At 35.9% G+C, this 212,376-nt stretch overlaps 3 protein-coding genes across 5 annotated transcripts in view; 1 reads left to right on the top strand and 2 right to left on the bottom strand.

Annotated features, from left to right (window-relative positions):
* Positions 1–2,492: 2,492 nt before the first annotated feature.
* Positions 2,493–53,174, top strand: LOC136038022 (prolyl 3-hydroxylase OGFOD1-like; the record flags this gene model as incomplete). 2 transcript variants are annotated; one of them, XM_065720962.1, is given in 6 exon segments in its annotated part: positions 2,493–2,612; positions 23,220–23,311; positions 25,632–25,760; positions 40,463–40,892; positions 45,042–45,244; positions 52,943–53,174. In XM_065720962.1, coding segments are annotated over 6 exon segments (1,181 nt in total), but the record flags the coding sequence as incomplete, so codon positions are not given.
* A 7,422-nt stretch (positions 53,175–60,596) lies between these two features.
* Positions 60,597–159,002, bottom strand: LOC136038020 (uncharacterized). Of its 2 annotated transcripts, XM_065720958.1 has the most exons (15): positions 158,865–159,002; positions 147,546–147,740; positions 118,147–119,173; positions 106,217–106,297; positions 101,491–101,760; positions 99,707–99,828; positions 97,619–97,842; positions 85,832–85,997; positions 82,086–82,364; positions 79,884–80,088; positions 75,914–76,062; positions 72,593–72,866; positions 66,540–66,810; positions 63,229–63,475; positions 60,597–61,834 (listed from the first exon to the last, which is right to left on the bottom strand). In XM_065720958.1, exons 1-15 carry the CDS (start codon positions 159,000–159,002, stop codon positions 61,691–61,693), a joined length of 3,792 nt encoding a protein of 1,263 aa, XP_065577030.1. In that variant the 3' UTR covers positions 60,597–61,690. The 2 variants fall into 2 exon arrangements, with proteins under 2 accessions (XP_065577030.1, XP_065577031.1); XM_065720959.1 differs by lacking the exons at positions 147,546–147,740; positions 158,865–159,002 and adding an exon at positions 126,601–126,617.
* Positions 159,003–182,041: 23,039 nt separating this feature from the next.
* Positions 182,042–212,376, bottom strand: part of LOC136038021 (kinesin-like protein KIF3B) — a gene marked incomplete in the record, with an annotated part of 95,886 nt that continues 65,551 nt past the window's right edge. The window contains 2 exon segments of the mRNA XM_065720960.1: positions 182,042–184,380; positions 201,436–201,641. Of these exon segments, the coding sequence (XP_065577032.1) occupies positions 184,269–184,380; positions 201,436–201,641 (318 nt within the window).

The raw sequence follows: 212,376 nt of genomic DNA, 5'->3' as shown, positions 1-212,376 counted from the left end.
ATTTCCTTTGTTACTTTAGAAACAAGTTTGGGCTATATACATGCACATTAGGGGGGTGGGGGTAGGGTTAAAGTGTAGCGGGTCTGCATGCAAAATATGTAAGGTAAAATTATTCTGCATATTATGAATTAAGAATTGTTTTCTGACTTCAAACTGACCCCCTTCCCCCTTGTGAGCAAACATATAGCCCAAATTATATATTTTCTATCTATTTTATCACTTGTCTTTTTCTTTTCTCACGCTAAGCTGAAAGAAACTAACGAAGATACCGGTTTGTTCTCGGGTTTTCACAGCGTAAACTTGAGTGAGTGGCGTATAAATATACAAGTACCAAATTTGCTTCCTCTACGGAAAATAATAAAGAAAAACTCAAATAAAATTATCAAATTTGAAGTCTTTTTTCCAAAGGGGGGGGTATTTTCCGTGAGGATATTTTCCCACCAGGAGAGGGGGAGTATTTTCCAGGAGTAAACACCTAGAACCGTCTAATATTCACATTTAGCATGATGTCAGACGTCGTGTAGTATAATGTCTTTTGTACGTTATCTAGCATGACGTCATTAGACATGATAAGAAAACGATATTAAATAAAATGTGGTTTTGTGAAAAATGCCACTTTGATTTTGTGCCATCAAAGCAAATTTATAAAAAACGGATGGATTTGAGCAGCAGCTTTTAAATGAGTCATTCAACATGTTTTGACGAACATCCGGTAGTCTGTTAGCCCAGGTGAAAAAAAGAGCAAAATAGGAGACCATCTTTATTATCTATAGAAAAAAGAGATTCTCTCGTTTTTCACGATTAGGAGAGAAGAAAAGTTCGGTGTAAGAGTTTGACCATGGTACTCCCCATGATGTACTTACGGTCCACCGTTGTTCTCAAAGAGTTTCAAGCTCTTTTTCCCAATTATTGCATATTTATTTTCGTAATTGACTTATACTATTAAGTTAGACCCATTTGATAGCTATCAATCTTGAATTACCATTAAGTGAAAATTGTTTCTCTTTGGGCATATTTGTTTGAAACACACTTTTAAGCTTTCTAAAAACAAATAAGTTGCTTTCGGATTTTGCTGTTAGGGTGCAGTTATTTCTGACAATGTAATATATTACACTGTCTGGAATTACTCATTTCTGATGGTACTTGATAGGGGGCTCGCCCCCTCGTCAATGCCTCGCTCTTTACGCTAAAATTCAAATTTTGTTCCAATTCTTTATCACGAAAGCCGTCTAATGAGAATAAATAGCTCTTATGAAATTACTAAAAATACTTCATTGTAACGAGTGAGGTATTGACAAGGGGGTGAACCCCCCTCATATACATAAAAATTTCTGTTCATTTTAAGCTTTAATGTTTCTGTTTACTTTCAGTTGAAAAAACTTGTTTTTTATTATTTAATTTATGATTATTTTTTAAATAATGCTTGGAAATCTTTTCACCCCCTTCATGGAAAATTTCTCGATGCGAAGGTCCTCCCGCGTAACCATCTCCTCCTGCCCCACACGAGACCCCCCTGAAAACGTCTGTATACTTCACAATAGCCAATACTATATGTAAACAATGTTTGAAGTTCATAACTTGCAGCCATTGTCCGGGGACTGGTGGGTTAAGTCGTCCTCAAAGACATAGTTATTAAATTTTTCTACTATTCTGAACAAAATGACAATCTCAAAATTTTGATCCGGTGACTTTGGGAAAAATGAGCGTGGGAGGGGGCCTAGTCGCCTTTCAATTTTTTGCTCGCTTGGAAAGGGCTCTAGAACTTTTTATTTCCGTTTGAATGAGCCCTCTTGCCACATTCTAGGACCATTGGGTCGATACGATCACTCCTGGAAAAAAAAATAAATGAACACGCATCCCTGATCTTTCTTCTGGCAAAAACTACTAAATTCCACATTCTTGCAGACAGGAGCTTGAAACCTATACAGTAGGATTCCCTGATGCGCTAAATCTGATGTTGTAGTTTTCATTAAGATTCTAATACTTTTAGGGGGTGTTTCCCCTCTTTTTTTTTAAATAAGGCAAATTTTCTCAGGCTCTTAACTTTTGATGAGTTGGACCAAATTGATAAAACTTATATATTTAAAGTTGGCATAAAAATCCGATTCTTTTGATGTATCTATTGGTATCAAGATTCGGTTTTTTAGAGTTCGGTTTCTATTGAGCCGGGTCGCTCATTACCTACAGTTTGTTACCATGAACTGTTTAACAAGAAAGAGTGAAAGAGAGAGAGAGAAAGTATATACATATTTATAATAAATACTTAGTTTTGACCGGAAAAGACGTGAAAAGAAAATAAAATGTGTAAAGAATTTACATCAAAGAAATGTTTACCTCAATAGCAAGTTTCTGTCCTTGAACTATCTCCAGAAGATGACTATTATTCTGCTTACGGAGAGGTACATACTTCAATGTGTTTTCGAACAAATCCATAGTACATCAAATATTTTATTAGTATACCTGTCCATCACTGAATTCACAACAATTTCTAGATGTCCTGCTCTGTCACGATGATGAGTTGGAAGGAAGGAGAATAGCATTCATCTTTTATCTTGTTGATGAAAACTGGACCGCTGATGATGGAGGAACATTGGATCTATACAGTTCTGATGGTAAGATTTTATTTAAGGCCTTGAAGGGAAAATAATAAACTAAGAAATAGAAGAGGACGCTGGTTTTGCTAACAAAGTTTGAAGGTCTCTTGTAACTTTCTTGTTTAACATAATCTTGCAGGTACATCAGAGGTACAGCATATGCCACTATTAACCCAGGACGGGATTTTTAAAATAAAATAAAAATAAATGTAAAAATCTTGTTTTAGTAATTATGGCGATTTTATATTTTCATTTAGTAATACTCTTTAGCTGTTTGCTGGATCACTGTTTTTGAGGTGCAGTAGAATATGAAATTGTAGCCAGCAAAGTGAAAAGGAGGAGAATCAAAAGGAATTCGAAATTTCAGCTATCTGATGCATACTTCTCTGTGTAACTTTTTAAACTTATGATTTTCAGTTTTCTTTTCATTCCTACTTAATTGAATTTTCAATTTATAACAGTGAGAAAGCTACTGAAGGTCTGTTGTTAATATAACCACTGTAAGTTGTTAAAGTTGTTATATACCAACAATTCGTTGCAGATACCAAATCTGCAACGAAATCCCATTTAGCCATCTTGCCTTTGTGCTTTGCAAAAACTCTGGTATCTTGGATATGCATTGCTAAGCGTTGGCAAAATTTTGGTAGACAGGGGGCCGTGAAAGGATTTTTAGGGGGGGGGGTAGGGTTGCCTGAAATTTGAAAACAATCCTTAGAGGATGTGTTCGGGGCGAAACTGCGTGAATTTATTCCCAACTGTGTGTCCGGGCATGGAATCAGAGTCAACGTGCTAGTACTAACTTAGTAAAGAGTGATGGGTATCCCAGGTTCACAGAAGCAATGGTCGTAGCCTCGTAGGAACTTGAGAGGTTCGTTTTCTAAGGATCTCAAGTAATTGTAGGGTCTCCTACCTCCTCTTCATATTTCCTTGATCCACCCCTGTTCCCCTCGTTGAACCAGGTGAAAACTATGAAATAGCCGTTTCACTCAGAATTATCAAAAGGCCCTAAAAATTAGTCTCTAGAGTTCTTCAAAACGCCATATGTCTAATTTCACTGCTGGGGCCCACCTACCCTAGAAAAAGCCTACTATATAGTTAATGGATAGAGAAATAGGCTAGGTAAGGGCGCCTAGACCCTATGTTATCTTTAAAAAATCCTAGAAATCCCACGACGCTTATCCTACATTTGTTCCATCATGCATGGTAGGAAAAATTTAGCTATTTTAGTTGGTAATCCTCATTAAACTAGCTTTAGGGATTTATCAAAACCATCAAACGCTTTACCCATTTTAGAAGTCCTATGCATATAATTTTGTTGCCCTTACTTTACTTTCAATTAAACTTTTGAACATGACATTTTGTCTACTGTCGAGTCTTATCTGCAACCGTTTTCATCCAGTAGAAATACGGTTTTGACCGGGTCTTTGAGTGAAGGAATTTTTTTCGTGTCGCCAAAATCCTCAGAAACAGTTCGTTTAATAACATATCTGAAATCGTCCTTGCAGAAATACTCCTTTTTTCAGGGGAAAATCTCGAGTTTAAACTTTCAGTTTATTATTATTTAAGTTATTATTTATTATCAGTTATTATTTAAAAAAAAGTATTAAAAGTAAAAATTAAAGCAAAAAACTAAACAAAAAGGTACATTTAAACCACAACTTCGCTTACGATAACTCTGACAGAATATCAACTTCGTTTTGGTTAAAAAGACATTGAACAAAACACAAAATTTGGCTTAATCACATTGGTTCCATAGCACAGGCTAGAAGCAATAGTGCAGAAAAGGTCACTCTTTTTGCAAGTGCCTTGAAGGCTATTGCAGTTACTTTTGCAGCTGGAGTAAATCAGTTTGAGAAGGCTTTCAGGAGCAGACGGTGTATCAGTCATAATCGGCATTAACCGTTTGACGAAAGTTCCCGGCCCCTGCCGTCAGGTACTAGAACTGTCGATGAGCACAATCACGTCACCATTTGAAAATAAACGGTCGATGCCATTCCCTATCAAGCAGGTTTCCTCTTCTTGGCTTCAGCAATTGGAGTCTTTGCTATTAAAACGTCTGCATCATCTTTGGCTTCTTGTACTTGACACCCAGCTTCCACTATTTTTCCAGCTATCAGCTTTATAATATTAGACAAATTGTCTGATTTGGAGAGAAGTATTCTTTCTTCTAAGCAAGCTTGACTGGAGAAGTAACACTTATGGTAAAGCACTGTTTTCCCTTTTGTTTGCAACATTAAAACGGCCAAATTTTATGTTTTATTCAATGTCTTTTTAACCAAAACGAAGTTGATATTCTGTCAGAGTAATCGTAAGCGAAGTTGTGGTTTAAGTGTACCTTTTTGCTGTTTTTGCTTTCATTTTTACTTTTCATACTTTTTTTTAAATAATAACTGAATTTGTCAAATCCAGGAACGAAGCAAACGAAACCAGGAACGAAGCTTCTGATATTCTCACTGGGGGACTGGGTAATTTTACTTACAATGATATTTTTTCCTGGAAGTTTCTGACCTCACTTAGGATGGAAATGGGGTACGGTACTAAATGATACGACTTTTCAATGCTGATGTCGTTTTCGATCTCTCCGGACTGGAAATAATAAGAAACGACCTTTCAATCCACCAAATACTAAAAAACTTAAGATTCTGATTTTTCCTCCCTTCTGACCTCACTTAGGGTGGAAATGGGGTAACAAGTGATGGAATTTTCAAATTACAACGCCGTTTTTGATCTCCACTGCCTTATAATGGAAAACGATTTTTCAATTTGGAAAATTTTCTGAAAGTTTAAACTCGAGATTTTCCCCTTAAAAAAGGAGTATTTCTGCAAGGACGATTTCAGATATGTTATTAAACGAACTGTTTCTGAGCATTTTGGCGACAAAAAAAAATTCCTTCACTCAAAGACCGGGTCAAAACCGTATTTCTACTGGATGAAAACTGTTACAGATAAGACTCGACAGTAGACAAAATGTCATGTTCAAAAGTTTAATTGAAAGTAAAGTAAAAGCAACAAAATTTTATTCCTTTTGTATAATAGCAGCGTTGGATACTTGCGTGCACTCGAGTGGCATGGATTGAAAAAATGTAATAAATAGCTTGTCACTTAGAATCTATTTCCCAAATTCAAAATATTATTAATGATTTGCTGGTCTAGATGGTTAAAGCTATGGTGATTGGAGAAATCTCCGGTCCTACATTCGATTCCTAAAGCTGACAAAAATCTTGAAGAAAAAATTGCTTAAAGTATCATGTAACATCCCACGTGTGCGCCGTCACGACATAAATGTCACCTCTGCGCCTCCATTACGTAATACTGACATGTGCGCCGCCATTATATAGCACCCATGTGTGTGCCATCCTCTGTTACAGTCAGGGATCCCCACTTGACTACAACAGGTCACGCAAGATTGCGTCATTCTCAATAAATCTAATAAATAGCACAAGATTACATTATTCCCAAGATAAGCAAACATTCTGGCGTCCCCAGTTACAACTGGGGGTTCCCCACTTGACTGGCGGCTCCTGACCTCTAACAAGTTAGGCAAGAATGCGTCATTCTGAATAAAATCTAACAAGTCACGCAATATTACGTCGGTCTTAGGTTCCCAAACACAAGTATCGCTGACCCTCAAAATCCGTTTGACCTATAAACATTTATATTTCGCAAAAGCCTACAACATCCTTTGTGCAAAAACCTATGTCATTGACGAGGTCGTTCGAATTTCCTGGCGCAAAGATGCTTACTTAACAGCTAATTAACTTCAACATGTAAAACATGCTAGACTGTATGCAATGAAACGTAAAAGCCACCTCTATTCCTAGTTAATCAGGTGTGCTATACCATTGCATAACAAACAAATGTACTATAGTATTGCATAAGACAAAGGTACGCGTAAGAACGTCTTGAGGAGTTAGTAGCTCTAATAGTTTGCCCTTATCTGTCGGGTTGGAACCAAATGGCCACCACTACTAATTTAGTTACGATTAGCTTTAAAACACCCCCTCCCCCCAAAAAAAAACCTTCAAAGAAAAGTAAGTTAAAATTTAAAACAATCAAATACAAAGTAATATGTAAAAAGACAATTTCAAAACAGACGGAGATTATTCTAAAAGGATAAAACTAACTAAAAAGGAGATGAAACATAACTAAGTAACGCTTAGAAATGGCAGGTGTTGCCTTGATGAATGAAACCTAAAACAAACAAAAATTAAAATGAACTGTAATCAAATAAAACTTAAAAAGAAACAAAGATTACCAAACACATGATAGTGGTTTTCAAGTCGTTTCAAAAAAGTGTTTGGTCCTTTTCAGTCCCCCTTTTAGGGACAAGTAATTTTTCTTCTTTATTTTTTTTTTATATGCAATGGCATTTCCTTGGCCTTGAGGCTTACAATAAGCTCCCCTAATCCACAAAACTATTTTTGAAAAGGCTATTGCCACTGGGTATTGTTTTTGTTGCATATATTTTTTAATAAATAAATCCACCTCGACATAAAAAATGTCTAGGTGGTGGTGGGGATAGGATATAAAATGCCCCATCACTTTCTGCATACAATAAGGGTTCCAGGTTTATTGAAAAAAAAAAAACATACATACGGTCCCAGGCATTAAACACGTCTTTTGTACATTATCTTCCCTTGGCCAAGGGAATTGCGGATTGAAATCCATTAGGGAAAAAGATGTTTCGGATCATTCCCAAACTGTATGTTATCCTATTTAGGTTAGTGCCCTTAGCCTATTTTTTTCAACATTAGGGTTCTCTAGGGCAAGAGACTTAGAGAGCAAGTCTTTAAGCTGTTTGTTCCAATAAATTTTTTGCTCATTCAATTTTTAGGAGTTCATGCCTCCACCCTGATTTGTTTTAAGATAGGTGTTTTCTTTGCCCATGCATATAAGTTTGAAGTCGTTAAAAAAAAAAAATTGGCTTAATTTTGGTCAAATATATTTTTTTTTTAATTGGTGTTGAGTCACGATAAGAAGTTATATTATCACGTTAGTATTATATGGGAAATATTTGTCGGTAGCCAGCTTCTTTAAAAGCCCGTTTTTTCTTCTTCTTAAATTTTGGTTACTGAAGGTCATGAATCTCTTTAATAGGCAACAGTTACTGATATAACCATGCTACTCTTGGCAAAAAACATTTTTTCTGAACGTAATGTTCAGGTTTTTCGGGACAACGATGGCACATAAGAGGGTTTGAATACGTATTTTTCGTTGATTGTGTTTTGCACGACAAATTGAGCGGCTCATCTTGCACAACACATTCTGAATCCAATGTCGGCATGGGAGTGCCACTTGACTTGCATTCTTCGAAATATGAAAGGAAGGGTGATAAGATCTTTTCTTCTAGAACTACGCTGTTTCTGTCAGAGCACTGAAAAGGCAGATCGTTCGTACCATTTCCTGCATAGACACTTCCCGTTTGATTGGAAATATCGAATGCTCTGTATCGCGAAGAACTTGTAGTGTAAGGTGGGAACGTATTTCCGACATTTGGAACGTCATTGTCTTTGTCAATAGCCTCGCATGCATCCAATATCATGTTGCTTCTACTAGGAGACTTGGGCAGATAATCCAATACAGCATTTTCTGTATCCATGTTCAAAATTTCACTGAGTGGATAAAATATTCCGAATTCCGGAAAATTTCTTGGAGATGTTAATAATGGATCTTCACCCTTAAGAGGGCCAATGTCTTTGTCAGTAGTCTTGCATACCTCCATCACTTGAGCTCTTTTCAGCCACTTTTCATCTTGGACAGCATGTTCTGGATCCAAGGTTGTCATAGGAGTGCGACTTGACTTACATTCTTGGAAATATGAAAGGGAAGGTGATAAGTTACTTTGTTTCAGAACCTTGCTACTTCTGTCAGAGCACTTAAACGGCACATCCCTTTTACCATTTCCAGCATAGACGCTTGCCATTTGATTGTAAGTATCGAATGCTTGGAATCGGGGAGAATGTGCAGTATAAGGCGGCAACATATTTCCCATATTTAGATCGTCATTGTCTTGGCCAATAGCATCGCATGCTTCCAACATTACGTTGTTTCTACCAGGAGACTTGAACTTGTTTTCTGTATCTATGTTTGATATTTCACTGGGAGCATAGACTGTTTCATACCCCGGAGAGTTTAGGATAGTCGTACGTAACAACAGATCGTCACCCTCAGAAGTGTTAGTATCTTTGTCCATAGTCTGAAATATCTTTTTCATTTGATATTTTTTTAGCCACTTTTCATCATGATTTCTTAAACTATCATCAGCATATATTGAGTAGGACATTTTAAATCTTGTCAGTTTTTTTTCTCTTTCTCTAACACCTGTCCTTATGTTACACCAAACTAGATGTCATTTCTAAAACATAATATAAATTTGATATTATTTATTATGTGTTACAAATAACCGGTGATTTTGCAAGCAATCAGCATGTAAAATTTAAATGAGATGCTTTTGCACCAAATAATAATTTGAAAATCGAAGAAATGATCATTGTTTCTTATTTTGCAAATATATCTTTCTAGGTATGACGTCAGTTGTCTAAACTTCAGCTGATATGACGTATTCAGTTCCGGCTCAATTTTCCCTTTGCCTTGTGGTTGTTTAACTTTGGAGGAAGGTTTTATTAGAAACAAAAATAATAGTAAACACTCGAGTTTCGTCATAACTGGTTTTGTCGCAACGAATATTCTACGAATGTGAAAATATGCTATAGCGGCAACCTCGTAAAGGACGAACCAGGGCCCAAAGCAGCCAAAAATTAAAACACGTTAAAAAAAATAGATGGTGAGAAAAAATTGCCGGTTTTGTTGATTCAGGAATGATAACTATTATCTCGATTAGCTCTAATACTAAAATGATATTTTGAAAACTAACCTATGGGAATTTCGAAAAATAATCCGAAAATCGTCGTAAACCGGTCGGATCGAAACAAAAAGTAAACCATTGGAATTCCCATTGCCAACAACCATATGCGAAAAACTTACAGCCCCACTGGTTTCAGCAACAAGGAAAATCCTTTTTTTTTGCATGGGTAGTACCAACGTGTCCTCTTTTTTCCCTCTTTTTTTGTCACTGTAAGTGGGGAGCTGGAACAAAATAGAGAGCTTTAAGGGCTCATTTGAAAGGAAGTTGCTATATCTAGTATCTTTTGAGGTTAATTAAACATAATATTTGAAATATAATGCAGCTTTCGACAAAAAATAATTATAAAATGTATGTAATGTTTGCAGCGTCAGATGTAACCTAGTAAAGAACAAATTCTAGCCCTTAGTAACCAAAAACTTGATAAGTTGCTTTGAAAAAAAAAGAAAAAAAAACGTCAAGTGAGTGCTACGTAATTGCTGTTAGAAGCTGATTCAGGACTAGTAACTACTATCTCGATCAGTCAGATGGTAAGGGTTTATTGCAAAAAAGAAATTAAAAAAATATTCGAAAAATAGCCTGAAACTCCTTGAAGATGTTGTTGGATCGAACTGCATCATTGAAATCATCTCAACCGAGAACACCGTATTGAAGATTTACAGTCCCCCATCTTGAGCAACCAGGATATGTTACTTTTTTGCATAGAAAGAAGTGGCAAAAACTCGTAGCAGATCTGATTTTTTTCTTTCCATGGCACTTGGTATTTACATAGTGATATATAGTGATCGCAATTTCTGTCGCAATCGAACTGCATCATTGAAGTCATCTTAGCCGAGAACACCGTATTGAAGATTTACAGTCCCCATTTTGAGCAACCAGGATATGTTACATTTTTGCATAGGAAGAAGTGGCAAAAACGCGTAGCAGATCTGAATTTGTCTCTGTTCATAGCACTTGGTATTTACCAAGTGATATATAGCGATCGCAATTTCTGTCGGTCTATCTGTCTATCGGTCTTTCGGTTCCGGTTTTGCTAGTTTGGGCACTTCCAGATAAGCTAGGGCGATGAAATTTGGCAGGCGTATCAGGGACCAGACCAGACTACATTAGGATAAGCTGTTTTCTCCATTTGACCACATGGGGGGAAGTGGAGAGACGGTTAATTCGGAAAAATTAAAAAAATGAGGTATTTTTACCTAATTTTTTTCACTTGAGGATCTTAGTGAAATTAGATATTTAGAAGGATACTGTGTCTCAGAGCTCTTATTTTAAATACCCACCGGATCCAGTGACATTGGGGGGAGTTGGAGGGGAAACCTGAAATCTTGGAAAACGCTGAGAGTGGAGGAATCGGGATGAAACTTGGTGGGAAAAATAAGCACAGGTCCTAAATACGTCATTGACATAACCGGAACGGAAACACTCTCTTTGGTGGATTTGGGGGGGGTGGGGTTAATTCGGAAAATTAGAAAAAATGAGGCATTTTTAACTTAAGAACGAGTGATCGGATCTTAATGAAATTTGATATATAGAAGAACCTCTGAACTCAGACCTCTTATTTTAAATACTGACTGGATCCAGTGTCACCGGGGTGAGTTGGGGGCAGAGCTGCCAAATTTTTTTTTAAGGAGTTTGTCATATTTTTTCCGAAAATGTGCTTTTTGTATCATCTCAGATTCCATAATCTTTCACAAAATGTGACATATTATTTGCTGCAAATGGTATCATATCTAATTGTCAAATCTTCATTTAGAATTTTGAATATGTAATCTTTCCCAAATCAGTTCAAAAAGGAGTAAACTTAACTTATCCTATTATCCTGGAATTGTAACGTTTTTATGACGTTATGAAAGAAATAGGAATATTCGATTAAATTAATATTACGCATTCTGGTGAAGATACTAACTAGCATTCTACTATTATACATTCTCCGCACTCTCTCTACCTCTTTATTCCTATGTCCTGAGCCATTGGCGGCTTGTCTCTCTATGTGTCTGTGCGTCTGAGTGGGTGTTTGCTTGTCTCTGTGTCAGGCTTTGTTTGTTTGTATGTGTTTTCTCTCTCCATATATGCATCTCTTTATCTCTCCGTGCCTGTATGTCTCAGCGACTGTTTGCTGGTCTGTCTCTCTCTCTGTCTGAGTGGGTGTTTTCTTGTCTCTGTGTCTGTCTTTTTGTGTTCGTGTGTCTGACTTTGTGTTTATATGTGTTTTCGACTTTCTCTCTCTCTGTGTCTATATGTCTAGCTCTCTCTCTCTCTCTCTCTCTCTCTCTCTCTCTCTCTCTCCCCTTTCTCTCTCTCTCTCTCTTTTCTCTGTTTCTCTGTGTACCTTTGTTTCTTAGTGGCTGTTAGCTTGTCTGTTTGTCTTTCTTTGCGTGTTTGTGCATGTAACTCTGTGTTTTTGTCGCTCTCAATCTCTGTGCGCCTTCGTGTCTGAGCGGATGTCTGCTTGTATCTGCGGTTGTCTTTGTTTGTTTATTTCTTTGTCTGATTTTGTGTGTTTGTGTGCGTTTTTGTTTCGCTCTCACCGTGCTTGTGTGTCTGATTGTTCGCTTGCCTGTGTTTGTGTTTGTCTTTGTGTTTTGTATGGCTGACTATGTGCTTATGTTATTTTTTTCTATGTCTCACCGTGCCTCTGTGTCTGACTGTATTTTTGACTGTCCCTGTGTCTGCGTTTGTGTGTTTGCTTTTGTGATTCTGTATGTTTGTGTATTGTTTTGTCTCTCTGTATTACCGTACTTGTGTGTCTGATTGTGTGTTTGCCTGTCTCTTTGTGTGTTTGTGTGCCTGACTCTGAGTTTATCTGTGTGTTTTTGTCTCTCTCACTCTCACAGTACTGGTGTGTCTGAATGTGTTTTTGCCTGTCACTCTGACTTACTATGGTTGTATTTGTGTGTGTGTTTTTATGCGACGTTGGCGTCAACTGCCACGAGTCGTCATAAGAAATGTTACTGGGAATTATTCTTTCAGTTTAAACGAACGATTCTAGTATAAACAGATAGTTTTGCCTGAAAGTGTCTTAAATGTAATAATGCACGCCAGGGGGTGCCATGTGTCAGCAATTGAGTGCCACAGGCTTGAAATTGTCCTGGACTAACACGTTCAAAAATTGATATTTTATGGCACAAAATGGCTGTAAACGCCCCTCTATGTTGATCTTTCAAGATAGGATGTCTTAAAATCTACTGTTTTTAAGCTTTAGACGATGAATAATCTATTTCTTTGATATTTTGATCCTGTGTGGGCAAGTATTGGCTTTTTTATGGCACAACGTGGCAGTAAACACCCATCTGGGGTGTTCTATCAAGATAAGGTGGATTAATACCTTCTGTTTTGAAGTTTTAGGCTATGAAAAATTGAATTCTCTGATATTTTCATCCTGTTTGGACAAAATTGATTTTTTTTGGCACAAAATGACAGTAAACATCCCTCTCTTTTCCGGGTAAGGGGGACCGAAATCTAAGTTTCAATTAGCTATAGTAAATAAATAACTTCCATAAAAAAAAGCTTGAAGTTCAAGTGGGAGGTGTTTTAGGAATTTTTCCGGGGGTAGGGGTACTGAAATCTAGCACCCAATAAGCCATGTTAAATAAATGTGTTCCATAAAACAGCTTAAAGTTATGGTGGGTTTTGTTGAAAAATTTGTACGGTAGAGGGGGACTAAAATCTAACACACAATAAGCTATTGTAAATAAATAACTTCCATACAATAGGTTAAAGATAAGGTTGAAGGTGTTAAATGAGTTTTACTGGTGGAGTGGCTGAATTCTGACGCCCAATGAGCTATCGTAAATAAATAACTTCCATAAAATAGTCTAAAGTTAAGGTGGGAGGTGCTACAGGAACGTTTTCGGGAGGATGGGGGACTTAATTCTAAAACTCAGTAAGCTATTGCAAATAAATAACTTTTATGAAACACCTTAAAGTTAAGGTAGGAGGTGCTGTAGGTACTATAGGCGTGATAATGCTTTTCAGAGGGTGCCGTGTATCAGCCATTGAGTGTCACAGGTTGGGAATTGCCAGAAGATAATACTAACAAAATATGAATTAAGTCACTTGTCTTGTGCTGCTTTGAATTTACCTCTAATAACTCACCCCCTCCGCTCAATGGATCTGGATTTATTGGCTAAAAGTAATGTTTTCGTGCATTTTTATATTTTGATGTTGTAGATATACCTATGGCGAATTTCTCAACATTTAGGTTGACAATCCTCGACAGAACGACTTTTCTTGCGGGTTTTATAACCTGTAATATAAGTACAATCTTGCATAGTCTTCGTACTGAAATAAGAATTTTAAGATATTAAAATAAACTAATTGCTAACTAATACGTGACCAAACAAAATGTTCCAAGATATTTAAATTATTACAGCGAGACTCATGTCACGCAGTAGAAACCAGTAACTTATTATTATGAGATTGAGAAGGAACAATTCATTTTACTCACATCTAAGCCAAGCTACCCATACTCGACAAGCTCCCAACACCAACTACCCTTTCCAAAACCCTTTTCGTGTCTTCTATACAAAAATGTTGTTTTCAATTGGTACTTGTTATTTAACATGAATCAATTCGTACAAACAAAAACATTTCCAAGGCTATAACAAGAAGAGATTTAATCCTAGGTAAACGACCCATACATCTTATAACAAGAATTCTTACAATATACAATAAAAATCAGTGTCCTGCAAAGCCATTTGAGAATCAAAAGAAAGTATTGCCTATGTGACGTTAAAAAAGTATTACATTGTAACAAGCAGGTGCGTCTAATAGATCAATAATCAATAACAATTTTGGATATTTGCGTACTCTCGAGTGGAATGGATTGGAAACAAGCAGCCAATAACTTGTCACATAGAATTTACTTCCCGAATCAAAATATTATGAATAGTCAGCTGGTTCAGATGGTTAAGGCTCTGGTCTGGTCCGTGCACTGCCATTACGAAATCACTCCCGTGGACGTTACCCTTGGGTAACGCACACGCGCTTGCCTTCCTCAGTTACAATCAGGGATTCCCCACTTGACTAACAAGTCACGTAAGATTACGCTATTCTCAACATAGGTAAATAATCCGGTGTTCTCAGTTACAACCGGGGGCTCCCCGCTTGACCGGCGGTCCCTGATGTCTAACAATTTACGCGAGAATGCTGCATTCTCAACAGGTCTGACAAGTCACGCAAGATTACGTCATTCTCAAAATAGATAAACATTCCCACAACAAGTTTTATTGACCCTCAAAACCCGTTTGACCATTAAACATTTAAATTTGCTAAAACCTACAGTTTCCTCTGCCCAAAAACCTTCACCATTGACAAGGTCGTTTGAATTTCCTGGCGCAACGATGCTTACCTATCATCTCATTAACTTCAATATGTAAGACTTGCTAGAATCTATGCAATGAAACGTAAAAGCCACCTATAGGCTTGGTTAATCGGTGTACTATTCCATTACATCACAAACATATGTACTATTGTATTGCGTAAGATCTGCGTAATAGTGTTTTGAGAGGTTAGTAGCCCCATTAGTATACCCCTTATTTTTCGGGTCGGATCCACAGGGCCCTCCAAAAAGTTTTACAAAATAGCCATCCAAATTCTTACAAATGATACAACCAGTAATCCCAAACACCCATTGAAAAGGTATAACTATTAAACTAGGACTAAAATAAGATTTTATTTCATGTGAAGTTTCAAGCTGTTAAAATTGCTTAATAATAGTCCAATCTTCAGCTGACGACATTTGTTTTTCTTGACGGGTGACAACGTCTATGTTTCAAATGACGCCTCTTTTACATTGTTATCTATTTAGTTTTTGCAAGGAAAAAGACTGGAGTTGGGTTTAAACCATTCTGAAGTACTCTTGTAGCTTCTTCTTTTAACTGCTCTGATAACTGCCAGCCAGCCAATGTCAATCAGGAAGTTTTGACAAGGTTCTATAAAGCGAGTAACAGCTTCCCCAGTGAGCGGATATTATTACAATTAAGTTGGTCAGTGAGTTTTGGTATGTTGTCGTTGGTGTTTAGTTGATGCCCAAGCAAATCAACTCTTCATATATGTGCAATCCTCTTTTAAATCCTGAACTTTGAGTGAAATCACATCAGTTTGAAAATTACACAATTGGAAATTTGGCACTGGCCACATCAACGCTTAAGATATCATGCGGTTATACTAAGACGATGTACAGTGTTCTTGCTTAAATCACTGATACTGGTCTAAAAAACATAAACTCAAACTTAAAAAATAACAAAATATAAGTTAATATAGTTCTGAAATGCTCACAAGCTAGACTTTTTTTTATTATCTTTTTGCTGCTTAAAGGCGAGCAACTATATCTCATCACAAAAATCCCATGGTCAGTAGGTCTCATCAAAAGATGATAAATTGTATGTCTAGTTTGGTAGTTATCTGTGTTTTGGCTGATGGCACGGGAATAGTGTTGGAACTTTCAGTCGGTTTCCAATTTTTCACCACTCCTCATAAACAGAATATGCTACGTTTATCATTTTTGTTTTCTCTGTTTTATGGCTGTCGTTTTACAAGCTCTTAGGCTAGTCGTATTAACGTTAAAGACTTAAAATAAGAGCATTTACGTTAGCTATACAATCTATCTATATAAAAATAATTTGTCTGTGTGTTATGTCTGTTACACTTTGTCTGTTACGCCAGATTATATCTTCTATATATATAAAAATAAGTTGTATGTATTTTTGTGTTGAGGGTTTAAATGTAAAAACTGGGAATTGCATAAATATTTCGAAATATTTTGACAATAGATTAATGTAATTTGAAAACCTTAAAAAAGATAGCCAAGCTTTAGCAAGCTTGGCACGTGGAGATTTCTCCAACTGTCAATGTTATAGAATGTTACCAAAATGCAAAACCAGGCTTGCGGTTCAAAGAGAAAGGGCCAGATTAGGAATGTGCAATTTACGTCAACGAAAGCGTGTCGAGGAACTACCAGAGCAACGCGAAACCAGACTTGCTGCTGAAAAAGAAAGTAAAAAAAGAAGGTGTGTCGAGGAATCACAAGAGCAAAGTGAAAACAGGCTTGCGGCTTCAAGAGATAATGCTAGATTAGGAATGTGCAATTTACGTCAACGAAGGTGTTTCGAGGAACTACCAGAGCAACGCGAAACCAGACTTGCTGCTAAAAGAGAAAGTGAAAAAAGAAGGCGTGCCGAGGAATCACAAGAACAGCAAGAAAACAGGCTTGCGGCTGATAGAGAAAATAAGAAAAGAAAGCGAGCCGAGGAATCACAAGAGCAACCTGAAAATTATCGCCTGGCATGCAGGTATATCCCAGCCGATGATTATAGTAGATGTGTTCAAATCGGGACTATGTCTAAAATTTGTCCCTATTGCAAGGCCTTGAAATTCAATGGTGAAACAATGGGAATGTGTTGCGCCTCAGGAAAAGTTAAACTTCCTCTATTGGCTGCACCACCAGAGCCATTGAAGACTTTGCTTACTGGAACTACGTCAGAATCTAAGCGTTTTTTATCGCAGATCAGAAAATATAACTCATGTTTCCAAATGACGTCGTTTGGTGCCCAAATCGAAAATCCAGATCAATTTATGCCTACTTTCAAAGTAAAAGGGCAAATTTATCATACAGCAGGCTCCCTTCTACCATTCTCAGGCGAGAATCATAAATTTTTACAATTGTACTTCATTAGTGATAGAAATTCTGAATTGAATACACGTTGCGAAATTTATCCCAACGTTGAAAGGACAATCGTTTCCCAATTGCAACATCTTTTCCACGAAAATAATAATCTAGTGCGTCTGTTCAAAACAGCAATCGATTTGATGTCTACTGATACGCATAAAATTGTTATATCCGCTGACAAAACGCCTCCTGGTCAACGTGTGCGTAGATACAATGCTCCAACTATCGACGAAGTGGCAATCGTTATGGTCGGTGATCAGTTTTTACCTCGAGATATTATTCTTCATAAGCGAAACGCTCAGTTGGTAAGAATTGCTGAAACTTATCGATGCTACGATGCCCTACATACAATATCCTATCATTTTTTGGGATGGAGCCGACGACTATCACTTTAATATTAAATTGATGAATCCAGCCACTAACAAAGAAATGAATAAGAAATGCAGTGCAATGCATTATTATTCCTATAAACTAATGATTCGGCAGGATGAAGACAATTATATTTTAAAATGCCGTCAATTGTTTCACCAATACGTCGTTGATATGTATGCAAAAATTGAATCAGACCAAGCTCCGCTCTGAACAATACATTCATTTGCGAGATGCAGTTGTAAATGACGGTAATACCACAAACGTTGGAAGATAAGCGATTTTACCTTCGTCATATGCTGGCAGTCCCCGTCATATGCATGAATATGATGGATGTACTCAGTGGAATGGCAAAAACGAGGTTTGCCACACGCACATATACTAATCTGGCTACATAATAAAATTACTTCGAACGAAATTGATGATGTGATTTCCGCTGAAATACCTGATGAAAATGTCGATAAGGGGTTATATGATATTGTTGTAAAAAATATGATACATGGACCTTGCGGTGCACTGAACGAAAATTCACCATGCATGGCCAAAGGAAGGTGCACGAAGCAATATCCTCGACTTTTAGTATCCAACACAATTACTGGCAATGATGGTTACCCACAATATAGAAGAAGATCTACTGAAGATGGCGGTAAAACAGCAAAAATAAAGAAGCGTAACGGTACCACCATCGAAGTAGATAACCAGTGGGTTGTTCCATATTATTATCAAAACATTTAATGCACACATAAACGTTGAATACTGTAACTCCGTAAAGGCAATCAAATACATATGTAAATACGGCAACAAAGGCAGTGACATGGCAGTTTTTGGCTTCCAGTCTGAAATCAAAGATATCGACGAAATCGTACAATATCAGGCTGGAAGATACATAAGCAGTAATGAAGCTGTTTGGCGAATAATTTCATTTCCGATACATGAACGTAGTCCAGCTGTTGTTCACTTAGCGGTACATTTACAGAATGGTCAACGTGTTTATTTTTCGAAATCCAACGTGCAACAAAGAGCCCTGAATCCACCTGATACAAAGTTAACTGCTTTCTTTTCGCTATGCAAAAATGATTTCATTTAATGAAAAGTATTTGAACGTCGAAAACAGGGTAAGTCAGTCGACGGCCAACCTACCATCTTCAAAGATACCACGATAGGAAGACTCTACACCGTTCACCCCAATCAACATGAATGCTTCTTTCTACGCTTGCTTTTGGTGAATGTACCCGGTCCGACGTCCTTTGAGTATTTGAGAACTGTAAACGGTACTATACATCAGTGGTTCCCAACCGGTGGTACGCGTACCCCAGGGGGTACGCGAAACCCTTGCAGGGGGTACGCAAAGGTCCCAAAATTAATTTAGTCTACATCTTTAAAACTTGTTTCTGACTCAGTTCCAACATTTCCCTCAAAATCAGATAATATAACCCATTGTACGTAATTTCAGACTCATTTTCAAAACTTTCGCTTTCAGTAACCCGCTAATTTTTCTCCATAGCCGTAAGGTCTCGATTTAAACTCAGCGAGTTCAGTATCTTGTCATCTGTTGAAACACGAAGTTCGTGAATTGTGGTTGCAAACAAAGATGGATAGATTCCTGATCAGGAATAACAAGAAGCCGAATGATGGTACCCAAAACTCTGAACCTGCACCTAAGAAGAAGAAATATGACGAATCATCGGTCAAAGTGCGTCGATATTTGTCAGAATACCTAGGGCTCGGATTTAGTGCGACAAAGTCTGATCCAGTGAATGCACAGTGCGTTCTTTGTGGTCAAGTCTTGGCCAACAGTTCCATGAAACCTGCGCATATGAACCGGCATCTCAGTACTGTGCACCCTTCTCATGTCGGTAAGCCCGTAGAGTTTTTCAAGCGTAAACAAGAAGCATTCGCTAGTAACTGTTTGGAAATTGCAAAAGTGGCATCAGTTTCTTCAAAGGCTCTCCGGGCTTCGTATGCTGTTTCATATTTAGTTGCGAAACAGAAAAAACCGCACACCATCGCCGAATGTCTGATATTACCAGCACTAGTGAAAGTCAGTGAAATAATGTTTGACACGAAAACTGCTACTGCCCTTCAGTCTATACCTGTGTCGAACAATACCATTTCAAGAAGGATAGAAGACATTGCAAGCGATATTGTCATGCAGGTTATTGAGCAAATAAAGTTGACGAAGATGTTTGCGTTACAGCTTGACGAAAGCACGGATGTGTCAGGTGAAGCCCAGGTGATCGTCTTTGTTCGATATCAAGATTGTTCTGACATAAGAGAAAATATTCTGTTTTGTCAAAACCTACAGTCAAGTACAACAGGAGAAGAACTATTCAAGGTGATTGACAAATTCTTCGCAGAAGGGGGCATCTTGTGGGACTGGTGTCTATCAGTTTGCAGTGATGGAGCTGCCGCCCTAACAGGGAAGAATAATGGGCTCATGGCCTGGATAAGGAAGAAAAATCCAAAGGTGAAGTGGTTGCACTGTATCATTCACAGGCAAGCTCTTGCATCGAAAAGGATGAACGCACATCTGCACGAGACCCTCAACGAGGCTGTAAAAGTGATCAACTTCATCAAAGCCCGACCACTGAACTCAAGAATGTTCAAGTTGCTGTGCCAAGAGATGGGTTCAGAATATCAACATTTACTTCTGAACACAGAAGTTCGCTGGTTGTCTCGTGGGAAGATTTTAAACAGACTTTTCGAGCTTTGACAAGAAGTTCATATGTTTCTTCTGGAGCAAAAATCTGCATTCAGTTCACTTTTTGAAAACCAGGACTGGGTCTGCAGGCTGGCGTATCTTGCGGATATTTTCGACAAACTGAATGACTTGAATCTGTCAATGCAAGGTTTCCGGACGGACGAACTCTCCCTGAATTCGAAGATGTGTGCTTTCATCAAGAAATTGGAGTTCTGGCTTAAAAAGGTTCAAAGAAACAGCGTTAGTGTCTTCCCGACCCTTGACAAGTTTACGGACGATAGTGAAATTGATAACCTCAACACAATCTGTGATTGTATTCGGGAGCATCTGACAAAGTTGCGAGATGAACTTGTGTCATATTTCCCATCGATTATGAACCAAGATATAACGCAGGATTGGATCCAAAATCTATTTGTTGAAGACGTGACCTCAAGCTCCGGTCTTAGTGACAAGCTTACAGAGAATCTGATCGAACTTGCCAGTGATCGAGCCTTAGAACTGAAATTCCAAAATGTAACTGTTTCCCAGTTTTGGCTGGAGGTGAAAGGAGAATACAAGGAACTAAGTGAAATCGCCATGTCTGCTTTGTTACCATTCGGATCCACTTACCTTTGTGAAGTGTCATTTTCGGCAATGTCATTGATCAAAACCAAACACAGAAACAGACTGAGTGTACAAAATGACCTTATAATTGCCGTTAGTAACATCGAGCCAAGATTTGATAATATTTTAGCAAAAAAGCAGCCTCAAGTTTCTCATTGATTTTGAACGTACATTTAAGCACCGTCATATTGGACAATAAATCTCGTGTTTTTGAAAATCTGATTTTAGTTAAGAAAAAAGTAAAACAACGATTCTCAAGAAAGGGGTACGCAAACTTTTTGGGCCTTGACTAGGGGTACGCGGACCGAAAAAGGTTGGAAACCACTGCTATACATGACACTTACCGTAGTGCATGCCAAGCTCTGAATTTATTGGAGAATGACCAACACTGGGATAACTGCATCAATGACGCGTGCGAAACGTCAACTCCAAATCAAATTCGTGCATTGTTTGGCATCATACTAACAACTTGCTCTCCATCAGCTCCTACAGAGTTATGGGAAAAATATAAATCAAAAATGTCCGAAGATATACTCCATCGGAAACGGTCAGAGACGTCAGATGTGACCTGATTTTACATCAGAAATTTATAACTACACTTAAAATTTATAACATAGTTATTATAGAAGATTTGTGCGTATGTATGGCAAATAAACCTCTTCAGGATTTGGGAATGCCTTCACCTAATCGTACCGCTGCTGTTTCGACATGTGTAGAATTGGATCGTGAACAAAGTTACAGTACGAGTGATCTATTGTCGTATGTACAAAATAACATTTCCAAGTTAACGTCGGAACAAAAAGACATTTATGATACGATAATGCATTGTGTCGATAACAACGTTGGAGAAATTTTCTTTTTGGATGCGCCAGGAGGTACTGGTAAAACGTTTGTGATAAAACTGATTCTGGCATCAATTCGATCAAAAAATGATATAGCGTTGGCAATTGCGTCGTCCGGAATAGCCGCAACGTTGCTGCCTGGTGGAAGAACTGCTCATTCCGCTTTGAAATTGCCTCTGAATTTGCATTCTACAGAAACTCCCATGTGCAATGTTTCCAAATCATCTGGGATGGGTAAAGTATTTCAGCAATGCAAACTTATTATTTGGGACGAGTGCACAATGGCACACAAAAAATCGCTCGAGGCTCTGGATCAATGTTTGAAAGATTTGCGAGGGAATTCGAAACCCTTTGGCAGCACAATAATATTGCTTGCGGGAAATTTCAGGCAAACATTACCTATAATACCTAGATCAACCCTTGCAGACGAAATGAATGCTTGCATGAAAAATTCTAATTTATGGGCACACGTAAAAACATTAAAATTAACTACAAATATGCGTGTCCGATTGCAAACGATGACTCTGGTCATACATTTTCAGATCAATTGCTGGCAATTGGAAACGGAAAGCTCCCAGTAGACTCAAATTCAGGACGTATACAACTATCTGCTGAATTCTGTAATTTAGTGACGTCCAAAAATGAATTGATTGAAAAAGTATTTCCGAATATTCTAAACAATTATAAAAATAATAAATGGCTTAGTGAAAGAGCGATTCTTGCACCCAAAAATATAGACGTCCACGAAATCAACAATATTGTTTTGACCAAGATTCGAGACCAGGCAGTCCTTTACAAGTCAGTCGACACAGTTTTGGAACCAAATGAGGCGGTTAATTATCCACCTGAATTTTTAAATTCCTTGGATCTTTCAGGGTTTCCAGCACACGTGCTACAACTAAAAATAGGCGTACCAATAATACTGTTAAGAAATATCAACCCAAAAAAATGTGGTATAGATCTTAATACTGATTGTTTTTCCCATGGACAATTGGACGTTGCATGTTCGAGGGTCGGTAAACCTGACAATCTATTTATATGCAGCGACAATTGGACAGCGAAGAATGTTGCATATTCGCAAGTTTTACGCAGTTAATTTGTATTGTATCTATCTATCTATCTATCTATCTATATAAAAACGAGTTGTGTGTATGCATGTTTGTTTGTTTGTAAAAAGAACGTTTGCATATGACGTCATTATTAGTATATAAGGCTTTGTATATGCACAGACAATGTGAAAGCCAAGAATGCTGTATATTCGCAAGTTTTACGTAGTTCAAAACACATATATAAATCTATCTATATTCATAGGTGGTACACAGGGACACAACTACAATGGCGCGTAACTAGTATGGCGCGTAACGACTTACGCGCGCGGGGGGCTTGGGGGGCGCTAAGCACCCCAACCAACTAGGTATTGGGGTGGCGTGAAGCACCACCCCAACAGCTAGTAGATTATAAATTGTCCAGATTGAGTAATCAATATTATTTTATGTTATAGAACACGGAGATCCAGTTAAAATTGCATTTTATGTTATAGAACACGGAGATCCAGTTAAAATTGCATTTTATGTTATAGAACACGGAGATCCAGTTAAAATTGCAAAGAGAATCATACCAAAGAAGAACACCTTAGTTCTGTTTGAAGTAACACCCATTTCATACCATCAAGTAAGTTTCTTTAGTAGCAAATGAAAAGCACGTCGAAAAAAAAAATTAGAGAATGTAGTAGCAACCGTTATCGGGCAGAATGATGAGCACAGGGTGTGAAGAAAGAGGTGCGATCTTTATAAATCTAAATATAAAGAAATTATATGGTCATTCATATACTCAAATGCACAAAGGAAGGGGGACAGAGGACGTCGCCTAAGATTAAAATTGTTTGGAGAAACCGCTCCGCTCTGAAAGTGGAACAAAATAACCTGGATTTTCTGTTTCTCAGGCATTTTACATATCAAAAGAACCTGTTTCTTTGAATGATTTTAAGTTTATGAACCTCACTACGCTTTCAAAATATCTACCAAAAACTAGAAATCGTTTATATAAGCAGGTTAGTTCAAATTTTGGAGTGGTCAAGAACCATTTTTTGCCTATTTTCTCCAGTGATGATTGTATATCGAATCAATTGCATTAGAATATTGTGAGAAGGCTAATGCGAAGGGAAATCTTAGGATCTAGTGCCAGTTTTAAGCAACCAAACGAGATTATGCCTCAGGAATGTGTCATGTTTTGCCATTCTCTGTAGGAAAGCTAACATGGAGAGAAATACTTTTAAACATTAATTCTGAGATTCCCAATCCGTTGAGAACTACCGAATAACTATTAACGTAATATTGCATTTTCAGAGGCTATACTGTTTTTGTACTGTTCGTTCTTATACATTTCTAACGTCTATATTAAATGAATGGTTATTATAAACCGTTGATATAGTTTCGAGCGATCGGGTTCTAGAAGCCTTGCAAAGTTGATCATCTTACTTTGGGGTAAGCGTTTTTTAAATCCATTGTAAAAAAGGATTTGATGCAATATGAACATTAGTATTTTAAAGCTTTAAATTTCTACGGCATCTGATTTTATTACTGCAAAATGCTAAGTTATAAATTACTACATTTTTTGGATACTATCGCTACTAGCTTCAAACCCTTTTACCAGTTTTACTTATGAATGTTTTACCATTAATTTTTATCTTTATTTTGCCATTGCTTACCGTAAAATAGTTCAAGCTTATATTTTTGATCTAATGATAATGAATAATCAAAGCGAAATGAAAACATTACAACGGGTATGAGACAGTGGAAAAGTGAAAAAAAAATGTATATAAACTAATAAAGTCCGAATGTTTCAGCTTCACATCAAATGTTTCAGCTAAACAGTTGAGACATACTAAAAATAACATGAAAAGATTAGAGAAAACTCTATAAAAAATGGGAAACGAAAACAAAACATGGTTAAAAATCTTGGTGAAAAAGTCTGAAACATTATTGTTTCTTCATTTATTTTTATTACAATGGAAAGGTGGACAAAGCGAGCTATGTAATTTGATGAAATACTGGATGGTGGAAGAAAAGAATATACCACAAAGGCCAGAGGTGCGTTCCAAAAGTTCGTTCCAATAATCATCTGTTATTACCTTCATCCTAAAATGGCTTCGAACTACAAGCTCAACCAATTTTATCTTCATCAAGAAATATTAACCATCTAATCCTTTCTGTACTTATATCACAAAGAATTGACAAAATTGTTTTATTATCCGAAGTTTGTGACTCAAATAATAAAAGGCGATTCATTTTTGTTATTGAGAATAATTTCATTCTAAAACGCAACCTAAAAAACGTTATTAAGTATTATAGAGGAAAAATATATGCCATGTTACGCCTATTGCATCGGTCGTATTAATTTTTGATCACGTTATTCTCCATAGGGTAAGATTAATTTAAGGTTTAATTTTTAAAAGGACAATCACAAGTAAAAAGTTCCGACCTTTGCATCTCGCGTAAAAAAAAGTTAAAAAATGTGAACGGCTCAAAAGCAACAGTTAAAATCATTAGGGAATTTAAAAATACAACGAATAACTGCGAAATTATGTAAAAATTATACAAATACAGAATAGAAAGTCAGTGAGAAATGTGCAAATATATTAAAATAAAAGAGGTAAAAAAGGCTTCTGGCTCTTCGAGCAGTTGCTTTGTTATTCGGGATGAAACAGGGCTTTTATAGTATAAGCTAATTTTCTGGTAAGACGGGTTTTTTTAAATATTTTTTCAGTTTTGTACTTCGAATTTCGCAGTTTTTAATAAACACTTTAAAAATTCTGGTAGACAATTTTATTTGATTTGACAAATTATCCTGGTATTTTGGGATTGAAATTGCTGGATAAGTTGTTTGAAAATTGTATGTTGTGTGGTTGTCAATAATTAAATCAACTGTCAACTGTTCAACTTAATCACCTCAACTGGGTTTAAAATGAGCTTCTGTGGTTCTCTCTTTTTAGGTAAGTGAAGTCCTATCAGAAAAGGTAAGACTGTCTGTTAGTGGATGGTTTCATGGATCGTCGCTTCCCAGGCCGCCATTACGTTTAGAAAAACCGTCTCAACCGGAGAAACCTGAAATTCTTGAACAGGTATTACCTTAAACAAACCTACACTAATGCTATTTTAGATCCATGAATTGAAACCATTGAAGAATGTGATGATTTTAGGTATTTTGCTGCGTTTTACTCAACTTGCTTTCTATATCTGTCTGTTGGTGGCCAAAATTTGAGATGCTTATTTTGACCCCTTCCTCTCATCCGATTTGGCTCAAAATTTGTAACAGCTTTACCTTACCTAACATTTTAATATTCTGATAGATTTGAATCTCAAAAACACTTAATTATTCTACAATTTAGTCACAATTTAATGACAGTAATCAACTGACGGTAAAAGTCTTTGGATAAACATTCTTGCCTTTAAGCTATTTTCAAGTGGGAGCAGAGATGACTTAGAAAACAAAGATTTCATCCGAAACAAATTCCTTATCTCGCCTCTGGATGTATCTGCGTTGTTTCATAGCATGAATTGAGGTTTAAGAAATGAAAAGTAATTTCAGATTCAGCATTCACAAGTAGAATATCCTACTAGAGATTAATGAAAATTAAAAAGGAAAAGATTCTTTGTCCTCTTTTTAAGTGTTGTGGTCTATAAACGCTAGAATTGAAGAAGAGTAACGGAGGGACAATCAGTGTTTAGGAGATTTGACCTTCTTGTGATTTTAGGGTCGTCTCAGCTCTGCCTAATAAAAGATTCGATGTCCTGCCCAGATTCACACAATGCTTTTCTTTTCATGTTTCCTGTAAATATTTCTTGTTTGAAAGGGTTTAATATTTCGTGGTTTTAACATAATATAGGCCTACATTGAAGAACTAAATAGGCACAATTTTCACAATTTAAGACCAAAAAGAGATAAATGAATACTTCATAATAATAATTCTTGATGTACATACTTAAAAATTTTCGGAATATTTTAAATATTGTGGACTCCTTTACTCAAACTTACACAATTTTCCTTAAAATTTAAACGTGGTGCGCATTTTACTTCATAAAATTTTACTTGTATGATAAATAGTTAGATATCAGTAGGTAGTTGACTGAAAATGCGCATTATGCTTAAACTTTTAGAAAAGTAACAAAACTAAGTAACAAAAGAGGCAAAAAAAAGATTTGGTCAAAAACAATGTTTGCCCAAAGATGTTTAAAATGCCGGAGAATGAATATTCTATGGTAGACCATCGGTTTTTATGCTCTTAAACCTTAAACAAGATTTTTGGAACGCTCTCCCTCTTTCTTGCCAAACCACACCATAGGGGTATGTTCTGCCATTTTGTTCCACGAAACATGAACGTTTGATGAAATAGGATCAAAATACCAGTGAATGTAAATTCTAAGATATCATATCTGTTTATCATGGTTTAAAACTCTCAATTGGGGGGGGGGAGATTGTGGTCCTTAATCTAAAAGCGAGAAAAATTACTTATCTGTATTGTTAGACTGCATTTCGTTATCTATATCTACTTTTTTTATGGCACTTGGTATTAACCAAGTGACATATAGCAATCGCAAATTCTGTCGGTCTGTCGGTCCCGGTTTTGCTACTTTAGGCTCTTCCAGGTAAGCTAGGACGATGAAATTTGGCAGGCGTATCAGGGACCGGACCAGATTAAATTAGAAATAGTTTTCCCGATTTGACCATCTTGGGGGGGGGGGAATGGGGGGCCCGTTAATTCGGAAAAAATAGAAAAATTGAAGTATTTTTAACTTACGAACGGTTGATCAGATCTCAATGAAATTTGATGTTTGGAAGGATATCGTGTCTCAGAGCTGTGATTTTAAATCCTGACCGGATCTGTTGACACTGGGGGGGGGGGGAGTTGGGAGGGGGAAACCAAAATCTTGGAAAACACTTAGAGTGGAGGGATTGGGATGAAACTTGGTCGGAAAAATAAGCAAAAGTTCTAGATACATGATGACACAACCGTAATGGATCCGCTCTCTTTGGGGTAGTTGGGGGGGGGGGGGGGTTAATTCTGAAAAATTAGAAAAAATGAGGTATTTTTAACTTACGAACGGGTGATAGGACCTCAATGAAATTTGATATTTAGAAGGATATCGTGTCTAAGAGCTCTTATTTTAAATCCCGACCAGATGTGGTGACATTGGGGGGAGTTTGGGGTGGGGGAACCTAAAATCGTGGAAAACGCTTAGAGTGGAAGGATCGGGATGAAACTTGGTGGGAAAAATAAGTATAAGTCCTAGATACATGATTGGCATAACCGGAACGGATCTGCTCTCTTTGGGGTAGTTGGGGGGGGGGGTAATCCTGAAAATTTTAAAAAAATGAGGTATTTTTAACTTACGAATGGGTTGTCGGATCTCAATGAAATTTGATATTTAGAAGGATATCGTGCTTCAAAGCTCTTAATTTAAGTCCCGACCGGATCTGGTGATATTCGGGGGAGTTTTGAGTGGGGGAGCCTAAAATGATAGAAAACGATTAGATTGGAGGGATCGGGATGAAACTTGGTGGGAAAAATAAGCAGAAGTCTTAGATACGTGATTTACATATTTTGAACGGATCCGCTCTATTGGGGGAGGGAGTTAATTATGAAAAATTAGAAAAATGACGTATTTTAACTTACGAAGGAGTGATCGTATCTTCATGAAACTTCATATTTAGAAGGACCTCGTGACTCAGATCTCTTATTTTAAATCTCAGCCGGATCCAGCGTAATTGGGGGGGGGCAGTTGAAGGGAACTGGAAATCTTAGAAAATACTTAAAGTGGTGAGATCAGGATGAAACTGGATGGGAAGAATAAAAACCTGTCTAAGACACGTGACTGACGTAATTGGACCGGATCTGCTCTCTTTGGTGGAGTTGGAGGTGTCAATTTTCAAAATTTTCAAATTTTGAAAATTGAGGTATTTGTAACTTACGAAAGGGTGACCAGATCTGAATGAAATTTGATATTTAGAATGATCGTGTGCTTTAAAGCTCTATTTTTAAATTCCAACCAGATCCTGTGACATTGGGGGGAGTTGGAGGGGGAAACCGGAATTGTTGGAAAACGTGAAAATTTGGGTATTTTTATTTTACGAATAGGTGATCGGATTTTAATGAAATTTGATATTTAGAAGGAATTCATGTCTCAGAGCTCTTATTTCAAATCCCGACCAGATCTTTTGACATTGGGGAGAGTTGGAGGGGTAAATCTTGGAAAACACTTGGAGTGGAGGAGTCGGGATGAAGCTTGGTGGATAGAATAAGCAAATGTCCTTGATACGTGATTGATGGAACCGTACTGGATTCGTTCTCTTTGGGGGAGTTGGGGAGAGGGTTCAGTGATTTGGCGAGTTTGGTGCTTCTGGACGTGCTAGGATGATGAAAATTGGTAGGCGTGTCAGGGAGCTGCACAAACTTGATAAAGTCGTTTTCCCAGATTCGACCATCTGGGGGGCTAACGGGAGAGGAAAAATTAGAAAAAATTAGGTATTTATAACATACGAGTGGGTGACCGGATCTTAATGAATTTTGATATTTAGAAGGACATCGTGACTCAGAGCTCTTATTTTAAATCCTGACCGGGATTAAGCCTCTTATTTTCCTTTTAAATCAATCTATTGATTCATAGAATTTTGTTAGAGCTCATGCCATATGATCTCTTGGCTCTTAGCTCTTCTTGCCTCGTCACAAGTGCCATATGAGCTCTTAGCTCTTGTTTTTGTCATTGCTTGCAGGCTACCACCGGATAGCAGACAGATTTTTCATGGCTCATTCAAAAGCTACTGGCTCTCTAATTTTCAAACAGTTCGTGATAACGAACTGTAGTAAGGAGCGATCCGGCTCAATAGTAACCAAAACTCTAAAAAATTTAATTTTGATATCAATAGCTACATCAAAAGAATCGCATTTTAATGCTGATTTTAAATATATAAGTTTCATCAAGTTTAGTCTTGCCCATCAAAAGTTACGAGCCTGAGAAAATGTGCCTTATTTATGAAAATAGGGGGAAACACCCCCTAAAAGTCGTAGGTTCTTAACGAAAATGACACCATCAGATTCAACGTATCAGAGAACCCTACTGTAGAAGTTTCAAGCTCCCATCTACAAAAATGCGGAATTTTGTATTTTTTGCTAGAAGACAAATCAAGGGTGCGTGTTTATTTGTTTGTTTGTTTTGTTTTGTTTTGTTTTTTCCCCCAGGGGTCATCGTATCGACCAAGTGGTCCTAGAATGTCGCAAGAGGGCTCATTCTAACGGAAATGAAAGGTTCTAGTGCCCTTTTTAAGTGACCAAAAAATTGGAGGGCATCTAGACCCCCTCCCACGCTCATTTTTTCCCAAAGTCAACGGATCAAAATTTTGAGATAGCCATATTGTTCAGCATAGTCAAAAACCATAATAACTATGTCTTTGGGGATGACTTACTCCCTCACAGTCCCTGGGGGAGGGGCTGCAAGTTACAAACTTCGACCAGTGTTTACATATAATAATGGTTATTGGGAAGTGTACAGACGTTTTCAGGGGGATTTTTTTGGTTTTAGGGGTAGGGTTGAGGGTAGGGGGCTATGTGGGAGGATCTTTCCTTGGAGAAATATTTCATGGGAGAAGAAAAATTCAATGAAAAGGGCGCAGGGCGCAGGACGAATCTGGTCACGTTAGAAAAAAACGTCAAATTCAGAGCTTAATATACAATGCTGGGTGTTCGGAGCCTCTCTATTATGGAGTATAATTTGAAAATAACACAACTATACGAGCGATAAAACATATATACCACAACCATAACTCAACTAACGAAAGAACTGCTAAGAGATAACACAACTATAAAGCGAAAACAGGTGAAAACTAACGGGAAAATAAACGAACTAAGAGGTGGAAGGGGCCCAGAGAAATAATATAATCATTTTCCAATTTTGAGCCTAACTTTCGCAAAGGAGTAATAATGTCAGAAGCCCCGAAATACCGAATTATTTTCTTTTTCCTATAAGACCGGGGTAAATGAAACAGAAACTTACAATAGCGGAAATATAATATACACAATTCAGCCAGATCTTGTCTTTTTTTCAGGATAGGTGAAATACCAGATAGGAAAAGTATTGAATGGTCGCAAAAACTAGTGTATAGCAATGCAAGCGCTTTTCGATAATAATGACCACGATTAGCTACTATTTTACCATAACTCGCTTTAAGTTTTCTTTAATATGCCGTACAATATTTATTTATTTATTTATTAATACCAAATACGGTAAGCTTTCAAGCTTGTCGGAAAATTTTGATCCTAAAAGCCAGTAGATTCCAATAAATATGAATGCTTGACCGCCGCAAATCAGAGACACAATGGATGAGAAGTTAGAACGCGGATTTCAAATGGGCATAGACTTTGCATTAAAGACTAGGTACTCACACTTATCAATATTCAATGACAGACAACAGTTTTGAAATGTTTTGAAATAGATGATACGGAATTCGAGAGGCTAGATCTAGAGCGGCTAGATCTAGAAGTATATCATCCGCATATGCAATACAAGAGATATTTACCAAATTACAAAAAAGAAAGGGCATAATTTTGTACAACACACTGCGGATACAAATACTGAAAAGATACGGTGAAAGAACACCACCTTGACGCACTTCCAAGCGGGTTCGAATATTCCCATAACAATCAGAGTGAACTTAACCGAATATGGGAATTACTATACCAAAACTGAAGAACCGAACGACAAAACGTTGACTCCTGAACTGAAAAGGGAAAATATAACTTGAGAATGAGAAATACTGTCAAAAGCTTTAGACAGGTTCAGGGCACAAAAATGGACCTAGCGATTTTACTGTGTATTAGCTTTCTACTTTTTTCAAATGTTACCGCTAAATATCTGTAAAATTAGCACACGCCAATTTCCTTTAAATTTCTTTCGAATTTGCACTGAATCTCTATTCCACTTCCAGTTGCATGCCGACTCTGTATCAAACAGTTCGTGGTAACGAACTGTAGTAAGGAGCGACCAATAGTAAAATAGTAAACAAAAATAGTAAATATGGCTCAATATTAAACAAAACTCTATTGTTTGTATATTTGTTTGTTTTTGTTTGTTACTCTATATATTTGTTTGTTTGTTTTTTGTTTGTTTTTTTTTTTTTTCCCAGGGGTCATCGTATCGACCAAGTGGTCCTAGAATGTCGATAGATGGCTCATTCTAACGGAATTGAAAGTCAACGAATCAAAATTTTGAGATAGCCATTTTGTTCCGCATAGTCGAAAACCATAATAACTATGTCTTTGGGGATGACTTGCTCCCCCACAGTCCCTGGGGGAGGGGCTGCAAGTTACAAACTTTGATCAGTGTTTGCATACAGTAATAGTTATTGGGAAGTATATAAACATTTTCAGGTTTTTTTTCTGTTTTGGCGGGGGGTGAGGGAAGGGGGCTATATGGGAGGATCTTTCCTTGGAGGAATATGTCATGGGGGAAGAGAAATTCAATGAAAAGGGCGCAGGATTTTCTAGCATTACTATAAAAAACAATAAAAAAAACATGAAATTTTTTTTTCATTTGAAAGTACAAAGTAGCACTAAAACTTAAAACGAACAGAGATTATTACGCATATGTGGTGTTTTTCTCCACCTAAATACCTCCCTCTTTATGCTAAAGTATTTTTAGTAATTTCAACTATTTATTCTATGGCCTTTCTGATTGAGGGGTAATTCTTAAAGAATTGGGACAAAAGTTAAGAGTTATCAAACAGTTCGTGGCAACGAACTGTAGTAAGGAGCGACCCTGCTCAATAGTAATCATAACTCTAAAAAATGGAATTTTGATACCAATAGCTACATCAAAAGAATTGCATTTTAATGCTGATTTTAAATATATAAGTTTCATCAATTTTAGTCTTAACCATCAAAAGTTACGAGCCTGAGAAAATTTGCGTTATTTTAAAGTCATAGAATCTGACGAAAATCACATAGCCATCAGATTCAGCGTATCAGAGAACCTTACTGTAGAAGTTTAAAGCTCCTATCTACAAAAATGTGGAATTTTGTATTTTTTGCCAGAAGGCAGATCACGGATGTGTGTTTATTTGTTTGTTTGTTTGTTTTTTTTTTGTTTTTTTTTTCAGGGGTGATCGTATCGACCGAGTTGTCCTAGAATTTTGCGAGAGGGCTCATTCTAACGGAAATGAAAGTTCTAGTGCCCTTTTTCAGTGACCAAAAAAATCGGAGGACACCTAGGCCCCCTCCCACGCTAATTATTTTCCCAAAGTCAACGGATCAAAATTCTGAGATCGCCATTTTATTCAGCGTAGTCGAAAAACCTTATAACTGTGTCTTTGGGTACGACTTAATCCCCCACAGTCCCCGTGGGAGGGGCTACAAGTTGCAAACTTTGACCAGTGCTTACATATAGTAATGGTTATTGGGAAGTGTGCAAGCGTTTTCAGTAGGATTTTTTGGTTGGGGGGAGGGGTTGAGAATAGGGGGATAGGCTGGGGGGGCTTTCCATCGAGGAATTTGTCATGGTGGAAGAAAATTTCCATGAAGGGAGCGCAGGATTTACTAGCATTATTAAAAAAAAAAAAATGAAAAAAGAAATATGAAAAAGTTTTTTTTCAGCTGGAAGTAAAGAGCAGCATTAAAACTTAAAACGAACAGAAATTATTACCCATATGATGGGCTCACCTAATACCCTGCTCTTTACGCTAAAGTATTTTTTGTAATTTCAACTATTTATTTTACGGCTTTGGTGATTCAGGGGGTCATTCTTAATGAATTGGGACAAAATTTAAGTTTTAGTATAAAGAGCGAGGTACTGACGAGGGGGCGAATCCCCTCATATATGTAATAAAAATATGAGAATACAAAACTTCTTTACGTAAGCTAATTTATAAGTTACGTATATCTTTTACTAAAAAAAATATTCGTAAAAAATTAAAAGTTCTAGTTGCCTTTATCTTAATTAACCAAAAAATCGAAGGGCAACTAGGCTTCCTCCCCCGCTCTTTTTTCTCAAAATCATTCGATCAAAATTATGAGAAAGCCATTTAGCAAAAAAAAATAATAAATATGCAAATTTCGTTTTAATTATTCGTCTGCGGAGAGCCAAAATCAAAACATGCATTGATTGAAAAACGTTCAGAAATTAAATTAAAAAAACAAGTATTTTTAACTGAAAGTAAGGATCGAAATTAAAACTTAAAACGAACAGAAATTACTTCGTATATGAAAGGGGCTGCTTCCTCACCAACGCCCCGCTCTTTACGCTAAAGTTTTTTACTATTTTAAAAAGAAGAGTTGAGAGAAAGAGTCAAACTTTAGCGTCAAGAGCGGGGCGTTGGTGAGGAAGCAGCCCCTTTCATATACGAAGTAATTTCTGTTCGTTTTAAGTTTTAATTTTGCTCCTTACTTTCAGTTAAAAAAACTTGTTTTTTTTATTTAATCTCTTATAAGCACGCCGTAGTGATTCCATCATTAAGTGCCATTTGACACCTTCTTGACTGGAGAGGCTGAGAAGCATGATACGAGTATAATTACAATATCCATGATCGAAAATCCTTAACCGCAGGTGTACAATCCCTCTTGTATACTCTCATTACATGCACCCTCATTGAACAAAAATTAAAGAAAAACATAAAGCAGACGGTGCGTGGTAACGAACTGTAAGTAAGGAGCGAATCGCCCCAATAGTAACCGAAACTCTAAAAAACAGAATTTTGATATCAATGGATATATCAAAAAGAATGGGATTTAAGGCTGACATGAAATATATAAGGTTTCTTAAGTTTAATATTACCTATAAAAGGCTACGAACCTGAGAAGATTCTCCTGATTTTTGAAAAAAGGGGGAAATGCCCCCCAAGAGTCATAGAATCTCAATGAAAATTAAACCACCAGATTCAGCGTACCAAAGAACTCTGTTGTAAAGGTTTCAAGCTTCTGTTTGCAAAAATGTGGAATTTTGCATTTTTTCCCAGGGGTAATCGTATCGTCCAGCGGACCTAAAACATCAGGAGAGGGCTCATTTAAACGGAAATTACAAGTTCTAGTGCCCTTTTTAAGTGAACAAATAAATGGAGGACAACAAGGCCCCCTCCCACGCCACTTTTTCCCTAAAATCGCCCGATTGAAATTTTTAGATTTTAATTTTATTTTACATAGTTGAAAGGTCCAAAAACAATGTCTTTGGAGATAACTTGGTCCCACAGCCCCTAGGGAAAGGTCTTTAAGTTATAAAATTTGCCCATTGTTCACGTATAATAGTTGTTATTGAGGACTATGCATACATTTTTGGGTGGGGAGGGGATGGCGAATTTTCTGCTGGGAGGATTTTGCACGAGGATAATTTTTCTTGGAGATTGAAGTTTCCAGGGGGTGAACTTTTCAGGGGAAGTTTTATTTTGGGGGAATTCGCTAGAATTCTTATACGAAATCTCTTTATACGCATGGAGATGTTAGGGGTAATTGTCCGGGGTTAATTTTCGCCATGATTTAATTTTCCAGAGGATGTTTCCGTTGGGACGGGAAGTTTTCTGCCAGATATCCTGCGTTATTTAAAAACGACCAGAAATTGAATAATAAAAAAACAAGTTTTTCAACTAAAACTAAGGAGCAACGTTAAAACTTAAAACGAACAGAAATTATTACGTATATATGGGGGGATTGCCCTCTCCTTAATAATTCTTTAAAAGCGGATCCTGAAACACAAGGGTCGTTTAACTGCAACAATAAGTAGCTTTTTAAAAGTGCTGAAAAGCTTTAGCGTGAAGAGCGAAGTATTTTGGAGGGGGCAACCCCCTCATATGCGTAATAATTTCTGCTCGTTTTCATTTTTAAGGTTTCTCCTTACTTTGAGTTGAAATAACCTATTTTTATATTCAATCTTTTTATAAGGTTAAGTGTGTGCATTTAAAAAGATTAAAACAGTCAAAAATTAATTTTAAGAAAAGTAAAATTCGATTTGCTTGGCAGAATGTGCCAGATATGATATAAAAGTTAGAGCACATGATTGACCACTCGTTACCTAGGAATGGATAGAATCAATTAACTCGGGTGTATACCCCTTCATCACATTACCATGCAAAGAATATGTTAGTATGAATGATTTGTGTCGTGCTATTAATAGAAGAATCTCTGCTCGTAAAAATGGTGCCTTTCAATTTAACTATTCAATTGAACAGTGCAAGATTTACATTAGTTCGCATTGATAATGAGAAGGTTATTCTCAACGTTAATCTGAGAGATGGTCTTGGTTTTAAACAAATTATTCAACCAATGGTAAAATTGGTGGACGCATCAGTGGCAGGGGTCGTGTTATTTTTGCAGATTATCCACCTGGCTTCTCAACAGACAATCGCATATTTCTTTATGTGTTCTTTGTTGAGACATCGAGAGTTGGTAATACTAATGCCCCGCCCCCCCATACGTGTTCTTGAACGAAAAACCACTCACGATCATTTTCAAAACTACAATATAAAGCACCTTTAATATATTACAGTAAATACTTCGTATTTGGAACTCTGTCAGTCAACATTGAGAAGGGAATTGGACGATAATCTAGCAAAATAACAAAAGGTTTGGCTGAGATTACATGTCATTTTCGACCCGTTCAGTGACATTGCTAATAGAAAAAAGAATTTGTTTGTCCTGATTTTGATTGCTATTTTGCTACTCTTAGACCGCGACAATTGGGTCATGGAATGGACTATTACAGGGTCGTTCGTCAATATCCGGTTACGGTCTCGGCAGTTGGTTTGCTAATTTGCTTTTCTCTGCATTACATCTTGCTAAAATATATTACACTGGTTGCTGTTGATTTTGCGTCCTCTACACTACACGATTGGGCCTCTGGGATGGATTTTAAAGAAAGTGTTTCACAAAATTTCAGGTCCAGCGCTCGATGCCTTGGCGAGCGATTGAAACCACGACAAAGCGGAAAAGGTTCAAAAAGGGCGAGAAATACCTCACCACTCATCAGTCTCAACTCAGGCCAGAAGCGAAAAACATCGCTCTTAATAAAGAAGAAGAAAAAGAAATGATGAGTAATAATTGTTAGATCGAAAAAGGATTTCTTTTCCTGGGAATGTCATATCTATCACATAAAGAATATCATCCATCAGTCAACTCATCTCCAAATCTTTGCAATGCAGAACATTTTAATGTGAGTGTAAAACATGGTTACTATGAACAATTTTATCCGCAACAGCCGCTCTCTGAAAATGTTCCATTTCAAATTTATTCCAGTAAAGACTATTTCATAGATTTGACTTCTGCTTTTTTAGTTCTGCATGTCATTGTCAAAAAATTAACAGTGAAAAACCAAGTGCAGCCGAGGGGCTACTCTGTAATGCACAATTTGTTGGTGAGCACAAGCAAAAATCTTTCAAACTATGCAAGTTATATACAATTCATGTTGATAACTAAGCTGTTGAAATGTTCTCTAAGCTGTTGAAACGATTTTGAGCTATTGGGAGCTACCGAGAGATCTCTCTGCTATCTCTTGCAATATGCTTAAAGACACGACAACTAGAGATTCACACTTGGCATGGAAAATAAATTATGAAATATATGATATACCTCAATGAATGCCTCCCAATGTTAAGATTGATATAAAGCTACAACTTGCTCCGTCCTATTTTATTTTGCGACAAGTACTTGGCACTGCACCTTAAGTTACAATTTATTTCACCTCGGCAATACTTCATATACGAAAACAAAAGGTTATGAGTTCTGTTGCTTTGGTAATAGAGAAATTAAAAGCTAGCGGAAATAGTATCAAACTGCTTGTTCCGCTACAATGACGAATCAACGGCATATTACTACTGGTTCACATATCTGTACCAATTCATCATCTATCAACGGTGAAGTTCTTTCAAAATTGGCTTTGGCCTTTGAAAAAAGTGCTATAGCCATAGGATCATGGACAAATTTTCCGCATAAATTTGAAATGTTTGCACTTTTATCTCTTGCATGTACAGTAAATAGAATTCCACTCTACATTGTATCCTTCGATAACTCCTACAGGACCCTATATGGATTGACAATATAATCCGTGAATCGTGATTCGCAACTGTTTGAAAATGATATAACCTATGAAATGTTTGTAAAAACTCGTAGTATCATTGTAATGGGTTTATCTGGTACTCAAGATATGATCATTTTCCGACCGGGCACACTACGTTTAGAGTGTACCTTTGCCGTACCGTTGTAATCAATTCTTTCAATCAACCTAAATAGATTTGAAACCCATTGGGAGATTACTCCTGATGGTAGTGTTTTATTAGACTTGGCGCCCTGAACACAAATCAAATAATCAATGTTTTCAATTTGGATTCCTACATGTCCAAATACAAATCCTTCTGCATATCCTCTAATTTCCTCGACCATATTCAATGTGTTAATAATACCCTTATCATTGTTAATAGTAGCCCATCAACTGCAAAGACGGGACATCGACGAGCATCTTTCAAACAGCGAAGAACATTGAATTTTTTGACCATCTTGGCCTGTCGTATGCATTCTAAACGTCTCACATCTAAAACTTTCTTGAACAAAGTGGAAAATCTATTAGTAAAAACTGGAATTGAGTACAAGATTCGCCAATCGAAAGCTGTGCCTTTCATGCACTATTATATTCTATTTTTTCGATGTCGCGGATATACTCGTAGCATTGATGTAGACAATCCTCAATTGAACGAATTTCTAGTTGAAAATACCCTTTCCTACCTGTATAATATAAATTTCAGTGCCCTGAGATTGAAATGCTTTAAAAATGTTTTGATTTGTCTGTTAATAAAACTTGTATGCACAATAAAACGTCTATGTCCATTAGATTTCTTCTTCCACATCTAGGTAACCATCGGCATATGATAAGTGGTGGTAGCTCATCAGGATTGAACTTGTAGTAATCTTGGCATGTAAAGTTAGGGTCACATTTTCTAAAATATAATACAACTTTTATTTTTACTATATCTCTTCGTTAAGCCAATAATATTATTTTTGATTCATATAATAAAATTCACATGTTTCAATTTGCTTTTTTGATGCAATGTCACACACAATATTCTCATTTGAAGAATCACTTTCTGTAACAGCCAAACAAAATTAGTAGGTTTTTAATCATATTAGCCAGTATCTTCACAGCGATGCCCTAAAAGCCAGACTCTCTTATTATTCCAACAACTGAGGCGTAAACAAGGTTCTTCCTCCCAAAACAATTTAAAATCCTGACGTTACCAGTCTCTTAAAAATAAACTTAAATGACGTTTATTGTTTTTTGCAATCATGCCAGGCTGAGTATTTTCCCATTGATCGCATTTACCATAGTGACAATTGGAACAGAGGAAACCTCTAGTGTGAGAGTCACAAACATCTTCAAGACAGGAATTACAGTCTTTAATTTGCACTGCGTATCCTGTGTGCAATTTGTAAGGATTGCATAATCTACACTTTTCATTTTAGTCATCAACAATAGTACAATTCTCACAGAATGACCAGCTGCCCAATGTATACCAACATAATGGACACGTGTAAAACATTTTTCAATGTTGACTGTCTCACTTCAAAAAAAAAACTGACCCACGATTGATAAAAATGAATGTCTTCTTGGAAGAGGAGTGATCGAATGACGTCACACTTACTTCTTGCCTTGCAAAATGGTCGTATTAAATTTATTTTTTAGCTAGTGCTGAAAAGTAAATCCACAATATCATTTTGTTTTGTTTGAATTCAATTAATTGGATAAATACAACTGGCCAACGACGTGGAAGTTTCATACAATAGTCCAAAGACGGAGAATTATATCTCATTATATCGTTAAGCATTCTTTGAGAAAATATTTTTTTGAAGAGATAACTTGAAAATCATCTTCTAGAATAAAACATTTTCTAAAGTCACTAGATTCCGTATGATTTTGTTTCTCAAATTCAGCCATTTTTAATCTTGACACTCTCACCACTACCGATTATAGACTAACAAAGAATGAAGATTCTTTACCGTTAGTAAGATATCAAACAAAAAATGTAAGAAACTCACTCTTTTTCTAGACTGATTCAGATCGTTGTCTCCAATATATTTCACAAATGCATTTAATCTGTCTTGTAATCTTTGTATATGCATTGCATTCACTTTTTCTACAAAGCATAACTGTTCTTCCGACTTGAATTTGCTCAATGTTATTACATATCTTGCAAACATCTCGTCCGATTCTAGGGTTGGCCAACAGCCCCTTGTAATTTTCACTGCTACGTTAGGTACCCTAGGTTTCATTTTAACATTGCTAGTGCCTTCAATATCATAGAGTAGCAGCACCCATTACTAAAAAATATACCAAGAATAATATCCTCGATGTTTTACACACTAAATTCTTTTTCAATTCTGAGGTGAGTTAGCTGTAAGATCTAACATGTAATGTGTCGTGATAAAATCAGTTTTTGCTGGGTTATAAAGGTCCGCCGGAACCAAGACAAGTTACGTAAGATTATATCATCTTCACTTGTAAATATTTGACCATGATCAGTTTTTTTAAACCCTGGGCTTCGTCGCTTGTGTAGTTGATTTTGAACTACAATAACTCCTGCTACGTAACAATCAGATGTACTATACCATTACAGGTTCATTATAGTATTACGTAAAACTCGGATGCGCCTAATAACGTCTTGAGGGACTAGTCCTTAAAACCAGTGAGGCATCACTACTGACATATTAAATGAATCATCTTATTTTCAAGACTTGCTACCTTTCACAACAACCTTTTTTGTGATTGGAAGGACTTGTATATCCCAAAAACGTTTTTATTCTAGGAAGACTACTTTGATTGGATAAATTCATCTTATATGAATCCGGAAGCGCAAGGAGATATTCAGGAACATTTTGAACAGAACTCAGAAATACAGCTTCAAGACTTCTTAAACGAAAATATTCAAAAAGCTCTCCGTGAAGCCCTATGTACTTCTGATGACATACAGTGGGAGGATATGGGCCCTCCGAATAAAAGGTCATATGGGGTATGTAAAAATACCAACAGTATTATGGAACGGACCAGGGACTTTTTTTCTTCTGAATTAATGCTTTTGTTGCTGTCAAATATGACGGGTCTGAGGTTGCATCCTTTGGCCCCAGAATCTGATGAAGATGATGAAGTGGCTGTGGGTCAAGAGTCAGAAGATGGGGCAAGTGGGAGTAAAAGAAAATCAAGACCAGATGAAAGTCAAAGTAAAAAAACTAAGCTTGGTGAGTATGTATTTCTTAATGGTCTTTTGAACTAATTTAGCAATCCAAGCACTTGCTCGATGTGACCTCTGCATGACAAATTCTTAAAAATTACTCATCAAATTTGGCGACAAACAAATAGGTACCAGATTCTTTCAAAGACACAAGTTTAGTTTTCTTAAACTCCATTTCCATGTAAAAAAAAAAAAAAAAAAAAAAAAAAAAAAAAAAAAAAAAAAAAAAAAAAAAAAACTGCATCAGTTTAATGTTTTTGTATTGCGGACCAAAATGGTCACAATTTTAATATTTCATCGAAAGTCCCTTCTAGATCCGCCGGAGCTGATAGGGCTGTTACTTTAAGATCAATGAGGTTTAAAGCCTGTATTACTGTATTCTCGAATATAGTTTAAGTGAAAACCTCAGTAAAAATGACAGCATCTGGGGCTGTATTTGAGATTTGGATGGAAGAAAAACGTAGATAATTTTTATTGGGAAGTTTTTAAACAAGGAATACTGCTGATGTGTGTACTAGGAATGGTTCTGAAGGGGTTTACCAAATCATTGAGATCTATGCACTTCATTCATTCAGCTAATTTGCTCTTTAAAGTAGTCAATTTTACCCAACCTTTATGGGGTGGAAGAATATTTGAACTAAACTTATCAGTATGATTATCAACACTAGGTTGTTGTACCTCACTCACACTTTGGAGAAAGTAATAATTGATGTGTTTTGACTTCTGGCACTTATTTGAACTCTTTGGGGAGCGTGATGTGGGCTTCTAAATTCGGATCATCAGCACGTCTGCCAGAAGGAAAGGCCGTATCTCAACTGAAATCCAGGTGGGAAGTAAGGACCTGACTTGTAGTTTTATTCTCAATCTTTCTATGGTTTGCACCTGATCTGATCTCTTTTTGGAAAGAAGATAGATATGATATATATATATATATATATATATATATATATATATATATATATATATATATATATATATATATATATATATATATATATATATATATATATATATATATATATATATATATATATATATATACTAGCTGTTGGTGTGGTGCTTCGCGCCCCCCAAAGCTCCCCGTGTGCGCAATTCGTTACGTGCCGTATTAGTTGCGCGCCATTGTAGTTGTGTAATAGATTGTCTGTTTTATCGACTGTTGAACATGCAACATATAATTGCCCATGGGAAAAACAATCCGTATTCAGATCTATACCGCATTTTTCTAATGATTTTCCTTGAGCTTTATTGATGGTTATTGCTAATCGAATATTCCCAGTGTCTCTGTCGTCATTTATATATCCCCCTGCCCCTCCCCTGGTGTCCCCGTTAGTTGTGTCCCTGTGTCCCGGTCGTCTGGGACATAGATATAAAGGATAGAGAAATAGACACAAAGGAAAAGGATAAAGATACCTTTTTGGGAGAAATTTTAATTCTTCCGCAGGCATCTTCTCATAGCCGACCCGAACTGATATCGCAAGAAAATATTCAAGATCCTTTCTGGACCCAAAATACAGCTTAAACACTTTGGAACGCTCAAAGTTACCGATTTCTATTGCCCTTGATGCAGTTGGAATAAAGGTTTCTACATCAGCGTGAGTCATGATAGGTGGAACCTGTTTCAGGACGGTAATCAACATTTTCTCCTTGAGCATAGCAGCAACCTCAGGTTTGCTTGCTTTGATTTTCTCAACAATTTTCTCAGCAGCTGATTTAGATTTGACATACAATTTTCTGTGTCGGGGCAAACGCTATCCACAAACTGCTTACGAGCATCTGGGTTATCGTGAGATTTTGACATTTTGAGAACAACAGCATAAGATGGCTAAGGATTGACAGCTACTGGATTAGCAAGGCCTGGGGCTCTACTCGTCGAGGGACACCATAGGCCCCGCGCTTTAGGTGTAGACGTAAAATTGTTTAATTCTTGGCATAAATCATAAAACGTTTTGGGTTAACCTAGTGCTTGCTTTACCAAGAATTCTTGACTTCATCTGATTAATATATTACGAACTTTGGTATGATCACTGAAATCTTATCACAACAGTCAAGAACTTTCAAAATGTCCGCATAAGTGTCAGTAACTTTCTACCTCTCGGTTTGCCGAGTAGCATACCTTGCCATAGACCAAATAATTGTTTTCACTTCTTTTACCATATCTTCTGCGAAAAAAATGGCAACCAGTTTTGATGATATCAATGTTGTTATTTCCTTTTGGTTTCACCCTTACGGCAAGATTCAGCAAAGCATTCTGTACTAGTCCATCTGGCAGCATCCTGGCACGAACCCCAATAGACAAGGTCAGCCCCCGGTCCACCTGATCACCGCAGTTTAAGGGAGACTCTCTCGGCAGGAACAACGGCACTTGCGACAGGGAACTGCCCTTCTTTTGCTTCTCAATTAGGGTTACGTTAAAAACGGCTTGACACACTTAAATTGAAACCGAACAGATCTATTTTTACAAAATATAAATAAATCAAGATATTATGTGTACACAGAGACACTATCAAGTCGTCTTCACTTTTTCATTGATTCCTCTGAGCACCGAAATTAACAAGCTGTTGTCCCAACATGCAAAGAGGCCCGATCCGGGTACCAAAAAACTAGCTTTAGCTTTATCACACTAGAAGTTAAATTTTCTAACCTAATAAGTGTTACCTTGCATAGAAAAAAGAAACGATAAAAACATTTCACGTGTTTTTATCGAGCAAAACAAACAAAACAGAAAGGGATAATAAATACTTCGACAATCAAGTTAACTGAGTGTACTTCAATTGAATCTCTGTTGTTTCTTAGGTCTGCAACCGTGTAAAATTCTGTTCATATGGATAGCATTGAACTCATTCTTCAAAAAGACAAAATTAAGTGTTAATATTTTGGGCATATTTGGCTTATAAATTTAAGCCTATTATCAAGACCGTATCCAGACGTGTGGGTGTCTGTTTTGAGCCCCCCTCCCCCTCTGGAATAGTTCTGCAGCTTGTAAATTGGTCTTAAAATTTAGGTAAAAAAAATTCCGCGAGAGACAGTGGCGATCTTTGTCTCCATATGGTCTTTGTCCCCTCCCACAGGTTTTTGAAAAATACATTACCCTCCTCCCCCTAGCTTCCTTGAATTGATGCCACTGACGAGAGGTAAACCCCTTCTTCTTCATCCTTTTGATAACCGTTTCCCCCGAAATACTTTTGGGAACCCCTTCCCCCTCCTCGTGAAAAAATATCTTAGACACAGCCCTGCCTTTGATACACTTATCTTTTATTTAAAAAACATAACCACACCAGAATCGTCTTCAAAACTAGAAAAAAGAATATTTTGATACCAATTCTCAATAGTCATTCTAGTTCCGCCAGGATAAAATTATTCGCTACTGGTCTTCTGCGTAATTTGACAACCTCATTATATAATCTTGATTGGCTCTAAGATCCTTAATTTGAGTGTTAAAATGCTAGAAGTCTGTCACTGGGTAATCAGTTTTACAATGTTTTATAGAAAAGGATTTTATTACGATTGCTATGATTTATTACGATTACGATTACGATTATCATTATGTCATTAAAATATTAAATTAAAAATGAAAAACAATTAAATAAAAAAAAATTGGGAAAATTTTATACCCCCAAGACCTTACCCTAGAGGCTATGGGGGGGGGGGGTCATGTTATCTCCAAGATGTAATTATCAGGAATTTCAACAATGCTGGACAAAATAACAATCTCGGAATTTTGATTGGACAATTTTGAGGAAAAAAGGGCGTGGGAGGGGCATAGTTGCCCTCCAATTTTTTTCGTCACTTTAAAAGGAGACTAGAACTTTTAATTTCTGCTAGAATAAGCCCTCTCCCGATGTTCTAGGCCTACTGGGTCGATACAATCACCCCTGGGGAAAACAAGCAAAAAAATAAACAAACAAATAAACACGCTTCCGTGATCTTTCTTCTGGCAAAAAGTACAAAATTCCACATCTTTGCAAATAGGGGCAAAAAAATGATTTTTTTTTTTTAGAATTCTGGTTACTATTGAGCCGGGTCACTCCTTACTTACAGTTCGTTACTACGAACTGTTTGATTTAAACTCCTTTATTATAGCCGTGTTTACGCGTGTGTTTACTTTTCCATTTTCCTTATTTCTTTAAAGATTAATGCGTGCTATTCTTTCCAGAATGCAAAAAAGAAGAAGAACTGCCAACCGAACCAATTGTTGAGTGGAGACGATTTCAACATGGTAATTACACATTACTCCATGACTCCGAAACTTCAAAATTGGGACATTCTCTAATGTTGATGTATTATATTGCTGATAATCAATGGGAACAAGAATGGGGAGGTTTTACCTCTTTTATTGCCAAAGCAGAAAATGAAGAGGTAAGTCCTTATGCCAGTGGCAACACTGATCTAAATTAATTACATAAATAACTATGATATATATATATATCTTCTATATATATAAAAATAAGTTGTCTGTCTGTGTGTCTGTCTGTGGATCAGGTGACGTCATGTTTCTGTGTTGACTGACGTCATGAAATTAGTTGTCGTCATTTTTGCTTTGACGGTGACGTCATTCAAGATATTTAAGACATATGTTCACGTAGAAATCTATTAATGTTTAAGTTTACAATGACTGATGAACTTACCATGGCAAAAGCCGATGAAGATGCTCAAAGAGTCTATGCCAAAAAACTTGCTGCTGATAGAGAAAGTCAGAAAAGAAAGCGTGCCGAGGAACTACCAGAGCAACGCGAAAGCAGACTTGCTGCTAAAAGAGAAAGTGAAAAAAGAAGGCGTGCCGAGGAATCAAAAGAACAGCAAGGAAACAGGCTTGAGGCTGATAGAGAAAGAAAGAACAGAAAGCGTGCCGAGGAATCAAAAGAACAGCAAGGAAACAGGCTTGAGGCTGATAGAGAAAGAAAGAACAGAAAGCGTGCCGAGGAACTACCAGAGCAACGCGGAAGCAGACTTGCTGCTAAAAGAGAAAGTGAAAAAAGAAGGCGTGCCGAGGAATTACAAGAACAGCAAGAAATCAGGCTTGCTGCTGATAGAGAAAGTAAGAAAAGAAAGCGTGCCGAGGAATCACAAGAACAGCAAGAAATCAGGCTTGCTGCTGATAGAGAAAGTAAGAAAAGAAAGCGTGCCGAGGAATCAGAGCAACCTGAAAGTTATCGCCTGGCATTCAGGTACAACCCAGTCGATGATTATAGCTTGAGTAGATGTGTTCAAATCGGGACTATGTCTAAAATTTGTCCCTATTGCAAGGCCTTGAAATTCAATGGTGAAGCAATGGGAATGTGTTGCGCCTCAGGAAAAGTTAAACTTCCTCTATTGGCAGCACCAGCAGAGCCATTGAAGACTTTCTCTACTGGAACTACGTCAGAATCTAAGCGTTTTTTGTCAAAAATCAGAAAATACAACTCATGTTTCCAAATGACGTCGTTTGGAGCCCAAATCGAAAATCCAGATCAATTTATGTCTACTTTCAAAGTAAAAGGGCAAATTTATCATAGAGCAGGGTCCCTTCTACCATTCTCAGGCGAGAATCATAAATTTTTACAATTGTACTTCATCAGTGATAGAAATTCTGAATTGAATGCACGTTGCGAAATTTCTCCCAACGTTGAAAGGACAATCGTTTCCCAATTGCAACATCTTTTCCACGAAAATAATAATTTAGTGCGTCTGTTAAAAACAGCCATCGATTTGATGCCTACTGATACGCATAAAATTGTTATTTCCGCTGACAAAACGCCTCCTGGCCAACATGTGCGTAGATACAATGCTCCAACTATCGACGAAGTGGCAATCGTTATGGTCGGTGATCATTTTTTACCTCGAGATATTATTCTTCATAAGCGAAACGCTCAGTTGTTAAGAATTGCTGAAACTCATCGATGCTACGATGCCCTACAATATCCTATCATTTTTTGGGATGGAGCCGACGGCTATCACTTTAATATTAAATTGATGAATCCAGCCACTAACAAAGAAATGAATAATAAATGCAGTGCAATGCATTATTATTCCTATAGACTAATGATTCGGCAGGATGAAGAAAATTATATTTTAAAATGCCGTGAATTGTTTCACCAATTCGTCGTTGATATGTATGCTAAAATTGAATCAGAACGTTTGCTATATATCCGCCCGAATCAGACCAAGCTCCGCTCTGAACAATACATTCATTTGCGAGATGCAGTTATAAATGACGGTAATACCACAAACGTTGGAAGATTAACAATTTTACCTTCGTCATATGCTGGCAGTCCCCGTCATATGCATGAATATGCTCAAGATGCTATTGCGTATGTTCGTCTCTATGGTCGTCCAGATTTATTTATTACATTTACATGTAATCAATCTTGGGACGAGATACTGCAGCTTTTACTTCAAGGACAATCGGCGGTTCATAGGCATGACATTACGGCCCGTGTCTTCCGGCAAAAGTTGAAATCACTGATAAACTACATTGTAAAACTTGAAGTGTTTGGGTCAGTGCGATGCTGGATGTACTCAGTGGAATGGCAAAAACGAGGTTTGCCACACGCACATATACTAATCTGGCTACATAAAAAAATTACTTCGAACGAAATTGATGATGTGATTTCCGCTGAAATACCTGATAAAAATGTTGATAAGGGGTTACATGATATTATTGTAAAAAATATGATACATGGACCTTGCGGTGAACTGAACGAAAATTCACCATGCATGGCCAAGGGAAGGTGCACAAAGCAATATCCTCGACTTTTAGTATCAAACACAATTACTGGCAATGATGGTTACCCACAATATAGAAGAAGATCTACTGAAGATGGCGGTAAAACAGCAATAATAAAGAAGCGTAACGGTACCACCATCGAAGTAGATAAACAGTGGGTTGTTCCAAATTCCCCATTATTATCAAAAACATTTAATGCACACATAAACGTTGAATACTGTAACTCCGTAAAGGCAATCAAATACATATGTAAATACGTCAACAAAGGCAGTGGCATGGCAGTTTTTGGCTTGCAGCCCGAAATCAAAGATTTCGATGAAATCGTACAATATCAGGCTGGAAGATACATAAGCAGTAATGAAGCATGTTGGGTTTCCTGAAAAATTCTAATTTATGGGCACGCGTAAAAACATTAAAATTAACTACAAATATGCGTGTCCGATTGCAAAACGATGACTCTGGTCAAACATTTTCAGATCAATTGCTGGCAATGGGAAACGGAAAGCTCCCAGTAGACTCAATTTCAGGACGTATACAACTACCTACTGATTTCTGTAATTTAGTGACGTCCAAAAATGAATTGATTGAAAAAGTATTTCCGAATATTCTAAAAAATTATAAAAATAATAAATGGCTAAGTGAAAGAGCGATTCTCGCACCCAAAAATATAGACGTCCACGAAATCAACAATAATGTTTTGACCAAGATTCGAGACCAGGCAGTCCTTTACAAGTCAGTCGACACAGTTTTGGAACCAAATGAAGCGGTTAATTATCCATCTGAATTTTTAAATTCCATAGATCTTTCAGGGTTTCCACCACACGTGCTACAACTAAAAATAGGCGTACCAATAATACTTTTAAGAAATATAAACCCACCAAAGCTTTGCAATGGCACTCGACTTGCCGTAAAAAAAACAATGGAAAACCTAATAGAGGCCACAATCTTGACAGGGCCTTTTGAGGGTGAGGCTGTTCTTATTCCTCGCATTCCCATGATTCCAACGGATCTGCCTTTTCAATTTAAAAGATTGCAATTCCCAATTCGATTAGCATTTGCAATCACCATTAACAAAGCTCAAGGTCAATCATTAGAAAAATGTGGTATATATCTTAATACTGATTGTTTTTCCCATGGACAATTGTACGTTGCATGTTCCAGGGTCGGTAAACCTGACAATCTATTTATGTGCAGCGACAATTGGACAGCGAAGAATGTTGTATATTCGCAAGTTTTACGCAGTTAATTTGTATTTTGGAACCAAATGAAGCGGTTAATTATCCATCTGAATTTTTAAATTCCATAGATCCTTCAGGGTTTCCACCACACGTGCTACAACTAAAAATAGGCGTACCAATAATACTTTTAAGAAATATCAACCCATCAAAGCTTTGCAATGGCACGCGACTTGCCGTAAAAAAAAACAATGGAAAACCTAATAGAGGCCACAATCTTGACAGGGCCTTATGAGGGTGAGGCTGTTCTTATTCCTCGCATTCCCATGATTCCAACGGATCTGCTTTTTCAATTTAAAAGATTGCAATTCCCAATTCGATTAGCATTTGCAACCACCATCAACAAAGCTCAAGGGCAATCACTAGAAAAATGCGGTATAGATCTTAATACAGATTGCTTTACCAATGTACAATTGTATGTTGCATCTTTGAGGGTCGGTAAACCTGACAATCTATTTATACGCACAGACAATGGGACAGCGAAGACTGTTGTATATTCACAAGTTTTACGTAGTTAATTTGTATTGTATCTATCTATATAAAAACGAGTTGTGTGTATGCATGTTTGTTTGTTTGTAAAAAGAGCGTTTGCATATGACGTCATTATTAGTACATACGGCTTTGTATATGGACAGACAATGGGAAAGCCAAGAATGTTGTATATTCGCAATTTTTACGTAGTTTGAAACACATATATAAATCTATCTATATTCACAGGTGGGACACAGGGACACAACTACAATGGCGCGTAACTAATATGGCGCGTAACGACTTACGCGCGCGGGGGGGCTTGGGGTGGCGCGAAGCGCCACCCCAACAGCTAGTATATATATATATATATATATATATATATATATATATATATATATATATATATATATATATATATATATATATATATATATATGTGTGTGTGTGTATATATATATATATATATATATATATATATATATATATATATATATATATATATATATATATATATATATATATATATATATATATATATATATATATATATATATATATATATATATATATATATATATATATATATATATATATAAAAATAATTTGTCTGTCTGTGTGTCTGTCTGTCAGGTGACGTCATGTTTCTGTGTCGACTGACGTCATGAATTTAGTTTCGTCATTTTTGCTATGACGGTGACGTCATTAACGGTATTTAAGACATTTGTTCACGGAAAAATGTTTAATTGTAAAATGACTGAAGAACCTACAATGGCAACAGCCGAGGAAGCTGCTCAAAGAGTTTATGCCAAAAAACTTGCTGCTGATAGAGAAAGTAAGAAAAGAAAGCGTTCCGAGGAATCACAAGAACAGCAAGAAAACAGGCTTGCAGCTGATAGAGAAAGTAAGAAAAGAAAGCGTGCCGGGGAATCACAAGAACAGCAAGAAAACAGGCTTGCGGCTAAAGAACGCAAAACCGCGCAGTTAGATGAAAATCCACCTGGACAGCGAGAGTCAAAACATATCAAAACTGAAAATGATAGCGATGATGATTGGGTTTGGGATTTTGACTTGGATAAGGTCATCAATGCCTACCAGATTTAAGTTAAAAAAACAAAGGTTCGTCGATATGTACTTCATAGTGACGCTGAAAAATAAAGAAGAAAAAGAAAACTGAAAAAAGAAAACAGGTAAAAAACTAAAAAAAAACTAAAAAGAAAAAACACTCAAAGAGAAATTACAGACCGGGACACAAATGACGACCGAGACATAGGGAATATAAGTGACGACCGGGAACCTCAAAGAGAAATTACAGACTTGGACACCCGGACACAAATCACTTCCGGGACACAGGGAATATAAATGACGACCGGGACACAGGGATTGTTCGAATTGAAATGACAGACCGGGACACAAATGACGACCGGGACACCGGGACACAAATGACGACCGGGACACCGGGACACAGGGAATATAAATGACGACCGGGACACAGGGAATATAAATGACGACCGGGACACAGGGACACATCATTAGAATAATGGGGTATAGATCTGAATACGGATTGTTTTTCCCATGGACAATTATATGTTGCATGTTCAAGAGTCAGTAAACCTGACAATCTATTTATATGCACAGACAATGGGACAGCGAAGAATGTTGTATATTCGCATGTTTTACGTAGTTAAAAACATATATTTATATCTATCTCTATTCACAGGTGGGACACAGGGACACAACTACAATGGCGCGTAACTAATATGGCGCGTAACGACTTACGCGCGCGGGGGGGCTTGGGGGGGCGCGAAGCGTTCCACCAACTAGGTGTTTGGGTGGCGCGAAGCGCCACCCCAACAGCTAGTATATATATATATATTCCCTTCTTTAAAAATTTCGTGATCATATTCCAATGTTTGAGCCATTTGCTCTAAGGAGCTCTGTTTTTTCTTCACGCTTCGTTGTATAAATGGAACCAAGCTCATATTACAAACTCGTGAATGTTAGAAAAAAAAAACTACTGTGTTATTTATTATCCTAAACATATCTGAGTTTTGGTTTTTCTTCATTCTCGTAAATGTTCTCATCGTCAGTTTTGTCTCTTTAACATTACCAATCAACAAATGTGTTATTATGTAAAGTGTAATTTTTTTTTGTTAATTTTAATTTAGTTAAAAAAGAATAACATTCCGTGGCTTCAAAATCTCGAAATTCAAAATTTGGACACTAATTTTGACAATATTAGTAGCAAGAATTCAATCACATTTGATAGATACAATTTTTATTTCTGGCAGATTTACTATTCAACCAAATTGAAACTGAATGTTTTGCCGGCAAAAAACATACTAACAAATTGTAAATAGTTCCATATGAAAAAAATGTTATGTGTTGCGGTTCATGTAACATCCCCGTTGCCAAATGCTACTGTACTCTGCTCATTACAGAGGACCTGTCAATTTTTCCTGGTTCGTAACACGTCCTTTTGATCCATGTATTTTTTATTTTTTTCCTTCAAAATCTCACGTCATTTACCCACTTTTTTTAAAAATCCGAATCAGTTTGGAGCAAAGATTGCATACACCAGTTATTTGTCTATCGCCCTGCGTTTTGTGCAACAATCTTCTAGTTAAACACACCTGTTCATTGTCCAGTTATACCTTTTTTACCCTACAGGAACATATTTGCTTAAAGGTCGTCTAGAAATATAATGAGACCGGAATTATAACTTTCTCATTTTGTTATAGCTGTGGATTATTCGGGAATTCGGTCTGGGAAGGGAACCAGGTGTAAATTTAGAAACTTACTTGCCCCTGAATCAATTTGTTCCAAGAACCACTTTTTATTATCATGGTTGTAAGCTTGTCTATTCTTGTACTAGTGCAAATGAAAGCTACATTAGCCAAAGAGAATAGCTCTAAAAATAAGTCTTGAGCTGAAAAATATTTATTTAAAAGGCTAAGCCTGGATTTGATGAAAGATGGCATAAACAATTTGAATGTTCTTACGCTCTGATATTTCTCCATTTAATTTGCTTCTCAAAATCGCCTAAACATTGCCATTGCCTGTCTGAACAATACGGCTGATAGACATGTCTGCGAGCCCCTTCTTTCAATTCTCCTTTCTAATCTTGGTTGTATGATTCCAGTGGTGTTGAGCGCTCTGCAGGGGCCGTAGTAACAGGGAGAATGGAGAATTTAAAGAAAAGTCAATGTACAGTTTGAGCAAAACTGTGGTCTTACGCATTGAGGGTTTTAAAAACCTGATTAGGGAGATGCACTTACCCTGCCAGTCACCATTGGCTCAGATCAAACGGTTCAAATTTCGAAATTTTCGAATTTCAGCACCTGAAAATTTTTCCCTAAAACTCTAATTTTAATTAAAATGGTCGATGATTATTAAGAAAAGTCGTTGGTTGATGAAACTATTTAAAATGTAATATTAATTAATGGAAAGTTTTGCCAAGGAGAGCGTCAATGTTTTATAAACATTTACAGTGAAAGTATTTTGCGAAAAAGAAATTATCCAGGCTATATTCAATCTTACTAGAAAGATTTTTTATGTTTTTACATAATTGTCATCTTTTCAAAAATTTGCTTTAAAACTAGAAAATGTAGAATAGACCGTAAGTGACCTGTGCGTTTTTAATTTTAGCTTCTGACTGTGGTGCCGAAACATAATTGTCTAGCGTTGATCTACTGTTGTCCTGCAACCCTGTCTTTCGTGAAGCACATCAACAACAAAAGTAGTAACAGAAAATTTTTTGTCCTTAATGGATACTACTCGGAAGTGAACAAAGATTTGAAAACTTATGGAGTCCATGACACTGAGAATGAAGATTCAGATGTTTCCAATGAATAAAAAAAAAACGTGTCTGGATTCAAAAGTGTTTTTCGAATCTTTAAGTACTCATAGCCGAATTCTTTATGTAGGAAATCCTGAAAAAAAATCTCAACGTGGGGCTCATCCACCACTGGTTCGCCATGGAAATATTTTGCTGAGTTTGGGCAGGACGTGCCCCCTTCAGCTGACTATAATTTAGAGCCTTAATTTTAAAAAAATATCCTTGTGAGTGACGTTACGTTCAAATGTATTTAAAGAGCAAAAACGATGCATGATAGCATTGCAATGACGGTATACATTGTACAAAAGGTGTTGCATTCAGACAATGTTTTGCATTAGTATAAAATATGCCTTGAGAAAGGCCCAAAAAGATACTAAGTTGGTGGCCTTTTAGTGGTGCCAATTCACGAAGGATATATAGAGGGGGCAGGGTAGTTTTTTTTCCATTTTCGAATGAAGATACGAAAAATAGAACGAGGTTGAGCAAATTTATTTAAAAAAGGGGGTAGCGGCGACTTTGCTGCTTGGATGAATCGTCGACTAAACTATCCAAATCCAGTTTTTCCTCTTTTTCAACGGCTATGATTATAAGATTATTGATTCTCGTTTCCCATTGTCGATCACAGGCAAATCCTTCATACCGCCTAATGCCGAGAAGAATCATTCATTATCGGCAGTAGTCCCACGTAAAGTAGCAACTAGCTTTGCCAGTTTTAGCACTGCAGACTAGCCAATTGGGAGGTCAGATAGAATTTTGATAGTCCGGAGTAGGTTTATTTTTAAATTGTCACATTTTAAAAGATACAACTTGGCAAGAGAACGGTGGGATTCTTGGGCTTAATCATCAACATCGAGAATCACTTGAGAAAGACACATTACCCTTTCAACTTTCGAACATTCGAGAAAATCAAACCTTGAAGGGTAGAAGGCAGATAAAGCGGCGAGAACAGGTGTATTTCGCGTGAAGCATCGGTCCATCTCGCTCGTGAAGCGTTTTATTACCTCAAAGTAATGGAATTTACCGGAGTCTGATACGAATGGCTGACTGATGTTACGTTAACCAGTAGGTGATTTGACCATTTAACCGTTAACCAGTTGGTTCGTTAACCAGTTGGTGTAATCATTATCATATTCCGGATTTTGGAGTGTCTCGTTGTGCCAAAAATCAGTGCAAGTGCCTTATAAATCAGCCAACTTTCTGCTTGAAGTTCATGTACAAATGGTTCATGCCAAGTGTTGCTGCATGATATAAATATGTAAAATCTTTGCACCACACAGAAGAAAAATTCCGAAAGTTCGCTGATGTTTTTAAGGCAATCAGTCAAAACCAAGCTTAATCTGTTGGCGTGACAGTGTAAAAAAAAAAAAAAAAAAAAAAAAAAAAATGCGTGAGGCACCTTCTCCCTAAGCTTTGCTTGAACTCCTTTGGATTCTCCAATGGATATCGTGCAACACACTACATTAAATTTACAAAAACTTTTCTATAGTTTTACAAATCAAAGTGGATAAGTTTTTGGTGTCTAATATTTGCATGTGATAGCAGCCGATTAGTCACTCTACTACTTTTCGATTTGATATGCACCTGAGTAGGATCGCTAATTGTTTTTTTCTAGAAACATATTTTGTCTCGTCGCTGATTTTACTTCTGAAATAATGTTTTGGCGCAAGGTATTTCCTATCGGTACAACTGCGGTATATTACTACTGATGACTGTAATAGTGACCATGTCGGCGCTGTAGCTTGGCTTTCAACATGCCTTTAGATATTTCCTTCATTAGTACAACAAAATTACCCCAGTTTCCGGATGTTTCTGATTCGTCATGACCCTTCAAAGGGAGTCAAAGGGAGTTTCTTGGCCGGCGGCCAAGAAAGCAACTAACACGGAAAATGTTTTCACATGGTCTCTATTTTCTTGAAACTCTTGAGATCTGAACCGACTTAAGCTGCACATCTCTGAAGCGCTACATCTGAATGCTACACATGAAGCGCTACACATCTCGAAGTATCAGTACTAATTACCTTAAATCCTGACCATGCTGTAAAACAATTTCTGTGTCTTTTAATACCATCATGTTGCTGTAATAGACCAGAACTGCGTTTCGTCTTACAAAATCCTGTTTGGATGAAAGCCCTTTTCCCAGCAGTTTACCCAGCGCTTAGAGTCCCTCTAGACAAATGGTAGCAAGAAAAACAAAACACAGAATCCAAGATTTATGAGTATTCCATCCATTCTTAAGTATTAAGGCAATGTGCACTGAATACTCTTCCGATAGAAATGAATGCCGGATATCTCTCAAGAATAGGTTGAGCTGGTTGGTCAGGACAAGCCGAAGATATACCTGAGATTCTTGACTGTTACTGGAACTTGCAATGGGTTCGGGGAAGCAGACCACTCTTTCGTGGTAACCTGGGTAATTTATTGTTCCGCTTGTTTCTGAAAGATTGTCACAGGTAGGGAAATCATATCCAGCAACCCGACACTAACTGACATTATTTCCAGTTTCTTGCGCTGAAGTCTCTTCATTTTTCTTCCGGATTGTTGCCGCAAAAAAGTCCAAAGTTTCTTGTTGTTTTTTACTTGTTGTTTGATTACGGATTCACAATAATAAGAAGATAAGCTGACGCCTAGTTTTTGACTGAACCCCAGTCAGAGATCATGATTGCGGATAAGACAGCTGAAAAGAGTTGTTTTACACACTTCAAAACAAGGTTTTGAAGTGTACTATCGGTATATTTAGGATTCTCCAGGACGAGGACGGAAGTAAAGTTTCAAAACAAAGTTATTAAAAAGTAACCGTAAAAATTAATAGTGCTATTCAATTGCTCTGAAAAGACAAAAGCAAGGGACTGAACAATACAAGTGACCAGTTAGATAGTTTCTCCAGTCCAAAATAGCACATAGCTAAAATGCAAAATAGCCATCAAATAGAAGTAACAAGGTCTTATTCCAAATCTAGGGGGATTCGCCTCCCCCCCCCCTAATTGACAATACTCTGACCTTTTAAGCTTCCTTTAGGAGAATACACGAAAATATTGAATAACAAAATCTAAAAGTCACGAGCGGGGAGGGGGAATGAATGCCTAGGTGGGACATGGCCCAAAATTGGTTGGAAACCACTGATCTAGCACCTAATGGTATTGTCAGTGGATTGTCATTGAGATTCCCTTGAAACGTTGAAGAAAACGTTCATTATGTTGTAAAACAACTGAAGAATCAGATGTATTTAATTAACCAAACTTTTTTAAGTCACGAACATTCCTAAGATGCTCTGACGCCCAGCCAACTCAAAGGATGTGCAGTCTCTCATCTTCAGGGACTTCCAATTCATTTTAAGAATGATTGTGGAAGAACTGCATTTTGGAGAGTCAGTTCTTCAAAAATATTTTGAAAGAATGCTTCAGGACACTTTTCTTTTTGAGGCTCTGCTGAAACTACTCGCACCTAGAGAAACCTATCGCAGAAAAGTATTGACTGCTTTGATAGAAAACTGCAAGGTAAATAACGAGCCGTTCCATTGGGCGAATGCAATTGAAGAGTAAGAGTATTACATCAAGACATAAATTTAAAAGTAGACAATGAAAAATGTTTTTCGAAAGCTGTTGATAGATGTCCATATCAACGGTCTTTTGGTCTTCTGGAACTCAGAGCAAGATTTTTTCTTCACTACGGATAGCGCTTTAATCTTTTATTCTTGGAGAAATGGCCGTTACGGATGAAATTTGGGATTTTTTTTCATACCAAAAGAATAATACTGGTAATAATAGTTTTTACTTGTGCTATTCTACCATAAATAGTCTTAATTAGTCGACACCAGACAAGTCTGTACACCATTTACCGTTAGATCGTATTGCTACTACTGCTAATAGTAATTCTGCAGCATCAATCCACTCTATTAATATTTCGATTCTTAACCCCCTCCTATGAAGTTCCAATTTTCTTTAGATCCTTCGTACAACCTCCTCCCACCTCATTTGGGGACAACCTGCTTTTATTTTCCCCATATGAATGGCTGAAAATACAAGAGCCTGTATCCAGGTCAACGGAAAACTTTCCCCGCTATTCGATATTGATTTTGGTGTGAGGCAAAGGTGTTTACTCACTCCCAAAATATTCAATTTTGTCATTGGCTGAGTAAAGAAAAAAGCAATGCTAAAATTTGAAGGAATCAGTAATATCTCCATAGGTACTTCCGTGACACAGTACCCCCTCGCCCTGCTTCGAATCCCATTCCCGACACTTTTTTAAACTTCTTTAAGACGCCGGTGCATATTACGTAATAGTGAATGTTTTCTTTGAGCTGCAAGTGTATGCTACGTAATTGGGAGGACTTTCTAAACGATGTATATGTTAATTACTTAATAGAGAGTGTTAAAAACCTTTAGGGACCCACCAAATCAGGGTTCCTTTGACTTTTACGTCATAGTTTCTTTGATTGTTTAAAAAACATACGAGACCCCGTCTCATCAGGATTTCGTTGGGTGTTGCGTAACAGGAAGTAAGGAAGAATTTCTAACAAATACTGTAGACAAAGCTCCAAATTGCCATTTTATTCAGCTCTTAGGTTCATTTTCAAGATTCCAAGTACGTCCAGATACTGAAGCCAAAGACGGGCACTTCTGGAATCATATAATCGCTCTTTAACACTATGAACTATTTCATGATTGAGCTTTGTTGCTTCTGGCACCGGCACTTCTTCAGTGGTATCTCCTTTAAGAAGCAACACGTATGCCTGTTTTGCCTTTTCAAGGGGTTTTGGTAACATGTCATTGCCATCAAATACTTTACTAATTAGTTCTTGAAAAAGAACCTAAGAACTGAACAAAGTGGCAGTTTTGAGCTTTGTCTGCAGTCAGAAAATTCTTCCTTACTTCGCTGCTTCCGGCTATAATCTTTACGCGAAGTCTGCTTGGCTGCTCCATCAGTTGACTTTTCAGTTGAAGAAAGACCATCCAGAGTATTACAGAGCGTTATAGGAATACCTGTTAATCTGGAGAACTGACAACTACTGGGTGGAGTTCACCTGATTTGGTGATTAAACAAACGTTAATGAGAAGCATGAAAAGAAATGGTGGTCTGACGAGAGGTAAAGGCATGACTGAATTGTAGCAGACAATTTGGACATCTGCTACGCTTACTTTGGTTCTCGCTAACGAACGCATGCAGAACCTGACTGGTCTTAAAGAGTTGGCTATTGAAAACCACGTAGAAGCGATATCTTCGAGGAGAGCTAAAGATTTGTTGGGCACAGAAAAAACAGTTCGATGCATTGAGCCCTTAGAACCCTTCAGGGATGATTCACAGAAGTTGATCGGGATTACTGATATCCTCTCGTGATTACTGATCTGTGGGAGAAACGATTCTGAAGGACATGAAAGCGAAGTAAATTAACAAACAAGTTTCCATAAAAATAGCTAAGGCTGAGAAGTCATCTGTGGTGATAGATAGCGAGAGAGAAATGATCGAACCAGCTCAAATCTTTCAACGTCAAACCTCAGTGGTCAGCGCCAGTGGTTCTGACTTGAGCAAGGTTCTGTCATTCGAACTCTGTACTTTTCCACCATCACTCTTTAGTTCATTCGAGGTGATGAGGACAGCTGACAAAGCCTCTGACAAACGCACTGAGGAAAATTTAGTGGTTCGGCGGTCCAGTGACATTGCCAACCTCCCTGGAAGGTGGCTGGCTAGTACATAAAATACATAAGACTTCTGCATTCACATACTCTAAGATAGCAAAATCTTACATAGATTGTGCCAAAAGACATTTCGGTCAGGCAATGGTAGTTTTTAGATGTTACCCTGCTACACCAACGACAAAAATTGCACACAGCTGAAGAGAACTATAGGTTTGTCACATTTAATAATTGAATTCTTTCCTAATATGATCGTCAAAAGCAAAGATAAATTTTAGAGAAGTCCGAAAAATAGACAACGCTTCATCGACTTACTTACTGAGAGGCTGGCGAACTCAGGATGTAAAGTTCTACGGGCTCAAGATGAGGCCGATGTCTTAGTTGTACAAACTGCAGTCAGTTGTGCTGAAACTTTGCCGATCAATTTTGTTTAGAATGATATCGACATATTAATAGTTGGGACAATGTAGTGTTAGTTTTTTTCCATTACTCCACAGGTCCATTATCTGTATTCATTTGTGAGTTACAAATAAATAAATAAGTCAGTCCTTCTGCTGTATTATGCCAACCTTGATGTATGTGATATCTTTATGAAGACAGAAACGCATGAAAATAACCGACGAGTGTATGACATAAAAAAGGATCAAGTACAAACTAGGAACCGAAGTAGCAGAAAATCTACTCATTTGCCACGCAATGTCTGACTGCGATACAACATCTGGACTTCAAGGGGAAACCAGCAGTGGTTTTCTTGTCACTTAAAGATGTCATTTTTAAGAATGCTTGCAAGATCTTCTTGACACCAGGATCCAACCACCAGGAGATTCACCGAAGATGGAGAGAAAGTGTCGCTCCGCATATACAAAGCAGTTCCTATGCTTTCGTTCAGGCAGAGTGGCTTTTGCAAGCTTTGGCTGCCGCAAAGTACCACTTTTACGGGTGCTATTTGCAAATAATGAAGTGGCAGGACGCGTCCAATTCGCTAAAGTCTGACGAGTGTGCTTGGTGCCTCTGCACCAGACGAGTGTGCTACCAGCACCAGAAAGTCTGCTGAAGATGGTGCGGTGCCAGCCCACCAGTGGGTGCGAGTCTCTCAGGTGCAGCTGCCGTCTGAACGGTTTACCCTGTAGCTTTGGCTGCTGGGAGATAAAGGGGCGTAGTGTGTAAACACTGTAACAAGACGGGATGAGGACGATAACAAAGACGAATGAAGAAGAATCAGCTTTAAAGTTATGCTTTAAAATCAGATCTTTTTGTGATTAACTTACCTGAGTTCTAAGCGTTCCTCTTTATAACTAATTGATCTGATGTTTTGACCTCGATTGAAGAAATGGTTTTCAGGAAGTTATACTTATAAGCCCCTCATATTACAGGCCAAAATTAGGTAAATAGTAAAAAAAAGGTGCTTTATTGACCTCATATTTGGCAATACACTACTTTATTTCATATGAAATGATCCTTTAGCTGCAGGAATCCGTCAAATAATGATATGCTTGCTATAATAACCCCTCCCCCCATTTTATGAAGATGAAAATTGAATCCCGATACGGAGAACAGGATTTCTGACGTCGTATTTGGATCCGTCATTCTTGATAGGAAACGACTATTGAAACTCTGAAACATTTAATAAACACAAAAATCGACCCCCCCCCTCATTTTCCCTACTCAAGGCAAATTTGGGACACTTGTGGAAGAAGGATTTTGGTGGATTTATTTTCCGTGTAATTCAGCTGATTTTTCTGAACATTTTGGCGTAGGAAAAAGAAAAATTCTGTTGCAATTTCCCTGAGTTCAAACCGCATTTTTACTAAAAAAAAAAATTCCTAGGGTAAAATACTGAAAAAACAATTTTATTCAATAATAAACTGATTATAAATATACTCATTTATTCAGCCAACCAATTATGTGTGCAATGCAAATAACGAGTTTATAGTAACGATATAACATATTATATATATAACGTTATACAATGTCGAGATAACATAGAAATCTGCACAAAATCTATTCCGTAATATTTTTCGGTTTTGGAATTCACACAACGTACTTTGGGCAGAGGAGGCCATTGATGGTTTCAAGTAGATGCAATGAGTTTCTGTTCAAGCAGATTATCTTACTATATTATTGTGATGGAGTCAACCCAACTGGATAGAGGTTCAGGTCTCAAAGGTGTAATGCCTTCACACCCCAGGTGGTTAAGCTTGCAATCACGCCACTTGCCCCTAAGGCAGGACTCGGGTCTTGGCAACACCATGATTTGAACCCGTGCCCCAATGACACAGGATTATGAGTCCGGTGTTCCATTTACACTGCTAGGGTAGCTCTACGAAAAAGCTGGATTTATCAGAAAACCATTGAAGACTGATTACACGGAGACCTAATTTTTAAATTGGGTCAAGTACATTTTCGACTTTTTCCGTCTTTTCAATGCACAAAAGAACTCAATTGTCAGGGGTTTTCGCATGTTTGTGTTGGTTAAGGTAAATACATTTTTATAAAAGGATGTTTTAAATGAACTTAAATAAGTAAATTTTGGCTGCAATAAAAAACGCGATATCTTTCTAATTTTGCAAGAGATCAGGAAAACAAAAGCAGGCTTCCGTCATTATGTGGGTATTATTACAACACACTTATTAACTGCTCTTCATTTTTTTTAACGACAGAAGATATCCATATTTTAAGTGTACATTTAGATTTCAAAGAATTATGCAAAACTCACTCGACAAAAATGGACTTTCTCAGAAAATCTCACTAATTGGACTCCACTCTTGATCACAATTATTAATGTTTTTTAACGCACTTCGTCATAATCTGTCTTATATCTACTCACAGACATTTCCTCAAAGTTAATTTTTCACGTATTTTCGCCATCTATTCACATTTATCTATTCATAATGATAAGTTTTCAGATTAGTTGGAAGACGTGTTTGTTTAAGTTTTCCACTTTCTAATAACATTTGGTCCTATGCTTTTCCAATCCTCTAAATTGATTCGTTGCTGATCAAATGCAGGTGAGCTGGCAAACTCGGAGGCGCCTAGATAAGCTGCGTGATATCTGTAGGGTGAGGCATGAACCTGAAATCAATAAGATATGTTATATTGTCTTAAATTTTTGCTATGCTAGTAATCTATTTTGAATATTTCGATAAGTGTATTATATCATTTCGCTTTTACGATTGACAATACATCGCAATATTCCATGTGCAGGTTCCTTTTCCAGAACCTCTTTCTATTTTCATTACAGTGAGGTTAAAAACCTCTTAAGATTTTTTAAGGCCGTGATTAAGTGAACTCGAAAACATCGAGCTTCAAAATTGAAGTTAGAGTAAGTAGGCTTCTGTCTCTCAATTCTCTAGAGACAGTCGATTGTCAAAAACGTTCAAATAGTACTTATTCATTGGCGGAAATAACAGATTAATTATACCAGCTTGTCAACCTGGTCTCTAGAGCGATCTGAAACGATTGTTTCTGGCAAAAAACTTGTAATAATTTGAGGTAGCTGAAAATATTCTGTGGGACTGTTCGAAAACAGAAAAATATATCGAAAAATGGTTGCAATCATCTTACAGGTTATTGTCTTCTGCTCCTGATAGTACCGATTTTGTTCCAAAAGCAATATCCTTCATAGAATGCACTTGTGAAAAAGAGCTAGACATTTTCTAAGATTTCTAAGCAATTAGAGGAAATAGAGCAAAATCCTAGCAAACATTTTGTAGCATCTTCAAGAAACTACGGCCTGATATTAAAAGCGGTATCTTCCGCCAATAAATACTTTTTACATATAATTTTTCAATTTTAACATGGGATTTTCGAGTTCCATCAGTTCACTTAATCACGGCCTTAACATCACTCTCGAGGATGTCCTGTTTTTTGTATAAGCTGTACTACCTCATTCGATCATTCGTTGTTTTTCGTTTGGCACCGAGCTTGGTTCCTGTTCTGTTGTTCTGTCCAGAACAGGGTATATAAATAGTAGGACTTCGATAAGCAAAACATCTTGTCGTAACAGTAATAATAATAGCGAAAATTAACTTGATTAACCAAAAAAAACAACAACAAAACATAAGCAACAAAGAAATGCTGGGTAGGAGGGGTGTGGTAGGCAATCCAACATGGGGAAACAAAAACAAAAGGCAGAAAAAAAACTTTTTTATATTTTAAAACTCCATCATCAATGGTGAATAAACAAATATTAATAAACAATTTTTACCATTTGCTTCTTGAATTCACCTGAGATTTTTGGGACGGATCAAGTTTGGTCATTCGGCTTGTATTTGTTTGCAATGAATGGTATGTGGTACCTTATTGAAAAATACCCGAACTTGACCTTTTGACCAGTTTACTGATTTAAGTGAGAACTTGAAACATGACTAAGAAAACTTGGTCAAATTTCTTTTACTAATTTGTTTATTTGACACTCCTCATACATTTAAAGATATATCTCGAAATGAAAAACGAAAATTTGTCACCTTGGGGGTTATTCCAGAAGGTGTTAATCTATTGACTTCTTCTTCCAGTCGTTCAGCAAAGCCAGGTAACATGGTAACACCTCCAGCAAGGAAGATACTTCTTGACATTTCCTTTCGAATATCCACACCACATTCTTGAATAGCTCTTGAGACCAATTTTTGCACACCTGGGTGGTCTAGACCCCACGCTTCAGGGTGAAATAGACCTTCTGGAACTTGAAATCTTCCAGAGTCTAGTATTAGTTCCCTTGAATTTAAGTATATGTCAATAATTCCGTTCAGTATATCAGGAGGGGCTAGTTTTTAAGTATCATAAAATTGCACCTAATTGGAATATTTGGAAAGAAGATAGAGATGCTTGGGAACATTTTAAATGACTTATCTTCCCGGGAGGAGGGGGGGTCAAAAAAGTTGGACAGACTATTTTGTAATACCATATGACCATTATTGCTGAAAACCATATATATCACAAATGAAGAATTGAGGATTAAAAAAAAAAAAAAAAATAGTAAAATGAAAAGATATAATTCTGAGAATAAGTTGTCACAAGATCTGTTCAATGTAGCATTAAAAGATTAGAAATTAAGATATTAAGGACGACTATAGCCTATGTCTTTTTCTAAATGGCGATGTTCCCGACGATTCCAGGAAATTATCAATTGTCCCTATCAAACATTTCGAAGTAAGGAGCGCCTTAGTAAGGATAATGGTAAACAAAACACTAAAAAGAGAGTTTGATAACAACCAAAACATCAAAACAATTAGCTTTTTATGCTCAATCCAAATGTTCGTTTAAAAGTTCCCTTAAGAAGCTATGAGCCTAAGAAAATTTGTTTGATTTCTAAAAAGGGGAGAAACATCCCCGAAAAGGCAATTGTACCCAGTTTTGAAAAAAGGGGAAGGTAAACCAAAAGTAGCAAGTAACTTTATGAAAATTACGCCACCAAAATTTGAAATATCACAGAACTATATCGTGCAGGTTTCAAGCCGATATCTACAAAAATATATTTTTTCTAATAAGGTTGATCACGGACATATATTTACTTGCTTGTTCGTTTATGCTTTTCTTGCCATTAGGTGATCCAATCAAAACGATTTTCTAGTGTATGGGAAGAAGGCTCATTAGAAAGAAATTTGAAAGTTCCACTGACCTTTTTAACCACCAGAAAAGGCTGTGCCGAAACAATATTGTATTCTCTGCCATTATGTTATGTGAAACGATAAGTTTATCCCAAAGGGTGCCAAAAAGCCATCAAATGAAAATTCGGAGCTATCCAATTGATTTAAGTTTATTTAAACTATATATCGAGCTTTTTCCAATTCAAGAGACATTAATGCATCGCGCTAGCCCATTCTTTCCGAATGATTCACGTGCTCCCTCAAAATGAACTCTTGATAAATATTTCTTTGAAAGCATCATTTAAATAAGTTTATTCATTTCAGGCTTGATAAAATTATGCACAGCTTCCTATAATCGCGCATTATCCATTTTCCAGGTGACCAGTAGATCTTTGTGTAGGTGGAAGGAGTGTACCTAAAGCCTCGACAAATATGCCTTCATACCCTGGGAGCGTTCAAATGAATATGGAAAGAGTTTTGAAGAGGGGGGAGATAGAAATATTTTTATATCTTTTGATTCCCAGAAATATTTTTTATCTGTGCCTCAAATATTGGTTCTTATGGGGGATAGGGCCCGCAGATATCGCCAGGTTTACACTGTAGAAGTTTCAAGCTCCTATCTACAAAAATGTGGAACTTCGTATTTTTTGCCAGAAGACCGATCACGGGTGCGTGTTTATTTGTTTTGTTTGTTTGTTTGTTTTTCAGGGGTGATCATATCGACCCAGTATTCGTAGAAGGTCGTGAGAGGGCTCATTCTATAAGAAATTAAAGTTCTAGTGCCAGGATATGCTTTCATACCCTGGAAGCGTTCAAATGAATTTGGAGTTTTGAATGGGGGGGGGGTAGAAATATTTTTTTATACGTCTTGATTCCCGGAAATATTTTGTATCTGTGCCTCTAAAATTGGTTGTTATGGGGGATAGGGCCCACAGATACCGCCAGATTTACGGTGTAGAAGTTTCAAGCTCCTATCTACAAAAATGTGGAACTTCGTTTTTTTTTTTTTTTTGCGAGAAGAACCGATCACGGGTGCGTGTTTATTTTTTTGTTTGTTTGTTTTCTTTTTTCCAGGGTTGATCTTATCGACCCAGTGGTTCTAGAAGGTCGCGAAACGGGTCATTCTATCGAAAATTAAGGTTCTAGTGTCCTTTTTAGTGACCAAAAAATTGAAGGGCACCCAGGCCCCCTCCCTCCCTCATTTTTTTTCCAAAAGTCAACGAATCAAAATTTAAGATAGCCATTTTGCTCAGAATAGTCGAAAAAGAAAATAATAACCATGTCTCTGGGGACGAATTACTCCCCCACAGTCCCCGGGGGAGGGGCTGCAAGTTACAAGAATTGACCAGTGTTTACATACAGTAATGGTTATTGGGAAGTATACAGACGTTTTCAGGGGGTTTTTTGGTTGGGGCCAGGGTTGAGGGGAGGGAGCTACGCGAAGGATCTTTCCTTCCGTGAGAAATTCCATGAAGGGGACGCAGGATTTTCTAGCATTATTTAAACAGAAAACAATGGAAAAATAAATATGAAAAAGTTTTTTCAACTGAAAGTAAGGAGCAGCATTAAAACTTAAAACGAACAGAAATAATTACGCACATGAGCGGTTCATCTCTTTATAAATGCCTCGCTCTTTACGCTAAAGTGCTTTTAGTAATTTCAACTATTAATCTACGGCCTTTGTGATTCTGGGGTCATTCTTAAAGAATTGGGACAAAACTTAAGCTTTAGTGTAAAGAGCGAGGTATTAAAAAGGGGGCAAACCCCCTCATATACATAACAAGAATATACGAATATAGAAGTTCGTTACGTAAGTTAATTCGTAAGATACGTATATTTTTTACTAATAAGACATTCGTAAAAAATTAAAAGTTCTAGTTGCCTTTTTAAGCAACCCAAAAATTGGAGGGCAACTAGACCTACTCCCCCACTCCTTTTTTCTCAAAATCGTCCGATCAAAACTAAGAGAAAGCTCTTTGGCTAAAAAAAAAAAATTAATATGCAAATTTTGTTTGAACTATTCATGTGCAGTGAGCCAAAATCAAAACATGCCTTAATTCAAAAACGTGCAGAAATTAAATAGAAAAAAGTTTTTTACAATAAAGGCCTTATGTACTACAACATAATATTTTTCTCTTTATTTTTAGTTTATAAACTGATCTGAAAATTAAATTTGACTTTTTTATACTTACCGCCATGGAATACTTTCAGCGTCAAACTGTTCAAGACTTAAAGATGCGCTTACAGCCAAGGGATCCTTATGAGAAAGCTGTAGATCGGTATGATAAGCTTCAGGTGATGGTCCTGAAACATAGCATAGACGTTCTAGGGCCAATCGAACAAAATATGTCTCAACTTCTGAAACGAGCGAATAGTTCTTCTGGAGCAGGAATTGACGAAGATGCTCTATAATTTCACAGCCACCATAAGGAACTCGAGAAGTTCCAGAGTTCAGCATGTAACCTGACAAGAAATTAGAATATTAGATCAAGGGCAATTAAGAAAAATATGGTCATTTAGAGAGGTCTGTTCTACGGACTTAAAAAATCGACATCCTAAATTCTAAGCTAAAGAGAAATTATTAATATTAACCCAAAAATTTAGCTCAGTTTTTTTTGCCTATGTGTACGGGTTTACTCAGAATTGTTTTTCTCTAAAACAGTATTAATAAATATTCATTTACTTTTAATTTTACTAAATCTACTTCAAACAAATAACACTTAAAAATTGTTGTTCTGAAGAAGTATTCTTCATGGATGTTTTGGTACTGTACCCCAAACGTTTATTGGTCTTAAAATGCAAACACTAAAATAAATAAATAAAAAAGTCCTTGAGATGCCTGGACTAGTATTAAAGAGCCACTAGTATTAAGGCCTTTTAAGTTGGGATCCACTACTAATCGTAACTTGAACTTGTAAAGTATTAAATAAAAAAAAAACAAGTTTTTTTTCGACTGAAAGTAAGGAACAATATTAAAACTGAATTAACAAAAATTATTACTTACATGAGGGGTTTGCCTCCTCCTCAACACCTCGCTCTTCACGCTATAGCTTTTCGGCATTTTTAGAAAAGTTACTTATTGTTTTAATTAAACGACCTTTGTGTTTCAGAAGTTGTTTTTTAAGGAATCGGGACAAAATTTAAACTTTGGTATAAAGAGCGAGGTGTTAAAGGAGGAGGAAACCCCCTCATGTACATAATAATTTCTGCTCGTTTTAAGTCTTAATATTGTTGCTTGCTTTCAGTTGAAAAAACCTGTTTTTTTTCTTTCTGATCATTTTTTAAATAACGCCTGGAAATCTGGCTCCAACTCTACGGAAAAATCCCGCTCCCCACGGAAATATTCTCTGGACATTTCAGTCCTGGAGATAATTTACCCTGGACAATTGGCCGTAACACCGCCATGCGTAAAATTGAGTCAGTAGAGAGAAAGCAAGACACATAAAGAAATTTTGTATACAAATTCTGGTAAATTCCCACAGCATACAATTTCCCCTGATTAGCTCACCCCCTGGAAATTTCTCTCTCCATTTAAAATTCGCCCTGTGCAAAATCCTTCCAGCAGAAAATTTTTCCTCTCCTCCCCAACCGAAAAATGTGTGCATACTTCTAAATAACAAATACTATACGTAAACAATGGGCAAATTTTATAACTTAAAGACCATTCTTTGCAGGGTCACGTTATCTCCAAAGACATAGTTATTAGGCCTTTTCATCTATGCTGAACAATAGTAATCTCAGAATTTCGATGGGACGATGTTGGAGAAAAAAGTGGCGTGGGAAGGAGCCTAGTGGCCCTTCAATTAGTTTTGTCAGTTAAAAAGGGCACTAGAACTTTTAATTTTCGTTACAATGAGCCCTCTCCCGATATTCTTGGTCGATACGATCACTCCTGGGGAAAACAAACAAACAACAAAATATGCATTCTTGATCTTTCTTCTGGCAAAAAGTACAAAATTTCAGATTTTTTCTAATAGGATCTTGGAACCTCTACAGTAGGGTTCTCTGATCGACTGAATCTGATGGTTTGAATTTCATTGGTATTCTATGAATTTTAAGGGGTTGTTTCCCCCTTTTTTTCCAAAAATCAGGCAAATTTTCTCAGGCTCGTAACCTTTGATGGTGTAGACTAAACTTAATAGAACTTACATATTTAAAAGCAGTATAAAATCCAATTCTTCTGATATATCTATTGGTATCAAAATTCTAGTTTTTAGATTTTCAATTACTGTTGAGCCGGGTCGCTCCTTACTTGCAGTTCGTTACCACGAACTGTTTATATACCCCACGAAAATATACCCCAGAAATCATGAAGCGTAAATAATCCTTAAAAAATCTGGAGATGACGTATAAAAATAGGGAAAATTCCAAAAATGACACCTAGAAAGACTTCAGCAACTTTTACAATCTTGTCGCAGCGTTAGGGGGACCTTGACAGATAGGTACATGACGGACACTCTGTCCCATCCCATTCTGTCCAAAATCGTTACTCTTGTCATATCTCTGGTTATCATCAAAGATATGAATCCTCCAACAGATAAAATAAAATAAAAACCTTTTTCAGCTGAAAGAAAGGAGCAATATTAAAACTAAAACGAACAGAAATTATAACGCATATGAGAGACAGTCCCCTCCTTAATACTTGAATCTTTACGCTAAAGTTTGACTTTTTGTCCCAATTATTTAAGAATAACTATTGAAATAATAAGCTTTTTCAAAAGTTCTAAAAAAAACTTTTGCCTAAAGGGCGAGGTATTGATTAAGTGGTGATCCCCCATATGTGTAATATTTTCTGTTCCTTTTAAGTTTTAATATCCCTCCTTAATTTCAATTGAAAAAACTTGTTCTTTTTATTTAATTTCTGACCGTTTTTTAAATAATTCCAGGAAATCCGCCCCCTCCCTTTATGGGAAATTCCCTTCCCCCACAAAAAATCCTCAATGGAAAGGTCCTCTGACGTAATCCTCCCCCCCCCGAAAAATATCGGCATATTTCCGAATAAACATTAACCATGGATAATAATAACCACGGCTAAGAAAGAGGGTAAGATTTTCTCATAGTAGAAAATCTATATTTTTGATCTAAAACAAAAACAGTTTATTCAAAACAGTATGAAATGTTCTGAAAGTGAAAGAGAATACCACACATTAATGTAAACAGTAATTTCACCAATTGATCTTGAAGACAGAGGGTCAGATCTATCTCTTCATTCTTGTTTTAGGGACCCTCGATAAAAACAAGTTTTAATTTTTGAAAACAATTGTTTGCAAGACAGGTTTTACAACACTATCAGTACCATTAATCCGTCGTTTGAAAGTCTTTATCCGCAGTTTAGGAATGATTTAGAGAATATGCACGGTCATAATCAGATCTATACTCATAATATTTATTTTTCTGGTCTACGGGGAAGGGTTGGGTCACCAATATCAAAAGTTCTTATAGCCATGGAACAAGTCAAAATTGCGTGCTTTTATGTAGCTTTTTAGATATTTGTGGCAAAGTACGCTACAACTATCCTGCCTGGGAAATCATGGGTATTGTCATCCATTTACGGATTAATTGCAATCTGCTTTACACCAATGATAAATAAATTCGTCCATCACGATGAGAAACAGTTTGTCCGAGACAAGACCAAGGAGCAAGAAGATGCCGCCGGCAAAGGTGACACTGGGGTACTATATAAAATATCTCCATGAACCCAGTTCTAAGGAAGATACCTCAGTCGGCCCCTTAGTTGTTCACAATGAATCCCCTTTACCAGATGAATCAGTCCAGCTCGGGAGATGGAAAAATCACTTCTCCGCCCTTCGTAACTCCGATGTTGTTCCAAATCCTGACCCAGGTCTCATAAAAGCTGCATCGCTTGCGCCAACGATTCTATTTGGCAGCAATGATGAAGGGTCATTTTCCCTCGACGAAATCAATAGATCTTTAAAGAAATTGAAAAATCAACGTACGCCTCGTTGCTGTGTAATAGCTGCGGATCTTCTAAAGTCCAGAGATCGTGTATTGCTGATGTGGCTCCAAACAATTTTCAACATAGTGTGGCACACGGAGATCATTCTGAAGGATTGCCGGGCTGGAATAATTATGCCATTATGGAAACGGACAGAATCAAACCAATAGTCAAACTGCAGAGGTATAAAGTTACTCTGTGTTCCTGCTAAATTATTTGCAGTGACTCTCCGCGACAGGTGCTCTAGAATACTTCGAAGAAACCAAAGAATAGCAAAAGCAAGTTTCATGCCCGGCTGTTCCAAAAGCGAACAGATATTCACTTGTCGGAAGGTGATAGGAAAAAACGAGAATTTCGAAATAAGACGTACATAGGCTTCGTGGACTTCAAGGCCGAATCTGACTTTGCAGATAGGAAGTCGCCGTGACCAAGACTAAGAACAATAGATCTTCCCAAGAAGTACTGATCTCTCTTTGAGAGACTGTATGAATAAACGTTAGGGTATGTACAAGTCAACGGGAAACGTAGCCAGCCTTTCTGCATTTGTACAGAAGTTCGGTAGGGATGTGTCACGGCACCTGAACTATTTAATTGCGACCACTACCCGATTGCGCTTTGGATTGAAGTTCAGTGACAGACTTTGAGCAATGTTGACTTCGCTGAGGATTTGGCACTCATGACAAACACCCTCGAAGAATTTCGAGAAGCACTATCAGTTGTGAGAGAAGAAGCTAGAAAGGTTTGACTCAACATTAGGTGGAGCAAAAAATTCACAATTATCACAACAACCCTTTCTTACAGTCTAAGTGTGCCAGAATCAAGTGGCAGTCGTGAAGGATTTCACGTACCTCAGCTCCCTTCTGTCAAGTGATGGATCAGTCGAGAGTGAGTCCAACGCAAGAATTGCTATGGCAACTCTCAGCCTAGGGAGACTCAGCAACATTTCTCAAAACCCTCTCGCAGCCGTGTTAGAAAGATGCGGATATTTAATGCATATGTCGGCCCAGTCCTACTATACGGCACAAAAAAATTGGCCAGTAACCGCTATTACTTTGAGGAAGCTGGACGTTATCCAAAGCAAACAACCCCAAATGATAGAGGGAATTCGCTGGCACGACTTTATCATCAACGCCAAACTCCTTTCCCATGCAATACAGATTCCATATTCCCTGCAAGTTGCGCAACGTACACTGAGATGGTACAACTACCTCTTCTGAATGTCAAAAGAAACACCTAGTCACGTCATATATGATTTCAACCATGGGGCTGCTGAGTGGAAACGACCGCGCGGTCACCCAAGAGCAAGATGGTCCGATGGTCTGCATCATTTCCTAAGCAAGGCAAGAATGAGAACTGAAGATGAACCCGCGGTGTCTCAAGAGCGGGTTTACTGGAGAAGGATTTTTTTTTTGCCGTAGGCCAACTTTCTAACGTCACCACTTAGAAAGGAGCAAAGGATAAGCTCCAATTTCGTTAGCAAAGAGAGAACTTTTAAAGTTATTAGGCACATCTGATACCATTTCTCTACCGCAATCTCAAGTCCGAAAAACCGAATGATAAACTCAGCTGAAATCACGAACAGAAATGAGTAGAAACAATAAATGGCAGCACTTTCGAACCCGTGGGAACATGCCACATTTTTGCTTCTGTAAATGTTTCTATTTATCACTGGAAAAAGATATATTGGCTGTTGGGCCGGGTAACTGCCGCATATATTTAACACTTACAGATTTTAGTCCATCTTCAATTTGAAAGTGGTGCCTGCCTGCTTGCCTGCTAGAATGGAGCTTTCCACTCGAAAGCAGAAACATGGTTTGATGAAACGAAAGCTTGGCTGCACAACTTCCTTTGTGCAAGCAAAAACCATCCTTTTTGGCCCCAGGCAAAATTTCTGCGGAGCTCTCCAAAATGTGATGTCATATTCATCAATCCAGCCTGAGGTCCACACTTTCCGTAAAAAACGCACAGGTTAGACCTTTACCAGTTTCCAGGAATAAGCTGAGATCGGTGGCATAGAAAAAAAAACGGGACTAAACCAAAGTGTTTCTCTCGCAACACAATAACTTGAAATTAATAACACTGAAAATAGAGGCTGTATATCTGCAAACGAAAGTTTACACGGGGAGTCACGAATGGAAAATAATCCCCAAATGAGAGAACAAGAAACCTCAAAAGCACGTTCCTTCAACAATTTAGAATTAACAATAAAAAAAACTTTGTCTGCTACTATCACTTCTAGGAAATGCTGCAAGATCTGCTTAATTTAAAATCATTATTAAGAAAACTAACCATCCATAATTGGCACTATTTCTATTCGTTCTCCAATATCCACAACAATTCCAGAATTCGCTCTGTATGCAGATAGGGCTAAAACAGACTGATTTGAAAGGTTAACTCCTCGGACTCCGAATTCCTCAAACATTATTTTGAGCATCTCTGCCTGCGAACTTGGTGGTATGCTCCTGGGTAAACTCAGTTGGACGTAGTATCGAGACGGATCGACATTTAATTTTTGGAAGATAAGTGACAGGAAGCCAGATAGAGGGGCCATGTCTAGCGAATACTAAAATGAAACAAATATATTGGTTAGAAAGAGGCTTTTTTTCCAATAAAAGGCGACACTTATCAATAGAGAGCGACAACAAACAAGTTCGAAAAAATATAATTTTTGAAAAAAAATTGCACATCAAGACAACCAATTTTTTGCGTTGAATAAAAAAAAGAGAATAGAGTATGACCATTTTATCATAAGCTGTTTGCATAAAAGATAAAACTGTTAGGAAAAGGATGAAAATATCACTCAAAATGGAGATATCTCAATTAAAATTTTAAAATTAAAATTTTGTTACCAAATCCCAAGTTTCTGAAAATTTAAGAGCGGAAGTTTAACTCCCTAAATTTCAAGTTCTAGTGTCCTTTTTTGCGAAACAAAGGAAATGGCAACGTTGCACCCAACGTGCAAAACGTTTATTTTATACCGTAAAATTGCAAGTTTGGCCCAAAAAGGGTGTAACTATCATCAAGCAAAAATTCTACAACAGCCAATTTGTTTAGAACTATAAAAAAAGATAGCGATAGCTCCCAGTTTCTGAAGACATGCTGTCGTACGGTTACACATTCCTTCGTAAAGAGTTATGCAGTCCACAAAACACGAAGGTTTATTCCAGACAATTATTTGTAAGCTTTATTTCACTAAGTTGATTCATTTGAGGCTTCAATAATTTATGTTAGGTGTTGAATAGGTATACAACGTATATTGGAGTGGAGGAAGGGTTTCAGTCGATCCCTTCAGAGGTATGGGGCCTGAAATTTTAAAAAGTATATTTTTGTCACAAGTTCTCAGACTTTCCGTGACTTTTTCAGATAAAACAAAGAGGGAATGGTATACGCTAATATCTTCAGCTTGGAGAACTTTATTTGGAAAAAGTGTTCACGGAGGACAAAGAGCAGTCGCAGCTCCCCTCTTAATGTGGAAAATACTTGGAGTATAAAAAGTGGTAGGTCACATTAATTTTCTTACTAGCACAGAGGGTGATGGGTGGGATTTATCCCTAAGATGAGATTCTGTTTAAAGATCCAAATTTTTTTCGTATTTCAGATTATTTTGTCACTTCCGGTCATTCTGAAAACCCTATATTTGAAATTAACTTACTAAAAAAAAATGTTACAAAAAAGAGATTTTCTAAAGAAAAGCAAAGAGCCATTTTAAAACCTAAGACGAGCAAAATCAATGCTGTTTAATAATTCAAACCTTAAACGAGCAGAAATTACTTTCAATAAATAAATGAAACCCAAAACAACCCAAAGCCATCCTGTAGACACCCTTAAAAAGTATCTTAGCCCCCATTTAATTAAAAGCATCCTTTTGGGTTTTATGTTATGTTTTTTTTTTAACCGGTTCGTTTGCTTAAATAAGTGTATGTAAAGGTAATTTATTAATTTAAAAAATATTTGTTTTGTAAAAAAAGGAGAAAAAAGGAAAATCCAACCAGATTCAAATTTTTTGTGTTAATTGAGCTTCCACTGATCCTGAAACTTTATCGGGGTTTCAATACCATCATAAGATCTGTCACACAACAAAGAATTAAAAACATAAACCATTAGTCAGACTATCATACTCATACAGCCATTTTATATACGTCCAGACACAATATATTGAATGTCTGAAAGGAAAGCTTGTGGAATACCGGCATCTCCCTTTTTCAAGATTTAAGATTTATTGATCCACTAAAAAAAGAAAATCCAACATCAAATACCCTCCCCCCCACAAGGTTTTATGGCCGGGAATGCAAAGGGAAAGAAAAATAAGCAAAAGACAAAAAAAAGGAGAAAAATAAAACAAATTATTTTAAAGGTGCAAAACGATTGACACATTCTAGGCAATTCATCTAAAATATTTCAGGCAGAATGACAATCGTCAGGAGATTGAAGCCTAGTTGATGGACTGAATAGAATCCAAATATCATCATAATTACGAAGGTCCATTTAGTTTTACTAATATTATGCCTAAAGGAGAGATTATTAACAAAAAGAATACCCAGGAACCGAACATAAAAACTACCCGGCCTACTGAGAGAGCCCTTTGAAACATGAAATTTCCGAAAGTTGAGGACAAGACTGAGCAATTTGCTAGGAAATGCAGAAAATCCGCTTGGCAACACTTAATGTCAGATAATTAGTATCGAACCACATAATTCCCTCCTCAAACTAAACAGTCAACTTATATACATATTTCAGGCTCCGTTATTACAAGTAGTACCAAGGGTGCTCAAGTCAGCAAAGGCAACTAGAATGTCGTCACCAGTTATAAAAGTTGAAAACATCAACAGCCAGGTCGACTTGATTTTTTTTTCTCAGTGCTCAACGAGACGATGGTAAAATTTTTAGGTATAATCTTAAGTGGTATAATCTAAGTAGTAACCAGGTAGATGATCAATGGCTCTATATCTCCAAGACAATTACAGAATATACTTGAGAGGGCTATCTTTTAGGAGGCGTCATTAATATAAAAGTAGTGCCCTATTTTTAACTGAGAATATGTCTTAATTGCGGGGAGTATTTTCATCCAAAGAAAAAAGCAAACATAAGAAATGCCTCTGTATCAAATGAGTGGTAAACCTTGGGATGACTAGACGCGGAAAACGATGGTTAAATTTTAATAACTAGACAACCAGATCTTCAATTAAGTAATACCTCTACCCAGAATCCTAATTTGGGGTCAATTGATTTTGAGAGGGATAGGAATTAGTTATAGAAATTCGATGTGTTAGCCATTAAACACCTAAAAAGCTCATGTTTCTATTTAATTTCCCTCAAGGTAATTACTATATAATATGACTCAGAGGTCAGACTGAAGGTGAGAGGTTGTAATACATAGGAGGTGAATACACAATATGATGAATACCAAGTCAGCAGTGTTTAATATATGAAGTTATCTTTTGGATTAACTAGAATGTAGCAAATGAAAATATCCAAATTAAAGGAAAATTTTCCATTTACCTCAAGCTTGTTTTGGTATATTTCAGGTATGTTTGGTGTTTAACCATAAAATAATCTCTTTCGTCGTAATTCATACCAATAGTTATTTAATCAAATAGAAAATTGGATTACCTTATCCACTCCAGAAGAGGTTCGGAAAGGATATTTCAAAAAAGAGCTCATTCGTACATTTGGTTTCAGTGCTTCATAGCCATAAGCTACTATTTCGTTGAATTTATTTTTAGCCACTATTGACGGAATGAAGAGTTGTGGCAACGTCGCTGAAATAAAGATCGAAGGATATTAAATGGAAAAACAAAAATTAATTAAAAATACTTTCATAAAAATGCAATAATTATCATGATAGTTTCATACTTAATAAATTGTCGCTGTTATTGTTATTTTTTTATAATACTTTTCGTCATGTCGCATTAGCTATTTATTAAAACGGTTCCTTTTTTTTTACAAGAATCGGTGTAAATTAGAAAAGCTCATAGAAATGACAATTATTCTTGAAAAAAAAATCTGTTTGTTAAAAATAACTGCCGTGATCAGCAAAACATGTTAGTAACACTAAGGATTATATTTTGTCGGTAGAATAATTGGTCTATAAGGTAACAAAATATGTTCAACTCATATTATTGGAGATATATTTTAAGCAAGTACCAATTTCTCTCTCAGGCAAGATGAAGGTCTGTATGGGATTTCCAGGATTTCATTGGTCAAGTTTAATTTATCGAAATCATCTTCCTGCTCTATCGAGTTTTCACGTATTACTTGAGTTTTTGGGAACTGGGTCCCGTACTACCTAAGTGATAGCTTGGGACAAATAATTTATTCCAAGGAATTATCGTTAAAGCTTGTGCTTTTGTCTTGTCTCGTGGATTTTGTATACTTTTCCTTTTCTTATTTCGCTGAGGACGGCTGAGCAAAGGTTCCAGCAAGAATAATTACATTTTTCTCCTTTTTTTACTGTCATGAAGTACCTTGTATACTTCATTACTTGCATTTGATGATCCCTTGGAGAGAAATTTACTTCTTTACTGTATGATTGATGGCTGAAACCATTCTTACAATGGGCTGTCTCAAACAAAAGAACTCTTTCAGTACATTCAAAATTCTGTTAGTATATGTTTAACGATGATTGAAGACTGCAGTATTAGTCTATTTAAAGATTGCAATATTTTATTTCAATCGTATGCAGCGCTACAACGAAGTAGCTAAAAATGACCCCTTCCTCTAGGTTTACAGCATTAATAGCAGTAGATGTGCATTTTTTATATCCCCCTTAATAAAAATTAAAGCCGTCCTGACCGAGTGGGTTGGTGCGCTGGATTCGGGATCCTTTGTCTGAGAAGACACGGGTTCGAATCCCGGTGTACCCAATTCTTCAGTTTGGGACGAGGGTCAGTGGCCTGACTCTGTAAGCTTAGCCAGAGTCGACGCAGCTCTAAATGGGTACCTGGAGAAATCTAGGGAAGGTAAACAGGAAGGGTGTGCGAAAGCACAGGATGGCTGGCCCCCAGCCCCCCATTGCACTTCCTAGCTGAAGGGCCAAGAAACGGAGATCAGTACCGCCGGTAAGGACTGTAAAGTCTAATGCCGTATCCTTTACCTTTACCTTTTTTACTTAATAAAAATTGTGAGCTATATTTCCGAAATATATGGATTCCAGTGTAATTTTACTACCAAGTTTCACTGCTGCAAGCATTCGAAGTGCTCCTTTGCATACTAGCAAAGAGCCTCATAAGGCAGCATTTTTTCTTCTTCTTTTTGCTTCACTATTTTCTTAATGTAACCTTAAGCAATCACAGTGATACAAATTGTGCAAAAATTTGACTGAGACGCTGAAAAAACCATCCGTTAGGAAAAAATTAACGACTTTCTACCCAATCACATAGGCTACTTCTGGATTTACCTATTATACTTTAGCTGATGAAATCAACCAATTTGATATAAACATTTCAACGTTTTCGTTACAATCTCTGTGCGGCATGATTTCTTTTACAACCTGTTTGTAGCCGTCTCCATCTTTTTTTGGTCGAATACAAATGGGTCGGAATGTCTATGTACCCCTCTTGTCTTATATTAAATATTAAAAAAAACAAGTTTTTTCCACTGAAATTAAAGAGCAACATCAAAACTTGAAACAGACAAATATCACTACATATGGGAGGGCATTGACCCCTCCTCATTACACCGCTCTTTACGCTAAAGTTTTTTTTACGAATTTCAAAAAAAGCTTATTATTATGATTAAACGACCCTACAATTAGAACAAAAAGCCAAGCTTTAGCGTAAAGAGCAAGATATTGAGGAGGAACAACCTCGTCGTAGCTAATGTCAACTCTGGCATAAGATACAAACCAGCTAGGTGACTAACCAACTTAAATCTGATTTTTGCAGCGGATCTTAGTTGGTTTCTACTAAAGTATATCCTCACCTAAAAACCATTAAGTTCGGTTAAGTGAAAATAAGTCAGAATATTAAGCACTCACGAAATTAGAACTGGTTTAAATGATATACATTGTACAATGGCAGTCCCATGCGGTGATCAAACACCCCCTTAGCTTTTGTGTAGTTTACTTTTGTGCGTACAACAAATACTAATGCTACTAGTAACCCATTTCAGCATCAGGTTACCTAGAAACGGCAGAGCTCCGCAACTTTGATCTATTAAGATTATCATTCTTTATTACCTCGCATGAAGTTTTGGCTTCCCTTAAATCTTTTCTTGTGCAATGACTTGTTCCCATCCCATTCGAGGATGAACTAATTTCCGCTGGCTCTATAGGTATGGACACAAAGGTCAATTTATGGGAATCTGACCTCCTTCACCTGTAACATCCATGGCTTCTGATACTTTAATATTAGTTGGTAAATTGATCTTTCTATTCTTCCAAACTTTTTTCAACTACGGAAAAAAAAATCGAAGTGGCTACTCTACTTTTTCTGACTTCAGTTTTGCAACCACCGTCTTTAATAATAATATTACAGATACTGTTCACATTCCATGCAAACAAAATTTTACATTTTAAGCTAAAGAGGGGCTCTTAGCCCACACCTGCAAATGGTGAAAGAGATCGAGTTATCCCGAGAAGGTGGTCATGGATGTGCGTGTGTGCTTGACTATGTTTTTCTTTGTTATACTATATTTTTTTTACTTTTGTGACTGCATAGAATCAGAGCCAAATGTCGAAAAAGGGTTCGTATATATATATATATATATATATATATATATATATATATATATATATATATATATATATATATATATATATATATATATATGTAAATTATTATACCCTTTTTGAAACAACAAAAGAGATTTTACCGCAAAACAATTTTTTTTTCTGCCTTTCAGTGCCGCGAAGCAAAGATTTTGGCCCAAACTGGATCAAAATAAGAGGGGAAAGGGAAGTTCTGATCGTTGAAGTTTTAGACCAGATCTTTTAACTTTCTATTAGAGACAAATAGGAAATGGGACATCTACCCCCTTAGCTTCGCTTTTATAACGGAATATGATCTCACCTAATGCGGATGCTAAGTAGATGAAGCACCTATAATTGTCAAAATATTAATTTTCCAAGTCATTTTTTTTCTAATAAAAAGTCAGGATTTATGCTAAAGAGAGGGGCTTTCGGTAGAAAATGCTTGAGGAGGAAAAGGTCTTCCTTATATTTAGTAAGATCTGACTTGTGTAAAGCAAGTATACCTAAGAAATAGTTTTTATTCTCTAAGGGTTTCTTTAAAAATTTTAGTTTAACAGAAATAGGAGGAGGAAGATGGTGAAGTGAATACAATGATGTTGATCCTTAGGCTTAGGAACCGTTTATATATACAACGCAGGAATTTTTTTTTGCGTTTTCTTAACAGGGATATACTGGAGGGCGCAACACTTTCTGAAGCTATCACTCTTTACTGTAGGTCCACTAAAATTTGTTCAATTTATAAAGCATTTTACCACACATTCTTAAAGTCACATAAAACGCCATATAAATTTTAATACTGAGATAAGACCAAAAAACGCATATTTTTGTGAAAAAGTGTATTTTAGTTTTTTTAAGACTGTATATGTCCATGTAAGTAAAGCTAGTACATACTTTGATTAGCAAGTATTCCTGCTCGAATAGAGCATGATCCAACATCTAATATCAGTGTGTCCCGATACAATGTGGGGGTCATAGGTGTTGGCGAAGGATGAACCCACGCAGAATTAAAATTTTCTTGAATCTGTGTCTGAAGGGCATTCATCCATTTTTCCGTCTCTTCTTCAGAACGACAACGAGTGGCAATATAATGTCCTTTCTACAAAAATGATAATGACAATTACAATTTTAAAATATTAATAAGTAGCTTCTTTCGCAGAATGACTGAGGTAGGTTTGGAGAACCTAGAAAAAAATTGTGAGACATTACATTCCAACGGTTTCTTTTATCATACACGATATAAATCTATAATATAAATGAATTAATAAACAGTGTAATTTATAACAAATTTACAAGCAAGAGATATATCTGCAAGAACAGGACGTGTTTTATAACAGAACTACTGATAGCAGTAACAATACCTTGGTGTACTGAACCACCTAAGGCGAACACACCTGCACACACTTCCTTTGTACCCAAATTTGTTCATAGCTCCACAAACTGAACACTCCCATTAAGTTCCAATCTCCATAAAATCCTCTCGTATGACCCATTCCCACCCTATGCGGGGATTATCTGTTTTTCGTTTGGTTCCAGACGGATGACAGGAAATCATCAACTCTTCAAAACCTATCACATTCACACTTAAAACCAAGGCGTATTCATCCTAAATTTCCGTTCATTTCAGCCACAGAGAGAGGGATCCAACTACATTTTCCATAAAGCCTAGTTGTCTGATATAAGGTAATTAGAACGAGAACCTAAAATTATCCTTTTTTCTGGATAATCTTCTGGACAACTCTTCTGGAAAACACATAGTATATCTTCCTCAACATTTGTAAGCCCCCAAACTTCAAAGGATACTGTCAATACCATGACTTCCCAAAGTTTTATATTAGCTAGAGGAATTATCTTCCTACGATTCCAAACTTTTTGCAACTGTAAAAAGCACCATGGCTGAACTACTTTTTACATCTTCACTGCTTCTGCCATCTTTAATAATATTACACCCGGATAAGCAAAGCTATCCATTTGATCGAAAATCGAGTTACCTAATATTATCTCTTCATACGTGTATATTCCAGATCTTGACTTAGTCTTACTGAGATTAGCTTTCAAACCTATCCTTGTTCCCTGGATTCCTAAAACCTCTAAAGATTTATTCCCATCCATAAAATTTTATCTAGGATGCTCAAATCACCAGCAAAATCCTGGTCTAGGTGATTTTATGTTTCCATTTGATCCCATGTCTTCCCATAGACTTGTCGTGTTTTGAAAGACAAGGGTACAAAGAGATTCCATCCCATTTGTGTTCAATTTGGTGAAAAAAATGGAGACGACTGCAAACAAATTCCAACAGAAATCATGGAACTCTACAGGTTTAGTTCTCTAGTTGACGACTAAATTGAACTTGTTGATTTTCTTCCTATTTTCTTCAATTTTCGTAGCATAAAATCGAGATCTCTTTCATAGGACAATTGGTGGATATAAATGCTGATTCTTGGGTCTTTTGGCTTTTTTATTCTGATGATGGACTGGCTTTCCACTGCCTATCAGCCCAAGTTATCATATTCATTCCCAGCATTTGCTAGAATTAGTCAGTTTAAGTTTAAGGTTTACTAATATTCGCCTGTTTCTTCGTACTAAGTCAAAAACTAGCTAATTATCCCACGGCAAAGTATTTCTCTCGAGCAAGTTCTCTCGGTATTTTTTTTTTCCTGGTTAATTTTCTCATGGGCACCAGTGTTTTGGAGATAATATTTTTGAGGCGATTCATTGGGATTTGAGTTTTCTTAGCAAGGATATATTTATCGTGTTTTTGATTTTATAAGACATTGGGCTTTTCCGTTTTTAATTAAATTTACTTCTTATTTTTATATTATTGGGAAATTTCTTTGTCTTACGAAGATATTGCGGGCTAAGTATTTTCAGAGTAAAAAAGTTCTCAAGCCTCTTGAATTAGAGGACTTAAACATGGCAAATAGAAATCTTTTTGCAAACATTTTTCTGGAACATACAAAAATGAATAAACTCGACAATCATTTGAATTTGTGCATCAATTTTATGTAAGCGCTTTTAAATCACTGCTCCTAGTAGATATCAGAATTTTGTGTCTTTATTTCAAATAATTAAATTTAACAGAATGATAAAACTTACACCATCATCAATTCCAATCATATTTCCCTCTCCGAGCTGTATTTCACCGCCCATGAGTTGTATTTTCAAACTAGGTTTTTCATTTTGGTTTGACTGATAATAATATAAATATCCATTCTCTAAACGAAAATATCTTTTCTTCCAGGCGTTCCAAAAAGTTGCTTTCTTTCTACCTGAGGGTAGCTTCTCTAAATATCCCTCAATATTTACATAAGCTGTGGTCGTTTTTGCTGGTGGTGGTGGTGTAGGCAGAGTATACAGCAGATTCACCAGAGAAGTCTGAAAAAGAAAAAGACACTTCTAATATACTTAAATTTACACACAATATAGAAGGTATGAAAACTTCAGCTTTTTATGTAGAGTGGGTGTATATTTAGCGGTTGGAGGGACAAGAACAAAACATGAAAAAAAGGGAATTAAATGGAATTTGCAAAATATTACGGAAAATCACAATAAATTTTGGAAAAGCACAGGCTCCATTCTGCGTAATAACCTGATTAAAAGTCTTCAGATTGTAATTGGTCTCCCAAAACCTCTTGACAGTCCCCCAAGAATGATTAGAGCAGAGAAATGAATATATTGCAAGAACAAAGATGCAAAAACCGTGTATTTGCATCTTCTTTTACCAAAAGCTATCATTCTGATTTTCATTTTTTCACCAAGTCTCAGGTACAAATTTGTCCTTATTATTTCTTATTCTTGAATAGATTTGAAAATAACTTCTCTAACCTTAGAATGAAAAAACTGCATTCAATTTGACAAAGGTCAAAGTAGATGACCAGTTTTTATTTAGTTCCTAGAAATATCTAAAGGGGGACAATTTTGAAGGAAAAGATCCGTCACTCAGAATTGTAAATCACTAAAACTCTTGACAACACAGCAAGGTAGATATCGCTTCATTCGTAGATCACTGGATTCAATTGACTTGTTAGAAATAATAGTATTGGGTCATCTAACGACACCATAAAGAGCTACGTTCTTCATCGGTAATTGTTTTGCTTTCATTTCCTAACTTCCATTGCTAAACTTTTGTTTTAAAAAAAAATACAAATTTCATCGCTGATATATTTGATTTTTGTTTTAATTATTCATTCGAAGTATTTAGTTGTAATTAACTCATTAAAATATCATCTAAACATTCTTTAAAACAAACAGATCTAGCAAATGTTCTAAACATTTCAATTGCCATTATAATCACGACGACTTGAAGAAGATGATACTATAAACAAAATCATGATGACCTTCAAACAGAAAGCTATATATTATATCGAAGGTAAAATTATTTTATTTGAAAATACACCCATATATATTCAGTCTCATCAAATATTTCATTTTACACCGGTATAGCCGCCAACCCACCAATTAAAAGTGATCTTGAAAAACTCAATAAACATTGTATCTTAAGACTACGTAATGGAAAAGGACTAGTAAAGTACATGTTCCATGACAGTTTTCAAAACTTTTCTTTGTATTATACATAAAATAAAAATAAACAAATTATTATAATTGCAACTAACAGAAAACTTATTTTATTTTTAGTTTTTTTTTTCTTGAAAATCTGAATTTTTGCAGTCAAAATTTGAAAAGACAATTTTAGTTTTAAAAATAGTTAAGCACTGTACCAAAGTAAACATGGTTATGCAAAAGTATATTTCCTACAAATACAATAACTTTAAAAAGTATACAGGCATATACAAAGCATGCATTTGTTCAGTTTATAGAAATATTTAATTTTCGACACACGTAAAACCTGCTTTTATACTTTAAATTCCGTATCTAATTATTTGATTTTGGAGCTTTGCTTAATACTTTTTTTCTGTTTGTTTTTACATTTTTATGATGAATGCGTTTGAATGAATACGTTCTTATGGTGGATAACTTCAGTGATTGTCCTGAAAATTTCCATCACAATTTGTTGTTTTTATATTATAAAAAAAAAAATTGCATGACAGGATGTCATTAAAGTTTGAAATATTGTCCATGGTTAAAGACCGACATATTCTGATTCAAACACATTCCTTATATGTGTCACTTCGGTTTATAACGTTGCGTGGTTTCATGTTGTTAACCATGTAGAAAAGGAATTAATTCATGACGTAAATCGCATGGTTACATTCAATCATTTCAACCAAACCTTATCAAACCTCCCCTGAGATACTGGCTATCGCTTTTAGTACAACTATTTGCCATACTTCATAGCTACTTTAGCTCATTTAATAATGATTTTCATATTTCTTTAATTTTTATGCTATGATTTATTTGGAAATTTTCCGCTTTTTTCCAATTCGAAAATCATAAGAATGAATTTACTAGCATATCAAACTAGCTCAAAAGGCCCGTTTCAGGAGAAACTTTTACCCAAAAAGGAATTTATTTTCAGTATCTTATTTCTTACTGACAGAAAAGAAAACGCCTAACGTCAGGGTCAAAACTATCACCCTAAGATAGAAAGTCTGATGCTCTGGGCTTTATTTTTGATTTAGCACCCTTACTTAGTTAAAACGAACAGGTCTTCTATAATGAATTCTCTGAAAATTTTATCATAGTCGATTATATGGGTGGATTAAAGCATGAAAAGCCAAGTTGTCAACAAATAGAAAAAGCGGCACTAAAGTATTAAAACGCAATTGAATAAGGATATTAGGAGGAGAGTAACCGCCATGATTGCAGCTGTAGCTGCAACCCGGATGAAAGTTTTTTGAAAGCCTTTTAAAAATTTTTTTGTTGTCTGGACGGTACTTACGGGCTTTCATACTTCTAAGTTTTGTTACGCTAGTTTTTCAGGATTCCACAAATTTAGGGAAACATTGCAGGTCTGTTTATTTGAACCAATATTGAAAATATATGTTGAATCAATTTGCGAAGCAAAAACTTACGTTCGCTTCAAGTTTCATTCTCGCTCTGTACTCCAATCAGAAAAACCTCGTTTTCTTTAATTACTTTTTCTTGGTTATACTCTCACCTAGAATATTGCAGAGCTCTGACTATTTGGATTCAAGACCTGATTGACCCCTTCATCGTATGAAGCAGAAAAAGGAGGCTAGGCAAACATCAGTCCTTTGTTAACTGTGTCCTGTAATATAGCGCAGAATAAAATGAACCTCAACTGCATCTGATATGTATAGACATATTGCTCTTCAGTCAATATGAATAACGTTGCTCTGTGTTTTGGCATTCAGTAATGAATCCGACTTTAATTCTATTGGTTAGATGAAATCTAGTGACCCGGGTTATTTTGTAAGATTGCGGCTATTTTTTTGCTGGATTTTTTTACGCTCCTGGTTATCTTCACCTTCTCTCCCAAAAAAACATATTTATAAGCTTAAGGGCCCATTTTCTACGGCTCCTGTCCACCAATTAGAAAATATAGCCCTGCTTCCCAGCCAACACATATGCAGGGACCTTTTTTTACGAGAGGCTTAATTAAAAAAAAACTTTACAATTTGAATAAAAAGTGCCCGAAATTCAGAAAAATTAGAATGCACGGGAATGGTCACAAAGACCCAGGGTTACCATCCCTAGAGATTTATCACTCTTTCTAGTGGCTTTTTACAATACCTAAAAAAATAAGTAAATCAGCACACAAATCACTTGATTACTGAAAAAAAAATCCTAAATCAACCAAAAACACTAAAATCCAGTGATTTTTCACCGGATGGCAACCCTGTCGAGCACCCTATATACCTGTGTATGCCCCACGATTTTGGAGTGAACCCTATGTTATAAGTTCAAATAGTTATGCTTACAGGGTTCCAGCTTGAATTGATAGTTTTTGATTCAAATCGTTCTATGTCTAAATTGGCAAATTGTTTGATTATTGACTCAATAGATGGAACCGATTTTTGATCTTCCTTACTTGAGCTTGATGGGCGAGATTCTTCGTTTGTCTGTACATTTGTAGAAGACGAGGAACTGAAAAAAAAAATAGGTTATTTTTAAGAGATTTTCGAAGGCCTAATGATTCTAGGGGTTTTTACATATTATTTAGAAAGGCCCTTAAATAAAAAAGAGATCAATTTCGAGTATTTCCTCACGAGATTCTATTATTTCTGAAATATTGGGAAAAGATAGCTAAATAGAAAAATGAACACTACCCAATTGAAGAAAGCTTGTAACTACTAAAATTCACTTGTTTATTTGAAAACCCACTATACTAAGAAGGAAAAGACGGAGTGCATAGAAAACAGTCCAAATACAACAAACACCCTGATGAAATTCAGGGTCAGTACCAATACGAAAAGTGGTTCAACTTCATCCATCGAATAAGGACAAAAACTTAAAAAAATAAAAAATACTTGGACAAATTACCAAGTCAGTACCAAAGACCGAAACTGGTTCAGATCCTTTAATTGAATATTTTATACAAAAACTTGCCTTTCAATTATAAGAATAGGATCAAAAATACAGAATCCCCTAACAAGATAGTAATTACAGGTCTATGGGAGTAAACGAAGCAGAATGTTGGGGAAGCGAAAGACAACTGATTGAAGTTTTAATTTGTCAAAATCTGTAAGAATTTCTCAAACGGTGCTATAAAATGGCTCCATATTTTTTTGGGGGGAAAATTGGCATCCTGGGATTCTTTGGCCTGAAAAAAAGACCGAGATAGGTCACGAGTTTGAGAAAATTTGTTTAGAGACTCATTTTTGAAATAAATACACTTGATTGCCATCACATTCATATACAATTAAAGAGCATAAATTACGTCATTTTCGCCTCAACAGTGGTCGTATCTATGACGCATGCAAGTTTACATAAGATGACAAACTGCTAAAGGGAAAGGCAAGGAACAAGAAAAGTCACTGTAAATTGCAGACAAAAATGTTGCAAAACAAAATTTAAGGTTAGAAGACAAAGCAAAATTACGATGGAATGAAGGAACGTCCTAGTTTAGCGTGCATGAACGGTTAGAAGATAAAGAAAAAATACAATGGAATGAACTAACGGGATAGTTTAGTGTGTGTGAGTATGTGATTGATAAACAGGAAAGAAGAATCAATACTTATTCATGATACGTGCAAAATTAAACAAGATGACAACAACGAAATTCGCTGTTAGAAGACAAAAGAAAACTACAATGGAATGAATTAACGTGTCAGTCTAGTGTGCATGAGTGGTTAGAAGACAAAGCAAAATTACAATGAGATGAAGGAAGGTGTTAGTTTATCGTGTGTGAGTCTGTGATTGATAAACAGGAAGGGGAATTAACATTTGCTATCTGTGACCCGTGTAAATGTACGTGAGGTGATAAATGGCTCTGATCAGCTAAAGCAAAAGACATGGAACAAGAAATAGCAACAAATCACATTGAATTACAGACGAAAGTGTGACTGAAAACTAAAGAATAACTCGGTAATTATTCAATTGTATAATTTAGATATAACAGAAAATTCCAACTGAAAACGTGTTATTTTAGCGTCTGTGAACGTCTGTGAAGTGAATTCACGACAGAGTTTCTTGATTCAAGTGAAACCCTGACTTGTCACCCAACGACTTGAAAGTAAAGAATAAAACGATCTTTATGTCAATACCTATATTAGATATTTCAGAGGGGATAGGCATTGGAACAGTGGCCGGGGGTAAAATACACCCCCCCCCCTAGAAAATAAAGCTTTCTAAATTTAAGAACTTTATTTGAGTTGTTTTTTAATTTCCTTAGGCTCCTTGGCGTACACCTATCTGAATCTGAAATAGTTCACTTCCATCTTTAATTCCAGCCTTCAGATTTCAATACATGTATCTTAAACAAGTAATTATTGCAGTATCAGTACCTTTCAAAAGGGCATCAGTACCTTTCAAAAGGGCATCATGCTAAACTTGCGAAAATATACACGAGTCAAAAGCGCTTGAAACATCAAATGCACACAAGATCCAAAAATCACCTCTTTCAGCAAATTTATAAACAGAAAGAGAGCTTGCTCTCTAACTAAGCCTCGCTGGTGCCCAAACTGATGAGGAGGGGTGGAGCGATTTTCTTCAATGTCTCTTATCAAGAAAAACTCAAAGAGTTTGATAATAGTACATGAGAGGGTAATGGGCCGTTAAGAACTGCACAGAGAACCGTCTGTTTTACCTTTTTAAGGACGGGAAATATTTGTCCGACACAAAATGGCAAAGGGACACAAAGATGGAACCACGAACAAAGATCATCCGAAACAAGAGTGCTAAATGTTACTCGATTAAAGAGCCTGCAAGTTGCAGGTGTCTTGCTGAAATAGAATCAACACCAAAGGAAGATTTTTTCTTTAATTTTGGAACCAAAGAGTGAACAGAACTTGGCGAGACAACCAGGAAAGATTTCATCTCATTTGAAAAATCAAGGTCAAGCTGTTCTTGAAAAAACTCCTCAATCCACTTTTTATGGCACACTAGCACTCTGGGCTTTGTAGGCTTGCTATACTCCCAGAGTTTGAAGGGGTCTTCAACTGTATGGATTACATTTTTCTGGATCAGTCTTACCTTATGGGTTTTCAGTTCCTTGTTATATTTCGTACGAAACCTCAAGTCCTTTACTAAGCCATGTCGTGGGCGACCACTGTCCTTCCAAGCAGAAAGCCCTAGCCTGGCCGAATTACACGCATTCACTAGATCTCTGTTTGTTTTTGTTTTTTTTTTGTTTTTTTTTTCAAGCTGAAACTTTTTACGAATATGTCGAAGAGGAGCGGCATTTTTTCAGCATATTTCAGCGCGTGGTTTATTTGTACCAAGAAGGCTCAACTTAGAAGTTCTTTTCACTTTGTGGCAGCACAGCACTATCACATAAAAGATTGAGAAGCACTTATATTTTGCTCAGCATCTCGTCAATGACTTTACTGATAGATTAACTTGACACAATTTTCCAGTCTCGGTAGGAAAATCAATTTGATTCTGTATTTTGAGCCATAGGCGGGGAGGACTACCAAAGAAAGCAACAACATGGTCCAAGTTAGAAGTTTGAGGAAAAGGGCCCAATGTATGAAAAGTTTTCACTCATAAGCCATACACAGTAGTCGGGAGAAACACAGCCCCAAAAGATTTGTGATCGAGGAGACATTGTGTTAGTTATATCTACATTAGAATCTCCACTGATGATAAAAGGTTTAGAGGCAATTTTTTTAAGATTAAACAAAAAAAACAAGCTTTTTTAACTGGAAGTAAGGAGTGACATTAAAACTTAATACGAACAGAAATTATTCCGTATATGAAAGGGGGCTGTACCCTCCTCAACGCCCCACTCTTTACGCTAAAAGTTTGACTCTTTGTCACAACTCTACTTTTTAAAACAATTAAGACACTTTTGCATAAAGAGTTAGGTGTTGAAGAGGGGCGACAACCCGTTTCATATACGGAATAATTTCCGTCCGTTTTAAGTTTTAATGTCACTCCTCACTTACAGTTAAAAAAAAAACCGCTTTTTCTTATTTAATTTCTGAATGTTTTGAATTAATGCATGTTTTGATTTTGGCTCACCGAAGATGAATAAATAAAATGAAATTTGCATATTCGTGTTTTTTTTTGCTAAATGCCTTTCTCATAGTTTTGATCGGATGATTTTGATAAAAAAAAAGGCGTGGTGGAGGAGGTCTAGTTGCCCTACAATTTTTGGCTACTTAAAAAGGCAACTAGATTTTTTTTACGAACGTTTTTGTTAGTAATGAAAACACGTACCTTACGAATTATCTTACATAACGAACTTCTATATTTGTGTATTTCTATTACGTATATGAGGGGGTTCACCCCCTTATCAATACCTCACTCTTTACACTAAAGCTTGAATTTTCTCCCAAATGCTTAAGAATGACCCCTGGTTCACAAAGGCCGTAGAATAAATAGTTGAAATTACTAAAAATACTTTAGCGTAAAGAGCAAGGTATTATGGAGGAGCCGAACCCCCTTATATCCGTAATATTTTATGTCCGTTTTAAGTTTTAATGCTGCTCATTACTTCCAGTTGAAAAAAATCCAGTACGGTTACGTCAATCACGTATATCCGACATTTGCTTATTCTACCCACCAAGTTTCAACCTGATTTCTCCACCCAAATCGCTTTCCAAGAAAACCAGTTTCCCCCTCCAACTACCTACCCCCAATGTCATCAGATCTGGTCGGGATTTAAAATATAACCTCTGAGATATAAGTTCCTTCTAAATATCAAATTTTATTAAGATCTGGTTACCCATTCTTAAGTTAAAAATACCTCAACTTTTCTGTTTTTTCAAATTAACACGCCCCCAACTCTCCCAAAGAGAGCGGGTTCAGTCCGGTTATTTTAATCATGTATCTAGAACTTGTGCTTATTCTTTCCACCAAGTTTCATCCCAATCTTTCCACTCTAAACTTTTTCCGAGATTTCCCATTTCCCCCTCTAACTCCCCCAATATCACCGGATACGGTCAGGATTTAAAATAAGAGCTCTGAGACACGAGGTCCTTCTAAAATTATAATTTCATTAAGATTCAATCACCCATTCGGAAGTTAAAAATACCCCTTTCTTCAATGTTTCCTCTCTCTCCAGACCCCCAGATGGTCGAATCCGGGAAACGACTGTTATCAAGTCAATTTGTGCAGGTCCCTGACACACCTACCAATTTTCATCGTCCTAGCACTTGAAAAAACAACAAACACGCCAAAGCACTGAAAATCCCCCAGCTCCCCCAAAGAGAGCGGATCCATTCCAATAATGTCAATCACGTATCTAGAGCTTGTGCTTATTCTTCTCATCAATTTTTATCCCAATCTCTCCACTCTAAGCGTTTTCCAAGATTTCCAGTTTCCAAGATTTCCGTCTCCCTCTCCAACGCCTTATGTCTCTGGGTCCGATTCGAATTGAAAATGGAGGATCTCAGACATATTATTTTTCTAAATATCAAGTTTCATTAAGATCCTATCACCCATTCGTAAGATAAAGATACCTCAATTTTCACGTTTTCCAGGATTTCTGGTTTCCCACTCCAACTCCCCCCACTGTCACAGGATCTTTTCGGGATTTAAAATAAGAGCGCTGAAGCACAAGATCCTTCTAAATATCAAATTTCATTAAGATCTGATCACACATTCGTCAGTTACAAATACCTCATTTTTCTAATTTTCCGAATCCCCCCCCAACTCGCCCAAAGAGCGCAGATCCGGTCCGTCTATGTCAGTCATGTATTTTTAACTTGTGCTTATTCTTCTCACCAATTTTCATCCTGATCTCTCCACTCTAAGGGTTTTCCAAGATTTCCGATCCCCTCAACTCCCCCAATGACACTGGATCCGGTCGGGATTTAAAACAAGACATCTGAGTTACAAGGTTCTTCTAAATATGAAATTTCATTAAGATCCATGCACTCCTTCGTAAGTTAAAAATACCTCATTTTTTCTAATTTTTAGAATTAGCCCCCCCCCCAAATCCCCCAAAGAGAGCGGATCCGTTCCAGTTATGTGAATCACGTATCTAGGATTTATGGTTATTTTTCTCACCAAGTTTCGTCCCGATCCCTCCACTCAAAGCGTTTTCCAACATTTTAGACTTCTCCCTCCAGTGTCACCGGATCCAGTCGGGATTTAAAATAAGAGCTTTGAGACACGATATCCTTTTAAATGTCAAATTTCATTAAGATCTGATCACCCGTTCGTAAGTTAAAAATACCTCATTTTTTCTAGTTTTCCGAATTAACCGTCCCCCACTCCCCCCCCCCCAGATGGTCCAATCAGAGAAACGACTATTTCTCACTTAATCTGGTCTGGTCCCTGATACGCCTGCCAAATTTCATCTTCCTAGCTTATCTGGAAATGCCTAAACTTGCAAGACTGGGACAGACAGACAGACAGACCGACAGAATTTGCGATCGCTATATGGCACTTGGTATAAAACAAACGAACGAACAAACAAATAAACACGCATCCGTGGTCTGTCTTCTGGGACAAAATACAAAACTCCATATTTTGTAGATAGGAGCTTGAAACTTCTACCGTAGGATTCTCTGATGCGCTTAATCTGACGGTGTGATCTTCTTTAAGATTCTATGCCTTTTAGGGGGTGTTTTAATGCAAATTTGCTCAGACTGGTAACTTTTTATAGGTAAGACTAAACTTGATGGAATTTATCAAAAAGTTCGTGGTAACGAACTGTAGTAAGGAGCGACCCGGCTCAATAGTAACCAAAACTCAAAAAAATGGAATTTTGATACCAATAGTTACATCAAAAGAATCGCATTTTAATGCTGGTTTTAAATATATAAGTTTTATCAAGTTTAGTCTTACCCATCAAAAGTTACGAGCCTGAGAAAATTTGCGTTATTTTAGAAAATAGGGGGAAACGCCCTCTAAAAGTCATAGAACTTAAAACGCACAGAAATTACTTCGTATATGAAAGAGGCTGCTTCCTCATCAGCGCCCGTTCTTTACGCTAAAGTTTGACTCTTTCTCTCAATTCTTCTTTTTAAAACAGTAAAAAACTTTAGCGTAAAGAGCGGGGCGCTGATGAGGAAGCAGCCTCTTTCATATACGAAGTAATTTCTGTGCGTTTTAAGTTTTAATGTCGCTCCTTACTTTCAGTTAAAAAAACTTGTTTTTTTTTTATTTAATATATTTAAAACCAGCATTAAAATGCAATTCTTTTGATGTAACTATTGGTATCAAAATTCCGTTTTTTAGAGTTTTGGTTTCCTTATGAGCCGAGTCGCTCCTTACAGCAGTTCGTTACCACGAACTGTTTAAACCTGTCGAGAAGCTTGCAGGTAGACGCGAACCGTGAATCAGATTGTTCGTTGTTATAATTTGTAGGCACATAAACATTAATTACTACATGATTTTCAAGCTTAGCGGCAATAAAGTAACCAGTCTCTGCTAATAGCTTGCAAGGGAATCAGGATAGGATGGCGAGACCACCAAATGATTTGCCTCTCGGTCTAACAATTGCACTACGAAAGAGGAGATGACAATTAGAAAACGGTGATGACAGGTTTTGGTGGTCTTTCAACAGGAAAATTACCAAACTAGGTAATGGACTGCAAGAACGTCGAGGGAATTGGGATTCGATAGCTTTTCAAGTAATTCTCCACCATAAAATTTGGCATCTGAATCTCATTTTGAATTAGAATTACCTTTCAGCAGAGCCTGTGCAATAGGGCATTTATAACTGTAACATGGATGGCTGTCTGAATTGCAAAGAACACATTTTGTCGGTTTCTGGCAGGGTCTGTTTTAGAGCTTCCGTTACCTTTTTCTCCACAGACAGAATAACAAAGTTCGGTTATACATGTACTTGAAATATGTCCACATGATTGGCACTTATACTATCGATAGGGTAGCAGCAAAAACTCTTGAATGCCGAATCGTTCGAAACCGATCACTAATGGTAACTTCAATGTTCGTAATAAATCCTCTTTTGTTTCAAATTTTAGGCCTGAAAGATCTGGTAGACCCACTTTGCTTTGCTTCACTACAATTTCGCATCAGACGTCATCTTGACGTCAAGACGTCTTGACGTCATCAGAGGTCAGATCAATTGGGACACGTTTAATTATTCCAAAGTGAGAAGGATTTTTAATGATGCTGTTTGAGCTGAGAAGCGCATTCTCTATTGCGTGAGCATCATATTTGGATGAAGTGATAACTCTCCAGTCACCTCGGGTGCACTTTAGCTCGACAATTTTCTAGCTAACGGTCACCACATGCTTTTTCTATGAGGTCATTCCTTGATTCCAGTTTGGCTAGGTTACTTGGTAGATTTTTAGTAATCACGGCATAGGATGGTTTGGAAATATATTCAGCCGAGATTTCAACAGCTACTGGTTTACTTTTCGAGAAGTTTTGTTCCATAATAATGTCTAATTTGTTTCACATTCCCGTAATCTTGCGTGTAACAATCACTGTACTTTCACTGGGGATCGAAGGGACTTCTTCTGGTTCAAAAGTAAGGAAAGTAGGCAGAGTAACCTTATCGTAATCACAAGTCTGTAACAATTTGATCATTTCCAAAACATTTTCACACGTGGTAACCTTTTCTGGACATTCGATTAAGACAGTTCGCTTCTATCCATAAGATCTCTTTTGCTTTTATAATGTCTTTTTCTGGGTGGGGGGAAACAGGGCTTCTCCCTTTGTGACTTCATCATGGCTTTTTACAGTTTTCACTGCACGTGACAAAAAGTTTAAAACGGGATTCCAAATGAGCTTATCGGCCATCGCAAATATGCATTAACACAGCAAGTCCAAAATCACAGACCGTATTTCACAGCATAGATTTTTATGGATAGGAAATATGTTAAGGTCAATTTTTTATATATCAAGTCCGTCCAGGAACAAGGAAAGTGTAGGGACCCACTCAGGTATTAACTGCAATTGAAGGGTAACTAAACCAGCAGGTACGTACAACCCTTGCGATGGGTTCCTCCTCTCTTCTGCTTGTTGCTTGAGACGCCTACAGAGCACCGCTAATATGCTTCAAATGCTCTCTAAAACCAAGGTATTTACATTCCGACTCAATAAACAAATGTTCTAAAACTAGGTCAGTAGACCACAATGCTTTTAATCCATATCTAACGGTCTTTAAATGATCTCTTAATTAACTCCGATCATTGAATTAATTCAAGAACACACCAGATTTCAAATTTTAAAAATCCGATCTAGACAGGTGTTCCCAACTTGAAAACAGAATCAATACTTGTTTGATTTATCCCTTTTTTAAAGATGTAACCACCCCCCACCACCCACCAAGAATGTATAAAATTCCCACATTTATGGCTGTCATAATTTCAGCAAAACCGGACAGTTATTTTCTTTCATTTTATTTCACGTGTTTCTTATATCTTCCATGTTTTACAAAACATACAAATCTATACATAAAAACTAATCATACCCATACCACAATAATCCACAATATACTGTCAAGGTATATAGTAATAGGGAATAAGAAGTTGCAATTCCTGCTTTTTGACCCAGTTATTCACTGATAAGCGTAATATTCTGCTGTGGTCATTAAATTTTAATTTAAGCTATACTTTATTATTTACCAATAGTTCTCGAAAATCGTGTGGTCCAGTAAAATAGCAGGTGGTCTGTATTCTCTGTAACAGTTAATGCATTAAAACAAAATTTCGGTTATCATGACCAGATTCGTAACGATACAATTAATTATGATAAGTGATTTTTTAATTAAATTACGAAATACATTACAAAATGTATTGCAGAATTTCTGCAGGCCAGATGTTTGTCTATAATTTTTGTCAATAGGAAACTGCGGCCAGAAGGGGCTGGTAACATTAATTTTAGATTGATCGAGGGGCTACTGAATCTTGGAAATCAAGTTACCAGGCAGCGCGTACCAAGCGTGGCGGAATTGTGTGACGCATAGATATGCACCCAGCTGTGGAAAACGTCCAGTCCCTTGAGACAGATTGGTTTAACCACTTTGAAATTATTTGGACACCAATTATCATAACTCCTAGTAGACCTGTAATGCAGATTTTGAAATCCATGGTCTTTACAATCCAAGGGGCAAGCTAGTACGAAATTACACGTAAGAGTAATAAAATTTAAGAGGAAATCTCCTCCATTCAAATCTAGTGCTATTTTCCTATCTTAAACAGTGCCCAATATCTTTCTCAGGAATTTGTAGTTTTTAGTGATAAATTCCATGCTTATACTGCTAAGCTTGGCCAAAAATATGTAGTAGTATTCCAAAAAATGTAATTAAATAAAAAATAAACTGTCACGCCCACTCTATTTTCTAAAAAGCCGTATTTCAAGATGATAGAGATCAATGGAAATATAAATGGCATATAAATTGAAACAACTTAGTAATCTAGATTGAACAATCGAACCGGATGTTATTTATGTCATTTGATTTCTTCAAAGACTTACGTTGTATATTTTTTTAGAAAACAGCCTCTGTTGATACCACAAATTTATTTTTCTGTTAGATTATAGCTTATAAGACTAGTAGTATTCAGAGGAGTTTAATAGTTTTTATTTGTACTTGTAAAAAAGATATTGACTCTTTCATTACATAAGAAACTGTTATGTGGGCCTTTGTTTTCTCAATAGCTACGTCCAATTCAATCAAACCCTGTATCTATAACAACTTTGAAAAACAAGCTGGTGCAATTTGACATGTTGAAGTCTATTCCTAGCGGGGTAGTTTTATTATGGGTTGACTTGAGTGCCCCGTTGACGGCTATAGAGAAAGTATAAAGATGCGTCTAATATTAGGGAGCTGGAGTTTGCCCCCCCCCCCACGGAAGGATGATCTCCAATTACTTTTGACTTAGAACTGTCAATTTCTGACAGTTCTATTTTCCCCACATCTCTAATCTTTTCTACACAGTTTAACCATTTATTATACTTATTTTAATTTCCCCCCACTGTCAAGCATATATTCCTGGTATAATTGGATTTATCACGGTGCTTTAAAGTGTCCAGGCCTAAGGTGTCACTTCTGGATTTGCTTCATAGTCACCAGAGGCACCATTTGGGCCAAATATTGGGGTGGGCATGAACTCCATTTTGCCCCCCCCCCCAATTTTCACGTAAGAAAAAATGCGAGTTTTTGCAGCACATCGATCGAATATTCTAAGTAAAAACTCATTTTCAGCACCCGTGTGTTGCATGGAAATGTACTGTAACCCAATGTGGAACTCAGCCACACTGACCTCTAAGATTAATTATAATATCAAAGATCATAATCAACGAGGTTAAGTGATTAAACTGAAAGTGGAAAAAATTCAGCCAGACTAAAGGCTGGCCCTCCTCAGTGAGAAATTTTCTTGTTTAAGTAAACAATACGTCGGTGAAAGTAACAGGCGTGCAGTAATTTCAAATCAATTGGACAGAATGGACTATGTTGGACATAATGGATTATAATGGACGGCAAAGGGCCCTTTGTGGTGGAAGCTTGGGTCCCCCTGAAAAATCTGGGGTGGGCAAATTGCGCCTCTGATAGTCACCCAAATAATGCTTTCCTATTAAAGAAAAGAACAGTTTTGAACAAAGGAAAGTAAGGGCCATAATAATTTTTTTATCACGGAATGGACAGGCTTCAACAATTCTTTTAAGGGAGGGGAGGAAATCTTAAAAATAATTTAAGACTTTATACTATTCTGAATATTATAAACTTGCTCTATGGGTTTGCCTAGACATCACAGCAAACGTGAAGAGACACGACAGACTCGGACTACCTATAAGTGATATTACCCTTCAGTGATCGCTTGAAGAACAGCTTATCAGTCACTGCACACCCACTTGAAACGGTCTACTGAGGGATAAGATCAACAAAAGCTAGTCTCTTGATTTCTTCAAAGGGAAGCTCAAAAGATACAATCCTATTAAAAAAAAAGTAAAAAAGTGTTAACTTGTGCCTTAAACGTCGTCTTTGTTCTTCGGTAAAATCGACGCTAAGTTGTTATCAAAATTGCACCATGATGGGTCCCACGGGAGGAATATAGACGGTTACTTTTCATAGGCATATTTTCAAAAATATTACACAATTTAGAGTTCAAATTCAACATGACTACAGAAATTATTTTCGAACAAACTTGAATACAGTATATCTGAATAAAGTAATATCTCACCTTTTACTTGACATTGAAGAAGTGCTCAAGTTAGACTCCACACTCGATCTCCTGGATCTTGTTTTAGTACAGGGGCTATAATTCAGCCCAGGGGAATCATCACTTTGCTCATTCTTTTTCACTTCAAATTGGTTACGAAGGTTTCGAACTGATGGTAAAAATTTCTTCATCCGTCGCAATGTCTCAGTACCAGCATAATCTTTAGCTGATTCACAAACACTCACCTAAAATAAGACTACATAATTACAAAGTGTAACTTTCCATACTATATTACAGAGAGTTTTCCCAAAAAATAAATAGTTTCCAGCCACCAGACTTCCATTTTATCGCCTCTATTTCTTTCTGGTTAAGATTAAGAGACTGATAAAAAAGGGAGGTGTAGCTCTCTTTTTATCAAAGAATCTTTTTCTCTTTCTATCTAATTGCTTGGATAGACAGGTAAATAGATATAACCACGGTAAATTTAAACAATCAAACCGAATATATCATCAAATGCCCCCCACAAGGGTCTATCAGGGTTGCCAAATGGAAACACTTTAAGCAAAAGGACACAGACCCATGTGCCAGGACGCAATGGCATGAAAGGACAAAAGTGAGAAAACGACATGGCACATAAAAAGGCAAAAAAGGGAAGTATTTTATAAATTTATGACATGAAACGAAACATTTACTAGATGGATGTATATTTTGGTTAAAAAAAATCGTATTTTTCACCAAAGTATTACTTTTTTTTAGCATCAATGTTTTGCCAAAAATATAGTAAGTAAAGTCATTTTGTATGGACGTTTTATATGAATTTATTCGTTTTCATTATATTTGATATTAACTGGCCGCTTTGAAAGAGATTTTTCGGTCTTTTGGTCAACAAATAAAACTGGTAAAATCAATATGCACTAGTTTTTAAATTTTCAAGATGAACGCATTTTAGGCAAAAATTACACAAAAATTACACATTTTTGGATTCTGAGGGGAAACATTCGTGGACCAAAAGGTTGGCAACCCTTTACGATTTTTCTGAAGGCACCAAACGAGTGACACTTAGTGGACTCAGGCAGCGTGAGAGGCAGAGGGTAATAGCCTGATCTGACTGATTAACAGAACAGAATTTAAATGTTGCCAGAATTACGAAGATGGTATGTAGAATCATCAGAGACAAGAGATGAACTAGTTCTGAGGGTTGCAGGAGTATCAGAATGCAGTTGAAATATAACGAAGGATATACAGACGTGAAAACGGTAAGAGACTTCAAATCAAGCAACAGCTTATTAATAGAACTATTTACAAGTATAAGGCTATTCGCTTTGTCAGATACCTTAGAGAGGTGCTTCAGAAAGGCAAACAAAATGTGACATCCACGTAATGGAGTAATAAATGTAAAACTGAATTAATGAATGGAATAAAATTCTTAAAGTTGATCGAAATGTATTTGAGTTTTCTCGGAGTTCTAAGACTTCGCGACATCTTCATAATTCATTATGTAAGATAATCAATAAAATATTTTTAGGGGAAAGTGGGAGGGGAAGCACTGCCACCTTGATTTTAACGAGGCTCCCACGAAAGTTCTTCTTCTTCAAGGGGCAGAGAATCCCAGTCTTCTTGTTTTTTTCCAATTAGTGATTCTACTCTGCTTTATAATTTTTATCTTTTAGTTCCCTCTCTTCTAGTGTTAATACACAGTACAAGACGGCCATAAATTGATAAATAATAATGGCCACAATTAGAGAAAATAACCCAAAGATGGTCTTAACATAGTGTTGCTTTTTAGTTTTATCCCTTCCTCTAGGAAAATCCTTAGTAATTGCTCGTCCGCCACCCCCAGGAAAAAATCAATATTTTTTGGCATATATCCAAGCAAGCTCGATAAACAGGATACAAGTGACATTTGCTGATTGTACTTAAATGACCATAATTTAGCCACTAGTTAATTATGATAAAAATTGACGTCAACACAGCTACCACCCACTATTAGGAATGAATTCATAATTCTTCACAACTTTATTTTGAGTTGCTTTGACAGCACCCGGAATCTCAGCTCTTAGGCAATCACACTCCTTAAATTTTTGAATACTGAATAACGGTGAAACATACCCGTGGCGATCTTGACGATGAGCGTTGCCTAACAGTTTCATTATACACTTCGATGCATCGATCTGCCTCTGTTTTCTCTTCTGTTTGAGAATCTTCCTTTTCTTGACTGTTCGAAAGAAGATCTGGAAGAGGTTATGGAATCAAGATTAAATCAGTTTTTTATTTCTTTGGTATTTCAAATAAGATTTTAGATGTTTTTTCATAAAAGTACGAATTCTCAAAAAAATTTATGCTCTTGTTGTTGCTGAACGAATAGTTTTATTAGAATAAAAACGTCAAAATATATGCTCATCCGTGTAATCATCGGGGACGACTGTTACAGGTTGTTCTGGACACATTCTTTTCTCTGGACTTCTGATAATCTTTCTAATAATATTTTTACACGTTTCAGTTGGTATTCGGGCAGCTTATTTCCAAAAAAAAGTGTCCTTGCATTGACAATATGTTTTTTCCAACAGTTTGACGGTAATATTCAGCCTTACAGGAGGAGACTAAAAATTGGATTGTATTACATAACTAGGATTTTTAGCGATAGTTACGGGATTATAAGGCTCAAGTAACAAGGATTGCTTTCATCATTATTATCATGCTTTTGTATGTAAAAAATGTGTACATCTTTGTCTTATTATTGGTGACACCCATTTTCTCCTTCAAATACAAAGCGCTGTTGAAACGCGAATGAAAAAGAAATTGAATAGTATTGCCAAAATATTTAAGACACTCCCGTAAATTTAACAATTAAGACAGGCACAACAATAGAAATGCACGAACGAACTACAAACAGGTGTATATTTCTAGGCGTGTAACGTTTTTTGTCCACATTGTTCATTGATTAAATGTTATAAATTTTAATATCTACCAGAAAGTATATGGGTCCCAGGGCGTAAGCAAGAGGAGGGAGGTATTTGACGCTAAAGCCCAACAAATAGGACTTCGTATCAACACGAGTCTTCTAAACTAAAAAGTATTAAAGTTTGATCAATGCGTGAAGGTTAATTTTCTGATTCGATAGAGGGAATTACAAAAAAAAAAATATTAAAGACTAAACAATTTTAGCTGTCCTTAACTGCATATCCTGCTACATTAGAGTTTGCTTACTTAGTATAGAAGTGAGGAACACATATCTAGTGAAGCAACATAATAATGATAAACATTAGCCACATGAACATTGACTTACCCACCCCCTTAAAACACTAATTCCTTTTTATTATTGTTTCTCAGACTAGATATCTGTGTGAAATCATGAATTATGTCTAGGTAGGGGGAGACGGTATAAGATTTCCACTTCTTATTTTAGATGATCCACTCCATACACGAGATAAAACGACCAAACTGAGTTAAATGTAATGGAAGCTGGACTTTTTGAAAAAATGGCTATATCCCTAATAGCCACTAGAAAAATAAAAAAAGCTATACCTTAATAAAAGTATCATTGTGAATCTTATGCAAGTCTTTTTCGATATTTCTTTGCCGTGAAAACAATACTACTAAACACAACTCACCGCCGTACTAAGCCCCATGAGGCCAACACAGCTACGCACCTCCTCCTTCATCCCAATTCAAAGTTTTACTCTTTACACACTCCCAGGAAGTTCGCATTTCCTTCAAATCTTTCTCTATGACATCCTCCCACCCGAACTTCAGATGACCTACTTTCTGTTTTCTTTACGATTTCCCGGAAAGGACAATTTTCGCCAATTTGTCATCCTTCTTCCGCAAAACGTGCTCTATCCATCTCAACCTTTCTCTCATTATAGCCCCAAAAAGCAGAATGAAAATAATACCTTTATTTATTTCATTTCTTTGTTCAATATCTTCACCATGCGTTGATTCCCCGCTGGAATGAAATTCACCCTCAGCCGCCGACCCAATCCCTTCCGATTCAGATCCTCCAAGTGACCCCAGACTAGTGTTACTACTTGCGGTTCGAACGACATCTTTCGTTGTGTCACATGAAGACATTATACCGTAATCGTTTCTTGGCTGTTTTGTAGAACTATGTCGGTCCTCTTCCTCCTCCTCCTCCTCTGTTTCTTCTGGTATTACTTCTAGTCCTAAAAGGTTGGTTAATTAAAATCAGCCTTAAATGTAGACTGAAAACTGAAATTAACGCAGAGACACATTGTTAACAATTATAGGCTTATACACAAGGGAGGGGGAGGTTAGAGATATTGAAGCCTGATCCCACCAAAATCCTACGACTTAAAGAAAAGATGGTCTAAATATTAGAGAAAACCTTACGGTTATCTTAGTTTTAGTAGCTGTGTTTGCTTTTTAACGCAGGAAACGGAAGAAAATTCCAAGTTTGCTATTAGAATTTTGTGTGTGTGACTATTTTAACCTATTTCTTTTTGCTAACAAGGCAGACGAGTCAGTAAAAGTGGATTCTGCTAAACTTTATCCTCCCTTAACAATCAGGCCAAATTCCAAAAATAAAAGCAAATATTCTACAGTTTTGACGGTAGTGATTAGATTTACCTTAAGTACATTAGAGTTGCGGGAGCTAGAGATCGATGCTTTCTCAGTTTTTTTTTTCTTTCTGTATGTCTAGTCTGACGTTTCAACGAAACACTAGAATCATATTTTGGGCCTTACATTATGCTGCAGCTGAGTTTGAGCCCCGAATCCCGTATTGGCAAGCAGGTCCGGACATTTATCCTGATATCTTCTTCTTCTTGCTTGGATTATTATGCAGACGCTTTCACATAGTCTCATCATCAGGTATTTGATCCCAATGATGAGATTATGTGAAAGGTGTCTCCACAATAATCCTAAGAAAGGAGAAGAAGCACAAGCATCAGCAGAAGGACTAATTGTAATTTGTTAAGGTTTGAAGCACAATAAGAAAGTAATAACTACATTAGGCTGCAATAAGGGCTTTGGGATACCAATCCAGTTATTATAAATCCTGTTGAACGCCAAAAATTATGAAAATTCATTCTAATAAGCGCTGCTGAAGAAGGTTAAGTAAGAGTTTATTGTTTGAACCAAATTGTTCTTGCCATCAAAAAAATGATAGATTCGTCGCAACGAAATTTTGATACCAATAGATACATCAAAAGAATCGAATTTTTATGCTGATTTTCAATATACAAGTTTCATTAGGTTTAGTCCTAACCATTAAAAGTTACGAGCTTGAGAAAATTTGCTTTTTTTCGAAAAAAGGAAGAAACACCCCCTAAAATAAATAGAATCTTAATGAAAATCACACCATCAGGTTCAGAGTATCAGAGAACTCCACTGTAGAGATTTCAAGCTCTTATCTGCACAACTGTGAAATTTTGTTGTTATTTTTTTTTTGCCAGAAGAAAAATCACGGATGCGTGTTTATTTGTTTTTTTTCTCAGGAATGATCGTTTCGGCCCTAGAATTTCGCGAAAGGGCTAATTCGAACGGAAATTAAAAGTTACAGTGCCCTTTTTAAGTGACCGAAAAATTGGAGGGCAACTAGGCCCCCTTCCACGCTCATGTTTTCTTCAAAGCCACTGGATCAAAATTTTGAGATAGCCGTTTTGTTCAGCATAGTCGATATATCTAATAACTATGTCTTTGAGGACGACTTAGTCCCCCACAGTCCCCGGGGCAAGGGCTCCAAGTCATGAGCTTTGCCCATTGTTTACATATAGCATTAGTTATGGGTAAGTAAGCAGACCTTTTCAGTGGGGATTGGGTTACGTGGGAGGATCTTTCCATGGAAGAATTTTTCATGGGGGAAGACAATTTCTATGAAGGGGGCACTGGATATCCCAGCATTATTTAAATTACGATCAGAAATAAGATTAAAAAACAAGTTTTTTCAACTGAAAGTAAGGAGTAACATTAAAACTTAAAACGAACAGAAATTATTAAGTATAGGAGGGGGTTCGTCCCCTCGTCAAAACCTCACTGTTTATGCTAAAGTATCTTTATTAATTATAAAGCAGTTATTTATCCTGATTAAACGGTCTTTGTGCTTCAGAGGTCATTCTTAAAGAATTAGAACAAAATTCACACTTTAGTGTAAACAGCGAGATTTTGACGAGGGTGAGAACTCCCTCATATTACGTATATGAGGAAGTTCACACACTCGTCAATACCTCGCTCTTTACGCTAAAGTTCGAATTTTGTAAACTAATGGCCAATATATGCAATAATTTGTTTGTGTCATTTTCTGGCCAATCCTAGCATTTAACTTTACCTTAAGCAGCTTCATAACTATGAAGTGATAATATGTGATTTTATTTTTTATGTGATAATAAACCAAAGATATTGCATGTGTTCAGCTTGTTGTTGTTATTAAACAAAAAAAAAAAAAGTTTTTTCCAACTGAAAGTAAGAAATAACATTAAAATTGAAGCGAACATAAATTATTACATTTGTCTTTTAAAGATCTTTTCTTTCATTCAGTCATTTGAGAATTGCTCAACTTGTGACTCATTTTCATAAATTTCTTACAATATTAGTTCCGCAAATATCGCTAATTTAAGTTACGTGGGAGAATCTTTCCATGGAGGGGAAGCTGGATTTCTCGATATTATTTAAAAAACGATCAGCAATTAAATAAAAAACAAGTTTTTTCAACTAAAACGAACAGAAAATATTACGTATATGGGGTGTGTTGCCTCTCCTCAGTAGCTCGCTCTTATGCTAAAGTTTCTTTTTAACTTCAAAAGAGGTTGTTATTTTAATTAAATAGCCTTTGTGATTTAGGAGTCATTCTTAAACAACTGAAACAAAAATCAAACTTAGGTTATTAGTTTAAAAAAAGTAAAATTGATATGCAAAATTCATGTACGGTGAGCCAAATCCAAAACCTGCACTAATTCAAAAAAATTCAGATATTAAGTAAAAAAAAGGGTTTTTAAACTGAAAGTAAGGAGCGATATTAAAACTTAAAACAAGCAGGATTTAATATGTATATAAAAGGGGCTGTCCTCTCCTCAACACCCCACTGTTTACGCTAAAGTTTTCATCTTTTTAAAAAGGAGAGTTGTGACAATAAGTCAAATTATAGTGTAAAGTGCCGGGTGTTGAGGAGAGGACAGTCCCTTTTATATACACATTAATTTCTGTTCGTTTTAAGTTTTAATGTTACTCTTCATTTTCAGTTATGAAACCTTTTATTTATTTAATTAGGTTTAGGATCTAAGTTAGACAGCATTAATATGTTGCTTTTTTAAAGCAAAAACACTGATGGGGTGTTGGAAAATAAAAACAAATAGACTTTACAAAGAAATACCTAAATTTGAAAGCCTATGATTTGTACTATCCGAGTGTTTAACAAGCTAGACCTCAAAGTTCTGTGTCCGTAGAGCAGGGGTTCGATTTCTGATGTAACTGATTATTTCATTTGCAGTGCGACTCTGTTTGCTCAGCCAGAGTCGACCAGCTCCAAATGGGTACCTGGTGAAATCTAGGGGGAAACCACGGGAAGCGTCTGCCCCAACCACGCATTGCACTCCCGGCCAAAGGCAGCAAATCAGGAGTGCTAAGAAGACCATTGGTCTTAATCCGAAAAAGATTCATGTTTCTTAACTTTGAGACCGTCTTTAAGGAAAGTGTCGTCATTTTCTTAAAAGAAAAAATTCACTTCATACATACAATGTTACAAGTTTTTGAACGAATAAAAACTATAGCGTTTTTGCGGAAACAAATCAAAACTGTTCCCCAGGTATTTTTGTCACAGAAGTCAAACAAGGATTGCTGCAGCACAGTTTTATAGTGATTTTTGACACTTTCAAAAATTGGTCAAAAGTACGATTTAAAAAAAAGTCGATTTGAAAAATACGCACATTTTGAGAAATTATAAGTACAACCAACATTAAAAAGCGATCCCTCTGAAAACGCAGCAAAAGAGTGACCAATAAAAAGATTGTATAGCATAAGCTATTTATAGTTAAAATAAAACCATTTGATTCGTCGCCTATAAATAATCCACCAATTAGAAGTTAGATTCTCAAGGATATCGTGTAAATATTCCTGCTGAGCCAATAGAAACCACTGTAGCGCACCATAAAGTTGCCAAGAAAGTAAAAAGTAATACCTTTAGATGCTAATTGTAGTAAGTCATGTTGAACTATACTTCAGTAAATTTTCCCCGCTTACACAGATGTAAACACGACAAAAGCAATTTTTTCTACCGTGATTGCAAAAGTATTAAGATGAAAGCCCTAATTTATCTTTATTTCAAACTTTCCATCGCTTGATTTATAACTAGAGACAATCATGTTGACCTTTCAATAACCCAAATAATAATAGCAACTGAATTTAACTGACGCGAAATTTAACGAAATTATTTTGAATGTGTTAATTAATTAATAACTTTTTTTTCAAATTTATTGTTTGAATTATTATTTTTTAATTAATTGATAATTCATTAATTATTTTCATTTATTAACTACACCCTGTACGTTATTTTAATAAAAATAGAATTTCAAAAAATGTAAAATGACTTAAATCGTTAGATTACTTATTTAAAATTTTGCACCCATAAAGCTTCTGCCCCCGGGGCAATTTTCCCTCTGATAATACCTTGATCTTCTGTATAATAGCTTCTTGAATCAGATTCTCCAATTCCTTCGTCGTAGTGCTCTTCTTTCACATTTAAATAGTCTGCAAAATAAAATACAACTTAGGATCAATGGAATATTACAAAACCCTAAAAATTATGTTTGTCTTTTTAATAATCAGTTTTTGGAACTATTTGGTAAATGCAAAGGACACGCTGCATAGAAGATAGTACAATATTGTATAAGTTTGAATATAGACCCTCTTGACCAGGTATGAGGGGGGGGGGCTATTTGAAATACAACTAAAAATAGAATGAAACATCTCTTTGTAAAATACTTTTTTTTCACACCTAGAAGGTTTGAAAGAGAACAAGAAACCAGAATTCACCCCTTTATTTTCCTTTTTTGTGGTCCATGGGCCTTCGTCTTTAAAAGAAATATAAAGAGTCACGTATACTGGAATTTAAATATGGGTGGCATTTTCGTTGGGCGGGGAATACTAACCTAACCTGGGACACACAAAGCTACCATTATTTATCCTTTATTTTTTTTCTTTTTAGTGGTTCGTGAATTCTTTCTTTAAACAAATCAATAGAAACCTCTCATCATTTTTGCCAGAGTGGTTCGTAAATGGCATTTACAGCTGATTATACCAGCTCTACAACATCACATCCTTCATATTGATAGCTATTCTCCGTCAAATATAAATTGGATAACAAAAACTATTTGATTAATACCCTCAACTTATGAAAATGAAAAAAGGATCTCACTCGTTGCTTATTTAGAATGTAGTTTCTTGCTGTGCTGGCAAAAACTATTTTTTTTTATCCATTGTAGGCTTATACAACATACAACAAGTCAACACTAAAATTTGGAGCGGAAAAGGTGGCTATGACGATCGAGGAAGCCGTGTTGTTGCATTTTAATTACAGGAAATCATCAAGGCACCGACAAATTATCCAAAAACGAAAACCAGATATGCCCGAAGATGATATCGGAAAAAAAACTCACAGAAATGAAGCTTAAATCTGCATCAGTAGCGTCAATTGACGAGAATTTAGGGGGGAAAGGGCGAAATATACTTTCCAATATCCAGTGGGGAAAAATAGTCATTTTTTTCAATTTTTCCAATAAATAACAAACGGCATCTTCAATGAAAATAGCTTTCAAATTATTTTTTATCGAAATCTAGGGGGAAGACGTGAAATCTAGGGATGACAAAGACACCTATACCCCCCCATCCTAATGACTTAACTGATGGACATGCCACATGGCATATTTGGAGTGATGGCTAGTTCAAAAGTTATTTATTCATCTAAAAGCAGGATAGGAAAGGATGCATCACTTCTGAAATTTTCTGAAAAGTAGAGGCTATAAGGGCCCTGCCAAAAAGAGGTCCACCACTGCTTACTTGCGTTATTTTACAACCTGATTTCCACCAACCAATTTATATTGGTAAAATAAAATTGCGGGTAGGAGCAAATTCAGTGGGAACTTCTCATAGTTGGATCCAGCAATTTACGTGAGAATATAGTGAAGGGAGTGAAAAACCGCTAGCACCAATTAAAATGTAGAGTCGGACAAACTTCATTGAAAAAGTAGAAAATTTTAAAGAAAATCCAATATTTTGCAAGATCAATCTGTAATACGATATGATTAAGACCGAGATTTCTCGGTGAGTGATAAATAAACAGCATTTTTATATTCAAGAATTATTTCGAGTCAACATCCAGTCTGCGCAAAGAAGGGCTTGGTCCCCAATTGATGGGACAATCTGTATTGGCTTTTTCTGCAATTGGCCATGACTTGACTTTTCCCACAACTATTCCATTTTCAATTCAAATTTATGATGGTAGGTCTACTTGGAAAAAATTCTGCTTTCTTTACTCTCCCCTGAATTTTAAAGTAACCAAGAATACAAGTTTGCAGCATTTGTGGGTAAAACACAGTCACCAAATACTAGGTAGCGTAGGTGTAATTTTTCCATTAATTCACTTCCACTAACGTTCTAGTTATGGAAATGGTTTATTTAATTAATAAAAAGACTTAAAGATATTTTGATTAAGTCTTTTTGGTCGCTGTCAAATGCCTGTGCTTTCTTGAGCTTTACAGGGATATCAAGTGAGAGATCCTGACACCAAGGGGTCAGGATCTCTCCTGATCAATCACGTATCCACTAAGGAGCGGAAGGTAACAGGTTTGAATCCCCCCCCTAAAAAAATTATGTGAATCGTAAAAACGTAACAAAAATAAATATATACAAGTTTGTGATTTGCTGTTTTCAAGGTTTTTGTACAACCCCTTCCCCCCAAAAAAGTTCTGGATACACCCTTGCCTAACACTTATTGATTATTTTTATATAGTTTTTTTTTGTTTTATATAGTTTGTATTGCATATAGTTATTGTTTTATATTTTGTTGTGAATAGTTTTTGTTGGCAGTGTATAAACGAAATATAATAAAAGTAGTGGTAGATAACTAACGGGAAAGTTCAGTGTTGGTGATTTTTATTTCCGACATTATCTGGTAGGTAGACACAGTCACATAAGTAAATTAAGAGGGGTTGGCATTTTAGGACAGGGGGACGAAACTTCAAAAAACACAAAACACAGATGTATTGTGTGAAAAATGTAAAAAAAAAACAAAAAACAAGGAAAACTTGAACTGTGAAGGGGAGAGGCGGGATTTCGCAGGTGATTACACTATTAGTGACCATAAATGTGCACACCTTTAATTAGGCATAATTGAAAAATAAGCCTAAAAATTTATGAATTATATAGAAAGTGTAATAAATTTTAGGAAAAACCTGAGGCGCCTCAAGGTTGCTCGGGGGAGACTGCATGGGCATAAGATCACCTCTCCTCTGAAGCGCATTCCCGCCAAGTGTTTGCCTGTTAACATGACACCGAAAATACAGAGCACAAAGAATGCAAAGAAAAATCTAAAAGCAAAAAACTAAAATAAAATTTAAGTATCTCGATATTCTAAAACACTAGCCAAGATCAAAAGCTGAATAGTTTTAAGTAGTGCCTGGATTGCTCAATGGATCCACATTAGAAGAGATAAGAATATAAAATTCATTTCAATAAAACTTTGGCAAGTGGCAAAATATTGGCAAGTGGCAAGTGGCTACTGTAACTGAAACTTATCGCAGCCCCGTTTTTCTCATCCACCTTACTTTTCTATGAGCAACTGCTAGAACAAGAGCCCAAAAGCACCGTTAAACAATTCCCGGGTTGGAAATACCCCCCCCCCCCAAAAAAAAAGACACAACTGGTGAAAATTCAGTAGAACATACGCTCACGCTTTTCTAAAAACCGTGTTGGTTTTGTCTGAAAACTTTGTGCAATATCTTAGCCTTATCATCATGTTAGATAAGTTACTTCCAATTAATTTTAAAGAAATGCCTCTAAAATTGCTATATTCACTCATTACCGTTCTCGTCTAAGTTTATGTAAAAACCAAGGTAGAATAAAATCATATATGTAAGAAAAATAAAAATCAATGTCGCTTGAGAAGGGCAGCAGTAACAAACAACACAAAAACTCCCAAAGCCATTGTTTTCAAAACTTTGCTAAAAATGCAATGGTGGAGACTGGTGAGTCCCAAAAAATGTATCACTCCAAGTTTGGAGAAAATACCAAATGGAGATTAGATTTTAGACCGTTCAACCATCAGCCTTAGTTTATGTAAATAGTGAGGGGTTAGGTACTTCTTTTCACAAAACTGTGACACACCGAAACTGAGGCAGGATTGAAGATATGAACATAAACTTGAGGGGGCCTTAAGGCATGGGATCGGAGGCGCGGTTGGAAGTACAAACTCCACACACCTTCGACAGACATTTCGTAACCAGTTTTAAAACATAATTTAAAATTCAAAAATGAATGTTAAATTAAGTAATTAAACTCAGGTTCTTAATTCATTTAAAGTGGTTATGTCAGATCGAAATACGTTTCTTGTGAGTACAATCATTTGTCAAAACAGATGCAAGCTACTTTATCCGAAGAGAAGAGGATTGGATATTAAACACATTTTAGGGATGGCGTAAAGATTTAAATATTTAAATTTTAAAATTTTCTTTCCAAATATCACGATGTTGTACACTCTGATCTTCTAAAGAGAAACAAATTCACTGTCTGAACTCCCCCTGCAGATATTCGGAGGGGGTCGTAACCTAAAACCCTCACGTTAATATTGAGGCTGTAACCTCAAACTCTGCAACTGGACGGTGTTATATTTTTAATAATGAATGACTATCTGTAAACCAGCAGCATTTTCGAAGGTATATATGTTTGACTTGACATTTATCTAAGTATTCTAAAACGTTGCTGCATGTGTACAAAGTTTCCAATGCTGTCGATATATACAATTGGTTTCTAGGCACATTGTATCTCACTCATTTAATTTATATTCAAAAAACGGGTGATAATGATCTCACTTACGGCCGTTGAGGCCATTACGCCTGATCAGCGAAACCATAGATGCTGAATTATTCAAGGAGAATGCGATTAGTATGGGTCGTATAAATGGTGACTATCCTCTCAGCTAAGTCCCAAACATCACCTCCCAAAACAAACAATAAAGAAGTTTACCCTATTAAATCCTTGCGGTTAATGAGTCAAAATTTGAGTGATAAAATTTGATCTGATTTTTCCTTTAACAGTTCAATAGTAACTGCAACACAGAATTCGAAATATCGCGGAACAATTACCCACTATTATTTTCAAATGACAGGTACAGTTTTGATGGTTCTAACGGTATGAGTCCAATGGCTTAAAGGTAATGATAGATACAATGCGCCATATGGTGGACACCGTTCCGACAGCATCTTTTGAAGAATTCATGAAATTGGTTTCATCCACAAAAACCACAAGATGATCTGCAATGATTATATTTGCACTTCAATCAGGCGCTAAGTTGACGCAAGAGATTTGGGATGTTAAATGGAGCGTTTTATTGCTGAATTTGATTTTCCTTTCATCCTTTTCTATGAAAAAAGAAATTTTCTAGGTCAGAAGAAATATAAGGCTAAGGTACAGAAAGATAAGATTAAAGGGCAATATTTGGAAAAAAGTAGCAGCAGTTTGAGAAGGAGCGCTTCCATCAATCTTAAGTCATAGATAAATCTTAGAAATATCTAGTATTGAGCGATTTTTTGAAAATACAAAGCGTTTGTTAGCTAATTGGATTAACATCATATTTGGAATTATTTAATCTTTAACCGTCAAAGTACTTGCATTATCCCTGACCCACACCGCAGCCAGTACTACTACAACTATTACTAATATCTTGCTACCGGAGCAAGCCAGCTTGGGCCAAAATAACCTGCGCACACTCCTTCTTCATCCCAATATATTCGAACCTTTCCTATTTAACGCCTCCCATGCAAATCGAATTTCCTTTAAATAATTGGAAGACTTGTTTTTCTTTTGGCCAAAACGGGGGGTGAAAAAGAACAATTATTGTTTATCTGCCATCTTTCAGCCTAGTCTTTTTAACTTTTTTTTCCGGTATCGCCTTGACACATAAGATCAGACCAAATAATTCGTGGACCTGATTGTTCCTCCGTGGACCTAAAACTATCCTTAGGCACTCCCTCTGGAAATCTTTCAAGACCGATTTCTGAATTGACATTCTAAGTTTGAATCCTATTCTTACTATGTTCCCATTCTTCAACATATTTATATATTGCCTATTTTATTCTATAATATGCTCCTATTCTTCTAAATCTCTTTCAACTGCTTAAAAAAAAAAAAAAAAAAAAAAAAAAAAAAAAAAAAAAAAAAAAAAAAAAAAAAAAAAAAAAAAAAAACTGACATAATTTCACAAAAGAACGGCGGTTCAATTCACAAAATTTAGAAGGGTAAAATGTATTTTTCAAAATCTAGGGGGGATTGGTATTTTTTTTCTATTTTCCCAAAGAAAATGTAAAAAATGGCATTATTAATGAAAAAACTCCCCAAAAGGTATTTTTTCCAAATTTAACGGGATGGGCGGAAATCTGAGGGAGGGGTTCAAATTCGAAATTTTCCGGTTTCATATGCAACCATTCTTGGAAGGTTCCTGTGAGATTCTCATCCTAGTTTCTAGAAATGTAATAATTATATATTTTCCAAATTTCAGTCAGAATTACCTAATGGATACTTTTTGGTCCTTCTTTACTTTAGGTGACGCTACGAACCCCCCATGTCTGAAAAAGCTACTTTGTGAAAATTTACACCATTAAAAAAAACAGATCCTTGTTAATTTTGATTGTCGCTCAATTCTTGAGAAAATTGGCTTGCAATTTAATGCATTATATTTCCCCGTGAAAGTTTTTTTTCCGTTTCGACGAAAAACAAATTCACATGCTGACCAATGGTCTGCGTTGCGCAGGTACCGATCTCCTGATTCGATGCCTTCGGCCGGGAGTGCCATGGGTTGTTAGGGACAAGTTATCCGACGCTTCCTTTGTTTTCTCCCCGGATTTCTCTAGGCACACATTCAGACTTGGGTCGACTCTGGCTGAGCTCATAGGGTCACACCATTAACCCCGTTCCCAATCAAATAACCAGCGACACCAAGACTTGAACCCCTGACCTGAGGATTTCAAGCCCGGAGCCCTTTTTTCTTTCTTTGCTATCTGTAATATACTAGGCAGCATAATATTCGAAATTGATGAGACATGCGACTAGAATCACTTTAAAATTGAACAGTCAATGTTTACTCAGGAATGAAGATTTTCAAAATTTTCTTACATTTGCAGCAAGATTGATTCCTTTTAATATTCCTGAGAGCTTGTTCAGTAAACCTTGTCCAAGAGACAAGGAGAAAATCGATGACAAAGGCTTATGACAAAGGTTCAAATGTCCTATCCATAACACGAAATATCATATTTCTTACTTTATAATAGCGGCCGAACTATCTCCTATAAATCATAATCAGACTCACTCCTCCTAATTACGCGTTTTTTATGAATTATGTAATGACATAATTATATGATTTAAATGCTTTTAAACTGAAAACAGTTGTAATACTGTGTCAACAACACAGGGGAAAATCTTCGGAAATACGGATCCTATAATCTCATCTTAAGTTATTCTATACTGCATTGGTTGAACGCAACCAAAAAAAATGATCACTAAATCAGCACATAAACCTCTAGGTTATTGAAGAAAATCACTAAATCAACCAAAAAATCACTAACATCTAATGATTTTTTTCATCGGGTGGCAACCCTGATCCGTAGCAGCTTTACTTAGCTGAGCATTAGTGCTTATCTACGTTTGGGACCGATTTTTCAGCAACAATCTGCAATTAAATCGTGCTGGGTCGAGCTATCAGGAAGTGCAAAACATTCAAATTTGCTTTGTCATTCTCTGTGAACGGTTTCAGTTTTTGGTGTCGACTGCATTTAAGGAGCGACATTAAAACTTTAAACGAACAGAAATTTTTCCGTATATGAAATGGGTTGTCCCCTCCGCAATCCCTCGCTCTTTACGCTAAAGCTTTTAATTGTTTTAAAAAGTAGAATTGTGGCAAAGAGTGAAACTTTAGCGTAAAAAGCGAGGGAGCAACTTCTACAGTAGGGTTCTCTGATACGCTGAATCTGATGGTATCATTTTCGTTAAGATTCTACGACTTTTAGGGGGTGTTTCCCCCTATTTTCTTAAATAATGCAAATTTTCTCAGGCTCGTAACTTTTGATGGGTAAGACTAAACTTGATGAAACTTATATATTTAAAATCAGCATTAAAATGCGATTCTTTTTATGTAGCTATTGATATCAAAATTCAATTTTTTAGAGTTTTGGTTACTATTGAGCCGGGTCGCTCCTTACTACAGTTCGTTACCACGAACTGTTTGATATTTCTGATATTTATTTTGTCATTACTTGAAAAACATGTTACTGACATTGCAAATTTAATGTAGGGTTAATTCCTTTTGTCAATACTAAAGATTTAGATGAATAACGACAGTGAATAATTTATGGCTTATTCGAAATCCTTCTGAATTTATTACTTTCATGGTGCAATTATATGATGTGTAATGCAAAGTTGAAAAAAACCACACGACTTTGCAAATGAATTCAAACTAGAGAAAAAGTCAAGCAACGAGGGGCTGCGACAGTAAGGCCGTTCTTGTGCTCATCATTGTGCTAAGATTTTATATCTTTCGACAGAAAACGATTTTAAGGAAAATCTTAGGACTAAGATCTTACTTCTTATGCCACTTTAACGCAAATATCTTTCATCATTCTGCTCTGATCAGCGGTCTAATAAGAACGATGATCAATGATAAGTATATTATAAAGTTCTCTCATCACTGGTCTATTTAGCAAAAAAATGGCGTTCTTTGCACATTTTGCTAACATCAGTGATCTGTAAGATCTTAGAACAATGATGAACTAAAGAACGGGGTTAATTTTTATTCCAATCAAGAAATGATGTTTATGTTTTAAGTTTGATCATCGTTTGATCACCTCCGTAATACAAATCGTATGATTTTATGGATGCTGTGATTACAGAGGAGGACAAACCAGGAGTACCACGAAGCCACGTGAGCTACAACGTATTTTGGTCCATCAATTTTGTGGAGACACCAAAAGTGTCCCCTTTCATTATTTATAACACTCTGATCCAAAAAGTTTTATCAACATTGATTTCGATTTTAAATCAGCTCTGAACGGCATGTTGGCGCTTATCATACTCTAGTGTCCTGTATCGATCGTGCCATCGACTTACAATAACATAATCAATAAGGTTGGGTGCCTTACCATGATGTTAATACGGTACCATGGTAACTTTTGGACCATTTAATTATCAAGATATTGGTTAAAACTATCATAGTAGTGACAGCATAATACGTTCTATAACATCCCTATCCCTTCAAATGCTGATTCCGACACTTTTTTTAAACTCCTTCAAGACATAGGTGCATGTTGCATGATAGTAAATATTTTCTAGGAGATGCAGGTGTCTGTTACGTCATAGGGAATCTTTACTTTTGCTTGTTACATAAAAGAATGCTTTTTCTTAAAAATCTATGAGGTCCGGGAAAAACTATCAGGATTTGTAAGATTGTTGCCTAATACTTTCTTTGATTCTTTCAACAAACCTTCAGGGGCCCACTAGTGGGGAGCCTTCAAGACACCAGGCCCTAGCGAGCAATTCCACCAGGCCCCCTAGCATCCAGTTCCAACAGGGGCCCTAGTAACCAATTCCAATGGGCCCTAGTAACTAAATCCGATGGGAGGCCCGAGAATCCAATCCCTACGGGCCTCCAAACCTATCCACCGGGACCTTAGCATCCAGTTTCACTGGAAGGGAGGCCCAAGCAACCGACTCAACCGAAGGCCCCTAGTAAGCAATTCCAACTGACTTATAAGAAGTCAGCGAATACACACAACAAACCTGGGCATTTTATTCACCGGGTTATAGGTCCGTTATAATAACAACAAGATATGATCACCATGATAATAATCGTTTGCAAAACTCTGTACAAAGTGAATGTAATAGGACAAATGAAGGGGGGAAAGGGAAAAACACTAGCAATAAGGAAAATCGCAAGGATGTCACACAACTCGACTACTGAAACTGCGCAATTAAGTGGCAAGTTCAAAATATTTCAAAAAAACTTGCCAAATCTATCTGTCAAATGATCTAATTTCGAACTCCATGTCCTTTGTCATTCTTGTCGTTGTTTCTTTTTTAGGTGGTCAAATTATTCACTTTGATAACCAAGTCCTTTATATAATAGCTACTTAAGGAACCTAGCTTGCCTCCCATCCCGCCGCACAATTTAATTTAGGATGCCCCATTGGTGGAAATACAGTAATTTAGAGGGAGGCGTTTCCTAGGCTAACGCTGAACCCTGTCAAAGAATGACTCCAAGAGTGGGCTAAAATTCTCTTAATTAATATTACCAATTCTTTAGTTTAGATTGAACTGCTAATGCATTCTGGTTACGAAACTAGTGTAAATTAAAAAAAACGAAGAGGCTATTTTTGTAATTATTTTCTCCTTTTTTGCTTACAGGTGTACTAGTCTAATATTTGACAAGTGGCAAATCTCGCTAAAGATTAGATTTTTCAGTGCTACTATTCGCGTCGAAATTATGATAGGTTAACTTCCTTGCCAAGGCATGATCAATTGAAAAGGGGAAAATCAGCCTTCCATGTCTATTAATAAGACATGGGACCCAGGCCCCACCCTCAACCCCACTAAATCGTATATTTTTTTTTCCATTTTCCAAGAACTTGTTATTCAAGTTATGATTTTTTATTACTCCCCTGCTTCCCCCAAAGAACAAGTAAACATGATTTCTATGCTTGTTATGAATAGTATAGATATTTCCGGAATAATCCTATACCTTATTAGTCTGATGTTATTTTAAGTTGACCTTAAGTCAGAGTCTGGTGAAAAACAGCTAAATTTACTGTTTGGGTTTTTGGGCTCTGAAATTTAACCTTTTTTTTTCAGAACTGACTTAACCGTATCAAGGCCACATTTAGTTTTCCAAAAATAAGATTGTTGTTTGTTACCCCAATTTCCAGCGCTTTTCGCATACATCCTTTAATCTGGGGAAACCAACTAAAAACAGAACATACTTCGATATGGTAAGAAAAGGTTAAAAGAAAGGATTTAAATGAAACAGAAAGTTTATGGGTAGGAGTGAAGAGTGAAGCTCTGATCATACTGGGGTGAAGGCCGAGGCTGTGCCGCCATGTTGGCGTCAGGTGACTTGGTGCTACGATGACTTGTCAGCAGTAGCAATTATTACTGAACGCCAAGGAACTTCCCTATTTACGCCATATTGCTTAACTGCGGCTGCACCAATGCCCCTCCCTAATTTTGGGTTCTTACTGCACATATAAATAGACATCATGAAACCCTTTCCCCCCGTCTATATTATGTATAAAATATTAACACTGAATATTATATACGGAATACATTTCCGAACCTGGCTCTTTACTTCAAACTAAATTAACGGCAAACAAGCAATACAGCAGTAAATTTAGCCTATGAAAATTTCATAGTCTACATGCAATTACTGATTTTGGAAAATGTTTAATTTCGTCACAAGCTGTCTAAACTGGAAACTATGCTACGAAGCATATTTTCCATACTATAGTACTTATAAATGCTAATTCTAGGAGCGCATCCATATCTAGTTGACCCTCCTACTCCATGGGGCTAACTAAAAATGTGTAAGGTAGGCTTGCTTACAGGCAACATTACCTATAGAGCGAAGCGTATTAGACCATGAGCCCCGCGGGCAGCGTGGCGAGATCTGTATTCTATATTTATCTATTAAGCCTCGTTTGATGTTTTTTTTAGTTTTATCACTCTTTGTTGAATAAATATATAATACAGACCTCGCCCCGCTGCCCGTGGGGCTCATGGACTAATACGCTTCGCTCTATAGGTAATGTTACCTGTAAGCAAGCCCACTTTAAGCATTTTTAGTCTCGTTGGAGGGGGATTTTAGAAAGCTAAAAAATGGATGCGCTTCTCCAATAATGGCAAAGAAACAATATGCGATCATCAGAATCTTGCTATATGCAGTAATACCCGCTTTAGACAGCTTGTGACGAAACTAAACATTTACCTGGGAATATATATGGTAAAATTCTAGTTAATTGACCTCTTGCTATCTCGGAAAGTGTTTAGGTTAGGAATATGAAACTTTCATTGACCATAGGAAAAGGAAACAACATTTACCATATATATTTCATTATAAGAAGGGGTGGTAAATTTTATATTTACGCCGTGAAGAATGACATAAGCAACTGCTTTAAAATTTTTTAAAGTAGTTTCCAGAATCTTGAAGGGTTTCCTTCTGGATAGAGGAAAAAGGAGCACAGGAATAGTGTTTTTGCTGTTTTGGAATTGAATTCTCAAAAGCTGGTTTAAGACATTTGATACTGACAAGTTTTCCAAACAAAAAACAAATGAAAGACATGCCTTACCTGGAGGGGGTATAAGCAGATCCTCAAAGTCCTCAGCTTCATATTCCAGAGACGCTAAGTCGGATTCACTTCCTTCATTATTCCTTGGCTTGTCGTATTTCAGGTCCTTCTTCGGTAGTGGACGGTCATAAATATGAATTGCTGGTTTAGGTGTGTCATACATAGGAGTTGACTTTTTTGTTTCAACTGAGTTACTATAAACCCTTTCCTCGTATTTAATATTTTCGTACTCACTTTCTATATGGGTTGTTAAATTAACGTAAGTAGATGTCGGAGATTTTGGGCTATCATACCAGTCTTCCATATTTTCGTAAAGTCCTTCTTGTATATTTTGATATATGCCATCACTTAATTTTGGTGATGGACTAATGTCAGTTGAACAATATAATGGTTCTGATTTAGGGTTATTATATTTAATTCCAAGGAGGGAGCCTTGCTGAGGCTTCCCTTTTCTTGTTTTCTCTTTACTCATTTTTCGTATGCTTTCAAGTATATCCTCAACTGATGGGGTTTGTTCTTTCACTCCGCCTGCTAAGTTTATAGCATCGCCGTAGCTAGCACAACGAGATAACCTTCCCACAGTGTTAAGATCCTCCTGATAACTCAGCGCTCTCCTTAAAGAATGAGTCCTGTCACTTACATCACTAATACGAGCTGGATCAACTAACTGAATATTCACTTTTGTTTGAACACCCGATTCTGACGGACCGACACTGATAAGCACCGTATTAACAGTACCGCTATTCAACGCATTTTTACTCCATCTCTCTGGCCGCTGATAAATCCTGATACTGGGCGGATCACCAGCGACCTGGTCATTCGTGCATATTATAACTCTGTCTTCAGGCCTAATAACTGGCTTATTTAGAGTGTTGAACATATCCGACTCTTTGTTTTTTGCTTTAACATGTTCATTCATTACAGATGTCCGAGGATTTTTACTGCGAAACTGTTTGTGCTTTGTCGCACAAGGTTTCTCTAATTTCGAATACGGTTTATAGTTCTCACTGGCAATTATCTCCAAAGCCTGTAATAGATAATAAATATATTAACCTTTGTTTTACAAGAACCATATATGTGCTTCCTTTTAAGTGTGAAAGGCGTATCTCAATAAATACCAAACAATGCTAGTGAATATTTCAGTAGATATGCATACTGCACCTACTTAGCTACTGCTACAATTACCCCCCCCCCCGCTACTATTAACGCTATGAGGCATACGCACAGGCGAATGCTCCTATTATACCCCTCCCTGTTCAAAGTTTCTGTTTTAGTGACCTCCCAAAAAAATTTTAATGGGTTTCAATCTTCTGAGTCTTCTCCAGTATCTTCAGCCTTCTTAGTCTCCTCCCAAAAATTCCTAGTCTTCTCCGATCAAACAATTCCTGGTAAAGAACTGTGAGTAAAAAGCGACCTGGCCCAATAGCAATCGAAAATCTAAAATAGAATAGATCAGCTTTGATTAAATGATAGATATAAATTGTTAGTATTTATCGGTGAAAAATAGTGTAAGTTCAAACCGGGGTGATTTGAAATTACTACCAATGCCACATGCTTGCCTCCCTCTCTTAGGTTTTAACTACTAAAAATGACAAAGTAGAAGATACGTGAGACATAATATTATTTAAAGAAAGCAAAAATAATTTATAAAGACGCAAATTTGAAACTAATTTTCTCTGCTTCGTTTCGTGACGCCCGAGAATGGACCTAAAAAGGGTTACATTTCTGATTGGCAGCGTGTTTAAATATAGCAAGATAAACATCAGTGAAGACAACATATTTAAAAATTTGGTTGTATCGATATCTGACACCTAAAATTGGGCTAAAAAAATTCGCATCTTCTGAATGATTTAAACTTACGGAAATTTACATAGGGACAGGCAAACCCAATGAAAAAAGAAAACAAGAGCTAAGAGCTCATATGGCACTTGTGATGAGGTCGGAAGAGCCAAGAGCTCATATGGTATGAGTTCTAGCAAAATTCTATGAATCGATAGATTGCTTTAAAAGTAAAATCAGAGGCTTAATGCCGGTCGGGATTTAAAATAAGAGCTCTGAGGCCCGAGGTCCTTCTAAATATAAAAATTCATTAAGCTACGATCACCCACTCGGCCCCACTGATTCAGCCCCACTGATGGTCAACTCGGGGAAAACGACTTTATCAAGTCAATTTGTGCAGTTCCCTGACACGCCTAACAATTTTCATCGTCCTAGCACGTCCAGAAGCACCAAACTCGCCAAAGCACTGAACCCCACTCCTAAACTCCCCAAAGAGAATGGATCCAGTCCGATTACGTCAATCACGTATCTACGACATTTATAATCGTTTTCGAAGATTTCCGGTTTCCCCCTCAAACTCCCCCAATGTTAACAGATCTGGTCGGGATTTGTAATAAGAGCTCTGAGACATGAGTTCCTTCTAAATATAAAATTTCATTAAAATTCGGTCACCCGTTCTTAAGTTAAAAATACCTCAATTTTTCTGATTTTTCCAAATTAACAACCCCCAGCTCCCCCAAAGAGAACAGATCCGTTCCAACTATGTCAATCACGTATCTATAACTAGTGATTATTCTTCCCATCAAGTTTCATCCCGATCTCTTCACTCTAAGTGTTTTCCAAGATTTCCGGTTTCCAAGATTTCCGGTTTCCAAGATTTCCGGTTTTTCCAAAACTCCCCAAATGTCACCGGATCTGGTCGGGATTTAAAATTAAGTTCTAAAGCACAAGAACCTTCTAAAAATTAAATTTCATTAAGATCTAATCACCCTTTCGTAAGTTACAAATACCTCGTTTTTCCAATTATTCCGAATTACTCCTCCCTCCCAACTCCACCAAAGAGAGGAGATCCGGTCCATTATGTCAGTCACGTATCTTGGACTTGTGTTTATACTTCCCACTAACTTGCATCCTGATCTCTCCGCTTTAAGCGTTTTCCAAGATTCCCCCCCCCCCAATGACGCTGGATCCGGTTGGGATATAAATTATGAGATGTGAGTTACGAGGTCTTTCCAAATATGAAATTCCATTAAGATCCGATCACTCCTTGGTAAGTTAAAAAATACCCCCCAACTCCCCCAAAGAGAGCGAATCCGTTCCGGTTATGTCAATCACGTATTGACAATCACGTATTGTCGACTTGTGCTTATTTTTCCCACCTTTTTTCATCCCGATTCCTCCAATCTAAGTGTTGTCCAAGATTTTAGGTCCCCCCCAGCTCCCCCAATGTCACCGAATCCGGTCGGGATTTAAAATAAGAGCTCTGATACACGATATCCTTCCAAACATCGAATTTCATTATATTCGATCACTCCTTCGTAAGTTAAAAATACCCCATTTTTTCTAATTTTTCAGCATTAAACCTCCTCCCACCAGCTCCCCCAAAGATAGCGGATCGGTTCCGGTTATGTCAATCACGTATCTAGGACTTGTACTTATTTTTTCCACTAAGTTTCATCCCGATCACTCCACTCTAAACGTTTTCCAAAATTTTAGGTTTCTTAATTAACCGAAATACACCCCCCTCCCAACTCCCCCAAAGAGAGTGGATCCGTTCCGGGTATATAAATCACGTATCTAGGACTTGTGTGTATTCTTCCCACCAAGTTTCATCCCGATCTCTCCACCCTAAGCGTTTTCCAAGATTTCAGGTTTCACCCTCCAGCCCCCGCCAATGTAATCAGATCCGGTCGAAATTTAAAATATAATTTCTGAAAACAAGATCCCCCTAATTATTAAATTTCATTAAGATCCGATCACTCGTTCACAAGTTAAAAATACCTCATGTTTTCTAATTTTTCAGAATTAAGTGCCCCGAAAATATCCCGCCAAGTGCCATAAAAATATCCCAACCGTAAGAAAGTAGCAAAGACATATGCAAAAATATTTACACATATAAACCTTAATAATCAATAAAAAAAAAATTTGAAGTTCTCTCTGAATTTTTTTTTGCAGTCTTCTTGTTTTTTCCAAAATTATACAAATAAAAGGAAATATTATAGCTTGTTCATTTGAAACACTTTTTTAAAAAAAACTGTTTAGCATGAACAGCAAAGCAGTAATTTTTTTAAGTTTCAAGTTTCAATTTCACTCTTTAATTTCAGCAGAGAAACATTATCTTTTTAAATTAATTTTCGGTTACTTCTTAGATTATAAAAATATTCACAATAAGCCTTGTAAGAGAAATATTTGTCCAACTCACGCAAAGAAACTATAGAAGTAAAGACGAGTTTTGCTAAAACAGGGGATTAATTATGGGTTTTAATTCATATTTCAAACCAATATATTTTCCTTTATATTCAAGGCAAGAGACAGTTAGTTTCCTGTAAAGAGATGTTGGACAAGACGGTTCTAATAGTGTACTTGTTTTTATTTTTGAATTATATTAATTAGTCTTCATATGATTATATTATCTTGTCAAGTCGAAAGTGTTTTCAGTTACTATGGTTAGATTTCGTTCTTTATTATGATTACAAACAGGAAAAAGCCTATGGCTTTCTCTTATTTTGAATAGTAAGAGAAGAATTTCAGAGAATCAAGCAGGTAAGTAAATAAAATATTTCACCATACCTAGAAAAGTTTACCAATCATAATACTGCCACTAAGGCTAAGGCTACAACTTTATGTTTCAGTTATTATGAGCTAGTGTTCGTTCTTTGTTATGAAGTATAACATAGACTATTTTAATATTGGATCGTTTTCTCCAAAATGAGGTTTTTATTTTTTTTTTAAATGTTAGTTTCACTGTGTTTTTTTTATAGTTTTCAGGTGTTTTTTTTTCTTTTTTTCTCTTTTTTGAATTTTTTTTTTGATTGTCAGTTTTTCTGTTTTTTTAGTTTTTCAGGTGTTTTTTCTTTTTTAATTTTTTTTCTTTTTTTCTCCAGTTTTTCTGGTGTTTTCTTTTTTTTGTAGTTTGAATTGCAATTGTTAATCTCTTAAACAAAAACCACAGTAGATTTTTTTGAGAAAAGAAGTAAAGAGGTACAGTAGATTAAAGAGGTACAAATAGTATCTATATATATAAAAATAACTTGTCTGTCTGTGTGTCTGTCTGTCAGGTGACGTCATGTTTCTGTGTCGACTGACGTCATGAAGTTAGTTGTCGTCATTTTTGCTATGACGGTGACGTCATTAAAGATATTTAAGACATATATGTTCACGTAGAATCCATTAATGTTTAAGTTTAAAATGACTGATGAACTTACAATGGCAACAGCCGAGGAAGATGCTCAAAGAGTCTATGCCAAAAACTTGCTGCTGATAGAGAAAGTCAGAACAGAAAGCGTGCCGAGGAATCAAAAGAACAGCAAGGAAACAGGCTTGAGGCTAAAGAACGCAAAACCGCGCAGTTAGATGAAGATCCACCTGGACAGCGAGAGTCAAAACATATCAAAACTGAAAATGATAGCGATGATGATTGGGTTTGGGATTTTGACTTGGATAAGGTCATCAATGCCTACCAGATTTTAGTTAAAAAAACAAAGGTTCGGCGATATTTATTTCATAGTGAAGCTGAAAAATAAAGAAGAAAAAGAAAACTGAAAAAAGAAAAAATGTAAAAAACTAAAAAATACTAAAAAGAAAAAACACTCAAAGAGAAATTACAGACCGGGACACAAATGACGACCGGGACAGAGGGAATATAAATAACGACCGGGACACTCAAAGAGAAATTACAGACTGGGATACCGGGACACAAATGACGACCGGGACACAGGGAATATAAATGACGACCAGGACACAGGTATTTAAGAATATCGTTCAAAGACAAATTTTTAATTGTAAGAAGACCGTTGAAAGAGAAATTTCTAATTGTAAAATGACTGAAGAACCTACAATGGCAACACCCGAGGAAGCTGCTCAAAACGAATGTATTCAAGCCGAAGTAGCTGAGTTGGTAAAGCGTTATGTTTCAGGTTCTAGGTCCGAGAGGCTCCAGGTTTGAACCTTGGCTTTAGCATTAATACAAAAGAAGAAAAAAACTAAAAAAGGTAAAAACTACAAAAAAACTAAAAAGAAAATATATATATCTATATATATAAAAATAAGTTGTCTGTCTGTGTGTCTGTCAGGTGACGTCATGTTTCTGTGTCGACTGACGTCATGAAGTTAGTTGTCGTCATTTTTGTTATGACGGTGACGTCATTAATGGTATTTAAGACATGCGTTCACGGAAAAATGTTTAATTGTAAAATGACTGAAGAACCTACAATGGCAACAGCCGAGGAAGCTGCTCAAAGAGTCTATGCCAAAAATTTTGCTGCTGATAGAGAAAGTAAGAAAAGAAAGCGTGCCGAGGAATCACAAGAACAGCAAGAAAACAGGCTTGCAGCTGATAGAGAAAGTAAGAAAAGAAAGCGTGCCGAGGAATCACAAGAACAGCAAGAAAACAGGCTTGCGGCTAAAGAACGCAAAACCGCGCAGTTAGATGAAAATCCACCTGGAAAGCGAGAGTCAAAACATATCAAAACTGAAAATGATAGCGATGATGATTGGGTTTGGGATTTTGACTTGGATAAGGTCATCAATGCCTACCAGATTTAAGTTAAAAAACAAAGGTTCGGCGATATGTACTTCATAGTGACGCTGAAAAATAAAGAAGAAAAAAAAACTGAAAAAATGTAAAAAACTAAAAAAAAACTAAAAAGAAAAAACACTCAAAGATAAATTACATACCGGGACACAAATGACGACCGACACAGAGGGAATATAAATGACGACCGGGAACCTCAAAGAAAAATTACAGACTGGGACACCCGGACACAAATCACGACCGGGAATATAAATGACGACCGGGACGCAGGGACACAACTACAACGGGGACGCCGGGGGCACAGGCGGGATATATAATTGACGACTGAGACACAGGGATTGTTTGAATAGAAATTACAGACCGGGACACAAATGACGACCGGGACACTGGGACACAGGGAATATAAATGACGACCGGGACACTCAAAGAAAAAATTACAAACTGGGACACCAGGGCACAAATGACGACCGGGACACAGGGAATATAAATGCTATTTATATGCACAGACAATGGGACAGCGAAGAATGTTGTATATTCGCATGTTTTACGTAGTTAAAAATATATATTTATATCTATCTCTATTCACAGGTGGGACACAGGGACACAGCTACAATGGCGCGTAACTAATATGGCGCGTAACGACTTACGCGCGCGGGGGGGCTTGGGGGGGGGGCGCGAAGCGCCCCACCAACTAGGTGTTGGGGTGACGCGAGGCGCCACCCCAACAGCTAGTATTTTTATAGAAAGATACTAGCTGACCCCTGCCACGTGTTGCTGGGGCACCCCCTGAACCCATGCCCCTGAGCCCCCCCCCCCGCCTGAACCCCTTAATCCTCCCTTAAATAATCTGCAATTTTGTGGCATGAACAGTTCTTTGGTTATCCTTGATATCTTGAGGATTTGTGGATAAAAGCGTGAGTTGCTTATGAAATATTATCCCCTATGAAATATATACAGATTAATGATTTTAGAAATATGAAGGACATTAAAAGAATTTAAGATGCTTAGTTAATATAATTTACGGAAATTCGTGTTATTATAAAAGTTTTTTTTTTTGCTTAAATGCTACAAAGAGTTTTGAATTTTTTATTAAAAAGTATATTTTCAGTATTTCGGATTTTTGGGCTTTAACATTTGAGAAGAACCAGTCATTAAAAAGGAAAAGTGCATCATTGTAAACACTATGGTCGAAAATCTTATAAAGGATAATTACAGTCCCTAGCCTTGATTAATAAGGAAATTAACTGAGGTGTCCCCTTTTTCTTTTTTTTCTTTTTTGCTAGTGGAGTTCTATAAAGTAAATATCTACTTTCAAAAAGTTGTTTTATCTAAGTTTCGAACCTAAATTATAATAACCATAATAAAATCTCCTAACAACTACACCAACCATTTCATGATCCATTTTGTTTGTTTTATATTTTCTACTGGTCCCAATAACTCGTTTATTAAATAATGTCAGAGATCACACTGGCTAAACATGAAAAAACGAAAAAACAAATCGTCAAGAAGAGAAAACGAGGTTAATAACAGCTTGTGAAAATAAAAGAAGACAATGCAAATATCTTTGTCGAGATCTCCACTCGACCGTTTTCGGTGCAGAATAAACTAATAAAAAATACAGAAAAAAAATCCACAGGACAATATAAAAACCAAACTGTAATATAAAAACTAAAACTAAAAGAAAAAAACCCTCTCTAAGTAATGATGAAAGGGTAAATACTGTTTTCTAGAAGATGAAACGAAAAATAAGCCAGTGCGTTTGAAAAAAGCCAAAACTCAGCCAGTGTCTTTGAAAACATAAGCCAAATAAGCCAGACAACGTTTTGGCCCAAAAAGCAGATAATAAAGCCATAGCCTTGAAAAAAAAAACAAGCCAAAAATATGCTAGACAACGTTTTCCCCAAATTCAACTTTACTTTTACCTTGCTTTCTTACCACCAATTTTGCGTAATCAGCCAAATTTCATCAGTTTTTGGCTGCAGGTTATGCCCATAATGATTCAACAGCTGTGAAAAATGTTGATCAGCTTCTAGAACTGAATATTGTCTAATTTTATGGATACACTGGTCTATACTAATAATAACCATAAGCCGAAAACAGATCATATCTTTGATTGATTAACACATAAAGTTTTATTTGCTCAAAGTGCATATGTAGTAGTGTAAGATATGTTTCTTTTTTCGTTGAGTTTTTAAACAGAGCCTCGAAAACTCGATCAATGACTATAAAAACAGTAGCTGGATTACATCTAGGGCTGAACTGAAAGGGAGGTTAAGATGGCTAGGTCACGTTTTAAAGACAAAAGACGTCCAAAGATTAATATCTGGGGCAAGAAGAAAAGCAGTTAATAGATCCTCCCTCAATGGATGGAAAGTGGATTGAAAAAAGCGTTTAATGGAAATTAGAACTTCATTAGAGGAGATGAACAATAAAGCCTTGAATAAAATGGGATCGAGGACAAGCCTGTGTAGTTGCTTGTTTGGCCCTAGGTGGCTTGCCTTTCGCAACGAGTCTTCAGTAGTAGTAGAAGTGGCAGTAATAGTTTGCCTAATAATAGCTTATTTTTAATGACTAAAATAATTAACATGACTATAGGCCAACGATTAATACAATACGCAAAATCGATTATATTCTTTATTTGTTCTTTGAATGTTCCATCAACAGTATATTGCAGTATATTGTATACAACAGTATACTGTTTTCACCATTACTATTTTTTTCATTTTTTGATGTGTTTGATAGCCGGTAGCATGGCTAGACTCAAAGAATTCCAGCCAGTATTCCTACAGTTCGGATTCGATTTCATCTGGGATTATTTGCCAAAACATCTTTTGAAAATATTTGGTTTGCCTTCTTCAGAAGGAAACACTGTAAAATTCTGAAATCTAATTTTAAAACTTCTAAAATACTTATCATATTATTACTCAAAGCCCTTCACTTTACTTTGACAGTTGTTAGGAATGACATAAGTGCGTATTTTAGAACTTTTAAAAGTTGTTTTTAAATTTTATAGCATTTCCTTTGGAGGAGAAGTGATTGTACACAAACTAGAACAAAAAGAATAAACTGCTGAGAACTACTTTTAAAATTATGAAATACATACTAATATTACTCCTAAACATTCAAAAACACTAATATTACTGCTTATTACTACTACTATATTTCTTTATTGCTACTAATATTATTTCTAAGCATCTATGTGTCATCTACACCCCCTCCACCCATAATATTTAAGTATTTAGCTCAAATTATATATTCTTCATGGATTTTCTCATTGGATAATGTCTTCATCAATGTTCTATAAATGCGTTTAATAGCCAAGAAGCATCATCAACAACTTCAAGTAACAGAAAAATACATAGAGAATATACAATTCAGGACATACATTTACACATCAGGAGTGGGGGGGGATAAATTAAAGTAAAAATTTAAGAGTAATATTAGCACATATTATTTGATGTTTAAAAGTAGTTCATAGAATTATATTGTGTTTCTTGTTATAGTTTGCAACTACTCCTCCTCAGAATGTAAACCTATAAAATTTGAAAACAACTTTTAAACGGTCTAAAATACAGAATTATGTCATTCCTAACAGCTCTTCACTATTGGTCCTACAAGGGTAGTACCTTAATACCAAATCAGTAAACTGATACCACAAATTAACATACACACATAAATTTACCAGTAAAAATCAACAATATTTTATATTTACTTAAAATTTGCGGATTTGCGACAGTGACTTTGCAGCACCAAGTTAATATCCGAGAACATAACACCAGACCTTATAGAAGAATTGACGAATGAAGGCCTTTAGTTCGTTTTTTCCAGCCTCTCGTGCACAATACACAGATACAGCTTCGTTATAGGACGTAAAATTATTGGATTCAAATGAGAAGAGACAAATTCTTCCCAAAAAAGCAGTTCACGCCAAAAATACGCCAGATCAGAATAAAATATGTCACGATTTAAGCCGGGTGGGATAACTAAAAATTTTTTTACAGCCAGTCACCATCAAAATAAGCCAGTCTGGTGGGAAAAAAGCGATTATGGCAACACTGGTTAACTGAATAAAAAGTGCGATAGGGAATTAAAGCCTTTAGAATTTAGGAGTGGAGCAACCTTCACGATAAAATATTTTAGAAATTTGTGGATTTTCTTTGCAGCCTTTCAGTTTCCAAAATCCCTAGCTTATATGCTTCTCATAAGCTTGTCGCAAATAATAATAAATTTTCACTCGAAAAGAGCAATAATGCTCTTTTCACTCTTTTCATATTTCTCAGGTGAACTTGTCGGTGTGGTTTGAATCGATGGGCTTATAAGTGTGAATGTCGGATAAAATATCTTTAACTTTTTTATTATATGGAATTTCATCAAGAATAACAACTTTATTTACTTTGTTAGTCCTGGTGATAATGGTGTCTGGGTCTTTTTTGTTAAATTGTTGAGAACTTGTGTGTGCTGATTTTTTAGTTTTAAGAATACGGAAACCAACAATACTCTTAACCGCCTTTACTTGAAGTAGATATAGATTTTGCAAAATATTTCTTGAATCGAATATACCCGACTCCAAATTGGAGACTATCTTTGAGAAATTCAATAGTGTTTGAGGCAAGCAAAATTTTGGTCCCTTAAAAAAAATGGGTCTGTTCTGGTGTAAGAACTTTACAAGCTAGGTTCTCAATGGCTGGACCAGGACAGAATCGAGGGAAAAAAATTTGGAGTTGGGAATTTTTTGTACTCTAATATTTCGTACAGTAATCTCAAATTTTTGGGATTGTATTACTAAGGAACAAACGTCGGTGTGTATGGTCATTTAAAATGTGGATCAATGACTGAAATCCAACCCTATGACAAATTGCCTTTCTGATGGTGTACCTAGATTTATGTGAAAACGAAGAAAATTTGAATTTACTCTCTTTGCCCTACTATGTTGTAAAAACTCTTGTTCATTAATTAAGTTAGCGTCATTCTTTGACGAATCAAAATGGTCACCAAGATTACTTAATCACCGAGAGTACTGAAAAGAAACATTAAAAACATACCAAATGTTTTTGGTATTTTGTTTTTGGTATATATAATGATACTCATTCACAGAAGTCTCAGCAATTGTGGATTTAATAACGTTATAAAAGAGAAAACTTTTAAAATAAAAATTGCTATAGTATGTTTTATTATAATATAACCGTCTCGGCAAGTGGCAGATGGAGAAATAAAAAAAACTTGTATAAATTTGAACACCAGCTAAAATTTTCCTAATTCTGATAGAAAAGTACAAGCCGAAAGTCAATACTAATAAGAAAACATTAGTCTTGAAATTATTTGTTGACCATGATAAGAGCGGGTTCTGAGCTGTTGTAGCCAAAATCTCAAAACGGATTTCCAAAATAAAAAATTTCACAATCAAATTAAAATATTTTTCATACAAAACTATTGGTAAAATAGTAACTTTTATTCACATTCAACTAAACAGTAGTTTGTATTTATGAAAATGTATTTTTGAGACTTTAAAAGTAGAGTGTAAATACAGTTAAAATGATGTTCATTAGAAATAAAAATTACATTAGTGAAATTGATATTGTCAGAAGCCCCTAAGTAGATAAATATCGAAAATCCAAACAAGGAAAAACAATTGTCCTAACTGTCTTATTTAGAAGCGTTATTAATTGTTTAGTTATTCATACATCTTCATTTTGTTTAAAGATAAACTACGTCGCTTAATCATGATCTCAATTGCCGACAAGGAAAATCGACTAAACCTGAACCTCCCATGCGTGCTCCATTAGTAATTTCATACGACTCTTTACGTTGCTCTTAACAGTATTCTATGCATTAGTAACAATTTTAATTTATATAATAGCCAATAAAAATGAAAAAAAAATCAAGTGGACGATGCAAAATGACCTTATGCTACAGTGCTACCCATAATTTGCACAAAGTTAGATGGCGTATAAGGAAACAATCCAAAGATTGATCCAGCATGCTTTTCCTATCAAGAATCCAACCAAAACCAACCAAGAAGTTAAAAGAATACAATTCAAATGCAAAGGGTACATATTGAACACTTTAAATTAATTTTGAATGTGCAATAAGATAAGTTTTAAAAAAGTTGTTCTTTATTATCAGTCAGCTGTTCGTGTATTACTCACAGATTCAAAGTCCTTTTCTTATGATTCTTAAAATGCAAAAAAGAAAAAAAAGATTGAAACTGGATTTTTGAAGACTTTGAAGTTTTGAAGAGAGTTCTTTACAGATCACTTCTTAATAACAATCAAGGAAAAAGCAATTTATAGCCCTCAGTATCTGAGTTTGTGCTGCTAGGGATATAAATCTGAGAAACAGCATTTTAATTTTTGGGCCCGTGTTCATCTAATATCCAATAATTTACTCAAGTGACCTACGGAAACTAATAGACTAACTATATGGCAAGAAAGTATTTCATCTATTGATGAAAATAGATGAAATACTCTCGTCGACCTAACGACGCTTCTCGGCTGTGAACCTTGTGTGACGTTATCCCCAAGAAGTATCTATCTGTAAATAATTTAGAACAGCCTTGGTTACTTTTTTCTTAGTAGAAATAAAAGTTTCATTCTAATGAATTAGAATAAGTCATTATATAAAGATAAGGAATTAAAAATAAGAATACAGATAAGAAATTATCTTTGGTTCCTTGGGTAGCTCATTAACGAAGATTTGTCCCCAGAAGTCACCCGTCTATTTCATTGACAGCTGTTTTTCAGAGCAACTGTCTTAGCAAGTAATGATCCACTGAACTGGAAACTGGATTTATAATGACTTTCTAGGGATATAATGACAGAAAGGCTAAGATGGCTAGGACGTATTTTGTGGATGAATGAACACAGATTGTCAAAGATTGCTCTTCTCGGCCTGCCGTCTAGGGCTTAACAAAAAGTGGGTCGTCCCCGACCAGGCCTCCCCAAATTATGGCTTTCTAAATGCGAGAGCGTTATTTGCACCTTACTGAAAACAATTTTTACTTAGAGCGATTTGTTTTCATTGTCCTGTGGTGGCGCAGTGGGTTTGACCTTAGTTTGGTAATACGGGACCCAGAGATCGAATCATGCTGCAGTAATGCACCGCAGGGCTGACGCAGGGACCTTTGTAGTCAAGTAGCGTCTTTAATATGATACAATACAATTTGTTTTCATTTGTCATAGCCATTTGCGTAGCTGTATCATAGCCATTTGCGTAGCTGAAAGCATAAGAAACGAATAAAAAGTAGATCAATTAGACCAATCATTTGACTCCTTACTTCTGAATGCCTATATTTTGATAAATTTTCTCTATGTGATAGCAAATTGAAACTATTCACCCTGTAGAAACTTATTTTCCTTGGCCTCAAATGTATATTACAAAGCAATTATCGACGGTAAGCAAAATAATCTAAGCTCCTCCGCCTGAGGATGAATGTGCTTGTCAATTTTTGCTTGCTCTAGAAAATATCTCATTTACATGAATAATTTCTTAACTACGAAAGTTTGAATCCTGTTCGCGCTTGGACATTAGAGGTCAAATGGCTTAAAGTCTGTGGGTAAGAGCTCATTGGGTGTAGCTACCTCCCAAATGATTTTAAGTGAATCGGAGAAATTACGTGCTTAAGAAAGGTGAGGCTAAAATTTGCCATACGCCTCTGAAATTTGATTACTTATATCCCCTGTGGCCTAGGTGTTAGTCACATGAAGTTGAAGTAGATTTGAGAAATTTTCCACAAAGGCCGCAGAAGGGGTTCCCACTTCTGAAAACCAATACTGTCGGGTTCCATTCGTCATAATTACCAAGCAAAGCCCTTGGATGATAGGTAAACATATTCTTAGAATCAGCTTCTTTGGTTGCTACTTAGACTAACAACCCCAGTGAGAATGCCCACCCTCCCAGATTGAATATCTTGATATGATTCCGGTTGAAATATGTAACATATACGCCCTTTTATTGTTGAAACCTATGAAATGCAAATGAGCAATTTCCTTATTTTAGGACCCTTTCCACCATGACTGCATGGGTTTAGTTTTTCACTTTTCCTACCTGACAACTCATGTGAGGTAACTGGTCGAATATTTCAAGGGGTCTAAGGAAATTGTTTCGCAATTGCCATTTATTTTCAGTTAACGTACGTGTTAGACTAATAAACTGTTCGAATATTTAAGGGTTTTAATAATCTTTTTCTGTAATATTCATTTAGACTGAGTTTTATTTAAGTCATTTGACGTCGTTTATGGCTGTAACATGAACGCAGCCTTTTTTTTTTAAATGAAAAGTGTGTTTCTGAAATTAAGGCTCAAAATGATGTTTTCAAACTCGCCACCTATCTAAATAATTTTTTCAGGCCAGAAAAGACCCAATGCCAATTAAAAAAAAGAAGAAGTGAAATTCCAGATTTTTGTTGACAAGAGTTGTAACCTGTACGATAGCTTTCTCTGGCATGCTCGATTAAATAGTGTGATCAAAATTACCTACCCTTTAGGGGGTCGGGTTCGTCCTTTTTCAAAAATATGGGAAATTTTTCTCTGGATGGTCACTTTTGATTGGGAACTTCCAACTAGATTTATTTCTATATTTTTATGTTCAAAACCTGAAAGCTTTTTTGAGTTTTGCTTAATATTAAGCCAAAACGCTTTTTACGTGCAGTATTTTTTTTTTTTTTTTTTTTTTTTTTTTTTACCAAGAGTTGTTTGATAAAGTGGTGCTTGTTAATTATTCAGAACACACTCAACAATTTTGATCTATAGACCAATAAAAACTGGTTTCATGTTTTCATAGCCGTAAGACTTAACTTGACAGAATGCATTGGACTTGCATAATTTGGGCTTCATATTTGCCCCATTAGGGAATTTGGTTTAAGCATTTGGATAGCGTGAAGTTAGAAAACAGTTGTAACAATTGTAGTTAGAAAACAGTTGTAGCGTGAAGTTAGAAATATGCAGAACAATTGTAGCTAACATATTTGGCATGCAGACCCGCTATGCTTTACCCCCATCCCCTTAGTGTACAAATATATAACACAAATTTTATATGTCCAATGGATTCTGTCACCCCTCACTTGTCTTTGTGGCTGTGAAACCGATTTTCTCAGATCTTACGTTCAGATCAAAATTGTTGAGTGTGTTCTATATAATGAAAAAGTGTCGGCAAATTAAATCAATAAACAGATTTCAGCCCCCTCCCCCAACGGTAAATTGAGACGAGCTACAACAGAATAAAAAATTGACAGTGATAAATATTACTATAAATGGGAATGGTACTTGACACTAATTAGGCAATTAGTTTTCACAACTACTATCAAGTCCGAAATCAATGATGCTCTTGAACTTCACTTTGGGCATATTTGGTAGACAACGGATGTACTTTTTTAGTCTGTATCGTGTCTAACGCCATAAACGAAGTTATTAATGGGTACGAATGGAAGGGCTGCGTGATCAGTCCCACTGTGTACACCCGAATAATAGAGATTCTGAAACAGGGGTGTAATTCAGGCAGGAACCTAATTTGTTTGATAAATTGAAAAATTATAGCCTGAAATTACACTCTTCTGTCACTTGAAATCTTGGGCATTTATTTACCCTATCCTTTACGTCTATCAGGAGAAAAATGTGAATTACCCTCTAACGTCATTTGATTTGAAAGCAAATATTTAGACCAAGTGGCAAGCATTATTATAGAACGTTGACGCTTCCCCCTATTATTAAGGAAAGGTGTGTGGGCTTAAAATGGTTGATTACATTCATAAGCTCACCTTTTTAAGAGTTGTGGTGAGTTTCATTCTTTGGTACCTTAATTTGCAGTCTTTAACTTACTCATTATAAAGACGTTCAAAACCGATTCTATTTTGAGAAACAAGCTATTAATGGTAAAGTTCTGCCTTGTTATTGTAACTTTTGTATTAATAAAGATTTACGTTACCTCACCCTCGCGAAACATTATCGCACGCAATGCGATGTCTGCATATATGAACAGAAATATGTATATTTAAATATACATGTTTTGCACAGAAATTAATGACAGATTAAAAATTTTAACGACAGATTATTTATATAAAGGGTAAACCTTTTACTATACGTATAGTGTAGGTGTCCTTGGCAAATACTATTCTGTAGTAGCAAAACCAAACACATACAAAAAGCTGAATAATACAGCTTCGTCCGACGACTGACTTTAGCGTTGAACAATTTTTCGTTCTTTTAAAATAAAAATAGCTTGATGTTGGTAATTTTCCAAATAGCTCCATGATTTATTTCATCGTCAGATATCTTTTGTCTATAGAGCCTTGTCCATTTGAAAAATTAGAATATGCAGCAAAATAATATTTTGTTTTCAGGATTCCCCTTCCTCATTACATTTTCTATAGGGATGCATTTATTAAGGGGCGATTTTTTCGTGCCAACGGTTGTAGAAAATACTCAAAGATTTTAATGAAATTTTCAAAGCCATTTTAAATGGCAGAAACGGGTCGCAACTCTATTACTCAGCGTTTTCTGATATTCTGTACTACGAGGCATAACTTGTCCCCCAAAATTATCTAGATTTCTATAGGAATACAATTTATGAGTTAGCAAATCTGCTTAAGGCAGGACACACTCTCAAGGAATCTTCTTATATTTCCCATGTTGAACATTTGGAGTTTGTCTGACGTTCCTGAATTAGTGATCTCGGCGGTTTTTATGTCAACAGAAATAAAAAAGTCTGGTGAATATTTTGATCCAATCAAATCTTAAAGCCAACAATTGTTTTTTTTATAATTCCAAAATAATTATAAAACCTGTCTCGGGCTTGCATTTTAGATTGCTATACTGGGCACTGTTGTTGTGGGGTTTCAAAAAATAGAACAGAAAATTTTCTATTCAACAATCAGAAACTTATTTCTATAATATATACTTCCTGGCTGCGTCCATTCAGATACTTTACATATTTGTGTTCCGAAGTCAAAATTCCCCTCAAAGGGCCAGATCCAGCTGTAATCGGAGCCTGTGAGAATGCATAAATTATACCAAGGGATTAACCACTCGGATTGTTCAGGAGCGATTCAGTCAAGTACTAGTTAGTTGTAATCTGTTTAAACAGAGTCTAAAGAATAAGTAGCGTGCAGACATCAAACTACCGGTTAATAATTATATGTAAAAAATTATATTGTATAAATAATTACAAGAATAATTGCTAAGGATAACCTGCAGGTAATTGTAATTTTGAGTGAGAAACCCCTTAAGTTCAACTTTTTTATGTTTGTTAGTTGAAGCGACGAAGAAAACTGATACCTTTGTATTTGACCAATTTGCAGCCTAAGAAAAAGAATTGACTAGGGAGAAAAATTTTTGGACTTTGGCTAGGCCTTAAAGAACCGATAATCTTATGAAACTGTGCCATTTTGCAAGGACACATGGCCACACAGATTATTGTTTCGTCTTTAAGAATATTATCGAATAGTCTACACGCAATTTACAATAAGTAATTAATTCAAAAGTTTCTTCCGCATAATAAGTTTTTCCATGAAAAGTAAAAAGATATTTTAAATAAAAAATGAGCGGATATAAAGCCAAATAGTTTTTGAAGCGTAAAACTAGAGCAAATCACCATCATTAAATAAATGAAACCGCAGACGAAAAGAAATTACAATAATTAACCGAGTCAAACTCAAAACGAGCAGAAACTAAGATGATTAGGGTTGACGCATCCCCATACTTTTTGAAGACCAAAACATAATTTGCTGTACTGAAAAGAACATAAGCTTTAAATGTTATCACTTCTTTAACTCTAATAAATCCCCAGTTATAAGAGTCTATGGAATAAATATCCGTATATGTATATTACATTGTCAATCCATATTCACTTGTTGTTGATTTTTCAGTAATTTTGGTTACGAAGGTGTTTTTTTTCTATAATACGAGAAATAGAAACATCCAGCTCGAAATAAGGATTACTTTCCCCATGCCTTTTGAAGACCAGAACATTCTTTAGAATTTACTGATAACAATCTTTATTTCGAGGTGAATGTTTATATTTCTCTTAATATCGAAAAAAATAAAAAATAAAAACAACATTTTTACTTATACCTTGAAAAATGATTTTGTGAAAATGTTTTAAAAGTTAATTTCTGTTTATAGATTAGTTTTTACATCCATTTCTCATGCCCTGATAGCTTCAATTTATTACTTTAAGCAGTGTCAATATTTTTCTCTCAATATTCTCTCAAAATTTTACCTTCATACCCCCAGCTTTAATAGTACTAGTATCATAGCAGTAGCGGTTATAGTAAAAGGAGTAAAAGCAGTAGTAATGTTATATTAGTATGTATGCACGTGTTGTCATTTGGTCAGTTGAACATCTGCCTCATCAAGCCCTGGAAGTTTAAACTTAAAAAAATAGCTGTTGCTATAATTTGCCAATGTTCCCCTTTTGTTATTCTGTATGTTCACAGTATGTTTCAATTTAGTTCAACTTACCACTCTACATATCCTGAAATTTTCATCTTAGTATTCTTAGCGTTAGCAGTAGTTGAAATTGATGTAGTAGTTGGAGAAGTAGTAATATTAGTAGCAGTAACAATGGTAAGAGTCTAAGTTGTAGCGTGTACATGTTGCCTTTTGGTCGACTGCTCTTCCCTTTAACCATTCCTCGAAAGTTCCAACTTAATGCCCTAATCCAATCTTGAGATACGCCCTTTTGCCAATCTGTATGCATGTAGTGTGTTTTCGATTTAGTTCAAATTTACCCTCAATATTCTTTCAAATTTGCCCCTTCATACCTCAGCTATAGCAATGCTAGTATCATAGTAGTAGTGGTTACAGTAGGAACATTATTAGCCGTAGTAGTGTTATATTAGTGCTGCATCCACATGTTGCCATATGGTCAGTAGAAAATCCCCTTCACGATGCCCTGAAAGTTTCATTTTGATACGATTAGCCTTTCCGTTACGGTTCCGCTCATTCGTCAAGCATACAGTATGTTTTGATTTAGTTCAACTTTACCCACAACATCTTTAAATTTTCACTTCAATATCCTCAGCTTTGGTACCACTCGCAACAAAAGTGGTATTTGTAGCAGTGGTAGTTGCAGTAATAATGGTAATAGTAGTTGAAATAGTAGTGTTACTATTTCAGTAGTGTTATTATTAAGTAGTGTTATTATTAACATAGTATTACTTATTAAGTATTAGCGTGCAAATATTGCCTTTATGGTCGATTGAACATCCCCCTCATCATTTTCTGACACTCAAAATAAATACACTCAGTCATTCCTCAGTTGCGCCGTTTTCACACCCCGTATGCACAAAACGTGTTTCAATTTAGTTAAACACTCCCCTTAACATTCTGTGAACGGTTTACCTAAGTGCCCATCATCTTTTTGGACACAAAAGGTCAAACATGTCCACCTTTCTCAATAACAAAAACTATATGTAAACAGTGGGTATATAACTTTTAACGTCCACTCCGAAAGCTGTGGGGGAAGGGGGTTGTCATCCCCGGAGTCATAGTTACTGGGCCTTCCAACTATACCAAACGTCCAAAAATCTGCCCCTGATCCAGGAAAGTGAGAATTTGCATTGAATAACCTTTTTGTTGCATGGAAGTAAAAGGTGACATCGAAAATAAACAATAAAAAGAAATTGATATGAATCATAGAAGCGCTGACATTCCTTATCCTCAACTATTGATCTTTTTCACTTGCATGTTACTTAATGCTTTATAGAATATATTAAATATATTATGTCGGTAATTAATTGTGTTTAATTTTCCCGTTGTCTTCTAATGACTCTAACTGAACCATTTGTAGATAATTTTACAGTATTCTTTTTGTTGCTCTTAAATTTTATTGCCGTTCTTTATTTCCATGTCAAAGTTTCCCTTTCTCATCTGTTTAACTTCAATTAGTCTAACTCCAATATTTCAATATGCAGCCACAAGTCAACTTTAAATATGGTAATAGTTAAAAACCACGTTAACGATTCATGTGAAACACAGTAACTAGTAACGGATTTACCGGAAGTTATTGTATAAGTATGGGTCAAAGAACCAATAATTTTCAAATTCTAAATTTACTCAAAACTTAGATTTTCAAAAATTACATAAACTGGTTAAAATGGGTTAAGGAATTTTAAATCAAATATTTACTGTTATTGAGCTGTTTGGAATTAATTAACTAGGTTAGTTCCTAGAAAAGAATAATGAAGGCGCTAAAAATGAAATGATATGCAAAACGATTCAAGGGAAATTTGCTGATCTTACGCATCCCTAACATTTCAATTTTTGAAAATAGCGCTTCTCAGACATATTTTTTCATTCTTGGATATGTTATTATCTACCCTCGCTAGCCAGGTGCAAGAATTATTACATCCCCCACACCAGGAATCTTTCAGTTTAAAACACATCTTTCTTATCCAACCTATTCGCTCATTTTGAAAATCCCTATTCTTCCCATTCGAGAAAATAGGACTTTCTGGAGACATTCTTTTTCTAGGCAACATTCACTTATGTGGAAGAAATTAAGGTTTAAGTTGTGGATGTGTCTGTGTAGTTGATTTTTCTTTCTTTCCAGTGTAATTTACTCTGCTTATTTTGTTTAAAAGTGGGTTATAAATAAATCATTATTGATCTGTCCTATTCGAAAAAATAAATCTTTCCGGACCACTTTGTTCATCTTGCAAATTTCAGTCAACTCCAAATTAAGAATAGTTGTTCCTGGAATAAATATTTACCGATTTATTTCCCGGGAACAGATTACATATTGATATCAGATCGTTGTTTGCAAATGTCGCATGGACACGCATAAAAATATATTTTTAATAAACTGTTCGAATAGTTTGAAATTCAAGATTTTAGAGAGTCCTAGATAAATAAAAGGTTTCTTTTGAGGAAGATTTATTAATATAACTAATGAATAATTTGTGCACAGATTTCGTCCCTCCAGTAAGCGACGTATAATGACAATTCATCTTAGTAACAAGGCCTATAGACTTACGTTTACGCTTGCCCCACTCTCTACTCCCTCATATGAATTTTGTCTTACTTTTATTGTTCCTTTCTCAGTTTGAATTTATCTGTAATATACAAACAACACTGCATCGTAGCAACAAAGGGTGATGAATTTACACATACTCCTCCCCTTTGCATACTCCTTTGATCTTTTTTTTTCTGCTTAGGTCTAATCTCACTTTTTTCTAGTGTAATATAATTTTTAAGTATCAATTATACCTCTTCCTACCAACAAGGTTAAAAGACACGTGTATACTATTGCTATTCAAAATATTTTCTTGTGAATTTAACTTTTCTTTTTGGTCAAATTTTATCGTTCTTTCGAGTTTTATTTTATTTTTTGACATTAATGCTATCTTATCGTAGCAACATGGGCGAATGACTTGCGCATACTTTTCTCCACTTTCTGCTCCTTCCCATGAATTTTATATTTTCTTTTGAGTATATTGTTTCATTAGAACAGTATTGAAAGCTATTTCTAGAAAGGAACCAAACACAACTATACAGACTCCTCCACTTTCTCTATTCCCTACTATGAATTGTATCTTTGTTCTTTAATCTAATTTTATTTTTAAGCAATGATAGAAGAATCTTAGCAAGAAGACTAATAGTGGCGACTCTACACAACAAAACTCAGACCAGATATCTCCACATATAAACTTTCATAAAAGGTTGTTCAACATAACAAACCCAATATACCAAACATTAAGTTTAGTAAAATCGAACATAAGTACCTCGAAATAGATACCTTGATCGATCTAATTTGAAATTGCCTGTAAAACTTCGAAGTCCGACCTGCTCAACGTGAATCGTGCGTCTACCGAGTGGAGTAGCTACTATTAGAATGGCAGTTCAATTTTGTTGCGTCTACTGTGTAGAAGTCTGGATGGGTTGAGGTGGTGTAATGTTGAGGTTATAAGGATAAATGATCTTATCCATATGCATTTGTTGGCTGATTTAGCTACTGCTAATTTCACAGTGTTTTGTTACCTCGGTTGGTTTTATATGTTTTCTCTTGTGTTGCGCCGATTCTTGGGTAGAGAAATAATTACACACTTGTTATTTGTTAACTTCCCCGTGTCAAATGAAACGATTCAGTCGAGCTGTCTGCAACTAATTGTTCTTTTTAACTTATCGATGGTCGATTTTCAGTGTTAGGGTTTAGCTTGTTTAATAGCATTTGTTAAGCAACGCGGGTTTCTGTTGATTTGATGCTTTTCCCATCTTCCTAGGGAAAAGAGGATTTCAGGATTTCCTGCATGAAGGAGTAAGTGTTTAACTTTCAGCAGGGATGTAGCTCCAGCATTTATATTGAGAGACGAGAGGGGTCTCCGTCCAGAGAGTCAAGAGACATGGGCTATATAATAATTTTTCACCAAATTATTGGGGGGGGGGCAACTCCCCCTTTAACCCCCGAAATAATTTCACTGTATTTTAGTGTATTCGGTTGATTTAAGCTGAGTTTGACGTGTGGCTTTGCCATGCTTTGCTTTTCGTATACTGGCTAGCCTGTTCTGAGTTCAGCGAGTTCAGTTTCTCTTTCTTGATTTGTCCTTTTTTAATTGGTTGTTTTATGGGCATGTCATGTTGATTCATGGTTTTATCTACGTTGAAGTGTTTCTGATGAGTTAATTTGTTCAAGTAGTTAGTATTTTCAGTTACCTGAGCTGAATTTACCGTACTAAATTGCTTGAATGGGTTCTATTGAGTTGAGATGCTGACTAACCTGTGTTTTCTTGTTGGAGTTGGGTAGCAAATAAGATAAAGAAGGACAGATAAGACCAATTTTATACCAAAGCTAAGTTCAGTAAAGTGGGCTACACAATTCCAGGACTACATAAAAAAATGTGAGAGCTGTGTTTGTTCGTGTTTCCTCAGTTTTAGAAATTGAGTTTAATGGGAAACACCCATTAAATTTCTTGAAGAAAAGGAACACGCTCAAAAAGTGAGTCTACTTTTATCCAGTTTTACACCATCGCAATAAACTTCTGAGCCCCCAGCACATTAAAAAAGATGAAAACTGATTTAGAGTCTCTTTGTAATAGTTTAATCTTATAAATTGAGGAATCCCTGCATACAGGTCATTATTTACAAATTTCAACAACATACGGAAGTCATAGACAAGCATTCCATTTCTATATTCGGGTCATAGTAATCGACTGCCCAATTGTGCGATAATTACAACTAAAAATACCCATTGTCTCTCACATTAGCCGAGTCATGCAGTTGTTGCTCAATAGAAGACAAAAAATAAAACAACGAGGTTGATGACACAATGACCCGGCAAATTAAATTGAAATCTACGTACTAAAAGACCTTCGAACATTTTAGGAAGAAGCAAAGCCAAACGGCTTGATCATGACAAAGCACCTATATATTGCTTTTGCTACTTAATTTAAGTTATTTTCAGCAGCTTTCGGCCACTTCTGTAGAATAAACATAATTCTGGATCTATAACATTTCCTTTTTTACTTGGAATGAATGATACTCCTGTTGGATCTTCGACTGCTTGGGAATCGAGTCAGCTTTGATCAACTCTTTTTTAGAAGAGTTGACCGGCTTAGTGACAGAATATGTGCTTGAAATATAATAATAGCTTGTTGCTATCTCCTGTACGCGACAAAGACGCACTAATAGGAGTATGAAAAAAAGAAAAGGAAAAACGGAAAGGACACTGACAAAACAAAACTTATGCACAAATATTGGCAACTTAACTTTTAAGCACTCATTCAAAAAGGGTAAAATTATATGGGGTTTTATATCTTACGACATTAGCTATTTGATAGAAAACAAATCATTAAAAACAAGAGAAGGAAAAACTTGTAAGATTTTCTTAGTTTTTCTTTCAAAGAATCAATTATTAGCTCACTTGTGGATCTAATTGACGTTCTAAATGGAATTCCTAAATACCCAAGTTAACTGGATGATGACTGCAACTGGACCAACTTGTATTGTATCATTGGAGGCAGTCTCTGGTCCAAACCCAAAAAACTCGGTTTTAGAAGTAAAAGCTGAAAGACCGATCTCGTTCAGCCAGGAGCAAACAACATCAATGGCGTAATTTTGTTTACGCTAAAACAAAATTATTTTTCTTAATAAAAAGAAAAGAAAGTTCGAGAATGGTCTGTTTGAAGAAAATGTTTATGGATTCCTAAATGTGTTGCGGCAGCAATTTGTTCTTTTTTTTTGGTTTTATGTAACCACTTATAGTTTATTCGAGAAAAATATCACGGTTTTTCACGGTTTTCCAGCCTCCATGGTTTTTTATGTAAAATGTTTACCTCTGGTAGGATTGGATCGATCAATATGAAATTAGGTCTTTTAAAAATGGGCATTATTCTAGCCTGGGGCCAAAGTGGGTGGTTTTTGATGATCGTCGAGGCAGAGCCCAAAGTATGTCAGCTGAAGCAACGTTCTACATCAGGGAGGATTAACTCATTTTTTTTCTCTAAGCTTCTGTTTCTTCAAAACATATTCTACAATCACAAAACACAGCTCATTCAATGAAGCAGGAACCAGTTAAATCAAAGTTAGACTAAATTTAAAGTTGTAGTAAAATCTAAAATTGCTGAAAATGTGCAACGCTTCCCCGAGTCTTATAAGCATTTTCTTTGAATCCTTGTGAGGGGCGCCGGTGTTTAGCCCATGAATATTTCCCTCTCGGAAAGCTCCCACAAAAAATATCCCCCACAGAAAATTCCCCTGGAATATTCTTCCAGATAATTACCCAACATGGAAAATTCTCCCACACGCAACATTGAGCGGCCACAGAGAAAGCATAAAATAGATACCTCAAAAGCTTGATCAGACGCCTTAAGAGGTAACAAAATGACCAGATATCAAAACTGTTCGAGCTGATTGGTCTCGAATTACTTTTCACTTGCAAAAAAGGACTAGAACTCTCAATTTCAGACCGATTGAGTATCCTCCGAAGATTCTACTACCACAAGGGGGTCGCAAGGGATGAGGAAGGGGGGTCTCCCTTCTATACAGAATGAATTCTGATAATTTTGGGTTTGCTCTTTACTTTCATAATAACAGCATAAACCCGAAAAGTTTCTGGCAATCAAGTCTGATTATATATCAATTTTCATCTCCACTCCCTCTTGTTTAGAACTAATTTTGTGTTTACTTGAAGGCCCAATAAGAATTGGGATGATTTTGCGATAAAATACGCCCTCTTAGGAACCTGTTCCCTCTATAAAACAGTTAAAAAGGACAAGGGAGGGGGGTGGTTGCCCTTTGATAACTTCAGAATACTAAAAAGGGTACTGAAACTTTCAATTTGAAATTTATTGAACCCTCCCTACCCCCAAAGTTTATACAACTGCCCTTCCCGTAATAAACTTCAGATATTAACAATGAACAACTTGCAAAACTTACGTCCCTTGCCCCTGGGGCTGGAAGAGGTTGTTAAACCTAAAAGTATCTCAAAATTTTGATTGAATGCGTTTTGCGAAAAAACGGTGTGGTTGGTGAGTTGTTGCTCTCCAATCAATTTCGACTTTTAAAAAATGCACCAAAACTTTCAATTTTCAAATGAATGAGCCCCTTTCGGAGTTTATAAGACCACCACTTCCATGAGAAGTGCTTCTGGGGTAAAAAGTATGTATTGAACAGCATTGCCTCTGACTTAAACAGGGAAGTAGAACTTTCAATTTCCCTTCTAATGAGCATCCAAAAGGGTCCAGGGGGAATATGAAAGGGCTATTTTCCTTGGGGGGAATTTTATGGGAGGATTTACCCGGTGGGATTTTTCAATGGGGGTATTTTTGGGATGAAAAGCCTAGACCCCTCTGGGAGATCTAGTTTCTCTCTGAGAAATGCAAAAAGAGAAGTCCTTTTACATGAGCACTCAAGGTGCTGCCATTTACTGTTGCACACCATTTCTGCTTGTGATTTTGATGAAGTTTGTTATTTCATTTTTGGCGTATTATCTTTTTGCAGAAAGGCAGGCCTGTTGCACCTTTTTCGAGCCGGAATAACACATGTGTTTTCAATTTTCATGATTGAAGAATCAAATTGGCCCAGAGGACATGCTTGAATTGAGAACGGCAGTGACTTTCAATCTGTATGATTTAAAGCACAAAATAGACATTTCGCTCCACCAGCATCCCCTCACTTTACCCTACCAACCTTTTTCAGAGAAACTTTAGGTTGTGGCTCCCTTTTAGGAACTGGAATGATTCAAGGTTTGCTTGGACTGGCTTCGCCAAAGATGCTCACAAAGGTACTGAGACACAACACAAAAGTATTTTCAGATGGTACACTCACTCTTCTTCTTTGACCTTGAATGTTATCCGCTTGAAACTATGAGACCAGTAATTTTGGGCCAGGACAGATTGGAAGGGTTTTCAAGTAAATGCGCTGGTTTGGTATCCAATCTTATCTCCGTTATAGTGTCGGCATTTGTTGGACATTTTGCAGGTAGGCATTTTTATGCAAAGAAATGCTAATCATAATGCTAATCATAATACGATAACGTTGTAAAAAAATAAAACAAAAATTGATTTCCAATAATTCTTTTGCCTGGAATTTAAACAAGGGGCAAAAAATGTCATTTTTATGTTGAAACTGCGATTCCTGTTGGAAGTCTAACAAATTGTTGAAATTATCAAGATTTATGTAATTTTCAGTAGGAAAATGTAGTTCTCAACATAAATAGATTTCTATTAATCAAAATAGCTGGATGTTAATAGTATATTAAATTTATTGAATACCCTATTAACTTTTTATGGTGTCAATTAAAGTAAATTTATCTAAAACCATTTTTATGAGCACATGCAAATTTATACACAAACATTTTAAGAGAAATGAAAAAAAATTATTAGAATTATTAAGAAAAATTAAGAAATGAAAAAAAATATTGGGATTTTTTAATCTCGTATGGCGTATGAAATAGTTACAGTGTATTAATAAAAAGGAAACAATCTGTTTTAGTCATTTCGAAACTCGATGATGAGTGGAAAAGTCCATCTTTTAAAGAGAAAAGGACTAGTTCTGGCAAATAGCAGTCCCAGGGAGGGAAAAAAACACCTGAAGAAAAATCCTTTCTTCTGATCTGTTCGGGCCAAAATGGATCATTAAAAACCGTGATTTTTGGCAGCTTGCCACACTTTGTCCCTCAAATCTGGTCTAACTCCTTTCATAATAAAATTAGATAGTAAGCTCGAGCTATTTTTTGCACAGATTCTATTTGGTATAGAGTCCTTCAAATGAAGGCTTGTCACGTTTTAGAGCTATCTATCTTCCGTATTACAAAGACCACCTAGGCAAGTAAAGCTGTTCCCTCTGTCAGTCTCCCAGTTAATAGACCTCCATTCTCATATATTCCAATTAATGGAATTAGTCTTCTTAACGAGAAGTGTTAGATTCCAAAAATCCACTGATTTCCTATAAGTGTATCTATCTAGCCTAGAACTGTTTTGCCATCCTACTTAATAGCACAGACTCCCATAGGCTTTGTTTTGATCCTTGAGACAAATCCATAAAGTAATTTATTGACACGTGGACGAAACAAAACTCTGCTTAACCATAATTCTACACTGAATCAACTAGTAACTACCCATATTACTTGTCCTAGCATTTTTTTTTCAAATATACCCTCCTCCCTTCTCTGAAAATAAAACTTGGATGCTAAGTGTCTGTCTTCTCAAGAGAGAAGACAGACATTCTACCGGGGATGGCAATCCAATAAAAAGGGGTCACAGTTGGTCACCGAAAACTAAATCATAAGGGGCTAGTGAGGAGGGTGATCGACATATTTCAGGGGGTCATGCCACTGTAAATATTGAGGAACGATACCTTAAAGTGCGTTTCTTATCCTCAGTATTTTTTATTGCTACTAATTGACTTTACAGATTCATAATGGCATCACCAAATCTGGGATGAGGAGGGTGGGGTGGACCACAAAACTGGGTCGAAGGGACACACACTTAAACAAAATTAGTTTAGTGAATGATACTATGGACACATATAGGAAATCTACAATCTAGTTTCAATGAAATCATGGTAGGATAGCTCCTCTCCATTGTTTCGAGTTTGTTGTCTGTTCCTAGTCCATTCATTATTGCATATCAATTAGACTTTGGAACATCACGTTTAAAACTCTCAAAATCTTATTTTCACTGACTTTTCAGAGCACTTTTGTTGCTGATACGAGCTGGGCCCGCTTCATGCTCAGATCTCCGAAAATGCTGTTTTTAGGTTATTTTCCCTTTAATAATAGCATGGAAGTGATCTGTCGTGATGTTTGAAGTTGGGCTTGGTCTTCTAGTTTAATATATGAATCAATAATGACTTAGCTTTTATGCTTCTTCTTCTTTTTATTGGAATAGTTTGGAGACGTTTTCACATAATTACTTCACTGGAATCAAATTACGAGCCCTGCAGTAAGCTGTTGCAGATGAGTTTGAACTCTGCATCCTGAATTACCAGGCTGAGATCAATCCCACTGCGCCTCTACAGGACGGCTTACCTTTTGGTTGTAGGGATTAATTTTTCCGATATCCTTGATCACTATCTGTATTCTTTCTCAAAAAAGAATACCTATACTGTACTGTACCATATTTTTCGAAAGTATGCTGTATTCTGAGTTTTGATGCGAAAAAAAAACATTTTGCTTACTAAGTTGTTACACTTGGTCTCAATTGCAGAGAGTCTTCAGATAAGCTTTCTGTTTTTCTGTTGTTTTTTTTTTCATTGAAGAAGAAAAAGCAAAAAAAATACTTTATTTTGTTTTGAAGCATATTAGCAGCATTAAGTATTTTACAATATACTTGTACATCTATGCCGAAACCTTGGTCAAATTAAGATGGAAAAAGTGCAACGAAAGATTAACAAAAACAAAATATGGAAAAACAAAAACAAAACTATGTAAGACTTACCTTCTTATTATGAATTATTTTTTTCAATATCCTTAATCGCTTTCTGCATGTATTTATTTCTAGTTGAACATTTTTCCTAGTGATATCCGAGGAGCACTGTACTAAAGCTGTATTCAAACAGTTTAGCCGCCAAAAAGTTTTACACACAGCTGTACGCAATACGGGCGGGACTTCTAAATCCAAATACGGCAGATACTGCAAAATTGTCAATTATTTAATCTCATATATGTTTTACAAGCTTAAAAGCTAATGACACTGCATACAAAATACATGTTTAGGCATTCAAGTGTGGTTTAATTTGCGGCTGGCAAATGCAACACGTCATTTGATTTTTACAATATAGCGCATAGAACAAATTCACATACAAACACAAACATAAATAACGACGAAGACTACACTGCTTTTCCATCACAAACACCAAAAACAAGAAGAACAATAGGGAATTTTTCAAGGCAGTGGGAAACAAATTAGAATGAATATATCGGCCCTATGTCCAAGGACCGTTTTTAATGCCAGCCTAGCTTTTTTCGCTGCTGATCTTATAGGTCTATTTGTGACAGGTTTTGTGTTACTATCTATTGGTTTTTTATAATATTTCGTAAGGTTACTACGAAATATTACCACCTATAGCGAAAAAAGCATATATATTATTATTACTATTAATTTATTACCCGTCAAAAACGGAAAGACGGAGTATATAAAAGAAAAAGAAAGAAAATCACAAAAATATAGCGGAAAGCAGCGAAAAAAGCTAGGCTGGAATTAAAAATGTGTTTTTAAATCATTTTCTTTCATTTCAATGAATTGCCTCGTTTCAAAACAATTTATTTATCAGTCCTGGTTGAACTGATAAAGGTAAAGGTAAGGATGCTGGGACTGTTTTGAAAAACTGTTCATTTTAGTTTTATTGATTTTATCCTCTTGTAAGTTGTTTTTTCTTATTTGTATTGCTGAGGACGGCCCTTGGACATAGGGCCAAAATATTCATTCTAATTTGTTTCCAACTTAATAGTCAAAATCAATTTTGGCTATTAAAAGAGGCATTAGCGATTTCAATTTCCAATCAAATGAGCCTTTTTTGAAGTTTCTACGACAACAAATGGCCATCTCAAAGTTTCTATCATATGTATTTCGCAAAAATACAAGGTGTGTGGAGGGGGGGGGGTATCCGCCCTCCGATCACTTTGAATTTTAAAAAGGCACTAAAACTTCCGTTTACTAATCCATTGAACCCCCTCCAAAGTTTATACAACCACCCTTTCTATAAGGACCTTATATGCCCACAGGGCATAACTTACAACCCGTGCCCTGAGGGCTTTGGAGATGTTGCCATCATCAAAGACATAATTCCCGGATGTTTTAACTATGCTGAACAAAATCGCTATCTCAAAATTTCTATTGAATGTTTTTAGCGAAATGACGGGCATGTGAGGGGGGATGGTTGCCGTCAAATCACTTTCGACTATTAAAAAAAGCACTGGCCCTTTCAATTTCCAATCGAATGAGCCTTTGTCGAAGTTTCTATGACAACTCCTTCGATACAAAGTGCCCTGGTCTGAAAATATAATAATAATAGTAAAACAAAAATGATATATTGTGCACACATAGCTCTTTACTTTGGCAGCGCTATTGCGCTGCCCACAAAAAAACAAACGAAAAACTACAATAAATAACTGAGTCAAATTCAACACGAGCATAAATTAACCCGATTAATCTGAAGACCAGGACATAATTTTCACTGTACTGAAAAAAAAGAAGAAATTAATGCGGATTGACGGTTTACTATACATGTACTGATATCTATTCCTTAAAGTTTTAACCATTTTTTATGTGTTAAAGTAAAAAAAGTTAAAACATTTAAAATATATTTTGTTTTCGCAAAAGTACAAATTATGTTCTGGTGTTGAGAAGGCATGGGGTTTGTCAGTCCTGCTCAGTTAATTTCTGCTCGTTTTGAGTTTCACTCGGTCATTTATTGTAATTTGTGTTCGTTTTGGGTTTCATTTATTTATTAATGGTTATTTGTGGTAGTTCTACGCTTGGAAGATTATTTGATTTTATTTCTGCCATTTTTGGTTTAATAGAACTCTTTACTTTTTACTGAAAAACTTATTTTAGGGAAAAAGGTTTTTCAGATTAATATAAACAAGAGCTAAGAGGTCAGATGGCACTTGTGACGAGGCAAGAAGAGTTAAGAGCCAAGAGATCATACTGTATGAGCTCTAGCAAAATTCTATGAATCAATAGATTGATTTAAAAGGAAAATAAGAGGCTTAATGCCGGTCAGGATTTAAAATAAGAGCTCTGAGTCACGATGTCCTTCTAAATATCAAAATTCATTAAGATCCAATCACCCACTCGTATGTTATAAATACCTATTTTTTCTAATTTTTCCTCTCCCTTTAGCCCCCCAGATGGTCGAATCTGGGAAAACGACTTTATCAAGTCAATTTCTGCAGCTCCCTGACACGCCTACCAATTTTCATCGTCCTAGCACGTCCAGAAGCGCCAAACTCGCCAAATCACTGAACCCCTACCCCCAACTCCCCCAAAGAGAGCGAATCCAGTACGGTTCTGTCAATCACGTATCTAGGACATTTGCTTATTCTATCCACCAAGCTTCATCCCGATTCCTCCACTCCAAGTGTTTTCCAAGATTTCCCCCTCCAACTCCCCCCATGTCAAAAGATCTGTTTGGGATTTGAAATAAGAGCTCTGAGACATGAAATCCTTCTAAATATCAAATTTCATTACGATCCGATCACCTATTCGTAAAATAAAAATACCCCAATTTTCACGTTTTCCAAGAATTCCGGTTTTTCCCTCTAACTCCCCCCAATGTCACAGGATCTGGTCGGAACTTAAAATTAGAGCTCTAAATTGCAAGACCTTTCTAAATATCAAATTTCATTAAGATCTGGTCACCCTTTCGTAAGTTACAAATACCTCAATTTTCAAAATTACCCCCCCCCCCAACTCCACCATAAAGAGCAGATCCGGTCTGATTATGTCAGTCACGTGTCTTAGACAGGTTTTTATTCTTCCCATCCAGTTTCATCCTGATCTCACCGCTTTAAGTATTTTCTAAGATTTCTGGTTCCCCTCTACTGCCCCCCCCCAATTACTCTGGATCCGGTTGAGATTTAAAATAAGAGATCTGAGTCACGAGGTCCTTCTAAATATGAAGTTTCATGAAGATCCGACCACTCCTTCGTAAGTTAAAAATACGTCATTTTTTCTAATTTGTCAGAATTAACTCCCCCCCCCAATAGAGCGGATCCGTTCCAATTATGTAAATCACGTATCTAAGACTTCTGCTTATTTTTCCCACCAAGTTTCATCCCGATCCCTCCAATCTAAGCGTTTTCCATGATTTTAGGCTTCCCCACCTCAAAATCCCCCCAATGTAACCAGATCCGGTCGGAACTTAAAATAAGAGTTTTGAGACACGATATCCCTCTAAATATCAAATTTCATTGAGATCCGATCACCCGTTCGTAAGTTCAAAATACATCATTTTTTCTAATTTTTCAGAATTAGCCCCCCCCCCGACTACCCCAAAGAGAGCGGATCCGTTCCGGTTATGTCAATCATGTATCTAGGACTTGTGCTTATTTTTCCCACCAAGTTTCATCCCGATCCCTCCACTCTAAGTGTTTTCCGAGATTTCAGACCGACAGAATTTGCGATTGCTAAATGTCACTTGGTTAATACCAAGTGCCATAAAAAGGACCAGATATCAAAATCCCTTCGAGGACGGGGTTTGGTTGGCCTTCTATCACTTTTCGACTTAAAAAAAAAGACTAGAACTCTCAATTTCCGATCGAACAAGCATCCCTCGAAGTTTCTACGGCCATGATATGATTGCCTGATACCTAGCATGGAATTAGTATGTTTCAATTGTGTTTGGAATTCCTGTCCAAAGCTATAGAGTGTTATTCCATCCCCACAGCCACAGTTATTTGAGCTTTTGACTATTTTGAACAAGATAGCTATTTCAAAATTTTTCTCAAATGTTTTTAGAGAGAAGACAGCTAAACAAGGCATGGGAGGAGAAGTGATAGCTCTTTAGCCATTCTTAAGATGCAGATCCACAATTTTGATAAACTGGATATGCATAGTGCCTTTTGATTTAGTTTATGACTCCCCTCAAAAGTCTCCAAAGTTTCACCGCAATACCCTCGGCTCTGGAAGCAACCGGAATAAAAAAAATCCCTTTTCCTAATGATAAATTCTGCATGTAAACAATGGATAAATTGCACAGTTTGGAGTCCTTGCCCTAGAGCTGTTGGGGGCATGGCATCCCTGGAAGCATAGTAATTAGACCTTTTCACTAGTTCGAACAAATGACAATTATAAATGTTGTCAATTATTAAGGAGAGGGGGCACGTAAAAAGGGCAAAGGGCCTTCAAATTTCTCTTAAACTCCCCCTTGACATGGAATAAAAGTTTTAACCTAATACAATCAGTTGTTACATAGATATTGCTGATATTCTCTTTCCACAAACAGCAAAAAGCGTGTTTTAATTGTGTTTGGCATCCCTCTCAGCATTTCCTTAAAGTTTCACCTTAGTTGTTTTAACTTATTTGAATATCCAGGATCGACCCAGAGGCATAGCTGTTTGACCTTTGGACTATTTTGAACAAAACAGCTACCTTAAATAAAAAAGACCACTTTCAGAAAGAAAATTTTCTGATTTCCAATTGAAAGAATACCATCCAAGTCTATACAACCACCCTTTCAATAAAAACCTTGTATCTTAACAATGGACAGCTTGCATAACTCACAGCCCTTGCACCGAGGGCTTGTCAACCCCAGGGTTTATTTATTTGACATCTGAATTATTTTGAAAGAAATTGATATTTTAAAATTTGAATCGGATATGCTTGGGGAAAACCGGAAGTAGGGGGTGGGGATCAGGTTGCCCTCCATTTCCTTTTGAATTTTGAAAAGGGTTCTAGAACTTTTAATTTGCAATTGAAGGAGCCCCCTCTGAAGTTTATACGACCACCCCTTTCAATATGAAGAGCCACTAAAAAAAAATAATGATACATTGAAGCCTTGCGGCTGTTTACTATGAGCGACGCTATAGCACTGCCTCTGGCTTAAACAAGTGAGTCTTTCAATTTCCTTTCTAACGAATCTATGAAATAATCCAGGAGAAATATGTGGGGGGGATTATCCGGGGGAATTTTTCCCTGAAGGTTATTTCCCGGGGGGTTCCAGGTGGTATTTGCCACAGGGAAAAATTTCTACGTGGTGGAATTTCCTGGCGGGATTTATCCATGAAGGAAAGATTTTTCAGGGGGAATTCTCCGGGGGAGGACGACTAGTACCCATGCCCTACAAGTCACATATTTAAGTAGATTTTTAGCACTATTTATTCATTAAATAACTCTCCCAAGGTAAAAGACTATGATTACTCCAATTACTTTATTTATCTGACATTTCATCTTTCAATCCGACCTTCATTCTATCACTTAATAACAAGAACGCGTCCAACGATATTTAAAGTATAATCAGGCATCCATTAAATATCAGTAGAAGCCATTCAAAGGCGTCATGAAAGTGAAACCAATTTTCAAATCTCTGAGAAACTTAAAAAATAAGTCATCCATATCTTCTAACCCTGCTAGGCACACATAAATCGCTTTGCATGAATAATCGATTATTTTTCTTTTTGGCGCAAGCAACGAACATCTAATTTGAACAATTTGTCAACCAGAAATAGCTTTATTTCCAAAAAAACTGGCAAAGGGGTGAAGGCACTTGGTGTGGTATGAAAATATCCCATTTTACGATGACACCCTGTTACGGGTAATGCCTTGCCAACCCTCAAATGGACAATTACTCAACAGCAATAAGGCTTCCTTGTCTGTAACAAATATTTTCTTTTGTGCTTACAACATTGAAAACAAAAACAAAATTACAGTAAAATAAAATCTTGAACTGCTCAGTTTTTAGCAATTGATTTCATTATACATCAAACATTAAGTTTTCTTTTTATTAACCCTTTACAAGGACTCATCGAGACGCATACAGTTTTCAAACGAATTTTGCTACAAATATATTCTTTTGTAATTACTGTCTTTTTATTTAAAATTCCCTTAAGCATTCACTGAAGGTTCAAAAACTATTCAACATACCCTGAAAGTTTCATCTTAATGCCCTCAACCGTTCCTGAGATGCTGCTGATGCGCCCTTTCGACAGTCAGCATGCACACAATGTGTTTTGATTTTTTTTTTTAACATCAGCTAACATTCTATTGCAAATATTGCATATATGCGTTTTTGATAACGTGGATGCAGGTAGTATCTTGTTGTTTTGCCCACCATACCTCTCAACATCCTGCGACACTTACCCTCAATACTCTTAGACTTTTCAGACACACCCATGATCAAACATTCACCCCTTTCCTAATGATAAATCCTTCATGTTAAAAATGGACAAATTGGATAATTTACAATCCTTGTCAAGGGAGCTGTGGGAGAATTTGTATTTGCAGTCAAATGAACCTCATCCAAAGTTTATACGACTTACCCTTCCATAAAAACCATTTATATTCCTGGGCATAACTTAAAACCCTTTCTCTGGGCTCTCAGGGTTATGTCTACCCCGGAGGTATTGTAACATATAGGGGTGGATTTATAGCAAAATTTTGAATCAGGGGGAGGGGCAATGTGAAAAGGGCGCCAATGAGCAAAATCCTGAAGGGGGGTCCAATGTGACAAAGGTCTCTACAATTGACCAAATTGACAAATTTATTCTAAAACAGAATGAAAAAAAGAGGGAAAGAGGGTGCCAGAAAAATCTTGGGGGTCCCAAGACCCCCCACGGCCCCCTGAATCTGTCGGTGATTATATGGTATTTGGACTATTTTGAACAAAACTGATATTTCAAAATTTCGATCAGATGTATTTTCAGAAAAGAGGGTGGGGGTCTAGTTGACCTCCCATCACTTTTGAATCTTAGAAAGCGAACTAGAGCTTTCAATTTCTAAACAAATGTGTCTCCTTCAAAGTTTGTACAACCACCCCTTCCATAAGAACCTTATAAGCCCTGGGGTATAGCTCAAAACCCTTGTCTCCAGACTTTGGGGGGTTATATCTACACCCCTAAAGGCCTTGTTATACGATCTTTGGACTATTTTGAGCAAGATGATTATCTGTTTTAAATTAGACACATTTGGGGGAAAGATGGCGTGGGGGGGTACTTCCCCTCCGATCAATATTGACTTAAAAAGAGAGCTAGAACTTTCTATTTCCAACCAAATGTGCACCCTCCAAAGTTTATACGATATCCTCTTCCATTTAACTTTCTATTTCCAATCAAATGAGTATCCTCCAAAGTTCTTTCGGCCACATATTCCATAAGAACTTTATATGCTCCTGGGGCAAAACTTACAACCATAGCCCCCAGACTATGGGGGGAGTGTCAATCCTGGAGGCACTGCTATATGATTCTTGGGCTGTTTTCAATAAAATGGCTATTTCAACATTTTGATAGAGTACATTTGGTAAAAAGAGGGCGTGGAGGGGCTTGTTGCTCCCTGATTAATCTTGATTCTTAAAAAGGAACTAGAACTTTGAATTTCTAATCAAATGAACCTCCTCCTAGGTTCTTACGACCATTCCTTCAATAAGAATCTTATATGCCCCGGGGAACAACTTAAAACACTTACCCCCAGGTTCTGGTGTGTTGTGTCATCCCAGAAGTTCTTTTTAACTGATCTTTGGACTATTTTGAACAAAATGGCTATCTAAAAAATCTGATCAGATGCAATTGGGAAAAAAAGGTAGGGGGATGGAGGCGGGTTACCCTTCTATGACTTTTGACTCTTAAAAAAGGCACCAAAAATTCTGATTTCCAATCGAATGAGCACCCTCTGAAGTTTTATACGACCATCCCTTCCATATGAAGGGTATCTGGGGAAAAAAGCAAAAAAAATAAACACTGACGCCTTATGGCCTTTACTACAGGCAACAGTATAACTAGCGTTGCCTCTGACTTTTTTAACCCCAGAGGCACTTAATCCGGAAGGAGTAGTAGTATAGTCAAAAGTAGTCGAGCTGTCAAAAGTGATAGGAGGGCAACGAGCCCTTCTTCCTACGTCCTCGTTTCCCCAAATGCATCTGATTATAATTCGGAGATAACCATTTTGTTCAAAATAGTCCAAAGGTCAACTCAGCCCCCGTCAAGCCAACTCAGGGCTTGACAAATCCCTTACAGCCCCCTGGGCAAAGATTGTAATTTATGCAAGTTGCCCACTGTTAACATAAAAGGTTATTATGGAAGGATGATTTAATAAACTTCGGAGAACGCTCATTCGATTTCAAATCGAAAGTTCCAGTTCCCTTTTTGAGAGTCAAAAGTAAGCAGAGGGCAACTAGTCCCCCCAATTCCTTTTTTCCCCAAATACCTCAGATCAAAACATTGAGATATTTATTTTGTCCGAATAGTCCGAATGCCAAATAACTATGGTTCTGGGTTTGATAAACCCCCTCTCCCAGCACTGGGAACAAAGGCTATAAGTTATGCTAGCTCCCCATGGTTAACATATAAGGCAATTATGGAAGGGATGATCATATAGACTTTGGAGGAGGACCTCGGAGTCCAATACAGTCATGTAGAAAAAAAAAGATTTAAAAACCAATATGCACGATAAAACTATTAAATGAAAGAGTATATTACCTGAAAGCAAAACAAAGTTTATTGTTTAAACATTACTTATGAATATTTACTTTAGTTTAAAAAAAGACAATAGCTCACTATCCTAAGTCATATACAGTCTACACGTGTAAATCAGTGGCATAACTAGGAACACATGTATCAAACCACAGAGGGAACACTCACTTCGATTATTTGTCTTTGGGATCTTGGTTATGTATATGTTCGTACAACTTCGAGAACCGCGTACCTTTTATTTTGTAATCCAGCTCCCAATCCCGAGCAGACAGGAGCAGAGAATTATGTTTTTCGTACGGGGCTAGATACTCGAGGGGGAGGGGATTAAAGGATAAACTCCTGAATATTTTTAAAATAAAAGAGTTAGAAGAATGTTGACAATGGGTTCACCTTTAATACCTTGTTACTCAAAATACAGGTAATTGACAGTTATCTGTATTTTCTGAAATAATACTGTTTTTTTCTAAGCATTCTAATAAAACATATGTATTTGAAAAATTTTTTCTTTTTCATTTCAATTAAACAGTGACGTTAAAACTAAAAAAAAAAACAAAAAAAAAAACGCACACACACAGTAAGTGGCCCAAGTAATGAGGCCATTGCTAAAGTCTAACTAGCTGCTCAGAATGGAATAAATGTGGTCAGGTGGTAAATGCAAAATACCCATTTCTTTTAAATATTACATAAAAAAAACTAGTTTTTTTAACTGAAAGTAAGGAGCGACATTAAAACTTAAAACGAACAGAAATTACTCCGTATATGAAATGAGTTGTCCCCTCCGCAATCCCTCGCTCTTTACGCTAAAGCTTGACTCTGCCACAATTCTACTTTTTAAAACAATTTAAAACTTTAGCGTAAAGAGCGAGGGATTGCTGAGGGGACAACTCATTTCATATACGGAGTAATTTCTGTTCGTTTTAAGTTTTAATGTCGCTCCTTACTTTCAGTTAAAAAAACTAGTTTTTTTTATGTAATTTCTGAACGTTTTTGAATTAATGCATGTTTGATTTTGACTCTCCACACGTAAACTATTCAAATGAAATTTGCATATTAATTCCTTTTTTGGCTAAATGGCTTTCTCTTAGTTTTGATCATACGATTTTGAGAAATATGGGATGAGGAAGGAGGCCTAGTTGCCATGCAATTTTTCCGTTACATAAAAAGGCAACTATTAATTTTAATTTTAACGAATTTTTTTATTAGCAAAAAATATACGTAACTTTAGAATTAACTTACGTAACAAACTTTTATATTCTTTAATTATTATTATGTATATGAGGGGGTTTGTACCCTCGTTAATACCTCGTTCTTTACACTAAATCGTAAGTTTTGTCCCAATTCTTTAAGAATGACCCCTGAATCAGAAAGGCCGTAGAATAAATAGTTGAAATTACTAAAAATACTTTAGCATAAAGAGCGAGGTATTTATCTCCTCCTAAATACCTCGCTCTTTATGCTAAAGTATTTTTAGAACCCCTCATATGCGTAATAATCTCTGTTCGTTTTAAGTTTCAATGCTGCTTCTTCCTTTCATTTGAAAAAACGTTTTCATGTTTATTTTTCATTGTTTTCTTATAGTAATGCTAGAGAATCCTGCGCCCTTTTCATTGAATTTTTCTTCCCTCATGACAGATTCCTCCAAGGAAAGATCCTCCAACATAGCCTCCTCTCCTCAGCCCCACCCCCAAACAAAATAAAACCCCCCTGAAAACGTCTGTACACTTCCCAATAACCATTACTATACGTAAACACTGGTCAAAGTTTGTAACTTGCAGCCCCTCCCCCAGGGATTGTTGGGGAGTAAGTCATCCCCAAAGACATAGTTATTATGGTTTTCAACTATGCTGAACAAAATGGCTATCTCAAAATTTTGATCCGTTGACTTTGGGAAAAAAATGAGCGTGGGAGGGGGCCTAGATGCCCTCCAATTTTTTTGGTCACTTAAAAAGGGCACTAGAACTTTTCATTTCCGTTAGAATGAGCCCTCTTGTGACATTCTAGGACCACTTGGTCGATACGATGACCCCTGGGAAAAAAAAAACAAAAAACAAACAAACAAACAAATAAACACGCACCCGTGATTTGTCTTCTGGCAAAAAATACAAAATTCCACATTTTTGTAGATAGGAGCTTGAAACTTCTACAGTAGGGTTCTCTGATACGCTGAATCTGATGGTGTCATTTTCGCTAAGATCCTACGACTTTTAGGGGGTGTTTCCCCCTATTTTCCTAAATAGGGCAAATTTTCTCAGGCTCGTAACTTTTGATGGGTAAGACTAAACTTGATGAAACTTATATATTTAAAATCAGCATTAAAATGCGATTCTTTTGATGTAGCTATTGATATCAAAATTCAATTTTTTAGAGTTTTGGTTACTATTGAGCCGGGTCGCTCCTTACTACAGTTCGTTACCACGAACTGTTTGATAATTTACTCACTTGTGACCCGGTGAGCCGTTTCAGGCAAATTTCTTCTCGAAACACTCTAAAAGAAAGCATACATGTTTGGAAAAGTGCGCCACACTAATTTCGACACCTCCAAGAGCAGAACTGTGGTAATGAGCGAAGGAGTGGAAGAATTAAAAGGAAACACCTGATGAAAATACCTAATAGGAAGATAAGATGAACTAACCTTAAGGTTATTATACTTCAAAGATCCTTCTTTGATACAAACAAAGGCAGAATTAAAACTTTCCAAGCTGTTTGAATATCTAGATGTCTCACTAGTTGTTGATGCCTTATCACCGTCAATGAACCATAGACCATCCATCTCTAATTCGTATAATAAAGGGGAAATCACGCCTGGTCCCGATTTGCTGCTTGTCACGCTCCACTTTAACATGATATTTGTCTTGCACTGAATAATTTTTAAAAGGAGAAAAAATTAGTATAATTAACTTACGAACATTTACTTCAGTTTAAAAAAAGACAATAACTCAATTTCTAAAACCATATATAGCCCGCAAGTGGAAATCAGTGGCATAAGAAGGAACATATGTATCAAACCACGTAGGGTTTCATTTTCATTATTTTTTTAGAAGATCTTTCCTATGAAAACGCCCGTAGAACTTTGAAAACCGCGTACTTTTTATTTTGTAGTTCAGCTCCCAATCCCGAGCATACAGGAGCAGAGAATTATATTTTGGTATAGGGTAGATACTCAAGTGGGGAGGGGATCCAAGGATAAATTCTTGAAGACATTTAAAATAAAAGAGTTATAAGAAACATAAAGGAAACTATTTAAACAATCATGAGAAAATCTGAACGGTCGGCATAAAAAAGAGGTTCTTAGGCTCGTCATTCGTGCCTCTATCCCTCCGTTGATATTTGACCGATCCAAAATTATTTTGAAACTATTTGGAATTTTTTTGCAACAGAATGCAAATTTTGAACATTTTGGAGTTTTTTGAACACGAATATAATGCGTCAAGGATAAATCCATTGCAAGTGGGGTGACAATACTGCTCATACGCTTACAGCTAGTTAATGTTAAAATATTCTACAGAAATTACATCAAAACACTTCAACATAGACTCCCCGATAAGGATCCATGGTTGGAAAAAAAGAGGGAAGAAAAATAAAATAAAAGAAATACAAAAAAAACACAATCTCTCACCGCAAATCCCAAAATTACAAGCTGGGTAGGGGAGTACCACATGATCTCAAATCAAACAACCAGAAAACAGGAATAACCCTAAAACTAAAGGAACTGATAAAAATTTTCTAAAGAACACCCAAACCTTATTCCAGGGGAGATAAAAAAAAAGCAAAAAGAAGTTATTAACTAGAAGATCTTTGAGATTGTTTTTGAAGATATGGAACGAGTGGCAGCTGCGTGTACACTCTGGGAGCGTCCTGTAGATCGCATTAAAAATTATCACGGGGTTAAAGTTAGATCATAATGATGGAGTACGAGGACTCTTTAAAATCTTACAAGTTCGGAGATGATAAGGCGACTGATCAAGATTATATAGGGCAGCAGAAATGTGGCCATGCAACTGTAGAAAAGTCAAAGAATCACACAACAAAAGATGAAGAAATTTCAAATCCAACAAGAATTTAACTGAAGAACTGTTAGTTTCCTGAATAGTAGTCCTTGCTTTATCCTAAGGTTTCGAAACTAGCTTCAGTGATGAGGGAAAGGTTGCCATCGGAATAAGAGGAAAATATTAAGTACAAGACTGAATTAGGCTGTAGAAAAGGATTCTAATAACCATTCTAATAACCACTTTTGGAAATATGTGTTTTAGCTTTCTAAGGATTCCAAGACTCCTGGAGATTGTCATCTTAATCAGGACATTATGATGCTTGACTTTTTAGAGTCAAAGTGACCAGAGGGCGGCTATCCCCCCAAAACTTAGTGTTTTCCCGAAATCCCTCCCTGAAAACCCTTTTTTTTATTTAGTGAATCCGATTGAAATTGTGGATAGCGATTTTGTTCAAAATAGGCCAAAGAACATGAAATAATGCCTTTAGGGTTAACATAACCCCCAAGTGCCCTGGAATAGGGTTGGAAGTTAGGCCATAAGGGCATATAAGGTTTTTTCGTAATGGGTGGTAGTATAAACTTCAGCTGATACTTTATGTATATGGGGGGGGTATTTTATATTGGAAGTGTATAGTATAGTATAAAGTGTATAGTGCCCTTTTTAAGAGTCAAAGTGATTTGAGAACAAATGGCACCCATCCTTCTCCACGCTCATCATTACCCTTAACATCTCCAATCAAAATTTGGAGAGAGCAATTTTGTATTGTAGTTGAAGGTTTCGGAAATTATGTCTGTGAGGAAGACAACACCCCTCCTTACAACTCTCAAGGCAAAGATTGTAATTTATACCCTGGGGGCATATAAGATCCTTATAGAAAGGGTGGTCGTATATGCTTTTGAAGGGACTCATTGGATTGGTAATCAAAAGTTCTAGTTCTTTTTTTAAGAGTCAAAGTGAGCAGAGCGCAGCTTCCCCCCCCCCCGTACAAACACACAAAAACACGCCCTATTTTCCCGAGATGAATCCAATATATATTGTGAGATGGTCCTTTTAATCAAAATAGTCAAAAGATAACATAACAAGGCTTTTGGGGATACAAACCTCCAGAGCCTAAGGGGCAAGGTTTGAATATTACGCCCCTGGGGCATTTAAGGTTTATATGGAAGGGACAGTTCTATAAACTGTAGAGCTGGATCATTTGGTTGGAATTGGAAGTTCTAGTTCCCTGATATACATCAAAAGTGATGGAGGTCAACTAGTACCTCCCCCCAACTACCCTCTTCACCAAAAACATCTGATCGAAATTTTGCGATGGCAATTTTGTTTAAAATAGCCTAAAGAAAATATATCATTGCCTCCAGGGTTGACACAAACCCCTAGATCCCTCGGGCAAGGGCTTTAAGTTATACCACGGGGGCATATAATGTTTTTATGGAACGAGAGTCTTATTAAAGTTAGATGGGTCTAATTTGATTTTAAATTGGAAGTTATAGTGCCCTTTTTAAGAGTCAAAGTCATTTGAAAGCAACCACCCACCCCCATGCCCATCATTTCCCACAACAAACTTCCAAACAAAGTTTTGAGATATCAATTTTATTTTCTGCATTGTTGAAAGGTTCAGTAATTATGCATTTGGGGATGTCAACTCAACCCCCCCCCCCTCCCGAGGCTTCGAGGCAAAGGCTGTAAGTTACGCAATTTGTTTACTCTTTACGTATAGTATATGTTATCGAGAAAACATTTATTGGGATATCTGGCGGATCCACTATTGTCACTTCAACCACAAATTCTGTAGCAAGCACTACTAAGGCTGAGAATACTAAAAAAAAAAAAAATACATGAGGAAACTTTGAGGGGAAAGTTGAACTAAATCAAAAAATACTACATGTGTACAGAATCCTGATACGGGCGTATCAAGAAAGATGAATTGACAAAAGGTAATATATGCATTTCCCTTCTACACTAATGCCACTACTACTTTTGCTAATACTACTACTGCTACTAAACTACTCCATCTTCTGTAACATTTGAAAGTTTATGACGGTAAAATTTGAAAGAATATTGATGGCAAATTCGAACTAACAAAAGACATTATGTGCATTTAGATTGTCAAAATAGAGTATCTTAAGAATTGATTTTTGTATTAAGTTGGAACTCTCAGAGAATGCTTAAAGGGGATGATCAATTGACAAAAGACAACATGTGCACGTAGTGTACTAATTCTACTACTACTGCAGCACTTACTAGTTCTACTGTAACTATTACTATTGCTCTAACTACTACTTCTATCGCAACTTTTTGTAAGGTTAAGAGATTTAAGACGAAAATTCCAAGAAGTATAAAAATATATAGGTTATCAAAGGAGCAAATCGAAAATGTTATAGCAATGGCTAATTGTATTAAGTTGAGTAGTAATACTACTGCTGTGACAACTATTAGAACTGTATTACACTGTATTCAGTTGAGTATTAATACTATTGCTGTGACAACTATTACAACTATACGTAAGGATGAAAATTTTCAAAGAATATTTCAGAAAATTTCCGTTATACGAATAACAACCTGCCATCCGTATGCATGTTGCAAAAGGGCATATCAACAATATATTGGGAACATTTTCATGTATGAAATTAAAACTTACAACACTTGTTGTGGGGGATGTAGAACTAACCAAAAGACAATATTTGAATCATAATAATACTGCTTCTACTACTAAGACTACTACTGCTGTTATTAATATTTGTACTGCTACTACTACTACTGCAACTAAAGCTAAGACTACTACTATTAACTCTCCTCCAACTGCTACTACTATAATTACTGGTACTGCTGCTACTACTAATAGATCTAAGGATGTTAAGGCGAAGCTTTTGGGCAATATTGTAACTGTATTGGAATAAATTGAAACACACCATGCCCATATAGGTGGCGAAGAAGATGGTGGTCATTTGATGGTATTAAGCTAAAAATTTCATTGTCTTTTGAAGGGGAGGTTGAAGGAAAGATGCTGTGTGCATACTGCTGCTACTACTACTAAAACTACTGCTATTACACAAACTAAGGGTATTAAAGTGAAGCTTTCAAGAAATATTTAGGCGGATGCTGACCTAGATCAAACCAACTTTGACCATGTAGATTGTCAATAGGGTGACAAAGCAATATCACAATAATGGCTTACATGATTAAGTTAGACCTTTCAGGGTAAGTTGTGACAGATTTTGAACTAATCGGAAGACACTATGTATATACTTTTGATACAACTTCTACGTTTACTGTAACTATGGACGCTAAGGGCATTAAGTTTGGAACGTTTAGAAAACGTTTCAATTAAACGAAAAAGCTATACGCATGTAAATATTAAAGAGCATACAAGCAATATCAAAGACAGCGCTGTTCTATCATAGCTAGTAATATCGACATTTTATAGGAACAAATTTGATTGGAAATTCAAAGTTCTAGTGCCCTATTTAAGAGTCGAAAGTGATTGGAGGGCAATCAGCCCTGCTCTTTAGCTCATAATTCTCCAAACACTTCCAATTAAAATTTAAGATAGCCATTTTGTCCACCAAAGCTGAACGGTATTGCAACTGCATCTCTAGGGCTGTTGCGTAGGTTAAACCCCCACAGTTTTGCAATTTGCCCATTATGTTCAAAAACTAAATGTTGCCTTAAGATTAAATAAAAAGCACTGTGTGGATGCTGATTGCCAACAAGACATCTCAGCAATATTCCAAGAACGACTGAGGGTATTATGTTCAAATATTTGGGGCTATTTCAATTACTCCATTTGCTCTTAAATTTTAACTGATTCAAAAGAGTGCAAGTGTATACAAGCTGTCAAATAGCATAAACAGATTTTTTGTGAAAGCTATTAAGTTTTATTTTTCAGGTCATCAACAGGAGGTATAAAACTAAATTAAACATACCATTTGTATCCAGATTTTTAAAAGATGCATATTGTTAAAAATTGCTGAAAAAGTTTCTCCGGCATACAAATAGCAGGCCAAACTATAAAATCTTAAAGAAAGACTGAAAAGATTTAAACTGTTATTTTCTTTGTCCCTGAAAAGACTATATGAATATAAAACGAACAGAAATTAATTAAAAAAACTTTTTCCACTAAATAATTTTTTCAAAGAAAATTAAAGAACTTCATTAAATTGACAAATGAGCAAAAATAGAATGAAATAATCTACTAAGCATACAACTACCACAAATCAGCATCGATAAATAAATGAAACACAAAACGAACAGAAATTACAACGAATAACCGAGTGAAATTAACTCAAAACGAGCTGAAATTAACATGAGTATGGCCCAAAACTCCTATGCCTTCACAAGGCCAGAATACAATTTGTACTTAACTGGTTTTTTTTAAATGTTTTTACTTTTATAACTTCAATAAATCAGATGTTTATAAACATTTTAAGGAATAAATATCAGCATATGTATATTAAACTGACAATGCGCATTCATTTGTATTTTTTTATCAGTGAAGTGAAAATTACATTCTGGTCTTGGGAAGGCATAGGAATTTTGAGCCCTACTCTTGTTAATTTCTGCTCGTTTTGAATTTGACTCCATTATTTATTGTAATTTCTGCTCGTTTTGGATTTTATTTATTTATCGACACTGATTTGTGATAGTTTTACCCTTCGTAGATTACTGCATTCTATTTTTGCTCATTTTTAGTTTAATAGAGTTATTTACTTTTCTTTGAAAAACTTATTTTGTGGAAAAAGTTGTTTAAGTTAATTTAATTTGAAAAAAGCGACAAATTGGATACTTCAAATACCTGAACTATCTAATTTTCAAAATCCTAGGTTCGATTCCGTCTTTATGGCCTTTGATTACATTTTGGACCAATTCACCACAATTCATTAAATCATACTGAAACATCTCACTATTTGTAGACTTTGATTCGTTCATAATTTAATGATTGAAGCCAGCTCAAGGTATTCACTTATAGCATGCAAATTGTGTGACAGCCTAATAAAAACAAATCACACAAGACTATATAAAGTAGAATTTACCTCAAGAATACAATTGTTTATGAATACATTTGCATTTAATATTAAATTGAGCAAGAAGAAAAACTAGATAAAAATTTTAGTAGCCTACTGAATTTTCGTGTCTGTTAAAGAAAAGCAAGGGCGCATCCAGAAATTTCTTTCGAGGGGAGAGGGGCACAATAAAGCACTTTAAAAACGCATCCGAATTTCTAAATGTATTTCTGTTACATTTTTACGAATCACAAAGAAATTTGGGGGAGGGGATGGTGTTCAAACCCCGTAATCCGCCTTGGATTCGGTCTTGAAATCAAGCACTCAGTTATGGCCTCGGAATCAGAAACATCTATGCTATAAATCTTTCATGGCTATTACAAAATATAGGATTAATGGCTCCCCATGTCTGTGGAATTCTAAAAACTAGCGCTGTATTGAAGACTCAGCTTGCTTGAGCTTATAGACAAATACAATTGTATATTAAGAGTTATTTATTTTATGGCTGATGAACGACTATTCAGATACTTATAAATTGACCTTTCATGTTCTGCAAGCTACTCATGGTATTTCCTGATCCTAGGTGACCATCCGGTTTTCTTTAGGTTGGTTTTGTATTGTCAATAAAACACTGTTTCATAGAGCTAAAAAAAAATGCTGGAATTTATTATGAGTCAGTTTATTTAAACTGGTTTTTATAGATATATCTTGCGTAATTGGTGAATACCTATTACCACAATTTCTATTACCGTATTCCCGGTATTCCTATTTAGTTATTGACATTGGGAATACCTAAAACCTAGAAATGAGTTTCTCTAAACGATCCGTCACTACCTGGAATAGCATCTTAGTACAGGTAATCCTTGAAAATCTCTGGCTTGAAACATTCAGGCGAAGGTGCAACAAATATGGGGTCAGACTTATTTCCTCCGAAAAATCCCCCCGTAGAAAATTAGCCCCCACCCCTGATAATTCTCCGATGGAAAATTTTCTCCAAATGTAAAACTGAGCAGCCAAAGGGAAATTCAAAGAAAGGAAAAGAATGAAGAAAAATGTATAATTATACATAAGCTATTATGAAAGAGGGGAGGTGGGTTACTTTGTAGACAGGGGTACCAGGTGCCTAAAAGAGCGCATTTCAATGCCCAGACTGCTTAAGTCTCTACGAACCTCCAGATAAATATAAGAAGGGGCATGGGAAGGGTGGGAACTAATCTCTCGTCTCCCTTCTATTTAGACCAGACCTGAATAAGGGTGCTGCAGGGGTATAGGCTACCTTCCTTCTTGTTGAAAATATATTTATGATATTTATTTTAAATTTTCTTCATTTAACTGAACTATATGCAATGATGCGTAACTGCGTTTCCGCTTCGCAAAGGAGGGGAGGTGTTTTATTTTGTAGGCTGGGTGGGGGTATATGCCTCAAAGAGTACATTTTAGTGCCAAAACATCTTAACTCTCATTAAGACTTCAGGTAGATATAGCATTAGTTCTAAGAAAGAGGAGGGGAGATAGATATGATAACAATCGCTCTTGGTTTCCGGGAATATTTTGGTCCAAGCCTTTATTCTGAAAATAAAGAGTAACATTACTACGGAAAAAATTACGACTACAAAGAATAACTATGACTACATTTATGACTTGCAATTAACTTCTACTCTTTTTAAAGGACACTTTTCTTGTCACTGCTTCTCTTTTTGGTTCCGCTTCATCAAAAAAAAAAGAAAAAAAAGAAGAAATTGATGTAAAAGCGAAACCTTTCAAACGTCAAATAGTATTTTTTTTTTTTTTTCAGCAATCCATTTAGTTTCTGAAGCAATGTGGATTGGTACATCAATCAGTTATTCCCTAACTGATTTTTTACACATTCAGACGAGTATACTGTAAAAGAAAGTATCGATAAAAATTCATTATATATTGAAGTGGTTTAACAAGACTGATTCTTTATAATAAAGGAAGGTCACAGCCACAGATTAATGAGTCACCATGTGAACTTTAATAAGTTCAAAACCTGTCTATGGGATAAGGACATACCTAAAGATAATTTTTCTTCCAAAATTACTTACATCAACATTCTCAGTTTTCAAGATAGCACCAAAGATTTCCTGCTTAAGAAACTGTTTTTAACTGTGTCAACATTTTAAGAAAAGTGTCAATATTTGACTATGAGGAAACATGGTTATGTCATTACGCAAAGTCAAAGTCTTAGCCTCGAAAGGTTAATTACTACCTTCTGTACGAAACAAATTTAAGATTGCAAATAGTTCCAGATGTATAATTGACTCTTCCTTTTAAATACTAGAAAGTTTTTACTGGTGAAATTATTATATTAGTCGAAAAAAACGGGCCTTATTTATCACATTTTTATTCGTTAGCTCGAACTCTTGCAGATATTTCGACATTTTTACACACCTGATCTAAAGTAAGGCTTTGACGTCATTTAGCTGCCATAGCTAAATGTTAAAAATATTACATTCCCTTTCAATAGCTTTATGTCGGTGGACAACACCTCTTGTTAGTCGAAAGTGATGTCAGGCCATCACTATGATCCGATCAAAGCCCATTCCACACTACCACCGGTTCAAATTTGAGACGGATAGTACGGTTTTTAATACCCACCTTACAACACAATATGCGGATTGACAAAGCACAAGACCACTGGTCCAAAATAGCAACAGCGGGTGGAGGGTACGTTTTGAAATGACCGTAATGCATGCAGACCAGTTCATTACCCTGATTTACCTTTAATTGATCAAGAGAGAAAGATCTGTTCTACTTTTTCTTTGAAGAAGAAAATCTTGTATTTTGAGACGATATTAAAGGAATCATGGGGAAAATTGGTCTTCCTGAATATTATTTGAATGATTAGCACCCAATCGTTTTACAAATACTATGGTGTAAAAATATCCAAATTCGTTTTCGGCCAACTATTTCGAGGAGAGGGGTAGATCCCACCAACCCTCCCCTGAATACGGCCTTGCTGGAATGTATGTAAGAAAGATCGAAAAAATGGTTCATGGCAAAAAAAAGCGACTAAACGATGAATAAATCGGTTGGAATTGTTGTGTGGACATTACTATTATTTAATCTCCTACTCCGAAGTTTTTTTTCGACTCGCAGAAGCGTAATAAATGCACAAAAACATTTTTAGTGTCTTTTTAAAAGATTGTTTCGTACCCTTCCCCCCTCACCAAAAAACAAATACCCCTCAAACAAATATCTTGGATACGGTCCTATCAGTATACTGATTACTTGCAGGTAATTGATAACTGTCAGTCCATTTTTTTTAACCCTTTGAGAAGGACAATTACTTGTACAGCCACTTCGTCCGTTTTCCTAATAATTTAGGAGATACTAACAAAAAGCAAGGTAAAAGAATTCACCAGGATATTAAATATATAGAAAACCACCATAAAATAAAATAGATTACCCACGTGATACCAGATTACCCCTAAAATATGAAACTGGATTGTTCCAGAATATATTCAAGAATGTCACGGAAAGAAACTTCCGAGGTGTTTAGTAAGTAGTTAATTTTATTGATTGCTTTTTCTGTTTCTTTGTACCCAATAAATAATGGCTGTGTAACATAATGACAATTTTGTGTTTAATTTGTTTCTTCAATCCACGGTTTTATTTAAAGTCGTCTAATTTTAAAATTTTATATCTTAGAAATTGAGTTCCTGGGCAAAAAAAGCGTTTATTGAAACCCAGGGTATGAAGTTAAAATGATATCACCCCTAAAAACCGGTACGTCCGAAAACCAGCCTAAAATTTATTTCAAAAGGCTATCACAATCTCTGAGGAAGCCAAACTCTCTTTACGATGAAGCAAAAAAAAAAAAACATAAATGATCAACACAAATGTCGTGGTAATTGTCAACAAAGGGTCACACCAACTAATCATATGCCTATGATGTGCATTATACAGATTCTTATAATGAATTTATTGAACCGGCTTAGAAAACAAAAAAAAAAAAAACTTATTATTCCCCTAAGATAAAAGCCCATATTTAAACCTCCTTTAAAATATGAGCATGTAATATTGGCAGAGTTGTCTAGAACAGAGTACATTTAGAAGGAGATTTGTTCAGGGCTATCCTTCAAGTTGGAACAGTATCCCCCAGGAGGCTGAAGTTACCTTCCCAAACCTTCTTAGAAGTCCTTCAAGCGTAGGTCATAACCATTACGCCTAAGTAAAGTACTGGTGAAATTTTTGGCACTTTCAGTGTCCTTTCCACGACAAATTATGTACGTTAAAAATGAAAAAGAGAAAAAAAAACATAAAACAGGCGAATATTAGAACATTAAGGCCTAAAACAAATGAAAATTAATTTAACCAAGACATTTTTACCATTGACACATCCCTTCATAAAAGAGAAAAATATATATAAAATTACATAGAATGAAATTCAGGAATTTTGTAACACATTAAATTCCACATTTCGGACGTCTAAATTAAAAAATCAGAAAGTCAAATACCTAAACAAATGTTAGATTTTTATCACAATTTTTACCAGTAGCATATTTTTCACAGTACTAAATAAAAACTGGCGTGATGTTTTATATTTTTCACATAACTGATTTTCTCAGACCACTAGAAATTATGATTATTTGCATCAACATGGCAAAAATGGCCGAGGTCATTTATTCCACTATAATTTATCAATGTAGCAGTAATTGTTTTTGCCTTGATAAAAAAACGTGGAAATTAATTCGCCATTTTTGAAAGCTTTATTGGAGGCGGATTGATTCATATATCTCAATTTGATTGCTTTGTTTGGTTGAATCAATGAAAACTACTTTCGCCTAATTGTTCCGATCGAATTGAGCAAATGTATGATTATGATACCATTTGTCTAAATGCTAAACCACAAACGATGTGAGTTAATTCATTTTTTTTCCAAAAACTATGGGAGGTACGCCAGGGTATGCTTGCGGGACCTTTTTTTTACTATGCTAAATAAAAAAAAATAGTTTTTTTTAACTGAAAGTAAGGAGCGACATTAAAACTTAAAACGAAAAGAAATTACTCCATATATGAAATGGGTTGTCCCCTCCGCAATCCCTCGCTCTTTACACTAAAGCTTTTAATTGTTTTAAAAAGTAGAATTGTGGCAAAGAGTCAAACTTTAGCGTAAAGAGCGAGGGATTGCGGAGGGGACAACCCATTTCATATACGGAGTAATTTCCGTTCGTTTTAAGTTTTAATGTCGCTCCGTACTTTCAGTTAAAAAAACTAGTTTTTTTTATTTAGTTTCAGAACGTTTTTGAATTAATACATGTTTGATTTTGGCTCTCCGCACATAAATTATTAAAATAAAATTTGTATAATAATTCTTTTTTAGGCTAAATGGCTTTCCCTTAGTTTTGATCAGACGATTTTGAGAAATAAGGGGTGGGGAAGGAGGCCTAGTTGCCCTCCAATTTCTCGGTTACTTAAAAATCCAACTAGAACTTTTAATTTTTAACGAACGTTTTTATTAGTAAAAAATATACGTAACTTAAGAATTAACTTACGTAACACTCTTTTATATTCTTATATTTTTATTATGTATACGAGGGGGTTTGTACTCTCTTCAATACCTCACTCTTTACATTAAATCGTAAGTTTTGTCCCAATTCTTTAAGAATGACCCCTGAATTAGAAAGGCCGTAGAATAAATAGTTGAAATTACTAAAAATACTTTAGCACAAAGAGCGAGGTATTTATCTCCTCCTAAATACCTTGCTCTTTATGCTAAAATATTTTTAGAACCCCTCATATGCGTAATAATCTCTGTTCGTTTTACGTTACAATGCTACTCCTTACTTTCAATTGAAAAAACGTTTTCAGGTTTATTTTTTCTTGGTTTTTTTTTATAGTAATGTTAGAAAATCCTGCGCCCTTTTCATTGAATTTTTCTTCCCCCATGACATATTCCTCGAAGAAAAGATCCTCCCACGTAGCCCCTTCCCCTCAACCCCACCCCCGAAACCCAAAAAAGCCCCCTGAAAACGTCTGTACACTTCCCAATAACCATTACTGTATGTAAACACTGGTCAAAGTTTGTAACTTGCAGCCCCTCCCCCAGGGATTATGGAGGAGTAAGTCATTCCTAAAGACACAGTTATTATGTTTTTCGACTATGCGGAACAAAATGGCTATCTCAAAATTTTGATCCATTGACTTTGGGAAAAAATGAGCGTGGGAGGGGGCCTAGGTGCCCTCCAATTTTTTTGGTCACTTAAAAAGGGCACTAGAACTTTTCATTTCCGTTAGAATGAGCCCTCTTGCGACGCTCTAGGACCACTTGGTCGATACGATGACCCCTGGGAAAAAAACAAAACAAAAAAAACAAACAAATAAACACGCACCCGTGATTTGTCTTCTGGTAAAAAATACGAAATTCCACATTTTTGTAGACAGGAGCTTGAAATTTTTGCTATAGGGTTCTCTGATACGCCGAATGCGATGGTGTGATTTTCGTTAAGATTCTATGACGTTTAAGGGGTGTTTCCCCCTATTTTCCAAAATAAGGCAAATTTTCTCAGGCTCGTAACTTTTGATGACAAAGACTAAATTTGATGAAACTTATATATTTAGATTCAGCATGAAAATCTGATTCTTTTGATGTATCTTTTAGCATCTAAATTCCATATTTTAGAGTTTCGTTTAATATTGAGCCGGGTCGCTCCTTACTACAGTTCGTTACCACGAACTGTTTGATACAAGAACCGCTAATTAAACATTATAACACTATCTTTGACAGATCTACTGGGGACAGGAGTGGGGCGGGTAAACTAGCAAAAACACTGTTCAGCCATATGGATTTGGTAAAAAAGAAAACAATTTGGACGAATAAATTTTTCATATATGTGCATTCTTGCAACATGTATTTTCAGCTATATTGATTTAAAGACATAAAAGTTTTCTTTTGGAAGTAAAGAGAACGACGACAAATTGTTGTTTCTCAAACTCCGAAAGGTGCATCTACAAAGCTACCTTAAATAAACTGAGTCACAGCTTTTTCTAATATCTCTAGAATTCTAAAAACTAGTGTTTTGCTCAGAAGATAAAGCCAACCTAAGAAACTAGGAAAATTCTATGAGTAGCCTGCAGAAAATAAAGACTAATTCATAAACCATCGAATAGTCTTTTCGAAATAGTCGAACAAAGATATCGGCAACTTTTAGTATATAATCAGAATTCTCTACACAAATTCAAGCTGGCTTAGTTTTTGATAAAGCGCTAGTTTTTCGAGGAGTTTCAAGCTGTTCCTCGAATTCGCATACATTTTTGGAATAAACTTTTAAATGTAATAGCCTACTAACAGAAATAACAGCTACCATGCCTGAATCAGCTCAGAATATGTATTATTTTTCATTAAAAAGGTTTTTTTTAGCTCATTTTAAACTTTTGGTTGCTATGCATTGTGGTTCTCCCTTACTAGGTTGCAGCAATAGCTGCGACCACAATCTGGTAATATATACCAAGACATAGTATGGGTGAGTAATAGTTGGGAACATCTTAGTTTTTATACAACCTTTTCAAACATATTCATAGCCGTTTCAATTTTTCATTTCTGTAGAACAAGTAAGAAGTTCAAATCAAGGAAAAGCAAATGTAATTCATAAATCTTGGCTATTTTGTTGTCAACGGTTGTGACTGGGTGTGGCCGTGACTTGGACTTCCAAAAATAATTATGGTGTGCCTAAAAACAAGGTCTCAGTAAATAGCACTTTAACAGCTAGGCAGCAAGGTTGCCTGTAAAATTATAAAATTTGGAATAAAAAATTGTTTAAAAATTACTGGATCTTAATTTTAATAAATAAATGCATCAGAGACCAAGCCAATTTATGGTTCAATCCAAAAATACGACTGAATCTAAAATCTCAAAATTTTAAAAAATAAAAAAATAATCTTAATTTTGTATAGCTGAATAATCTAAAACTATGTTTAATGTAGAATGATTGACATAATAAATTCAATAAACAGATCAGTACATCTTTTTAAATAAGAGAGGAATAAAAATCTAATTCAAACACAATTCCTTAAGTTGAGAAAAGTAACAGAAATTTAAAGATAAGGTTCTATTACAGCTTTTATTATTTGCGCTGAATAGTTCCTTATTTTTAAATGCTAATCAAAGGTGTTATAAGTTAAAAACAGATATACATTAAACGCAGTAAAGAAACAGGTTTATATCCGATTGTAAAATCGTATAATTTACAATTTTTTTCGGCACCCTAGTACAAAGCTTCAATTTCCAAAAATGATAAAAAAAAATACAGCTATTGTTCAACTTATTAATTGTATATGCTTGAAAGCGGTACCAAAGAAGAGAATTTTAAGCCAGTGATGCATAAAATTAAAACAAAACAAACAAAGAAAAATGCTGTATGTTTTGGCCCTGCCTCTTTTGAAATGTTTTGGTTTCTATTGTATTGAAACAAAAGGTTTGACATGTAGGCCAATAGTTTGAAATAGGAGAAATAGTTGAACTATAAAGTAAATTATTATGTACTTAAAAAACTTACATGGTTGTACCCAAACTGCACTAAAACTGTGATGTTTCAACAATTTGATACTAGAGACAAGGCAAAAATTTAAAGTTTTCCAGAGATCTTTTAGGATTTAAGATCAAAAACGCTCTAAAAACTACATAGCTTATTTACGTAATTTGGCTATGCTGTGGTACGTACTACATAAAATCATAAGAGCTAGTCTTTGAGCCCGAAACTTTCTCCAAGTTTCATTAGTTACCAGACTCCAAATAGAAATGTGGCTTTTCTTTTATGATGTGAATATGCCTTTGTAAAGGATTCTTCTTAGCTTTCTTTAAAAGCCCTTCGTAGTAGACTTTAGACTCCCTATACATTTTTCCATTCCTTTTACTCCAAATAAAATATTTTAACTTTGAACACTCGGCTGTCCCAAATCATATCATGATTTCAGTTGTTTTGCAAATAAGCACTAAGAAGATTAAATCCAACCCGACCTTTTTTCTACAGATTTCTCTCACTTTAAACTGAGCATTTACTCATTTATTCTGCTCCTCTCTAGTTAAGCACATATGCAAACGCGTCCTTAGCTAAATACCCAAATTTAGGACGAATCACTTTCAACCAATCACAGCTTGTTTCCTTATTTAAAACCTGTTCTGATTGGACTGAGTTAACGGATGATCACAATTTTATTGGCAGGAGGGTTTTCATGGATACCCAAAGGAAAGGGGAGTTTTTTACACCTGATCGGTTTGAAACCTTGGTTACTACCGATTCGGTTTGTATCCCTGAGTCCCCGGCTCAAGCAGCCTATACTTCTTTTTCATTCAATTTCAATATGGCGACCACAGGTAAAACAAGGGCAACTTTGAACAGAAAGAAAGATATTCTTTCTGTAAAACTGAAATGAATCGATCTGTTTATATTCTAATAAAAAAGATTATCTATATTCGTGATTTATATAGCTAAAATAAATGTTGGCACACTTCATAAATAAAATTTGTAATTATATGCAAACCGAAAATACATATAAGAGAAGTAAAAACTGCAAGTCTTTAATTTTTCACAATTCTGCTTCATAAGACCTGATTTTTCACTATACAACCTCCTTTCGTGTCTCCCTTAGAACTAATTGTGTATTATCTGACGGCTCAATGAGAGCTGGGTTATCTTGACATCGAAATGCAACTTTTGAGGTATCTCCCTCCCTCTCTAACTACAAAATAATCAGAGATCCCCACTGTAAAATTTTAAGTACCTTTTTAAGTTTAACAATTTTGACCATTGCAAGTTTAAAAGTACGGACATTTTTTGCGGGTAATTTTTGGAAGGGATTAAATTTTTGGAAAGATTTACCCTATATTCTTTTACATAATTCTTTTTAATTCTCTTTATTCCTCTTTGGATGCACAATTTTACGCATGGAGATAAAATTACGGTAGAATTGTCCAGGGGAAATTTTCCAGCAAGGATCAAATTATTTGGCAAGATTTTTTCGTGAAAAAATGTGTTTAATGTCCACAAAGATGCTTCAAGGTCCCTTCCTCCCTTCTTATTGGACAAAAGTATTTCTACTGTTTATTTTAATGCTTTATTTAACCGAAGTGATATGCTTCTTTATACAGTGATATATTATTAAGCAGCGGTGGCAGATCTTTGTGCAGAGGGGTGGTAGAATGACAAAAGGAGTAATTTTCAATAACTTAAGTATTTCTCAGGGGTAATTGTATCAAATCAAGGGTACTAGATTAGATAATAAGGAAAGGCCTCATTGGAACAAAAATTTTGAGTTTAAGTACTTTTTTAAGTGACCACTACTAGGACACTACTACTCCCCCCTCCCCAAGACCTATAATAAAGGCGTAAACTAAAAATATACGTGGGAACTGAGAAGAATTAGACAAACAGTCCCAAAAACTTGTTTGGCTTTCATCAGAGGCTTAAAAAATTAGGTACTGAAACGTAATACTTTTGGTATCTTAATCCCCTCCCTATGCAGCAATCTACCACCCCTCCTTAGTAATAAACCACTGCATTATTAAGTACATCACTTTACGTCAATGTAATATTAATGTAAACGCCAAAAATATTTATGAGCAGTAAGAAGGGAGGTGTCACCTTGCATTTCCCATGTGGACATTACCAACAGTTTTCTAAGGAAAAATCTTTCCGGAAAATTTAATCCCTAACGATAGGGAATTCTTGCCCCTCTCCTCAATATCTTGCTCTTTACATTAAAGTTCTTAGAATTTTAAAAAGGCTTCCTATTCTAATGGAAACGCTCTTGGTTTTCAGAAGGAGTTCTTAAAAAAATGGAACAAACAGTTAAAGTTTAGGGCAAAGAGCAAGGTATTGAGGAGATGGGCAACCCCTTTATATATGGGAAAATATCTTTTTGTTTTGAGTTTTAATGTCGCTCCTTACTTTCAGTCAAAACAACTCGTTTTTTAATATTTGATTTCTGATAATTTTTCAAATAATGTCGGTATATCTGGCTCACCCTCCATGAAAAATTATCTCCCTTCACCTGAAACTCATCCGTGGAAATTTACCCCAACGTAGAATGCAGCCCATTCCCCTCGTAAAATTTATTGCGGACGATTCAACATGAAAAATTCTCCTTAGCGTAATTTCCTTTGAAAGATACTTTAATTTCTAATCGTTTTCCTGATCGCTCAGCAAATCCCCTCTTCCGTAGAAATATTTTCCTGGAAATTCAAACGCGCTGAAAATAGCCCCCGGATAATTCCCATGGAAAAATCTCCTCGTGCAAAATTGAGTTGCCAAAGAGAAAGTAAGACAAATAGAAAAAATTTCGTGCAGAAATTCTGTCAAATATCCCCACTGTAAAGTTTACCCTTGAAAGGTCACCCCCCAGAAATCTACCGCTCCATGGAAATTCTTTCCATGTGGAAACCCATCCCAAGTAAAAATTCCATCTCCCAAAATATGTCTGAAAACTACCAACAACAAATACTATACGTTAACAATTGGCAAATTTCAAAACTTACAGGTATCTCGCCACAGGCTATGGGGGAGGGGGGCATGTTAGCCCTAAAGGCATAATTCAACTATGTTGAACAAAATGACTTATCTAAAAATTTTGATTGGACAACTTTGGGAAAAAAGGACGTGGGAGGGACCCCCTCCTATGACCATTGTTTCCAGCAACTAGTCCCTCCAGGGGCTAGTTGCCCTCCGGTCTTTTTGGTCACTTAAAAAGGGCACTGGAACTTTTTGTTTCTGTTCGAATGCACTCTCTACCGATCTTCTAAGACCATTATTTCGAAACGATCACCCCTGGGTAAAAAAAATGTTAATAAAATAAGAAAATAAACACTCATCCGTTATCAATCTTCTGGCAAAAGATAATAAAATTCTACATTTTTGTATATAGGAACTTGAAACTTCTACAGCAGGGTTCTATGATACGCTGAAGCTGATGGTGTGATTTTCATTAAGATGCCTTGAATTTTAGGGGTGTTTTCCTTTTTCAAAAATCATACAAATTTTTTTAAGCTCTTAATTTTTGATGGGTAACAGTAGGCTTGATAAATCTCATACATTTGAAATCAGCAGGGTAGGGTAATTCTTTTGATGTGTATATTGATATCAAAATTCTGTTTTTAGAGTATTGGTTACTAATGAGCTGAGTTGCTCCTTACGTTCGTGATCACGAACTGTTTGACACATAATTAATTCAGACAAGGGGAAGGCGGAGGAAGAAATTGATGTATAGTCCCAAGGTTCGTAACCAGGAATTTTGTTTGGGTGAGCTTTTTCTCGAGGGGGTAGGGGTACAAAAAAAAAACTAGAAATCAGCGCCCAAAACTAGAAATCAGTGACGTTTTCTCTGCAAATTGACGCCGAAAAAAAAATACATGTGTCGAGCCCTTTAGACAGAGTACTTCAAAAGTACGAAGTCTTGTATTTTCCTCGACAAAGATGACAACGACTGCTTGATGATTTTTTTTTTTCATAGGGGTCTCTTTTTCTTTTTTTTTCTTGCTTTTTTTTTTACCAATACTCGTACAGTCTAAGTATGAAATCGAAAGTTCTAATGCCATTTTTAAGCTAAAAAAGAAATTGCACCACTACAAACTACTAAACTATGGCACTTTGTTTTACTAAAGGTTAATTTCGTATGACTTGTATTAAAATTCTATCTTGCGACAATTTTGAGACAGCCAGTCGACAATTCAGCCTTTCTAAAACTCAGCTTTTTCCTAAGCAAAAGTTTAGGCCAGTAAAATACGACACCTGATCGACTTTCCTGTTTTTCTTCTTAGTTACTTGCTACTTATGTTTGCTTCAAATTTTTCGTTAGATTGGAAAATACGCTCCATAACACACAATATATTTTTTTTTCCTATTTTAAGCAAATTCAGACCATTCTCTAGGACAAATCTAAATGATATCCTTACTATCTCGGTAAATGTAGAGACATGACGCTAGTGAATGCAATTACATAAGTATCTTGTCCTTTTGGTGGAATTAAAGCTATAGAAGTGTTACGAAATCGCCTAACCACAAAAAGCACAAAAAGCCTTAAACCACAGAAAGAGAAAAACTGATGAAAAGCAGTGTTTATATTAGACGCATGGATTTCAGCTGGCTGTCAAAAAACACGGCTGAAGAAGAAAAATATAAACTCATTGAATAAAGATAACGGTCTAAGGCCAGGCACAGAGGCAGTGCCGTAACACTGCCTGTGTCGTAACAGGCACAGAGGCAGTAATTAGCTGTTGCCTTCAAGCCATTACTTTTTTTCTATCTGACCATTTTGTATGGAAAAAGTGGCTGTAGAAACTTCAGAAGGGGCTTATTCGCTAGAAAACTGATATACGTGATTTTACAAAGGCACTGCTACTAATTTGAGATCCATTTGGACCTCATGACACCAAAAAAAGGCAGAAATTGTTTGAGAATTAATAAGAAAATCGCAAAATATAGAATTTTAAGTAAAAGGGTTCCACATCCTCCCTCTCTTATGCACCTGGCTGTACCCAAGCCCTTAAAAAGTTGATTTCATTCCTTAAAAAGAAAATGGCATTCTCAATAAGTCACGAACCGACAAAATATACTTTTACCTTCCCAGGGTCTTAAAGGAATTATCACTGCATTAACAGAGGCATAATGTTTTGAGCTTGTAGTTAATTTACATAAAATGAATCAAACGTCTGTGACAAATCTTTCACGTTCAAGCTCCTTTTATTACCAATATGCTTCTATTTAAACACAGAAACATCCCAAAGCGCTCCCGAAAAAGGGCTCAATGGTCCGAATAGAAATGGATACCTCCTAATTTCTATTAAAATAAATATCGCTAACGTTTATAAATACCAGTAAATTTCAAAAAGCAACATATTTTATTTCATAACAAAAAAAGCTTCAGAAGAGACTGAAAGAAAATTTGTGAAAAAGCAAACAAACAACTCCTGAATCCTATAACAGAGCACCTCCAAACAATTTATATATTTTGTTTACTTTTTTTTTGTAAAAAAGTTTTTGTCACAACCAGCAGGAATGGAATATGCAACTGAAGAATAAATGAAAACGGGAGCATAAAAGGTAGCTCTTAGGGGGAGCCCAAGGTATAGTATAACCCCAGTCTAGCACAACATAAGCCCTGTTGAAATCTTTAGTCTTATGAACACAGTGAAGATTACATTCCCTTCCTCCCCTCAAAGAGGTCTATGACTAACACACAAAAATTTCTACCAAGAAAAGATGAAAAAATGCGCAAAGCATAAAAACAGTGAAATAAATCAATTGGCTTTCTATACCTGACTAAACTACACTTGATTGTGAATAACTGGTTTATCAGACAAATACATAGTGATTTGGGCTCGAAAATGCAACACCGCAAACTTCAATAGCTATAAGACTGGTAAATGCAAATTACAACCCCCTCCCTCTCAATCACTAACATGTCAATTAAAGGGAAAATGAATTAAAGTGAATTTTTGAAACTTTGATATGGGTAACTTAGAAGTCAAGGGTGCCGGAAACAGCGAAGCATTAGTCAATAGAACTCGTAAAATTTCATTTAATTGAGTTGAATCTTAACCTTTTAAATTTTGGTTTTAATCAAGGTTCAAAGTTTTTTTATTAACTCTAAAATTTTTTGAAAAATTAGAGGTAATTTTTTGAAATTACCCTCAAAGTACGGAAGGATTACCCTCATAGTGCCATCTACACTTTTTAAAGGAGTATTTTTTTTTTCTTTCCCATTAAACCAAATTTATCATCTGCGACACAAAATTTGAACAGTCATCTTCTTCAATTTAGGTTGTAAATTAATTTTATTAATTGACAAAAATTCTAGTTGTGATCAATTCATGGACAACTCAAAATTCACGTCAAATATTTTGTATAACGATAAAACTATTGTTTATGCCTTGATGGCAATCCTGATCACTATTAATGTCAAAATGCAATGGGCACACATGGCGACATTGTTTGTCATGAATCTGTTCTGGCAAGACATTGCTGACCACTAATCCTGTTTTAGCGACCAACAAAGGTTTAGTTGATCAACAATGTGGATAGAACGACACAAAATTGAAATAATATTTTGTCAGACTTGTTGGTCAAATTTAAGCGCGAAATTTCAAATATGGATATTATGGGGGAAGTATTTTTTGTTCCTATAATTTTAGGAGTGAAAAAAAATATTGCCATAGAAATTGTTATGTTTATGGTTAGCTTTATCTCTTTTCCAAAATAAAACATGAGAATGTAATTTTTCAAATTAGCCACCCCTATTCCCTCCGAAGAGCACTGAAGAAGTTTGTTGCCTGAAAATTTCATAATTTGACGAGAAAGTACAAAAGTGCATAAAGAGTGAAAATTACAGGAGCAAACATAGCAAGACAATTTTCAATTGATTTTGAGAATATTGCCATTTATTTCCAGAAATAATAAATATTTGTGTTCTCACGAATATAATTGTTGGATATTCTCGCGATTGTTGATCTATATTTTTCATCTATAATTTGTTCGCCAGAAAAGACCTATAGTCACAATAGACAAGGAGAATTCTGAAATTTTTCTCACGAAGAAAATAGTTTCCGTTTTCCCTTGTAGTCGAATGCTGAAAGCTCCCAATACCCTGGAGTGTACAGTAGAAAAGGAAAAGGGCGGTAAGAACTAACACAGAAATCAAGAAAAAAACGAAACTATGCTTTAGAACGTTTTCTGAAGAAATAAAAATCAACTTTGGAATAACTTCTTATCATAAAGAAAACTTAAAAGACAAAACAAAACATATTGAGATCACTGACAAAAGAAACTCTTGTAAGCTATGTCTGAAAAAAACAACAACAACATATTACTCCAAATCGGTGTTATAAGTACACCTGCACAACATTTGTGATGAAACCCCAAAACCGTAAAAGAACGAAACAAATCGAAGACCTGAAGCCGTCTATTTTCCATTATCTTCTCCATATTCCAGGGATATTCCCTTGATCTCACCACAAAGGTGAGAACGTATGATTGCGAACTTTTGACTATAACAAGTTAACTATCATAGACGAAAGAGAAGATACTAAATGAGACAGTATTGAGTAAAAAGATAGGTTCGCTACTTTTGAAAGTAAACTGCGAATTTTCCCCTACTAGGAAAATACTGGCCTGAATAAATTTTCTGCAAGTAATGGGGGCAGGAGAATGTCTATGATTTATTCAACCCAGTCAGTGGGTAGTTCTAGGGTAACAAAAGTAAGTTGATTAACGACGTATTCATAACAGTTTTCGATCCGAGGCTATCACATCAACACATTAAAAAACAAAATACTGATTTTTGCAACTGGTTTCGTGCTTTTAAAGCAAGTAAAAAAAAAAAAAAAAAAAAAAAAAAAAAAAAAAAAAAAAAAAAAAAAAAAAACCCGAGGTTTTCAGGCCGGATGAAGTAGTCGATAATCATAAAAATCACCGCAAACTCAAAGAAAATTGAACCTAGAGAAATGATGTTGAACAACCGAGAAACTTCCTAAGGATTAATGTTTAATTAGACATTAGTGAGTTAATAAACACTAACTAACATATAGCATAAAAAAACATAAATATCAAACAAATTGTGTGCTAACTTCTATGTCTAGTGTAAGGATTTCTCACAATTTTCTTGTTTTAATTTTGTTTATTTTGAGCAGTGATGCTTAACCTTGGACACTGGTTCAAAATTTCTGTCATTATTGATCTTATCACTTTTGTCATTTTATAGCCTTTGGTTTTTCTTAGTTTCCATTTCTGGCCAATCAAGTCTCTAAAAATTTCTATTAGGTTTAAGTAAACACAATACATAATTTTCAAGATCAGGGGTTTTTATTCTTTTTTTTTTTTTACTGAATTTCGCAAAAACTAAATCTTTTTGATTACTTTAGATGTGTTGGCTAAAATATTTTAAATCGATAATGTTCCAAACATAGGTGAAAAATTGACTTTTTGCTAAGTTTTACACGCATAACCAGCACCACGCAAATTTATGGGATCCATGACGGACCTTTAGTAAAAAAATATATTTTGTTTTATAACAAACAATCCAAGGAGATCACCAATCTTGGTTAAAGATTACAATATAAATACGTCGGATTAGTTACCTAAGCAGAAGGTAGTCAAAGAATGGCAGTGGCTAATTTGGATATTTTTGAGTAAAAGAGCGTATTATTATTGGTCAAGTCAAATGCCCCTTCACCTGTAAGTGTCGTTTATTGGTATTTACAGAATTGGGTAAAAGGAAATTACTGATTGAACCCCAGAATTAGCAGACAATTTAGCAGGAATTAATTCCGAGTCGGCGAAATAGGATCAGATTTGAAGACTGATCAATGGTATTTAGCCCAAGGTTAAGTTAGTCAGTTAAGATATGTGCCTTAGAGAAAAATGACAGATTTGAATATATTTAAATTATGTCAATTGTACAATTTATTTTTTAAAGCTTCAAATAAATTACGCACGAAAAATTTCATTTCTGAAAATGTTACATTTCATGCTACCTTACATAATCGGTGAGTATCGGTAACTCCCAGCCAATCACGATTCTGAAAAAAAATCACATGACGTTGTACAACCGTTACAAGTACCGTCCCCAAAGAAACAACAACAGGACCCAAGCGTCAGCGGATTTTATCCTCACAAGAGGTTATACGTTTTTGTTTCTTTTTTTAAGATTGAAGCCTGAAGGTAAGCTAATTTTTATCATCACAGAGATTGCGGACAGTCAGTACGTTCTATTAAAAGGTAATCCATTTATACGTAGTTCGGTATACATGTCCTTGTTTCACGGTTGGGGGATCGTTTTGAAACTTCCGGGAAGTTTATTTTGAGGGATGGAGAAGGGGACTTCTGTTTGGGGAAAGGAGGCAAGATATTTTTCTTTGGTTCCCACAAAACAGATACGCTGTTTTTTTTCTCTTTTTGTCTTTCGTACAACAGGCTCTTTGGAAAGTTCACTTGTATAAGATGTAAGAGGAACCATGAATCGCTATAACGAGTGCGCTATTAAAAAAAGGAAAAAGATTCCTTGGGCAAAAGTAAGAATAGAGAAAAGGCTTGCACAACAATGTTTGCCTCAGGTGGTTCAGTTGATGCAATAGTTGTAGAGTTTTTAGCTGTAGAAGCAAATAATGACAACGGGGATAAAGAAACGTTCAATTTAAGTTGAGAAGTTGCATTACACTGAGAGATATAATTCCAGTGATTTTTGGAATCATTTACTTACTTTGGTAAACGTTAGTCTTTCTTTATTATTAGTCAAAGCCGTTTCCCCCTTTATAGCAGAAATTTCTATTAAGCTGAAATAAGTTAATAAGATTTTGTGACTAGAAACGGCAGTAAATGCTTTATGTTGAAAAATGTACATTAGAAAAGGATATACATCCGGACATCGAATGTCGATAGTTAAATTAGAAATTGTGCTTGCGGCCCCAGTTTTCAGATTATTTAGCTGCAACAAGTAAAAACAACACATAAGAAATCTGTTTGCGTTTAGCTACAAAAAAGAAAAGAAAAATCATTTTTTGGGATCCACATTTCAATAATGATATACTTTTATCAGTGTTCGGTTCACATATCTTAAATAGTCCTTAACAAATTTTCCTTTTTTTTTTTTTTTTTTTTTTTTTTTTTTTTTTTTTTTTTTAATTTTTTTTTTAATGATTTTCTTCAGAATTTAAAATGTTGTATGTCGAAGAATGAAATCAAAATATTTTATAGCAACAGTTTTGATTGAACAAGTATTTTCCCTCTGATATTTCATACCCTTGAAAGATTTTTTTTTTCTTTTTAGAAAGAATCTCGGTAGTTTTACCATCATTGCCTGATCAAAACAAATCCAAAACAAACTTAAAGAGATAATAAAGAAGAACCAAGGCAAAAGCAAAAACGTTGAAGAGTGTCATTTCAAACCCTCCTCCTTGATTCCTTTCCACAAGCGCTTCACTATTTTGACCATTCACAACAGGTTGACACATTGATTGCACATAGGATTTTACTATCCGTTTTAATTTGCCCCTATCGAGAGCGGTGATTAGTTGATATTGACGATTAAGCCGTTTTATTTTGGTACTAGTCCGCGAGCAAGGGGATAGTACACCGTGCTTTGGGATACAACATCCAGCCCATATGCTTGGGGGTGACGATTAACAGCAGACGGAGGTTTTCCATGCCTGTAAAAAAATTACCAATATAAGACTAAGCTATCAAAGGGGCTGCAGTTGACAAATCTGCTCCAAAACTGCATGTTGACGAACACTCACAAATTCTGGTTCCCATACCCTAGATGTGTACATTCCCAGACCCTTGAAATGATGGGGTTTATAGGATCTTTCCCGGTTGGTGGAGGGGAAGAGGCCTCCATATTAATCGAGAGGGCAGTCCATACCTTTCGTCTTTGTATGTCATAAAAAGAAGACGTTTCAATTAAAGCAATGTGGTAACCCACCTAATTTCGTCCATTATCAACGTTTTTAGTTTGTTTGGCCAAACTCTTGAAAATTGATTGAGCAGTCTTGCTGCAACTTGTAGAACTTCGATAAAAGATTCGAGTAAATAACAGAAAACTAAAAGCCGTCTCCTAACTTCCTAGAAATCTTAGAAAAAACAATGAAGTTCTACCCTTTAGTGGTGGAGATAGAGATACTTATATCTTTAGTAAACTCGCATCATTAGAAACTGTGATTTTTTTTTTCGATTGACAAAATTTTCTTTTAAATTTAAGAAAAGGGCAAACACTTAAATTTTTTTTAGCATGCCTGATGTGAAAACGTTAAAACTCAACTCAAAGGAAACATCATTTGAGCAATTTGACAACTTTGGGTATTCCCTTGGTGCTATCCGATTTGATAGATAGCCTTGCCGACTCAAGGGACATATTATTTATGCTGTATGAATATTGAATAGATAGTGCTATGTTTAACTATTAGTAAAAGATCATATTTTTCTTTATTTAAAGCTGGCCTCGTGTTAGCTATTTGAACTGCCGACACACTCAAGATCCCCAACCAATTTTACCCAAATTTTAAGGAAGTATCGGTTGAATAAATTGGCAGCTTTGGGAATTCTCCGTGGAACTAAGATAATTCAATAATGGGCTCCTTGACTTAGAGGCGGTTAGCCGAAGCTGGGACTCGCCAATAGTGGTCAAGGTATCGAATGACCCTAAACGATTCTCTAGGTTATATCAGGCATAAGCTCCGGGCCAAAAAAAAATATTCAAAAACCCATCAAAAATGAGTTTTTATACGTTTTTATTACGTTTTTACGAGTCAGACAAACATTTCGGGGGCGGCATCTAGTCCGGCATTGTGGAGGGACATGCAGGCACGGAGAGGTGTAGCATAAATGGGAGACAGTAACAACGGCAATCAAAGGGGTAAAATTAACCTTGACTAGGCTGCCCACTTAATTGGACAAACTGTCTTGGCTTTTTTCTACAATTGGCCATGACTTTGACTTTTACCACAACTATTCCCTTTTTGTTTCAATTCAAAGCCCTCCCCTAAATATCCCTCCCTCAATCCCTCCCCTAAATACACCCTTAAACATGACATCTAATCCTCTTCATCCTAGGACCGTCGAAAAGAACATTTTCTTCGACTGGGAACCACAACTCGTTCTTTAATGGGCGAAAAAAAAACAAAAAAACACCTAAACAATCTTTTTTGACCTATTTTGCCACCCAAGTTAATGTGGAGGTCATTATTTTTATTATACTCATATATATGAGGAAAACGGTTGGTCACATTTGGCATTGATTTTTCGTAGCAATTATAAACATATCATTACAACGGTAACGAGTAGCAATGACATTTTTATGATAAATATACACATATGTAAAGGTAGTTATACTTTATACTTTGGTAACACCGTTTTTGTCTTTGCCACATAAAGTTGATTTAGATTACCAAATTCAAGGCATTTCTTAAAGTGATCTTGGCTAGAGGGTTAAAGCAAGGCACAGTATTGACACACATAGAAACATGATCTATATAACACATCAGTGTGTAGGATCTTGCGGGGTCTTTTTTTAGAAAATTCGCTAGCCCACAAAAGAGCCAACCCTTAACTCAAGGGTCTTTATAAGTCCCTTTTTTTACGACCCAGCACGGTAGCCAATACTTAGTAAGCATATTAAATTAGTGGTAAATAACGTCTTTAAAATTACAATTTACTTCTAGTGCGGTTTCTTTGAGAGTCATCGACATCAGAACTTGTGCAGCAACTGATCCTTACGCTGAATTTTCCGAGATCAAATTTAAGGCCAACCTACGAGATGCACTTAATTTCTAAAATCATATTATATTATTTTTTTTATTCTTAGTACCGAAGGTAAAGCAGTGGCGTAGTTTCGTCAAAATCCTGGGGAGGGGGGTAAATTTGGGGCCAATTTTCCTAAATCAAGTGAATATGACAATGAAAAATGAGCCATAAGCAAAATGATCTATTTTTCTGGATGCTTGAATTGTGAAGGCTTGTTTTAGTTTCGACTAGATTTTTGAAGAAACGAACAGCTGTGGGAGGGAAACTGAGGTCTGGGGGGAGTTTCCCCCTGCCTCATAGCAAATTATACCCCTGAAGGTAAATCAGTTAGCAAAATTTTACGCCAATGAAATAGGAATTACCAAACGTTTAATTCCAGATTTGGCATAGAAAACATAGATTTTTACACCTACAAATGGTCTTGTGCCTTTAAAGCGACCTATTCGGAAATGGCTCTGCATCCCCAACCCTTATTCATTTTTTCACACCTCATAAAGCATATATCTTCCTAGATAAAACGTGAATAAAATATGAGATATCCAGGAGGGATCTCTTCACCAGGGTTGCCACAAGGGTCAGTTCCTGAAGTACTAGAATTGTTCAAATGTTCATGCTAGACAGCAATTTTCGGCACGATAGTCAATAAATTGACTGTAATAGTGCTAAAATAGTGTTGAAATAACACTTTCGTGCTATTTTAGCAACCCTGAGCACGCGCTACAGTGCTATACATATACAACCAAAATAAAACTTCCGTGCTACAGGTGGGAACCCTGCTCTTGAAACGGTTAGTACTGTCTAATCGAATTACTTTTTCTGAGACAAAATTTAAATAAACAGATTGCAAGTTATAATAAACAGAACAACTCAAAGACTCGCCAACAGTAGTTAAAATTTATTTGGAATTTAAATGGCTTTCCGCATTTTCTTTATTCTGACTGTAATCAGACGGAAGTTGAATTAATATTCAAGGGCAGATCAAAGAGGGTGTGTTTCTAACTTTCAAACAGAATCAATTTTATTCTAAACCACCATAGCGACCTGATGACAACCCTTTATCCTTGAAGTGAAATGGTAGACCATATCTTGAGATTCTCACAAATTTGACACATTTCCTAGTACTTTTCAATTTGATCTGCTCTTTTAATTATTATTTGTGGCATGTAAGTCACGAACACATACGGAATTGTCCATATGGAGTGTAAGGTAAATATTATGGGCATAGTAGGTGAATGCCCGCTTGTAACCCGCTTAATTCGTAAAGGAAGGCCATTTTACTATTCAAATTGCTAATATATTCTAATTTATGTTAATTATTTTATCGTCTAAACAAGGAACTCATTTGTACATCGTAAACTATAACTGGTTCGCGACTGGATATATATATTTCTCAGTTTTTGATGCTCCGTGAATTATGCGCATTTTGCATTCCATGCATATCGATAAATTCAGAGCTACAGTTCGTTTATGACGTAACAGTAAGAGAAAGCTCTCTAAAGAGTTTGAAGGTACTAGAAAATCTCTAGTGCTTACAGCCGGTGTGCTGGAAAAAATATGAAATTAATGAAACATGCAACCAAGACCGTATTCAAGGGGGATTACAGGGTTTGAACGCTCCTCCCCAAAATTTCCGACTCGTAAAAACGTAGCAAAAATACGGATAAATAAATGTTGATGCATTTGTACAGCTTGTTCGGTGAGATTACAAATTATATTTAATATCCCTTACCAGTCTGAATATGTTCAAAGGGCTCATCTATAGGAGACGACCGTGAGCCCCTCCATAGCAGGCCTATTTTGGCGCGTCATCTTACTCATGTCTGATCCATGTTCTTTATATTACACAGTTGGGCAATGCATTCCGTCATTTTCACGTTGTCCACAATTTTCACAACATTATTTTGTATTTGATTTTTTTTTTTTTTTTTTTTTTTTTACAATTCTCCTCCCTTTGTAGTTTTATGAGCTAAATTTAAAAAGCCCAATCATTATTTTCTTAGCAATGAAATGTTTAAACCATGAATTTAATTAAACGTAAATACGTTTAACATCAATTTGAATAACATCATTTTGACGTTGATTTAGTCTAACATCAATTTGAAACTACTGCCTACCGACCTGCCACCTTCAACTCACTACAATGTAGGCTATGGCTCAAGAACAATATAAAAGCATCCTTTTGTGCTCCAGACAAGAGTTAGAAGCAGCTTTCTAAAATATAACATCATATTCGTCAATCTGGCCTGAGGTCCACACTTTCCACAAGATCACAGAGGTTAGATCAATACTACAATCTCACGGTAAACAAAATCAGCAGCATGGGCAAAGAAGAAGAGGAGAAAAATAAAATAGGACATAACCAAAGTACAACCGTTTGAATACAGATTATGAAATTTCGTATGACTAAAGTCATTGCTAAAGTCTTATAGTGTTCGATAGCTAATAAAGCACAAGGTTTGGACAATTTTCCAATTCAGGGTAAAAAGTTGAATTGATCAGATATTTTAGTTTTTAAGCATAAAAGTTTGATTTATATTTCATATGCGGCGCAATGCAGTTACTCAAGTAAAGAGCAATAAGACTTCCGTATAGTTATTTTTTATTTTTTATTTTTTTTTTTTACCAGGCAACTTTGAATGGAGCGAGCGGTATTAAAAGCCCCAAAGGAGGCTCATTCGATTAAAAATTGAAAGGTCTAGTGATTCCTTTACGAATCGATACTAATTGAAGGGCAGCCACTACCGCACTCTTTTTAGTTAGTCCACCCCAAATCCCCAAGATATCCGATCAAAATCTTGAGATAGCAATTTTATCCCAAATAATCGAAAGGCAAAAAAAATATGCTTCCGGGGTAACAAAACCCCCACAAGCTCTTTACCAAGTGGCGGAGACCAGACAATTGGCCATTGTTTACACAAAATTTTTAAAATAGAGAAGGTGGGCATATTTGACCCTGTGCCTCAGAAACGCCTAATTGCATTCAGTTGAAACGTTCAGAGATTGTTGAAGGGGATATTTAACTAAATCAACATACACTTTGCATCCAGGTTATCAAAATAGCGTATCTGCAATATCCAAGGAATAGCTAAGAGTCTTAAGTTGAAACTTTCAAGGAATGCTGAACTAAATCAAAAGACACACCGAAATTTACTGGGAATGTTGAGGGGAATAAACTAAAACAAAAGGCAATATGTTCACCCAGGTTGTCAAAGTGATGTAGCTACAATATCTCTGGAACGGTTAAGGGTATTAGGTTGAACCTTAAAGGGAATATTGAGGGGGATGTTAAACTAAATCAAAAGACAATATGTGCGTCCAGGTTGCAAAATGGAGCATCTGCAAAATGCCTAGAACAGCTAACAGTATTAAGTTGAGACTTTCAGGGAATGTCAAACTGAATCTAAAGATACGTTATTCGTCCAAGAAGACAAAAAGACACTTTGGCCTTTAAAAGACTTAGGGGGCATCAACCCTACTCATCCTTTGTGGTAATCTGTGTCCATTTTCTGCTTTTCGGTCAAACCAAGCGTGAGCCTGTCCTCTTACACCATTGTGTGACACCATCGTGTGGGTCGCTGAGGAGGGGAGAGCCCCTTTCACATGTCGAATAATTTCTGCTCATTTTAAGTTTTAATGTCGCTCCTTACTTTCAGTAAAAAAAACCCCCTATATTTTCATTTAATTTTTGAACGCTTTTGAATTAATGCAGGGTTTGATTTTGGCTCACCGTAGATGAATAATTAAAACGAAATCTGCATATTAATTTCATTTTTTTTTTTTTTTTTTTGCTAAATGGCTTTCTAAAATTTTTGATCGGACAATGTTGAGAAAAAATAGGCGGGGAGGGGGCTTAGTTGTCTTAAGTTGAAACTTTCAAGGAATGCTGAACTAAATCAAAAGACACACCGAAATTTACTGGGAACGTTGAGGGGAATAAACTAAAACAAAAGGCAATATATTCACCCAGGTTGTCAAAGTGATGTAGCTACAATATCTCTGGAACGATTAAGGGTATTAGGTTGAACCTTAAAGGGAATATTGAGGGGGATGTTAAACTAAATCAAAAGACAATATGTGCGTCCAGGTTGCAAAATGGAGCATCTGCAAAATGCCTAGAACAGCTAACAGTATTAAGTTGAGACTTTCAGGGAATGTCAAACTGAATCTAAAGATACGTTATTCGTCCAAGAAGACAAAAAGACACTTTGGCCTTTAAAAGACTTAGGGGGCATCAACCCTACTCATCCTTTGTGGTAATCTGTGTCCATTTTCTGCTTTTCGGTCAAACCAAGCGTGAGCCTGTCCTCTTACACCATTGTGTGACACCATCGTGTGGGTCGCTGAGGAGGGGAGATCCCCTTTCACATGTCGAATAGTTTCTGCTCGTTTTAAGTTTTAATGTCGCTCCTTACTTTCAGTAAAAAAAAACCCTATATTTTCATTTAATTTTTGAACGCTTTTGAATTAATGCAGGGTTTGATTTTGGCTCACCGTAGATGAATAATTAAAACGAAATCTGCATATTAATTTCATTTTTTTTTTGGCTAAATGGCTTTCTAAAATTTTTGATCGGACAATGTAGAGAAAAAATAGGCGGGGAGTTGTCTTAAAAAGGCCACTAGAATTTTTAATTTTATTTATGAACGTTTTTATTAGTAATAAATATACATAACTTACGTAACAAACTTCTATATTCGTATATTTTTATTATGTATATGAGGGGGTTCACCCCTCGTCAATACCTCGCTCTTTACATTAAAGTCCAAATTTTGTTCCAAATCTTTAAGAAAGACCCTGAATCACAAAGACCGTTTAATTAGAATAAACAGTTCTTCTGAAATTACTAAAAATACTTTAGCGTAAAGAACGAGGTATTGAGGAGGGGACGAACTCCTTAATAAACGTAATAATTTATGTTCGCTTTAAGTTTTAATGTTGCTCCTTACTTTCAGCTGAAAAAACTTATTTTTTATTTAATTTCTGAACATTTTTGAATTAATGCCGATTTTGATTTTAGCTCATCGTATATGAATAATTAAAAATAAATATGCATAATAATTTTACTTTTTTGGGCTAAATGGCTTTCTGAAATTTTTGACTGGACGTATTTTGAGAAAAAGGGCGGGGGAGGGGGCCTAGTTACCCTCCGATTTTTCTGGTTACTTAAAAAGGCCACTAAAACTTTTAGTTTTAGTCACGAAGGTTTTTATTAGTAATAAATATACGTAACTTACAAATTACCACGCATGCCTGGTCTTTCTTCTGACAAAAAATACAAAATTCTACATTTTTGCAGATAGGAGCTTGGAACCACTACAGTAGGGTTCTCTGGTACGCTGCTAAATCTGACGGTGTGATTTTCATTAAGATTCTATGACTTTTAGAGGGTGTTTTCCCCTTTTTTCAAAAATAAGGCAAATTTTCTCAGGCTTGTTGATGGGTAAAACTAAACTTGATGAAACTTATATATTTAAAATCAGCATAAAAATCCAATACTTTTTATGTATATATTGGTATCAAAATTCCGTTTTTCAGAGTTTCGGTTACTATTTAGCCGGGTCGCTCCTTACTTACAGTTCGTTACTACGAACTGTTTGATTTCTGTTCGTTTTAGACTTTCAGTAAATCTATACTATTTTGACAATCTGGAGGTCCTTACACCCTTTTGTTTTGGTTCAATAGTAACAGAAGAAGCAGCAATAGTAGTAGCCCAGAAAGTTCCAACTTCCCCTCAGCCATTCTTGAAATTTTACTGAGACATCTTATTGACAACCAGCAAGGACACACTACTTTTTGATTTAGTTTTAAAGCAAAATAAATTTTTCCTGGAAGTTTCTACTTTTTAACCTGTTCCAATCCATCCAACCTGAATATTTTGACAACCTGGATGCAAATAAACTACTTAGTTTTAGTTCAATAGTGTAGAGTAGTTTAGAGGAGCTAAGTGGTAGTAACATTGGTAGCCCTAGAAGTTTCAGGTTAATACCCAAAGGCGCTGCTGGGACATTGCTAGTATACCTCTTTTATAACCCCACATGTACATAGTGTGCTTTGATTCAGTTCAACACCACCTTCATCATTCCCTGACAGTTTTACTATTATCCAAGAAATTAGCAATACTAGGAGCATTGGGAGCAGTATTAGTGACAGAAGTAGTAGTATTAATCGTGGTAGCAGTAATAGTATTCACATCGTGCTTTTTTGGTCTAGTTTAATATCCCCTCCTCATGCCCTGATATTTTTAACTTAATACTTTAATCTGTTTCTGAGATATAGCTGATACGCCCTTTTGATAGTCTGCATGCATATAGTGTGCTTTGATTTAGCACAACGTCCTGCTTAATAGTCTCTGAAAGTTCCGTATTAGCGCAATTAGCCTTAGCAATAGCAGTACTAACAGCAGTGGCAACAATAGTATGCATATAATGTATTTTTATTAGTCCAACATAACAAACAACATGCCCTGAAATTTTTAACCTAAAACTCTATGGCCGACTTTAAATACTACCGATACACCTGCATGCATATAGCGTGTTTCAATTTAATTAGGCATCCCCTCAACATTTCCAGAAATAATGTCCTTAATATCCTTGGCCTTAGTAGTAGTATTAACCGTAGCAACATAAGTAGCTATGGTAGTATGCATATAGTACCTTTTGGTTGGTTTAATATACCCCTCAACATTCACTGAAAATTAACTTCATACTCTAAGCTGTTCCTTACGTCCTTTTAATAGCCTGAATCGACATGGTGCGTTTTGATTTAGTTCAACATCCCCCCAAGCATTCCCTGAAAGTTTCCTATATTACCCTTAGCTTCAGTAGTACTACTAGCACTAGTCGTATTCAGGGGTGGATCTAGAGCAAAATATTGGGGGGGGGGGAAATGTGACAAGCAAGCCAATAAGCAAAATCTTGAGGGGGAGGCAATATGACAAAGGTGCCAATAATTGACCAAACTGAAAAATCTATTCTAAAAAAAATAATGGAAAAACAGGCAAAGAGGGCGCCAGAAAAAATCCCACCCCTTCGGATCCACCAGTGGTCATAGTAGTAGTACCACTACCACTACCAGTAGCAGTAGTATGTTGCATAGTGCCTTTTATTTGGTTCAATATCCCCTTGACTTGCCCTGGTATTTTCAACTTTATACCCCAGACCGTTGATCTTCATACCCTTTGCCTCAGTTATAGTAGTCACGGTAGTATTGGCAGAAGTAGCAGTAGTAGCAGCCGTATGCACAGAGTGGCTTTTGGTTAGTTCCACATTCTTCTCAGCACACCTGAAAGTTTCAACTTAATACTCTAAGCTGTTTTTGACATTGCTCGGACATTGCCCATACATCCTTTCGGCAGCCCAAATACATATAGTGCGTTTTGATTTGGTTCAACACCCCCCTAAACATTCCCACATAGTTCAACCCTTAATATCCTTAGCCTCAATTGAAGTAGTAGTCGTAGCAGAAGTAAAAGTAGTAATACTGGTAACATACACATAGTGTCTTTTTGTTATTTCAAAATCCCCTTAAACATGCACTAAAAGTTTAAACTTAATACTCTTAGCCGTTCCCAAGATGTTGCTGGTACACCCTTTTAACAATATACATGCTCAGAGTGTGTTTGATTCAGTGTTTTGATTCAGTTCCACGTCCCCCTAAACATTCCTTGAAAACTTCATCTTATTGCCCTTAGCTTCAGTAGTAGCAACAGTCGTAGTAGCAGTAAGCACAAGCAGTAAGCACAAGTAGCAATAATCAGTAAGCACTCAATATACGCTGAAAGTTTCAGCTTAATACCATCAACCGTTCGTGGGGCATTGCTGATACGTCCTCTTGACAACCTCTATGCGCATGGCGTGTTTTGATTTATTTTAAAACAGTTTCAACATTCCCCAAAATTTTCCCCTTATTACCCAAAGCTTTAGTAGCAGTAGTAGCAATACTAGTAGTATTAGTAGTAGTAATAGCAGCAGTTGAATTAGTAGCGGTAGCCAAAGCTCTACTGGGGGTAGAAGTAGTAGGATGCAAATATTGCCCTTTGGTTAATTCCCAACATCCCCCACAAAAAGCCCCGTAAGTTTCAACTTCGCATACCAAATCATTCCTAAGATGTTGCTGATATACCCTTTTTACAACATGCGTGCAGACAACTTCTGACAATTTACATGCTCATAGTGTGTTTTGATTCAGTGCCATATCCCCCTAAACATTCCTTGAAAGCTTCATCTTAATACCCCTAGCTTCAGTAGTTAAATATCCCTTGATAGTTTCACCTTAATCCCCTTAGCCTCAATAGAAGTAGTAGTCGTAGCAATAACAATAGTAATACTGGTAACGTGCACGCAGTGTCTTTTTGTTAGTTCAACATCCCCCTCAACATACTTTGAAAGCTTCAACTTAATGCTCGAAGTCGTTCCTGAAATGTTGCTGGGACACTTTTAACAATCTACATACTCATAGTGTTTTGATTCAGCTCCACATCCCCGTAAACTTTCCTTGAAAGCTTTACCTTAATAGCCTCGGTTTTAAGAGTAACAATAGTTGTAGTAGTAGCAGCAGCAATAATAGTAGTGTGTAAATAACATCTTTTGTTTTTCTCAACATACGCATCAACACAAGCTGAAAGTTTCAACTGAAAGTTTTACTACAGTAAACATTTCCTGGGATATTGCTGATACGTCCTTTGACAACCACCATGCACATAGAGTGTTTTGATGTAGTTAAACACTCTCCTTACCATTCCCTGAAAGTTTCGCCTGAACACCCATGGCCTTTTTCATCGGTAGCGCAGGAGCGCTCCCTAAGTAAAGAATGATGTTGACACAATGTATTACTTTTGTATTTATTGTCTTTTTTTAGACCAAGGCACTTCATATAGAAGGAGTTATCGTAGAAAATTCGACATTCGATTTAAAATTAGAGGTTCTAGTGATCTTTTTTATAGTTAAAAGTGATTGGAGGGCAGCCAACCCCCCCCCCAACCAATCATTTCCCCAAACACATTCAATCAAAATTTTGAGATAACTATCTTATTCAACATATTTGAAAGATATAGCAATTATGTCTTTGGGTATGACAATCCGCCCCCTTCACGGCCCTCAGGACAAGGGCTATAAGTTATACTAGTTGCCTATTGTTTTTTTTTATGGAAGGGGTGATGATATAGAATTAGGAAGTGGCAGATTCAATTAGAAATCAGAAATCCTAGTGTACATGTTTAAGAGCCATTAAACAAAAAAAAGCAAGTTTTTTTTAAATGAAAGTAAGGAGCGACATTAAAACTTAAGACGAACAAAAAATTACTCCGTATATGAAAGGGGCTTTTCCTCCTCAACGCCCCGCTTTTTACGATGAAGTTTGACTCTTTCTCTTAACTCTACATTTTAAAACAGGAAAAAACTTTAGCGTAAAGAGCGGGGCGTTGAGGAGGATAAGCCCCTTTCATATACGGAGTAATTTTTGTTCGTTTTAAGTTTTGATGTCGCTCCTTACTTTCATTTAAAAAACTTGTTTTTTTTTTGTTTAATTTCTGGACGTTTTTGAATTAATCCATTTTCTTATCTTGGCTCTCCGCGCATAAATAATTGAAACAAAATTTGCATATTAATTTTTTTTTGGGCTAAATGGCTTTTTCATAGATTTAATCGGAAGATTTCGAAAAAAAAGGAGCGAGAGAGGAGGCCTAGTTGCCCTCCAATTTTTTGATTACTTAAAAAGGCAACTATAACTTTTAATTTTTTACGAACGTTTTCATAAGTAAAAAATATACGTAACTTACGAATTAACTTACGTAGTGAACTTCTATATTCGTATGTTTTTATTGCGTATATGAGGGGGCTCACCCCTCGTCGATACCTCACTCTTTACACTAAAGCTTAAATTTTGTCCCAATTCCTTAAGAATGACCCCTGAATCACAAAGGCCGTAGAATAAATAGTTGACATTACTAAAAATACTTTAGCATAAAGAGCGAGGTATTACGATGAGGTAAACCCCTCATATGCGTAATAATTTCTGTTTGTTTTAAGTTTTAATGCTGCTCCTCACTTTCAGTAGAAAACCCTTTTCATATTTATTGTTTCATTGTTTTTATTCATTGTTATACGATCACCCCTGGGGAAAAAAACAAACAAAAAAACAAAAACAAAAAATAAACACGCATCCGTGATTTGTCTTCTGGCAAAAAAAAAAAAAAAATGCTAAATTCCACATTTTGTAGATAGGGGCTTGAAACTTCTACAGTAAGGTTCTCTGATACGCTGATTCTGATGGTGTGATCGTATGACTTTTAGGGGATATTTCCCCCTATTTACTAAAATGAGGCAAATTTTCTCAGGCTCGTAACTTTTGACGGATAAGACTAATCTTGATGAAATTTATATATTTAAAATCAGCATTAAAATGCGATTCTTTTTTTAGAGTTTTGGCTACTATTGAGCCGGGTCGCTCCTTACTACAGTTCGTCACCACGAACTGTTTGAAAAGGGACAAGGCCTATAAGTTATACTAGTTGCCTATTGTTTTTTTTTATGGAAGGGGTGATGATATAGAATTAGGAAGTGGCAGATTCAATTAGAAATCAGAAATCCTAGTGTACATGTTTAAGAGTCAAAAGGGATCAATGGGCAACAACCCCCTTCCACTTCTACTTTTCCCAAGTACTTTTGATAGCAATTTTGAGATAGCCATTTTGTTCAAAATAGTCTAATAAACATAAAACAAGGCCTTTAGGGATGAAACAGCCCCTCAGAACTTAGGGGCAAGAGTTGTAAGTTATTCCCGAAAGCATATAAGGTTTTTATGGAACGGGTGGTCGTATAGACTTTAGAGGAGACTCATTTATTTGGCAATTGAAAGTCCTAGTTCCCATTTAAGTCATAAGTGGAGCAGGGCAACTAGCCCCCCTCTCCTGATATCCTCTTTTTCCCAAACGTATATGATCAAAATTGTGAGATAGTCATTTTGTTAAAAATAGTCCAAAGATCATACAACAAAGGCTCAAGAATCGACTCAACCATCCAGAGCCCTGGGACAAGGGTTGTAAGTACTGTTCTGGGGCCACATAATGTTTACATGGAACAGGTGGCGTACAAAGTTTGGATAGGGATCATTTGACTGCAAATTGGAAGTTATGGTGCCCCTTATAGAGTCAAAAGTGATTTAAGGGGCAATCAGCGACCGACGCCCATTATTTTCCAAAACAAACATTCAATCAAAATTTTGAGACATTCTTCAGCATTGTTGAAAGGTCTAGTAATTATGCCTTTGGGGATGTCAAATCTCCTACAGCCCTCAGGGCAAGGGCTGTAAGTTAGGCAACTCGTTCATTGTTTGCATATAGAAAATGTTATTGAGAAAAAATATGCATGTTTGACATTTACTTTCCAAAAAAAACTAAGGGCATTCAGGTAAGCAATTCAGAGAATTTTGAAAGGAATGTTGAACTAAATTAAAACACATTATGTGTATAAGGGTTGACAAAAAGGCATAACTCAGGATTGACTGAGTGTATTAATTTTAAACTTTTATAAAATGATAAGGGAGATGATCAATTGACCAAAAGGCAATATTTTTACACTATTACTACTGCTACCACTGCCACTATTACTACTGCTACCATTGCTTCTACTACTACTACCACTACTACCATTAAAACCACTGCTTACTATGTACATACAGATTTCTAATATAACCGTATCAGCATTATTTTTGGAACGATCTTCCATATCAAAAGGAAACTTTTGGGGCATCGTGATTGGAATGTTCAATCGACTGAAAGGCAACATGTACCAGCTACTACTGCTGTTAATACTGCTGCTACTACTATTCTTACTTTTACCGCCACTACTATGATCCTAGTAAAATTAAGGCTACGCGTATGAAGGTGAAAATTTGACAAAATAGTGAGGGGGAATTAAAACCAAACCAAAATACATTATGTACATGCAGATTGTCAAAAGGGCGCATCTCAAGAATAGATTTGGGCGCTGAGTTGGAACTAAAATACCCAACTACCAGCAAAATTACTTTGATACCAGTTCTATTTAAGACCGAGTCTATGAAGATAAAAATTTGTGTGAGCAATTTTGAACTAAATCAAAAGACACTATGTCCATTCAGGTCGTCAAAAGAGCGTACCTCAAGAGTTGATTTGGGTATTAAGTTGGAACTTTCAGACAATACTTAAAGGGGAAGATAAATTGACCGAAAGGCAATATGTGCAAGTTTTTACTAGTACTGCAACCACTTCTACGTTTACTAGTTCAACTACTACTATTACTATTCCTCCAACTACTACTTCTATTGTAATTACTTGTAAGGCTAAGAGCATTAAGATGAAAATTTCAAGAAGTAAATGAATATATAGGTTATCAAAAGGACATATCGACAAATGTCATAGTGATGACTAATTGTATTAAGTTGAAACTTCTACGACTTGATGGGAGGGATGCTCAACTGACCAGAAGGCAACATTTTCATACTTCTGCTGCTGCTAGTGCTAGAGCTATTGCTATTAATACTACTACTAGTACTAGTAATAGCACTACTACTGTGACTAAACTATGCCTGCAAAGATACACATGAAGGAGGAAATGAATTCACTCTTGAATTTATAAATACAGTACTAGTAATAGCACTACTACTGTGACTAAACTATGCCTGCAAAGATACACATGAAGGAGGAAATGAATTCACTCTTGAATTTATAAATACAGTACTAGTAATAGCACTACTACTGTGACTAAACTATGCCTGCAAAGATACACATGAAGGAGGAAATGAATTCACTCTTGAATTTATAAATACAGTACTAGTAATAGCACTACTACTGTGACTAAACTATGCCTGCAAAGATACACATGAAGGAGGAAATGAATTCACTCTTGAATTTATAAATACAGTACTAGTAATAGCACTACTACTGTGACTAAACTATGCCTGCAAAGATACACATGAAGGAGGAAATGAATTCACTCTTGAATTTCTTAACCATCGTGGAATCAAATGAAGTTTTTTTGGAGTCTCTGAAGGATAAACCAGAAAGAAGAATTAAAATCATACCAAAAAAAAAAAAAAATCATGGGAAGCGACATAATTTTTCCCTGGAGATAGTTGTATCCTTTTTAGTATTTATGACGCATGCAAATTACAGAAGATAACAAATGACTCCGAACAGGTAAAGAGAAAGGCAAGAAACAACAAACAGAAGAAATCACATTAAATTGCAAACAAAAAATTTTGCACAACGAAATCTGCGGTTTGAAGACAAAGCAAAATTATAATAGAATGAGGGAACGTGTTAGTTGGGCATGACCGTGTGCCTGTGAAGGATACAAAGGAAGGAAGAATTGGTTTTAAGTATCTATGACACGTGCAAAATTACACAAGAGGACAAATAACCCTGAACATCCAAAAAAGGCATGAAACAAGAAACAGGTTACACTGAATTGCAAGCAAAATGTGTATTAAATCTAAAAAATTAGATAATTATGCTATTACATAATTTAGATATTTCAGAAATTGCAAAGGAATAAGGAACGTGTTATTTTAGCGTCTGTACAGAATAAATATGAGGGAGGAATTGGATTTACGCCAGAACTTCTTAATTCAACTAATATTGATGATTTGCCACCCTACGACTTTAAATTACATAAAAAAAAGATTACTATGCCACTGCATAATATATATATATATATATAAATATACATATATATTTGTCACAGCATAGGCATTGGAAACTATGTACTGTATTTGGTAGATTAGACAGTGTAATACTCTGAAACACTCTCTACGGGTTTAGTCACTGAATAAAATCATTCATTCATTCATAGACATTAGAACATTCCTGTTTGTTATTAAATTATATTAATTAGAAAAAATCCAAGAATGGGTCTTTCAATGAAAATTAAAGAGTTCAATTAAACCAAAACTGAGCAAAAATTAAGTCAAATAATCCCCCAAGCGTAAAACTACCATAAATCACCATGAATGAATAAATAAAACCCCAAACGAACAGAAACTGCAAGAAATGATCGAGTGAAACTCAAAACGATCAGAAATTAATTTAAGCAGGATTGACAAACCCATGCCTTCTCAAGACCAGAATATAATTTGCACTTTACTGAAAAAATGCATTAATTCCAAAAAATTTCTTTGTCTTAGTAATTTTCGATTTATTAAAGTTAAAAAAGTTAAAACCATTTAATTTATTTTTCCGGTAAAGTGCAAACTATATTCTGGTCTTGTGAAGGCATGAGAGTTGTCAGCTCTGCTCGAGCTAATTTCTGTTCGTTTGAGTTTGACTCGGTTATTTATTGTAATTTGTGTTCGTTTCGGGTTTCATTTATTTATTGACGGTGATTTGTAGCAGTTTTGAGCTTGGTTTCTTTTGATTTAATTTCTGCTTATTTTTGGTAAAATGGAATTCTTCACTTTTCTTTGAAAAATTCCTTTTTTAGCATGAAGTTCTTTAAGCTAATCGACACAAAAGGATATAACAAATGCAATATGCGAGTAATGGGTGAATAGTGTATCTTACAGCCTTTTGAAATATCTTTCAACTATTTCTGAACAAGATAGCTATCTAAAAATTTTGATCGGATGTCTTTGTGGAAAAAAGTGTATAGAAGGGAGGCTGGTCACCCAACGATCCCTCTTAACTATTCGAAAGGGCACTAAGTTTCAATACTCAATCGAATGAGGCCCTTCCGATGTTTCTACGACAGATCTTTCAAAACAAAGTGCCTAAGTAAAAAAAAAAAATCGTGTCCACTTCGCTCTTTATGTAGGCAGCGCTATTGCGCTTCCTACGACTCATTCGACTTAGTAAAAGCTAATCTACGGAATTTGGTTTATTTTAAGGCTGCAATATTCAATTTTAAATCGTTATACGGCATTTATTGTTTTCAACTTTTTTCGTCCATCAATGATGGATACTATATTCAAAACCAAAGAAATCAACATACCGAGACTTAGATCGTGTTTCCTTAAGCGCGGCACGAAGAAAGGCATCAACCGATTTTCCATTAGTTGTTTCATGGCTGCCTGATTCGACCATTTTATTTGTGCTTGACCGTTGAACTGATCTTGACATAGCTCGAACAGGACATTGTAGGTAGTCTTTTGTACGTTTCCGAGGCAGGGAGAGCGAAAGACGAACGAGATTTTCTTCCTACAAAAAAAAAATGCCATGTATTTTTTTTTTTCAACGCGATTCTCCCTGGTTGAAAGCAAATGCTATTTCCTATAGCATTGAAATACGTAACAAGATTTACTCTTTTCTCATTGGCTTAATTGATCCTTGAGGGGTGTGCCAGAATATCTAAAGATTGTTGACTTCCTTTCAACATTACGACCGGATTCAAAAGGAAATAGAAAGTTATTTAGCCTTTTCACAAGAAACTAAACGTAAGTTTGAGGCCGATTGTAAGTTTTTTTTAATCGGCCTCAAACTTAATACTGAAAAATGTGAATATTTACTTTTTAATGCTAAGCATCAAAGTAGTGATCTTGATTGTGGTTATTTTTCAGTTAAGCTCGTTTCTTTGATTCGGTGGCTTGGTATTAGTATTTGTTCATCTTTATCGGCATTTCGATCTTGTGGGCTTAATGATATTAAAAGTAAGCTTAAAACTGGGTACGCAAAAATTGTCCCGAACCGAGGCAGATTTTCACGAAAGGCTTTATCCAGACTTAATTCTACATTTCGCGATCATTCTATATTGTTTCTTTCCGGTTTGCGCCTGTTTTTTAATAATCAAGATTTGCAAGGTATAAGAGTTCTTTATTTTCGTTATTGTAAATATCTATAGTATCTGCCGCGTTCTTATAGAAATCAGAAGATTATCAGAAAGTTTTGTGCCACTGATATTATTTTTGTTTATAAAAAACTCTATGCTAGATTAGGTGCTGAGGCCTGTCAACGCTTGGGTCCTTACCACTCTTTGATTAGACTGTATTAATTGTATTGTTTGTGTTATTTGTTTTTCTTTCCTTAATGTTTTTACTCCGCTTAAACTGTCATAACAAGCGGGTAACAAATAAATTATTATTATTATTATAAGAAATTGTGGAGCGAAAAGAAGGACGAAATTAAAGATAGAGAAGAAACTTAGACATGAAATTTTATTTGAAAGGATGAAAATATGATAAAGCGGGAAACAGTGCTTGACAAAAAAAAATAATATTGACACTAAACAAGGCAAATAATCCGGATTGGGACACCAAGCCCTTTGTAAGTTTTATAAACGCAAGCCATAATGCTTGAAAAAACTCTCGTGTTATAATATGAGAATTGTAAGAATCCATTGTTTCTTAAAGGCAATCAAATACATTTGTAAATACGTCAATAAAGGCAGCGATATGCCAGTTTTTGGCTTGCAGTCGGAAATCAGTGATATCGATGAAGTCGTACAATTTCAGGCTGGGAGATACATAAGCAGTAACCAAGCTGTGTGGCGCATTCTTTCATTTCCGATACAGGAACGAAGTCCAGCTGTTTTTCACTTAGTGGTACGTTTACAGAATGGTCAACGTGTTTATTTTTCGGAATCCAACGTGCAACAAAGAGCCCTGAATCCACCGGATACAACGTTAACTGCTTCCTTCGCGTTATGTCAAAATGATTCTTTTGCAAAAAAAAACCTGCTGTATTCTGAAGTGCCTAGGTATTACACGTGGAATGCTAATAAAAAGTCATTTGAACGTCGAAAACGGGATGATTCAGTCGACAGCAAACCTAACATCTTCAAAGAAACCACGATAGGAAGAATCTACACTGTTCACCCCAATCAAGATGAATGTTTCTTTCTCCACCTGCTTTTGGTTAATGTACCCGGCCCGACTTCCTTTGAGCATGTGAGAACTGTAAAAGGGACTATACATGACACTTATCGTAGTACATGCCAAGCACTGAATTTATTGGAGAACGGCCAACACTGGGATAATTGCATCAATGACGCATGCGAAACGTCAACTCCAAGTCAAATTCGTGGATTGTTTAGAATCATATTGACAACTTGCTCTCCTTCCTCTCCTACAGAGTTATAGAAGAAATACAAATCGCAAATGGCCGAGGATATACTCCACCGAATACGGCTAGAGAGGTCAGATATGACCTTAACAGAAATTTATAACTGCACTTTAGTTATGATTGAAGATTTGTCCCAAAAACTTGAGAAGTTTGTTTGCCTTAGATAACTAAGGCAAACAAACTTCTCAAGTTTTTGGGAATGCCCTCACCTAATCGTACTACTGTTATTTCTACATGTGTAGAATTGGATCGTGAACAAAGCTACAACACGATTGATCTATTGTCGCATGTGCAAAAAATATTTTTACGTTAACGTCTGAACAAAAAGGCATTTATGATCAGATAATGCATTGTGTCGATAAACAAGTGGGAGAAATCTTCTTCTTGGATGCGCCAGGAGGTACTGGTAAAACGTTTCTAATTAGATTGCTTCTGGCATCAACTCGATCCAAAAAAGACATAGCGTTGGCCCTTGCGTCGTCCAGAATAGCCAGAACGTTGCTGCCTGGTGGGAGAACTACTCATTCCGCTTTGAAATTGCCTCTGAATATGCAATCTACAGAAACTCCCACGTGCAACATTTCCAATCATCTGGGATGGGTAAATTATTGCAACAATGCAAACTTATTGTTTGGAACGAGTGCACAATGGCGCACAAAAAATCGCTCCAGGCTCTCGAGCGATCATTACAAGATTTGCGAGGAAATTCTAAACCCTTTGGCAGCACATTAATATTGCTTGCGGGAGATTTCAGGCAAATATTACCTATTATTCCTAGATCGAGACCCGCGGATGAAATAAATGCTTGCCTGAAAAATTCTTATTTAGGGGCATACGTAAAAATATTAAAATTAACTATAAATATGCGTGTCCAATTGCAAAACGACCACTCTGGTCAAATATTTTCAGATCAATTGCTGGCAATTGGAAACGGAAAGCTCCCAGTAGACTCAATTTCAGGACGTATACAACTGCCTCCTGAATTCTGTAATTTAGTGACGTCAAAAAATGATTTGGTTGAAAAGGTATTTCCGAATATTCTAACCAATTATAAAAATCATAAATGGCTAAGCGAACTAGCGATTCTGGCAGCCAAGAACAAAGACGTCCACGAAATCAACAATATTATTCTGACCAATATTCGAGACCAGGCAGTCTTTTACAAGTCAGTCAACACAGTTCTGGAACCAAATGAAGCGGTTAACAATCCCTCAGAGTTTTTAAATTCCCTGGATCTCCCAGGGTTTCCACCACACGTGCTACAGCTAACAATAGGCTTACCAATAATACTGTTGCGAAATATTAGCCCACCAAAGCTTTGCAATGGCATGCAACTTGCCGTAAAAACAAACAAAGGAAAACGTAATAGAGGCAACAATCTTTACATGGCCTTCCGAGGGTGAGGTTGTTCTAATTCCTCGCATTCCCTTGATTCCAAAGGATCCGCGTTTTCAATTTAAAACATTGTACCTCCCAATGCGATTAGCATTTGCAATCACCATCAACAAAGCTCAAGGGCAATCATTAGAAAAATGCGGTAAAGATCTTAATACGGATTGTTTTTCCCATGGACAATTATATGTTGCATGTTCTAGAGTATGTAAACCGGAAGATCTATTTATATGCACAGACAATGGGACTGCAAAGAATGTTGAATATCCATAAGTTTTACGCAGTTAAAAATTAGCACCCTTACACAGACAATGGAACAGCGAAGAATGTTGTATATCCACAATTTTACGCAGTTGAAAATTAGAACATATCCGTTGTATATACATATGAGAATCCATATATAGAAACCTGCCGCGTGCTGCTAGATGGGGCCAGGCGGCTAAGCCGCCTGTTCCCAGCTAGTATATCTATCTATCTATATATATATATAAAATAAGTCGTTTGTTTGTGTGTTGACTGGCGTCATGTTTGTGTGTCGACTGACGTCATTATAAGGATTGAGCATTATGCCATCATGAAGTTGTTTGTCGACTGACGTCATGTTTGTCGACAGACGAAATTACAGACCGGGACACCGGGACACAAATGACGACCAGGATACTGGGACACAGGGAATATAAATGACGACCGAGACACTCAAAGAGAAATTAGAGACTGGGACACCGGGACACAAATAACGACCGGGACACAGGGAATATAAATGACGACCGGGACACAGGGACACAACTACAACGGGGACGACGGGGGGCACAGGGGGGATATATAAATGACGACGGGGACACAGGGAATGTTCGATTAGCAATCACCATCAACAAAGCTCAAGGGCAATCATTAGAATAATGAGGTATTGTTTTTCCCATGGACAATTATATGTTGCATGTTCAAGAGTCGGTAAACCTGACAATCTATTTATATGCACAGACAATGGGACAGCGAAGAATGTTGTATATTCGCAAGATATAAGTATATAAGGCTTTGTATATGACGTCATTACAAGATGACACTACAGGCCGGGACACCGGGACACAAATGACGACCGGGACACAGGGTATATAAATGATGACCGGGACACTCAAAGAGAAATTACAGACCGGGACACTGGGACACCGGGACACAGGGAATATAAATTACGATCGGGACACTCAAAGAGAAATTACAAACCGGGACACCGGGACACAAAGGACGACCGGGACACAGGGAATACAAATGGCGACTGGGACACAGGGACACAACTACAACGGGGACGCCGGGGACACAGGGGGGATACATAAATGACGACGGGGACACAGGGAATGTTCGATTAGCAATCCACATCAACAAAGCTCAAGGGCAATCTTTAGAATAATGAGGTATAGATCTGAATACGGATTGTTTTTCCCATGGACAATTATATGCTTCATGTCCAAGAGTTGGTAAACCTGACATTTTATTTATATGCACAGACAATGGGACAGCGAAGAATGTTGTATATTCGCAAGTTTTACGTAGTTAAAAACATATATATATCTATCTATATTCACCGGTGGGACACAGGGACACAACTACAATGGCGCGTAACGACTTACGCGCGGGGGGGGGGGGGGGGGGGGGGCTTAAGGGGGGGGGGCGAAGCGCCCCCACCAACTAGGTGTTGGGGTGGCGCAAAGCACCACCCCAACAGCTAGTCTATCTATATATAGAAAAATAAGTTGTTTGTGTGCTGACGTCATGTTTGTCGACTGTCGTCTGACGTCATGTTTGTTTGTTGACTGACGTCATGTTTGTCGACTGTATATGACATCATTAAGAAGAAACAGCCGAGGAAGCTGCTCTAAGAGCTAATACCAAAAGACTTGCGGTTAATAGAGAAAGTAAGAAAAGAAAGCGTGCCGAGGAATCAACAGCGTGAAAACAGGCTTGCGGCTAATAGAGAAAGTATGAAAAGAAAGCGTGCCGAGGAATCACAACAACAGCGTGAAAACAGGTTTGCGTCTCAAAGAGAAATCACCAAAAGAAAGCGTGCCGAGGAATCACAAGAGCAACCTGAAACAACCTGGACAGCGAGAGTCAAAACGTATCAAAACTGAAAATCATAGCGATGATGATTGGGTTTGGGATTTTGACTTGGATAAGGTCATCAATGCCTACCAGATTTTAGTTAAAAAAACAAAGGTTCGGCGATATGTATTTCATAGTGACGAAAGACAAGTCAAGGTAAAACAAACCAAACAACTTGAAAGTGATACTGATGATAAAAAAAACGACGTTGAAAGGACTATCGTTTCCCAGTTGCAACATCTTTTCCACATAAATAATAATTTAGTGCTTCTGTTCAAAACAGCAATCGAATTGATGCCTACTGATACGCAACTATCAACGAAGTGGCAATCGTTATGGTCGGTGATTTGTATATGACGTCAAAGGCTTTGTATATGACGTCATTATAAGTATATGAGAAGGCGTTTCAAAGAGAAGTTTTTATTAAACTCATCGATGCTACGATGCCCTACAATATCCTATCGTTTTTTTTTGGGATGGAGCCGACGGCTATCACTTTAATATTAAATTGATAAATCCAGCCACTAACAAAGAAATGGATAAGAAATGCAGCGCAATGAAATATTACGCCTATAGATTAATGATTCGTCATTTATTACATTTATATATAATCAATCTAGGGATTAGATACAACAGCTTTTACATCCTGGACAATCACCCGGTTCATAGACATGACATTACGGCCCGTGTCTTCCGGCAAAAGTTAATCTCCTTCATCTCCTACAGAGTTATGGGAGAAATACAAATCGCAAATGTCCGAGAATATACTTTACCGAATACGGCTAGAAAGGTCAGATATGACCTTGGACTTTACAACAGAAATTTATAACTGCACTTTAGTTATGATATAAGATTTGAACTTATCTATTGCAAACAAACTTCTCAAGCATTTGGGAATGCCTTCACCTAATCGTACTGCTTCTATTTCTACATGTGTAGAATGGGATCGTGAACAAAGTTACAACACAATTGATCTATTGTCGTATGTTACAGACCGGGACACCGGGACGTAAGGAATATAAATGACGACCGAGACACTCAAAGAGAAATTGCAGACCGAGACACCGGGACACAGGGAATATAAATGACGACTGGGACACAGGGACACAACTACAAAGGGGACGCCGGAAGGGCACATGGGGGATATATAAATGACGACGGGGACACAGGGAATATTCGATTAGCAATTACCATCAACAAAGCCTAAGGGCAATCATTAGAAAAATGCGGTATAGATCTGAATGCGGATTGTTTTCCCACGGACAATTATATGTTGCATGTTCAAGAGTCGGTAAACCTGACAATCTATTTATATGCACAGACAATGGGACAGCGAAGAATATTGTAAATTCGCAAGTTTTACGTAGTTAAAAACATATATATATATATCTATATATATAAAAATAAGTTGTCTGTCTGTCTGTGGATGGATCAGGTGACGTCACCTGAAAAAACTGGATCAGGTGACGTCAAAACTGAAAAAACTAAAAAAAGGCAAAAACTACAAAAAAAAAACTAAAAACTAATAAAAAAAATAAAAAAGCTAAAAAACTAAAAAAACTAAAAAAAGGCAAAAACTACAAAAAAAACTAAAAACTAATAAAAAAGCTAAAAAACTAAAAAAACTAAAAAAAGTCAAAAACTACAAAAAAAACTAAAAACTAATAAAAAAAATAAAAAAGCTAAAAAACTAAAAAAACTAAAAAAACTAAAAAAAGGTAAAAAACTAAAAAAACTAAAAACAAAAAAAAAACTAAAAAAAAGGAAAAAACTGAAAAATAAGCTAAAATAAAGGTAAAAACCAATAAAAAACTAAAAAAAAACTGAAAAAACTAAAAAAAGGCAAAAACTACAAAAAAAACTAAAAACTAATAAAAAAAGTAAAAAAGCTAAAAAACTAAAAAAACTAAAAAAACTAAAAAAAGGTAAAAAACTAAAAAAAATAAAAAACAAAAAAAAACTAAAAAAAAGGAAAAAACTGAAAAATAAGCTAAAATAAAGGTAAAACCAATAAAAAAACTAAAAAGAAAAAAGGAAAAAACTAAAAAAAATTTTCATCTAAAAAACTAAAAAAAACTAAAAAAGGTAAAAACTAAAAGAACTAAAAAAGAAAAAAATAAATGACGAAACTCAAAGAGAAAGCGACCAGGACAAAAGGAATGTTCGATTAGCAATCAACAAAGCACCGGGACACAAGGAGTATAAATGACGACCAGGACATAAGTAAAAAAAAAAAACTAACAAAACTAAAAAGAAGGTAAAAACTACAAAAAAACTAAAAAGAAAAAAAAACTAAAAACTAATAAAAAAACTAAAAAATCTAAAAATCTAAATAAACTAAAAAAGAAAAAAAAGGAAAAAAATAAAGGAGAAAAACAAAACTTAAAAAAAGGCAAAAACTACAAAAAAACTAAAAACTAATAAAAAAAGTAAAAAAGCTAAAAAACTAAAAAAACTAAAAAAAACTAAAAAAAGGTAAAAAACAAAAAAAAATAAAAAATAAAAAAAAACAAAAAAAGGAAGAAAACAATCCGTATTCAGATCTATACCTCATGATTCTAATGATTACCCTTGAGCTTTGTTGATGGTGATTGCTAATCGACGATTCCCTGTGTCGCCATCGTCATTTATATACCCCCCTGAGCCCCCCGGCGTCCCTGTTTTAGTTGTGTCCCTGTGTCCCGGTCATCATGTCCCGGTGTCCCGGTCGTCATTTGTGTCTCGGTCTGTATATACATTTTTTTTTGAATTGGTCTGTTTTTAGGTTTTAGTTTTTTACCTTTTTTTAGTTTTTTTTTTCTTTTTTTTAGTTTTGTTTTTCTCCTTTATTTTTTATTTTTTTTCCTTTATCATTTTTTTTTTAGCTTTTTAGATTTTTTAGTTTTTTATTAGTTTTTAGTTTTTTTTTCTTTTTTTTTGTAGTTTTGACCTTTTTTATTAGTTTTTAATTTTTTTTTACTTATGTCCTGGTCGTCATTTATACTCCCTGTGTCCCGGTCGTCATTTGTGTCCCGGTGCTTTGTTGATGGTGATTGCTAATCGAACATTCCTTGTGTCTCGGTCGTCATTTATATTCCCTATGTGCCGGTGTCCCGGTCGTCATTTGTGTCCCGATGTCCCGGTCTGTAATTTCGTCAGTCGAAAACATGACGTCAGCCGACACAGAAACATGACGTCACCTGATCCACAGATCCACAGACAGACAACTTATTTTTATATATCTATATATATAAAAATAAGTTGTCTGTGTGTGGATCTGTGGATCAGGTGACGTCACCTGAAAAAACTGGATCAGGTGACAAAACTGAAAACTGAAAAAACTAAAAAAAGACAAAAACTACAAAAAAAACTAAAAACTAATAAAAAAAATAAAAAAGCTAAAAAACTAAAAAAACTAAAAAAAGGCAAAAACTACAAAAAAAACTAAAAACTAATAAAAAAGCTAAAAAACTAAAAAAACTAAAAAAAGGCAAAAACTACAAAAAAAAACTAAAAACTAATAAAAAAATAAAAAAGCTAAAAAACTAAAAAAACTAAAAAAAACTAAAAAAAGGTAAAAACTAAAAAAACTAAAAACTAAAAAAAAACTAAAAAAAGGAAAAAACTGAAAAATAAGCTAAAATAAAGGTAAAAACCAATAAAAAACTAAAAAAAAACTGAAAAAACTAAAAAAAGGCAAAAACTACAAAAAAAACTAAAAACTAATAAAAAAAAGTAAAAAAGCTAAAAAACTAAAAAAACTAAAAAAACTAAAAAAAGGTAAAAAAATAAAAAAAAATAAAAAAAAGGGAAAAACTGAAAATAAGCTAAAATAAAGGTAAAAACCAATAAAAAACTAAAAGAAAAAAAGGAAAAAACTAAAAAAAAATTTTCATCTAAAAAACTAAAAAAAAACTAAAAAGGGTAAAAACTAAAAGAACTAAAAAAGAAAAAAATAAATGACGACACTCAAAGAGAAAGCGACCAGGACAAAAGGAATGTTCGATTAGCAATCAACAAAGCACCGGGACACAGGGAGTATAAATGACGACCAGGACATAAGTAAAAAAAAAAACTAACAAAACTAAAAAGAAGGTAAAAATTACAAAAAAACTAAAAAGAAAAAAACTAAAAAAAGGCAAAAACTACGAAAAAACTAAAAACTAATAAAAAAGCTAAAAAACTAAAAAAACTAAAAAAAGGCAAAACTACAAAAAAACTAAAAACTAATAAAAAAAATAAAAAAGCTAAAAAACTAAAAAAACTAAAAAAACTAAATTAAGGTAAAAAACTAAAAAACTAAAAACTAAAAAAAACTGAAAAATAAGCTAAAATAAAGGTAAAAACCAATAAAAAACTAAAAAAAAACTGAAAAAACTAAAAAAAGGCAAAAACTACAAAAAAAACTAAAAACTAATAAAAAAAGTAAAAAAGCTAAAAAACTAAAAAAACTAAAAAAACTAAAAAAAGGTAAAAAACTAAAAAAAAATAAAAAATAAAAAAAGGAAGAAACTGAAAAATAAGCTAAAATAAAGGTAAAAACCAATAAAAAACTAAAAAGAAAAAAAGGAAAAAACTAAAAAAAAATTTCATCTAAAAAACTAAAAAAAACTAAAAAAGGTAAAAACTAAAAGAACTAAAAAAGAAAAAAATAAATGACGACACTCAAAGAGAAAGCGACCAGGACAAAAGGAATGTTCGATTAGCAATCAACAAAGCACCGGGACACAGGGAGTATAAATGACGACCAGGACATAAGTAAAAAAAAAAACTAACAAAACTAAAAAGAAGGTAAAAACTACAAAAAAACTAAAAAGAAAAAAAACTAAAAACTAATAAAAAAACTAAAAAATCTAAAAATCTAAATAAACTAAAAAAGAAAAAAAAAGAAAAAAATTAAAGGAGAAAAACAAAACTAAAAAACGAATGTATATACAGACCGGGACACCGGGATACAAATGACGACCGGGACACAGGGAATATAAATGACGACCGGGACACAGGGACACAACTACAACGGGGACACCGGGGGAAACAGGGGATATAAATGACGACCGGGACACCGGGACAGGGAATGGTCGATTAGCAATCACCATCAACAAAGCTCAAGGGCAATCATTAGAATCATGAGGTATAGATCTGAATACAGATTGTTTTCCCATGGACCATTATATGTTGCATGTTCAAGAGTCGGTAAACCTGACAATCTATTTATATGCAAAGACAATGGGACAGCAAAGAATGTTGTATATTCGCAAGTTTTACGTAGTTAAAACCATATATATATATATATATATATATATATATATATATATATATATATATATATATATATATATATATATATATATATATCTATATTCACAGGTGGGACATAGGGACAAAACTACAATGGCGCGTAACTATT

This window comes from Artemia franciscana, chromosome 17 (genome assembly GCF_032884065.1).
Source record: "Artemia franciscana chromosome 17, ASM3288406v1, whole genome shotgun sequence".
NCBI lineage: Eukaryota > Metazoa > Arthropoda > Branchiopoda > Anostraca > Artemiidae > Artemia > Artemia franciscana.
This window is presented reverse-complemented; position numbering and strand designations above follow the sequence as displayed.

What these genes read in the sequence shown, in the direction of transcription:
- LOC136038020 (XM_065720958.1), bottom strand. Translation starts at nt 159,002, where the DNA reads ATGGATGGTCTATGGTTCATTGACGGTGATAAGGCATCAACAACTAGT. An exon ending in CCTCTTCTGGAGTGGATAAG is followed by an intron (nt 72,867 to 75,913) that starts GTAATCCAATTT and finishes GTTTCATTTTAG; the next exon opens with TATTCGCTAGACATGGCCCC. An exon ending in CTTCTGGAATAACCCCCAAG is followed by an intron (nt 61,835 to 63,228) that starts GTGACAAATTTT and finishes TATTGATTTCAG; the next exon opens with GTTCATGCCTCACCCTACAG.